Source organism: Spermophilus citellus (assembly GCF_964194105.1).
Source record: "Spermophilus citellus genome assembly, chromosome: 9".
NCBI classification, from domain to species: domain Eukaryota; kingdom Metazoa; phylum Chordata; class Mammalia; order Rodentia; family Sciuridae; genus Spermophilus; species Spermophilus citellus.
This window is the reverse complement of record NC_138191.1, coordinates 94,986,350-95,274,707: the sequence shown is the minus strand read 5'-3', so window position 1 is coordinate 95,274,707 and position 288,358 is coordinate 94,986,350. Positions and strand designations below refer to the sequence as shown.

At 38.8% G+C, this 288,358-nt stretch overlaps 1 long non-coding RNA gene across 3 annotated transcripts; it reads right to left on the bottom strand.

Moving 5' to 3' along the window:
• Positions 1–75,607: 75,607 nt before the first annotated feature.
• Positions 75,608–252,063, bottom strand: LOC308656605. Of its 3 annotated transcripts, XR_014023757.1 has the most exons (5): positions 141,971–142,052; positions 93,203–93,292; positions 90,609–90,714; positions 90,242–90,421; positions 75,608–76,278 (listed from the first exon to the last, which is right to left on the bottom strand). It is a non-coding gene; the product is annotated as an uncharacterized lncRNA (long non-coding RNA). The 3 variants fall into 3 exon arrangements; XR_014023756.1 differs by lacking the exons at positions 93,203–93,292; positions 141,971–142,052 and adding an exon at positions 251,937–252,063 and having other exon boundaries at positions 90,609–90,711; XR_014023758.1 differs by lacking the exon at positions 93,203–93,292.
• Positions 252,064–288,358: the final 36,295 nt, after the last annotated feature.

Here is a 288,358-nt window from a genome sequence, read left to right as displayed (position 1 = left end):
TCAAACCAAGGGAATGAGTAACCTGCTGAATGAAATAATTACAGAAAACTTTCCAGAAATAAAAAAAGGAAACGGATATACAAATTGTAGATGCATACAGGACACTGAGCATACAAAATCACAGTAGACCAACGCCAAGATACGTTGTTATGAAGATATCCAATATACAGAACAAAGAGAAAATATTAAAAGCTACAAGAGAAAGGAGACAGATTACATTCAGGGGTAAACCAATAAGGTTAACAACGGATTTTTCATCACAGACACTGAAAGCAAGAAGGTCATGGAACAATGTATTTCAAACACTGAAAGACAATGGATGCCAACCAAGAATTCTGTGTCCAGCAAAATTAAGCTTCAGGTATGACAACAAAATAAAAATCTTTCATGATAAACAAAAGTTAAAAGAATTTGCAGCCAGAAAACCAGCATTGCAAAACATCTTGAGCAAAACACTACACGAGGAAGAAATGTAAAACAATAACCAAAACCATCAATGGGAAGTGCCTCGGTAAAGACAGAGGGTGGGGGGAAAGATAATCATGGAGAAACAAACTAAATTTAAAAAAAGGATAAATAATCAAACATGGCTGGAAGTACAAACCATATATCAATAGTAACTCTAAATGTTAATGGCTTAAACTCTCCAATAAAGCGACATAGGCTGGTATCATGGATTTAAAAAACAAATCCAACAATATGCTGCCTCCAGGAGACACATCTGATTGGAAAAGACATACACAGGCTGAAGGTGAAAGGATGGGAAAAAATATACCACGCACACGGTCCTCGTAAGCAAGCAGGGGTGGCCATCCTCATATCGAATAAAATTGACTTCAAGACTAAGTTAATCAAAAGGGATAAGGAAGGACATTATATACTGTTAAAAGGAAAAATTCACCAACAAGACATAAAAATTATCAATATTTATGCACCAAATAATGGTGCTGCGACATTCATAAAACAAATTCTCCTCAAGTTCAAGAATCAAATAGACCACAACACAATAATTATGCATGACTTCAACACACCTCTCTAACCATTGGACATATCCTCCAAACAAAAGTTGAATAAAGAAACTATAGAACTCAATATCACAATCAATAACCTAGACTTAACTGACATATAGAGAATATATCAACCATCATCAAGTGGATATACTTTTTTCTCAGCAGCACATGGATCCTTCTCAAAAATAGACCATATATTATGCCATAGGGCAACCCTCAGTAAATATAAAGGGGTGGAGATAATACCATGCATTTTATCTGATCATAATGGAATGAAACTGGACATCAATGATAAAAGAAGGAAGGAAAAATCCTACATCACATGGAAAATGAACAATATGTTACTGAATGATCAATGGGTTACAGAAGACATAAAGGAGGAAATCAAAAAATTCTTAGAGATAAATGAAAATACAGACACAACATATCGGAATCTATGGGACACAATGAAAGCAGTTTTAAGAGGGAAATTCATCGCCTGGAGGTCATTCCTCAAAAAAAGAAAAAAACAACAAATAAATGAGCTCACACTTTATCTCAAAGCCCTAGAAAAGGAAGAGCAAAACAACAGCAAATGTAGCAGAAGGCAAGAAATAATTAAAATCAGAGCAGAAATCAATGAAATTGAAACAAAAGTAACTATTGAAAAAAATAACAAAACTAAAAGTTGGTTCTTCGAAAAAATAAATAAGATCGACAGACCTTTAGCCATGCTAACGAAGAGAAGAGAGAGAACTCAAATTACTAACATACGGGATGAAAAAGGCAATATCACAACAGATGCTACAGAAATACAGAAGACAATTAGAAATTATTTTGAAAACCTATATTCCAATAAAATAGAAGATAGTGAAGACATCGATAAATTTCTTAAGTCATATGATTTGCCCAGACTGAGTCAGGAGGATACACACAATCTGAACAGACCAATATCAATGGATGAAATTGAAGAAGCCATCAAAAGACTACCAACCAAGAAAAGCCCAGGACCAGATGGGTATACAGCGGAGTTTTACAAAACCTTTAAAGAAGAATTAATACCAATACTTTTCAAGTTATTTCAGGAAATAGAAAAAGAGGGAGCTCTTCCAAATTCATTTTATGAGGCCAACATCACCCTGATTCTGAAACCAGACAAAGACACCTCAAAGAAAGAAAACTACAGACCAATATCTCTAATGAACCTAGATGCAAAAATCCTCAATAAAATTCTGGCAAATCGAATACAAAAACACATTAAAAAAATTGTGCACCATGATCAAGTAGGATTCATCCCTGGGATGCAAGGATGGTTCAATATATGGAAATCAATAAATGTTATTCACCACATCAATAGACTTAAAGATAAGAACCATATGATCATCTCAATAGACGCAGAGAAAGCATTCGACAAAGTACAGCATCCCTTTATGTTCAAAACATTAGAAAAACTAGGGATAACGGGAACTTACCTTGACATTGTAAAAGCTATCTATGCTAAACCTCAGGCTAGCATCATTCTGAATGGACAAAAGTTAAAGGCATTCCCTCTAAAATCTGGTACAAGACAGGGATGCCCTCTATCACCACTTCTATTCAATGTAGTTCTCGAAACACTGGCCAGAGCAATTAGACAGATGAAAGAAATTAAAGGCATAAAAATAGGAAAAGAAGAACTTAAATTATCACTATTTGCAGATGACATGATTCTATACCTAGAAGACCCAAAAGGGTCTACAAAGAAACTACTAGAACTAATAAATGAATTCAGCAAAGTGGCAGGATATAAAATCAACATGCATAAATCAAAGGCATTTCTGTATATCAGCGACAAAACTTCTGAAATGGAAATGAGGAAAAACACTCCATTCACAATATCCTCCAAAAAAATAAAATACTTGGGAATCAACCTAACAAAAGAGGTGAAAGATTTATACAGTGCAAACTACAGAACCCTAAAGAGAGAAATAGAAGAGGATCTTAGGAGATGTAAAAATATACCCTGTTCATGGATAGGCAGAACTAACATTATCAAAATGGCGATATTACCAAAAGTTCTCTATAGGTTTAATGCAATGCCAATCAAAATCCCAATGGCATTTCTTGTAGAAATAGATAAAGCAATCATGAAATTCATATGGAAAAATAAAAGACCCAGAATAGCAAAAGCAATTCTAAGCAGGAAGTGTGAATCAGGCGGTATAGCAATACCAGATTTCAAACTATATTACAGAGCAATAGTGACAAAAACAGCATGGTACTGGTACCAAAACAGGCGGGTGGACCAATGGTATAGAATAGAGGACACAGAGACTAATCCACAAAGTTACAACTATCTTATATTTGATAAAGGGGCTAAAAACATGCAATGGAGGAAGGATAGCATCTTCAACAAATGGTGTTGGAAAACTGGAAATCCATATGCAACAAAATGAAATTGAATCCCTTTCTCTCACCATGCACAAAAGTTAACTCAAAATGGATCAAGGAGCTTGATATCAAATCAGAGACTCTGCATCTGATAGAAGAAAAAGTTGGCTCCGATCTACATATTTATGTTCGGGCTCCAAATTCCTTAATAGGACACCCATAGCACAAGAGTTAATAACAAGAATCAACAAATGGGACTTACTTAAACTAAAAAGTTTTTTCTCAGCAAGAGAAACAATAAGAGAGGTAAATAGGGAGCCTACATCATGGGAACAAATTTTTACTCCTCACACTTCAGATAGAGCCCTAATATCCAGAGTATACAAAGAACTCAAAAAATTAGACAATAAGAGAACAAATATCCCAATCAACAAATGGGCCAAGGACCTGAACAGACACTTCTCAGAGGAGGATATACAATCAATCAACAAGTACATGAAAAAATGCTCACCATCTCTAGCAGTCAGAGAAATGCAAATCAAAACCACCCTAAGATACCATCTCACTCCAGTAAGATTGGCAGCCACTATGAAGTCAAACAACAAGTGCTGGCGAGGATGTGGAGAAAAGGGTACACTTCTACATTGCTGGTGAGACTGCAAATTGGTGCGGCCAATTTGGAAAGCAGTATGGAGATTCCTGGGAAAGCTGGGAATGGAACCACCATTTGACCCAGCTATTGCCCTTCTGGGACTATTCCCTGAAGACCTTAAAAGAGCGTACTACAGGGATACTTCCACATTGATGTTCATAGCAGCACAATTCACAATAGCTAGACTGTGGAAGCAACCCAGATGCCCTTCAATAGATGAATGGATAAAAAAATGTGGCATTTATACACCATGGAATATTATGCAGCACTAAAAAATGACAAAATCGTGGAATTTGCAGGGAAATGGATGGCACTAGAGCAGATTATGCTTAGTGAAGCTAGCCAATCCCTAAAAAACAAATACCAAATGTCTTCTTTGATATAATGAGAGCAACTATGAACAGAGCAGGGAGGAAAAGCAGGAAGAAAAGATTAACATTAAATAGAGACATAAGATGGGAGGGAAAGGGAGAGAAAAGGAAATTGCATGGAAATGAAGGGAGACCCTCATTTGTAAAATTATATATAAGAGGTTGTGAGGGAAATGGGAAAATAAACAAGAAGAGAAATGAATTACAGTAGATGGGGTAGAGAGAGAAGATGGGAGGGGAGGGGGGGGATAGTAGAGGTTCGGAAAGGTAGCAGAATACAACAGTTACTAATAGGGCATTATGTAAAATTGTGGATGTGTAACCAATGTGATTCTGCAATCTGCATTTGGGGTAAAAATTGGGAGTTCATAACCCACTTGAATCTAATGTATGAAATATGATATGTCAAGAGCTTTGTAATGTTGTGAACAACCAATAAAAAAAAGAAAAAAAAGAGAGATAAGAAAAAAAAAGAAATGGATAGTGAACTCCCTGGACTTTCACAGTTGGTTACCACTCTTTTCTTTGTTTTATATTCCACTTATTATTCATACTAACTTTGTGACTTGGCCAAATAGACGAATTAATATTCTGCTTCTGCTGTTTCTTAAACAGCTCTTGTCATTGTCACCAACACCTAAGAAAAACACTTAGAGGAGGAAAGACCTATTTTTGCTCACGGTTTCAGTCCATGTTCAACTTCCACACTGCTTTGGGCCTGAGGTGAGGCAGAATGTCATGGGAGAAGAGACTGGTGGAGGAAATCTCAGCTCATGGTATCTGGGAAGCAGAGGCATGGGGTGGGGGAAGAGTCTAGGGACAAGATGTAGTCCCCAAGGGCATGCACCCAGTTACCTGCTTCCTCCAACGAGGTCTCACCTCCTACAGTTTCCACCACTTCACAATAGTTGAAATTATTAATCCATCAACTGGATAATCCACCAAGAGATCAGATTCCTCATGATCCAATCATTTCCAAAAAACCCTGTTTCTGAATATTGCTGCTTTGGGACTAAGCCTTCAATACATGAATCCTTGGAGAACAATCCAGGTCCAAACCCTAACATGCTGCTTTTTTTTCCCTGGATTTTTTTCCTTGCTAATCTCTTAAATCTATATTAATTAAGATCCTCATTAATGATACTCCTTTCATGAAACCTTTTTTCATCTGATAATGAGAAGTGCTATGCTTTTACATACATTAGACAAGGAACTTGTGATCCAGGACAAGATCTGTGATCCATTCACTTTGAATCTATCCTAGGTACAGTGAATGCTATGTCTTTCAGAGTCTGAGAGTTTTTGAAATGAAATTAGATTTAAGCAGAGTTTCAAACAGAAGCTGTAATATAAACATACTATGCATGGGATTGGTACAACCAGTGAAAGCTTACATTAGAGGTCTGTAAATCTATTCCAATTTTAAGACCTAATATAATAATAATAGTCTAAATGATTTAACTTACTATGTTTCAGGAACTTTATTGGGTGCTTTACTTAAATGATCTCTGGTTCTCATGACAATTCAGAAAAATAGACAAGGTGAAGGTAGTTGCTCAAGATCACAGAAGTAGGAAGAGGCAGAGCTGAAATTCAGATATCAATCTCTCTGGTTTTAGAAGGAAGAAAAGTGGCAAACATACATACATGCCAATGTAGAAAAGTAGTGTGCTTTAGTGAAGAGAAGGTATTGTTTATTCCACGTGGATCATCAGGAATGGTGAACTAGGCACTGTCTCCTCCTGCCTGGTTAGTTTTTTCCTGGTTGACTTCCACAGTCCTCTATATATTGACTGCAATTGTTGCATTTTAATCCCTGGATTTAATAGTCTGTGTATGGGATTGTCTCCCTACTAGATAATAACAGAATTGAGGTTCTTTTTATAACCATCTTAGTGTCTCTTGCCCCAAGAGACTTTATGAATTGTTTTATTCTGTTTTTTTTTATTTCATTTTGTGTTTCATATGCTAGTTTTGGAGAGTCATAGGCAAACTAGTAAATAAAGATCCTAAGAAGTCCTTCAGGAAGAAGATTTGTTTAGCTGTAGCTAAAGTAGCATTTTCTCATCTTATATGATCACAGAACCCTCTTTCAGAGAACATTTATTGATATCTCATACAATTAATGTCCCAGAAAACAAACCTTAGAAAATAGGCTTTGTCTATGACTTTCTGGAATGTTCTTTTTCCTTACTATCAGAGTAATAGGTGAATAGTGGGGTACACTAGTTTTAAAAAAAAGAAGTTTTCCTCATATCAATCTTTAAAAGAAACCATGGTATATAGAAAGGAACAAACAAAAGTGTTAAATAAAACTGCTTTCTTGATCATAAAATGCAGTGGACGTTGGTATCTTTGAGGTAACCAAATCACCCTTGTTCTACAGGTGTGTGGGGGATGGTTGAGGGGTGCGGGAATCCTGAATCCAAATGCATTCTTCACTTTGAGTTCCCCATTAGAACGTTCATTCTGTTCTTTCAAATACGTGGAATTCTTTGTCCACTGCTCCCACTGAAGCTCATAAATCTAAATGACAGCTATGATATTTAGAAATACAAAGTGCAGGGAAAGACTTCATCAACAGTTTTCTCCACACTAATGGTAAACGGGTTGAGCCGTGTATGTCATGCAGTAGGGCTGTCCAAGGGAAAAGTCCTTGGTAGGCAGTTTTATCCACTTTTAATTCTTGGTTTTAAAGAGTGGAATCTTTCAGTAGCAGGAGCAATTGCCATCAAAGCCCACCTGTTTTTTATATCTCACAGTTCCTCAGGGAACAAGGCAAATGAAGATGATCTGGGGAAGAAGAGGAGGAGTGAGGCCAAGTTGTTAGCAGAACTGCTATCCAGAAATTGCATTATGCAGGGAGTTTTTCTTTTTATAACCACCTTGGTATCTCTTGCTCCATGAAATGACTCTTGAAAAGTCTCTTTTTCTACAGCTATAAATGGTTCTACTATGATCCTCAGGAAAATACTCGTAAAACACACTCAGGTCAGGAATTCAATGTTATTTGTCTCCTGAGTCCTGGTACACTACGCATACAGGCACACACCTATATTGACTACCAAGGCATTTGAAAGTAGTGCACTCCAATCTTTTCAGTACTTAGAGTAACTATAAAACTCTTGGTGAAGCAAAGTGACAAAGACGTTTTTATTCCTCAAAGCCTAGGGTTTCTTTTTCATTTTATTTATATGCTTTGTGTAGATTCCTAAATCAAAAACCAAAGTTAACTTAAAAATATTGGTGGTGACAATTTGATAGGAAAAAAAATACCATGACTGAAGACCTACTTGGATTAGCATTATGCATTTATTTTAAGAAATTCTTATAATACACTATCAGGCAATTTTAATTCCTGTTTCACATAGAAGAATATAAAAGTCAGAGGCTAAGAGCTCACAGAACTCTGAAATGGTAGAGCCAACCTTTGAAATCAGTGTGTGCAACATCTCCAAGGATGTGACTTTTTATTTAAAGGCCAAGAAAAGAATGGTAAGTTGGAGTAAGTGGTACCAGTGGGCAGATTTGTGATATATTGTTTCTATCTAATGGGTAGAATTTGTAAATGTGGGAGCTGACAAGGAGGACTTATTCAAGAATAAGGGTCTGTCTCTGATGATGACATCAATCCTCAGGTGATGGGGAGGAGCAGGGGGTTTAGGAGAAGGAATCAAGAGTTCTGTTTGAGGCATTGAATTAACCAGTGTGCAGTTTAAAAAAAAAAGAAAAAAGAAAAACAGAAACTACTAGAAACTTTTCTCCAAGAGCAATTTGTTGTAGTCAAAAGATCACAAAATTCCAGTATAACAGCTGTATTTTAATTTTTTTAAAGAGAGAGAGAGAGAGAGAGAGAAAGAGAGAATTTTTAGTATTTATTTTTTAGTTTCCGGTGGACATAACATCTTTGTTGGTATGTGGTGCTGAGGATCGAACCCGGGCCGCATGCCATGCCAGGTGAGCGCGCTACCGCTTGAGCCACATCCCCAGCCCAAGTATTTTAATTTTTCAATGGCACTATACAATACGTACTTTTGTTTTCTTGGACCCTGTAGTAATCAGTCTTTTGTTGCTGGGACAAAAAGACCTGAGGAAATCAACTTAGAGAAGAAGGATTCATTAAGACTAATGTTTTCAGAGGTCTTTGTGCATGGTTGCCTGATTCTACAGCTTTGAGCCCAAGGTGAGGTAGAAGATCATAGTAGAGGGCTGTGGCAAGGGAAAGCTGCTTAGCAGTGGCATCCAAGAAAGAGAGAGGCAGTTCAGGGGAAGAAGGGACCAGAAAAAAAGATAAACCCTTCTAGAGCACACCAGTGACCTACTCCCTCTACTTGGCCTAACTGCCTATAGTTTCCATCACCTGCCAATCATGCCATCAAACTATGAATTCTTCAATGGGTTAATCATTGATAAGGCCAGAGCTCTTATGATCCAACCACTTCCCAAGAGCCCTGCTTTTGAACATTGCTGTCCTGGGGACCAAGCCTTCAACACATGATCCTCTGGGGAACATTCTAGATCCAGATCATAATAGGTCATTTCTTCAATTAAATTACAAATATTATATGACTCTACTATTATGAAGACAAATATGATCAAAGATATATTCATTGTTATATGTTCATTTTTTTTTCTTCTAACTAAAGAAAAATAAAACATCTGTAGGGCCCCTAAAATTATTGTGGGCCCTAGGAACTATGCCTGCTGTGCTTAGTGGATTGGTTGGCTCTTGAAAAGTATTTTAAAAATTGGAGAGTGAAAAGGAATGGAGTCGTGTATTGAGATCCAGAAGCTGCTGGCACAATGAGCTGGAGCCCGTGAGCTGCTGAGTGGCTGAAGGTACTGGTGCCCCCACTGCTGCTGCTAAGTACCATGGTTCCCTCCAATGATGTCTCAGACTTTATTACTGTTGCTGCTTGCAGTGCCATCATAGAACTTGCTGGAGGCATGGCAGCTGTCATCAATCAGAAAGCATCAAAGTTGCCATTGCTACTGAAAGCATTAGAATTCCTTCCTTGTTCTCACTGCCTTGTAATACCTTTTATTGACAGAACCTGATGGGAAGCCAGCAGGCTTGAAGTATGGGGCTATTTGTAGGACTTCAGTCCTAGGATAACATAGGATAACATAAAAAAAAAAGCCCATGTAGGATTGGTAATCAGTCAATAAATGGCACACATGTGTTAAGTTTTAGATATCTGCAAAACATACTAATGCCAATGTCAAGTGAGATCACGTTGAATCAGGTGGGAAGAAGGAAGAGCTGAACAGCAAAGACAAAGAACTAAGATCGCCAACATTTGTATCAGAGGGAAGAAGAAATATTGCAAGGGAGCCCAAGAAGTCAAAGAGGAAAAGCAGCTGACTATAGAAGCTGAGAAGGGAGAATGTTTCTGGAAAGAGTGAATGATCAACTGCGTCAAAGCTGCTGCAAGGCTGAAGATGAAAACATAAAGATGTCCTTGGATTTCACATCATGGCCATTGATGGTAACTTGATGAGGGGAGTTCATGAGAGTCAAACAGTTCTGTGTTTTCTGATCTACTTTATGCAAACCTCTGTGTTACATGGATAATGCCCATGCCCATCTACTGAGTGGTGGAATAAAAGTCCAAACTCAGATTTTCATCAAGTCCAGTTCTCTTTTTACTATCTCAAAAACTAATAAAGTGATCCCTCTCCTTCCTTTATAAGCAACAACATTGAAAAATAAAAGGTTCCCATCCTTTCTTGAAGAAATTTTGGCTACGTGCAACTTGGACCGCATGGAATCTCAAGTTAAAACATATTCTTAGGGGCTGGGGATGTGGCTCAAGCGGTAGCGCGCTCGCCTGGCATGTGTGCAGCCCGGGGTTCGATCCTCAGCACCACATACCAACAAAGATGTTGTGTCTGCCGAGAACTAAAAAATAAATTTTAAAAATTCTCTCTCTCTCTCTCTCTCTCTAAAAAAAAAACAAAACAAAACATATTCTTAGATACAGAATTCCAAAGCCTCTAGGATTTCTCATTGAGAGGTGGTTTGAGTGTGTACAGATGGAAACCAGGAGTAGGTATGGTCTTCTCATTACCACCTCCCCCAACACTTATTTTATCATCCTTCCCTTAAAGGGAAGGGAAGATGTGGTGTTCTGATCCCTTTATTCTAAAGCAATGGCAGGGTATGTTAGATCACATCTGTCAGCTAAAAAATCCAAGGAAGCTGTGTTTGTGCTAGTCAAGCTCGAGAAGATGAAAGGTCAAGTAACAACTGGTGAGGTGAGAGGAACTGCAAGAGAGGAAAATGAAAATCTATTGAAAAACGAGGAGTTACCATGGAAGGCTAAGTAGCTGTGAAGGGCCCCAGGAGAATATCTTCAGCCAATTGTAAAAAAAAGTTCCTGGAATTATTAGTGCCACCAGCAGGATATTAAGATAAAGAGAGGAAGATTCCAAGGAAGAGTAACATTTCATCATTTCCAAGGACATAAACGATTTAGATGTACAAAATCCATTCCTTTTGGCCACTTCCTAAGTTTGTCTCTTCCCTGGATTTCTGTAATGATCTCCTTGTTTATCTTCCTGTCTTTGGTTTGCCCAACATGACTCTCTACACCGTAGGCAAGATCATATCCCCAAAGCACAAATGTATCCATCTGCTTTAAACTCTTCAATGCTTCCCATCGCTCTCTGGATAAAATGCAAATTCCTTAACAAAGCTTACCTCTCTTACCTTCTCCACCTCTGTCCTAATACACACTATCTCCACCCCAACTCTATTCCTATCCACCCTCTTCATATTAAATTAAGTTTCACCTGTTGGAGAAAATTCCCCCTGATTTCTAACATTGGACTAAGTGCCTCCACTAGGTACTGCTCTCCTTGCCTGAGCACATTTCTCTATGTATATTATTTATTTGCCTGAGTTCCCCATTGGACTGTGATCTCTACAAGTTAGTATCATGTCTTATTCACTCTTCTAATTCTAATGCTAGCACAATGGATGGCCCATTATATTAGTATTAGTATTCATGGAACAAATAAATGAATGAAAGAAGAAGGGCCCAGGAAGGACAAGGCTGGGGGCTGAGTCTGGCTTGGATGTGTGCATCACCCAGGGTATTCCGAGGTAGCCAAGAAGGAATCCTTACAGAAAGAGCCAAGGTCAAAATCAAGAAGACTAGACCACATATAAGGCTTAACGAGTTAGGCTATAAACCTGAGAATAAATTATAGAGGAAGAACCTGGTGAGTTCAGGGAAACCAGGAACAAGGAACCAGGAATGGCTGAAAGGAGAAGTGGCTTTAGGGGGAAGGTGGGTATCTTAGTCTGCTCAGGCTGCTGTAACAAAATCCTAGAGACTTTGACTTAAAAACAACAGAAACTTGTTGTTCACTTTGTGGACACTGGGAAGTCCAAGGCTCTGGAAGATTCAGTTTCTGGCAAGGGCTTTCTCTCTGGTTTAAAGATGGTCCCTTCTCACTGTGCCTTCACATAATGGAAGGGACAAGACAACTCTCCAGAGACTCTTTTCTAAGGACACTAATCCCATTCACTAATATCCCCCTAAAGCTCAAGTCTCAAACTACTGTCACCTGAGGATCAGGTTTCAACCTATGAATTCTGAGAGATATAGCATTCAGATCATAGCAATGGAGAATCGTCATTTGGGGGCCTTTTTCACCATATCTTGTGAAAGCAGAAGAGCTTGAAGGTAATCTAAGCTGCCCTGTTCAAGAAAGCATAATAGAGGAGCACAGGGTTGTGCAATCAGAACGCTTGTGTTTGTTTTCTGGCTACTCCACCTGTCACTAACTGTGTGACTCTGAAGAAGTTACTGAACGTTCTGCGTTAACAGTTTTCCCGTCTGAAAACGATGATACTAGTAGTGCCAACCTCTTCAATGCATTATGACTTGAACGAGTGAATTTGTTCCTAGTGTCTAGACTAGTACCTGGTGCATAATAAGCTCTCAGTATGTGTGAGCAATTAGTAGAGGCTAGCAATGCCATGATGGCTCACGCCTACCATCGGTGTCCAACTTCAAAACTACAGAACTGCCAAGGTTTTCTCCTTCCTCCTTTCTCTCAATTACCTGTGGTTGGAGGCAAGGAGCATCCATCTTCTTCATGCAGCTTCCACAGTTTCCCTCCTTGAAGGCCATGAGGCCCATCCAGCAGGATCTGACTCACTGGCAAAGGCTACATTTGGGGACTGGAAAGTGCTGCTTCATATCCTTGAGAAGAATTGTCAATTTTACAACATAGGAAATGATATGGAGGCTTTAGTTTTCTTTCTTTTTCTTTTTTTTTTTTTTACAATTTATCTTACCCTGTGGAGGCTTTATTGCCACAGCAGGAAACGACAGGGTTAGGACCACTTTCCACAAGACTGGGTTGGTGGGCTTCTCCCAGCCATCTGGCAGCACCCAATCCCTTGTCTGGGTACTAAGACTAACCATGGCCCGTAGCAAAGGAGCAGAACCAGCAGAATGGAATTGTCCTGAGTGCCCTTAAGGGGCAGACAGGGAGCACTGCCTCTGGCCTACAGCACAGTTTCCAAGTGGATGGAAAACCCTGGAGAACACCAGCAGCACTGTCAGGCTTCTCTGTCCCTGGGGGTTGTGGGTCACAGACACTCCCCCCCCCCAACTTACGTCCATTCACACTCATGCCCAGATTCTACTAACTGGCAGCAGATCCTGAGTGACAGGGTCACCTCCCCAGAAGCCAGTCAAGCTCCACCCACAGAGACCTCTGTTTAAGAGGTAGGTCTCTTGCATCTGGGGAGCTACCTACTTGCCTGAGAAGCCAGTGAGAGAAGATGGAAAATGTGGCCAAGGGGCCTGTTCCTGCCAGGGAGGTGGGTAGTGACTCCTAACAAGGCCTTCCATGTCACCTTACATGAACTGACTTCAATCAAAGGGAGACTCTAAAGCCTGTCAGCGACTCCTTCTGCAGAGTGATCTCTCCAGGGACCATCAACAAGCAAATCCAGTGCAATCCAGGGTCTTCAGTGCTGGGCCTCCTGGAGGGCCCTGCTTACTGGGGCTGCTGGTTTGGGTTGAGCTAGAAATCAGTGGCTGAGTCTTTTCCCCCGGAAAGAATGACCATCACTCTGCTGAGACACCCCGGAAGGTGTCAGAGACCCTGCATCTTCAGGAAAAAAGCTAACAGAGATACTCAGGGGTCTGAGTCTCAAGGAGTAGACCTGTGCATTCTGGAACAGGTCCTTTTACCCCAATCTGACAGGATGAGGTTTCAGGGAGAACTGTCGGCACACCTCTTTGGGAATAGGCATGCTGGGCAGACCGCAGCTCTGCATACCCCTCCCAGAATCTCACAGAAAAAGCAGGGCAGGATTCCTGGGCAGGCCAGTAGAGGGCAGGGGGCATCACATTAACCATATGGTGATCACCGGTGGCAGCTCCTGAGGTGTAGGCAGGGCTTGTGACTGAATGCAGGTCTGCTGACCTCACAAGCAGCCTGTGCCTCCTGTTCCTGCTCCCTGCAACCTCAGAACCTGGAAAAGGAGAAGATGTGGTATTTGGGGTTTCAGGTTCCTGGAGACTGGAGTCAGGTAAAGAGCAGAACCCACTCATACTCAGAAGCCTGGCTACAGTGAGGGACATGTGCTGGCCCAGCTGTCATGCCATGCTGGAGAGTGCAGGATGGCAGCACTACTGGGGAGGTGGTAGATGTGCACTCCCAGCCATAGGGCAAATCTGCAAGACTTTCCGTGCCACAGGATGTCATGGATAGAAGAGGCATGAGGTGGGCACTGCTGACTCACAGGGGGATGTGGTAGAGCAGGAAGCCCTGACCCCTCCAACTTCCAGTAACAACCCATGGAATGTACGTGAACCAGATAGGGAAGCCATTGAGTAGAAAAGTCTGGTATCTGGGAACTCCCAGCAGCACTCCTGCTTGTTTGAGACCATCCATTACATGTGACTTCCTACTCAGCTCTGTCAGGTTCAGAACAGCGCCAGTGAAGGAGTGACCCCTTGGAGCTACATAGCCACACAGCCTCTCAGAGATGAGTGTGGCTTGCCAAGATGCCAATCAGCCTGTTTGCTGCAAGTCCCCTGCCACACCAAGAAGCAAGATGCCTCCCACTGAAACTAGATCCCTGCCTTTGATGTACGGTCTCAAATAAAGGACTACAGCCATTTTTAGTTGTTCGGTTCCAACTCCTATGTGGACTGCAGCACCCATCAGGAGCTCCCCTTTCTGAACCTAATTTCTGGCTCTGTCTCTTATTTCTTTATTGATTATTTCAGGCTTTCATTTTCTCAGGTGGCTCATCACCTTCTGAGCAGGAAACTATGCTGGTGGGGTGCTGGCCTCCCCAGGATACCCAACCCCTGCCACAGATGCTGCAGCTTCTCCACCTGGTGGCAATCATTTCACCTCATATTTTGTTTTTTACATTTATCATTTCTTCTTCCTTTTTAAGTTTCATTTTTTAAGGAATAAATGTTAGCTCTAAAGTTACTACAAGTTACAGGTGAAGCATCTGAGATCCCACTGATTATTCCCTTAGAAAAGGGATTGATGCTTTGGTGAAGTAATTCCTCTCTTAACACTTCTCTGTGCTGTTAATCGCTCTACCTTCCTTATAAAGGTTTCTGCTAACTGATAATATTTTATATAATGTTGCCATGGGTGTCTTATTTGAAAGAGTCATTTGATTCTTCTAAGGCAGTTTACCCCAATTTTATCTCATCCTTCTCAATGACTTCCTTCTATTAAAAGCATCCCCACTTTAGAAGAGGGAAACAGATTTCTACATCCATTAAAATGATAGCCATTATCCATGCCTTGTTATGTTTTATCATAGATCTGATATTCTTAAAGTTCATGAGAGTTTCTCAGTCTTTTTTTTCATGTCATGTCCAGGCTTAAAGAAGTATCCAATGATTTTGTTTGTTAAGCAGTTATGTCAAAATAGTATTTATGTCTTAACAATGTTGTAGACATCTGAAAAATTAATGCACATAAATATTATATATGTGTGTGTGTGTGTGTTTGTGTGTTATGGTTTGGATGTGAGGTGTCCCCCAAAAGCTTACATGTGAGACAATGCAAAAAAGTTCAGAGGAGGAATGATTGGGTTATAAGAGTCTTAACCCAATCAGTGATTTAATCCCTTTACAGGGATTAACTGAGTGGTAACTGAAGTGGTAGGGTGTAGCTAAAAGAGGTGGGAATTGGGGTATGGCTTTGGGTTATGTATCTGTAACTGGCAAGTGGAGATCTATCGCTCTCATTTCTGATCACCATGTGAGCTGCTTTCCTTCGCCACACTCCTCTGCCATGATGTTCAGCCTCACCTTGAGCCCTGAGGAATGGAGCCAGCCTTCTATGGACTAAGACCTTTGAAACTGTGAGCCCCCAAATAAACTTTTCCTCCTTTACCATTGTTCTGGTCACATCTTTTATAGTCTCTGCAGCAAAAAAGCTGACTAAATGTGTGTGTGTGTGTGTGTGTGTGTGTGTGTACTTGCATTCTGCAGAGAAACAGAACCAATAGGATGTGTGTGAACCTAAGTGAGGACCAGCCTTTCTCTGCTTGGACCTTCCCCCATGATGTGCTCCGTAGAGTAATGGAGGCAGCTGTCTATGGACTGAGCTTCTGGAGCTGTGAGCTCCAAATAAACTTTTCCTCTTCCAAGTTGTTCTCGTCAGGTATTTTGGTCACAGAAAATCAAAAGTTGACTAAATTGGAGGCCAGTCTTCTTTAATCAGTCTACCAATGGAGATATCCATCTCACCCAGAAATACCCTCACAGACACACCCAGAATAATATTTAACCAAATATCTGGGAGCCTCATGGTCCAGTGAAATGGACCCGCAAGATCAACCATCACAGAGTGCCATAGCAAACACCACAGGTAGCTCAAACAACTAACAGATTTCTCTCAGTTCTGGAGGGTGGCAGTCCAAGATCAAGATGTCCCTGGCATTAGTTTCTCCTGAGACCCCTCTCCTTGGCCTGCAGATGGTCACCTGCTGACCTGGCTCACATGATCTCTCTGGGAATACACATCCTTGGTGTGCGTGTCCCAGTTTTCACTTCTTATAAGGACAATGGTTCTACTGTATTAGTGCCCAACTCTACCTTATAAAATGGCCTCACTTTAGTCTGATTGTACTTTCAAGGCCTTATTTCCAAATACCATCACAATCTGAGGTACTGGACATTAGAATTTTAACATCTGAATTTGGGATGGGAGCATATAAACCAACCCAGAACACCTATTAATGGGGTTTGTGGCCTCTTGGACAAACCTTGGTATCATATTCATCACTGTCACCCTCACACTGAATTTTGAGCAATACAAGCTTGATATCACATTAACTGCTAAAGTCTCACTATCAATAAGATGTGCCATCAACCAAAGAAATGTAGCACAAACTAACGTTGAGCGTAACCTAATGTGAATTACGTCAAGGTAATACTTTGCAAATGATCTAAACTAATCAAATGTCATAATGTTTCGCTGAAAATGTAGAGACCTTGAGGTGTCCTGTGACTTTGCTGTAGGGCTCTAGGGCACCTTACAACACAACCTGAGGGCCAGACTCAGAAGTGACTTATGTATGCATTTATGATGTTTGGTGTTCCCAGTAACTTCCAGCTAGGTGTCATCCATTCTATTATTTATCACAGAAGAAAATAAAGGTTATGTATGTACCTATGGAATTGCATTAAGATAGCACAGTAAAGAAATAGTAAAATTAGTCCTACCTGCCTCTAATGCACAGCTTTTCCACTCTGTTCCTGGGGTGGGTAGAGTCAGGTAATTAGTATTCTACATCCAGTTCCTTTCATTAATCCACCTTCCTATATTGCTGAAAGCTATAAAGTAAAAATAAAATAAAAAACACTTTTTACAGAGGCTTTTGCAGCTAGGACTCAGGAGGCTAACAGTGATTTGAGAATTGGAAGTGCTCACAAGAGATATTAAGATGGGAGTAAGGTGAAAGTCAATGTCATGATTAACACCTGGGTGTTTATGAAAAACTTTTATTTGTTCTTTTTAGTTACACAGGATAGTGGAATGTATTTTGACATATTATACATACATGTGGATATAACTTCCCATTGGTGTGGTTGAACTTGATGTGGAGTTACACTGGTTGTGTATTCTCATAAGAACATAGGAAAGTTATGTTCAATTCATTCTACTGTCTCATTCCCATCCCTTCACACTTCAAATGAATTTCTATTCTTCCCTCTTATCATGTGTTAGCATCCACATATCAAAGAGAACATTTGGCTTTTGGTTTTGGGGGATGGGCTTATTTCACTTAGAGTGGTATTCTCCATTTCCGTCCATTTACTGGCAAATGCCAGAATTTCCTTCTTTAAAGCTGAGTAATATTTCACTGTATGTTCTGTGTATGTGTGTGTGTGTGTGTGTGTGTGTGCATGTGTGTGTGTGTATGCCAAGTTTTCATTATCCATTCATCTGTTGAAGGTCACCTCGGTTGGTTCCATAATTTAGCTATTGTGAATGGAGCTGCTATAACAATTGATGTGGCTGCATCATCATAGTATGTTGATGTAAAGAATTTGGGGTATATGCTGAGGAGTGAGATAACTTGGTTAAGTGGTGATTCCATTCTAAATTTTCTGAGGGATCTCCATACTGCTTTCCAGAGTGCTTTCACCAGTTTACAGTCCCACCAGCAATGTATGAGGGTACCTTTTCCCCCACATCCTCACCCACTTTTATTGTTACATGTATTCTTGATAATTGCCATTCAGGCTGCAGTGAGATGAAATCTCTGTGTAGTTTTAATTTCCCTTCTTTACTTGCTAGAAGTGTTAAATATGTTTCAAAATATTTGTTTGTCATTCATATTTTTTCTTCTGTGAAGTGCCTGTCCAGTTGCTTTGCCCATTTAACTGATGCCTCCTGCTTCAGTTTCCTTGCTAAGGATTGTTTTAGCTCTTCTGGACCTCTTATTTTTCCAAATGCCTTTCATGATTGGGTTTTCTATTTCCATGAAGAATGTTATTAGGGTTTTAATAGAAATTGCATTAAATCTGTATAGTGCTTTTTGTGGTATGGTCATTTTGACAATATTAATTCTACCTCTCCAAGAACATGGGAGATCTTTCCATCTTCTCAAGTCTTCTTTAATTTAATTTTTTAGTGACCCATAGTTTTCATTGCAGAGGTATTTCACCTTTTTTGTTCAATTGATTCTAAATATTTCATTTTTCTCAAGGCTATTGTGAATGGAATAGTTCCTAATTTATCAGTTGATTCATCACCGGTGTAAAAAATGCAGTTGATTCATGGGTGTTAATTTTATATCCTGCACGGATGTTTAATTTGTTTATGAGTTCTAGACATGTTCTGGTGGAGTTTTTTGGGTCTCCTAAATATATGATCATGTCATTAACAAATAGAGATGATTTGAGTTCTTCTTTTCCTTTCCTACTCTTATCCTTTTAATTTCTTTCTTCTGTCTAATTGCTCTGGCCGAAGTTTCCAGTACTATTTTGAATAGATGTGGTAAAAGAAGGCATCCCTGTCTTGTTCCAGTTTTTAGAGAAAAGGCTTTCAACTTTTCTCCATTTTGAATGATGTTAGCCATGGCTTTAACATATATAGCTTTTACATTGTTGAGATTTGTTCCTTCTATCTATAGTTTTTCTCGTGTTTTGAAAATGAAAGTATGCTGCATTTTGTCAAATGCTTTTATTTTTGCATCTATTGAGATAAACATGGGATTCTTCTCTTTAAGTCTATTGAAGTGATGAATTACGTTTATTGACTTCTGTATGTAGAAACAAACTTGCATCTCTGAGATGAACCCTGTTTGATCATGATGCACTATCTTTTTAATATGGTTTTATATACGATTTACCAGTATTTTATTAAGAAAATTTGCATCTATGTTTGTCAGGGATATTGTTATGAAGTTTTTTTTTCCTTGATATGTCTGTCATTGTTTGATTTTGATATCAGGGTGATACTAGCTTTAAAGAATGAGTTTGGAAGGGTTCCCTCATTTTCAATATTTCATGGAATAATTGAAGAGGATAAGTGTTAGTTCTTCTTTAAAGATCAGCTAGATCTTGGATGAGAATCCTCTGGTCCTGGGATTTTCTTTGTTGGTAGGTTTTGATGGTGTCTTCAATTTCATTGCTTGAAATTAATCTGTTTAAATATCTAAGTCTTCTTTATTTAATATGGGTAGGTCATATGTATCTAGAAACTTGTCAATGTCTTTAAGATTTCTATTTTATTAAAGTATAAATTTTTGAAAATAGTTTTTAATATTCTTTGGTATTTCAATAGTGTCTATTGTGATAATTCCTTTTTCATTATGAATTTTAGAAATTTGCACTTTTTCTCTCCTTCTCATTAGGGTGGCTAAGAGTTTATCAATTTAATTTATTTTTTTCAAAGAACCAGCTTTTGTTTTGTCAATTTTATTCAATTGTGTCTTTTGTTTCAATCTCATTGATTTCAGCCCTGATTTTAATTATTTCTTATCTTCTACTACTTTTGGGATGATTTGTTCTTCTTTTTTCTGGCGATTTGAGATGTAATATCAGGTCATCATTTTCTTATTGACTTTTTATTCTTTTAATAAATGAGCTCAACGCAATGAACTGTCCTCTTATCACTGCCTTCATAATGTCCAGAGATTTTGGGACATGTTGTATTCAAGTTCACATTTACCTCTAAGAATATTTTTATCTCCTCCCTGATGTCCCATGTGTCATTCAATAGTGTATTATTTAGTTTCCAGGAGTTGGAGTAGCTTCCACTTTTTGTCATTGATTTCTAATTTTATTCCATTATGATCTGATAGAATGCAGGGTAGTATCTCTACTTTTTTGTATTTGCTAAGAGTTGCTTTGTGGCATAACATATGGTCTACTTTAGAGAAGAATCCACGTGCTGCTGAGAAAAACATGTATTCACTTATTGATGGATGAAATAGTCTATATTTGTTAAGTCTAAATTACTGATTATATTATTAAGTTCTATAGTTTATTTCTTTAGTTTATCCAGTGATAAGAGAGGTATGTTAAAGTCACCCAATATTATTGTGTTGTTGTCTATTTGATTCATGAAATTGAGAAGAGTTTGTTTGATATTTTGTGGATGCTTTGCTGTTTGGGGCATAGATATTTATGATTGTTCTGTCTTATTGGTGTATGATTCCCTTAGCAGTATGAAATGACCTTCTTTATCCCTTCTGATTAACTTTGGTTTAAAGTCTATTTTATCGTAACTGAGGATGGAAACCCTGCTAGTTTACATGGTCCATGTGAGTGATATTTTTTCCCATCCTTTCACCTTCAGTCTGTGGATGTCTTTTCCTATGAAATGAGTCTCTTGAAGACAGCATATTGTTGGGTCTTTTTTTAATCCAATCTGCCAGAACATGTCTTTTGATTGATGAGGTTAGGCCATTCACATTCAGGGTTATTATTGAAACAAGGTTTGTATTCATGGTCGTTTGGGTTAATTTTTGGTTTTTAACTTGACTTGGTTTCTCCTTTGATTGGTATTTCCTTTAGTGTAATACCTTCCGTTGCTAGTTTTCCTTGTTTTTTTTGTTTTTTTTTTTTTTATTTCCTCCTCATGGAATATTTTGCCAAGGATGTTCTGTAGTGCAGGCTTTCTTGCCATAAATCCGTTTAACTTTTGTTTATCATGAAAGGTTTTTATTTTATAATCAAATCTAAAGCTTAATTTTGCTGGATATAAGATTCTTGGTTGGTATCCATTTTCTTTCAGAGCGTTTATATGTTGTTCTGGGATCGCCCAGCTCTGAGGGTCTGGATTGAATAATCTGCTGGGATACATATTGGTTTCCCGCATATGTAATCTGAAACTTCTCTCTTGTGGCTTTAAAAATTCTATCCTTATTCTGTATGCTATGCATTTTCATTATAATATGACTCTGTGTGGATGTGTTGTAATTTGGAGTCCTATAAGCCTCTTGTATTTGATTTTTCTATTCATTCTTCATGTTTGGGGATTTTCTGAGATTAATTCATTGAAGAGATTGTACATTCCTTTTGTTTTTTATCTCTATGCCTTCTTTCATCCTGATAAGTCTTAGATTTGGTCTTTTTGTATTATTCTATAATTCTTGGAGTATCTGTTCATGGTTTCTTACCATCTTCACCATATGGTCAACTTTATTTTCAAGATTATATATATTGTCTTCATTGCCTGAGGTTCTGTTTCCCAAGTGATCTAGTCTGTTGGTGATGATTTCTATTGAATTTTTTATTTTGTTCATTGTTTCCTTCATTTCAAGGATTTCTCTTTTTTTTCTTCTTCAGAACCTATCTCTTTCTTGAAGTAATCTTTTGCTACCTGTATTTGTTCTCTTGTCTGTCTGTTGGATTGATTGATTGTCCCCTGTATTTGCTCTTTTATATCATTCTTCACTTCATAGATCATTTTAATTTTGTACATTCTGAACTCCTTCTCTGACATTTCATATACTGTGCTGCCAATAGATTCTATTATTGTAGCATCTTGGTTTCTCTGGGCCACTTTCTTCCCTTTTTTTCATGTTATTCATGTGTCTTCCTCTCTAACAGTGTGGATCTGAGGTATTACAATTTCTACTCTATAATCTTGTAATGTCCCTGTGGGTTACCAATACCTTGCCTTTAAGGGGGAGATCAATATTTACAGCATCCAATGCAAACAATATGCAGCCTTAAACCAAATAGCTCCTATTTAGACAATTACAGTTTTGTCATAATAAACATAAATGATTTGTTTGATTAATAGGTACAATATAAATAGTAGGTTTGTACAAAGGACTACAGTTTCTAATGGTGAAAAATGAGAGATCGAGGAGGGTGTAGAATATGGGGTTTATGAGGTAGGAGGTGAGAATATAGAGGTATTAGATTATAGGAAGAGTGAAAGAAGAATCAAAAGAAGCAGGCTAGCAGGGATACCTCTGGTGTAAACAGACATGCAGGGACCTTAGTGATGGTCTTCCAGGTCCTGACTGTTGTCTTTAGATGGAAGCGGGCCGGGAGAGTCATGTTTTGGTAGTTGAGGTGCTGTTGCATGATGGCTACTCTCCTCCATGCATGTGCAGTTGTTGGATCTATCCAGTGGTGAGAGAGGTGCATTAAAGTCACCAGTATTACTGTGTTATGGGCTATTTGTGTCTTGAAATTGAGAAGGGTCTGTTTGATGTATGTAGATGCTCCATTGTTTGGGGCAGAGATATTTACAATTATTATGTCTTGTTGATGTATAATTCCCTTAAGCAGTATGAAATGTCCGTCTTTTCCCCTTTTGATTAGCTTTTGTTTGAAGTCCACTTTATCTGCTTGTTTACGAGATCCATGGTTTATTTATTTATTTATTTATTTATTTGGTTTGTTTGTTTGTTTTCATCCTTTACCTTCAGTCTATGGATATCTTTGGCTATGAGGTAGGTCTCTTGGACACATCACATTTTTGGGTCTTGTTTTTTAATACAATATGACAGTCTATGTCTTTTGATTGATGAGATTAGGCCATTTACATTCAATGTTATTATTAAAAATGTTTTTTATTCCTTATCATTTTCATTTATTTCTGGTTTTTAATTTAAATTAGTTTTTCCTTTGATTGACTATTCTCCTAGTATAGTTCCTCCCTTTGTTGATTTTCCCTTTTATCTTTTATTTCATCTTCATTAAATATTTGATTGAGTATATTTTCTAGAACAAGCTTTCTAATTATGCATTTTTCCCTATTGTTTATTATGGAAGGTTTTTATATCATCATTAATTCTGATTCTTAATTTTTCTGGGTGTATTGTTCTTGGCCGGCATCCATATTCTTTCAGAGCTTGGTATATGTTATTTCAAGACCTCCTAGCTCTGAGAGTCTGGTTTGAGAAATAAGCTAAAATTCAAATTGGTTTTCCTCTAAATGTAACCCTTCATTTTTTCTAGAAGTCTTTAAAATTCTCCCTTTATTTTGAAGTTAGGCATTTTCATAATAATGTAACTTTGTGTGGGTCTGCTGTAATTTTGTATATATGGGGTCCTATAAACCTCCTGTATTTGATTTTCTATTTCATTCTTGAGGCTTGGAAAATTTTCTGATGTATTTCATTGAAAAGATTGTGCATTCCTTTGGTTTGCATCTCTAAGCTTTCATTTATCCCAATAAATCTTACATTTGGTCTTTTCATGGTATCCCATATTTTTTGGAAGTTTTGTTCTTAGTCTCCTAACATTTTTTTCTCTGTGTCAACTTTATTTTCAATATCATATATTTTATCTTCATTGTTTGAAACTCTGTCTTTCAACTGGTCTAGTCTGTTGGTGATGCTTGCCACTGAATTTTATTTCATAATTAAGTAAATCTTTATTTCCAGATATGAGTGGGGATAGGATGATTTCCTCTGAAATAATTTCCCAGAAAGTAACAGAAGTCCATACACATATTAACTTTCATTCTTTTGGTTATCATTTGTCAAAAGAATGCACAATTATACTCCATAGAATTTTTAATATTGTTTACTGATTCCTTCACTTCAAGGATTTTTTTTCCAGAATCTCTACCTCTTTTTTAAAGTTATCTTTCACTTCTCTCCAATTTCACTTCTTACATTGTCCTTCACCTTGAAGATGAGTCTAACTATGTACACTCTAAACTCCTACTTTGACATTTCTTCCACTGTGGTGATGATAGATTCTGTTATTAATGTATCTTGGTTTGCTTGGGGTGACTCTTTTTCCCTTGCTTTTCCTATTGTTTGTGTATCTACCCATCTAATACTATGGATCTGAAGCTATGAATTTTCTACCTTGTGGACTTATAGTGTCCCTGAAGTTTCCAATATCTCACTGCTTATTAGCAGACAAATAATAACAACAACCAAATGCAAACAATATATAGAATCAAACCAAATAGCTCCTGCTATGCATCTACAATAAACAAAAATGATACGATCTATTATTGTTTATAATAAAAATAGTAAGTTTGCAAAATAGTTCACAATTTTGAATGGTGGACAGGGAGAGAATAGAAGTGATGTAGGATGTGATGATTATGAGGGAGGAGGAGAGACAATAGAAGCAAAAAGTTAAGAAAGAGTGAAAAAGAGAACAATTAGGGATTGGCTTTTAGGGGAAGAAATGATACAAAGAGTGTTAAGAGAAACAGGTGAGTGAAAAGTATATACAAAGTAAAAATTTTAAAAATTGAAAATAAAACGATAAAAACAAATAAATACAAAACAAAACTGAAATATACTAATCAAACATCTTAGTCCTCAAAAGTTGATCCATGAAAAACAACTGGCTTCAAAATTGCTATAAATGAGAAAAAATCAAATATGAATTTGTATTAATGACTATGAACTATTAAGCTCACAATTAAATAGAGAAAAGAAAAAAAAGAAGTCAATGAAAAATTTAAAGAAGTGTTTTCTGTTTGAGTACAAAAGATTCTCAGCTTCCCTTCTCAGCAGTATTATGTGGGGTTGTCTGGAGTAGGATGCTTGCTCTGCCTTCAGGTCGTGGTTGCTAGAATGAGAGACGTATTCCTGTAGGCAAAACTCTTGGAAGCAGGATTTAGGCTTAGGTAGGCTCCAGGCTCTTCACTGAATGCCAATTGGTCTGTAGATTTTTCAATCAGTGCCCATATCTCCAGGGCCCAGCAATTGCTGGTCCACACTGGAAGACTATGTTCCAACAGTCTTCCCTGGATTTCACTTGTGTGGTGGAGGAGTCAGTTCTTAGTTGATCACATCACCTGTGGACCCCATGAACCCCACATTTTCTGGTCTAAGTCTTTTCTTTAGTCCCCAAAGTCAATCTCTCCTTCCCTCACTCTTTCCAATTCCTAGCCAGGTGCGTCCCTCCTAGCCAGTCCTGTAAGCTGCTGGATTGGAGGGGGAAAGGTAGAACCATGTAGGTTTCCACAACCAATTGTCCCACGTGTAAACTTCTCTCCACATTTGAGTTTCTCCTGGTCACTCAGGCACACTCTATGTTGTGCAGTGTGGGTTTGCCAGGCCTGTATTTGAGGGCCAAACTTGGGTTTTCCATGAATTGGCTCTCCTAGCTGCCAACCCCTATGCCACAGCTGTAAAATGTTTCCTTTCTCTGTCCTCCATGCACATCAGGGAGAGATGGGGCTTCTTTCCTGCACAAGGATATTGTGCATCATGCCTTTCAGTTTGGTTGGGCAGTGTCTTTGATCTCTGATTTGTCCATACCCAGATAAGCCTCAGGCCTCCTAAAAATGTGGGTTCTTTTAATTTCCTTATCCCTCCATTTTGCTCCCAGAAGGATCACTCTGGCTAGTGCCTCCAGCTGTAGCACCGGGAATTTCTTCCTTATTTTCCCCAATCTGCTTTAAATGTCGAGTATTCAATTCCAGTAAAGTTGTCTGCCCCCCTTTGGTTCACCCACTTTTCTGAAAATCTGCCTGTCTATTTTCTTGGTTTCACATTATAGAGTGGCCAGGAAAGCAACCTTCTCTAGTCCACCATCTTGAAAAAAACCCTGTTTTTTTTTTTTTTTTTTTTTTTTTTTTTTTTGTAGTGCATCCTTTTAATTTCTCTTTGGGCTTGAGTATCATGGTGGTCACAGTGCTTGAGCAGATTTAGTGTTCTTTGCTCACTCACCAAATTTTTGAAGCTTACAAGCAGTTGTGATGACTTTGGTGGAAGCTTATTTATCTGGCATATTGATCCATGGATTGTAGCCACTGAAGTAGGTTCTTGAACTCAAGAGTTCTATTAGCCATTCCTGTGTGTCCCTTGGTGACTCTGGCATAAGTGGAAGTTCTTGTGTGTGTGTGGGTGTAATCATTCGTGTGATGTTCTGAGACACTCTTAGAGACACAGAACATGCAAAGCTCTTTTGACACTTTAGAAAGCCCTGGAGTCCCTGATGAAAGCTCCTTAACATACAAGGAATGATGCATGTCTCCTATACCTGAGTCTGAGTGATGTGATTATCTTGCACACATGTAGAGGAAAGCTATTACATTTGTACTGGAGAAATAGAAAACCCAAGAGATCATTCTAACCATCTTTACCTGTTTTGACAATCTTCATAAACTAATGAACTATTACACATTTATTTTTTTTTAGGATTCATTAAATAGTTTAGATGGATGATTTTAAAAACTAACTTTTCTATCTTCTCTCCCTTAGCTGTATTTCTTGGCATAAATTCCTACACACACACACACACACACACACACACAATCTAGATGTTGAATTATATTATTTAAACTTTTAAATTATTTTATCCAGAAAACAAGGAAAGAAAGCAGCTTTAACACAAATATAAATAGGTGACCAAACTTGACTAAGTATCAAAATAGAAAACCATTTCTATTAATCTTCAACTTGGAGAAATTCTCCAAGCTTCTATTTGGTTCTGAGTTTGTAAAATCATCTTTTCTAAAAGTCTCAACAGAGGTGCTTGGTTATTGCTCTCATCAGAGCATAGGACAGCTTGTTTACTCTCCAGTCTGAATGTTGTTTAGTCCCAAGCTCTCTTTGGAAACCAGAGAAAGGAAGTCAGGAAAATGGATGGCTCTCAAAGGGATGATTGAAGAGAGTTTAATTAAAGGTTTAATTAAGGTCAGAGTTAAGGAAACCCACATGCGAATGGGGAAAGACTTAGGGACCTGCAATTTGAGAAGCCATTACAGACTGTGGTTTAGATTGGGCAGAGAAGAGAGTTGTAACTGGAATGTGCTGAGAGTTGTAGTCATGGAAGAGGGCATCTCTAGCAGGATCTGTTGCCAAAGGCATAGAAGGTTGGTGCTGATAAACCAGCATGACAGCCTAGTTAACAAAAAGAAGCAAAAACAAATGCCTATGATGCTCACCCTGCATAGGAAAGCGCTTATACTTTGTAGTAAAAAATCCTGGATTCCATGTGACATACTGTCCAGGTGTCCTTGAGCATGTGATGTAAATGCTCTAAGATTGTCTTCTCAGTTTTAAAATAAGAATAATAATACCAAGAATGCCATAGAAATCAAAGAAATAGGACTTCTAAGAGCTACTACAAAAATAAAAAGCCCAATAAAATGCCACAATTTTAATGACATATTATTTTATCATCATTGTTGTTATCATTACCTTCAGTGACAATAATTAGTTAGTAAAAATATTGGGAAAAACCACCTCACGACCATGATATGATTTTTCTACATGCTAGAATATTTCATAGCTCAGTCACTGCTAATCATCAACATTCAAACAACAGGAATACATGTCAGTTCAGTGAAGAAGTTTCAGAGAGGACATAAAATACTCCAGCCTTAAAAGAACTTCAGGAAACTCAAGTGAGAAGACTGCTTGATTTTGCTTTCAGTCACTCCTTACAATGTCTGGGAAAGATGGTTGGTCCCATGGTCATTAAATCCAAGGTATCAATATGGTTAACCTACTGCCATCCCCATCTTGGGCACCCAAGGCCAATCTTTCAGAGACGACAAATGATATCAAAGTTTACAGAAAACAGAATATTCCTTATACAAAATTCCAGGCAGCCACTAATAACTGATTGGAAGTGGCACATGAGATTAGTCATGTTCAATCACTGGAGATCCAACTAATAGGCAGTGGGTTAATATTGGTTGAATGCCTGGGTATGAGTTTGGTCCTCACAATTTTTAAACAATTTCAACAAATTAGATAAAGTTCACAGAAAAGCATTTGGCTTAGTTGAAGGAACTGGCTATGTTTTCCTGGAATATGACAGGACTTAGTAAACGTTAAAAATAAACTTTCTAAATATTTGCAAGGCTGTGTGCTAAAGAGGGGGCAGCTAAGTTCATTATGACCTCAGAGGAGAGAACCGGAGCCAATGAGTAGAAGTGTCTCAGAGGCATTTATCAGCTGTTTGGTGGTCAGGGCTAACAAATAATGAAAGTATAATCTTCCCAAATACCAAGGTCAACTGAAACTGGGTCAGGGGTATCTTCAAATAAAATAATCCCTGATTGAGGTAAAGTGGGTACATTTGATAACTACTAATAGCTACTAATATCCATCCCAGGTGTATATTTCCATAGTTCTAGGTCTTTCTGGATATTCACTGGTACATTCTAATTCTCAGCTGTGAAGAAAGCCACGTTGATTCACTTGGGGATCTTCAGATGGGTATAGAATTGGCAAAGTCCCATATAATCCATTTGCCAGTTTTATTTTACAATGTGTCAGACAGAACTCCCCCAGCCAATATTTTTCCCTAGAAAGGAAAGCTCATGATGCAGTAAATTATTGATGATTCTGCCAAAAAAGAATTTTACTCTTGGATCAAGTTTGGATTAAATGTAGTAAATCCAGGGCATTAATTTTTTTTAATAATAAAAAAGTTCTGTTGGTGCATTTTAAAGGAATAAAATTCCCCCTTTATGATTTGTTTGATGTAACACTTGAAAGTTGAGATGCGATCAATCATTAACAATGTTTAATATGCTCTACCTTCTAGAAATACAATACAGTCAAGGTGCTGAGGTGTGAAAACTGGCCAAAGCTCAGTTCTCATATTAAATGAAACCACTTTTGAAGTATCACTTTCTCATCCACATTTGACTTAGCCATTTCTTCAGTATATCATCTTTATCCTTCACTACTTATTTAAATTAAAAGACTTTACCTGATATTTGAATCTCTAGGTTCATGTACAGGGGAAGAGGACATGGTGTAATATCCACTAGAGAACAAAAGGTTAGTTTTCTCAATTTCTGTAATAAGATGACCTAGCAGCAAAATGGGATGGAATGACTAAATATTTATTTAAATCTAAGCACACAAATATTTGCTATGCTACCACTTTTTTTTTGAGAAGCTTGACATTGATTCTGGTTTATTCATCTGTTTCTTCAACTCTCAGCACAATCCCTGAAACATAATAGTGATCAACGTGTGTATAGGGAATTAAATAAAATACTAAGATCTCCTTTCTCAGAGTTCATCAGGTGACATTGCCCTGATCATTATTGTATTTGTATGTTTGTGTCTGTCTCCCACACTAGCCTGTGGCCTCAGGGGTCTAAATTTTATGTCACTGATGCCCAGTATGAAATTCAGTGTCTAGTGAATATTTGCTAAACAAGCGATTTCCTAAGCAAAATCACACTCATGCCCTCAAACAAGCTATCATGGTTTGGATGTGAGGTGTCCGCCAATAGCTCTTGTGTGAGACAATGCAAGAAGGTTCAGAGGAGAAATGATTGGGTTGTGAGAGTCTTAACCCAATCAGTGAATTAATCCCTGATAGGTAGGATGTGGCTGGAGTTGGTGGGAATTGGGGGTGTGACTCTGGGGTGTATACTTGTATCTGGCAGGTAGAAATCCCTCTCTCTGTTTCCTGATCACCATGAGATGAGCAGCTTCCCTCTGCCACATTCTGCCATGATGTTCTGCCCTACCTTAAGCCCCAAGGAATGGAGCCAGCCTTCTATGGACTAAGACTTCTGAAACCATGTGCCCCTAAATAAACTTTTCCTCCTTCACAATTGTTCGGTTGAATCCTTTAGTCACAGCAGAGAAAAAGCTGACTAAAACACAAGCTTTACTGAAATACAGCACTGTTTAGTAAGAACAATGGTCTGCAGAGTGGCTGGAGCCAGGCAAGAGTGGCCTAAGTCAACTGTTTATTAAACACATAATCTACAGAAAGACATTTATATATGAGCCTCAATATCTTAACTTGGAAAATAATAAAAAATCCATTTAAATATGTGCCATTTATCATTTGTAAAGTAGTTTCATACTTGCATTAATTAGGTTTAGTGTTCATCTTCCTGGTTATACACAGATGTATTCCAGACGAGTCATAAAATGATTAAAAACAAAGGCTTTGGAGTCAGGTTTCTTCGTTTGAAATCCAGGTTCAAATATATTAGAAATGTGAACTTGGGAAGCTTATTCACCACCTCTGTGCCTCAAGCTACTATTCTGAACAATAGTGCTACTTCTCTGACTGTGGTGGGAGTCAAGTTGTGTGTTGCATGTGAGATCACAGAATGATATCTGGCACAGGGGTGTACAGAAAATGTAACAATTATTATTTCTGCAGCACTCCCTTTCTTTATCTCACACATGAAAGATTTTATATATTATCTAGGAGAATGTGTAGCCATTCAAACCAGAAATATTTTATTCTGGTCAAAGTACATTTTCTCATTTATAAGGTATTGGCCCATCTCATCGTTATTATTTTGCCGAGCTGCATGGTTTAATTTCCAGTTCCTCTAGTGCTATAGTACTTTTCATAATCGCTCAGTCTCAATGATAGCCTTGTGTCAGTTAGCTTTCTGTCACTATAACAAATTCCTGGGATAATAACTTAGGAAGACAAAAGGTTTATGTTGGCTCTTGATTTCAGACCATGATCAGTTGATCCCTCTTTGCTTTGGGCTGTGGTGGCACATCACAGAAGGAGGATGTGGTGGAGCTAAACCACTAACCTCATGGCTGCAAAGCAAAAGGAGAGTGAGAGGAAGGGACCAGGGTCCCACAATTCCTTTCAAGGGAATGCTCCCAGTGACCCAGGCCTCCCATATAACCCATCTCTTAAACCCATCCATTAACACTGAGCTGGGGACCAAACCTTTAACACATAGGCCTTTGGGGGGACATTCCACATCCTAGCTGTAACAAGCCCTGAAACCTAACCCCTCCAAGGTGAGGTTTATTTCAGTTAATATCTCCTCCACCTTCCCAATCACCAACTAAAGATTTCAAAATCATCTTCTCTTCTCATTCTCCTTGACCAGTTTTTATCTTAGAAGCTTAGTCTTTTTCCACAGTATTCTCCAATTTTGACCCTTCTGCTTTAATCCATTCTATTGGTGGACCAGTTCAGACTGATGTCACATTTCTTCTGGGCTTTGTATCACCTGACTGGTATTTTAGCTTGCAATCCCTCCATTTTACGCTTTCCACTGCAGCCAGCCGTGTCTTCCCAAAGCACTGCTCAAATACTATTTCCTCAATATCATTTGCTGGGGCTCCAGAATGCTGCACTGTTGAGGTGAAACTCTCCAACTTGACATAATTCCCTGCGTTTGTCTCTTTTTATCCCTCTAGAGTTTAGCTTCCAATAAAAGATAGAAGGAAAAACATTCATATTTGTTCTAGAGCCTGTCTAAACTAGAGATGATGCTAAACACTTTTACATTTAAAACACCATGTAACCCTGTCTGCTCCACATTGATTCCTGTGTTTGCAGAACACATTGCTTCCTGCAAATGTGGGAACTGCTTAGGCCACTTTCCTTTCAGCACAGAAATGACACCAGACTTCACCTGTCAATGCATTTGTGGATCTCCTCTGGCCCCGATGGTCATATCTGCCTTCAGACCCAGCCTCCATTTCCTTGCTGTGACCCAATTTTAGACTACACAAAAGGGTTTATGAGCTGGAATTCCCTTGAGATACTCCTTCAAAACACTGATCTGCACTGGCAAGTGGTACCTCTTCAAAGCTTCTGGAACATGGTTGAAGCCAGATGCACAATTAGATTTCTAAACAAGTGCTATGAGGTGACATTCTTACCCTATTTCTTTCAATGAGGAAACCGAGGCTTGGGACAGAAAAATATTTTGTAGAAGGGCACAGATTCAGAGGTGGAACCCAAGTACTTTCAGATCAAATCCAGTTTGTTTGTCCCACCCCCCACCCCAGGTACACATGTCTTGCTTATGATCTGAGCTAGGGTACTATGTTCCTTGCACCTTTGATACTTAAAAAAAAAGTAGTTCATTAAATTTACTGGTGACAAGACTTAATAACTAGAATCAACAAATGGGACTTACTCAAACTAAAAAGTTTTTTCTCAGCAAGAGTAACAATAAGAGAAGTAAACAGGGAGCCTACATCCTGGGAACAAATCTTTACTCCTCACACTTCAGATAGAGCCCTAATATCCAGAGCATACAAAGAACTCAAAAAATTAGACAATAAGATAACAAATAACCCAATCAACAAATGGGCCAAGGACCTGAACAGACACTTCTCAGAGGAGGATATACAATCAATCAACAAGTACATGAAAAAATGCTCACCATCTCTAGCAGTCAGAGAAATGCAAATCAAAAACCACCCTAAGATACCATCTCACTCCAGTAAGATTGGCAGCCATTCTGAAGTCAAACAACAACAAGTGCTGGCGAGGATGTGGGGAAAAGGGTACACTTGTTCATTGCTAGTGGGACTGCAAATTGGTGCGGCCAATTTGGAAAGCAGTATGGAGATTTCTTGGAAAGCTGGGAATGGAACCACCATTTGACCCAGCTATTCCCCTTCTCGGTCTATTCCCTAAAGACCTAAAAAGAGCATACTACAGGGACACTGCTACATCGATGTTCATAGCAGCCCAGTTCACAATAGCAAGACTGTGGAACCAATCTAGATGCCCTTCAATAGATGAATGGATAAAAAAAATGTGGGATTTATACACAATGGAGTATTACTCTGCATTAAAAAATGACAAAATCATGGAATTTGCAGGGAAATGGATGGAATTAGAGCAGATTATGCTAAGTGAAGCTAGCCAGTCCCTAAAAAACAAATGTCAAATGTCCTCTTTGATATAAGGAGAGTAACTAAGAACAGAGTAGGAAGGAAGAGCATGAGAAGAAGATTAACATTAAGAGAGGTGGGAGGGAAAGGGAGAGAGAAGGGAAATTGCATGGAAATGGAAGGAGACCCTCATGGTTATACAAAATTACATACAAGAGGAAGTAAGGGGAAAGGGGGAAAAGAGGGGGAGAAATGTATGGCAATATGTAAATCAGTGGATGTGTAACTGATGTGACACAGCAATCTGTATATGGGGTAAAAATGGGAGTTCATAACCCACTTGAATTAAAGTGTGAAATATGATATGTCAAGAACTATGTAATGTTTTGAACAACCAACAATAAAAATTAAAAAAAAGAAAATAAAATTAAATATGAATAATGGTAAAAAAAAAATTTACTGGTGAAAATTGTCTTCTTTACTGTTCTCTCTATTTCTAAACTTTCCAGAATGCTGTGAACATCTTGGCTTCTGAGACCACAGCAGAAAGTGTCATCTCACACTGTGAAGGCAACAGGATCTGTAGAAAGAGAAAGGTTTAGGGGACCAGACCAGGCAAGTCATGGTATACTAACTTGATGACCTTGAGCAAGATGTTAACTTCCTGGAGGCTTTTTCTCCTGTAGAATATGAGAGTATTATGTCTTCCTTCACTAGGGGGTAGGGAGGGAATGGAAAGTGTATTCAAAACACCTAGATTAATGAACATGGTTAATTCACATCTTTTCCATCTTCCAAATGACTATATCTTTCTGCTGCCAATAAAGACTATTTCTAAAAGACAGTACTTACTCTGCCTACAAAATTCTAAACATTTGAATTGCAATTTTGCAGAGAAGACTGAATTCAGCTGTGTTTAGGGGTTGAAAACTTCATATAAGATGCCATCCACTGGGGAAAAAGTCATGATCAAATCAGAGACCAATCTAATTCCTCTTCATGGATTCATTTTGCAGGGAAGGCCAGAGCCCACTGGCTGCCAAAACCCCGAGTAGAAGCACAATTTCAGCAACTAAACTGTCTTGCCACATAAAGAGCAACACAATTCTAACCTCAGTGCTATTCAACCTCACATGGGGAGAATCAAAATAGAAATATGAGTTACACCAGTGAGGCTCTCCAACTCAGTTTACAGCCTTGTCCAGGAATGTCTTTATACTGTCATGGAAAAAATATTGAGCTGCTATTTTGACCTTAACAGTGTGTGTGGCAGAGTATCTCACAAAGTTTTCTGATTGGTTTTTACTGTTATTTTATTATAAAATCTGTGTTTTATCAAATTTTCATAGTCAATTAGATTCAGAAGGGCCCTTGGACATGATCTCAGCAATATCCCACAGGCAGGCAGTTCATCCTCAGTCTCCAAGGGCCGAACATCTATTCCCTGCTCAAGGGAAAAGAGGAAAGAATGGTGATAAGTGCTCAGAAAATATCCTACTAAGGGTGAGTTACTAATAGTGAGTTTAGAGTTCTTTTCCTTCATCTTTATGTTAGCTTCTTTGAGAAAACAAACATTAAATTTACTTCTAACTACCATTGCTTTTGCAGGTTATACTTCTTTGCAAGTTCTTTTTCTCCATTTTCCTGCTAGGATTCCATCCTGTACTCTTTTCCTCTGATACTTTTTTCTAACAAGTTATGCATATTTCCTCCATCCTGATGGGCTTCAGCACCAATTCTCCATTGGTGACTCTTAAACTTCTATCTGCAGTTCAGATCTCTCTTAGGTGCCCATAGATCCAACTAATTTCAGAACAACCTCATCTGGTATTAAATAGGGCCAAGTCCCAAACTCAACTCACAACATTTACACAATTCTTTTTCTCTTCTTGACAGTTTTTTTTTGTGTGTGTGTTTTAAATATTTAATAATGTCAGATAATTTTTAGGAAACTCATGTCAGAATTAGTTTCATTTCATTAAAAAATATTTGTAGAATTTTAAGTTATTTCTACAAATGAGTATGCATTTTCCTTAAAGTAGATGGAACTAATGAACTGGATTTTTAATCTTCTTAATAATGTAAGTACTCCAATAGACAATTCAATGAAGTAATTAAAAGCTCAAATTATACACAGAGATAAGCATATGAAATGCATAAAAAAGAAATATTAAAAAAATAAAAAGTCATCTGCTTTGATAAGCCATGAAAGCAGATTTAATTTAGGGGAAAAAAAGAAATATCTTGCTGGCCATCAGTGATAGACATAGAGAAGTCTGCCATTCTAAGACAACACCTTGGCCAATGTGTTCAATTTTATTTTAGATCTTAGCTCTTTATTTTATTTTATACACTTTATTTTAGATCTTAGCTCTACTTTCCCAGACAATACATGTCAGGAAATGACTTTGCTTTGTATTCTTCTTGACAATTATTGAAATAAAAATATAAACCAGAAATGTAATGCAATATTTAGCATACATAACTCTTATAGTCCAAGTGGAAATATGACTCATAATTAAAGAAAGTAAGAATTCTCCAAAAGTGTCTGCCTCTTACAAATACCCAGAATCTGCCTCATGTACAACGAACATTATTTTCTTCCTTTTTAAAATAAATTTTTCTCAAGTAAAATCATGTGCAAATGGCTTTCTTTACTAAGACGTAAGGGAATAACAAGAAACATGTTTACTCTTCTTTCTTAAATCACTTGAAATCCAGAAAAAAAAAAGTGAAACCAGAATGGAGTCTAGACATTGAATGACAAGGAACATGGGAATGAAAAAAGGGGACAGATCAGATGAATGAAATGATTGTCCAGATTGCTTGCTGTCTATAGTTACAAAGCAGGTAAGCAAGACTCAATAGATGGGAGCTTGAGAAGTAATGGTGGCTGGAATTTGAGGGACACAGTTCCAGAGTCAGGGAAGGAGGGAAGAAAAAAGAGCATGAAAGAAAATGCTTCAGAAATCAGCAATGGGGTCTTCCAAATATTTGGATGAGTAAAAAATCTATGCACACTTGAGAGGAAATGGCCTGAATTCAGAGGAGAGCCACTAGAAAGTAGCAAAGTAAAAAAAAAAAATGCAGATAGCTGATGTAGTTGGTGTGAGAACCATCCAGAGTGGAAAAACATTGTAATAGAGAAAGCCTCACATCACGTTCTCAGGGGACTCTCGCCATAGTAGTCAGGTTAAACTAGCTCTAGACTTGGAGCTTCTCTGGACCTGTCTCAACAAAGCTTGAAGGTAAACACTGAAAGGTTTCAGCTGATTCTAAGTAACCACATTCCAGAACAAAATCCAACATTCCATAAAGAACTATGACAAAACTCAGCACCTAACAATGTAGAATCACAAGGTCTGGCGTCCCATATAAAATTAACAGGCTTTCAGAGCAGCAGGATAATGTAGATCATAAACAGAAGAAAAATTAATCAATAGAAACAGACCCTTAAATGACAGAGATGATGAAAATAGCAGATGAAATGTTAAAACATATGTTTCGTACATTCAAGAGGGCAGTGAAACTTAAACAGGGTAAGAATAAAATGTAAGATGTAGAAATAAGACCAAAATGAAATATTTTTAGAAATAAAAATCTGTAAAATAAAAAGTATACAGATTAGAGGGTGAAGAAAAAAAAATCAAAGATTGAAATGACCCCAAATGAAATACAGGGAGGTAAAATATTAGGACTGAATAAAGAAAATATCTTTCAAAAGGAAGGATATTATCAAGAACTTTAGGCCACTAAAGCAGTATGAAATTTATTTCTACCATGTCTACATTATAAGATATATTTTTTTTTAGGCAGAGGAAAATGTTACCATATGGTTACTCAGATCCACACAAAAGAATGACCCCAGAAATTGTAAGTATAATAAAAAATTTTCTCATTGTTGATCTCTTTAAAACAAATTTATAAAGAAAAAAACAATAACATTGAATTGTGGAATCCAGAACATGGGTAGAAGGAAAATGTATGTTAATATTAGTATAATGTATAAGGGGGATTAAATAAAAGCAAACTATTGTAAGTTTAAAAGTAAACTGTAAATCCAACAGCAACCATTACAAAATGCAAATCAAAGAGAAAGTTACTGAGCCAATCGTGGAGAAAAATTAAATACCACTGTCTCAATTTCTGAGTTCTGGGGATTCCAGGATCATCAGAAGGATTACAAAATTATCATTTCACAATGAAGAGAATCTATCTGGAAAGCTAAATAGATACAACAACAACAGGAATAATAGCAACAACGGCAGTAATAAAGCACTATGATTAGGTCTTAGTGAATATATTCATGATAAAAATAAATACACAAAGATGAAGAGCTGTTCTGTAGGCCAGCAGTAACATAATTGAAACTAATAGGAAATGTCCTAAACCTAAGGAGAACAAAATGCATACACTATGGGACATTAAAAAATTTTGAATTACTGGAAAGAAATACTGTGTTCCAATATGGACAGAGTGGGTATGTAGCTAGATATGCCAATTCTCCATCAATTAATCTGTAAACACAGTGAAATCTCAATTAGAATTCTACTCGTTTAACCTAACAATTTAATTCCAAGAGCTATCTTGGAGAGGGAAAAAACTCATGAAAATAACCAGGGATGTTTTGAAAGAATAATAAGGGATGACCAACCTTAAGACCCAGGCAAGCTTGCAACAGAGCTATAATTTTACAATTGTGTATTATAGATACGGACAGCCCAAGAGCCTTGCCTGAGTAGAGACAGATGTAATATATGTTAAAAGTGGCATAACAGATCAGTAGGGAATTAGTGGATAGTTTTTTATAATAATAGCACAACTGACTAGTCACTTGGGAAAAAATATATTTTCCCCTCACACTTCACAGAATAATAAGTTCCAGATGGAATAACAACAGCATCTTGGTTTGGTGTGTGTTCTTCCATAACTTTGTTTTGGCACACACACTTATTTTATATTTCATTTTTACTTTAAGTATTTCTTGTATATAATGTTCTTCCACTTTCTTTATTTACTGCTAGTTTCCTCCCGGGGGGAGTGCGGAATGGATTGAGTTTGAAAGTGATAATAAAAGCAGAGTTTATCAGGCTGGGGATGGAGCTCAGTGGTAGATTGGATTCAATCCCCAACACAGTTAAAAAGAAAAAAAGGAGGGAGTTTCCATAAATTATTTAGTTCTTTCAATAAACAATGAGTGAGTGAGTGTCAAGTGCTAGGCACTACTCTTGGTGTTGCAGATTGAGCCATGAACACCAATTTAAAAAAAACATGGTTCTGTCTTATTGGATCACATATTCTAGTGGAGAAGAGAAAGACAAGAAACAATATTTAAAAGTAAAACATGTCACATGTTAAATGGTGACAAATGCTTCAGAGGACAATACGAGTTATAATTTTCCCCTAAAGTTCTTGTGTTGGAAGCTTGCTTCTTAGGGGGCAGGGCTAAGGTATTGGGACCTGGAAGTGGTGGAACCCAGAGGAAGGTGGTTAGGTCCTTGGAGCACTGCCTCAGAAGGGATTAAGGTAGTTCTCCTGGGGCCCTGGTTAGTTCCTGTGAGAGTTATAGAGACCTGATCCCTGAATCCCTCTCTGGCTTTCTGTCTTATCATGTAATCCCTCTCACACATGCTGCCACCATGGGATGCCATCCACCATGAGCCCTCACCAGAAGATGAACAAATTTAAACTGCTCCATCTTAGGTTCACAACATTCAAAACTGTGAGCTAAATAAATCTCTTGTCTTTACACGAAGCCTTGCCTCAGGTCTTTTGTTATAGCAATGGAAAAGAGACTGATACAGAAGGTGATATCTGAGTAAGGACATGAAATAGGCAAAGAGGAGAATCATGGGGATGTGGGGGTATATTCCTAGACAGAGGAAACAGGAGAGCCTAAGGTCTCAGGAGCCAGTGAGCCTGGAATATACCAAACTCCAGTTTTCTGGCTTTGGTGATGTTCTTTGGAGGTACTTAAGAGTGAAGGAGAAGGTGGAGTAGGGAAAGAGGAAAAGGAGAAAGAGGAAGAAGAAGAGGAGGAGGAGGAGAAAGAAGAGGAGATGATGAAGAAGAAGATAGGTGTATCTTACAGGGCATTTGAGGATAGTGGTATTTCTTCTTAGTGAGAAAATTTGCTGTTGGGAAGTTTTGAGTCAAAGATAAAGAATATCTGATTTTAAAAAGAAGAATCACTATGATTACTTTGTAGATAACTGCACACAGGGAAGTCAACAGGAGAGTGCTTTAATATTACAAAACAGAGGTAGCAGTGACAGAGACCAAGATAATGGCAGAGCACGTGGTTCATGGTGGTTGGTTTCAAGCTGTATTTAGAAGGCATTGCTAGTGGGACTTGCTGAAATCTCCTTGAAAAATGCAGGTGAAAATGAGGCAGAAAGACTCTGAGAATGTAGTTATGAACAGCCAAATAGGTGGATTGCTGTTAAGTGAGATGGAGAGGATGTGGGAGAGTGCCTTAGTCTCTTTTCTGCTGCTATAACTGAATTCCAGAGACAAAGTAATTTATAAAGAATAAAGGTTTATTTAACTCACATTTCTGGAGGCTGGGGAATCAAGGACATAATGCCAGCATCTGATGAGCACCTTATATTTAGTCTTCCTTGGTGGGAGGGTATTTCAAAGCAAGACAGAACAAGCAAGCTAGCTCAAGTCTCTCTTCCTCTTATAATGCCACCAACTCCACCCAGGAGGCCCCACCCTTGTGATCTCATCTAATCACCTAATTACCTCCCACAGGTCCCACTTTCTAAATACCATTAACATATGCTTTTGGGAATTAAATGGACTTCTGGGGAATACACTCAAACCACCACAGATGCAGAGGTTTTGAAAGAAACACCAGGGCTTAGTTTTAAATTTTTTAATTGAAATTCTTATAATGTATCTAGGTGGAGATGTCAAATAGTCTGGTGACTCTGGAATTCATGGGATAGGTCAACAATTGATACATAAATTTGGGTGTCAGCAGATCTCATTTTAAGTCATGAGACTGAGTGAGATAATCAGGGAAACTAAGGTATGTTTCAGTGATTCTTATCATAAATATACACTTTTTTACAATAAAATTAAACTTGTGTATTATTTGTACAATTTCAAAAACTCATGAAGCACTGAAAAAATATAAGCAAAAATTAATATAATCATCTGTAAAGTAAAATGTTCAGCCTTGATACCAAAAATACAGCCATAAAGCAAATCCCTATTATATATGACTCCATAATACTTTTTTTTTTTTTGGTACTGGGGATTAAATTCAGGGGCACTTGACCCCTGAGCCACATCTCCAGCCCTTTTATTTAGAGATAGGGTCTCACTGAATTGCTTAGCTCCTCACTTTTGCTCAGGATGGTTTTAAACTCATGATCCTCCCGCCTCAGCCTCCTAAGCCGCTGGGATTACAGGTGTGTGACACAGTACCCAGCTACATAATACTTTTTAACATTCTGCATATCATATAAGGTATATATGAAAATAAGAAGTCAATACATTACTGAAAAAAATAGTGCTAATATAAATCACTTAAAATTACTAATCCTAACATGTGAAGGTTTCTCATAAATCAATAAGATCAATATTCAAAGAGGAAATAACATAAGTACAAATCTGAACACAAAAGTCATATTAGAAAGACAGAAACCATCAATAAGAATGTAGGAATATACCAAATAAAAAATAACATTTTCACCAAATTGGCAAAATTATCTTTATGCAATGCTGTCCAGTTTGGCAAGGTTACTAAAAATGTGTGTTATTTATACTTTTATTATAAGTTGATACTAAATTTCCCAAAACCAAAGTGGCAAAGTCTAACAGAGTCTTAAAATGCCCATATTCTTTGACTAGGAATTCTACCTCTTATAAGTTAACTGGAAGAAAAAAATTGTTTAGGAAGACAGTTAATTTAAAAGAAAGTGAATTGCAATACTTTAAAATAGTAGGTATCAATACAAGGAGGTGGAACTTAACTATTATTGGAGAACTGACTAAGTAAATTTTGCTACCTTCATAGATATACTATCAAAGGTATGGAGATCAGATTGTAGAACTACATTTACTGATAAAAACATTTGTTGGAGTACTTGCTGTGTTTGTTGAATTAACAAAGTTGATAACAAAACATGGGCTGGAATAGCTTTCCACTTGAAAAATATCATACAATATCATATCCAGAAAAGTCTGAAAGAATATATTTGAAATTATCTACTACTGTTTTGTTTGAGCAACGGGATGACTTATGATATTACTTTCCCTGCTTAATTGTTTTTTTTTTCCTCAATCTTTTACAAAAAAGAAAAAAAAGTTTCTTTTTAAATAACTTTGAATAGTTAAAAACTGAAATCAATATAATAAGGAAGAAAGTTCAACAGTACTGGTCACCATCCAACATTATATAATCCTGGGGTGTTTCAAAACCACCCAGTTATGTGCTGACAGGTTGTCCAGATGTCTGGGATGAGAATCACAGAACATCTCTGTCCCAGCCAATTAGGTGGCTGGCACACAAACAACCTGCCCTTGTTGTATTTATCTGCACTTTGACAAGACAGTTTTCCCTGTCATCATCCCTTTGCTTTTCTGTTATGAATTCAAGTCACTTTCCTAAGTACTTTACATACTTTATTGCATCCATGCAAATTTCCTCCAATTGAGCAATAACATTTCATTTTACATATGAGCAAAACAAAGCAAAAGATCTCTGAGTTACTACCCACAGCAACTGGAAAGTAAGAACCAGAGCTAAATTTTACATTTTGATTTCTCTAGCTCCAAAATTCTGCCCTTTCCTCTATTACTTTTTCTTCTAAAGAGTGAGAAGGATAAGAGATGATTGAAATGGTAGGTAGACATCCATTAAATCACAGGAAGAGTGATCATAGAGTGGTTGTCTGTTTTTCAATGGTTTCAAACCTGGTTCAATCAAGGAAAAAAATCAGCTTTAATAACTAGGTATAAAACATGTTTAAAACTTGGTGATCTTCCTTTTTTTGTAAGCAAATTTAATGCTTAGAGACTACTTAAATTTTAATAATATTGTTTTGTCTTATTACATCTAGTTTTACTTCTATTTATAGCAAGAGATAGTCATTTACAGTTGTAAAAATGTTTCATTTTAAAATAAATTTAATTTTTTCATAAGCACGTCAGCTTAAACAAAATACTCAAGCATTAATGGTATGAGTAGCACATAGATATTACAAAAACTTCCATGAGTTGAATACAAATGCCTAGAGCCTTAGGAGTTTGTGATAGTAGTTAGAAAAGTATGCAGTTAACGTTTGTTAAGCCCCTGTTTTGCCTTGACACTCCCCCTCTGTGATTCCACCTAATTCTCACAGTTGTTCTGGGAGAATTAGTCCATGCAGTTTACAAATTTGGAAACTGAGGTATTGCATGATAATGTAGCCTGATAGCACCCAGCTAGTATGTGATGAACTTGGGATTTGAACTCAAGGCCCTGGGTAACCAAGGACTCTCTTTTCAACCATGGCCTCCAAGGGAAGACAATTAATTGGTCCCATCTTTCAATTCTATACCAGCGGGTACAGTTTGGAACATTCAGTTAATTTAAGAGAAGTTCAATGTCAGGAAGATTGTTGTGGATTGGGGTTGACAGTAAAGAGTTTGCAAAGCATGTGTGGCTGATTTGGGCTTTAAAGAACCAGTTAGTGACTGGAAGGGTGTTCAGGTGCATTTAGAGGGAGGCACTGGAGGGACTTCCATACCACTAGGCCAGTTTCTGCAACCCAGCACTGCTTAGCCCTACAGCTTCCTCTCTGACTCATCCCTTTCCTGCAAATAGTCAAAGATAAAACACATGGGTTTTGCCACGGAGCTGTGCATCCTCATAGGTTTCAAGGCCAGTGACGTGCCCTATGCTGTTTGCCTAACTACTCACAGTGTCTATCTCAGAGGTGAGGGGAGACAAATGGGAAGTAACATCTGGAGGAGCAAGTCTTTAAGCTTCTATCATCAACACTTCACACCTTTCTGGGAATTAATTTTTAGTATTTTCCTGAAATCAACTTGGAATAATGGAGAGCATTTTAAGATCCAGGAGGTCATCATAGCATGAACATTACTACATAGGCAGTGTGAAGCTGACTTCAGGCGATGAAGCTCTTTTGTTCCCTTTTTGATAATTGCCAACTCTGTTCCTACACGCCTGGGTGGTGTTTTCTTCACTATACTTGCCTGAATATTCATGGAACTCTCCCCAAAAGATCAGAACAGTTGTCTGGCTCATATATTTTCTAATACATTTCTCAGTGGGATAATATTAGAAAAGAGCCTAAAGACTTGGAGGACCTTATGAAACACATGGTTAAAATTTCGGACCAACTTTTCCAGCTTGTGTGCATATAAAATTCTAGACAAAGAACAAGGGCCACCATGGCCTCTGCTGACCATGGCTCCATGTTTATTTGGGAAGATCACTTTCAGCCCCCAGGGAGGCCACAGTATTGACCTGACATGCTTCCTATTCTTTCTCCACTCTAGCTGGTCAGTCAAAGCATTTAAACCTGACACCTCAGATCCTTTCGTCGCAAAAACCAGATGTGCCCAGCTGGAGAGAGGAAAGGCCTCCTCTGTGCTCAATGGAATCCAAGCTCTCCACAGGGCAGAGGACCAAACTGACAAGCCGACCCAGAGCTGCCCTTATCTGCCCCCTCTCTGGCCTCTGCCCCCTTACTGTTCCCACATTGAGCACAGCCGTCTACCTAGAAAGTGGACCGCATTTTTGCCAAATCTCCAGGTCTTAGTGGCTCCCAAGACCCATGTGTTTTATCTTTGACTGTTTGATATGCTCTCTGTTCGATATCACCCATGGCTCCTGACCTCATCTAATCCTTATTACCACCTAGCTGATGAAATTGTCTCCTAGCTGGCCTTTCTACATCAAAGACAATCTTCCACATTCTCACAATAATAATTAATAAAACAATACCTATGTAGATAGCAGCTGTCATTGTTGAAGGACTGCTGTCCATGTGCTGTGTGTGAGCATTCCAGGCCCCTCTGTGCCCATGTCCATCCCTGCCCTAACCAAAGCTGCCACAAACTGCTTTCAGTCCTTCTGGACGCCTCACATGGTCCACCTCGGTGAGCCCCAGAGATCACTGTCCCACCTGGGATTCGAATTCCTCCATGGTGAGACGAGGAGATTCAATGATCGTCCAGTGTTGGTTAAGTGCAGTGAGTTTAAAATTGTTGAAAGGGATTTCTCCTTCTTTTCTAGGGTTCTGCGTGCTCCAGAGATGAGAGGGGAGAAAGTGAGTCAGATATTTCCCTGCTAACTACTGTAGCCAGCCCTGGCACAGTTCCTTTTCTAAGACTTCTCAGATCCTTACTGTTCACTCTGAAGTCTCTGGCTCTGCCTGCACTTAGTTTAAAAAGGTGTGATACACTATTGGGTCCATATGGTTTTACATTTGTCCCAGTGGCCTCTTGCCACTGAGCTGTGCATCCCATAGGTTTCAAGCCCGGTGAAGTGCCCTGTGTTGTTTGCCTAATCACTCACAGTGTCTGTCTCAGAGGTGAAGGGAGACAGATGGGAAGTTACATTTATAACCTCTCAGTTCAGAGAATTGACTCTGTGGCTTTATAACTTGTGTTCAGTTCCATTCTTGGTCCTGACATTTACGAGCTGGGAGACCTTGGACAAGTTACTTCATATCTCTGGCCTCAGTTTCCTTATCCATGTAATGAAAAAAGTGTCAGATGCTTCATAGGTTCCTATGAAGATTATATTAATTGATACAAGGAAAATGCTTAAAATAGTGCACAGAATGTAATTGTTATAGACATGTATGCTATCATTTCATATTAAGAATTTATTTCATTTTAAGAATTTTGCTATAAGTATTAAATAATAATGAAAATAAAAATGATAGATACTAATTATTGACCACTGGTTAGTTGCTTTCATTCTTTATATGATGATTCTCAATTTCTAAAAGCAATATGTCTTTTTACAGATGATAACACTGAGTGCTACCTCACTCAAGTATGATAACTAGTTTATTTTTGAGTTTAAGACTGGGACTCAGATCACTCTGAATCCAAATAATCATATTGTTTTTATTATACTTACCATACAATAATTGCTGTCTGCCCAATGTTTACAAGTTTATTTTTTTTCCCCTCTGAGACATGCATAGAGGACCAGGCTCATAATCTGACCTTCTTCCCTGCACACAGAGAGGAAGGTCTGTAGGCTATTCCTGATTCTCCTTGCTGACCTCTCTCACTTACCAGAGCTGTAATGATGTTTCCTTTTCTCCAGCTCAAGAATGAATTCTGCACTTGAGCAGATTATGCTAAGTGAAGCTAGCAAATCCCTAAAAAACAAATGCCAAATGTCATCTTTGATATAAGGAGAGCAACTAAGAACAGAGCAGGGAGGAAGAGCATGAGAAGAAGATCACCATTAAACAGGGACAAGAGGGGGGAGGGAAAGGGAGAGAGAAGCGAAATTGCATGGTAATGGAAGGAGACCCTCATTGTTATACAAAATTACATATAAGAGGAGCTGAGGGGAAAGGGGAAAAAAAACAAGAGAGAGAAATGAATTACAGTAGATGGGGTAGAGAGAGAAGGTGGGAGGGGAGGGGAGGGGAGGGGGGATAGTAGAGGATAGGAAAGGCAACAGAATACAACAGACACTAGTATGGCAGTATGTAAAAAAGTGGATGTGTAACCGATGTGATTCTGCAATATGTATACGGGGTAAAAATGGGAGTTCATAATCCGATTGAATCAAATTATGAAATATGATATGTCAAGAGCTTTGTAATGTTTTGAACAACTAATAGTAAAAAATTAAAAAAAAATCAAGGCAAAAAAAGAATAAATTCTGCTTAGCATGATATTCTACAGCTCCATCCATTTACCCACAAATGCCATAATATCATTCTTTAAGTTGAGTAATATTCCCTTGTGTAGATATACCACAGATTTTTTTAGTTCATTCGTCTGTTGAAAGACACCTAGGTTGGTTCCATAGTTTATCTACTGTGAATTGAGCTGCTATAAACATTGATGTGGCTGCGTCACTGTAGTATACTGATTTTAAGTCCTTTGGGTATTAACCAACGAGTGTGATAGGTGGGTCAAATGGTGGTTCCATTCTAAGTTTTCTGAGGAATCTCTATGCTGCTTTCTGTAATGGTTGCATCCCAATTTGCAGTCCCATCCACAATATATGAATGTACTTTTTTTCTCACATCCTCGCCTACATTTATTGTTGCTTATAATCTTGATAGTTGCCATTCTGACTGGAGTGAGATGAAATCTTAGTGCAGTTTTGATTTGCATTTCTCTAATTGCTAGAAATGTTGAACATTTTTTCATATGTTTGTTTATTAATTTTATTTCTTCTTCTGTGAAGTGTCTGTTCAGTTCCTTAGCCCCTTTATTGATTGGGTTGTCAAATTGCATTCTACTGTCATGTATAACTGATTGGAACAAAAAAAATAAATAAAATTAAAAAGTGAACGAATGAATTCTTTGAAGTAAGGGAAAGTGTTATTTTTATAGGGACAACCTTGACTCCATTTTGATACACCGTAATGTAACCATAGCCCTCCCCCAACCTGCACTGCCTCCCCATGGAAGGTCCCTTTCTTCAGAATACCTTGGAAAGGAGTGATTTGTCCCATGTGCATGACTCAGATTGCCACTCTCCCTGTCACTTGCTTCTCCTTGCCCCTCCAGCCCCAGCTGCTGTAGAACTGAGGTCCCCTTAAACTCCCAGACCACACTGCCCTGGGAGGTGGTGCTGACCCCCTTCCGGGCAGCAGCAGAAGAAGGGGGCAAGTCACTTTTTCTGTGACCCCTTTCCTCTGTTCCACCATACCATCCCCAAAGGCCTCAGTGAAGGTTAAGAACAACCAAATTTAATTATAACATTGAAGGAAAAATGGATTTGTATAATTGCTATAATCAAAGACAAAAATGAGAAGAAAAGGAAAACCCTTCATAGGAAGGTCTCTGTTAGACACATTCTATTCCTAGTTTTGTGTCCCCATCTGTAAGTCTCTGCTCCTCTCCATTAGAACTTCCTTTTACAGATCTCCAGGGTGGGGGATCCTCATTCTTTAGGGAAACATTGAAATCTTAATCATCAGTCGATGGTTTAGGATGCATTTTCATTTAGGCCTATAAGTTATCTCTGGATGCAGTGCTTCTTCAGCAAATAATTACCAAGTTATTCACCATGCATGGCCTCAGCAAGAGAGCACGGGGTGGGATTTGTCCTCCTGTTGGACCAGTATTGATGTCCAGGCCAGTGTCCACATACACCCACCCACCACTCCCCAGTACAGGTGAGGATGCTCAGGAACACACACTCAGACCTCCCAAAGACAAGGTCATGCTCAGAAATACAACGGTCAACAACCATATCAAAGGGAAACACTTTCCCAACAGCAACAAAATCTGCCACAAAGCAGAACCACATCAATTATTCTAGGTCAGTGCTACCATCAGGGTGATTTGGTTCAAGTAAGAGGAGACACACATCCGATAATCATAAACAATCCAGGAAGTTTCTACAACCCAAGCTCAAAAGGTATGAAAGACAGCATTGGAGTCTCACTGAGTGCATCAATAATACAAAGAACAAGGAACCTGTTTCTATCCATTTTTCTTCTCTGCTGTGTTTCCTGTGGCTACTTTAAAAGAAACTACTACACGTTTAGTGGCTTAGAACCACAGCAATGTATTTCCTTAGAGTTTTGGAGATCTGAAGTCCTAAAATCAGGGCCTGGACCAGGGTAAGTTCTGGAGACTCTAGCAAGGAATCTGCTCCTTGGCTTTTCCTAGCTTCTAAACCTTGTCATCCTTAAAGTAAGAAGCATGGTCTCTTCCATTCTCCCTCTTTCTGCTTCCTTCCTTCCAACTCGCTTTTTCTCTCTTGGATACCCTCCTTTCTTTATAAGGACCTGAGGTGACACTGAGCCCACCCCAATAATCCAAGATAATGTGCCCATCTCAAAACCTTACCTTAATCACATCTCCAAAGTTCCTTTTGTCATGCAAGGGAGCACTCGCGGTTCTGCTTATTAGAAGATGGACATCTCTGTGTGTGGTATGGGGGGAATGATTCTGTCTTCAGCATCTGCTTTCCATTGTGTCAATGGCATCTGAAAACAGTATTTCTTGTGTTGACAAAAGGACTGTCAGCAGTTCTGGTGGCTATATGTTTCTGAGTCCCTTCAGCAGGAATGGAGACTCCTAGAGATTCTAGAGGACACGGAAGATGCTTCTCACCCAGCAGCTTCCAGGAAGACTTTTCTTCGCTTTCCTGGCATGTGTTTAGTCTCACATCCTTTTCTGAACCCATCATAATGAGCTCAGGGTTGGACTTTGCAGACCTCTGTAAGCTGAGAGCTGAGGCTGAAGGTGTGCTTAACTTCCACAGGTAAGAATGTGACAGGGCAGTCCTCAAAAGGGAGTTCATAGCCCTGCTGTCACAAAGCAGGGGAAGAAGGACCCTGGGCACCAATAACAACAAACCCCCGGGTCCCTACACTGCCCTCAGAAGATGCTTAGTAAGTCCCGAAGAAATCCAGCGATTGCACAGTTGTCTCTCCTGTAATGAGCCCTGCTTTCCAGTGGAAAGTCTTCATACTTCTGGGATGAGTTCAAGTCTCAGACAGGACTGCACAGTAGGTGGAGGGAGATCTAAAATCTTAGTACTCAACTAGGGTGGGAGATTAGAGGTTGCTCTTCTAATAATGCTACTTTAAAAAAAATAAATTATGCTCAGTCTTATGTACACGAGGATCAGGAAAAAAATGTGGTTTGCTTTTGCATTGACTGAATTGTACCACGGTGCTGTGACATGGTTTGATTTCCCAAACATTAGGTAGGATCTACCTGTAGCAGTTGTCATTTTTTTCTAAGTTTGCATGGCCTTCTGAAAAGTTAAAAATGTTTTCTCATCAAGTTTCTTAGAGCACTTTTGAAAAACTGCTTTTCTCATACTTTTTTTTGTGTGCTCCATAGGAACAATCGTAAGGGTGGTAGGGAATTTTATCTGAACAAGTTTCCTTGGTCATAGGCTCCCTACTATGAGATTTAGAGGCCTTTCATACATTTATCCAAGAAAGAGGCATGGTAATACTCAGAATGTTTGTTTCCTTACAGCCAATACTTTGATAACCTGCTAACTAAAAACAATGTTCACTTAGATGTAGCTTGAAAATTTTTAACACAAAATATTCCTTTCAATGCTGTCCTGCATAGCAAACCTTGGGGAGCTACTCCTTCTGCACTGTGTGTCAAACCTGTGGGTGCTTTTATCCTGTCCTCACTCTCCATGATTAGAGAATTCCTGAGTTTGCCAGAAGCATCAGAATTGTTTAGTCCAGGCTTAATCTAATAGCAACATCCTTTAGTGTTGGAGTACTGAAACTTTGTCAACAGTATATTCTGTTGTTGGAGCAAATTTAAGACTTTAATAGTTCTTGGTTTATAGTAATAAAAAGACTATTTTCCAAGAACTTCCATCCCTCGATTCTATTTCTGACCTTGAAGTAACAGCATAGAGAGCTACTTAATTGAACCTTAGTTTATTTCCAAAGGTGCAACAGACTAATTTTATTTGTCTCATTAGAATAACTTACACATGAGAGCAACTCAAGATGTATAAAGCCATCAAGTGCCTTTAATCAACTAATCACAAAGATTTACAAGATACATTTGACTGTTTGCATCTTACACACGAGTAAATTCATAAATGTTCACGAATTCCATTCATGCATTTAATACTAAGATTCTATGAAAGTATAGAGTAGTATGTGGAATAAATACGGTTTCCTGCTTTCATGAAACTAAAGCAAAGGGGCACTCTAAGATACTTTGTCCTTGAATAGCTCCTTTCTATTCCCAAAGCCAAGCCAATAAGGGGGAAATGAGGGGAAGCCTGGGCCAGAAAGTCCAGCTATATATTATCTTAAAGGACACTGGTTCTCTCTTATGCACACTGGACCCTAGAGAAAGTTAGCGATATCTGTAGAAAGCTACTTTCTTGGGTATACACTGAGACAGCTGCTCCTTGGGCTGCAGGTCATATATGCAAGCTGATGCTGATAATGTCACTGTGTCTACAGCCTAACACATAAAACCCCTCTCTGAATGTGGATGGGTGTGGAACTGAGGGCATGACACTCATCCAGCTATCAGACAAAATTTACCATGAGCAAGAGGAGGCATGGCTTGTCACAGCGCTGTGAGGGACGGAGTTGCTGTCTGCCAGCCTGTCGCCACTGGATTCTTGGAGCAGTCACTGATCTCTTGTGTGCTTTCCCTAATAAATCATATGTCTCCCAGGCTGTTGCAGGCACTTTTTTTGGCCTTTTATTCTACCCTACTGCCTTGGCACAGCTGGGCTGTAGATGAGACAGGCAGCCAGTGGAAACACAAAGGATTTAAGGCATGATATCTGTATGTAAGAAGCTCACCACTTAGACAAATCAATGTCATCAATACTTAACGTTGATTTAATGTACTCTAATGAGCATAATGCGTTAAGTATTATGATAAAGATAAATAGAAGAGGTTATGACTGAGAAAATAGGTAACTCTTGCAAACACGGAAATACATATTTCTTAACATTATGGCAATTCAATTTGAGGTGATCATGAACGACTTCTGAGCAGGGACCTTGAGGTACAAATAGGACCTTTCCAAAAAGTCAAAGGGTGTAGGGGGATTCCAGACAAACACACATGCAAGAAGTATCGAAGGGCTTGTGGAAGAACTATGGCTATTTCAGTACGCTAGCATGAGGCTTTGATGCAAAGTGGAAGAAGAAAGAGGTAGAATGGGACCATCAAGTGGGGCTTTTTACGGCATATTAGGAAGTCTGAAATTTATCTTTAAACAATGGGGAGCCATGGAAGTGTGTTAGTGAAGAAGCTACAACATCGGCTTTTTTTTAAGAAAAAAAAATTAAAGATCTCAGCGTATATATATATATATATATATATATATATATATATATATATATATATATATGGAAGATGGGTAAGTACAAGTGGACATTGGAGGTTGTGGCAAAGCCCAGAGGAGAAAATAATGAAATAAATGAATCAGGAAACAATGGCAGTGTAAAGGAAGGAGAGAGAGTTTAATCAAGATATGTTTCAATCCAGAAACATTTGTTGATCACTAAGATGTATTGGGGTTGGGGTGTGGCTCAGTGGTAGAGCACTTGCCTGATGTGTGAGGCACTGGGGAGCACCACATAAAAAGATAAATGAATAAATAAAATAAAGTTATTTTTTTAAAAATCACTGATATAAACATTCAAAGTACAATGAAAAGGGTACATGCCACTTATAGGGTGACGGACGCTGTCTGGTCTTCCTTCACGTGGGTGTACAAGGTCTGCAGCCATCTAAAAAGAATCTCAATTATAGAAACAGCTTGCCCATCTGAGGTATCTGTGACACTGTGACCACATTGAGGACCCACACCATGTATTCTCTTCTTGTCTTTTTGCTTGTTGGATGCAAGTGTTACTGAATTAAGGGATGCTCGGTGGACACCAATCTAATAAAGAGATCTAGAGAGTGTGTTTTCAGCAATTCTTATAAAAGACATTTATGAGGCCATAAAAAAGAGTTAACATTTTTACCCACTTGTTAGAAATCCATTGGAGTTCAAGATAGCAAATCAACTGAAAATTTCCTACTTTGAAGAAAGGTTTAATACCCCAAATAGTAATATACTATTTAAAAGTGATTATTCCTGCTTTGCAGATCAGCACCAAGAAGACACTTGAAAATGGTCATTTACGCTAGTTTTTGACCATACATTGTGAAAAATGGTTGCGTTTGAAGAATATCATGTGAGATTGGTAGTGGATGCCCAGACCTTCTAGTGATGTCATTTGAAGTAAGCACATTGTCACCGGAGCCTTAGTATCATCATCTGCAGGGGAGGTGGTAGGACCATTATGTTGCTGCCCATAAAGTTTTGCAATGTTTTAAAAATGAGAGTTAAAATCATCATCACATCTTAACCCAGTTGTATAGTTAATTCCTAAAATCTTAAATGCAATATTAGTAGCATACAAAGCATGTGTGCCATTTCCATTGACCTGATAAACAGTCATGTGTAGGCAGTTAGAAAGAGCTTAGGGATTTGGTTGAAAGAGTTAAGGTTTTGAATTCAGGTGGGTAACCTAACATCTTATAGACTTATTTATATCACATATATAAAAATATTTATTTTGCTGGATTGTAAAGTTTAAAAAAACCTTTTTATTTAATTTAGGATTTTGTTTCCTTTGAACCCTCATTCTTGATCAACTTCTCCTTCTGATCAATAATCTCTCAATCTAATAAAGAGACCTAGAGAGTGTGTTTTCAGCAATTCTCATGAAAGACATTTATTAGGCCATAAAAAAAAAAAACAACGTTAACATTTTTACCCACTTGTTGGGACATGAAGTTCTATGATTTCTTTTTATGGGTGAGCTTGTTTTTCTTCTTTTCTCCCCCACACCCCCCGCCCCCCAGCACTCATCCAGCCCAACTGTGGTCACAGTAAATCATTCCAACTGGGTTAATACGTGCATTTGTATTAGCAGTCTCCTTCTGCTCATCATTGAGACAGAGGGAATTAGCCAGGCCATCATTAGAATCATTGTCCTGCACATTAAACCTTTGGGGACTGTGCAATACGAGCTCTGTTGTCTTACCTTTCAGATCTCTGGCTCCAGAGAAACCACAGCTCTGCTGGTTCTTGTGGAACAGTCCGCCACAGTGTTTTTTTAACTGTGTTAAACTCTCCTTCCAGCTGCTCTTTCCTCAAAAATGCACTTGTTGCTTCTTCTTCTCTTTTCATGGAAAGCCAAGTTCAGTAGATTTGTTTCTTCCCCCTTTCAGCAGGGCTGATGGCCTCCTCTGCCTGTGGCTTTGACCTGTCTCTGTGAACTCCTCTTAGCGGCCTCATGATTCGCTCCAGATCTCTGAGCTTTTATAATTTCAATTATGGTCATGCGGTGGCCTCCCAAATGATCAAAACTGACTTTTTAAAATCATCCTAGATGCCCTTCAATAGATGAGTGGATAAAAACTGTGGTACCTATACACAATGGATATAACTCAGCATTAAGAGAGAATAAAGTTATGGATTTGCAGATTAATGGATGGAGTTGGAGAATATCATGCTAAGAGAAATAAGCCAATCCAAGAAAACCAGACGCTGAATGTTTCTCTGATAAGTGGAAGCTAATCTATAATGTGGGGAGTAGGGGGCATGAGATGAAAAACTTTGGATGGGGCAAAGGGGTAAGAAAGATGGTGGAATGAGACATACATCATACATTTATGATTGCATAAACGGTGTGACTCTACTTCATGCACAACCAGAGAAGTGAAAAATTCTGCTCCATTTGTGTACAGTAACTCAAAGAGCTTTCTACTGTAATGTATAACAGATTAGAATAAATAAATAATAAATAAATAAATAAATAAACAAAATATAATCAATCATGAAAGTATGACTTCTTCAGGCAACTTCACAAAATGTTGTGAGTTACAGTTTGGATGTGAGGTGTCCCTCAAAAGTTCACATGTGACATGATGTTAGAAGTTCAGAGGAAATGATTGGATTGTAAGAGTCTTAACCCAGTCAGTGATTTAAGCCCCTGAAAGGGATTAACTGACTGGTAACTGAAGTACTAGGTTATAGTCATGGAGGAGATGGGAATTGGGGTATATACTTGTATCTGGCAAGTGGAGTCTCTCTCTCTGCTTTCTGGTCACCATGATGTGAGCTACTTTCCTCCGCCACCCTCTTGCACCATGATGTTCAGTCACACCTTGAGCTCTTAGGAATGGAGGGGGCCTTCTATGGACTAGGACCTCTGAAACCGTGAGCTCTCAAATAAACTTTTTCTCTTTACAGTTGTTCTGGTCAGATCCTTTTAGTCACAGCAGCAAAAAAGCAGCTGACTAAAACACTGTGATAATTCAGATTTTAGTTGTCTTGTCCTTTTTCTCTTACACAGCAATCTGCTGAAAGCGTGAGAGGCCAATGTTAGATCTTATCCTGAGGATTCCTTCAAAAGAAGCAGCTTTAATTGTTACACTCTCTCTGGGTATCATGTCTTGAGTACAATGGTTATCAGATCAATCTGTAGAGAAATTGCAAGGCACAGGTATATCAGTTAACAGAAGCAGCATAATACATTATTATTTGGCTTCCCAACCATGGGACATTTTTGTCATGGTTGTTCTTTTTAGGTATTCATGACAGTAAAATGTATAGAATGTATTTTGGACCATGGGGCATTTGATACCAGGAACATACAAAACTGTGCAAGGTTCTTCACAGCAGGAAAATAACATGGAAATGCACAGTGAAAAAACAGTTTTCTTTTTGTCTGTTTGTCCTTTGCCATCTGTAATTGTCTTGATGGTTGTGCTGATTTTGTGTTCATGGTGATGATATAAAGAGTCCTTATAAAATATATTTATGAGAATTAAAAACTGAGGCAATACAAAGAAATACATTAAGAAAATACTGATATAACTAGTATATAGCTATGTAGTAAATATCATGAAATTGTTACACAGGATTGCAGCCAGGAAATTTCATACTGGTTGAAAGAGTATGATTCTTGGTAGGTGATAAGGGGCTTGATTTTTATATCCTACTTCTACTTATTTCTTGAATATTTGCAAGTAACTTAATTATTTTGCCCTGAGTCTTAATTTCCTCTTTAAAATAGAGGCAAGACCTACTCCATAGGATTATAAAACAATGTAGTATATATATAATAAGTGCTTGGCATAGAACATGGTGCAGAGTACATACTTAGTAACTAATAGCTTTCTTAGCCTTTGAATTATCATTTCACTCCCATAATTAAGACAAAAAAAAACACCCCACAAATCATTTGCTAAGGATAAGAGGTCTATGTGCCCTTTTCTAGAGAGTTAAAATATGTTTTAATGAGTTACAAAAAGATGTTACTGTCATTGCAATGTAGACCTATTTTTGACTACCAATCACAACTCCAAAGAGCAAAGGGAAATCTTTTCCATGAGAGTCACTGAGGAAGACTGTGTTAAGAAAGGTTTCCTGACTGAGTCAGTATGACTCTCTCTACTCTTAAGTACTTCTTCAGCAAACCCCTCAATATCCACAAAAGTGCTCCCCCACTACCTCCTCAGCAATCCTGGCTGGTGTCCGTCATCAACCTCCTTGTGTCCTCCACATTGTCCTCATGTCCACTGTTCTCCCTTGTCTGTGATGCCCATGATCCTGATCTCCTAGAGGTTCTCCAGTATGCCCTGTGGTCTGTCCACTTCACTGCTCCACCCAGGAGCCCTTCAGGGCCTTTAACCCTTCAAATGACCCTATGGTCTGTCTCTCAAGCCTATGACAAATTGCTGTCACTTATTTCTTCACTGTTCACTCTTGCACACACAGTTTCTCCTCCACTATCACTCTGTCTGTCCTCTCCCTCTGCCCTCATTCCCCTTTCCAGTTTCTCGTCACCTTTCAAAACGACTTCCTCAACAACATTTCTAAAGCACAAGTAAAAACAAGTGAATGGGATGATATCAAACTAACCAGCTTCTTCACAACAAAGGAAACCATCAAGAACTCAAAGAGAGAGCCTTCAGAATGGGAGAGAATCTTTGCCACCTGCACCTCAGAGCATTGATCTTCAGGATACATAAAGAATGCAAAAATACTCAACACCTAAATAGATAAATAAAAAATAACCCAATCAATAAATGAGCTAAGGGACTAAACAGACACTTTACAAAAGAAGAAATATGAATGGTCAACAAATATATGAAAAAAATGTTCAAAATCTCTAGCAATTTGAGAAATGCAAATCAAAACTACACTGAGAATCCATCTCATTCCAGTCAGAATGGCAATTATCAAGAATATAAGTAACAATAAATGTTGGCAAGGATGTGGAGGAATAGGTACACTCATATATTGCTGGTGGGACTGCAAATTGGTGCCACTACTCTGGAAAGCAGTATGGAGACTCCTCAGAAAACTTGGAATGAAACCACCATTTGACCCAGTTATCCCATTCCTTGGTCTATACCCAAAGGACTTAAAATCAGCAATGATAGTGATGTGGCCACATCAGTGTTTATATAATAACTCAATTCACAATAGCTAAGGTATGAAACCAACCTAGGTGCCCTTCAACAGATGAGTGGATTAAGAAAATGTGGCATATGTACACAATGTAATATTCCTCAGTCATAAAGAAGAATAAAATTATGACATTTGCCAGTGAATGGATGGAACTGGGCAGTGAAATTATACTAAGTGAAATAAGCCAATCCCAAAGAACCAAAGGCTGAATCTTTTCTCTGATATGTGGATGCTGACAAAACAATAAGGGGCAGGGAGAATAGAGTTTATTGAATCAGATAAAGAGGAATGAAGAGAAAGGAGGGAGATGACATAGGAAAGACAGTAGAATGAATCAGATATAACTTTCCTACATTCATATATGAATACACGACCAATGCAACTCCACATCATGTACAACCACAAGAACAGGATCCTAATTAGAATAAATCATACTCTTTTTTTTATCCATTCATCTATTGAAGGAAAAAAAATGTGGCATCTATACACAATGGAGTACTATGCAGCTATAAAAAATGACAAAATCATAGAATTTGCAGGGAAATGGATGGCACTAGAGCAGATTATGCTTAGTGAAGCTAGCCAATCCCTAAAAAACAAATACCAAATGTCTTCTTTGATATAATGAGAGCAACTATGAACAGAGCAGGGAGAAAGAGCAGGAAGAAAAGATTAACATTAAACAGAGACTTGAGATGGGAGGGAAAGGGAGAGAAAAGGGAAATTGCATGGAAATGAAGGGAGACACTCATTGTTATACAAAATTACATATAAGAGGTTGTGAGGGGAATGGTAAAATAAACAAGGAGAGAAATGAATTACAGTAGATGGGGTAGAGAGAGAAGATGGGAGGGGAGGGGAGGGGGGATAGTAGGGGATAGGAAAGGTAGCAGAATACAACAATTACTAATAGGGCATTATGTAAAATTGCGGATGTGTAACCGACGTGATTCTGCAATCTGCATTTGGGGTAAAATTGGGGGTTCATAACCCACTTCAATCTAATGTATGAAATATGATATGTCAAGAGCTTTGTAATGTTGTGAACAACCAATAAAAAAAAGAAAAAAAAAAGAATAAATTATACTCCATGTTCATATAATATGTCAAAATACACTCTACTTCATGTGTATCTAAAAGGAACAACAACAAAAAAATCAACAGTTTAATCTTCTGGATAATCCTCTCTAACCCTTGTCCAAAACCTTCCATTAGGCCAAGTTGCTTAATTATATATTTATTTTCCTTCATAGCATTTATCTGTGGTAAAATTTTGCTAGACAATAGTTCATGAGACAATGATCATATCTGTGACATTGTGTGCCTGTACCTAACCCAACAGAGTGAACCTTCAGTAAACACTAATTGAATGAATGAAAGAAAGAATCATCTGTCCTCACCCACTTGGGGTTTTTTGTTTGCTGTCTTAATTTTAAAAAAAATATTATAGAAAATGCACATAACATAAAATCACCATTAGTGACATTAGTATATTCTCAATGTTGTGTAACCATCATGACTCTAGTTCCAGAAGATTTTCATCACCCCAATAGGAAACTCCATACCCACTAATCCGTCACTCCCTAATCCCCACTACCCCCTGGCAAACATAAATCTGCTTTTCTTTCTCTATGGATTTGCTGACTGGATGTTTCTTACAAATGGAATCATCACCACATCATCTTGCAGCTCCAGATGGGAGTGTCTTTCTCCCAATCGAGAGACTTGCCTTTATCATTTTTAACACATCACTAAGCATAATGCTTCACATACTGAATGCATGGAAAAAATGATTTTCAAAATGAAAGTACTTTTTCTTTTTAACTTGTCATGTTGAATACATGCACAAATATATTTTTATTTCTGAAAGCTATGTTTTGCTGTATTTTTCCTAGTAGGAAATTAAACTGAAGAAATGTTAGTATACCTGACCTATTAATTTTTATTATTGTACTGTATACCCAACATATATCCCAAAATAGTTTTGAAACTGAAAGGCTTTGGTTTTGGGAAAGACAAGAAAATATTAAAATGTAAGTAGAATACTAAAAACCATAAAGGAAAAGGGTGAACAATTATACTAACTTCTTAGTCTAATGGATAATTACCAGAATTAAGGACATCACTGAGTTTCCTGCAAGGAAGAAATGGGAAAAGTATCATCATCATCATTATTAAATTATCTTGTAAATAATAATATCTATTTTTAAAAGGGTTTATTTTTCTTCCATGATGCTAAAAGAAATTTGTAATTCATGTATTTATTATTAAATATTTATAAACGAAGGGCCTGTGCTAAAAACTACTTTGCAATATGGACCTAAGGTAGTTTTTAACCTTACATTTCAGAGGATAAATCTATCACATCTTGTGTCAGTATGCTCGTTACATACTACTTGTACTTAAAAAAATTGCCAAGTGTAAGAATCTATGCATGATCCTGCTGCAGCTATTTAGTCAGATATCAACAATATCTAAGAAGCTTGTCAGTCAAGCTACAATCCAAAGTAATTCCAGAGCAGCAGGTTTGTTGAGCCAAGCAATTTGGAAAATACCCACCTTCAATCATAGCAGTGGGTGTAGTTTGAAAATGGGTTTCTATGAAGGCAAGACTAAATCACAGGTCAAGCAAGGTGACCTATGATCATTTATATGTAGGTACTATGATCATTTGTCATTATTTCACACCACCTGGCAAAGATTGAGTCCAAAATAGCCCACCTGCTAGACATTATATTCTGATCAAAACATCAGATCACATAGACTGTTCTTGATTGGAAAATTTACCCATGAGTCTGCAAAAATGGAATAGAGTTAAAACTATCTTCTGTATGAAAAATATAGTCCTGTCTGCCTCTCTAGCTTGGCAGCATGCAAACTTAGTGGAAGGTTCTCGTGGGAACTTTCAGATTTGTTAAGCATTTGATGTTAGCTAAAAGCATGCTGAGTCAATTGAAATGAGCCCAAGCTCTGCCCAAATTAGAGTTTCTGGTATACTTAGGAACAATTGCAAGGTTATTTTTGAGGAAACTGGTCTGTAAGTTTTCCTGAATTTTTTTTTTTAATTTGTCAGCACAGCATTCCAACCTCAGGACTGGATTAATTAAGGCATCCTTGCATACTCCCCTTCCTGTTCTGAGAAAGATGGTAAAGGTCACAGCCACTAAAACCACAGAGGCTTCAATGACACCCAATTTTAGTGTTATAATTCCAAGAAGGCTTTTGTTAAAACAAACACCAAAGGGTTTTAAATAAATTCCACTGATTATTAGTTGAAATATTTTTTCTCCTTAAGTATGAAACATTAGAATTCAATTCACATCCTTGCAGTTACTCAAAAGGCATTTAGTGATCACCTACTAAGTAGCAGGTACTGTATTTGGGAGTCAATGATGAAGTCAGATGAGTTCATGGCACTTAATGTTACATGGTAAAGTAGTCATGGGCTCACCGTTTATTTGAAGCATATTTACTGAGTCTTCTCTGTGTTCCAGGCACTGTCCAGCCAAAAAGAAAATGTCAATGAACTAAATAGACCAACTTTTTGTAAAGTTTGCATTCTAACAGGGAGACTGTGACAATAAACAATAATTGTAATTAATGACTAAACTATGTAAGATGTTAGAAGACAGCAGCAATCAAGGAAACAGGCAGTGAGGAGAATGGTGTCAAGGTAATCAAGATCTAGTTCACTGAGAAGATGCCCTTGGAACAAAGAGTGGAAGGAGGTGGAGGAGCCGGCATTGCAGACAACCGCGGGAAACATTCCAGCCAGGACAGAGGCCTCCTGAGCACAGGCTATTGGATGCATCTGTGTTTGGAGTGGAGGGTTGGGGTGGGAGATGAGTTTAGGAAGTAAAGGGGGCAAAGTCAGATATCAAGAGGGGAGGTGGCAGTTCATATAAAGTTTTATAAATCAGTGAAGGGATTAAGGATTTTATTCCTCACGAAATGGAAACAGTGGAAGGCTTTGATCTGATTTTTATTTTTTTTATTTTATATATTTATCTTTTTAACTTTTTGATTCCAGGGGTTGAAATCAGGGGCACTTAACCACTGAGCCACATCCCCAGTCCTTTTTATTTTATTTTTTAAATTTTAAGACAGAGTCTTGCTAAGTTGTTCAGGGCCTGAGGCTAGCTTGGAACTTATGATCCTCCTGCATTATCCCCCTCAACCACACCCCCGGCCTCAGCCTCAGGGATTACATGTATGTACCACTGCATCTGGATTGTTTTTATTTTTAAAAGCTAAATCTAGTGTCTAACATTTGACATAGACATACTAGGAACTATCAACAAAGCATAGAGAACTTTTAGGACATCTTTGGAGAAATCTTGGCTAAGAGTTAGGGTGACTTGTACTAGGATATATTAGTGAAGATGGTGAGAAATACTCAGGATCTGGAAATATTTTGAAGACTGAGACAACATATTTTGATGGATTAGATGTGAGATGGGAATAAAGACACCTTCATTAATTCAACTGTTCCTTATTTCTTGACCTGTTCCTTCACTCACCTATTAATCTGTTCAAAAAAAGCAACTGAACTCTTAGGACCAAGCATTGTGTTAGACAATGAGCGTGCAGGGGTGATACAGACTCCATCTCAGCTCTTACAGAATTTACAGTAATGGAAAATATGTTGTTTGAAATAAAAAAAAAAATTGTAATAAACAGGAACTAAAGAGAGAATGGTTGTTTCCGCCTAAGAGAATGAGGGATTCGAGCACAGAGGAAGAGGCATTTGAGTTAGGTCCTAATGGAGGAATGAGCTGAGGAAAGCGTCTCAGGATGAGGGAAAGGCAGAGAAAGAGGCCAAATCCACTCTCATGAACTTGAGAAACAAAAGTGGTCCAGAATGTCTGATACAGAGGATGCATAAGGGAAAATAGTGGGCCAAGGGGATGGGGAGACATGTGGCATAATCAAAAGACTGTGGACCTTGGGTGAGGCATGGGGACCGTATTCTTATTAGCGAGGAGGATTCATACCACAGTAGAGGGCTCAAGAGGTGGAGTGCCATGGCCAGATTGACTTTTAGGAAAATCACTAGTAGGACAAATGCACTGGAAATGTTTATAAAATATTATTGACAGCATAAATGAGAATCATAATTTTATGGAACTATTTGGAGGAAATATGGGATTATAAAGCCTTTAAATGTCACCATTAAGGTAAGAATCAATAAACAAAAGCAAAATTTGAAGAGATAAAGCTCCCTTATTTCAAAAACGTAGGGAATCCCCACTGTAATAACAGAAATCAGCCCAATAAGAAACTCTTTACATTTATAAATACAAGTCCCTTTTGTTAGTGACTCTGCTAGATACAACATTGATTAATGTGTTCCTCTCCTCTAAGGACAAATCTAGAGATAGGTTCTAGAAACTGATAACTCTGGGCCTATGTCTCAAATCTCTCTTCCTGGGTACAGTGCTCCTCCAGCTATGGCTCCCAGTCATGTTGGAGATTTGACAAAATGCACATGCAAGTCCAGTTAAAACCTACTAAATTGAAATTTCGGCCCGCAGAACCATACATAGTTAAAATAACACCACAACAGCCTAGACAGTCTACTTCTCTGAGCCCCAGTTTCCTCATCTACATAAAGTATACAACACTAGTATGTGTCCTATGAGGCTGAGGAGAAGGGTACATGAGATAACTTTTTATGAGACTTAACACAATGCCTGGAACTTATTGGCTCTTTGGCAAAAAAATAACTATAGCAAGTATCAAGTAACTAGAATGCAAGGTTGACTATGGTTAGCATTGTGAAAGTGTAGCAGGAACAACAGAAAATGTAATTTTAGAAACGAGGAGGAAAAATGAGCTGCAAAATGAGAGGAGGTTGGAGAAGTGTCACAGAAGGTTCCAGTCTTTATTCATGTTCCTCTAGCCTACACGAACATTCTTTCCCATTTTCTGTACTATGAATAACTTTAAATCTTACATCAAAACCAGATTCATCCTTCCAGCAACACATCCACCCAGGATGAGCAAGGCACACCTCTGCTGAGCCACCCAGAGCCCTGCCATCATATCCCCCTGTGGGGATGGGTCAGGATGGCACTTCTCCGTCACATGGGCATGCTCTGCCCATGCCTCTCCATGCAGACTATGAGCTCCTCTCAAGGAGGATCTGATCATATTCCTTCATCTCTATATCCCCAGGACCCATTCTACTGTATGGTACAAACCACATTGTCCTTAAATATCTGCTGGCCTGAACTCAGATCAAGCGTCATCAGGAGCCTACTGATAATGTAGGTATATGAAATGAAGAGATGGGTGATGGAACATTCCACTCAGGTTATGGCAATAGATAAAGGTCTGGAAAAGGAGTGGGAGGGGATTGTGGAAGGAGGAGGGCAGGAAGGTGATGTCCAGGGGTGTGTGGTCAGGTTACAGGACATGTTCCAGGGCGGGCTGTGCCATAAAGGTGGGTAGACAATTATATTGAAGGCAATAATCTATTGATGGGTGGGACATAGGTGGCATGGTCAGAGGCATGGTTTGAAAAAAATCAGAGGATGGAGTGAGAACAGAAGTAGGAAGATGAGATGCAGACAACCCACTTAAGCAGAAATAACAAACAACTGTCTAATTTTGTCAACAGGCATTAGATCTTGTACAAATCAGCTGGCTCTTACTAATGGCTGTTGCAAGAGCAATAAATGAAGATTGAGAAGCTTTCTTAGGGTTTCATTCATTTTGTTCCATCAAGTTTCACAATTATCATTGTTTATTGTCCTCTTTTGAGAACAGCAGCTTAGATTGGATGAGACTATTGAATTTTTCTCATTCCATTCACTGTTTGCTATATAACCTTGAGGCTATATCTGAGAGGCCAGAAATTACTCAGGTGTGTTTTTTTTTTTAATCCACTTTTAAGACAACAAAGACAATACTCTGTTTTTATTCATTGGAGAAAGCCCTGTTGTTATTAGTTCTGTATGAAAATTTTATTGAAGCTTGGAATTCAGCACTCAGGGGATTGTTTAAATTATCTCGGGGCATCACATCCTCCCCTGGTGTCTGGCCGAAGGAAAGAATTCAAGAAATATTTGTTAAAAGAATAAGTAATTAATTCATTGCAACATTCATTGCTGTAGTCTCTGCCTGGAATTTGCCTTCAAAGTCCTATTGCCCACAGGCAGAGTCCTACGTATTGGGTATGTCATCTGGCCCCCTGGCTTCTGGTCCAGGGCTGACCTTGGACTTGTCTCTTTCAGGTCCTTGCGCTGAGGCAGAAGAGAAGAAGGGAGCTGTTCACACGCAACTAGAACTGCACCCTGGGGAAGTGCATAGGAGTTAGGAGTGGACGGCAGGGCTGGCAGGGCACTGCCTTGTGGTTGGTTCAGGAAGTGCTGTTCACACTGAAGGTGAAGGGAATACCAGGGAGTGGTCAAGTTACCATCCTCGAGGGCTCCACATCAGGGTACAGTTATAAATCCAACTTATTTTTCATTCATGATTAACAGTTTCCCAGTAGTGCTCTGGAAAATTTCTAGGAATCCCACCATGTTCATTTTAGAATTGGGCACCTATTGGAAAAGTGATTTTTCCAGCTTTGTTTGCTGTTTTATAATAGACTAAGATCTCCCACCCCGAAGCTTCCATCCATGGTGTTCCCTCTGTTCAGGCAACCTCTCTGAGGAGGCCAAGGTCCTGCCTCCCCAAAGTACCAGGACTTGCCCACTCTCCCCTGGCTCCTTTCAGTCTATATGCTGTGTTCACACAAAAGTCACACGAAACACAAACACAACCTAGTTGCAAGTGTAATTTGTATCCTTGGTGATACAGTTGATGACTATTGATGAAAGTCACAATCTGGCCAACTTAGTAAGATAAATGAAGCTAACAGAAATGAATAAGAATAGAGAAGATATGAACAAAATTAAAAAGTTGATTTTATATGTAGTAGATCCAACAATTTAAAAAATTCACATTCTGACCAGGGAAGTACCTAGGAAATACAGCCATGAAAAGGTCATAAACCATGCACAGTAATTGTCTACAAATAACAAATATTTATATCATCTACAACATTTTCAGACTACAACATATTAGAAAATAATTTGGAAAAAATAAAGACCTCATATACTTAAAACTTTAACTTATACACATTAAACATCTTTTTTAAAAAAAAACTATAATTGTTAACAAGAGAATATATGGGATTATTTTATAATAAAAAAAAGAAATAAAATCAAGAATCAATAAGTGGGATGATTCAAACTAAAAAGCTTCTTCCAAGCAAAAGAAACAATCAGTGAGGTGAAAAGACAGCCTACATATTGGGAGCAAATTTTTAACACTTGCACATCAGATAGAGCACTAATCTCTAGGGTATATAAAGAACTCAAAAAGCTAAATACAAAAAACCCCCAAATAATCTAATCAATAAATGGGTCAAGGAACTGAACAAACACTTCTCAGAAGACAATATGCAATCAATCAATAAATATATGAAGAAATGTTCAACATCTCTAGTAATTACAGAAATGCAAATCAAAACTACTCTAAGATTTCATCTCACTCCAGTCAGAATGACCACTATTAAGAACACACACAACAATAAGTGTTGGCAAGGATGTGGGGAAAAGGCACACTCATACATTGTTGGTGGGACTGCAAATTGGTGCAACCAATATGGAAAGCAGTATGGAGATTCCTTGGAAAACTGGGAATGGAAGCACCATTTGACCCAGCTATCCCACTCCTCAGTCTATATCCAAAGGATTTAAAAACAGTATACTACAGGGACACATTCACATCAATGTTTATAATAGCACAATTCATAATAGCTAAACTGTGGAACCAATCTAGATGTCCTTAAGTAGATGAATGGATAAAAAAAATGTAGCATATATACACAATGGAATTTTACTCTGCAATAAAAGAGAATAAAATCATGGCATTTGCAGGTAAATGCATGGAGTTGGAGAATATAATGCTAAATGAAGTTAGCCAATCCCAGAAAATCAAATGCCAAATGTTTTCTCTGATATAAAAAGGCTGATTCATAGTGGGGTTGGGAGGGGAGTCATGGGAGGATTAGATGAACTCTAGATAGGGTAAAGAAGAGGGAGGTGAAGGGAGGGGAGATGGGGTAGAAAAGATGGTGGAATGAGATGGACATCATTATCCTAAGTACATGTATGAAGACACGAATGGTGTGAATATACTTTGTTTACAACCAGAAATATGAAAAATTGTGCTCTATATGTGTAATATGAATTGTAATGCATTCTGCTGTCATATATAACAAATTAGAATAAAAAAGAAAAAACTAAAAAATATAAAAATTATTTTATAATGAAAATATTAAATTTTTATTGTTATATATATTTATTTATATATTTGGTACCAGGAATTAAAGGGTGCTTTACCACTGAACAACATCCTCAGCCTCTTTAAAAAAAATAAAAGCAAAAACGAATGTAAAACTTACCTCTTGAAAATGTATCAGAAAAAAACACTGAATAAATAAAGACTTGTAAGAACAAAATTATGGATAGTTTCTATACTTACAATTTATTGGCCAGCATTCCATTAGAGCTTAATAGGTATGCTGTCAAATAGGACTGGATGCTTGAAAATCATGTCATAAAGAGGAAAAAAGCAACAAAAACAGATGCATAGGTGATTTAGTTATTGAAGTTAATCAGGCAAGGACATTAAGTGCAACCCATAATTCCAAATACAACAGACACTAGTATGGCAGTATGTAAAAACGTGGATGTGTAACCGATGTGATTCTGCAGTCTATATACGGGGGAAAATTGGGAGTTCATAACCCACTTGAATCAAATGTATGAAATATGATATGTCAAGAGCTTTGTAATGTTTTGAACAACTAATAATAAAATAAAATAAAAAGAAAAAGACAAAAAAGATGAAATGGAAGATATGACAGAACATTTCTTCAATAATCAGGCATATATATAAATGCATATATGAGCTATCAAAGTAAGAATTTTGAAGTGGCTGAACATGAATGAAAAGCAGAAACTGGGGCTTAGTTTGCACAGAACACAGCTTTCACGATGGAAAAAAAAAAAAAGATGTCTGTAACATTTTGATGACTTCAAGTTTCCATTTTGATAGCTATGTAATAAAGAGGAAACAGGAGATTAAAGTTAATATGGGATGTCAAGTAAATTGTATCCTCATAAAATTCATGTTTAAGTCCTAATCCCTAATATGACTGTACACAGAAGTAGGCCTTTTGGGTGGTAATTCAGGTTAAATGAGGCCATAATGGTGGATCCCTAACCCAATAGAATGGGTGGCTATGAAAAGGGAAAGATCCCTCTCCCTCTCTCCATCTCCCTCCCTGTTCCCTCTCATTGTCTCTCTCTCCTTTATTCTACCATGTGAGGATACAATAAGGTGGCATTCATCTGCAAGCTGGAAGAGAACTCTCAACAGAACCCATCCTGGTCTCAGACTTCAGCCTCCAAAATTGTGGGAAAATAAATGTGATTTTTAAGGCACCCAGGCTATGGTATTTTGTTATGATGGCTCAAGCAGTCTAATAAAGGCAAGTTTATAAATGTAGTAAGAAGTCCAACCCTACAGCTTTATCCTCAAAGAATTATACTTTCAGTGGAAAGGCAAAGGAAGGATGAATAAAATTCCTAGAAGAGGAAGAAAACCTGCCTGTGTTGATTTGATCTAAAAACCAAAGGTGGAATGGGGAGGGGGGGTGGGGGACTCTTTCCAGAGAATGTTAACATAAGTCTATCACATGGATTCTTTTCAGTCCAACTTTTTGCTAATTTGTCATATAAAACACCTCACAAAGATAGTTTAATTCAAAGTGGTCCTGAATTATAGTGAGCTAAAATAATTAGGAGAACTGTTTGCAAACCTTCTCAGAAAACTCAGTACATTCCACTACATACGCCCACAGGAAGAGTTCCAAGGAAAATGTGCTCAAACTAAGAGATGACAAAATCAAAAAGGAAACAAAATATTAAGAATAAAAGCCAGTAGTCGGGTGCACTGGCACACGCCTGTAATCCCAGTGGCTCTGAAGGCTGAAGCAGGAGGATTGCAAGTTCAAAGCCAGCCTTAGTAAAAAGCATGGCGCTAAGCAACTCAGTGAGACCCTGTCTGTAAATAAAATGCAAAATAGGGCTGGGGATGTGTCTCAGTGGTCAAATGTCCCTGAGTTCAATCTCCAGTAACCCGCCCCCCCCACACACAAAAAAAAAACAGCACAAAATGTAGATAGAAGAATAAGAGCTACACAGACTACATCTATTAGAAATATCCAGTATTGTATACTATAATAATGTTTTAATATTATTCAAAAAATATTAAAAGAGGCCTAAATCTGAGCAAGTGATAGGAAACTTGGGACATATGCAAGCATGCTCAGAAAAGCACACAAAAACAAATTATATAAATGGAAAATGTAATTATTAAAATTAAAACTTCAACACATAGCTAAAAGCTAGATTACATGCAACTGAGGAGATAATTAGGGGAGTCTTAGAGGGACAAAATGAGACCCAGACACCCAAAGGCAGAGGAGGAAACTATGAAAGAGGATATAAAGTAAAGGTCCATCATATGAATAATCACAGTTCTACAGCAGCACAATAAAGAAAAGTAGAGCAGCAACAGAAGGAAAAGAAGCAGTTTCCAATTATATAATGGCTGAGCATTTTTCAGACTATAGAAAAAGCAAACTTGGTGCTGTTGGTAGAAGCATGGAGTTTGGTATAAATACTTTGGCATTACCTAATAAAGTTAAATGTGCTTATTTTTCACAATTTATCTTTTCCATTTCAAGGGAATATACCTTAGACAAATCCCTGTACATATACATTAGGAGATGTGTACAGTAGTTTTCATAGGAGTGCTGTTTTTGGTAGTGTGTGTATGGTTTTGTGGAATATTCATAAAATGGAATAACACACAGTAATAAAAATCAGTGCATCAACATCGATTAACCTTGAAAACATTTTAAAAAACAAGTCCAAAGAATACCTGCCAAGTGGTTCCATGTCGTAGAATGCAAAACAATAATATTTATGGTGTCTACATATTTGGTGATTCCATACACAGAGAATACCACCACTAAGTTATTAGTGCTATCCACTCCATCTTTGTTTTATAGTTCCATAAACAGATACACACACTCACTCCATGCCCACACACTGCAAAAAATTTTAAAGCTTAATGTCATACTACATAATGTCAAACTGAATGTTTCATTTAGAATCAATTATAGTTTTTCATACCAAATTAAAATATATAATAATTTTATTGGCCACATAAAGTTCTGTCATGTGGTTATTCCATACTTAACCAGTCATCTATAATTTTGAACATATAATTGATTCAAGTGTTTTTCCGTAATAAACAGTATTGCAAAACTGCATCTCCTTACACTTAAATCTTTGATTTACATCAATGTTTGTTCCAATAGGATAAGTTTCTTTCTGTTGAATGGCTTGTCGTAGGGTTGTTATACTATACTATACACTGCTACCAGCAGTATGAGAATAACCATGTCCCCACCTACCTTTCTAGAACACTAATGTTCTACTTCATTTTTATCATTTTGATAGACAAACATGACATCAGGCTGTTTTAAAGTGACCTCCTTTTATTTGTAATGAAACTTTCATATATGAATGGGTATTTCTATTTATTTTTATACATAGCTTGTACAGTTAACTTGTATGTTTTTCTCCTGGTTAGACTGCTTTCAAAAACAAATTGTAAAATCTGTGTGTGTGTGTGTGTGTGTGTGTGTGTATCTACTGAAGGAATTGTGCAACTAACTTTCTCCAGCATTACATTTGGCTAGGTTTTCATGCCAGGCAAAACATGTAGCCATCACTGGTCTTCTTACCTTGTCTCCTCAGCTTCTTCATATGCTCTGGGGATACTAAGCAGAGACTCTTTTCTAATGCTGTAGGTTAGAGATTGGTGAATTACTGCAGATGGGCCAATCTTGCCTTCCAACTTACTATTGTATGACCTGCAAGCTAAGAACATGTTTAAACTAGTTGAAGAAAAATAAAAAAGAATATGTCAATGTATATTTAAAATTTAATAAAATTCAAATCTCAGTATTCATAAATAAAGTTTTATGAGAACACAGTCACGCTCATTCACGTACTTATTATCTAAAGACGCTTTAATGCTAGAATGTCAGGGGTAAGTAGTTGCAACAGAGACCACGTGGTCAGTAGAACCAAAAATATTTACTATCTGACCCTTTATAGAAAATATTTTCTGATGTCTGCTGTAGATTTGAAGTTTCAAAAGGGATAACAAATGACACACTCTATCCCTAAGAATATTCTCACCTTTAGCTCTCACCTCTGTTAAGATTATTAGTGGAATTTTGTCAGAGTCTCTTTCACTCATTGCTATAAAGCTGGGCATCTTTATCAGAAAAGATAGATTTGAGCCATAGCTTCTTTCAGTCCAACTCCAGAAACTTTTTGAGGTATCTAGACTATGAATGGCATTCTTCTTTATTTTGGCTTAGATACTCATTTTTAAATTCCTTTGACAATTTTAATGCTTGTTGGTAAGAAGAAATAGATCTTGGCTCAAGTTACCCTCTTATCCCAACTCATGACTATTTATGTTGCAACTTAAGTAGGGGATTTCAACCAGAATTCACACCCTCAAGGATTGGCAAGGATCCCCTCCTATCCCATGATAACCACTACTGTCTGAGAATAAATTTGGAAATAGAAAACAATTTGGGCAGCAATGCTCTAAAGTTTAATTGAAAGAGAAATTCAATTGGTACCTGATTCTTTCCCCCAAGTTCATCTTGCTAATATTTTGCAAAACTGAAAGGACAGCATTTATTTCCTGCCTGGCACATAATATTTGCACATATTTATAAGGTACAATGTGATGTTTTGATTCATGTATAGAAGTCCATTTTTTGGAATCACTGGCTAAACAACATTATTATTTCATCTTTAGGTCAATGTTTAAATGGGATAACAAATAGCCAAATAGCATATTTCATCTCTACTATGCCTTTCCTTATCTTTGTATGAATATACATACAAATATATATATATATATATATTACATATATGTAGTATATATATATATATATATATATATATATATTCAAAGGATTATTGCAAGGATTAAATAAGCTCTTATGCTCTTATAATTGTGAAGCATATCACACTGCCTTGCTGATTGCTGATAAGCACTCGTTAACTCCCTCCCTAAAAATGACTGCTTCTTTGAATCCCTGAAATTAGGGTTCTCATATGAAGGAATGGGGTACCTGATAAGGTGAAATTCCTTCTGATTTTCAGTACCACCTTTTTACTAAAATCCCACAAGGAGCCATGAGAATTTGCTGAAAGGAAGAACTATCAGTTACCATGGATCCATTTTTTCCCTCTAAACTAAAATGTGATTTCCAGAATAAAGGCCATAATTATTCTTTTCTGTGTCCTTAGAAAATGGTTATTAAACATTAGTAAATATTAATTGAATAACAAAATGCTGCTTTCACCTTATTTATTGTTAGAAATTCCATTCCTGTTGGAACTAAGCAAGCCACCTGTTCTCCTGAACATTGATTTACTGACCTCTTTCTCTAGCTTTAGAGCCAGATCGGTTTTCCAAAATTCACCAGTCCCTTTCCTTGTCAGTAGTACCTTCTCTCCTCTTTTTACTGATCACATGGTGCTAATATTCTAAAATATCTTTAAGCTGGGTTTATTTTAACTGCATCTCTCTTGCGCACTGCACTTCACCACCCTTTAATGAACAATGGTGGTGCTTCTATATGAATTGCCTCCCAGTATTCACTAGGAAGTTCTTTGTTTTGACTGGCTTTTGAACTAATGAGGCCAGTTATAAAGCAGTGTTTCAATAAATAATTACTGAATTTTGATGTCTCTGATTTGGGGTCTTCCCAGAGATATTATTTCCCTAGAATTCATTGATAGTTCAGGTCTGAAGTTAGGACTGATTTAAGGGGATTTAGGCCATATGTGAGTGGATGGGAAGGAAGGAGGATTTTAAGAAAAATCTCACAAGCCAAAGAAGCATATTTGTACAAGATGTTAAAAAGAAGAAGAAAGAAAGAAAAGAAAACAAGCTTCTGTGGTCAAATAAAACACTGAGTTTAAACAAACTTAAATAAATTATTTCAGGACATCTCAAATCCTTTATCATGGTACTATGGATTGTGAAATATACAAGGTTTCCTAACACGATTTGGCTGTAAAACTCTTTTTTATTTTCCCTTGAAGAATCTAAAGGGATTAATGGAAAATTCTGCTCTGTGTGTTCATGTTTCTCATGATGGCCCCTCAGTATCTTTTGGGGAAGTCTTGAAAAGATCGATTAATTCCTCCTGGAAGAAATCATGCAATATCCCCCTTTGACCGTTTGTTCTCTGAATTTAGCCAATGATCATTGTACTCCTTATACCTTAACCAAAGACACTGATCTCATAGTTTTTCCTACACATTATCTAGGTCAAATCTCTGTACCAGATTCCAGGTCTAATGAATGAGAACAAATAATATTATTAAAAACAACACGGTAGCCATTATTGCTCTACTTCATAAACGTGCTTCCTAACATTCTCTTTATCTAGTCTTCCGGCCTTAACCACAACAGGAAAATGAATTTCTAGAGCTTTGCCTGAAAGACTCTAAAGATGGTTTTTGTTCTTCCCTATTCATTTATTCAGCAAGCGTTTATTGAGAGCCCACTGTGTGCCAGACAGTTAGTTCAGATTTTTGAGATACGTTGATGAACCAGTAAGACTGCCTTTGTAGGGTCTACACTCTGGTTGGAGGAAGCAGGTAGATAATAAAAATAAACCAAGTCAACAAGTAAATAAATAATTAAATGTGTCAGAAGGTATATGTGTTATGTATACAGAAAAGAAAGTGAGGGGTGAAAGGAGGCAGAAACTTTAAATAGCACAGTTTCATTGGGAAAGTGGCATCTGAGCAAACTCTAATGAATTGAGGGGCACGAACCCGAGTGAGACACAGATGCACATTCTCTACCAGAGACAGAAATGCAATTTCATCTGTCATGGTCAGTGACAAAAGTTGAGTCTGCCATGGTGTGTTATGTTCCCTGAGGCAAGTAACTTATGAAAAGAAAAGGGTTATTTTGGCTCATGGTTCTGGAGGTTCCAGTCCGTGACTGAGTGACCCCATTGCTTTGGGCCTCTGGCGAGGGTGCTATATGAAGGCAGTTGTGTCTGATGGAGTGAAGTTCTCGCCTCACAAGTTAAGAAGGAAAGCCAGAGAGGAAAAGGAAGAGACTAGGGTCCCACAATCCCATTCAAGAGCACACCTCCAAAGACCTAAGATCTCTCACTTCCCACAGGTACCATCCCCTCCCATTACCTTGGAGGACCAAGCCTTAAACACATGGACCTTTGGGAGAACCATTGCACAGAGGAGGAACATAGGTCAGAAGCAAACTCCAACCTGGGCATCCAGGGAAGACTCTAAAGAACCTATTATTTCTGATATGAGTGGTGATTATACATTAATATATTAAGCTTATTTTTTTCCATTCCAAATAAAATGCTGCCTAAGTGATGAAGTGACAACCAGATGAATTACAGCTTTTGAATCATGGTTATAACATGGAGCTGCTTTAAACATGATGCTTTTGCTCAGCATTGTGAAAAAAAAAAACCTAGGCATTTTCCAACTAGAGTTTCAATCTTTCTCATCTGTTAACTGGAAATGAGAAAAAGAAAGAATTTGCAAGTGCTTAAACATGGAATAAATAGAAAAATAACAGGAGCCTCGTTCATGTTTGTTGGCTTCCCAGGTGGTCAGTAAGAGATGTTCTAAAGTAGGGATCTGAAGTTTTTGTCTGTTGTCTTTTCTCTGCAATTAAAAAGAAAAAAACAAAAACTGCATAGTTTTAGGAAAGGGATATGGACTCAGAAATGGAATTGCAGGCAGGCGTCTGTGCAAAAGGCAGCTGAGGGAGGAAGCAGGTCTCCTAGTTTTCCACGTTGGTGGCCAAATCATAGGCTTCAGGGTGTCACCAGCCATGAGCTGAAGCTAAATGCTTTGGCAGTATCTGCCTGAGAGAACTGCCATGGAAACCACAGTGCCCATGGGCTTAGCCGAGATCCATGTCAGTTTCAGCAAAAACTGCATCAAACCAAGTCTAGCACAGCAGACGCTCAACTTCCCTTCTCCAAGCTCAGGTTCTGTCCAAACCTGGGAGCTTCATGTTGCAGACTGGAGGCTCCTCTTGTCCTGAAAGCCTAACCTTCAATTTGAAAATGTTCTCAAAGCGTTCCTCAAAATGAAAATATTTGTTCAAATCCTCAGAATGCAATAAGAAAATATCCTTCTAGCAAAAGCAATGACTTAGCATTTTCGGCTGGGCACAAATGTAGAAAAACATAGCACAGGGAATCGCAGCCTGTCTGGCTATTGGCTGAGTCTTGCTTCTAAGGATTAAATGCCTTATGAACTTGGCTTACCTTTCCTCTGGATGGTTCTTGGATAGCATTTCCAAGACTTCGTATACCCCAATTTACTTGGAGAATCTTAAAGAGACACAAAGTATCAGACCTCAGAGGTTAACTTCCACGACCTTCTGATTTTTTGCGATAAGGAAATTGAGGACTGGAGAGGTTTTAGAAGTATCTCCAAGGCCACACTGCTGGTTGGTGACAGAAGTGGGAATAAAATGCTGTCTCCTGTCTCTTCCAATAACCTCGTATCAACTCTTTCAGAAATTAATTACTTTTCATTGCCCATATTATTCTTAGCCCACATGATAAGGCCTGCATTAATGTTGGGAATCTTCTAGAAGCTAACTCTTAGGAAAGTGTTCTCAAGTGTGTACCCTTTTGGGAAATATAATACATGAACAAGAAACTAGGTGCTCTGAAGAAGAATTTTAAATGATGGGACTTAATCCAAATTCCCAGCCTCACAGAGCAATGGGGCCAGTTAGCTTAGCTTCTCTATTTCCATTGTTACAAAATAAGGAGTATTTGTGATTATCTGTTTCCATTTACTGGTTTCTATGAAATATTTGAAATCAATGACAGGGGTGAGTGGTATTTGGGGGCAAGGGGAAAAAGAAAAGTTTCCATGTCCTGTTCTTCTATTTCATAGTTAGAATCTAGCAGATTCTTCCCTGTGTTAAAACTCCACTTTTCCTTCCATCTCTGCAGTTAGTTCCACTCCTGCTTATACAATAGAAGAATATACATATGAGCCCATTTTAGTATATTTCCTAACAAGGTTCCTGCATTGTGAAATGTTTTGTATACTTAATTCATCTGTTCAACAAATGTTTGCATGCCAGAACATTGTGTTAAATACTGAGGTCACAAATGGTTTCTTATTCAACATTCATTAACAAATAGTGCCGTGTCTACTACATTACAATCCCATCATTGGGTGCTGAGAATACAAAGTTAAGGATAGAAACATGATCTTTAGAAACATGTGTCTAGTGAGACATACAAGGATGAACAAATAATATTTAAATCACCTTATGTTCATCATTTGTTACCATATTTTTTACCCTAGTAAAAATTATATACATGCTACTCAGTGTTTCTGCTGAGCTTGGAGAGCTGTCACATTTTCAAAGTAAAGATGAGGAAGTTATCCTGTTAAAGGGGATAGTTTGGGGCTAATTCTCTTTTTGTAATTACTTTAATATTATAGAGCCTTCATGGACTTCACCTCTCCTTCATAGAAGCAGGTGAGGAACCACAGCTTTTATCAAACTGCTGCTAGGACTCAAGTCTAACATCTAGCTCTGTATCCCTCTGAGTACCAGCGTGATGTTAAGAACTCCTGGGAAGACTCCCAGTTCCTAGATGGCTGGTTTACCCAAGTTAGTAACCTCTGGAACACCCCACCAGCTTGAAGGAACCTGTTAGCTCTCCCCATATCTTATGGATACCGTGTTCTCCCTGCCATGTGTGGGATTTCAACTTTTCTCATGCTCTTTGCAGTTAATGAGGTTAAGTAGAACTGGATTTAAAGATACAATGTAGTCTCCAAAGAGATGTGGACGGTTATCACAACTAAACTTCAGGAACATCAACTGACAGAGGTATTTCTTCCCTATAAAAACTTTAAGCTGAGCAGTAATAGGAAAGGAGGAATATGAAAGAAGATATGAGCAGCTACATCTGGTGTTGTGCATTTCATAATTCTGCATTAAGAAACTTCTAATCCTATGGACTTGCTTTTAATAGAAACCAGATACTTTTGAGGTTTTTATCTCCCAGGACTCTCCCTTCATCATCAGAAAACTCCCTACATAAAGAAAGAAAGTCAGGTATTAGAGTCTGAGCAATAGACTGGGGTCATCAATGGCGAGATGGCTTTAAGACTTAGGAGACTGGATTTTTCAAAGCCAAGTGGGGGTAAAAAAAACCTAGCCCATATTTTCTTTTGTATATTCTCTAGGCAGAAATAATATAAGACATTTTTTTGAGAGAGAGAGAGAGATAATTTTTTAATATTTATTTTTTTAGTTTTCAGCGGACACAACATCTTTGTATGTGGTGCTGAGGATCGAACCTGGGCCGCACGCATGCCAGGCAAGCGCGCTACCGCTTGAGCCACATCCCCAGCCCCATTATAAGACATTTATATTGTTATTTTTCATGCTATGTGAACCAACTATTGTACCTTGAGTGAAATTTAGACATGTCCCCCATTGAACATGTGTTGAATACAAATCTATGATTCTTTCCTAGTCTGTTCTCCCAGAAGCAGACCCTGAGGAAAACATTTGAATACAAATGGATGATTTGCGTCATGCAGACAATAATGTAAGTAAATGGAAGAGAAAGGGAAGGAGGGTGGTTAATAAGTTAGCTATCCCTGATAGGATAGCTTAATGTCCTGTTATTTAGAGCTGGACATACTGGATAGTGTGGTTGTGTTTCCAGTAAGAAAAAAAGATGCAAAACTGGCAGCCAGGAGGTACAAAGTATGTGGAAAGGGCACCTTTATATTTCCAGCCCAAATATCTAGAGAACTGCAGTTGAAATCTTGCAGTAAAAGGGAGAGTCTTACTTCAAAATCATCATGTCCATTGGCGAGACCCCTAGCATCCAGAAGAGGCTGATTCCCTTCTGAGAGAGATTCAGGTCCTTACATGGATGAAAACGCTTTTCTTCAGACAGTAGTAGCAGCAGCAGCAGCAACAACAATAGTCATATATATGTCCTAAGGAAACACATATAGTAGGAATGTCAGGGATTCTTATGAAGACAGGAAATTCAACCCCAGAGTGTGGCTGATTGGGTAAGTCACAACTTAGTGAAGCCTAGTGTAAAGTGACTGGGCTTTCATAGTAGAAAAACATTGGAATTCCAGCTCTTGCACTAATTAACACAAGTTATTCTGGCTTTCTGAGCCTCAGTTTTCTTCGCTGTCCAGTAAGAATCAGTATGGTTATTTAAATTGCAGGCTTCTTGGCAGAATTTGGAAACTCTGCAACTGTAACATGCCCATTGCAGCTTGTAGGAATGCCATCAACATAAATCAAGGACCACGAGGACTTTTGAAGCAGAAGCATCGCCTTGGAACTCTCCCAGGTGCTGAGCTCTACCCTGCTTGTATCACCTTAGATAAACTTTGTTTATACAAACCACCATGTGCAAGCCCCACCAGCTCAGGCAGATCTGACCTAGGGTGCAGGCTACTTTTTGCTCTTATGCTGGGACCATCTCTGGTAGAATCTGGCAGATCCTATAGGAAATTGATTCAGATGCAACATCCTGTAGGGAAAATAGTGGAGCAGCTTTGGATCCAGACACATCTGGCTTTGTTACTTCCCATTCTGCTATTCAACAAATAATTATCTAGTACCTATTTCATCCAAACCATTATATTAATGCTTCATGACCTTGGAAAAATCCAGGAATTCTTTATAGGCAGGGCTTTGGAGAAGGAAAATAGAGAAAATGCAAGGGCTGTCCCTTTTTGGAATATGGTAATGGCTTCCCCTCTGAGATTAGCAGGGGCATGAAGGTAGAAGAAAAAAAATGTGCTCTTGCTCTTAGGTGCCCGTTCTATGTGAGGTTGAGGCTTCTTTTGGCTGGATTATGGTGTTTCTCTAACACTGTCTGGCCACTGGTTCCCTTTTAGTAGGCAAAAATCATTTCCAAGTTGTGGTTTTACGTGGGGTGCTTTTCTTGGTTATCCAAAGGATTCTTATGGGGCCTTCTCCAAGAAGCATCCCAACTAGAAATTACTGGCTCACATTTGACCACTTCTTTTCCCATCAAAGCTTCACTGAGGGTATCCTGGTCATGGTCTGTTGCTTCTAGGGTACCCCTACTTACTAAGTATCCTGCCACAGTGATGCCATCAAGACAGCTCAAGCCCCGCCCCTCCCTGAGGAAGGGGAATTCACCTGTCCTTGCTGATGGCTCTCTGGCCTCCTGCTCCACCACCATTCTCCCCCTTCTCCACACCCTTGCAGCAGGGGGCACTCTGCTGATTCATTGTGTAAGCAACTTCCAGAGGAGCAGCTCCCAGCTTAGTGGAAGGGGCACTAGTTGAGCATATTCAACCTTTAGGAGCACTTTTATTGGGTCCTTGCCCCTGTAGCTCAGGAAGGGGAAAGCACCTCATTCAGGCAAAGGGAGAGGTTAGCATTTCCCTGAAGTGTGATGCCAATTCTTTCCCTTAGTCCTCCTCTACTTTGGAATTGGGAAGGACACTAATGATGTCCTCTTGGAAAGCTTCTAGCTCCCAAATTTGGCACTTTTTTTTTTTTTACCCACAGTGGGTGCAAGACACAAGCATTTTGTTCTCATCTTCATGTCTTAGCAATAACTCTGAAAACCAAGAAAAGTCTCACTTAGTACCTAACACTTGATCATTAAATCAAACTTTGATGTGTTTCCCACATTTACCATTTCACCTGATTCTTTTTTTTTTTTTTTTTAGTGAGAGAGGAGAGAGAGTGAGAGAGGAGAGAGGAGAGAGAGTGAGAGAGAGAGAATTTTTAATATTTATTTTTTAGTTCTCGGCGGACACAACATCTTTGTTGGTATGTGGTGCTGAGGATTGAACCCGGGCCGCACGCATGCCAGGCGAGCGCGCTACCACTTGAGCCACATCCCCAGCCCTCACCTGATTCTTAAAATAAGTAAGTTTTAAGGCCAACATGAGCCCCAGTCTATAGAGGGGGAAACAGACTTAAGGAAGATATGTAACTTGCACAAAACATGAATACTAAATGTGGATTTGAAGACAGAAACCAGGTCTCTTGACTCTCCTTTTAGTGCTATTGTGTGATGGCAGGTTCACCTATAAGCACTTTCAAAGCAAAGACCATATATATCTACCTACCTACCTACCTACCTATCTACCTACCTATCTTTCTATGTTGACAAAAATAGCTTGCATTCTGAAATTACCAACCACATGAAAGACAAAGAAAGCAACTTATTTCTGGACTCTCACATTCAATATCACACTCAAAAGGGACATTAAAAGCTAACTAATCCCATTCTCCATCTGGTAGTTGAATCTCATCTCCAAGACCACTTTTCTCTACAATGGAGCTCTTTAGTCCTTTAAAACCTATGATCAAGCTCTACACATTCTCTTCTGTCAGTTAAATAATTTCTGTTAATACAATGGTTCCACACAGGACATATTCTTGAATCAAGTGGCTCAAATCTCAGTTTATTAACAGCAGCAGAATTATTTGCCAAACGCGGCATTAATTCTCTTGCCCTCATGCTCTTCTTTGATTCTTACAAGAAACCTATGGTGAAGGCATTGCGATTATTACCTCTATCTCAAAGAGACTTACTAGTTAAATTACTTTTCCAGAGTTACATAGTGAAAAAAAATAGCATCATATTTTGAACTCATGACTGTCTGATTCCAGAGCCTGAGGTTTTACACATGACAGCTCTCAAACATGATCCCTTGTTTGTGGTCTGACCAGGACAGCGGACACTGGAGACATGAACCCCCTCATTCTAGAATACTACACTTGGGTCTGCCTACCATCTAGGAAAACATTCTTGTCTGTAATGAAAAACAGATTCTTTCTTCTCCGTACTGTCCCGAAAATATAGCTTTGTGGCATTCTCCGTTTTCATGTGTGGTTCTCTCGCAGACACTCCTATTCCATGAAGATGCTGGTTTTAAGAAACCAGTACACATATCTCTCACCATTGAGATCTAACAAGGGGAGTGAAATGTGAATACAGCAAAGTAATTGGCTGTGGCTTCTGTCATAAAGGAAGGCTGCTTCTGAGATGGGAACTCATGTTGTCCTGAGTAAAGCTGAAACAGGAGATGTCTCTGTGCCTTTACCACTCCTGGTGATCCTGTACCCACAAGATATTTCTCCAGAGGGCTGCTACAACGTCAGGACACATTCTGGGACCTGTAGACTTTCTGGCTGTAATATCATTTGCTTATTGAACCGGGAGGGACTTTAGAGAATTCATCTAAACTGATTCTTCACCACATAGACCTTGAGGCACTCAAAAGAGCTGTCACTCACCCAGCGTCATGCAGCAACTTATTGATAAACATAGCTACAGCTCTCTGATCTGCAGGCTTGAATTCCTATCACTCAATAACACTTCAAGTATCAACAATTTGACAGTTTAGACCCATGAGGCAGAGTAAGGAACCTCATTTACTGAGCACCTACTTCACGAAATGATCATGCATTTAAAACTCTTTGAGTGGGCTGGGGATGTGGCTCAAGCGGTAGCGTGCTCGCCTGGCATGCGTGCGGCCCGGGTTCGATCCTCAGCACCACATACAAACACAGATGTTGTGTCCGCCGAGACCTAAAAATAAATATTAAAAATTCTCCCCCTCTCTCCCCACCTCCCTCCCTCCCTCCCTCCCTCTCTCTCTCTCTCTCTCTCTCTCTCTCTCTCTCTCTCTCTCTCTCTCTCTCTTAAAAAAAAAGTTAAAAAAAAACTTTTTGAGCATTAACACTACATTAAAGGAAGATATCTTCATTTCATAGATGAGAAAATTAAGGCTCAGAAATCTTAAGTCATTTGTGCACATAGCAGGAATGTAGCATTTAAAACCAGACATCTCCAACTCCTTTCCTTCTCTCTTCTCCCTTCCTCTCCCTTTCTCTCCATTTCTTCCCCTGTTCTTTCTCTGTGTCTGCAGCAGCCCTTTCCTAGTAAATGGAACCATCATTTACACAGTGACTCAAAACACTGACTCAAGTCCTCCCTTCTCTTCAAATCTCACATTGAAGCAAGTTCCAAGTTGTGTACATTCTACCACCTAAAAATCTACCCACTTCTTTTTCTCCTACTGTCACTACCTTCAGTCATGATGTAACCCTTTACCCCCTGAACCACCATAGAGGCCTTGGAATTGAACTTCCTATTTCCACTCCCTACAATAGAGCTTGAGTGATCTTTTGATCTAATATCACACCTTGACCTAGACTCACCAATGTCTTCCCCATCACCTTTGAGATAAAATCCCAAATAAGTATTCATGAAACCCTCTGAGAGCTGGTGTTCCTGAGACCCTGTTAGGCCACCCTTTTCCCTGTGTTCTCTAGGCTGCCTACCAGTCTTCCTACATGCTTAGAGATATTTCGCCTGGCCCACAATCAGACTTCAGATTTAAGTCTGAATTTTACCTGTACAGGTTCACCTTCTTCTGGAACCTTCTAACTCTGTTGCACCCTCCCTTTAATACAGTTCCCTGGGACCCTTTATTTAACCTTTTGTCTCAGCTTATTTTTCATGTCCTTGTGAAACATATGCTCTGTGAGGAGCAGGATGTAACTCAAGAACTCTGATCTTCCTAGACCAAAGTTTAATGCCTGGCACTTGGTGGGCACAGAGTTAAGAAATAGTGAATCAATGAATTGAATGAATTAAAGGGTTAATTCTTCGGGGTGGGGATATAGCTCAGTTGGTAGAGTGCTTGCCTCATATGCACAAGGCTCTGGGTCCAATCCCCAGCACCACACACACAAAAAAAATCAATCAGTCAATGAATCAATCAATAAAGGGTTAACTCTCAACTGAGAATAGAGCAATGCGTGGAAGCTCACACTTCTGCTACAGACAGCCTCTCATCCATATCCTTTCAGGTCACTACACTTGGGAAACAGAGAATCCAGGTATGAAGTGTCATTTGTTTTATGTTATTTAATACTTTTCTGCCTTCCCCAAATGAATAGGATCACTGTAAACAATAGATGATGGGGAGTGGGTTTGAGGATTCATTAGCACTCGTTAACATGATGAATCTAATCATTGCATGCAACATATTGCCCACATTTATTCCTTTCCATTGCCAAATATTAAATGTGAGTTGGCTTAACTTCCTACTAATGGTCCTCCTTCAATGATAAATAACCAACAGGCCAGCACATGTGTCTGAGTGTTGGCAGCAATATTTATATATAAACACAATGTGCCTAGATGTAGCGACTTAGAGCAAGCAGAGTTCTTGAAGGGACTCTGGGAATCATTAAACACACCCCTCCTACTTCACAGATGTGAACACCAGTCTTTGAGGTCAAGAGGGTAGATTAAGAACATGTTAACATTACTGCTTCCACAGTTCAAACTCATAGAAATTCTAAATAAAATCTTTTTAAAAATATATCACCCAACCGCAAAGCAGGGACAAGATATCTCCTATGCCAAAAAATTTAGAGAAAACCCAGTGGAAGCTGAAGCTGAATTTCTCCTGAGGGGATTAAACCCAACTTAAGTTACCAAGACTGAAGTTTCAGTGCTCACTTTGGATAGGAGAAGATCGGATTCCAAGGCTCAGATCAGTATAGGAAGCTGGAGTGAGGACCCCTGCATGGATTTACCAGTTTGAATGGGTTTTCCATTCTCAACAAAGAAGCTGGAAAACTCCAACTAGGCCACATTCAGAGAAAGCCTAGGCACCATGGGTGAGGATGGAAACACAGCATGAAATGGGAATTCTAAAACTGAGTCTTACCAGATCTAAAAGCCGTTGCTTATCAATGTTGGAAAACCAAAAGTTTAGAAACATGGAGACCAATTTAGAGGGAATGGACTCTGTAGTATCTGGTAAAATACATTGTAGACTTCAAACAGAACTCAGATGCTCCACTAGGGAATTTTGAATCCTGAACAGCCTTTGTAAAGACTTGGAGAAGAGGGTCAAGGAGACCCCCTACAGGCTCTTGGTTTAGCTGGAAGTGTAGGAATATCATGCAGATTGCCACCAGGGAGTTACACTGCCTGAAGTGCTAGGGTGGGTAGTTCTATGGAGCAGAAACCAGCAACCCATGGCCCATAGGCTATTATTGTACTGAAAACAGTAAATACCAAGTTTCTTATATTTATAAAGGAAAGTAAAGAAAAGAGAACTATGTAATAGAGACATTATACGGCTTGCGAAGGTTAAAGTGTTTCTTAAGTGGTCCTTTTCTGACAATGTTTAATCCCTGCTCGGAAGGATAGTTGGGAGGCACAAGGAAAACCCCACCTCTGCTGTCTGTTGATGCTCTTGCATCTTCCTACAGCAGCTGTGGTTGGATACTAAAAGCTTCTTTTTCTTTTCTACTTTCCAAATCTTATGGAAGTGAGTCTCAATGTCAAAATCTACCCAAGGAATCTGGGAAGTGAATTCTCATACATCACTCTCATAGAATTCAGAAAGGGCAGGTACTATACAGAGGTAACAATAAGGTGTGAAAGACCACACCTGATGTGAACTTGGGAGAAAAACCTACATGAAGAAATTTACACAGAAGATGAGCCTATAAAGGAAAATTCCAAAACATGTCAATGCCTGTAAAAAGCATCATAAATCTCCCCAAATGTATAACGATTTAGAGCTAATAATGTGATCCAAAAAGAAATTTAATATGAACTACTTAAAATATTCAAAGAATTAAAGGAAAGAAAGAAATAATGGGAAAAGGAGATTTTTTAAGTAGATATTTTAAAAATGAAGAAACCACTAAAATACCACATCACACTCACTTTATTATCTATGTAGCTTCACTAAAAGAGAACAAAAGAAAATGAATCTATTAGATAGGAGTATTTTTAAGAAATAAATGTGAGAAAAATAAAAAATGACAAATTTGATAAATATAAATAAGTATTAATATATTATAAGGACAATAAGAATAACAATATTCTTATGATTGTTTTACATAAGCTAGAATTATGAAATTAGACAGAAATATCATGGTGTAGGTTATCAGCAGAATGATATTAGAATGAGCCATGGTACACATCTCTTTTGAAGGTAGGATATAGAGATTGATTAACTTTAGTGAACATTGGAAATTTGAAATTTAGATGTGCTAAAAATTTAAGGATAATTATTAAAACAACAGTTTTATAAAGTTTCTAAGTACATTATTGGATAGCATGAATATGAAGTCTAACATCATTCCAATAGAAGGCAACAAAATAGAAATATCATAAGATTCAAGAGGCCAAAAAGGAACTCTGGTAAAGCCGATATCATACAGCTTGTTCAGGACTGGTCAGGACCAAAATCCAGAAGATATGATTCCCAACTCATTGCTGTTATTTACACTAAATTGTCTCTCTCCATACACTACTATTGATTCTTGTTAAGGAGCCATGTCAATCCCACTGCCAAATTTTTGTCTTCCCATAAAAAATATGATGCAATTTGATGGCATAGTAATTTTTAAAAAGTACCTTGTATTTGAATATACATGGTTTAAAATTCCAGCTATATCACCACTAACTGAGTCACTGGATAAGATATTTCGCTTCTCTATTTCAAGTACATCATTGGTTGAATTAAAATTATAATAGCAATTTCACAGAGTTAATGTAAACATCCAATTATTCAATGTAGGTTAAACACAAATAAACAATATGGTTTAATTCATGATGCTTAGAACATGTTCAGTGAATGCAGCTGGAATAAATGGAAGAGGAATTTCCAAAAATAGGAAGAAGGATGTCATTGCTGGAACGGTATCATTGAACTTCATCTCCAAGGAATGTAGCAAAACCTTTAACCAAACTAATAATAATTATAAAAGTTGATGATAAAGTGAGAAGTGAAGACCAGGAGAAAGTTGAGTAGCATAGCACAAAATGAGTTAAGAAGACCTCAGAATTTAAGTCTAAAGATGCTTCAGGGGCTCACTCTAGAGACATGGAAATGGGTCTGATGTCTTCACAGAAGTTGGCCCACAGGCCAATGCCTGTTTTGGTAAATGATTTTAATGTAACCCAGCCACACCTATTTGCTTGCATATCATCTGTGACTACTTTGGCACCACAATAGCAGAGTTAAGTAGTTGCATCATAGATCAAGTTTCCAGCAAAGCCTAAAACATTCACTATCTAGCTTTTCTAGAAAAAGTTGACGAATCCCTGGCTTAAAGGAATATGCATACTCAGATGATCTCTATCTTTCTTTAAATAATAAGGTCAACTTATGCTTTTTAGCCAGAGCAATCCATCAGGTAATGGGATCAATCAAATGAGCCCTGATCTCTGCCAAACTACTCATTACAGTGCCTTCAACTTCCTTGTTTGGTTCCATCTATTGATGGCCTATCTTCTTTCCTCCAGCTTCAGATGTTTTAGTTATGAACTTTTTCCTCCTTAAAAGAGAAAAAGTTGAGAGAGAAGGGAAAGCATATGGAAATGGTAGGAGACCTTCAATGATACATAAAATTATAAGAGGTTATGAGGGGCAAGGGGGAGGGAAAAAAGGGAGAGAATTGAACAACAGCAGGGGAGGTAGAGAGGGAAGATGGGAGGGGAGGGGAGGGGAGGGGGGATAGTAGGGGATAGGAAAGGTAGCAGAATACAACAGTCACTAATATGGCATTATGTAAAAATGTGAATATGTAACAGATGTGATTCTGCAATCTGTATTTGGGGTGAAAATGGGAGTTCAAAACCCAATTTGAGTCAAATGTATGAAAGATGATATATCATGAGCTATGTAATGTTTTAAATAATCAATAAAAAAAAAGAGAAAAAGTTTATTTGGGCTCATATTTTCAGAGATTTGGTCCATAGTCGGCTATCTCCATAGCTCTGGACCCTCCATGAGGCAGAATGTCATGGTGAAAAGGCATGGCAGAAAAATAGCAGCTCTGAACATGGCAATCAGAAAACAGAGAGTGCTCCACTCACCAGGGACAAGATATAAACTCCAAAGTCACGCCCAGGGACCTACTTCTTCCAGTCACATCCCACCTGTTTACAGTTACCACCCAGTTAATCCATACCAGTGAATTAATCCACTAATTTAGTTAAAGCTCTCATAATTTAATAATTTCACCTCCGAACATTCTTGCATTGTCTCACACATGAGATCTTGGGGAACATTTCATATCTAAACCATAATATTCCACTGCTGCTCTCTAAAGGCTCATGACCATCTCATAATACAAAATACACTGAGTCACTTCTAAGAGCCCCTGTAGTCTTTACCATCCCAGTACTGCCCAACAGTATAGGTCCAACATCTCACGAGACTCAGGACAAACTTTAAGTTGTGAGAGTAAGATCAAAAATAAATTGCTCATATCTAATACATAATGATACAGAGCAAGCATTTCAATTCTACCAGGAATAAAAAGGGGCATAGAAAGAAGGGATGAGGTCAATGCAAGACCAAAATCTAGTTAGTCGAAGAAGTCCTATAGTTCCATGGCCAGCTTCTGGGGCATATGGCATCAAGATGCTCTCTCCAAGGGGCTTCATTGGCTCCACTCCTATGTCTTACCGGTTGCAGCCAACATGGCCTCTCTCTTGGCTTGTCCCTGCTCAGTTCCCGCATTCATTAATCTTGGGAGTCTCCACTGCAGCTTCAGCCTCCTTCTCACATCTTTATGCATTGCCCTACAGGGCCTGCCTGAAGGGATTTCAACCCTGCTAAACTTTGCCTGGTCTCTCAATTCTTCCTTTGAAATCTTGGTAGGAGCCTCTATGACCCCCTAACTCCAGGTCCTGTGTTCCTGCAGAAGCAACACAATGTGTTTTATGACAAAGTCTGCTACTATCTCAAGTAGTAGCCAAACTTCCTGGGACCACAGTTGCAACAGCTTCCAGGTGCCTTTGTGGCTCAGCCCAGTGAAACAAATACCTTTTTAGGTCACCCTGTGCAAGCAGAGTTCTCACACCATGGTCTTGTCTCAAAGGGATTTTTTTTTACTTTTACACTCTTCAGTCTGAGATATGTATGGTCTTGCCAAATTTTGAGATAGCCTTCAATCATCTTTCCTATTGTCTCTGTGAAAAATACTTAGCATCTCTTTAATGGTTGTAATGTCTTTAACAACAACAACTTAGCTCCAGTTTTACTTGCACTTTTCAGATCAAACTGCAAGTTTTTCAAATCTTTCTTCTTTGCTTTCTTCTCTGATTATCGTAGTAAACTTGGCTAAAAGGAATATTGTGCTGCCTTGAAATTTCCTCTGCCAGATTAATTATTCAATCGTCTTCAAACTCAGCTTCACAGAAACTCTCAGGACATGGGCAAAATTTCAAAAATTTTCTTGGCCACAATGTAACACAAATTGCCTCTAGTCAAATTTCTAGTAGAGTACTACTCCTTTGAAACTCCATGAGTCCAGTCTTTATTGTCCACAGTTATATGGGAATTCTGGTCTCTGAGTTCCCACCAGAACCACCCATAAATTCCACTTACATCATTCTAAAGGTCAGAATAATCTAATCATTTCACTTCTGACCATCCTTGTATTGTCTCACACATGAGCTTTTCGAGGATACCCTATACCTAAACCATACCTGTCCCTAATTTCTGATGTGGGCTTACCGTTTGAAACTGAGAGTTGAGCCTGACTCCATGGTTTAGTCTTCAGGTCATCCTAAGACTCATTGTTTTCCCCACTATCTTTTTGTCCTGGCTGCTTTGTGTAAATGCCCTGTATCACCAGATCTAGTGCTCCACAAGAGAAGAGAACAGAACCCTTTTCAGAGCAAGGATCATGTCTCCCCCCGCCACCTCTTTCCATAGTTCCTGCCAACATTTTAGAACTTGAGAAAAACTTTGAAATAAACATCATGTGAAGAGAGGAAAATCCTAGAATTTATAGAGAACATACTGAACAAAAACAAGGAGGCAGGAAGGAGGGCAATATCTGTAAGCTGGTTTCACAGGAGCCAGTTAGTAGTAGGAAATTGGCAAAAGGTGAGATAGTATCAGTGGGAAGTATCCAGATCGTGCAGCGCCATGTGCGTATGGTAAGACATTCAGATTTGAACTTGAAGGATACTGAAAGATTGAGGATCACAACTGGGACACACTGTATGCTACTTCAATGTACGATGCTTTCAAGGTAGAGAGATAAAAGGTGTCATGGATGGAGAAACAAAAGAGAAATCTGAGGATCATGTCATCCATTCCCCAACTTGCTAGATATTGTAGTGCAGAGAGAGGACCCTGTATGCTCTACACCTTGTATTCATTTATCTCATCATCCCTGCAACTCACCATTGGCCTGGCAAACACCAACCTCTGCTCATTTAATTAAGCTATGGAACAAAACAAACACGCTTTCCTTTTCTTTTTCAGCTCCCTAGTAATAACAAACCCATGTACCAAGGATGAAAGCAATGGCAAATATAAGGCAATGTTTTGAAAATTCCTAAAAGTGAAAGAATCACAGTGAGACAGGCTCATGTGTCAGGGCTGCCACACACGCTGGGTCTGAGGGAAACGACCTTCCCATAAGACCTTTGTCCAGACAAGGAGGCTGGAATACCCTACAGCATTGAAGCCACTCCAGTGTTCTGGGGAAGATCAAGTTCAGATAAAGTACTGGCACTCTAAAAGCCTTGTGGTTTGTGTCAAGGAATGGACAGCAGTAAATGGCTGCATGAGGCTCAGCAGGAGGTCAGGCCGACACAGGATGGCAATGGTTTGTGCTTTCCAAGGTGGTTTCCATTTCTTCAGCCTCAACTGATTTCTGCTATTTTCCTTCCTTCCTTCCTTCCTTCCTTCCTTCCTTCCTTCCTTCCTTCCTAACACCATTTCCAGGACTCTATGTTTTGATCCAACTCTCCCTAAGAAGTAATGGGATGTACTGGAATAAATATAAAACTTAGAATAGGAAAACAGTATGTTGGTCTTCACATTGCTGCTTGATGATCTGAAGATATTAAACTCTGGATTGGGGCTGTGACTCACTAGTAGAGCACTTAACGAATTAAATTTAATTATTTAATTTAATTATTAAATTAAACTCTTTAGGCTGTAGGGTTTTTTAACCGATAAGACAAAGATAATATTATCTATATTAGAATGGAATTATGATATCAAAATAAAATTATCTAATCAATGAAAAAAATAAAGTATTGTGGTTAAAGGGGAATACTTTCTGTTCTGGCCCTTATTATCTTTAAACTATAGTTACTTTACTATAATTGAGGAAAATATTAAGGATAATAATATCTACCCAATAGTGTTGTTTTTAAGACTAAATTGAAGATAATAATACCTACTCAATTAGTGTTGTTTTTAAGACTAAAATAAATAATTGCTGCAAATTGCTCAGCAAGGCACCTGCTACTTTGTTAGCATTCAACACCACATGTGCATTCTTTAATCTTCAGGGTGAACATTGCTATTAACCCCCTTAAAGATATTTATACTGAGGCATAACTTGCCTAGGATAATACTAGTCGAATCTAATTGACTATAAAGACCTTAATAAAAAATAATACACTTACATTGGGCACGGTGGCGCACACCTGTGATCCCAGCAACTTGGGAGGCTGAGACAGAAGGATCACAAGTTCAAAACCAGCCTCAGCAAAAGAGAGGTGCTAAGCAACTCAGTGAGACCTTGTCTCTAAATAAAATATAAATAGGGCTGGGGAATTGGCTCAGTGGTTGTGTGCCCCTGAGTTCAATCCCTGATACCCACTCCAAAAAATACACTTATTACCTCTGTATTACATGTCATTCAAAGGTCTGCTGGTACTCTTGAAACATTTAAGGTGCCTGAAACCTTAACTATTTTTATGTGTTAGTTTTCTTTTTTTTATGTGTAAAGAAACATACTACCATCTCTGATGTACTCTGCTTTAGGTAAGGTTCAAGAGCCATTTTTCAAGTGAATTAGTGTTATTTTTCATGGTAATACACAAAATGGGATTTTATTTTTACCCTAAAGACTGAGAATGTATTTTATTTTTTTAATTTTTAATGCAGCATCTGATGCAAAGATGGTGTATATTTTGGAGAGATTTTAGTAGAAGTAATTTTATATCATGTGTGCTTTTTTATGGTACACCAGGGTTTAGAGGGAGCAATGAATCTGGAGTGCAGGAACTGAGAGTTTAGGTTCAGTGCTGCGACCTTGTGTACACCCAGACCATTGCCAGGCCTCAGTTTCTCCATTACCTGAGAACACTGAGTGATAGGACTCCTGACATCCATTTCAATCCTAAAAACACGTGAACTATTTTGCCCACAATGTCAGTATCTTTTATGATGATGATGTTAATAGAAGAAATTCACTTAACTGGGCACTTAAAAGCCTTCATTTGATAGCACTAATGTGGGCTCATATACTCTGGTACTTGGCTTGCAGCAAAGTGTTAGTCTAAACTTACAGCTCCCTCAAATCACATTACTTCTCTGTATTAGGCTGAACCCTAACACTTAAAGTTTGAAGTTTTTATGATTTTGGCGAGCGTTGACATCCTGTTTTCTAAAGAGAAAGGGCTTTTTAAAAATTCACGTCTCTGCAAATCTACTCTTTCTCTCTCAAAATCATATTTTGATGAGTTAAGTACAAATGAATAAAAAAAACATACAGATTTCATTTTCATTGAAACTCACATGGGATAAAGTGGGAAGAGTGAAGAGAATGGGGAAGAGCGAAATCCATCGAACTGAAAAAACTAGGCATCATTTTCTGAAACAACTGCCACCGAGGGGTGTATTTAATTTGCAGTCCTTCTGATAGCTCAAGGACTCACGTCCCCAAAGGTTAGACTGTTGAATACAGCATGATGAAGGGAAAAGAACAGAGGCTCTGGAAGCAGACCAGTCTGGAACTTAGGCTGCTTGTGCTACCTGTGTGCATCAGTTACCTCTGGAGCTGCATTTTGCAGATGGGAATGACAATACCTCTAGCATGCCATTATTCTGCGTTTTGTTATAAAGCATAAAATTCCTAACAGCATACCTAGAACAAAGTGGTGCCTAGTCTTCTAGTCTCATTTCTGCAGCATTAGATGCCTAATTTCATTGCCATCAGAGAATGGGTTTCTGGTGAGCTGTCTCACGTTAGGCATCTGTGAATGTCCTTCATCAGTTCCATCTTCTTCCCATCCTTCAGTCCTAAGTTCTGTGAAAAGTCATCAACCTGAAAAAAATAATTGTAATGTGAGCTTTATAATTACTATATGCCTGAACACAATATGGACACAAAAATAGGTTACATCTGGTGTTAGGGAAAAATAAGGAGAGAAGGAAATCTCCATTTTCTCTTTGGTTTATGGTCAGGGAAAGTTCCTCGCAGGGTCCTTTCTAAACTGCTCTTGGCCACTCACCCTTAGTCCTGCCCCAGGTCTCCAGTGGTTTCTCAGGGCCAGGTATCTGTCCAGTGGTTTCCAGGGTTACCTTCTGTTCCTGTTTCTCTCAAGGCATTTGGGTCTACTGGAAAGAAAGAATTAGTTAAGGTCAAGACTCCTCCCCGTCTACTCCAAGGCCTGACCCTGGATTTGTCCTTTTCTTTTTTAGGTTGTATAGATTTTTTTAAATTGATTTTTTTAAAAAAATAAATGACAGCAGAATGCATTACAATACTTATTACATATATGCAGCACAATTTTTCATATCTCTGGTTGTATATAAAGTATGTTGACATCAATTCGTGTCTTCATACATGTACTTGGATAATGATATCTATCACAAGAAAGGAGGAGGCTGGGGGTTAGCAAAGATGGTGGAATGTGAATCTGTCCTTTTTTATGTAATAGTTAATCCTACCCACTCTCCCCCTTGCCCTCAGATGCTACTGCTGCTGCTGCTTTTGGTCCTGAGAGGTTAAGTGAGCGGCAGATTAAAGCTCACTTTTTAAAACATTGCAAACTGTCGACCAAATTGCCTTTCAAGGACCACTCTTTCTCAAGTTCTAGGTCACATGCATATGTATGTAATCTGCGGCTTGTTGTCTCTTTCTTTAAAATGTGTTATAAGCCACGCTCACCTAAGTGCTAGGCCCCACACATCTGAAACCCTGCCTTAGGATGGTGGGTGTAAACCCCCAACTTTCTGACTTTTCTAGAGGTGCAAAGGATCAAAGGAGAATTACCTCCCAACTGACCTAATGCCAAATGTCATCAGCATGAATCTGGATATAATTAAGTTTCCCAGGCATGAGGTTTAGGGGACCTAAACCATAGCAATCAAGCCATAGCAATCACCCACTCATTTCATGAGTCTCTACTATGTACCACCACAGTATCAAACGCTTTGCCAATCAATCAGCTTCCACAATCATCTCAACAGTTCTTAAGCTATATATTTTATCTCTATAGTACACTTGAGGAAGTAGAAACACAGAGGGATGAAGTAAATTGTCCCAGGTCACACTCTTCATTCAAAGTCAGGACTGCACACCAGGTTTCTCAGGCTTTAAAGCATGTGCTCTTCCCACTGAGGGAGGAAGGTGGGACACTGATTAGCTACCTATGGGTGGGCAGCAGATTAGAAAGCCAGTGAGGAAGGCAGGAAGTGGAAGTCAAGAGTCTGAGCACGGGAAGCAGGGCGGAAGCTCAGGGTCAGCAATGGGGAGACTTGCCGCAGTCTGGCTGGGCACAAATCACGAGCCACTCAAGCAGGAACAAACTTTATTTCCGAACTCCCACAGCACTCCACGCACACTCCCCAGGAACTCTCCCGAACACCACCCACTTGGCTCCTCCAGGAACACACCACACACCAACTGGAACTCCCTCTCACCGGAACTTCACCAACCAACAGGAACTCCCCAGGAAATCTCTGGAGAACTCCAAAGTAGCGGGCGCCCGAGGCAGCAGGGGCTGCCCTACTGATACAGCTTAATTTAATTATCATCATCTTAATGGCTCACCTCTCAACCATTACTTCTGGCAAAATGCCAGGGGCCATTCGGACACCCTGTGGCTCTCAACAGAGACTGATGGGCATGTTCATATAGAGGGGACTCCAGGAGTTATGCCAAGCAGCATCCTTGTCTAAGACTGCCAAGTGAGGCCACCAATCACAGGGAAAGACTGTGAGCTCAGTTCCAAAACTGAGCTCAATTACCAGGATGAATCAATGGCTCAATGACTTCTGGCCTAGGACCATCCTACCATCCTAAATAAATCTCTGCTCACCTGAGCAGTATGACAAATAACAACAAAAAATCTAATTTTTAAACTGTCATTATTAACATCATTAATAATAGAATATTATTGTGAATATCATGGATTGGCTCCTACTACACGACAGGCACTAGAGTAAGCACTTTGTATGAAACTACTTAACTCTCATGATAAATAAAATCAACATCTCTGTCCCTTAAGAGGTTGTAGAAAATTGGAGCACTTGGTGTAGTTAGTTGGTAATAGCAGGAGGATTTGTTTGGAGAGTTCTGAGAAGCACATTATGAAGGTGTGAATATGAAAACAGAGCAGCTCGAATAACTGAAAACAAACAACAACAATAACAACAAGCTGTGAAAAGTTTTGCTTTACTTCCTCCCTGAAAGAGAAAAGTCCATTCAGTGATGATACACAGTAAGGGCTTTTACCTAATTCAGAGTCTTCTGCATATAAGTAATAACTCTAAGATGCTTGATTTTCTGAATCTAAAACAATTAGCTCCACTTCATGCTGTCTAACAATCCAAATTCCTCTCATTCCATTATACCAATAAATGGAGCAGAGTATGTGAGATCTCACCATCACTCAAATGAAGTTTAAAGCTCAGGCTGTTGTTCAAACATGATGTCTAGCTTGTCTTCATACAAGGACTGGCCAACTTTTGCTCATCCTTAAAATACAACTTAGAAGTCATTTTCTCAGAGAAGTCACCTGTTCAGAACAAACCACCCATTTTACGGTGCCCCTTTCACGCACTATCAGTGTGGCCATGGCCACACCTGGGACTCACCTACCATACTATTCACCATGTTCTGTTGACACTGGTTCCTCAAGGCAGGGACTGCCTTCTCTTTTTCATCTCTCAGTTCCCAGCGGTGGCTCATCTACAATGGGGGAAGGGGTGAACTAGTATTCTTTATTAGGAACCAAGCTTCATTTCCCTGTTAATCAAGATTATGTACCAGAAAGGTGATCAGTTAGCATTACATCCAGAAGACTATCCCAGAACCAGCTGCTAGAACCAAGGATTGAATTAGTTCCAAGGCTGTGTTATTTTTAGTAAAGCAAATTCCTTAAGTGTTTTTAATTGGTGAAATTGATGGTAGGTTTATTATCGTGATTAATGTTAGAGTATCTTCATGATGAAATGCCTAAGAATTGGCTGAAATATTTTGCAGATTTTCCCACATTCTTAATTTTCACTCTCTCTACTCTGGCATAACATGATGTAAGATTTTAGTGAGGTCTACAGCCTATTAAGAATGGTGCCATAGACTTTACTCCTAAATGTTTCTAATCATGGTTAAAAGGAATTCTGGATGACTATGGTGACTGTAAGGGTCCCTAAACCCGGTCTCTGTGAAGTTTCTATGTCTACCTTGGGGTCATCTTTTTATTAAAAATGGCATTTATAGCACATGATAAGATAAACAGCTGGAACTTTATCAACGTTAGAAAACTCATGTGTAAACTCTTCACTGTCAGCTTGCTAAAGATACACTGGATTTGTCTTATAAGAAATGTTTATATGTATGAAAGAGTTTGGCTGAGATCAGCTTTCAGAACAACCTTTTGGCAAGGTTATAAGGGAGCAGCCAGTGATTTCCCAACCCAAACACTTTGACTCTAGTGTTTTTTTTTTGTTGTTGTTGTTGTTGTTGTTGTTGTTGTTTGTTTGTTTTTACCAAAGACATTACAAAATCTGTGTCTGACCCAATTGGATTAAGTCAGTTTCTAACACATGACCTCAGCATCTTGCTGAGGTTAGTAACCAAGACAATTTACACATATGAAGTAAGGTTTCTGTAAGGAGAAATAAATGTTTATCCAAAGTGCATGGGAGCAAATTAGTGCCCCTCCCACTGAAAAATTGCCAGATTGTTTTAAACACAATCCAGCTCTGTCTGCTGAGGATTTTTACACTTGTTAATGCGGAACTCCTATTGCCTTTATGAGTAACAGATTCAAGGGAATAAAAGTGGACTTCCCTCCAAAATCCGGTCTCTTATTATATACGTGGGCTTTTATTCCCTGTTGTTTTACCAAAAGTGCGTTGCTAAGTATCACACACTAAATTCCCTCCTCCTCCCCACAAAAGACTCTGTGTTCAGAACTTTTAGTTGCAAATAATAGATTCCACACTAGCTAATTTCAGCTAAAAGACTTTTATGGAAATCATATTATACATCTGAAAGTTCAATGCTCAAGTGCAGTCAATGAAGATTTCCTGCCATGCCATAAGTATTACCCATAGGACTTCTAGTGCACTGAGTCCCAAAGTTTAATATGCACCCAGATCCAGGATCTGGATGATACTGATTCTGATTCTATTGGTCTAGGGTATGTCTGAACATCTTCATTTCTAATAAACCCTAGGCTGATGCCGGTACTGCTGCTCCTTGAACCACAAATGCAGAATTCTCATTGCCACTGCTGCCACCTGCCAAAGAGCATCCAAGATACTAAAACTGGAGTCCAGAACTTCTGCTTCAACTTCCCCTGAGGAACCAAACAACTCTCCATTTTTCCTGTCCAAAAGATTCAATCACCCTATTGGGCTTCCTTCTCCCATTGTCTTTTTTTTTTTTTTCCTTCTAAAAACCTGTTTAAGTGTGTTAGCTTGACACACCTTAGTCAAACACTGCTTCTTGGTCCAAGAATGTTTAAGAAACACTGGTCTTAGATTTCTAGTAAGTGTAGGAAGGCACCCTACAAAGGGGATGATGTAGCTATTGAATGATCTAATCTACAGAACTTTGTAACAATACTGACAACATCAAGAAAAATGTATAATGGCTAACATCCATTGAAAGTTGACTATATACCATTCTTTATGATGTTACTGTTTTTATTAATTAAATTTATTTTAAATGATACTTAAACATAAAATTATATCAATTAATGGGGTATTATGTGATCTTACAATAAGTTTATATATTATGTAAGGTTTAAATTTGTTTGAACATATCTATCTCAAACATTTATCATTTCTTTATGATGAAAACATTCAAGATCCATCTTTTTGGCTTATTGAGATATCCTGTACATAGCAGTTACCTATATTACCCTCCTGTGCCAACAGCACACCAGAACATCCTACTTTAAACTGTCAGTATCTATCAGCCTTTCCTTTCACCCCATTCTCTGGTACCCACCACTCTGCTCTCAACTTCTAGGAGATCAACATGTTTGCTTCCATTATCTATCAATATACACACAAAACCTAGGAAGTAGGCATTATTATTATTAGCCATTTTACAGATTAGAAGAGACAGGACAATTAGCCAGTTTGCTCAGGGGCACACAGATGGTAAATGATAAAGACAGAATTTGAATATGGAGAACCAACACCAAGCCCACACTTAGTACTGCCTCAAATGAGACTTAGAGGTGGACAATTCAGAGTACTTCATAATCTCCGAAAAGCCCTACTATAGAGAACCTTGTTTGACTTTGCCTCACATCGTATTTCCCAAATGTATTAGACATGAAAACTTTTTTTTGTCAAGTAATACTTATTAGCATTGAGCAGAAAATGTTCCACAAAACAAACTTTGGAAAATGTAGTCTTAAATATTCTCTTGGCTGTAGACAGAGCTTGGTTTAGGATTTTAAGCCAGATGGACCTTTTGCTGTCACCTGATACCCTGGGTAGGAAGGTCTCGAATTCTGGTGTGAGTCAGAACCCCTGGATTTCTGATTCAATAGGTCTGCAGAATTTTCCTTCCTTCCAAGTTCCCAAACAATACTAAAGGTGCCAAAGAACCACAATTTGAGAGAACTGGTGACTTGGATGTTGGACAAGTCACTGTCCATTTCTGAGCTTTGATTTCCTTATGTGTAAAATCAGAACAATAATGTCTAGTTTGTAGAGTCAGTCATCATTAGCAAATACTTGCGAATGTCTCCTATGTGCATGTATAAGCATTCAGTGCAAGGATACAGTGTAATTATTTTCCATTAATATATACAGATGTAGATAGATAAAAAAAAGATGTAGTATTTCCAACCAGACTGTTAAAATCCAAGGGGTCTTCATGCCTTACAACACGTTTCCAAATATCTACTTAATGCTTGCTATGTGCAAAGGCATCATAGTGTATTTTTTATTCCCACAAAGTTCATCATAAAGTCTCAGAAAATTAGCATTGCACACTCAACTCACTTAATGAAATTTTGAGCCCTTATTAGGTGCAAATTGCTAAAGGTTATGAGATAAATAAAAATATTGTCCTTTTAAAATAGAGGGCTCCTTGGAAACAGAGACAATGTAGACTTCACATCTGAATCCCTTGTAATAACACAGTATCTAGCACAGTGGAGAAATTCAATACAATTCTGAAAAATAGATAAGTAAAATAATGTTTTAGAATAGCTCACAGACAACTGACTGAAATAATGGTGGCAAGAAATTCACCTAGAGTTCTGTTATATCCTAGAGGAGAGAGTCTGTTTAAGGAGAAGAGGTGCTCACACAAATAGGTAAGGCAGGTGAATCCAGTGTGGAAATGGGAGATAATTTTTCCTTTGAAGAATAGGGAAAGAGAAGCCCATAAATGGAAAAGCAGCTACAATGTTCTTGCAGAATATAAGCATGAGTTGTCATCAAAAGATAATAGGAACTAAAGGTGGTAGCCAAGAGTGGGTAAAAATAAAGTCAAGAATATAGGCAGGTGGGTACCTGTTTAGAAAGGTATAGATTATATGCAAAGGGATGCAAATTGCATTCTAGACCAAAGGCTACATATTAGGACGCCTATATTACCTTTGCCAGGCCAGGTTTCAAATAATTTAAAATGACTTGCAAAAATTTTAAATTGTGATATTTTACACTTGAATTCAGAATTTTTTGGCATATCTTGAAAAATTAGAAGAAATCTGGCAATACTGCACCCATATTCCTCACAGCCTCCATGGTTAGGGCTAAGGAGATGTTGACCCTTGAGTGGGGTAAGCATATTTGTTCCCTACACATGGTCTTTATTTTAGATTCCTTCATTCTTTCCTTCATTCCTCATGCAGCAGACATTCCTGTGTGTCTACCTTGTGTCAAACACTTTCCTGGGCGTTGAGGACACAGATGCATAGATGTGTCAAGGGTCCCCTGCATCATGAAGAAGGTGAGCCCATAAATACATGAGTTCACCGGAGCTTTGCCAGAGCTCTCCACTGATAAGGTAGGAGAAGTCAGATGAGCCTGGCAAAGACCTTGGAAAGCTTCCCAAAGATGGGGAGGTGTAAGCAGATTTGTAAAAATTGAATTACAATGCTTCTCCTGAAAAAAAAAATAAATAGGTGAATGGGTTTTTCAAAGGATGAGCCATGGTGAATAGGCCTTTAATGTAGAGGGAACTGGTAAAATTCTGCATGGGTTGACAAAAGGCAAATAATGATGGATGCAGGGAAACAAGGAGACGTGAGACCAAATTGGCAGGGAAGGGTTAGGTCATTAAAGATATCAGATGTCATTATAAGGAATATGTACTTTCTTCCAAAGAATACCAGGTATAGACTTTCAGTGCCTATTAATGGTAACTCCAAAACCCTAAAAATTCTAAAACCTCTAAAACATTTTAACCTTAAGAATATTTTCTTTGGTATGAACTAGTCATCAAAATGTATTTCAAAACATTTTTTTGATAAGTTCATGGATGTGTATAAAGAAGAAAATTATATTTTGTCTTTCTAGGGTCCTAGGATACACTTGCATGTCATGCAATGATGGAGACTTATTCTAAGGAATACATTGTTGGGTGAATTTGTCATTGTGTGAACGATGTGGAGCATACTTACTCACCCCTTGCTGGCACAGTCCATTACTCCACTGGAAGACCTCCTTTAGCTGGCCATGCGACATTGTTGATCCCTGCTTTTTGCAATGCCTTTCACAAAATTCCTGTTTCCAGTGATTTTCATTATATATATAGAATTGCAGTGCCCGAGGGGAAATATTTTAGTTTTAAGACAACACACAATTTCTTTTAACATTCTGATTGAAATTACCCAGTTAAGAGCACGGTGCTCTTTGGGACAAGTAACCAATCAGAAAAAGAAACTCTGTTAATTATTTTGGACTATGTTCAGGGGTGGAGAAGTTAGAGAGTTAGAGGTGAGATGGAGAAGAGAGATTAATTATACTGGAAATGAGTCACAAATTATCCCTGCACAGTGGCTAGGATTGGGTTCCAAAATTTAGAGATCTGCAGGAAACATAAGCAGGCTGTCTGCCGGAACAAAACTCCTGGATGGAAAAGTTTCTTTCCTTCTGCGTCTGGTTTTTCTCACTTCTTTCTTTCTTTTTTTTTTTTTTCCACTGAGTAGCATTTGAGTGAATTTAGAGGAAATTGTTACACCAAAATGTATCAGGGACAAATGTGTAGAATAAGCACAGAACTTAAACTACTAAAGAGCACTGAGCACTGTCAGGAAAGCTGTGAGCGTCAATCTATCTTCTAGGAAATCCTCCTTTACCCAGCATGCCAGCTATCATCTGGTCTCATTATTCAAGGATTCTATATTTGCAAATTTGCCTATTCACTTAAATGTGTTTGTAACCCCCAAGTGAATACATGTGGTGTGTTCACAAAAACTCAAAAGACATGTGCAGGGCAGCAAAAATTGGAGAGGTTCAACATGTCCAAAACCCAGTTGAAGTAGAATGAGGAGAAGCTCTGATTTCTTGTTTTACCTCCATACTGTGGACGGTGTCCTTTTCATGGCATATTAGTGCCATGTTTTTCACATGTTTGTGCTTTCCTTTGGTGATTTTGCTTTTACAATTGTCCCCAAATAATATTTTCCTAGTGTTTCTACATGAAAGAAACCTGTCAATGTGCCCCATGGAGAAAATTTGGTCAGAGTACCATAGGTCCTGAGTTCAATTATTAACAAATCAATACTGTACATGAAAGGTGTCTTTAGGTAGAGAGCAAGGCCATGAATTGATTGGTTGATGAAGGTGTTGTGACCAGAGGCTCATGGGAATCTAACCCTATATTTCCCCTGGGAATAATTTTGAGTATTTGTTAATTTGGTGTTCACAAGAGCTTTATAGAACTTAGCACCGCAAATAACAAGAACTGATTGTAAGGCATTGCCACCTCAAAAGTTTCCATCCCAAAGAGATTTTCTCTGACTTCTGTTTTTAAAGTAGTATAACCCTTTTCCAAAGGTACCACCATCCTTTTTGTTGGTTTTCAATTCATGACACTAGTCACCTTCTTCCTTAGTATTGTTTGTTGGTTGGTTTACTGTCTGCCTCTCTCCTCTAGAATATAAATTCATGGGGGCTTGATACTCTAAGCTCAGCAGCTACAATAGTGAAGGGTACAAAGTAGGCACATGAAGAAAGAAAAATACATGAATGAATGAATGGATGAATGATTGAGAAAATAAATACAACCAACAAGGCTTCCCGGAAGAGGAGTAAGTTTGTTTTCTCCTCTTGGCGAAAACAAGTATCTTGGTGACTACTGTACTTTAGCCAAAATATGTGTTTTCTTTGTGTTTCATTCATAGAATAAAAGGATGGGTTCTTATCATTTTGTGGATCATGTTCTACTTTGAAAATAAGAGAAAAATCTTTACTAAGAAGTAATTCAATTTTATGCACAACATTTTACCTCTATTTTCAAGAGATTCGTAGAACCCCACCAATAGTATGGAACCTCATTTTCAGAAATGATAGCCTTGGATTAGGAAGAGGACCTTGGTTCTCTTTTAACTCTTAATAGCCACATTCTTATTCATTTGTTAATGGAAGAAGAATCTCCTGAGAACCTATCACATCCATGGCATTGGGTCAGCTGATATGGAAGAAAACAGGAGACACCATAAAAACTAAGGTTTGCCTTTTAGCCCCAATGGTCTAGGAGGACCATCAAATATAGAAGAAAATAATTTCATATAGACAAAGGCACAGGTATGAAAAATGCAAGAGGTGGTTAGAGAAGGATTAAGAATTCTGTTCTCTATCAGGGAGCCCTTGGTTGGCTCAGATGTACAGGCAGGTAGGTGTAGGGGGGGGAGTCCTCCATTTTGTCAGTGAGGTAACACAAGGATGGGCCTCATCTGCTCTTTAAGCTTTGGTGAACCTCTCTTTGCTCCCGCCCCATCACCTTCTGTTACCCCAAGACAGTCTGTGTTAGGCCCCCTGGTAGTCAGGAATTGCTTGCTATTCTCCAAAGAGATTTTCTCTGACCTCTGTTTGTCTGTGCTTGTCTATCCTGGTCATCATTGGGTGGGATTTGAAAGTTCATATTGGGAGGATGCTGAGATAAAGATGTAGCCCGAGGAATCGTGAAATAAAGTGATGGACGAATATCAGAGACAACAAGTTAAGATATTCACCAATGAGAAGGAATTGGGGGAGGGGGATCATGTTTCTGCATGTAGTATAGCACTCACATAGTACATCCAATCTCAGGTAAAGAGCTCACCATCAAACTATATGTTAATTATTATATCATTAAAGTGGTAAATATTATCATCTTTATGGTATAGATGTGGAGACTGGGGGTGAGGGGTGACTTGAGTTATAACAATGAGTCAGGAAAAGACACAGACATTGAGCTCCAGAGTGAATGACACCGCAAAAATCCTCTTCCCCCCATGTCACACTGCCTTTCTGATCTGAACAGTTTGCTCTAAGAAGAGAACCTTCCCGATGAGAATTCCATTCCACTCAGAGGAAAGTCTTGCAGGCTTAGGTTGAGCCAATTGATTTCAAATGGTTCCTTTGAGTAGATACCTCCACATTCCCAATTTTCAACTTGTTTTATAGACATCTTCTGATTCCACACATCTCTCCTCTGCTTTTATATGAGGACATCTGGCTTTCCAACTGGAATTCTTTTTCTACAAGTCAGTGAACCTCAATGGGACAGGAAATTAAGTTGTTTCCCTTTCGTTTGCATGTTTGCCAGCTGTCCCCTGTATTTCTCCTTACAGCCCAGAGAACATGCAAATGCAGACTTTCTCTGGCCCAGTTGATGATAAACAATCCCTACTTGTTGATTGAACCTGAATAACAGTCCTAAAGAATTCTCTTCCACTCATTCTGCTCTCTGATCCCAGTAAATGAAGAAGCATTTCTGCATTCAGCACCCCATTATCTCTTATCTTGGTGCCTTTGTTCATGTTACCCCATTCATCTCTGACTCCCTAATTTCAAATTCTCTTGCTCAAAATCTTCTCACTTAAAACCCAAGGCAAATGCCAACTCCTCCAAGCAGTCTTCACGGATCTCCTCCAGTACATATGAATCATTCCCTTGTACATGATTTTCAGTTGAACTTCTTGTTGATGCCTTATACAGATGGTCCCTGACAGTGATTCAACCTAAATTTTTTTCACTTTATAAAAGTATAAAAGTGACATGCACTCTGTATAAACTATACTTTGTGTTATGCTTTGAATATGAGGTATCTCCCAAAAGCTCAGGAGAAAATATAACAATGTTCAGAAGTAAAATGATTAGAACACAAAGATTGTAATCTAATCAGTGGATTAATCCACTAGATGGATTAATAATTTCATGTCCCACCTGGTAACTATAGGCAGGTGGAGCATGACTGGAAGAAGTAGGTCTCTGGGGATGAGTCCTTGGGTTTTATGTTTTGTTCCCTTGGCTCCCCCCCTGTCTCTTTCTGCTTCCTGGCTGCCATGAGTGAAGCAGGTTTTCTCCACCACTACCTTCCACCATGATGTTGTGCCTCACCTCAGGCTCAGAGCAATGGAGCCGGCCAAGCATGGTCTGAACCTCTGTAACTGTGAGTCAAAATAAATTTCCTCCTGTAAGTTGTTCTGGTTGGGTATTTTGGTCACAATAACAAAAAACTAATACACTTTGAGTCTGGAATTTTGACTTTTTCCCAGGTTAATGATACCTAGTCTGATACCTTCTTGTGCCCCAGTTTCCAGTAGGACACAGGATCTTGTGGATAAACGACCAATATTCTCTAGTGTACTATGTTTCTAATCCTAGATTTTTTGGTAAGTTAGTTATATTAAATCCATTTTTCCTTATATTTTCTTCTTACATGAGTTTATTGGATAAGGAGCATGTGTAGTAAAACATTTATGAATTCAAATTCTGAAGCCAGTCTGCCTTGAATTGAAGGCTGGATCTGGTACTTGCTACCTGGGTGTTCTTTCACAATGACTTGACTTCTCTGGATGTCACTTCTTCATTTGCGAAATGGGCATTATTGCCATCCCTGTTTCCAAAGGTTTGTTGTTAGAATCAAATGAGTTCCATCAACAGCCATATGCTCAAGAAGTTTAGTTTAGTTGTTATTGGACCTGTAGTTACAAACTGTTGGCTTATAAGGAAGATTAATTATAATTATTTCACATAGTATATTTTAAAGCAGTGACTTATTGCCAACATCTAATGTTTTATAGATTATGCACAAAAAAATCCAGTTTCCCAGCTTCCTGGGGAAAATCAAAGCATCCCATACCTACTCCTACCTGGCCACAGTTCACTGGTGCTGAGTAGCAGCCCACCTGAAAGGGGCACAGAACCCCTGCTGCCTTATGCTTACCCACTTTTCTCATCTGTGTTTCATGCTCTTGAGCTAATGATCTCTGTTACACCCTTGCTAAAGATGTTTTGAACTGTTATCTTATCTACCACATGCTTCAGTGAGTTGTCAAAATTTCCAGTTCAAATACAATTTTAAGTAGCAAATTAGGGAGCATTCACATTAGCTGGCTGGTGGAAAATGGGTGTTGGGATAGATATGGCTGGTGAGCTGGAGGAAAAACTAACCAGCAGTAGATAGGGCATAGCTCTCTATCACAACAAAGCATCACATTCAAAAACAAATTCAAAATGTAGCATGGCCATGTAACACCATGTTACATGGAAGCTTGACCCTGTCCCCTGCCTCCTATGTCAAGGCTTAACTCAAATATTATACCTCCTTATTAGGTCTATTCAAATACCTTGGTCATACTCTATACTAGATCAGAAGAAATTTCTTTCATTTTTATATTCTAGATAGAACCCAGAGAAGGCACTACACCAACATCCTCAGCCTCCTTTTTTATTTTTTACTTTGAGACAGGGTCTCACTGAGTTGCCTAAATTCTGGCTATGTTGCTGAGGCAGGTCTCAGACTTACTATCCTCCTGCCCAAGCTTCACGAGTTGCTGGGATTACAGGTGTGCGCCACTGTGCCTGACAGAAGAAATTTCTCATTCCTTTATCTCAGAAGGCAGAAGAAGGCAGAATCTGGGAAATTCTATGCTAGTTCTTGTTTTAATCTTCTCCACTGGATTGAGTCCCTGGCACACAGGGACCCTGCAGAATTTTCTTGTGTGCCCTTTAGGACTAAGCAAAGTGCCTTGGACTTATTTGATAACTGTATAATTGAGTGAATTTTTAAAGAGAATTGAAACCCACCTATTTCATAGCCTACTTAAGCAAAAGACATAGTATATAGTTTTTATTTTTAACAAATACTTTACAAAAACTTTAAGAAAAGTGTTGGGTACACATGTAGGTCAGTTCCCTTTAGGAAAATTCAGGTATAATTGTTTGCCTTACGAGCCACAGAGGTTGGCTCCCACTTCGTTTCTGAGTGGCTTGGGAAGCTGCTAAACTCCAAATTAATTTTTTCTTTTTTTTTTAATGGACATATTTGTATGTATCCATCATGGCTTGTCCTGGACCTCACCCTATAGGAGAAGCCCTCCAGAACACCAGAAACTGGATTTAAGTGCCCTCTGATGGGCTCCTATAGGCCGCATTTTCACTGGTACACTACCTTGAAATTGCCCAGGCTATAGCTTCCATGAAGGCAAAGTTTATGCCCCATTCGCCACAGGATCCCTCAAACAGACGATTTATTGGGGGAAACAAAAGGACGAACAAATCCATGACTGAATGAGTATTTTTCCAAAATGTTTACAAGAAGCCAAAATTATATGTAAAGTGTCACACAATTTAAGCTGGCATCATTATTAGCAACAACTTTGAATGTGGGGTGGCTAGGCTAAGAAGTCTGCTTTGGCCATCACTGCTGCCCCTTGCTCCCATCTATGGCAGTCGGGGCCCAGCCCCCTTCTCCCATTACACTCCCATGGAGCTCTCCTGAAGCTGACCCCTTGCAGGCAGGGCTGGGGTGTGTGTGTGTGTGGTGGGGGGGGGCGTGTTTTCCAGCCTCACCAAACTAATTGTTCCTCATTTCCTGCCCATAAATGGTACAAGGTGTGGAGTTGAACCTCCCAATGTCCCAATCTCAATCATTTGTCTGCATTAATCGACACTAATGGCTTTTACAAATGTAAGTCTTTAAGCTTCAGCAAGTTACACGTGTTTGAGGAGGCCACGAAAGAAGGCAAGCTCACTGTTCCTTTAGCTTCCAGGGAAATATTCTTTGAATATCCTGAAGGCAAGGGCAGGGCCTAGCATTCCTAAGCCCTGTGCCTTTGCTCAGAGATTTCTCTTGAGATTGGGTTGTTATTATTAATAAAGTGTGACTTTTTCCAAATGAAAGAACAAAGCCCTGCATGTTACCAACTTCATGGAAAAGACAGACACCACAAAATTTGAATTACTCCAGGTTATTCAGAGACAAAAATCATGTTTCACTTATTTATGTTTAAAATTACTTTTGAGGACTCTCGAAGTATTAGATAAGATTTTAAATATATTGTTGTCCTTGGGCCCAATACTAAGATATTAAAGCTGTTCCCATCTTGAATTAATAATTATAAGTATATTTTTATAGTTGTTACATTCAATATACTACAGTTTTTATCCTTTTTTTAATTCAATGTTATACTATAAATAAATTTTGCTGATTGTTGTTTTAAAAGCTAGTATCACTTAGTTTAATACATATAGTCCTATATCCTTAACCGTTCCCTATTGTTAAACTTTCAAGTATGAGAAAAATAATTTTTCCTAAAAAACCCACTGATTAGAAAGTAAGCAACAGAGTAAGGAAAAAGTTCACAACAAACATGAAGGATTACTCACCCACATTGGCATTAGTCATCTGCTCAGCATTGTAAGCCCTTATGAGACCCCCCAAATATCATTATTCTGAGAATTGGATATAGGAAGGAAAAAGAAAAAAGACTGATGATAGTAGACAGCAGGAAAGAATAGAAAAAAGAAAATATTGTTTGTAAACTACAAATATAATAATGTGAATAATTCAAAGTTTCATAATTTAAAGGCAAACAATCTCAAACAAATAAATAAAAATCTAATAATATAGCATTTACTAAATATTACCCAGTGCATTGAGAGGACTAAGCCAAATCACATTGTCTTAGTCTGGATTCCTCCAAAAGCAGACACTAAGACAATACGTAGAGAGTTCATTTGGGAAGTGGTTCATGGAAGCAAGAGTGAGGAGCAGGAAAAATAAAATACACCGAGAGAAAAACCAACCTGTAAGTCCTTGCTTAGCATCTGGATGGCCATTTTAAGTGACAGCCGCCATTTTAAGAAAAATTTCACTTTCCACCCAAGGGTGTTTCTGAGAAAGGCTCACTACTCCCCTACTCTTAACACCCCCATTAGGACCTGCCAGGCTCTAACCCCTGAGCCTGCCCCATAAAAGTCCCAAACCCCAACCCTGTTTTGCCTCTCTCCATCTATAGAGAGATGTGCCTTTATTTGTCAGCTCTGACAAATAAACTCTTGAATGTATCTCTGCCTGGTCTTTGTCTTTCATTTCTCGCTCACCCATCTCCTGGTTCCTCGCTTTCCTTTCATAACCAACAGTGAGGAAACACAATGGAGGTCCTTCTAGAATGTATTTAAGAACTACTTTGGATGGAGGTCCTTCTAGAATGTATTTAAGAACTACTCTCCCATGGGTTGAATGGAGGAAGAAATCTTTCCTTGGCTCTCAATCCTACTCTCAAGCATAAACCCATGGGAAACACCACATTCAAACATTGACCTTTCTTTGCTATTTTGGTTAAAATAACACTGCACCCTATAGATTGAATGGTTGGTCACAAAAGCAGCTGAAGTAAGAAGAATGCTAAGATGGTCTGACAGCTCAAAAGAGGTCACTAATATAGTCCACCCTTAGTGCCACTCAGATTTTCTTATGACTTCCACTAAGTTCATGTCCTTCAAGGAAGTGGCTAGCTACTACTCTATAAGTGAAACAAGCTGGATTCTCATGGCCACGACTGTCCCAAGCCGTAATTAGTATTCATCACCTCTCTCCTCCAGAACCTTCTATGGATTTCTCCCACTCCTAGCCAAATGCTAACAGCTGGTCCAGGTTGCTTCCTGGTGACTTTCCAGAACTTCATCCCTTTGGGATCAGAGGTTTTGGTGGCTCTTGTTGTGCTTGGTTGCTTCAATTGCCTGTTTGTTGTTATGACGATGCATGGAAGCAGCAAGAGTCATTTTAGTTAATCTGCTAAATTCCTTTCTCTATTCTACATCAACTATGTTGGTGCCTCCTCCTAGCCGGGGTCCGTTATCTCCACCAGTACAACAACTCCTAGGGAATTGTTCTTTGACTGTTGGTTCAATAAGAGAAGCCTCAAATAACCAGGTGGAAATACAGTGTGAAGTTAGTGGAAACAAATTACCTCATGTTCTGGTAGAAGTGTGCCCCAGGTTGGGAGCTAGGGCCTTTAAGCAATAGAGTCTACATATCAAGACCCCAAACTTTCATCTTGAAGGTCTGTCTATATTCTAAGATCTTTCCTATAATTTACTGTCTTAACCGAGTTTCCCTAAATCAGGACCTGAGGCATAGTCTTCTGAGCAGGTAGTTTATTTGGGAAGCGATTCTAGGAAGGAGGGGTGAGGGACAGGAGGGAAATGAAAAGGTTGAAAAAGCCAACATGAGGATGCATGGCGATTTGGCCTCTGCTGTGATAATTGGGTACTTAACCCACCAACTTTTCAGTTTTGTGAACTTGTCAACAAAATTTACAAAAGTGCATTAAAAGAGGTTGGAAATCATATCCTTTATTTTTTCCATATTCTACATATGGAAATATGTATATTTTCAAAGACTTTAATTCCTCTCACTTTCAAGCATGGACAATAGAGTTCTGCTCCATTACTATTACTTTTCTCAAAAGAATGTATCTCTAATCACCTGAAATTGTTTCAGTTACCACAAATGTCATATTTGTTGCTCAATTTAAGTTATCACAGGTCTTCCACATCTGGGAGGATGGTGCAAAATGCATTTTGAAACGGTCACCTGCCACGGTCAAAGCAAAAAGTATTTGTACCAATACATGGTTAAGTTTTTCCACTGCATAAAGCTAAGTCAGTACCATTGCCAAAATTCTCTTCTTTTAAAACCCTGCATTCTCAACATGCAGTTCAGGCTAATTTTATTTTATTGTCCAGGTCAAAGACATTTTCCTGTATCAGATGTCATTTTCTATTTTTCTTTCCCTGACTTCTAAGTCATTCTGCCTTGAAGCTACAGTATTGGATTTCTTTTCAGTTCCAGGACTTTGACAGTCCTCTTCTCTGTTTAATGTAACTTCCAATGGTTCACGTGGTGTCTCTATGTCCAAAGGGTTTCTCTAACTCTCTCCTCTCTCTCTCCCCTACCCACCCCCATGCATTATGGATGGGTATTGAGCTCCACCATCCCCTTCAACCAATTAGTACACCAGAATGTATTGTGATGATAAAAATTGTTGCCAAAAATTCCTGGCTATGATCACATGGAGCACTGAAGAAACACATTTTATTTTTCAGATAAATTTAAGCAAATGGTAACTCTAAGTGAGTTCTAACTTCTTAACCAGAGAAGGAGCATTTCTGGCTGAAGACAGTACTGGACGGAGTCAGGAGACTAGGTTCGACCTTGCCACATCCTTATGCGCAGCCCTCAGGAACCCGAATCTCTAAAGAGGTACCATCATTTACTTGTCCGTTTATAAAATGGGTATGAAAGTCACATGGTATTTTAACTCAGAGAGGGAAAGAAAGAGAAATCTGTTGTCTGTTTTTACCAGCAAACAAGTACAGTCAGATTAAGGGCCCCACCATTATGACTTCATGGACCTTAATTGCCTCCTTAAGGCACATGGTTATATTTGAGATTAGGTCTTCCACACATGTCTTTTGAGGGAATGCAAGTTAGTTCATAATACCTATTGAGATTATATTACCAATAATCAACTTAGAAAGAAGAGATCAGTCATTTTTTCCAGAACCATCCATTGGAAATAACCTCTCCAATCTGTTCTTTAAAAGAGGACGCCCTTTGCCAGTTCTAACTCCACCTTCCCTCAAAACCCCTCACCCAGGGGCTTGAGGGAAGCCTTTGATTTCCTAGGATGTGCCTTCCCAGGCCTTTGGCCTCATTCACATTTTTTAATATATTTAGTTGTAGATGGACACAATACCTTTATTTATTTATTTGTATGTGGTGCTGTGGATCAAACCCAGGGCCTCACACGTTCCAGGCAAGCGCTCTACCACTAAGCTACAACCCCAGCCCAGCCTCCTACACTTCTGAGGAAGAGTTGCAAAACTCCACTCTCTAAGCCTCATTCCAGGCACAAAAGCAGGCTCTCTCTGTAGTTCTTTCTTCTGCGGTTTCTGAATCTGCCTCTTTAGATCTTGTTGCTAGGACTGGATTTTCCTGTCCTCTTCTCTCACCTCCCTTCTACTCTCCTTTCTTCTCTCTGCCTCTCCTTCCAAAGTGCAAATATACTACAAAAAAAAATCTCAAAAATAGAAGTAAACAGTGTGTTTATTTGGCATTTTTATATAAACCATTGGACCTCATCTTTTAAATACAGAGGCGAGTCATCTGAAAGTTCACCTGAGTGATGAAGAAATGTATATTGAGCATATTATTTTAAAAAAGTAACTAATACACTGTTTAAAAGTAAGCTTGTTCTCAGTCCTCTGGTATCTCTGCCTCAGCTTTACTATGCTTTTCCTTGCTTTCTTCCTTTTCTCCTCTCCTCTCCTCCTCTCCTCTCCTCTCCTCCCATCCCCTCTCCTCCCTCTCTCTCTCTCTCTCTCTCTCTCTCTCTCTCTCTCTCTCTCTCTCTCTCTGCCTTCCTGTGTCTAATTTTGCACTGGCTGTTTCTTCATTTCCTTTCCCATTTTTCCATCATTATCGGTCGCCCCTCCCTGTCCCCCCTTCTTCCTCTTTCTTGTCTTCTCCCACAACAGACACCTTCCATCAGCAGCTCTGTGTGGCTTTATAATTTCAGCACAACAATTTTGGCATGAGAATTTTTCCAATTTCCTGCTATAATAACAATGAGGCTTGCAGAAGAGAACGGTGAAAATTCTTCTGGGAATGGAGGAGGTGCAAAAAGAGTGCTTAAGGATCAGGTTCAAGAAATGGGTCTCTTCGTCATTATCCTTCAAGAGTGGTGTGTATCTCGGCTGGTCATGTGGACCTAATCCCCAGCCAGGTGAGGAGATGCATTCATGGAAGACACTACGGGTCCTGCAAAAGGCTTTCAACTAGAAGTCTAGAGCTTTGCATGAGAAGCCCTCACAGACTATCTGATTTCCAAAATGTCACATGAGCTCTCTGGGCTTTGGTTTCCTCAACTCTAAAACAGAGCAGTTGGACTGTTAGTCATTAGGAACCTTCTGTCTTTGACTTTATCACTGCGGTTTTCCTTCATATAGTACTATACTTCAAATACACACATATATATATGTGGGTGTGGTAAATACAGATGTCGATTTATATGTATATAAAACACACCTGCAAATATATGTGAGTGTGTCTGTATATAAAACACACATGCACACATAAACATTATCTTAATCCATTCAGGCTTCTATAACAAAACACCTTAGACTGCGTAGTTTATAAACAATATAAATTTATTGATCACAGTTATGGAGGGCAGGGAATCCTAGATCAGGATACCAGCACATTCAGTATCTGGGCAGGGCTTGCTCTCTGCTTCAAGTAGCACCTTCTTGAGGCATCTTTTTATGGAAGAAGGGAGCAAGAGGGATATATAAAGGCACTTTAGTACCATCCCTGGAGTTCTCATGACTACTTAAGGAACCCACTTCTTAATATTGTCACCCTGGGTTTCAGGTCACAACATATGAATCTGCCAGGATGCCAAAATTCAGCCCATAGCACACAAGTCTTTTGCAGAAAACACTCTGGAAAGCCATTCTAGAACTTCTCTCCTATAAGTCACAGTGGTTCTTGAGTAGAGGAAATCTCCTTTCCCTGTAACCTCACAATACTAGGAATAAAGACAGAACTTGAATAACAGATTTCAGTGAAAGGAAGGTTGAGATACACAGTTCTCATAGGGGAATCTTTAAAATTTTGTTTCTTAAGAATATAGGTGTTATACTAGAAGATTAAGTAGGCCATATGCTTGAAATCTGATATATACATATTTTAAAGTTGATATTTATGAAAATGCTAATAATTAACAAATTACTTTAATGGATAATGATTGTAGAAAGAAATATATTTTATGTTATTTTCCTTTTGATCTTCCATATATGGATTAGATATGTTGAGTATATAAAAGCTGAATTTCTAGGGACCCAGAGAAGTAGTGATATCATTAATTTTCTAAGTACTAATGCCTGACATATACCTGTATTTGAAAGAAATCAAACATGGCTCTTGTCCTTCTTGAGATGTACAATAGTTACATAAAATTTCATAAACAACACTGTAATGTATTGTAAGGGGAAGAAATGAGGTGATGTGGTTGCACATATGAATAAAGGGAGGGGGGAAGATTTGGGGCAGAAAATGTTGACAGTCTGGTTGTACTGGGGTGTGCTCTGTACGCTTTTTCTACTTGCCATCTTCCAGGGCAGCAGTGGGCCTTGCTTTATATAGATACTGCTCACTAGTGTACACAGGTGATTGAAATTAAGTTAATATAAATGCACCCTTCTCAGCTGCTCTTTATAAAGTGGACAAGATTTCATTTTTATTCTCCCAACCACTGTGCAAGATAAGTATCATTGTTTTCATTTGGCATGTAGAGAGGTTGCAAAATAACACTTTGATTGATGTGAAATACAGTTCATTCTCTCTTCAACTCTTATGAGTTTAGTTATTAAGGAGTCTGTGCCCAGTAGGTAGCTGGGGGTGGTGGGAGACGATTGCCATCTAGTTGGCTACACTTCTAGCCAATGCAAAATAATTTAACAATTTCTTGGGGTTTTGTTTTGCTCAATCTCACATATTTTGGCCATCTTCTCTTGCTCTTCCCTAGGTGTGTGATTGGGTGTTTGGCCTGGAGCATTGGTGTCCTTTTCTGTGATGGGGCCATTGGAGTTATTCCGTGGGATATTGGCAACTGCTCCTGAGTGTTGCCCTGATCCCTTGCTACTGAAGGCTGCAACTGGCAATCCATTCTCTCTCCTCCTTCCTTCCTTCCTTCCTTCCTTCCTTCCTTCCTTCCTTCCTTCCTTCCTTCCTTCCTTCCTTCCCCTCTCTCTCTTTCTTTCTTTCTTTCCCTCCCTTCCTCCTTTCCTTCCCCTCTCTCTCTCTTTCTCTCCCTCCCTCCCTCTTCCTTCCTTCCTTCCTTCCTTCCTTCCTTCCTTCCTTCCTTCCTTTCTTTCTTTCTTTCTTTCTTTCTTTCTCCATCGTTCTTCTACCCCCACCCTCTCAACTTGACTGAGCCTCCTGCTTCCTCATGAACTCAGTCTTCTCTCTGACATCTCAAGGCTGCGGATGCCTCACCTCGAGTGCTGCCTTGGTTCATCCTGTCCCTGGCTCTCACCCTTGTTACAGAAGGTACTATGGAAAGCCTATTATTCCCCATTTCAATGATTTTCCAGGCCTTCCAGGGTCATGTGGAAAATCTACAGTAACTGATCATACCACGGAAAATCTGAGTGGCCTGGAAAAGCCAAATTCTGATCTTCCCTTGGCCTCCCTGTTGTGAACTGAATAGTTTGCTTCACGTTGCCGTTCAGGATACTAAGTATAAAGCCAAGAGGAGTGTCTCCTCCCCCGACATCACTCACCTAACACCACTGTCTCTCCCCATGCTGTGCTGAGAAACAGAGAGAGGTTGGGGTGCACTCTGCCTGCCTCTCCTATCTCTATTGCATGTTTATTCTCACAATCTATCAAGCAGGAAGGAATAGACTTTGGATTAACATTTTCAACTCATAAAACTCTTGTATCTTAAAGTGACAAAACACAGGGACTATTATCCCATTTAGGAGAAAAGTTTCTAGAATTATAAAAGAAACTCTAAAACCTACGATATTCAGGTTTGATTTTTCATACCATAAAGGACTTTAAAAAATCTTTTCTGTTATAAAACAATATCCATTTCCCTATTCTTCCTTATTATAGCTACCCCTATTTTACTTGTGATAGCAATGTGCCCAACTAAAAGCATTATCCTTCCCTGGCTCAAAGATTGCTAGAGGTGGTCTTGTAACCAAGTCCTGGCCAGTGAAATATGAGTGCAAGTTGTTGGGTAGGGTTTTTCTTTTGGAAAAGAAACAAAGTTGGGGGGGTGTCAGTTTTTTGGTTTATACCCTTTGATTTCTTCTTGTTCCTGCCAGGTATATAGACACATCCCTAGCATTTCATCACAGGCACTAAGGATGATGATGGAGAAAGTAAGCAGGAGTCTAGACTGTATCAGCTGTGGTCCCATCAAGAAAGCAGAGCAAGTGGGAGATGGATAATGGATGGATGGTTGGATGGATAGATAGATAGATAGATAGATAGATAGATAGATAGATATGGATTTACTGCAAGACAGTGGCCCATCTGATTATGAGATCTGGCTAGGTACATTTGAAATCCATACAGCAGGCATCAGGAGAGGCAAGCTGGAACTCTGGGGGTACAGGTGAAGCTGTAGTCCACAGGTGGAGAGAGGTTTCTTCAGGGAAACCTCAGCTCTGCTCTTACAGTCCTTTGATAGGCTGAATTAGGCCCACTCAGATAAACTAGAATAAGCTTCCTTGCTTAAACTTATAACCAAGTTTAATCAATCTATAAGATACCTTCACTGCAGCCTAGATCAGCATTGGGTTGAATAACTGTGGGGTATAGCCTAGTCAAGTAGACACATAACCTTCTCTATCAAAGAGTCCACACAGTGTTGTATTGCCACCACAGAAGCTCTGGACCACCTGTCTCTGAACTGGTTGTGTGAGAAAAACAAACCCTACTGTTTCTCTTAGTAGCCAAATTTCTGTAGCAGTCAAATATACATCATCATTTATAAATTCTTCCACAGCCAATTTCAGCTTTAATTAAGCCTTTTGACTTATTAAGGATTCAAGCAAATATCTAATTTTAAAGTCAAAACTGAGCAATGACTGAAGTTTAGGGAAGGTGCTGTGCTTCTTCCCAAAGCTCTAAAGTTTACTGCTTCCAAGAGTGAGAGTGAGAAAACTCACAGGCCACATGATTTACATGACGTGAAACTTACACCTGAAAATGTTGGAAAGAAAATATCCTGCCTACACTACACAAGTAGAACGTAAGTGTGTTGCCAGGATTGGAAACCAGGACTGCCTGAAAGTATACATAGATGTGAGAGAAACTCTTTGCTTGGGTATTTATTGGAAAGAAAACCATCAATGAACCTATTAGGCAAATTCAATTAGCATCCATATTCATAAAAACTTCCAGTAATATTTTGCTAAATCAGATTTATTCAACGTTAATTTGTTCTCATTATTGCTGTTGAAACTAAAATTCCAGTCTTCATAACTTAGGCTAACCTATGATTGAATGAAGAAGAAGAAGAAGAAGAAGAAGAAGAAGAAGAAGAAGAAGAAGAAGAAGAAGAAGAAGAAGGGATTGCTTTTTCACATGGATCACTTCTCTGTGCAAGCTGTCCAAAGGCACAAAGATGCATTTTGAGAAAGCGGGCAGGGACGGGGCAAGTGGGTCAGCCCGGGCTTCCGTGTCTGTGCTTGTTCTTGTCCAGTGAGCGTGTTAAGATAGAACTATTAATTTGTACATGTCAATTTGATTTTGTAAACTTTGGTGCTGATGCGCCAAGACAGCCTGGACCCTCCTCTTCCTTCCAAGACCCCTGACAATAATGACTCCTTGTATGTTTACAGAGTGTTATGGGATCTCCTTTGTTTTACTCCTTCAGCACCACAAACAGCTGTAGGAGGCAGGAAGTGTAGTTTGGTTCTCATTTTGTACATGAGGAAACAGCTTTAAAGACACAAAGTGACTCATTCGAATTCACATGACAAGCAAACCATCCCACCCTTCATGAGCCCTGGAAAAGAAGGAATAAGAAGAAGAAGAAAAAGGTTATCTTAAAGTATTTAGAAAACTTTCTTGAAAATGGAATAAAACTTGAGCCCCAATGTCTTATTCATGATAAGAGACCCGGGATTATTGTGAGTAAGGATGGGTCTCTGCTTTCCTTTTAATCAAAGGACTAAAATCCACAAAGTTTGTCCAAGAACAATGAACTTACCGCTATTTCGGATTTTGTTTTCTTGTGGGATCATTGAGAGACAGTTAGGAGGAGGCTGAGTTTGTCTGTCTGGTGGGTATTCTTTAAATGCCATCAAATTCACATCTAAATTGTCCTAAGTCAATGAGTATTTTCAAGCCCCGTCACTTCCTGGGCCAAGCTGGGGATGTTGGCCAGTACTGACAGTGTCATTAGTGGGGGTAGACGTCAAGGGTGGGAAGAACAAAAATGCCTTTTCTGTAAGGTTACATGAGAGTAGAACTAACACAAAAAGTTAAAGCTTATCTTACCATTTTACCTTCTTCTGATCATGTTCTGGAATAGCTAATAATCATTAGAATTTGTATAGTAGTCTACAAATTGGCGGTGCTTTTAGAGTCCAATTTCAATCAATACAATAGAGAACCTGACCTTGTGTGGTGGGGTCAAGGAAGATTCTATGAAGCAGTAAGTTTGGGGCTTGGTCATCCCCTTTCTGATTACACCAAGATACTACCAAACATCTCTGCTGGGCTGCTAATGGGAGAAGAATCAATAGCACTCAAAGTGCTATGTGTTTAGAACCCATATTCATAAGAATAACCATCAAGCTTCCAGTAGCAGTTGTTCTATTATATATCTTCACTCCTTATTTGCTCACCCATCTCTATTGAAATTGAAATCACAGCCTATAGGTCTTCCTCGAAAAGACAAGTGTGGGCTAACTTATAAATAGCAAAAAAAAAAAAAAAAAAAAAAAAAAAACAAGACAGAGAAAGCAAAAATATGACTGAAATAAATTTTAAAAAAAATGTGTGTCTTGCGGAAGCAAGATTAGGTATTCAGGATGAAGAGAGAACACTCCAGAGGGAATCTAGCCTGATTTTGAGGGCATAGTGGGTATAGTAGTTACTTTATAAATATGAATTCAAGGTGATGGAATATTCACTTTGGATTCATTTGCATATATACCACAGTGCTTGGTGCATTGTACATCGTAAATGTTTGTTAAAATGAATTTAAAATCCTCTCCCTTATTTTCAGCATCATATAATCCACTCTATTGCCAACTCTATACTGAAACACAGATGTCCACACATAGTAGTTCTATAAGAACCTCAATCAACTGAACTGAATCGATCCCTTCAAATTTTGTTTCCTGAGTTCAAAGCGCTTCACTGTCAACACCACTTAGACAACCCAGGAGCTCACCTACACACTGCCAAAAAGGAGAAGGTAACATGATGCAGAGAGGCCCCCACTCGGAGGAGTCTATGGGAGGGTCTGGTTTCATGGTTGGAGACCTAGCAATCAATTAGGGAAAGGGAAACGGTTGCCATTGGAAACCCTGAGGCCCTGTAGCTGTCAGAGGGAGTGAAAGGCTGGAAGCTAATCAGGCATAATGAGCTTACAGTGCCATAGATCATGTCAGCCAGCTTTCTTATTAATTTCCTGCCCAATGGCCAGGCACAGAGGCCCAATTCATCCATCCGTCCTTCCCCAGCCTGGGATGCTAAATCACTTGTCAAATCAGGAATGCCGGGATGAAAATTTAGGAGTGACATAGTGGTAAGACTGTGATCTATCATCCTTCCCATACCTCACCTTTTAGAGAGCATCTAACTCACACTTCTTTCTGAAGGGGAGGAACCAGGCTCTGAGAATGTCATGGGAAAAAAAATATCAAGACTACAGGTAGCAATAAAGTTCCTTGGTCATAGGGGCATCCTATGAAAAGGGTATTGCAATTGGGCCCAGAATAGAATAGGTAATTGACTGGCAATGTCTGTCAAGGACAGAAAAAAAAAAGTGGTAGCACATGTTGCACACTTGTGCCATTCATGATCTAGTCCTAACTTTCTTTTCTTTTTTTTTCAGATTGGAGAATTAAGACCTAGATGGGATAAGGAATTTTATTATTTCATGAATTTATTAATACTTAATTGGAATTCGCTGCATGACAGTCCTTGAGTGAGACCCAAAGAAGACAAGATAAGACACAGTCCAGCTCTTAAGGAAAAAAATAGTAGAGTGGGTTGACAAAAAGGAAGTGATTACTGAATTAGTACCAGTGATTTTCATAGGTCATGGCAAGAAGACAGAAGAAAGATATTTAATATAGGCTTGGGGTTCGGGAAACACCTTTTAAAGGGGACAATACCCTATTTGATCCCTTTAAAACCTAATCAAGGCATACAGATAATAAGCGGCAAAACCGAGGTGATCACCTTTGTGTGCTCATAACTATCCCAGTGAGAAAGAAAATTAAACAAAAACTTTAGTATTTACATTGTATTTATTAAATACTTTCTAGATGTAACTGTGATAATATCCATGTTGGAGAGGAGGAAATGGATCTAATTTTCTCTGCTTGATAGATGTGTGATCACAGACCAGCTGTTCACTCCCCGATCCCCAGTGTCTTTAGTTTGGAATTAAGGATAAGATTTATTGCAAAAATAGTTGGTGTGAAAATAAAAAGAGAGAGCATGGTCAAAGCTGGAATATGTAAGTACTTGATAACTATAATTCCACTTTCAATCTTTCAGAAATATTACAGCATGCCCACTCTGTACCAGGCAATATTCCAGGCTCTAAATCAGAAAGTGGCACAGGCCCTTGACCTGTGCTATTGCTGAGAAATATTCAAAGAAATGAGCATCCTCTTGCCCTGAGGGTGAACTGGGGATGACTTTACAGGAAATACAACTTTTTATCAAGGCAAGAATTTTCCAGGTAGAGTTGAGGTTCTTAGGACAGGACTCCTGACAAAAGGGGCATCTTAAGGCCAAGCATAGAAGTGAGGAAGGAGGTGTTGCAGAACCTTAAGATTAGCTATAAGCCAGGTGTGATCACAGACCAGTTGTTCACTCCCTGATCCCCAGTTTGGATCAGGGAGTTTGCATTTGGAAAAAAGACAAGAGATGAGACCACAAAAATAGAGTTGGTTGTAAATGCTTACGAATCACGTGAAAGAGTGAACATTTCTTGGACAGAAATGAATAACCAAAGAAAAGTTTGAATGTGACTCATATAGTTTTTTGTTTTTTTCAATCTTGGTTAAAATATTGTTAGTCTTTTATTTTAATACACTTTTTTTACAGTCCATTTTGCCATCTACAGAAGTTTTTTTCCTCCCCAAATCTAGGAGAAATCTCTTGGGTTAGGATGGGTCCCATAGGGAGGCTATGCCCAAGTATTTGGGGGATAGCTTGTCCTGAGAGGAGGGAGTCAATGGAACTAAAGGATGCTTTCACAGTCAGAAAGGTGCAAGTTAAATTGTAGAGTCATGATTATACAATAGAATAAATGCTCAATGCTACTGAGGTGTGAGGAAGACACCAGGTATAGCTTGTGGTGGCCTTGTACCCTTAGCTTGTGAACAGGAGGTGTATATCCCGATGCACCTTTTCTGTTGTGTCCACATAGAACAGAGATTGGGAGGTGGTACACTGGGTCACACAAGAAGGCTACACATAGGAGGTGGTACATAGCAGAGTTCTGAGAGATCAGGAGAGAGTTGTCAATAAAGATAAATGCCATATCACACGTGAAGGTGCAGAAGCTCCGGAGAGCAGACTGTCCAACTTCAAAGTGATTTTACATAGGTCACTTAATTTTCTTTGTATCAAAGATGCTAAGGGCCTATTTCTAAATGAATAAAACAAAGCTCCAGTAAGGTTGAATGACTCACCCGAAGTCACACTTCTCACCATACAGATGGGAAACAAAACCTAGGTCCCCTGATGAAGGCCCCAGAACTTTTCCACAAGATTCTCTGCCTGATGGAAAGGTTGATTATATACCCCCTTTATTTCATCTTTGGGCAGAGAGGTCCTTAATGAATGAAAAACTGATAGAGGAAACACCACATTGAGAAAATGGTAAAGAAACCATAAGGATATGAGATCAGAGTTGGCAGGCAGCCTCTGAAATGGGAGAAACATTTATGTTAAGTTCAAACACGTCAACGATTTAATCCACGTGGACTGTGCCTTGCTATTGCAAGACTCACAGTGGCCTGCTAAGAATGTTAATAGATAATTTCCTTCTGCTAGTTGAAGCTGGTGCCCCAAAAAGGAATTGAGGGCAGACTGGCAGAAATTTAAGCATGGTTTTTGGGTTTTCTTTCTTTCATTCATTCATAGTTTTACCAAGAATGAACTGAGGGCCCTTGTGCATCAACCACAGTGCTAAGCATTGAAGGTATAGAGCTGAACTGGGATGTTTGAAGGAGGGAGCTACTGTCAGCCTGAGTGAGCCAAGCTTCTGAAAGGCAGAGTTTTTGAAACAGACTTGTAAAATGTCTAGTGGTGGCTAGAAGTACAATTTGAGAATCAAAATAAATACATAAAGATGAAAGTCCATTGAAGAAAAATAGAATACATACATGAGTCCATATGGATCCAAGTAAGCAAAGGGATCTTCCTTATATATAAAACCAACTAATGAAGATAGGGAAAACTTTGGATTTAGAAAATTGCCATATGGCAACTGCTATGATCTAAATATGTTGAAATCCATATGTTGAAACTTCCTGCCAAAGCTATAGAGTTAAGCAGTGGCTTCTTTAGGAGATGCTTGGGCTATAAGGCCACCCCTCACGCTTCATGAGTGGGATTAGGGGCTTATAAAAAACTAGAGGAGATTAACAAGGCTCACTTGCCCTTCTGCTTTCTGCCATGTGAGGACACAGAGCTCATGTTCTATGGAGGACACAGTAGCAAGATGCCATCTTGGAAGCAGAAGGCAGCCCTGCCAGAATGTGCTGGCACCATGATCCTGGCCTTCCAGCCAGGAATGCAGAGTAAATGTGAATGAGGAATAAATGATTCAGTCTGTGGTGCTTTGTTATAGAAGCACAAACAGACTCAACAGCCATAACAAAACTAATTGGTTCAGGAAAGCATTATTGTGTATTAAAACAAGTGGGCAAAGAAGGGAGATCAGTGGAGTAGAGCAGGCAGATCAGGGGAGCAAGGTGGAAAAGGAAAGGGAGGCTACTGGGGAAGGAGATTGATCCAGTTACATTAGGTACATGTACAAATGTGGTACAGTGAATTCCACTATTATATGTAATTAGAATGCACCCATAAAAAATAAATTAGAAAACTGGTGTGTAAGAATTTTTGAGGACTAAAAAAGCATCTGTCTAGTTTTAAGTTATCTCTACCAAAGTCACTTACCAATCACAATGAAGAAATAAGGACTTTATGGTAAGTTGGCAGATTCCACCTGAGAGATAAAAGTCAAAATCACCAGTAATGGGACAACTAGACACCAAGCATGTCCTCGTGTGAGGCACTGAAGAGGACACAACATCGTTCTGTGATATTTTTGCCAAAAGAATGCATAATCTAAACCTAATCACAGGGAACAGATAAAACCAAATTAAGGGACATTCCACAAAAATACTGACCATACTCTTGAAAAATGTCAATGCCATAAAAGACACAGAAAGACTGAGCAAAACAGTGCCAAATTAAACTAAATATGTTATATAAATTATTCCTGTAGTAATTATTTCACTGTGAATATGTATATTAAAACACCATGCTGTACATTATAAATTTATACAATAAAAATTTAAAAAATTAAACCACAGAGTAAAAAAGGCATTATTGGGGAAAGTTGGCAAATTTTGAATAAGTTGTACAGATTAGATAGTAGTATTATATCAATGATAATTTCCTAGTTTTCATATTTGTACTGTGGTTATGTAAGAGAATATCCTTATTTTTAGAAAACACACACTGAAATTCTTTAGGGAAAAGGACTACCATGTTGGAAACTTACTCTCAACCGTTTCAGAATACATCAGGGAAAGAGGAAAAAATACAGAAAATATAGTAAGGTGATAATATATGGGAAATCTGAGAAAAGGTTACACAGGAAGTCTTTGTACTATTCTTAAAACTTTTCTGTAAGTCTTGAAATTATGTTAAAATAGCTAAAAATAAAAAAAAATAAGCTAATGCAGTGTGATTAGTTTGTGAATGTGAATTGTCAGAAATTACCAGAAAACTTGGGAATTAAAGAACAGACACCTTAAGGGGGATACTGCTATTGGAGTTGAATCCCTATTATTTGTATGGCTATATAATAATAATAATAATAATAATTGTATAATAAATAAAAATAGACCATGGTAATGAAACAATGACCAGGGTTTCACTGAATAGAGAAGGTATAAAGATACCAAAGACAAAGTAATCAGCACATGTAAAACTAATCTTAAATTCACAGCATTTACTGAACACTACACACTGTTCTAGGTCCTTTATTTATATTAGTTCATTGACTAACAACAGTTCCATGAGTTAATATTCATGTAACCTCTCCCATTTTGTAGATGAGAAATGAGAGCACAAAAACAGTGAAGGGACTTATTCAAGCCACATAGCTAATAAATGGCAGAACTAGGATTTGAACCTGGGCAGTCTGAGTGTGGATGTCCATGCCCACGATCAATACATTGTAATTAACTTTCAGATTTGGAGATTGCATTATGAGAGGGAATGGCCAGATTCTCCTTAGACATTTTCTCCTCCCATTTGAAATAAATGAACCAGGTATAAGAATTCATAAGGATGCAGAGGACAAGAAACGATACTCCTTGAGGCCAAAGATTATTCAAGCACTTGAGTATCTCAGTATCTAACAAAATAACAATGCCCGTGGTGGGAACCATGCAGTGAGTGGGTCAAGACAAAAGGGAGGCAACATTATCTGAGTGCTCACTGTGTTCCCCAGGTGCTCTGAGAATGTATTCTCTCAACTACTCCAGAAGGTACGTACTATAGCCCAGCGGAGACTTGAACCCTCTAACCTGGCCCCAGGGCTGAGACACTTGAGTACCAACTAGAGTATAGAAAAGCAACAGGAAACATGAGAGCTGCTAATTGTGGTACAGCCTGCGACAAACTATATTTCCTCTCTGGCCTGTTTCCTGTGGAAAAATAAAGCATTGGATTATAGGCTTTCTGGGTCCTCTCCAACCCTGAGCTCTAGGTGTCTGACAGAGGTGGAGGCCTCAGGCTCACACCCAAGTTTTTACTACAGTATAAAGCAGGTCCTATCTTGAACACTTTGCAAGTAAAAACAGTTCCTGACTGATCAAGAGGAACTCCACGAGTTCAGCAGCTATATACTGTAGCATAGCAAAAGCATAGCAGCGCAGACATGCAGAGCGACTGCAATTCCATAGTTTATCTACAAATAGGAATATCTGAAGGTACAAGGGAATACTATTATTAATTATGCAAAAACTAGGCAAATGCCCATCTGCAAATGTATGGATAAACATGTATGTGAAATATATATATATATATATATATATATATATATATATATATCACATCCACATGTATGTATATATGTATTTATACATATGTATAATGAAATACTATTCAGCCTTTAAAAAGAGGGAAATTCAGTCATTTGCCACAATATAGATGAATCTGGAGTACACCATGTTAAGTGAAAAAAGCCAGGCACATAAATATAAATATTTCATGATCTCATCTATACATGGAATCTAAAGATGTGAATTCAAAGAAAAAGTAGAGAGTGCAAGGGTGATTACAAGAGACTAAGTTTGGGTAGATTTGGGAAATGGGGAGATGTTCAAAAGTACAAAGTTTAGTTATACAGGAAGATTAAGTTTTAGAAATCTATTGCATAACAGCGTGACTATAGTTGGTAATAACATATTGCCTATTTCAAAATTGCTAGAAGAGTCTGTTTTAAATGCATTGCACATATATGCCAAAACATCACATTATATCCCATAAATACATACTATTATGACAGTTAAAAATATAAATTAGAAAAATTAAAATCAGCTCATCATGTTTTAGAAAATAATATAATAAGAAGTAGCAGAGACCATTCAGTACCCACGAAGTAGAAAGCCAATTGTATATGCCATGTGCTGCTTGAAGTCCAGTAGATATAGTATAATATATATAATATTTAAGAACCTCAACTATGTATCAGACCCTAGTGAGATTGGTCAAGCAGACAGGTAGGACATAGTGGACTAAAGCTCAGAAATAATATCAAAAATTAATAAATAGGATGGCATCAAATTAAAAGTTTCTAAACATCAAAGGACACAATTAAGAACATGAAGAGAAAACCTACAGAATGGGGAAAAATCTTTGCTAGCTTATTTTTGACAGATTATTAATATTATTAATGTTGATATATAAAGAACTCAAAATACACCAAACCTCCCCATATACCAATTAGTAAAGGGGGAAGTGGATTACACAGATATTTCTCAAAAGAAGAAATACAAATGGTCAACAAATATATGAAAAAAGGTTAAACATTTTTAGCAATTAGGAAAATGCATATCAAAACTATACTGAGATTTTATCTGACTTCAGTTTAAATGGTAATCATCAAGAATGTAAAAAATAATAAATACTGGAAAAGATGTTATGGATAAAGAACACCTTTACACTGTTGGTGGCACTGTAAATTAGCATAGTACTATGGAAAGCAGTATGAAGGTTTTTCAAGAGACTAAGAATGGAACCACCATATGACCCGGCTCTACTACTCCTCAGGATTTATCCTGAAGAATTAAAATTAGCCGACTATAGCAATACATGCATACCATGTTTACACCAGCACAATCCACAAGAGACAAATGGTGGAACCAGCCTAGGTATCTGTCAATGGGTAAAGAAAATGTGGTACATACATATGATGGAGTTTTATTCAGCCATAAAAAGCATGAAATTATATAATTTGCATAAAAATGGGTGGAACTTGAGAATATTATTTTAAGTGAAATAAGCTAAACTCAGAAAGTCCAGGGTCATAGGTTTCTCTCCTATGTGGAAGTTAAAGAGGAAACAGGGAAAGAAAAGTGGGAGTGTCATGAAAATAGCAGGGAGACCAGAAGAGTAGAGGGAAGGGCAGGCGGAGAGAGGAGGCGAGGGAAAGAGTAATGACTGGGGGATGATATTAGCCAGACGCTATTGTCTTATTGTGTGCTTGTACAAATATGTAACAACGAATCCCACTATTATGCACAATCATAATGCACCAATAAGAATATGGAAAAAATTAATTTTAAAAAGCCTAATATAAATTATGTTTATCTTAAGTGGATTAAAAGTGTCCTGCTGAGATGAGTGCTACTGAAATGATCTCTTTGCTTTGGTTTTGGCAGAGATCTATCAGTTTAATGAGTCATTCTACTCTGTTCACTCTTGGTAGAGGCTTTGAATGACAGTTATATATTTCTGTGGTTATTAAAAATGAGAAAACCCATTAATTATGATTCAATTTAGTGATTTAATCAGAACAGGATAGATTACACTATGCCAACAAACAAAAATCTCAGTGCCTTAAGCCAGGAAAGAGTTGCTTTGGTTTCTACTGCATGTGCACTGGGTCAGCTGGGGACTCACGCTGCAGTGTTCCCACTCCAGGACACAGGCTGTCAGAGCAGCCCTGTCTAGAATGCCACCTCCTGTGGAGGGAAAAGAGAACTCTTGAGGACCTTGCACTTAGGATTAAATATTCCTCTCATTCCTCATTGACCAGGACAAGTCCAGAGGCCCAGTATGGACATAAGGGAGCTTGGCAATGCAATCCCACCATGTTCTTGGATGGAGAGAGCATTTGAAATATTTGGCAAACACCCACAAACCTAAGACTTCAGTTTTGTGGACTCCAATATCTTCAGCAAATACTTAGCAATACTCAGCTTTGTCCAGATATGGTACTAGGCACTGATGCTAAGATGTGGTCCTCTAGTTTTACAAAATTCAGACACCCTTGAGATCAAAGGTGTACAGAGTGGGTCCTTGATGGTAGAAAGTTTAAAAGACACAGCTTCAGATCAGCTTGATCTTTTGTAGAAGGTGAAAATGAAGCCCAGAGATGTGCCAGAGATGACCCAGATGAAATAAGACCGTCTTCCCTACCCCAGCACTCCACTAAAGCAAGGGGGAAAGGGAGGTTGAAAGGCATTTCTGCATTTATAAAGCTTTCTTGAAAGTTGCATAAATGGCATAGGGTGTCCTGTTTACACAAAAAGACCAAGAATGTAGACAAGGCAGTCACTGTGAAGGGTATGACAGAGGCCAGGAAGGCCATGAACCCTATAAAGGGCCAGGAAAGCCAAAGCCAGCTGCTCTGACCTGGCAACAAGCTACACATGAAGCTCTTAACAGTCTAGAAGTGTGGAGACTCCTCACAAATCAGTTCAAGTGTATGTGGTTAAAAACAAAACAGAAACTGCTCACTCAAGCAAACTGACATATCAACTTATAGGATGCTTGCTTAACCCACATTGACCATCTGTGGAAAAGAGCAATTGACTAGATGTCTTCCTATGAGCAGCAAGGGTAGTCAAAGAGTTTTGGCCTTCATTTATGTTGTCTTTGAATCTCGGTTCTCTCACTGCTCTGCAAGTTACATCACCTTTTTCTCTTTCAGATCCTTCATCCATTAAGCAGGGATTATAATACTGAGCATTGTGGGCTTCTAAGATTAATTATATGGGAGGAATTCTGCAATACACCTTCCATTTGCCAAATATTGTTCTGATACTTAGTGACCCAAAGCGGTTTTAGTTTCCCTTACACTTCAGTGGCTCAGCTGAACTTCCTCCACTTCAGTGGCTTAGCTGAATTAGTGTTCCTATTTTTTTCTGAACAAAACATTCTGTTTCTGTGGACTATATTGTTGTAAGTAGGTTGTGAGAACAAACAAAATTTAAAGGCTTAACATAACTAAAAAGCATTTCTTGCCCATGGAACAGTTCTGGGTGGGAGTTGGCAAATTCACTCCCCTCCATATTGATGGTGGTTTGATACATTTACTCTGTTGTTCCCTGGGTGTGGACATCTTAGTGACTAGAAGAGAATGTGAGGATGAAAGAGCATATGCAGGAGAGTGCCAGGGACAGGCCTGAAATTGGAGCCAACACTTCTGGCTCATTCACTTGGAGAAAACCGAATTTCATGGTCACACCTAATGGAAAGGAGACTGGGAAATCTCATGGAGCTGTATGTTGCAAATGAAAATAAACCACTTCACTTTCCACAAATAGGGAGGGTAAATAAATAATCAAGGAAGAATGGATTTTTATAGGCAGTAGTCTTGATTACTAATTAAGAGTAAACTGTGCATCCCTTTAACTTTTATAGCCATCCAAAAACCATAAATAACAACAAAAACAAAATAAGCACATAGAATAAGATGAGAGAGAGTTGGCTGGGAAAATCCAGGAAACCCACCGGTAAGACAAAGGTAGATTTGGCCTGAGCCTTGAATTTTAAAGTACTAAACTGCAATTCAAATTATCTTGTAGCCAACACTGATTAGACTTTTATTACGTATCACATGGCAGGGATTCAAAGATGGAAAGAGACAAGTGATGTGAATAGAAGAACCAGAAAACAACCAGAAGTTAGTTAAGAGATCATGATGATCTACTATTATTTTATTAAATCATGGTAAACAATGAATGAAACCAGTGTGTAACAAATTTTTCATCAACACATATTGTCACATACAATAGTCTTGCCTCTGTTGTTTTTCACACCTCTCTGTTTACTGGAATGGCTGAGGGGACTGGAAATATGAGTTGAAATCTTAGTTTGTTTATTTACTTATTACTCTTGAAAGGAGTACCTTTTAGTGAATGCAAGTCTTACGACCTTATTTTCAGCTAACTAAAAATGGCTTTACCATATTTTGTGGTGCTAATTGCACTGTTTTCTGATTTCCATTTATTACACTTTGAGAATAACCTTTTGGAAAGAAACCCTATAGTTAAAAGATAAAAAGAAAAGAAGGTATAAGCTGAGCTTAACTAAGAGCATGAATAAAGAAAAGGAACTACTTAACCTCAAAATGACTCTGTGAAGTAGAATTTTCATAATCCATTTGACATGTAAAGAATTTCATGATGATACTTATGTTAATGGTAGAGTCTTATTTAGTAAATGGAGCATTGTTTTAGGTGATTTATTCATCATCTGTCATCTATCAATCAATCCTTATGTAATCCTTATAATAATCAATGAGAATAAAAGCTGAGGCAAAACAAGGTCAGTAACCTGTTAAAGATCACAACAGAGTTAGTAAGCAGTGCCATTGGAACTTGAAGCCGGCACCCATGCTCTTAACTAACATAGTACCCTGCAGTATGGAGGTTCAGATTATTTAAATTCACACTCAAGGTCACACTGCAAGGAGCAGCAAAAACAAGATGGGATTCAGATGTTTCTGAATATGAAGTGACTGTTTCTCTCCTACTCCATGCTGTCTCCCAGGAGGACAGAGGGGAGAGTAAAGAGGGAGAGGACATCTTAGGTAAGGAGTTCAGCCTGAGCAAACACCAAAAGAAGACAAAGAAAAAAAAAAAACTTCCAAAACATACATCTGTGCACTCTTACATTATCCTACCTCCAGTGTCCAAATGCTAGTGGCTAATTTCAAAACTCAGTGGAAATTCTCCCTTGGTTACACAGGCCACAGTTCCTGGTCTAAGATATATACATACCATCAACATGTTTATTCACATGGAGAGAGGCTTTCCTCCAGTGGGCGCCTGAGTTCTTACAGTAACAAGAAAAGGCAAGGAAAGCATTGAGAAGCAGCCAGAGGCCAATAAAAGGGTAGCTTACTGTGAAAGCTGGGGTTCCAGAGAACTCTTGGTACCATTGTGGATTTCAAGGACTTCCAAGCCAGAACAGGTCCCACAACCCACTTGGAGATGAAAGAACTGAGCATTTAGAAAAAGAAGGCAATGTGCAAAATGTGTCAGTGAGGTTATATCATTAATTTCTAACAACAGCCCAATAAGAAATGACCCCCACTTATAAATGAGAAAACTTAGGCTTCAGAGATGGGGATGGGACCATCCTGAGGAGGAGCTGTGATTCAGGCCACAAGCTGTCTATTTCAGCATTCATGTTCTCAGTTTCAAAGTTACAGATTGTGACTTGCCCCCAAACCCTACAGCTATCTACCCAAGTGGCAGAGCCAGAACTAGGATCATGTGCCCTCAGCCCTTCAAGGACCTCAGATGTCCCTGGCTAACAGAAAGCAAGACCATCACCCCGTAGAGATCTGTCATGTATTTTCTCAGTATCTCTCCACCTTCTGTCCTTCATTGTCCTGGAATGGATCTTGTTCAAAGTTCCCTTCCACAACTCAACAAATAAGCAAACACAAATAAAAGGCTAAGCTTTCCATGAAAAGGCAGTGGAAACATCTGGCGGGCTTCCTGGGTCTAGGCTTCCTCTGGCTGGATCTAAGTGCACAACGTGAGTATATTTGGATTTCAACAGAGGAGGCCTCACTAGACATTACTCACCCCCTGCAAAAGCAAACCAGCCCCAAAATGTAGCGATGGAAACACAAGTACTCTTGTTTATCGACCAAAAACTAAACAAATCATTTGAGGTTTGGGGTTCAAAATTCTTTCAAAAATACAGTTCCCACACATTCAGTTAGAGTGTGTGTGTGTGTGTGTGTGTGTGTGTGTATGCCCACACACGTGAGCTTGCTTAAATTTTGTCTGAAATAAGATAGGATATAAATCTAAATGTGTGCAACTAATTTAAAATAACAAATTTGAGGAAAATTTTTCATTTGTTTGGATTTATGAAATGAAATGGGCCACACTGGATATCAAACCTGAACCAAATCAACAAAAATCATTGCTTTTCATACCACTAGGTAACTTTGGGTGTCAGTTAAGTTCCTCGGTCTCTGATGTCTCATTTGTGAAACAGAGATTATATTAGGATAATGTGGAATTGAATGTGGTGAGGGTGGATTTGGAAAATGACATAAAAGCCTTTTAAAATGTGGAGTCCTCTATGTAGGTTTATTGATATCTTCTGTGGCAGACTCAGGTCCCATTGTGACCCATTCTGCTCCACAGCTCATCACCTCACTGGACTCATGCTGCTCTTTCACTGCTCATGGACTTCAGTAAGACCTCACCATGGGTAGTCCTCTTCCTCTACAAGGCCCAGGGCTTTGCAGAAATTACATGTCAGATACATGGGTTATGGATAGGGGAGAAAAGAACTGAGGTAGCCTGATTCAAGAAAGTCCAAGTTAAATAGGCACTCACTGTACCAACATGGTTAATACTACCTTCAGGAGAGGAAGTCCTTTCTGAGTAGCAGAGCAGAACATTTATCTTTCTGGAAGAACATGGTAAGAGGAAGTCTGCAGTAGGCAGGTACAGAAGAGGTGGCTTGGAAAACAAGGAGGAGTGGTTTAATCAAAACAAAGAGGAGTGGTGTAGCCCCACAGGTTTAATCAGAGCTGTACTCCAATAGCCACCAACCAAACCCGTGCTTAGGATGTTGGCAAAAGAGGAATTATCTATAGATAATTAAATATATGAACAAATGATTTAATAGCTTTAAACAGAAGTATGTGAGAAAAGTTTAGGGATAGTAAATGTAATCTGGATGTTCTAATCAGTAAATGGAGGGACTAATTTTATTTCTAGCTTGCCTATCAGTTCTATGTTTTGTGGCTTAATTTGATTTTATTTTGAACTACACATGTGAGAGAGATACCATTTCCTTTCAGTGCTGTGGATGTTTAAAGATTCAATTTCATATCTTGGAGACCCTCAGGTACTGAATATAAGCAAGAGGCCCTGAGAGAAAGTAAGATCATACCCCTGTCACCTAGATAACTGATGTGCCAGCAGCAGGGAGGCACTGAGTATAGGACATGGTGGGCCCCAGCGGGAACCTGGGACAGACAAGAGTGGAGGGGCCGCTTTTGTACAGGAATTAGATGTTCAAGTCACAAAACCCAGGCTGGGCTGGCAGACACTGCCAGTGCTTCTGAGAAGCACCAAGAATCAAGAGGAACAGGACAGAGGTCCATCTCAGGAGTGGAGGTCTGAGAAGGTAGAAGCTCCAGAAATTACATAATCAGCCAGAAAAAAAAATGGAAGAGAAAATATTCCAGACATAGTAATGTTGGGAGACAGAAACAGCAGTGTCCAGCTCAGCTGGTGCTAGAGGGGACAGCAACCCTATGCATGAGTCCCTGAAGTGGTGGAGAAACCTGGGTATCCATATCCAAGAACCCTCTAAGCAGGGAAACTGGGCCACTGTTCTGGAGTATGAGGGTATTTTTTTTGTCACTAAATATAAGGGGAAGAGAGAGCAGTAGTTACACAGAAAAGATGTGTAGCAGGAAGGGTCAGAAGATGAGTACATATCAGGGCCAAAATCAGTGATAGAATGAAAGTACAAGAAAAAGCCAAAGGATCTGAGCTACACAGACACTTGGACAGAAAGGAAAAAAAATAATAAAATAAAGACCAAATGTAGGGGCAAAGGGGCAAGCTAAGAGGTTTTATAATACTTTTTAATGCTATGTGCTATCCAACTAGTTTAAACATCTAGGTCAATAGGAATACTTACTAAAAATATGGCCTAAGCAAGAACAGACCAGCCAGACTTGGCTGCCACTGGAAAAAAAAATGTTCAAATACTCTCAGGAGCAGCCACAGCTTGGATTTGAGATGAGGGGCAGAAGTGAAAGCAGATGACAGATAAGAGGAAAATGTTATTGTTCTAACAGGTCTCACAAGCATTCCTCTTAGGGAGAATTTTTTTTGTTTGTTTATTAAAATTGTTTAAAGCTGTTTGAAATGAAAGTACCACTCTGTGGTATGCACAGGCAGAAGCCAAGGCATGAAAAGAGAAATAACATATGCTGTGTCCAAAATTAATAGGTGTTTGGAGGTGCCTGAAAGAGAAGGTTGGTGAGAAAGAGGGGAAATGGGAGCAGATAGCGAAGATGTGAGACTAAGCCACTGTAGGTGAGGAAGATTAAAGTGGATGCTCCCCAGTGCCAAGGTTGTCAAGAGATTTTTAAGAACAATGAGTCCTTGTATCAGTCAGATATTGCTGCAAAACAAATAACCCCCAAACTCAAAATGATAATAAGCTATTATTCCTTGTCACACATTTGTGGGCCAGTCTAAAGCTGGCTAATTTAAGCTGGGAATGGTTCTAGGCCATGTGCTTGTTCCTGGATTATGACACAAGGCTCTCATCCTTTTGTAACAAATGGGATATTTGTTACAAAATATTATTTTTCTCTTTGCAATAGCAGAATTGTGAGAGCTGGAGCCTATCTCAACCCACTTTTCCTACCTCTGCTGTGTTCTCTCTGATAACATTCATCTGGCCAAGCAATTCACATGATGGAGTCCTTTATCAATGGAATGGTAAGGGAAACTCCTCTGATAGAGAGTGATAGGAAGTGGATATTTGCTAAGCAATGACTTGACCAACCAAAACCTCATGATAAATTTGAGGGGGTTTGTACTGCTGCAATGTGAATTCCTTTTTCTGTATCCTCTCTCAATCTTCAGTTAATGTGCCACAAATATGAGTTTTCTCAACTGCTTTGGTATAGGAATCAAAGCAAAGGGTCAACATGATGCAGAACAGACACAAAAGCGAGAAGTACTTAGGTAATGCATGAGAGAAGAGAGCTGGACATGTCAAGGAATATCTGAGCTACAGGTATACTGGGAGATGCAGGAAGCCAGGATTTGATCCAGTCTCATTTGAGCTCAAGGAGAGCACAACTGTCAACTGTGGTAGCCAGGACCATTAGTAATGGCCACTGAGGAGGCAGTCAGACTACACCATACCATTGTCTGGCAGGGTCGTTAGGCTACAGGCAAGGTGGAGCCCATTCCCAAACAGCAGAGGGCAAGACATCAACCAGATCAAGCCAGTAAATTGAGGGGGACCCACAGGTTCTTATTTGAGAACAAAGTGAAGTTTTCTTCTTAAGAATAAGATTTTTTTAAGACCAAATCTAAAAATGAATCCTACTCTCACTGCAGAATTATCAAGTAAGCTGATTTGAAGAAATTTAGTCAATATGTACACTTAACTAGAACACTTTATATTACCCCCAAAGTCAACAGTTTTGAGTATTGAACTTTAGGGTAAGGGAGACAGACCAAGAATGACCCTGTTGAAAATCTGTTCAGTATCAAGAAGTACATGCACCATTATCTGATTTAATCCTCACAGTCTCTTCTCCCCAAAAGTAGGAATTGCTATTTCCAATTTATGGACAAAGAAAAAGAAATGGAGTGGCTGTGATTTTTCTCCCATGTAGAAGGCAGGACTGAACACATGAGGCAGGGGAGAAGCCACATAGAGGTAGCAAGAAGAGGAACAGGGTGGCAACAGGGTCAGAAGGTTGCCACACATGACTCCTGCCAGATATATTTATAAGGATTCTTGTCATGCTCTTAGCGCTTGGAAGGAAAGAAAAATCTGAGATGAGCTTTTATGACTCTGTCGTGTGGTGTTCTATGACCTCAAAGCCTTTAGAATTGCAAAGCTGATATTCTAATCCCTTTGGCCTGAATGAAGAGAAAATACCAAACATTACACATTAATCACCCTCTATCCATTTTTATGGACTCTTCATCCATTCTAGCTCCACAGCCAGAAAAGGAAGAAAGCTGGGGCAGGGAAGGAAGCTAACATTTAATAAGTTCTATTTTGTGCCGCCTGTGTATAAGTCGGTAAATACTTAAAAAAGTAAGTGCCTAGTGATAGAGCGTATAAGCACTTCTGTAACAACTCTACTACAGGCCAAGTACCTTAGGAAGAAAGGTATAGTTAGAGGAAAACTACAATTATTCAAAGATTTACTTTTTTGGACAAATAACTTTGACCCTTTACAAATACTCAATATTTCATTGAATAAATATGGTGTCCACCTTCAAATGTATATTTTCAGTCCCCCTTTTTAGAGCTCCCTTGGAGTTTGCTAAATCAGGAATGCAAGGCTTTTCTCACTCTCCTCAAAGAACCATCTGAGTGAGTCTGTCCCCATTCTGCATGCCAGAGACCCCTCCTCTCAGATGAAGGGGGAGGAGCAGGTCTTGGGTTGTATTTGTATATAACCGAACAGGTAATTCTACTGCATTAAGGAACGTGGGTGAGCCTCCACCTCCCTTACTGTGTTGATGTTTTGGGAATGATGAAGTTGTGTTAAATTGTGAGTCTATAATAGAATTTCTCCTATACTAGCATTCAGATAAATAGAAGCTGGGTGCATACTCTGCATGCATTCATTATTGGTTTGACAAACTGAACAGAAAATCATCAAATGACATAAAATATGTGAAGGCAAAGGACACCTAAGAAAGTCTCATCCTAACTGTAATTTAATCAAATTACTCCCAAATCCCCTTCAGGATAGACTTATGAAAAGTTTGATTTGTTTATGTTTGTTTGTGTCTTTTTTTTTTTTTTTTTTTTTTGGTATCGGGGTCATATGATTGATGAGGTTTTCCTAGGAAGGACTCTCTGAATGCCGTGGTGCCCTTTTATTTAACTTGCCCTTTACATCTATCTCCATTTCATCTTGAAGAGGAAACACTCCTGCCGACCCCCAGGGTTTAGACCCTGCCATGGGTTTGAGGGCAGAGGACCTATGGGCTGCGACTGTTTTCAAAACAGAACAGAGGATGGTGATGGGATTGGGTAATGGAAGCTATTTATTTACCACCAGCTGCCTCCAGCTGTGACGTCCTGCTAGGTTAGGGAATAAAGCACAGTAAATAAACACCCGAGGAGACATGCCGAAGCACAGCACACATGGAAATTCATCTCCTCACAAATCCTAGAAAAATATGTACTTAGCGATGAGCACATCCAAAATAAACCCACCCAAGTCAACGGTTTGGAATGATTTCCATGTTTCTGTCCCAAGATCGTTTCAACGGAATACGGCAGGGTTTCTAGGGCCTGTGCTCTGAACAGGTACACTGCCCTTCACCTCTCCTTAAAGGGCTGACTCTTAGACCTTCGAGCCTCAGAATATGTGCCATCTTAGGGAGGGCTTGCCTGACATCTGCCACCAGGGTGGCTCCCTCAGAGGTCCCTGGGCTTCCTGCATCACAGAACTCACTGCATTGCATAGTCTCTGTCTCTCCCACTAGACAGTAGGTTACCACTGACCATGTTCTAGTCATCCCCACGTCCCTAGCATTAGGTGTAACTGCTCGAAGCTGTTCCAGCAATGTTTGCTGTGTTGGGTTCATTCTTTTCAAAAGCTTCCTTATTTGTTGACTCTTAATTTAAAAAGGGGGAAAAAAGCAGAAAGAAGAAGGAGATGGAGGAGAAAGGAAAGAAAAGTGTCGGAAGGAAACTTAACTATGAATGCAAGTCTATGGACCCAAGACACAAAATATCGCTGTTTGCTCTGCTCCTTTCTGCTCCTAGCAGTGATGGTATTTCATCTTCTCCCTGCTGTATTTTTTTTTCTCTTAACTCCTTTAACCTTTGATCTCATGAAGAGAACATAAACAACTTGGCAGTCCACAGTTTGGAAATATCTCATCTCACCTTTTCATTTTACGGATGGGAAGTTGAAACTCAGGATGTCCAATTTGACCTCCATTCTCTCTACCATCTGATCCTTGTTTCTATGAAAACCCAATCTCATTCCTCAATCCATGGAGAATGCATCGGTCCTCTCATCCTCCCTCTGCTTCTCCTCATCCACAGTGAGGGAGGTGCTCTAGATCTTGACATTAAAACATTATGGAGGAGCACATTCTCATGGAAAAAGCTTTCAGCAGGCCAAAATATGAGTTTCTGAAAATGTTTGTATTATATATATTATATTTGTTTGCATTATATATTATATTATATATATTATATTTGTTCCCTGTTGTGCCTTCTAAATCTGATCTAAATGGAGCTGCCCCTCCCACCACATGCCACAATGATCAAAGCCAATTTCTAACAAATATATACTTTCTAACAATGATGAAAGATTAGCAATCGAGTCACCTTTGTTGAACACCTGCTAAGCTATCTGCATTTTGTTAGATTTTTGCATCAAGGATCTCTCATTCCATTACCATAAAAAACCCTGCAAGACAGATATAATCCCCATTTTATAGATGAGAAAGCTGAACTTCAAAAAGGTTTGCATTCCCCAAATCATAAAAATAATCATTGAATGAGCCAACATTCAAATCCAGCCCTCTGGTTCCAAAGAGCATGCTTTTCAACAAGGATGACATTTAATTGAAAGGAAAAGTCCTTTCAGTGACAGCGTCCATTTCTGCACCATTTTCTGGAAGGTTTCTCCCTCCCCTCCTTTACCTTCAAAGATATCTCTAGAAAAAGCTGGTTGCCCCAAAACACAGAGCAGAAGTCAAGCATAGAAAGCAGGAGCTTGGTCCAGGAATGGAACGCAGGAATATGGGAAGCAGTTGCAAGCACAGTCAGCCCAGCTCCTTCTGCAAACTTAGAGAATATCTCTCCCCCAGAGTCAGGAAAGCTTTCCATGGGCTTCCACCCAGCACTTCAGCTCTTGCCCAGCAGCATTTTAAAAGCACCACTAAACACCTGCCACAGTGCTCTCATCAGGACTTGAAGGATTGCCCTATGGGCTCTGCAATTGTTATTGAAGCTGTGGGAACTCAGTTACTTCCTGGAAATTGCAGGTTCAGCCATAACTAAGTAACCATTTTAGCCAAACCAAATAACTTCCCCAAAAGTACTCCCACTAACCCCAAACAGCACTTTTGCTAACCCAAAACTCTCCGAACTTAAAAGAGCAGAGACTCAGCAAAGCCACTGTATTCTTTCTGAGAGACATTTTTTTTTTTGTCTGAAGTCAAGATTGATGCTAGATTCTTATTCTTCGATGTTACTTTTTCAAAGCAATAATTTAGAATTAAGTTGGTGGCTCGTTCTGAGAACAGAAGGCAGAGTTCAACAATGACTCATCAAAGGGGTTGATTCCAACAACTTATGCTGGGAACTTTGGGCCAGGTAGTTTCTTATTCATTTCTTCACATATACCCACAACAGCCCTGGGGGATATAGTTTTTTTTTTCCTCCACCTTTTAGACATGAGTTTAAGTGTGCTGCCCAAGACGAGAAGATGCTGAAAGGAATTCAAACCCATTTATATTCATTTCATGATTCACAGCCACCTCCCAACATTATGAAGTAGAACTACACAACAGTGGCTAGATGAGGAAGTAGCAAGATGCTCATCATGGGTATTGAAACCTGAAACAGCAGAAGGACATTCAGTGAACTTCAAGTAAGAAATTTGGGGTAAGTAACGAGAGAGGAGTCTGGACGGCAAGTCAGGGCCAGATCGTTGACAGCTATTCTAAAGTGTCCAGGCACTAGGCAATGGGGAATATTTCAATAGCTTTAGGTGATTCATTCAGGGGTCTTTCAACAAACATTTTATGTAATACCAACTATGTGTTAAGCCCTGGGGACAAAACTGTAAACAGAATAGAAGTTTCCTGCTCTTATTGGACCAACAGTCCAACATGAGATGACCAGGCGTTTCCATATAGTGTGAAAAGGGCTCTGGTAGATGAACAGAGTGCTACGAAAGATGGGGAGGGCCAAAGATGGCAAATCTTCCAGGGCAAAGAGATGCCGAAAGCAAGACTCGATGGAGAGTGAGTGGGGGAAGGAGGTGGTGGTAAAGCAGGGATTGTCACCAGCAGTGCAAAAGCACAGGCCAGGTCCAAAGTGAGAGGAAGCATGGCACATCCCAAAGACAGGAAGATGGAAGAAAAGCTGGTGAGTATGGCTGCAGATGAGGCTGGAAGGCTGGTAGGGGCCAGATCAAGAAGCAGGGAGTGTTGTGAGTCGCTTTTGTTTTAGAAAATCCCTCTGAGTATGGTGGCAGTTGCACATATTCAGCTACTCAACACAAATTTAAAACCCTTGTCCTGTAGGGTGTGGTTCAAGTAACTGATGGAACCCTCAGGAAGTACATTTTGTTACCACTTCCAACAGATAGAATGCTTTCAGCTGTAAGCAATAGAAACTTTTTAAAGTGACTTGATATTCAGGAAATGTGTTATCTACACAACAGGGGACAGGGGAACATGGCACAGAGTCCTAGTGATGGGAGCAAGCACCTCCTCACCTCTTCCCATCTTTCTATTCAGCCATCCTCAGCATCAGCCTCACCCTAAGTCCAGGCTCCCTTGACACTGTAAAATGGATGTCAATCACAGCTGGGGCTATCTACTTCTTCATTATCCACTGGAAAAAGAAGAAAACCTTTTCCTCCAGCATGGAACGTAAGACCTATCTTTTGTCTCATGATCCTCACAAGTCACTCTGGCTTGCTGGTCATGGTGGGGTGTGTCATGCATCTATTGGCTTAGATTGATCAAGATCTGCCTTTGGAACGGAAATGGTATCAAATTTCCCTGTGTCTTGTGATTTTGCAGGATATGGATACCTAAAGGAAATCATGGCTGTGTTAGGAAGGAAGAAGTTGAGGGGATGGATTGAAGGATGGATGCAGAGTCTTCCGAACTCCATGATTACCAACTGGGCACCTTTGTTTTTGAATAAGAGGGTACATCCCTGATACCTTGTGAACTTACTATTAAAGAGCAGATGAGCTTCAGACCAAACCCCACCAATTACTCTCTCAACAGCAACAAGGAACAGTAACTCCCATGCCCCAAGCCTGGTAAATTCAGTTACATGGAAATAATCATGTGCCTAAACAACCCACACTTGGACATAAGCATTCCTGGATAAAATAGAAGTTTATTAAACCAGACTTCATATTCACATAAATTTTTTTTAAAAGGACACCATCTAGGCCAAGACCTTTTTTTCCTCTTTTCCTTCATAGAATAATGTCGAGGATCAATTTCTCCAGCTTAACATCACCAGGCTTGGCAGCAGCTCATATTTGGAATATAAATGATGTCATCTGGTTGGCCTTTTCCCATCACAAACAGTAAATCTCCAAATCTGGAGAGATCTTTTATTTGGTTACACATATTGTACAGCATCAAGGGGTTAGAACACATGTGCTGGAGATTATTAAAATCATCTGGAGGAGAATGGCTTATTATTGGAAAGCCCAGAACTTATGACCCTTTCATGTCTGGTGTCTCCATCAACTCTTCTTTTGCTCCTGCCTTTTCAAAGCCACAACTGTGGCCTATTGGCCATGATCCTTTGCAGACTAAAGTTTCTCTGGTGCACCATTTCTCTCTCTCTTTTTTTTTTTTTCAGAAAAAACCATCCCTCCCAGAGTATAGAGAAAGGGGGACAGGACTAGGAGTCAGAAATCCAGTTACCGCTTAGCAGTCTGCCAAATACATGACTCTGGATAAGACATTTAAACTCTTTTAGCTTCAATTTCTCATCTGTGAAATAGTGATGATGATAACCAGCCTCATAGGATTGTTTAAGCTGAATACTTTTAAAAAAAGTCGTGGAATATTTGCTTATCACCTTATAATTTGATAAAATCTCTCAATCACATTAAGATAAGATTTATCTTATCCAGGAAAAATTTTACACAGTAGATTCTGGTTGATTGGCATGTAAATAGGTGGTATTACAATTTGATGGATTCTGAATCATTAAATCATCTCACACTGCTGAATCTTGTTTTCTCAATCATAATGTGCATTATTTTCCTTTTAGGGTTGTTGTAAAGAAGAAGCCAAATAACATAAGTGAAGCATTAGCGTCTGGCACATCATTGCATGCGAAAAATAGAAGTCCACTTTTTCCAATCACTGCCTCTTTCAAAGCTTTCTTTTTCTCCTCCCATAGAATTAGTAATAAAATTCAACACTCTACCTGCCAAAGTAGATAGCTGGAGAGCAGAGAACAACGTACCCAGGTTTGGGTCCTAGCTTTATAAATTCCTAGTAGTATGAACTTCGCCAATTTTCTTGACGTGTCTATTTCTCCATCTGAAAATGAAAGAGTTGGTACAAATCTTATGTTCTTAAATTTTTTTAATTTAATAAATCAAACCAACCAATCAACCAACAAAACAGCCATAAAACAGGAATTTAGTGAAACATGGTCAACTGTTATATTTAATAAATAGATTTTTTAAAAATGATTGCCATTCACCATTACAATCATTCCAAATAAAAGGAAAAGCGCATCAGAAAAGAAGGAAAGGCAATATTTCATAACACAAGACATTCTTTAAGTTGAATAAGTTAACTTGATGGAAAATTGTTCACATATCCTATGATCTTCATTTCTTTTTTCTTGTTTTCCCACAGATTTGTGAAAATTTGGCCAACATGCATCTTCAGAGTAGCATTTGGGATTCACTGGGTTGCATGAATTTTAAGGTTGCCCCTGGCACTAATTTCTTATGACTCTATCATGATTCTGTCTTGGAAGTTGTAATACTTGAACAATAGTTTGTTTAGGAAAAATTAGCACAAGCAGCATGAGCTAATTCAGAGAAGAAATCTATCTGATAGCTAATATCATTACACTGAAAAACTCTTGGTCTAAATAGTGAATATGGTTTAGTGGTAAGGTAATACATGTGGATTGACACACATATTCTCAAGATACTTCCTTGCTTCTAATATTGATCCTTATGACTCTGGCTTTGTTCTCTGCCGACTCTTAGTTATGATGATCACACTTCCTACATCAAAATGTGAGAGAGATGTGAGGGGACTAAATATATCCCAAATGTTCCTCACTCAGGCACCACCTGCTCACCCTAAGGTCAGTTTTCTAACACCTTTCACTCTCTGATCTCAAGTCAAAAAAGTATCTGACTCTATCACAGTACTCGCAAAGAACTCACAAAGTTTCCATGTGAAGGCCTTGTATTTCATTACCAAGATTCTAAATTGAGACTATCTGATAAGTTTTCAGCCATTCTCTAATGATGTTGACCAAATTAAAAATAGACTAGACAAGCAGAGTAGAGGGAGAAGGAGCTATTAAGACAGGTCAGTGCTTGAGGCTATGCTTCAAGTCACAGAAGGAGAGAATAAAAAGCAACAGGACTGACTCTAAGCTATTTAGAACAATGGAAGGTGCCCATAACTTTGATTGCAAGTCATTAAAGAAAATTTAAAGTATATCGAAAAAAAAAAAAAACGCCAAGAATGCGAATGGCTACAGATTGTGTCCAAATTGGTTGAAATAGATGTTCAGAGGAGCAAACCTCAGCTACCACCAAATTCACTACCAGAATTAGGTAGATTCTAATTCTCATACAATCCTAGATGAATGAAATCATAACCACAATAGAAACAACCACCAAGATAATGAATGGCCACGGTGTTGTTACTTGCTCTTTACATCCATTTTCTCACCTAATACTCCAGATCTACCCTGTGAGGAAGAAATGATAATTGTTATAATCCCTTCATTTCTCCCAGTGAGGAAACTGAAGTTCAGCTTGGATAAGAAGCTTATCCCAGACAGCAGAGTTGGTGAGTGATGGAGTGACAATACAAACCCAAGTCATTTGACTTCAAGCCCCGTGTTTTTCCCACCCTAGGCTCCTCTCATCCTGATAAATAGCTGTAAGACTAAAGAGGTTCAAAGGAACTTCCTTTGGGTTCTCAGGCCCATTGTAAATGCCACTCACCCTTGAGGAAAATAAAGTCCATCCTCTCTGCTGGCCCATGTGCTAAGTCATTGGCGCCCAGAAATAACCTCTTGGAGACGACAGGCCTCGTGTTTACCGCAAAGCAGTGGGTAAATAACTAGTTGGTGTTTTAGTGTTTTGTGGTCACTTAATCTGTTGTGTTCCTTCCCAAGACTCTGAAGGTTTCCTTTTTCAGTTAATTTTTATTTACGTTTCTGAGGTCTGTGTTGTTTGGGGTTTGGTTCATTGGATGTTTTTCTTGGAATATGTTGCCACTGGCTTCAGGGTGTTCCTGCTCTGCTATTTCATGGAATTTTCCCTGAGTGTAGATTGCTATGTATTTCTTGGGGGCAGTGAGCCAAGGCAGTGCTGGTATGTAATCTATTCCTCTGGCCATCTTGTCACCCGTCCACATGGTGCTCGGTGGTATTTCTCCACTGATAATTTCCCTCCCATCTGTTAATGCACAGCAACCTTGGACTTCAGCCATCCTGTGCGCTGTGCGTTATTGGCTCTGGATCAGAGGAGCCCAGTGGCTTCTGATAGAGATTGTGTCAACTGATTCTACCAGTTTGTTCTGTCACACCCCAGGGTTAGGGAAGGAGATATCTGCCAAGTGTCATGGAAGAGTGGAAAAGGCTCGTAGGGTTAATGCTACAGACCAAGCAAGAGTGTGCAATTGAAAATGTCCAGCCCTCCTCACAACTGTGTGCCCTGGTAGGAGGCAGAGTCAGAAATGCCAGGTGTGCTGTACGTGCCACGTGCTCCCACGGCCCTCAGCAAGCCTCTCTTCCTTTGTCTTTGATAAGCCCACAAAAATGATGTGCCAGATAAGAATACAAATTTGCTCCATTTGGTTCTTTGGATATTTTCCTTGTGGGTAGAAAAATACAAGGAAGGTCAAGTTGTGTTTGGTCATTAAAATGGTATGTTTCTCTCCAGGCTTTTGGCCTATTAAGATGCGAAGCACACCACGAGGCAGAAAGTTGCCCTGGATAAACCCTTTCTTTGGCTATTTATGGTATTTCATTTCATTGCTTTGCTTATGTGTTCTCTACCTTTGTTCTTCTGCAAAGAATTTGGAATGGCTTACAAAAATGTGTCAATAAAAACTACAATATCCTTATATCATTGGAAAAAGCTGGGTGAATGGATGATATTGAAAGTATGAATAAGCTTATTGCTGAACATTTCATGACAAATATCCTTCTAAAATTGCTGAAATGGATTTATATAACTGACTCAGAATCTTGCTGTTTACCATTAAAGTGTGCTGTAGTTCCCTACTTGTAGATAGTCTGAATTGGGTGCGTCTAAAAATCTGTGTGGTTTAATTTTAACTTGGAGGCAGAAGAGGCCAATCCAGACCCCATATCAACTTCAAGTGGACTAGCACATATCTGAAAACCACCAGTTTTTATGTTTGCAAGGAGATCAAAGGAGACCTAATACTTACTAGTTCCCTAACACACGTTTGGCATCATATCAATAAGTTGACATTTAAGAATACATTAAATTCTCTCAAGTGTTCTATGAGATAATAATTACCTCCATTGAACAGATAACATAATCAAAATGGAGTAACTTGCCCAGTTCACCCAACCAGTAGGAACAATACCACGTATATTTCATCCCAAACCCACTGTTCTTCTCATTAAACTGTCTGCCTATGAGATAGAGAAGAGAATGAGCTATATACTCCTTCCAGTTGTTGTGAAAAGGAATACCTGTTGTTATGACACAAGGCATCATCATAAAAATGTCCTCCTCTCATCTCAGAAAGCATGTACCCAAGATCCAAGTGCTTCTAAATTAAAGGAGAAAGATAGATGGTGAGGAAGAGAGTAATTACTAGTATTCATTCCTAAACCAATCAATAGCATTAGGAATCCTCATGGTATCTAGTAAATCACACATCTCCAAGCCTTCTCAAGGGCCATTCTCTCTGTCTTTCCCTAATTTTCCTTCCCAGAAATCTCCTACTAATCCTACACTTTCTTAAATGTCATTTCTACAGATATTTTACACTGTCTCCCACATGTGTTAGCGAGCTCTGTCTTCTATGAAAGTACCAAAGCTAGGTACAGTCACACCATAAACCTTCATACTTTGGTGTATGCTTCAACTTCCCAGTGGATAATGAGCAATGAGAACTATTTTTTTTTCATTCTCTAATTTCTAATCGATTTATTTACTATTCAGAGCAACATTAGAAGTAGATGCCTTTATTATTCTTATTTTGTGGATGAAGGATATGAGGCACAAAGGTATAAAGTAATTTGCTGAGTATAAGAACTGGGACTCATACCCAAGAAGGCTGGTTCCAGAAACCTTGCTATAAGAATGTCCTCAGCAGCACTGCCTGCACCCCAAGCCTCCTTTTATTCTTCTTTCCCTCCAGAAGATTTCTCTTGTCCTTTCCCAGTCTCCCTATCTCTTCTCTTTTCACAACTCAACTTCTTCCTCCTATAAACTATATGACTGTCCTATGACCATGGAGCTCAGTATGGTGTTAGCTGGAATTCTATCCTGCCTTTAAGCTCCAAACTTTACTCTCACAATCTTCAGACTACTCAGCATAAAAGGGCTTTCCAGATACTAGGGGCAACCTATCATAGGAGGCAGTAGAGGATTATAAATAATAATTATAATATTAAGATAAGGTCTGATTCAGGTTGAGCTCACCAGAACAAGACTCTGATTGAAGATCAGCATACATATAAGACTCTAATTTAAGAGTATTAGAGTACTTCACTGGAATGGAACTTGTAGAAAAGAAGAAAGAGGTAGTGTTGAGCACAGTGAGAAGCTGAGCTCTTAGAATCCCTAAAAGATCTCAGCTGACCCTGTGTGAAGCTAGAGAGTTGAAATGAGGTAGATGAGCCATTGACCAGTCAATGGAAGCAGGATGCCCCTTGAGAGCAGGTATGAACTTGGGCAAAGAGGACTGGCACTCAGAGCCATCTTCAGCATCACCATGGCAGTTAGCAAAATAAGTCCTTTATTCCTGAAAGGGGGGAAGGGGCAGGTTATGTAGCTCATCATAACATCCATTCAATGTCCCAGCCTTTCAATACCCAACATGGTAATATCCTCAGCACTGTAATTTCATTTTCCAGAAAGGATAATAAGACTTAGCAAGGTAAAGGAATATGACAGAGATCATGTAGACAGCAGCCACTGAGTGGGTATTGGAACCCAAGCCTGGCTGACTGCAAAGCCCATGTCTCTTCACTACATTAAGTGGCCTCCCTCAGGCACATTATAAATTGCATGACAGCATGTATGTGGTCATATTTTGAAGACCAGAAATACACACTCACAGAACTGAACTTTTTCCAGAACTGAACTCTCATCATCCCCTAAACAAGTACTCCCTCTGAGCCCTCACACCCACTCACTCTCATTTTCCACATGTTTACTTGGACGTAGTCACCAATTACAGACTGGGAAGATGTCATCTGGAAAAGATGCCATGGTCATTGTCAAAGGAAAGCAAGTGCTGCTCTCAGATTGGGTTTGATATGTAACCAACTGTTGAGGCTATTTCACCTTTTAAAACAAAATATATTGACAGTGTTTTCCCATTGACCCAAGAGACTATCAGAGGTCTATAAGGCAAACAACATTTGCATTATAATTTAAAGAAGTTATTTGCTTTTGTCACTGTATCAACATAGTGCAGACAGTTTGACTAACAGTAAATCCATAGCAGATAAAAATGTTGGTGCCTTAGCAGGAGTCACAGCAATGGCACCAAACTGCATACATAGTAATTGTATTCTTCAATACCATGCACTCACTGCTTAAAAGCAAAATTAAAAGCCATTTTCACTCAAAGAGGCCCCTGATGGAGCAGTAAACATATTAATTTTTATTACTCGAAAGAACAACTGACAGACTATGGTTTTTCAGACTTGGGCATGTGTCATATATTTTTTCCAAAATTAATGAAAAGAGTCTGTCACTTCAAGGAAAAGAGCTCATGGCATTTTTGCCAATGATTAAACTCAAGCTTTCAAGCAAAAACTAAAATTTTGGAAAATTTGCATCTGCCATCAAAAGCTTGACATCATACAAATACTTACAGACTTTACTGATGAGATTGGTGTGAGGGGGCTGTAGTATGGCTCAGAGGTAAAGGATTTACTTAGCATATGTGAGAGCCTGGGTTCAGCCCCCAATACCAAAGGTTGGGGGTGTGGGTAGGTATGGTGATAGCAAGGAATGTAATTTCTTGATACTGGATAATGAAATGAGTCAACATTTTGAAAATGTGCATAGCTCAGTGAACTGATATTTTCCATATGGCCAGAGCATGATGTTACAAAATTACACATGAGAGAGAAAAAAAAAAAACCTATTTAAAGGGGAAAGAAGATACTAACAATTTCAATGTAGCAAGACTCAAAAGCTTACTGATGTGGTTTCAGATTTCACAGTGCAATTTTTAAAAATTGCCACTTGTTGAGTTTTGGTATAGTATCAAAGAATATCCATAAGTGTCTGAAAAAGTGAGAAAAATATTAATTGATTACATAACTATATACTATATGAGGCTATACTTCTTCATAAATTTCAAATAACATATTGTAAAAATTTTAACTGCAAAACCAGGTATTTCTAGATTGAATCTAGATGTCTTCTATTCAATCAGATATCAGGAATTTGCAAAATATAAAATGCCACATTTCTCATTAAGTGTTTTAATTTTAGAAGATATACTTATTTCTCATTGAAAACATTATTTCTGTAAACATTCAATGAATTTATTGTTAGTTTTTTTAAAATAATAAACATTTATATAATTTCTCAATTTCAATTTTTAATATTAATTGATATAAGCAAACAAACATACTTTGGGTTCCTGGATAACATTCAAGAATTTAATGGATTTTTGAGAACAGAAAATTTTGAGCACCACTAGTCTGGGATCACTTAGTCAAAACTGAGAAAGCAGACATAAGATTTTTCTGAATGAATTATTTAGTTTAAAATACTGAAAGTATGATAGAATAAAATTATTTTAAATAAAGAAATGAAGAAAAGGAAAAAAGAGATGAACTATTTGAAAAAGGATGTGGAGAGAAACAAAGAGAGTCTTAACTAAGATCGTTAAGACATTGATTCTAGAACATGGAAATATATGAACTAGTAGGTCCCCCGAGGAAAAAGGAAGAATATAATTTTTTCAACTACCACAATTTGACAGGTACTTCGTACCTGCCTCCTGATCCTCACAATGGTGTGAACAAAGAGCCAGCCTTCATCATTCTCCCCACACAGTGTGAGTGATCAAAGCTTAGACAGGCAAAGCACAGGTGGGGTCGGAATCTAGAAAATTAATACAGCCTGACCCCAGCAGCATGGAACTTGAGCCAGGTTTGAAAGAGCTCATTAGACTTAACTAGAGGGGGTAACAAGGCAGAAGGAAAGGCGAGTGCCGTCCACTCAGAGTGTCACTTCTTGGAAAACAAAAATCAGATTGTATGATCAGAAAAGGAATGGTCCCTTGAGAGTTTGGGAATATCCCTTCCCACCTTCAGACTCCAGGATTTACCAAAATACATTCATTTCAGATTTTACATATTTCAGACAATCCACAGATCTGTTTAACTACCTTATTGGTAGACCCCGAGAGTCCAGGTGTGGGGTTAGGGAGCTAGACACTATGATTTTTCTGAGTTTCTCACCCTTCACATTGCTGCAGGTCTTAGCCAATGCCTGGCCCACCTTAAGTCTTTAATGGAGTTAAGTATATTTTTCTTCTACTTCCTCCCTACTTTCTTCCTCTTTCCTTCCTTCCTTTCTTTTTCTATTCTTCCTTTTATAGAAGTATCAGCCACCTCAACTTGTGCATGCTCAAATCTCCTCATCAAAATCTATATCTCTCTCACTTTGTTTTGAGAGTGTCTGTTCTTTAGGTGTGGGGCACATGTAGCCACTTGAAAATCTGCTTCTACTGCGGAGGGGTCTTAGTCCTTAGTACCTCCATTTTTTTTTACATATCTCCCAAACTATACCAACAATTCCTTGAGGACAAGGGACACGACTTTGTTATTTCACCTTAAACTAAAGAAATAGTTTATTTAACGAGGAAAGAAAAAACGAAGGGAAAGAAGTTAAGCCTTTACGTATAAAGAAGCCCTCTCACTTTTTCTCTGATCTAACTGCTACCCAGATGCTCCACCAAAACTACAGTGGCAACTTTTCTTTCCCACATGGACAAGTTTGTCATGATTCTTGTGTTTATATTTTCCAACCCACTCTGAATCAGAGGAAAAAATCAAGAAGGCTCCGTAGGAAAGTGAAAAACCCAGCCCATGAAGGCTGGGTGTGGGGAAGATGCAGGGTGTGAGTCAGCTCCCAGATGTAAGCAGATGTTGGACCCTTCCCACCCAAATCTTCCTTGATTTCCTTTCTTCCCCACTCCAGCCAAGATGCATCCTGAGCTGTGGCAGCTGATAGAAACTGGGCACCAAAACCCATGGAAAAGTCTGCAGAGACAGGATGAGTCTGGAGCCAGATTTTCCAAAATCCAAAATGAAGGTGACTGTGAGGGGACTCCCAGCTGCTTTTCAAATGATAAAGTTACAGCCATTTCCTCCAGTGTCTGGTTAAACCTTCTCTGAACCTTGCCCCATTGATCATCTCCTCTCTCGGAGATAATGTTTCCCTTTCTTGAGCAGCCTGTAAGCCTCAGATCTCTTTCATCCAAAAGGAATAATTATTTTAAAATAATAAGACCAACAAAAACACAAGGAAAAATTAAAACCTGTCCCTTATTCTTCCTTTATCTTTGATCTAACTCTTTATTTCTCATCCAGTTTTCATTGTAATCTAACCTCTCTGGTTTCCCATTTACTTTTAAATCCATTGCCGGCTGGCTTCTCTTCTTCCTCTCTCCTAATTGCTAATTCCATTGTGCACGTGTTGTCTGTCTTTATCATATTTGACATCATGCAACATTTGACCCTCTTGGCCATTACCTCCTTCCCATTCTCCTACTTTGACTTTTACAGCACTATTCTTTGTGGATTTTTTTTTTCTTTTTCTCTGACCATTATCTCGGAACTTCTCCCTACTTCTCTCCCTCTCCTCCTTGATGCTGGTGCATCCTGTATTTCATTTACTACATTCTTAGTCTAGTTTATTTTTTTCTTACTCTTTATTTAATAAACTTTGTTTAGTACATTCAATATACCAAGCTTTGTTCTATATAGCCAGGGACTAGCAGACGAATGCATTGACCTATGGTGGTGAAAGTTCAGGACATAGGGACAAGGACATCTTGTTCTGCCCACTGTTACCAGAGGATTCATCCTCTTCCACCATTTCCCCTGCTACTAGAATGTGTCTATCTTTATCATCTATGGCTTCAATTCTGAACTTCATACTGTGTTCCAGACCCATACCACTACCTAAAAAACACCAACCTAAACTCTGCAAGACATTATTTCCATCACACACAGGAATTGAACAAATTTTATTTGAATCAACTGTTTCTCCAAGCCTAGTCTTCTCTTTTATTCCCTTTCTCCATCAATAGTGTCATCACTCTATTAACCAATTAAGCACTAACAGACATTGAAGAGTCTGCCTTTTTCTCCTTCATCCTTCCTCTAATCATTTTCGGGGGACAAGGATATCTCCTCTTGCATATGTCTTCCTTCTGTACCACTCCTTTTCAGCACCCTTGTGAAGATCTGAATCAGGTCACTGGCATCGTTCCCTTCCCTCTGCATTAAGTTCCTATGGGCTTAATGAATCCTATACATTTATCCCCGTACTGGATGAAATTTCTAACACACTACATTGAGAAATTTCTCACCTTTCTCAAGACTCTGCACTGGTTTCCTACTGTTAGGTAAAGACAAAACTATTGGCAGCTAGAAAGATCTTTCATAGCCTACATCTCCATGATGGAGGTCTTCCTAATATTTCACCTGTACTTTCCCTTTTTTCCCATAGAATATTTTTAGAGTTATCAGAATGGAAGAAGCCTCACAATGATTATCCCAGTTATGCATCACTGATATAGAACTCTTATCTCTTACTAAAATGCTATACTTTTCTTTATCTTCTTTTATGCTGCCTTGTCAATTATTGTTATTTGTTCCTTGGCTTAAGACTTCCCTTAGTTCACCAAGAAAACTAATTTCTTTCTTTTAACAATTTGTACATATCTAATATGTAGCAACGATCACAGTTTTGTTAGAGCTTTGTGGCTAATACATGGTATTTGGGTTCATTTCAACAAACTCATTCATTCATGGAAATCGATTTTGGTTCATGATCCCCCTTTCTTCCCTCTTTCTTTTCTCTCCCATCCTCCCTCCCCCTTCCCCTTCTCCTTCTCTACTCTACTAGAGTTCTTTTTGCTTGTTTACTAATTTGAATTTGATTGCTTCTTTATGTAATCTTATCCTTCCCTCCCCCTTTTCATTATTTTACTCTATCATCCACATATGAAAGAAGACACTCGACCTTTGAGTTTATGAGTTTGGCTAATTTCACTTAGCATCATGATAGTCTCCATTTCCATCCATTTACCAGCAAATGCCACAATTTCATTCTTTTTTATGGCTGAGTAGAATTCCAGTGTGTGAGTGTGTGTGTGTGTGTGTGTGTGTGTGTGTGTGTGTATCACAATTTTAATGCATTCATCTATTGACAGGCACCTGGGTTGATTCCATAATTTAGCTATAGTGAATTGTGCTCCTATAAACATTGATGTGGCTATGTTGCTGTAGTATGCTGATTTTATATCTTTTGAGGAAATATGCAGAAGTGGGATAATGGGGTCATATGGTGGTTCCATCTCTAGTTTTTTGAGGAGTCTCCATAGTGCTTTCCAGAGTGCTTGTACAGTCTGAAGTCTCACCAACAATTGTACAAATGTTCCCTTCTCCCTGCAACCTCGCCAGCATTTATTGTTGCTCAAATTCTTGATAATCACCATTCTGACTGAAGAGAGATGAAATCTTGGTGTTGTTTTGATTTGCGTTTCCTTGATTGCTAGAGATGCTGAACATATTTTTTATATACTTATTGGTTTTGTGTTTCTTCTTTTGAGAAGTTTCTGTTTAGCTCTTCTGCCAACTTATTGGTTGAGTTACTTATTTATTTATTATTTATTTTGGTGTTCAATTTTGGAGTTCTTTGTATATTCTGAATATTAAATATTTAATATTCAGAATATACAAAGAACTAACTAAAGAATTAACTATAGACAGGTAGCTGGCCAAGAATTTCTCCCATTCTGTAGCCTCTATGTTCATGCTCTTCATCATTTGCTTACCTGTGCAAAAGCTTTTTAGTTTAATGGCATTCCACTTATTAATTCTTGGTTTTATTTCTTGTGCTTTGGGGATCTTGTTAAGGAAGGTATTGTCAGCACATATATGAAGGAGTGAAGCTATCACATTTTATAAGACACTGTTTGCTTTTTTATTCCTAAAAGTTAGAAATTGTAGAGTTTTCATGTACTATCCCTACCTTATATACACAGTATGAAATACCATATAGTTGATACTAAGAAAATGTGTATATATGTTTTAGAAAACAAGTTGACTCTCACTTAACTTCATTTTAATTTGGTGTCATTTTAATGTCACAGGTCACTTTATTTTGCCTCCTGGAATGTATATCATTTCTGGTTAAATGATTTCACTAAAATCAGTTACTGCTGAGTCCCCAACCTGATAATGGCTGACATCCTAATATGGCACTTTTAATATGACAGCTAACAGTCATTGCTGAGCTTCTCATATAGCATTATTTCTGGTAGATCTCCTAATCATTCAGTAGCAGATTAATTATTTTGAACTCGTCTCATTGCAGCATGGGCATTTTTTAATCTTTCGTAGACTAATGTTTATTGTATGCAAAGATTTTCCATCTTTGTCTGCACACTTAAGAGAGTTCTATCTTTTGTGGCCTTCCTGGATGCCTTGTCTACTGCTATAATGTCCTATATAACTTTGCTTCCAGCTGGTGAAAATGTTTCATAGCAAAGGAAACATGAGAGTGGATTCCCACATGTAGAATGTGCTGGTCTTAACATGACCCCATAACTATAGCTGGCTTAATAGAATGACTATAATGATTTTTAGCTTCAGGTAGGAGACAGAATCCTATGGAGAAATTCTTGCTTTCCAAACTATTACATTGGGCTCCAAGGTTTTGGGTTCTATATGTCCCAAAGGAAAATTATCTCCATCAGAGAAAACACACTATTTCTATTGAGACTGCCCCTCCTTCATATATTGGGTTTCTAGTGCTACTGAACCAACATGCAAAGAAAGGTCTCGCTGTCCCAGAAAGAGTGTTTGACTCTAATTACCAGATAGAAATCAGTGTGCTGCTACATTATGGTGGTGGATAGGATTCTCTGGAGCTCAGGGGATTCACTGGGGGTATCACTTGCTCTCTCTACAGTAGTCCTGCCCAACGAAAAACTAGGGCAACCTAAAATAGGGTATTCAAGGACTGAGATATCACAGGAATCAAAATTCAGTTACTTCAATAGGTAAAGGATAACAGAGAGTTGACAGGGATAAGGGAAATATGAATGTATAGAGGAAGAAGGTATATAATAACTTACCTCATGATTAATTAGGAGGAAAATGAAGTTACTTGGAATGTTTTATTTCTTATCCACCCCTCATTTCCACCTAACACTTTGCATTAAGTAATAGGTAGCATTCTAGGTTTGGGGTGAGATACAACCAATTTGAGACCCCCTCATGTGACATTATGATATCTGTTATGATTTGGATGTGAGATGTCCCCAAAGAGCTCATAGGTGAGACAATGAAAGAAGATTCAGAAGAGAAACAATTGGGTTGTGAGAATCTTAACCCAATCAGTGAATTAATCCCCTGACAGGGATTGAGTGGTAACTGAAGTGGTAGGGTGTAGCTGACAATTGGGATAAGGCTTTGGGGTATATATTTGTATCTGGCAAGTGGAGACCTCTCTCTCTGCTTCCTAAAGATCATGTGAGCTGTTTCCGTCCACTACACTCTTCCACTATGATGTCCTGCTTCACCTTGAGTCCTGAGGAATGGAGCCCATAAATAAATTTTTCTTCCTATACAATGGTACTGGTTGGGTCTTTCAGCCACAACAGTGAAAAATCCGATTAAAACAGTATCTAGGCTGGGGATATAGCTCAGTTGGTAGAGAGCTTGCCTCGCATGAACAAGGCCCTCAGTTCAATCCCAGCACCACATATAAATAAATAAATAGATAAAAATAAATTAAACAGTATCTGAAAAGATTTTTGTGTGCTCTATGTTGAGGACATCCATCTTTTACTTAGCATAGACAAGAGAGAATGCTGAAGGGAAAAAGTGGTGGACAGTATCAAATTTCTTCCTATTGGACCATTATATCCACTCCCCACCATCCATCTTGCTCCATGCCTCTGGACACTGACTTTTGCAACCACATCAATGGGCTCCATATTTAGTGGTTTCCTTAGGTTCGGCCAAACATGGAAGGAGATTAGAGGGTGGAAAAAATGTAAGGTTGGGCATTTCTTCTCTTGGCTCTCTCCATGGCAGATCACCTCAGGTTGACTGTGTCCTTAATTTGAAGACCACATGTCCTATCAGGTGCCTTCTCCTAAGACTATCCTCCAAGTCTGGTAACCACCTCTTCTCTTTAAGCTTTCTAACCTAAAGCTATAATCACTCCCTATTGTTAGTAGCCACAGAAAACTTCATCATTCCTGTTCCCGTATTCCATTACTACATTATTGTGAATAGATCTCTTAGAAAACTATCTTCTAGTAGTCGAATGTCATCTATTTATAGCTGGGATGTTGACTGATGCAGCTGATGTCCACAGCACACTGGCAAAGTGTTTTGATTGCCTGAGTATCTTAAAATGACTTCTGTTACAAATTTATACTCCTGTAAGAGCCAGATTTACGAAACAGTTTCTAGGGAGACTTAAGAAACAATCTTTTCTTTTTCTTTTCTTTTTTCCTTTTGGGTGTTATTTTGTTTTGTTTTGATGGAACTATTAACAGGGCTTCCTACCACCCCTGCCCTAAAGCAAAAAAAAAAATATGTGGTTATAATAAATGGAGATGTGAATTTATTTAAATTTGCTATGACAGTGAATTCCATAGCTGTGGGCTTTGGACTAAGATCGCTGTCATACCCCTGATGACTGACAGCTAGTGGCTGTTTTTGGCTGGCTCAAAAGGACACAGATGAACAGCTGTCCACAAGATCAAGCTACCATAGAGTGAAAGGAGGAGACTGTGCTCTTCCCTCAAGCTGCTAAGGCATTTCCAAGATAGTGGTTTTTCTCCATATATTAATAAGGAGAATTTACTCATCTGTAAACTAGACCAAGAGAGAGGAATGGGTATTAACTTGAAAGGAAAACATGTCAAAATCAGAACCATTAGCTCCAGCCCCTCCATAAACCTAGAGACTTATCCATTCTATTCATAGTGTCCCAGGGCACTCCACTGTTTCAGATAGAAATCCAAGCACATTCTTTGCCTCTTCTTCCGTTCATCTCAAGTTCTGAGTGAGCCTGGTGCATTGGAATAATCCAGACAAAACTGTGTCTGAATTGCAGCTCCAATACTGTAGAGAGCTGTGACCTTGGGACACATAAGTTCTATAGCTTAGTCTCAATTTCTTCACCTATAAAGTGGGAATTATGACACCCAATTGTTAGAGACAATGTGATTAGAGACTAATTATATTAATTAGAAAGCAATTAATATGTAGCTCAAGCATGATTTGTAGACTAATCAAAGGACCACTTTGGGCTGGGCATATGGCTCAAGCGGTAACGCGCTCCCCTGGCATGCACGGGGTGCAGGGTTCGATCCTCAGCACAGCATAAAATAAAATAAAGATGTTGTGTCTGCCGAAAACTGAAAAATAAATATTAAAAAATTCTCTCTCTCTCTCCTTCCCCCCCTCCTCCCTCCCTCCCTCTCTCTCTCTCTCTCTCTCTCTCTCTCACTCTTTAAAAAAAAAAAGCACCACTTTTTTTTCACATTCAAATATTTTAAGTGAAAGTGATCTTCTCATTCTCCTGAATGAAAGAAAACATGTGCAGTTCCACAATTTTTCTTATTCTTTCTTTTATTCTTAGGTCATAGAGAGTTAAACAGCTTTCTAAAATCCAGAACATAGTTTCTTAGAGATAACACTCAAGGGGAAGAAACAAAAATAATTGGAACTACAGAAAAATGAATAACTATCATATTTGAAAAATATATAGATGTCTATAGAAAGTCTAAAAATCTATGGATCACCAGTTAGAAATAGATAATTTTAAAATGTGGCTGCTTATAAGATCAATACATAAAGATGAACTCCTATAAACCTACAGAATAGTATAAAGAATTACAAAAAAACAACAAAAAGGTCAAATACCTAGAAAACACAATTTTAAAATATGGACTTCAATTAATAGAGAGACATACTATAGTTATAGACTATTGTAAATATGTTAATTCTCTCTAAATTGATCTATAGAGTTAACACAATTATATTTAAATCCTATGATGGTATTCTGAAGAACCTGACTTCCTGAGTCTCAATTACATATGGAAGGGCAAAGGCCAAATAATACTCAAGATATTCCAAAATGGGAGATTTTCTCTACCAGACATCAAGACTTATCCTAAAGCTTATTAAATAAGATAACATGGTGTTGATGTAGACACAAAAAAATCAACCATAGAATAGAGATCTCTGCAATAGACCTCCATATATATGAAACGTTGTTATCTGACAGAAGAGCATCACAGATTATCTTTAAAAAGAGGATTTATTCATTAAATGATGCTAGGGCAATTGGATATACAAATAAAAACGAAACTGGACCCTTCATACATATAATACATATAAATTATTCCCAAATGTAGTAAAGATTAATTGAAAGGAAAAATTTAACATTTATAGATTACATAGAAGAGTATCTTTATGATAATGGGGGTGAAAATATTTCTTAAGTAAGGCACAAATGATAACATAAAAAAGTGGTCCAGAAAAATGAATAACCTTAAATCATAATGAGGAAAAAATAAGCAACCCAATTACAAATTGCACAGATTATCTGAATAGACAGTTCTTGAAAGAAGAAATGCAAATAGCCAACAAACATATGAAAATTCTCTATATCATTAGCCACTAGAGAAATACAAATCAAAACTGCAATGAGATATCATCTCACCCCAGTTAAAATGGCTATTATATTTAAAAAATGACAGATATTTGTAAGGATGTGAAGAAAAAAGGACTCAAACACTGTTGGTAGAAATGTAAGTCAGTACAGCCATTGTGGAGAACAATATACTAAATACTAAAAATACTAAAATACAGATAAAAGACCCAGCTATCTCACTTCTGGGTGTATATCCAAAGAAAATGAAATCAGCATATGAAAAATATACCTGCACACCAGGTTTATTTTAACAATATTCACAATAGCTGAGATATGGAATCAGCCTAGGTGTCCACCAATAGATAAATGGATAAAGAAAATGTGTTATACATACACAGTGAAATATTATTCATCCATAAAAAATGAAATCATATCATTCACAACAAAATGAATGGAACCAGAGGACATTTTATAAGTAAAATAAGCCAAGCACAGAAACACAAGTACTATATATACTCTTTCATATATTGAAACTAAAAAATAATTGATCTGTTTGTAGAAGAGTGATTACCAGAGGCTGGGGAGGGGGTTTAGGGGGAGGTGTAGGTGGATAGAGGGAGGTTGGATTTGATCAATGCATTCTGTATGCATATGTGGAAACATCACACAAAACCATATACATGTGTTCAATTAATGCATATTAATTAAAATGAAATAAAATGATTACCAAAAAATTCAACTCCTAACCCCCCCAGAAAAGTGATACATCCAACTACATAGAAATTGAAGATTTCTATTCATAAAGAAACAATAAAGAAAAATGAAAAAATAAGTCACATACTAGGGGAAAATACTTTTAGCACTTTAAGTGATGAAAGATTCATGTACAGAATATCAGAAGAACTGCTACAAATTAATGATAAAAGTCAAATAACTCAAAGGAAAATGGGGGAAAATATCAATTGGCATTTTACAAAAAAAAATCTAACACATATGGTGGATAAATATTTAAAATTATATTCAACTTAGTCACAAATGAAAATCATAATATGATTTTTTACATAAGACACAAGAAAAAATTATTATCTGATATTTGTAGGTGAAGATGAGAGGGAAATTGAAAGTAAATAAGTATAATGCTTAGTTGTCATTATTTTATAAAATTAAAGATTCACATACCCTCTGAATTAGAAGCTCCATTCCTAAAAATTTCTCCCTAGAAATATAATACCAATGGATATTGAGAAATATGCTTTTAAGATGTGTCATAAATTGGTATTTATAGCAAAATAAGTATGGTACAGAATAGAGGATACAGAGACAAACCCACATAAATATAGTTACCTCATGCCAGACACAAGGGCCAAAATGGAGACAAGATAGCCTCTTCTACAAATGGTGCTGGGAAAACTGGAAATCCATATGCAGCAAAATGAAATTAAATCTCTGTCTCTCACCATGCACAAAACTCTACTCAAAGTGGATCAAGAACCTAGGAATAAAACCAGAGACCCTGAGTCCAATAGAAGAAAAAGTAGGCCCAAATCTTCATCATGTCAGATTAGGCCCTAACTTCCTTAACAAGACTCTTATAGTGCAAGAAGTAAAACCAAGAATCAATAAACAGAATGGTTTCAAACTGGAAAGCTTCTTCTCAGAAAAAAAAATCAGTGAATCAGTGAGGTAAAGAGAGAGCCTACAAAATGGTATCAAATTTTTACCACACACACATCAGATAGAGCACTAATCTCCAGGATATATAAAGAACTCAAAAAACTTAACACTAAAAAGCAAATAACCTAATCAATAAATGGGCCAAGGACCGGAACAGACACTTCTCAGGAGATGATATATCATCAATCAACAAATATATGAAAAAATGTTCAACATTTCTAGCAATTAGAGAAATGCAAATCAAAACCACTCTAAGATATCTTCTCACTCTAGTCAGAATGGCAGTTATTAAGAATACAAACAACAATAAGCGTTGGCGAGGATGTGGGGGAAAAGGCACACTCATACATTGCTGGTGGGCCTGCAAATTGGTGCAACCACTCTGGAAAGCAATATGTAGATTCCTTGGAAAACTGGGAATGGAACCACCATTTGATCCAACTATCCCACTCCTCATTCTATACCCAAAGGACTTAAAATCAGCATTCTACAGTGACACAGCCACATCAATGTGCACAATTCACAATAACAAAATTGTGGAACCAATCTAGATGCCCTCCAGTAGATGAATGAATAAAGAAACTGTGGTATTTATACACAATGGACTATTACTCAGCATTAAAAGAAAATAAAATCATGGCATTTGCAGGTAAATGGATGAAGTTGGCAAATATCATGCTAAGTGAAGTAAGCCATTCGCAAAGGCCAAAGGTTTTTCTCTGATATGTGAATACTGATCCATAATGGGGTGGGAGGGAGCATGGGAGGAATGGAAAAACTTTAGATAGGGCAAAGGGGAGCGAGAGGGATGGAGGGGCGGTAGGAAAGATGGTGAAATGACATCATTACCCTAAGTACATGTATGAAGACACAAATGGTGTGATTCTACTTTGTGTACAACCAGAAACATGAAGAATTGTGCTCTATATGTGTATTATGAATTGAAATGCATTCTGCTACCATGTATAACAAATTTAAATAAATAAATTTTAAACAATAAGTAAACAAATAAAACTAGAAAAAACATAATATTGATCTACAGGAAAATGACATTTAAATTTTGGCCTCGTTACACAGATATTTTTGAATAATGAAAAGTAATCTACTCTAGCTATGTCTACTCCATAGATGAATCTTAGACATTATGTTGTAAAAGAACTTTCAAAATATTATATCTCATGTTTTGAAATATATTGTTTTGAGAATAAATAATCAGAGGGAAAATATGGAAAAAGAGACTTCTAAATGCAAAACTCAGGGAGAAGTTCCTCTGAGAAGCAGGTGACTCTTGGAAAGGGGAGGGGTATGGAGGCAGCTGGGGTCCAGGCCTCCGTCTGCCTCTTCAGTTGGTGATGGGCTTTAAGATGTTTATCTCAATATTTCACTTCATAGCTGTAGTATTCATATTCTTTGTGTCCCACAAGTTCCTGAGGATCTTTTCATTTAAGGAAAAAAAATGCTTCCCTTCTTTTTGTAGCTCTAGCTGGATAATTTCTATTAATCCATCTGCAAATTCACTGACTTTCCTCTGATCACTCCATTCCACACCAGTGATTTTTTTTTCTTTCAGTGATTGAATAGTCCAGTTCTAACATCTCAATTTGACTTTCTAAAAATCATTTTTATTTCTCTCTGGGAGCACCAAGTCTGTTGATTTCAAGGATGTTCACTTTCACCACATAGAAAGCAGATCTAACAGCTGCTTTAAAGTCTAGGTCTGATAATTCCACTTTCTGGGTCATCTCAGAACTGATGTCTATTTATGTTTTCTTCCTTAAGAACAGGGCAGATTTTCCTGATTCTTTGTATGTGAAGTACTTTTGGATCCCAGCCTGGTCATTTTGTATAGTTTGTTGTGAGGCTCTCAATCTTGTTATCTATTCTACATTGTTATCTACTCAGGTTGACTAGCTGTTGTCATTCTGGTCATTGCTGATTCAGCAGGCAATTAACTCAAGCTCACTCCAGAAGTGCCTCCCTGTCTGTGGGTGGTGGTTCTAATGTCAGTTCAGGGATTGTAGCCTGTGTTGTGCTGTTTGTTGAGGCCTGCTCAATACACAAGCATTTTACTCTTGAGTTCCCATGAAAACTGGAGAACTCCTTTTCTAATTCCTCTGGCTAAAAAGTTGGGGTTCATCTTGTAATTTTATCCTCCCTCCCTGTACTGATGAATAATTCCATAGAAACGAGCCTACCATCCAGCAAAGTATTTTGAGAAAAGAAATGGGGAAGAAAAAGAAAAACAGGATAAAACAAGAATATCCCTACATTCTTCAGTCCAATAGGATCCTTTCCCAATTCATTTGGCCAGAAAAACATGGTGTCTCCTGGGAGTGCCTACATCACAGCACCACCACCGCCACACAGTTTCCCAAATGGAGTTGATCCCAGAGAAAGGCTGTGGTGGTGTGGGGGGGGGCAGTGTATTAGTCAGGGTTCTCTAAAGGAATAGAATCAACAGGAAATATGATTATAAAAAGGAAACTATTAGATTGGCTTACATGACTAGAAGCTGGATAGACCACAATGGCTGTCTGGGTCTGGAGAGCTGTAGAAACCAGTAGCTGTGCAGTCCAAGAGGCTGGAACCTCAGGACAAGTGGGATCAACAGTGCTACCCTAGTCTGATACTAAAGTCTTCTGGAGGCTCCCTTGAGAAACACTGGCAGAGTTCTCTTTGGAAGAGTGAAGGAGTGAGAGTCTGAGGTGCTCAGGTGATGGCAGCAGCAATCAAAAAACCTGTTCAAGAATTGAGCCTGCATCTGCTGATGATTCCTTATTCTTCCAACTTGTATCCATCCAAGCCACCATCCTATTGGACAGTGCTGTCCACGCTTAAGGAGGTTCCCCACTTCAATTCACTATCCCACATGCCAGTAATTCCTAGATACATCCTCATTGACACACCCAGGAGCCTCTTAATCATTTGTATCTCTTAATCCAATCAAGTTGATAATTCAAAGTAACCATTACAAGGAGAAAGAAAGAATGAGAGGCAAAGAAACACAAACAAAACCCACAATGATTTCCCTCTGTGCCTACCATACCTGCCGGTTATCAGGGCCTCTATTTCCAGAGCTAGAAAGTAGGAGATTTCTTACAGAGTTTTTGTTATTTACACCCCTGCTTTCAGTTTTGGGATGCGATCTATCCCTCAGTCAAAGCTAGAAGGGAAAAGATGGGAAAAGACTGAAACTCTCCTGTTGTGGAGCCTCATTCAGGAATGGACTTCCCTCCTCTTTGGGCCTGCCGTTCACTCACTTTTTAGAGTCCTTATGTAGTTATTTATTTATTTATTTATTTGTATTTTTTCCCCAAGTTTTTAATTGCAATCTGTGGAAGAGTGAGCCTACTCCATCCTTGCTAATACAGACAGAGTCCACATAGTCTTTGTTATATGTCAAATATTATATAATACAATTAAAGGTAGACAAAAGAAGTCTGATCCTCATATAATAGGGGAGACAGACTAAATATTCTTTCAGGAGTTTGACTCTGACAAAGAGAAAGTAAAGGGGAACAAAGAGTAAGACTGAATAAGGGCTGTTTGTTTTTTGTTAATGAAGGTTAGTTGAGTTGGATTCATGGCTTCTCCTAGCCAACACTTAGCACATTCTAATTATTTTGTATTTATTTTTTTAAAAAAAACTTAATTGTGCCCTACTCTCTGGGTGATAAGCCATGTGAAAGCAGGTCCAAGTCTATGTCATGTCAACCCACACAGTAGGTCAACATGCTTGTTGACAGATTACCTAGTATTGGACTCTTAGTTACCACATTGACACTTTCAGGGATCTATCCAAAGCCCCCTGCTCTTTACTTCATCACAAAGCCATCCCAACTTCAATTGCAAACTTCTGAATCTCTGCCTCAGGCAGTTGAAGCATTTTCTGTCTACCTGGGTGGGAGGTTGTTAGTACCAGGAAGAAGACTTCAGCCACAAAAGAATGACAGCTTGCAAATCCTCCAACCCCTTCTCTGCCAGATTGTCTCCCCAGCAGATGTTAGCTGCAGTTGCCTCCAGTGGATTTAATGATGCACAATTTATTGGTTACCTTCCCTTCTCTGGCTCACTTGGGCATTTGTCTTTTGGAGTTTCCTTATCCTCTTAAATAAGCTCCATTCACCTAAATACTTATTTCAGGGTCTACTTCAAGGGTGACCCAAATTGAGATAGATGTACACTCTACATATACAAGAAAGGGACTTGGTTGGATTAAGAACCTTCCTTGTACCTAGTCCAATGGACAGAGTACTGGACTTCACATCAGGAGGTTCTAGTTTATCTACATATGGTGTGAATAAGCCACTTGATTTAGTCAAGGCTCAGATTTCCTCATTTGGAAAGTGGAGATATAAAGAAATCCACTTCCTAGATCATATACAGTTAAGTAATATATGTGAAAATACCCAAGATGGAGGCCTGCACCCAGGGAGTAGTACCCAGTGCCTGAGTCTTTCAGGGAAGCATTCAGTGTTGTGCTGTGGACCACAAGGCCTGTTTTATTTTATTTTTTCCTGATGGAAACTCGGGTTTTATTAACATGTCCAGTCAACCTCAGGAATTGTTAATGGTGGTGAAACACTGGAGAGACTGTATTGTTTCATCCTGAGCATGCTTCTAATTAGTAAAAGCCTGTTTTATTTCACCATAAATAGGCAATGGCCCAGCAGATGGTCCCACGATTCCTGAGTCCCAACGTGGTCCAGAGGAAATGTACAACAAACACTTCAGAGCGAGGGCATTGTCTTTTAATTTACACGGAGTTCTCTTTTTATTCGAGAATTGTTCCATGAAGTTTTCATGGCTTCATCAGCTTTTAGATCAGAAGGGAACCCTAGTGATCAGTGGTAATCAGACCCTGCTGTTTTTAAGTTGGGGAATCAGAGGCTCCCATACCCTCCCCTCCCCAATTATATTCAGGAACAAAGACAACTATCATCAACCATTCAAAAGATTCACAAACAAGAGAACAAGGCATTTTATTAAAGCGACTTCAGAAATGAAAACAGGTGGGGGCATTTCAAGTAAAGAGGAAAGACTCTATTAACTAGAATTGCCCAACAACCAGGGAAATATCTAACATGGTCAGTTCGCCATCCTCGATGTATATAAGAGGGTGATGAACTTGTGACGGTGTTCTAGAAGGGATTCCTGCTGGACACGCAAATTCCTTCCAGTTTTATGATTCTATAGTTCTAGGATTCCTGCAGCAAAGTTCCCAGAATATAATACATGCTCAGTGCAAATACCATGATTAATTACTACCAACCCCTCCTCCTGGTCCCCTACGGTTGTCATTGAGATCATTAATTCTCATCTCACTTCTCAGTCCCTTCTTTCTTCAAATTGACACTCTAATCCGCTTCTTTATTGTTACCTGAGATAATCCAGGACCTGCCAGATCTCAGTAGGTAAGTAAATGTGGAAGCCTGGATATTTGACACCAGGTGGGGTTTCCAGGAGGCCAGGCAGGCAGGGGATGAAGATGGCTACAGCAGCAATGGCAGTATCATGCTCGGCTTTCCTTTCAAAAAGAGCTCCTTGTCCAGCTGCAAGGAGTGTAGTTGAGTCTTCAGCCTCCAGCTGTCAGCATCTTTAGGATCCAACTCAGCTTTTTGGCTGAGCCCCCACTATTCCCAGGGAGCCGCTGGCTGATGACTGACCATGTCAGAAGCACAGAACTGGCCATTTCTATTTCATTTGGGACTCCTCTTTTCAGCTGCTTTGCTCTGCAGCTCCTGGGTAGACCTGCATCATGATCGGATGCTGATCCAACCCACTTTTGCTTCTTCCCTCTTTTTCTTTCACAGGCATTGGACCTACATCAGAACTCTAGAGGCTTCTTTGTCCATTCCCATGTCTTTTCCTGTTACCTTCACAGACCCCACCCTCCATAAATTCTTTATAGTCCATCTCAGCCTCTGCTGCCACAAGGACCAATTTTCTCAGCAGCTAACTTGCAGCTAAGGAAGCAAGTCTATGTCCCAAAAGGAGGAGAATTTGAATCATCTACATGTTTGAAGATATTCAGAAAACAAGAAAGACATCTGAAGGATAGGGTATTCTTAAGATAAGGTCAGAATCATGGGCTCGGGGACAGACCCTGGAGAGAGCCCTTGGGAAAAAATGTTGTAGGGAGAGAGGACTATTTCTATTCTGCTCCCAGCCACAATCTGAGGTCAGTGTCCCCCAGAAAGAAGCCAGCTAATGCTCTGTCTTCGTGAAGACCAGGAAAGGGGAGAGAAACTGCCTGTGTTCCATCCACTGACACCGTTCCATAGCACAATAGAGCAACATCACCAGGGAGATTTACAGATGTGGAAGTGCCAGCTTTGGGGGGACAAGTAGTAATCACAGCTCATCTTTTACTGCATGCCTCGCATGCATCAGACATTGTTTACTGTTTTAAGGTCATTTATCATTGAACAGTCCCCGAGGGTCAGGAATCTGGGAATCCTTGCTGGATCCATGATTCCACAAGCTCATAGACAAGCTGACAGCTAGGGTGGCAATAATTTTAAAATTTACCTGGTGCTGGAGATTCTACATCCAAGATCACTCATGTGGTGACCTACAGGCCGCAGTTTCTCCCAATGTACCTATCTTTGTAGGACTTCTTGACTCACTGGCTTCCACCAAAGCAAAAAGTTCGAAGACATCACCTTCATAGCCTAATCTCCAAAGTGGACTGCCTTCACGCCCCCAAGATAACCGCTAAAATCCATATAGGACACCATATGTTATAGTCACACACACACAAACCCTGGTATAGTGCAGGAGAATCATGTGAACGAGGTGACTATCAGGAGGTGGCGACCATCAGGGTCATCTGGGAGGTGGCCACCAGCTCTAGAAGCACAGTGTGAGGTAAATATTTCACTAAGTAGGAAACTGAGGCACAGACACTCCAGTGCAAGGGGAACAAGCAAGATTGTCACCGAGAGGCTATATTCCCTACCACTATGCCACACCGTCTCCCCAAACAGGAACAGTACCGAGGAAGGAAGACGGGTAGGTTTAAATATGATCACTGTGGGTAGATAAGCAAAGAATGCACAGATGATGATTATGAAGTATGGGGCCTACCAGAGCAATTCCTCATTCTCAAGGGTAATCTTTATACCAAACCTCTAAAGAAGAAATTATTTCCCCATTTTGCAGGTGACACAAGAAAATTCAGAAAGATGAAGTACTTCCCCACAGCCACACGATTAGCCCATGGTGAAGTCAACGTCAGGCCCTCATTTGTAAGTCCAGCACTACCGTCAACACCTCAGGGGTTCTTGCCACTGAAGCACCAGGGACAGACTGGTGCTTGACAGACTCTGGAAATCCTAAGTAAAAGTGGGGAAGAACACCTGGACATCCACTAGTCAGGGGTGGTGGAGAAGGCCTGCCCTACAGGAGGAGGATGAGTTGGGGGCTGTCAGTGTTTCTTGGAGGATAACATGCACCCAGGAAAGGGCACTTCAAAATTCTGGTTGAATCTTCATAAACTGAACAAATGAAGAAAAAGACATCATCCCAGATTTCCCCTTGTTCTTCTTGTTGTGGACTCCTCTCCCCGCCACACACACACAGGTAACCACTCTACTTAGAGTTCAAAAAACATGAATTTGACCTGTTTTGTAAATTGCACACATGGAATCTCACACTTTTTGTCCTGGGTTTCTTTTGTACTGATATTATGTTCACAAGATTTTTCATTTTAATTTCATTGTACACTTGTTTTTCATTTTCATTCTTGTATAGCACTCCAATGTGTAGATGTACAGTTCATAGATCTACTACACCAGGGCTTGGCAGATACGATCTGTGGTCCAAATCTGGCCCATTTCCTGTTTCTCTAGTAACACACTATAGAAATCATCCCTGAAAGTACCAAGTTCTGTTTCCTATGCCTGTGAAGCCTACAAGTTAAAAAAGTTTTGCACATTTTTAAGTGCCATTAAAAAAATCAAAAGAATAATATTTCATGGCATATGAAAATTATATGAAATTTAAATTTCAGTGTCCATAAATAACATTTTATTGGGACATACCACACATTCATTTTCATATTATCTATGGTTGATTCACATTACAATGGCAGAGTGAAGTAGTTCCAACAGAGACCATATGTAGCACTTCTTTCCGTTACAGTCTGCTCGGGGAACCAGAAATAGCATTGATGCAATTATGATTTGATTTTTGCCTCTTGGCCTGCAAAGTCTAAAATATTTACTATCTGGCTTTTAAAAGAAAATGTTTTCTGACACCTTCACTATACCATCCATGCATGTTTGGGTCGTTTCCAGTTGCATGCTATTATAAAAATGCTGCTCTGAAAATTCTAGTTGATGTTTTTGGTGAACACACGTAAGCTGTTTTTTGGGGTGCTTACACTCCTAGGTAAGCTGGTTTTGGGGGTGCTTACCTAGAAGTGGAATTGCTACATCCAAGGATGTGTTCAGCTTAGTAAGTAGTGCCAAAGATGGCTGTACCAGCTTTACACTCAAACCAGCAGTGTGTAAGAACTCCAGTTGCCTCGCAATCTTACCAATAATAGGTATTTTCTTGAAAACATCTGGTGAATCTGATTGGTAATGTGAAAATGGTTTTGTTACAATAATTTCAGAAACCTCTTTGTTTTCAGGCTATGCTCATAGTTTCGTGTGCATTTCCAGTTATAAAGAAGTCCAGTTTACAGATGTAGAAAGAGTGTTCATCAAGGTGAAGAACTGTTTAGATCACACAGCCATAATGTGGCAGAACGAAGAACCAGCCTCAGCTCTGACAGGCTTCAGGGCCTCTAGATAACCCGTCTACTGTACCAAGTTGCCTCTCTCCCCTGAGAGCTGGTAAAACTGCACCTTTGGAGAGAATCAGCACTAGGAGGATCTTTGTCAAGCATTCAAACATTTGTAAGGAAAAGGAGAGCGGTGGGTTTATGAAACGCAGGCATAGGGGAAGTATGGGCAGACACACCCTCCTTTCTACTGCCTCCTGCTACAGTGGTTAACTGTGCTCTCTCCAGCCCTCTGGCTGGTTATGTTTATTACATGTTCTGACAGTTGAGTCCTGTGGTGAAAAATGATAACAGATTTGTATTCTCAAGATCATCTCCAGATGCTGGCTCACCAGAGGTACCTCTGGATTCATGAAATATTTGTCTTTAGTATTTCTCGAAGATGGATGATGAAAAAAAAAGTTCTAGGAACATTTCGGCATAAATCACGGGGAATTCCTTTCTTTGGCAATCTGGAATGCATTTCTCTATTTCTTTAAGAAGAATAATGTGTGTATTAATAACTTGGTTGGAATGGGGTCTGGGCCAAGAAGAGATGATCACGGAAATAGTTATTGATGGTTTCTTGTAACCAAACAATCTGTTCCCCCAAACCTGGTGTCTGTCATCTGCAGGTGAGTGACTGCTGAAAGGCCACATTTGAGTCACTTACATGAGTCCCACCTCTCCATTCATCCCAATTGCTACTTCCTTATCCATTTTTTTTTGGCCTAAATTTCAAAACCCTTGCATGGACTCTAACTTGCTCTCCTGCTTCCTCACAAACATCCAAAATGACACTAGAATTATTCTGCTATTCTTTATGCCATCACCCTTCCAGTGATCCCATCAAGTTGACTCTCAAACATCACACACATGTAGATTCACAGCATTTCAGGAAATCAGGTAGTATAGTGCCTCTAACTTTGTTTTTGTATTCAAAACATTGTTTTGGCTATTCTAGGTCATTTACCCTTACTATGCGTTTGAGAATCAGTTTGTTACTTTCTACCAAAAATATCATAGAAATTTTTAATCGTTTTATCAAGATTTAATTTGCGTACCATAGAGTTCAGCCACTTAAAATAGAAAATTCAACAACTTTTAGGATATTGTACTCACCTTTCTGCAACCATCTTTACAACCATTCTAGGATATTATCACCTCCCCCCAAAGAAACTCTTATCACTACTTCTCATTTCCCCTAACTCAACCACCACCAATCTACTTTGCATAGCTGTGCATTTTCTAGACACCTAATATAAATAGAGTCACACAAATGTAGTTTTAGGCCGATTCCTGCTTTGGTACCTGTCAGTACCTCATTCTCTTCTCTTGTTGAATAATATTCTGTTGTATGGATACAGCACATTTTACGTATCCCCCATCAATCCATGGGCATTTAGTTTGTTTATGCTTTTGATTATTGGGACTATTGTTGCTGTGGATATTTGCCTAAAGTGTTTGTATGGAAATGTTTCATTTTCTATGTATAGATTAGGAGTAGAATTGGTAGGTCACAGGCAACTCTATGTTTAACATTTTGAGAAACTACCAGACTGATTGCCAAATGGCTGCATGATTTTGTTTTCCTATCAAGGTTGTACAAGGGTTCAATTTCTCCATCCTTGCAACCCTAGTTATAGGCACCCTAGAGTGGTATATGCAGTGGTGACTCATTAGGGCTTGATTTACCTTTCTGTGAAGGCCGAGAAGATTGAGCATCTTCTCATGTGCTCATTGTTATATATAATATGAAGTATGTTAAAGATTGTATAGAATGCTCTACAAGGGTCTTCATTCTTTTGCATGGGGTTATCCAGTTGTCTGTCACAGCACCATTTGTTGAAGAGACTCCTCTTTTCCTTTGAATGGTCTTGACACACTCACTAAAAATCAGTTGAGCATAAACACTAGAATTTATTTATGGACCCTCAGTTCTGTGCTATTTATCCCTATGTCTATCATACTCTTTATTTTCTTGCAAAATTGTTCTGGCCGGAACCTCCAATACAATCTTGAATAGAAGTAAGAAGAGTTGATATTCTTGTCTTATTATTTATCTTAAGGGCAAAACATTCCATCTTTCCACCACTTATAATGATGTTAGTTGTGGGTTATTCACAAATGCCCTTTATTGATCTATTGAGATGATTACGTGCTCTCTGTCATTTATTCTATTGATATGATGTATTACATTAATTAATTTCTCAATGTTAAGCCAAACTGCATTCCTGGGATATTTCCCAACTGATCATGGCATTTAATGTTTTTTAATATTTAACTGGATTCAGTTTACTCGTATATTAAGATTCCTTTTAAAACTTTTTGAGGCTGCATTGAATCTACAGATAAATTTGGGGGAGAATTTATATCTTAATAAGTTTTCCATTGTATGAACATTATATTTCTTTCTATTTATTTAGGTCTCAGCAATAGTCTGCAACTTTTGGCATAGAAGTTTTACACAATTTTTATAAAATTTACTTCCAACTATTTTATTATATTGTTGCTATTGGATGTTTACTTTCAACCAAACTGCATATGTGTTTTTTTGTAAGTATTTGTAGATAACATATACTGTTTGCCTTGCTTTTCTTTTTTATTCTGAAAAAAAATCTACCTTTTAATTTAAGTGTTTTAGCTTATGAACATTTAGTTTAACTTTTATTCTGTATGGATTTGTTACTTTTCTGCTTTCTTTCTCTGTTTTTCTTCCATATCCTCTTTCTTCCCTCCCTTCAAATTATTTATAAATCATTAGAATTCCATTTTAATTTATTTATTGGGTATTTAGCCATAGTTTTTTGCTTTGTTTTTAAAAGTGAGTTTTTAATGGATTCCATCATTCACTTTTCACTCCACCAGTTAATTTTGTAGTATTTCGTGCCTAATATAGAAAGCTTGCAGCCATTTAATTTCCTTGCTGCTCTGTCATGCTTTATGTTTTAGTTGCAATATTCGATATATCTACAGACATTATGAAGCTCTCAAGACAATGCTATCCTTTTGCTTTATATAGACATGTGCATTTTAAAGATATTAACAGAAAGAGTCAACTTTCCTATCAACCTGTATTTACCAATGCTATTCTTCCTAAGAATTAAAGGAATTTCTTCCTTTACTATTTTTGATAGTGCCGTTCTGGTGGCAACCCATTCTCTTATTTTTTTCTTTATCTGAAAAAAAAAATGTGTTTATTTCACCTTCAGTCATGAAAAGTGTTTTCACTGGCTGTATAATTCTGATTTGACATTTTCTTTTCACCACTTTAAAGATATTTTTTCATTGTTTTCAGGTCTTTGGGTTATAAAGAAAAGTTCATAATCTTTCTCATTGTTGTTCCTCTTTATGTGTTATTTTTTTCCTCTGGCTATTTTTCTTATCTGTGATTTCCAGCAGTTGGACTATAATGGGCTAAGTACAGTTATTATCAAATTCAGACTCTTAGAGAATCACTGAGCTTCTTGAATCAGTTTCCTTCAACTCTTTGAGAAATTTTCAGTAATTATTTCTTTAAGTACTTCTGTCTCACTCTCTCTCCTTTCTTTTGACATTCCAATCCTTTGAAACTTTGCACACAATTTAGAGGTTTTATTAATTTTTAGAATCCTTCTCTTCTTCAGATTGGATGATATCTAATGATATGTCTTTTCCTTTTTTTCTGATTAGCTTACCCAATGGTTTTTAATTTTAGATATTGTGGTTTTTCACTTCTAAAATTTTTATTTGGTTATATTTTACAAATTTTATTTCTCTGCTTAGAATTCTTATATTTATTATATGCATATTTAATTTTTATCTTACTTAGCTATAAGTACTTTTTGAAAGTACTTATAATTTGAGCATCTGGATTAAGATTTGGCATCTGTTGATTGTCCTCAGTCTGTTTGTTGAAAATAGGTCCACATTTTTCTGATTCTTACTATGTTAGGTGATTCTAGGTTATATTTTGGATATTATAAATGTTCTGCTATAGGGATTTTTAATTTGTTATATTACTCCAAAGAGTATTTGTAATTATTTATTTTTTATTTTCTTTTAGCAGGATTTTAACTTGGTTAGACTGAAATTACAGGCCATTGTACCTGTGATGATGAAGACTTCTCTCTCCCGTCAGAGATATAAGCCTTTGTTGCAAGCACTTTCAACTGCCTCCCAAATGCATCCTTCAGGAGTCATCCAGAAATGTGAGCTGTTAATACTGAATTAGGGGGTTCCCAATTTTTAACTCTCTCATCTTCAGGGTTTTATTCTAATAACTTCAATGAGTTTGCTTTTCCTGGGGCTCTTTTACTTAGTTCATTTTACCAAAAACTACAGCATGGTTTTCTATTAGAATTTTAGTCACCTGATGCCACCTGATGTTTGGGGGCACCTTCAAAGTAAAGTCCCCCAAACTAGAGAATTTCATCTGATTCCCTCATCTCAAATATTATCTCTCCTCCAAAATCTACTGCTTTTTATTTTCTATCTCCAGAGCCTTCATATAATTCTTTTAGTGTATGTATATAAGCCTTCATATTATACTTTTTTCAGAGTTTTGTTACTTGCATGAGTACTTTGTTCCTGATACTAGAGATGAAATATCAATTTCATTTTCTAAATTTAACATTTTTCATATATTGTATGTTCAAATTTATAACTTTAAAGTTTTATGAAGTCATTAATTGAGATGGATAAAGATGTTTTGATAAATGCATGGGGTCTGAAATTAAAGGTTATGACTTCCAAGTTGCCATCTTATTTTAACCTCAACATTCAATTTAATTTCCTATTTTCCTTGGTTGTACAGTGTTGAAAAATCTTGATTTATATGGGTATATAGTTGGAAAAGGTGGCTTAAAAAACATTTTTATCTTAGGATATCAGTCAATAAAATAGAAGCTTTACTTTGAGGTTTGCATAAGGCAGAGTCAAATTGGCAACTTGATCTTCTTATCCATGTTTTTATATAAGCATTCCACGGAAAGCAGACATCTGTTGTTAAACATATTATAGAGAGTCTCCCTGGTATATTCCACTAGAAAATCATAACATATTCAAGATTCTAAGAAGAAATCTTAGAAACCAATCTAATTTAACCCCAGTGATTACCAAGATTATTGGTATATAATTCTTATTTCATAAAAACATACTCATTATCAGTTTGTATACTAAGTATTCCTAATTTTGGAGAACAGAGAATTGATAATCCCAAAGCGAAGAAGAGTAACTAGCACCTAATAGGTACCTGCTCAATGGTAGGGACTGTATTGGATGCCTGCCCACAATATTTTATTTAATTCTTTCAACAACCAATTTTGGAAGATTTTATTTTCACATACAGTTAAGAAATTGAGATGCAAGAAAGTATTTTAAAAAACAAAAACCTCTAAAACACAGTATCATACTCCAAAGAGTTTGCATTGTGTCCTTGCTGAGTCAAAGTTCATTGCTCTAGTCCCACCCAGGTATCAAAGTGGGCTCAGAGGAAATGTAGCTAAATATGGGTTGAAAGTACAAGAATTCTCAGGATAGTAGCCAGAGACAGCAACCAGTACTGTTTTGGAGAATAGCCTCAGTAGCTGCCAGGAAATTTGTTCCAAGCTATAGAAATAAAAGAGTTGAGAAAATAAAGAGGTAAATTTAGTAAAAATATAAATACTTGAAGAGACCAGGAATAAGTTGGACCTAAGAAGGATATGAGAGGAACAGTAAGCCAAAACTAAGGTCTTTTTGCCATGGGATTAGTAGTTTCTATAATAATAGGTATAACTACTTTAAAAGATTGTTTAAGGAAATATGTAGGTTAATAAAAGATAATGAATTGTCAAATGAGTTCTAAGGAGAAAGTGCAAACAGATGTCAAAGGAGGTATAAAAGCTACAGATGAGAGCAGTTGGCCACTTTCTTTTTTTTTTTTTATTGATTGTTCAAAACATTACAGAGCTCATGAGGCCACTTTCTTGAAGAGAAGATCATTCAGTAAATGCTTGATTTCAAGATTCACATGTCCAAGGAGAGAAATTACTTTCCTAATTCAGGTCATTTTAGCAAACATTTCATTGTTAAGTTCCTTAACATATATACATACATATATATATGTTAAGTTCCTTAACAAACATAAACACACACACAAAAACTAGAGAAAATGTCACATAGTCCTAATACCCATACACACACACACATATACATTCACATGTATATATGTATATATATTCACATATGTACATATTCATGTATATGTATATATGTATGTGTATATACATGTATATGTATGTTGTATGCATGCATATGTATCTATATACATGTATATGCATATATGTGTGTGTGTGTTTGTGTTAAAGTTTTTGTGTTATGGAAATAAATCAGGTACCTGTTATAAACCAGTGTGCCACTTCTTGGCCTCAGAGTCACTTTCCACTCTAAAATTATCCATGCAAGATAAGTGGCAATTTATTTCACTGTAATTTTTTTTAAGTGGAAACTTGATTTTTCCAAAGAACTATGACTTCTAGTGAAATGCTTCCCAGCCTGGACCTCTAAAACCATGATCGACTTTCAATCATCAACTCTTTACTAAGAATCTTTGCAGGTTCCTTGGGAATGTATAAGCTTGCCTTCAAAATAAGACCATTTTTCATTACAAAAGTGATTAAACTAAAACATACACACACATACACATACACACACACGAAAAAAAACTAGAGAAAATGTCACATAGTCCTAATATCCAGGGATAACTTCTGCTGAGATCATCTATTTCTTTTTGTAGTTTGATTTTGCTTTGTATAAATATAATATGATGATTTATTATATAAAATTATAATATGCAGAGTTTAAAAATATTATGTTGACATTTTCTGATTATAATACTATAATAGGATAATTTTAAGGAATTTAGAATTTTAGAAGGGCATAAAAATAAAACACAAATGATGTGAAATCCATCCACCCAAAGATAAAGAAATTATTCTGGTATATTTCTTTAGAATCTTGTTTCCTTTCTGTTAACCTGATCAAATTGATTCTATGTTGTGAAGATTTTTAAGCATGATTAACACAGATATTTCATAGAGAGAACTTTTATGTGTGATTATTTAGAAGGGGATGGAAAACTAATTATTTCCTTAACACTTTTGTTTCTCAAAATTTTTCAATGAAAAAAGGACAAGTTATTTAATGTGTTACTTTTTTGTTCCTATTTTTGTTTTGTTTTGGTACTGGAGATGGAACCCAGTGGTGCTCTACCACTGAGCTACATCCTCAGTTCTTCTTTTGAGATAAAGTTCTCACGAAGTTGCTTAGGGTCTTGCTAAGTTGTTGAGGGTAGCTTTCAAATTACAATCCTTCTGCCTCAGCCTCCTAAATTGCTAGGGTTATAGGCATATGTCACTGCACCTGGCTAATATGTTCTTTTTTTAATATTTTTTTAAGTTGTAGATAGACACAGTACCTTTATTTATTTTTATGTGGTACTGATGATCGAACCCAGGGCTTTACACATGCTAGGCAAGCGCTCTACCAGTGAGCCATAACCCCAGCCCTGTGTTCTTTTTTAATTATAGAAAAAGTTATAAATGTTCTTAACAATGGATTAAGACCCATATGCTTATATGAAATAGTGTTAAGCCATTCAGTTGTTATTGTCCTTGTCTATATGTAGGAGGGAAACAATTTTCTTCTCCAGTAATTTGCTTATCTGATGGTACATAGAATATAATCATTTGTCTGTGATTAGCAAATGCAGAACTGTGGATCACCAGTTGCTTTTGTGCTCAGTTGTCCCAAGAAATTTCACTGAATTGTAGAGTGTGGGGGAAGGATGCAATATTTTTAAAAAATGTTTCTAATACTAGGAAATTATCACAAAAACAAATAGTTGCACTGTTGTCATAATACCTATCACTTTGCAGTACTCACTGTTTACCAGGGACTATATTAACCACTTCATATGCATTTATCACTTGTATTCATTTATACATTGAGCAATTGTGGGGCTTGCCTGCTAAGTGCTAGAAATGCAATAATGAGAGAAGAAACCAGTCTGGAAAGAATGTTTATTTGGTCTCCTGGAGTTTATAGATGAGTGGGAAGACAGACTTGATCAAATGAGCTTGCTAACAGCTGAAAAATTACAGTCCCCACCGTCTCTAACAGATGAATCTTCCCAAGACAAGGGAAACATGGAAGGTTCCCTGAGGAACAGACCTTGACTAGGGTCTACATCTTGAGAGGCAGTTTATGCAACAAAGGAGGAAGACAGAGTGTGATTGGAAGATACAACTAATGTTTGAAATCAGTCTGTACACAGGAGATTCTAGACCAATTATGGTCTCAGAAGTTTGGTATGGATTTTTGCCTTCATCACAGAAGCAATGGAAATTCACCCAGGAGTTTGCAAACAGGGAAGTGGTACATGCAGATCTACACCTGCAGGGATAACCCTGCTACAGTGTGGTGATGAGACTGGAAGAGGACGGAGTGGGGGTTGAACTAAGGCAACAGCAGCAGAGCTGAGGAGCAGTGCAGGGATCAGGGGAATTCAGGCAGTAAATTTGACAACTGTTTGTTTCTGTTATGAATTGGACCCTGAGAGTGTGTCAAATGGGTGAAGAAGAAGTAGGATGAGCCTACCATCCAGAACAGAAGTGGAGGGCTAGGCCTTTGATAGGAGATAGTCACGCCCTCCAATTTCCTTTTGAGGAATGCTTCCTGTTAACATAATCACCTCCTGGTTTGAGCCCCAAGTAGAGTCAACCTGCATAGTCCATTTCCAGACTGCAAAGATTGGTCAGGAATGAAGGTATAAGCCATCAGAGTCATGAGATGCAAAGAGACATTCACAGGTGTCCTGGAGAAAATGAAGCTCCCCAGGACACTCTCCTATGCCCTGCATGATGTGGTGGGGCAGTGGGAGACTGGAAATGTCCAGGTGGTCAGCAGCCATCTTAGTGGGGAGCAAGCTGAAGAATGGAGTCGTCACCCAGAAAATCAGAGACAAGGGAGTGAAAGAAAACTGAAAAAAGCAAAATAGGACCTTGGCCATATCAGATTTCCCAAAAACAGCCTACTTCTGGGCTTTTCAGTTAGAGTTGTCAATTGTTCCTTTTTTGTTGAACCAAAAACAAAAGTTCCTTTGGGATGGGTTTCCTATTAGCATCTACAAAGGCCTGATAGAGATGCCAGGCTTTCCCATCAATTCACTTATCTCAGCATCATTCAGCTGCTCTGATGTGAAGGAAGAAAAAGCAGACAATACAGGTTAATTCAGGGTTCAATATTGGCCAAATGGCTGTGATCCAAAAGCAAAGGAGAGGGGTATTGGCAGGACAGTCATAGAGATGAGGGAGCATCCAAACTAAACTAGATAAGGAGTAAAGTGAAGGGGAAAACACAAAACTCAACTCAAAGTGGATCAAGGACCTAGGAATTAAACCAGAGACTCTCCATCTAATAGAAGAAAAAGTAGGCCCTAATCTCCATCATGTGGGATTAGGCCCCAACTTCCTTAATAAGATTCCAATAGCGCAAGAATTAAAACCACGAATCAATAAATGGTATGCAATCAAACTAAAAAGTTTTTTTCTCAGCAAAATAAACAATCTGTGAGGTGAACAGAGAGCCTACATCCTGGGAGCAAATCTTTACCCCTCACACATCAGATAGAACCCTAATCTCTAGGTTATATAAAGACCTCAAAAAGCTAAGTACCAAAAAACAAATAACCCAATCAATAAATGGGCCAAGGACCTGAACAGACACTTCTCAGAAGAGGATATACAATCAATCAACAAACTTATGAAAAAATGTTCATTATCACTAGCAATTAGAGAAAAGCAAATCAAAATATTCTAAGATTTTCATCTCACTCCAGTCAGAATGGCAGCTATTAAGAATACAAACAACAATAAGTGTTGGCAAGGATGTGGGGAAAAAGGTACACCCATACTCTGCTGGTGGGACTGCAAATTGGTGCAGCCAATATGGAAAGCAGTATAGATATTCCTGGAAAACTGGGAATGGAACCACCATTTGATCCAGCTATCCCTGTCCTCTGTCTATACCCAAAGGACTTAAAAACAGCATAATACAAGGACACAGCCACATCAATGTTTATAGCAGCACAATTCACGATAGCTAGATTGTGGAGCCAACCTAGATGCCCTTCAGTGGGTAAATGGATAAAAAAATGTGATATATATATATATATATATATATATATATATATATATATATATATATATATATACACACACACACACACACACACACACACACACACACAATGGAATATTACTCAGCAATAAAAGAGAATTAAATCATGGTATTTGCAGGTAAATGGATGGTGTTGGAGAAGATAATGCTAAGTAAAGTTAGCCAACCCCCAAAATGCAAATGCCGAATGTTTTCTCTGATATAAGGAGGCTGGCTCATAGTTGGGTAGAGAAGGGGAGCATGGGAGGAATAGATGAACTCTAGATAGGGAAGAGGGGTGTAAGGGAAAGGAAGGAGGCAGGTGATTAGCAAAGATGGTGAAATGTGATAGACATCATTATCCAAAGTACATGTATGAAGACCTGAATTGGTGTCAACATACTTTATATATAACCAGAGATATGAAAAATTGTGCTGTATATGTGCAATAAGAATTGTAATGCATCTGCTGTCATTTATTTTTTTAAAAATCAATAAGAAAAAAAGAAATATCAATTCACTGGAGGCCCCAGAGAAGTTAAGGAATGTCTGTACTATGAGTAAATTAACAGCAACAAAAGGTCCAAATGGGTAGAAGGTGATGGAGAGAAATAGGAATAGGATGCTTGAAGTCATATTTTGGAGTTCAGGATGCATTCAGTGGTGACAATATACATAACAGGACAAAGAAGGGGGTAGGCTGAAATGGAGTGAAGGAGAAAGGGGTGGAGCAAGGGAAGGGGGGGTACTGGCACTGCCACACATGGAGACAGGCAATGGGTGAGGGATGGAGAGGAGGTCTCTGGTTCAGTGGAGATGTTCAGAGAGGCCATGGGAGGGCCTGAGAGCAGCAGAGTCTTACTAGTGGCAAGGGGAGGATGGTACTGCAAGCAGGCCCCGGCTCAGTGGAAACACAAGTTTTACAAGACAGCGGGAGAGACAGGAATCAATCGGGAAGTAGCAGTGAACACAGCAAACCCACCCCAGCCTGCATTCAGGGGACAGAATACAGAATCTCTGCTGCAGAGGCTGACTGGGAAGTAAAACCTAGCAGGGGAAGGCAGCTCTCTGCGAAGGGAGGGGCCAAGGGGACTGCTGAATCTGGAGTGACAATTCCCCAGGACAAAAGGGAAAGATTCAGAAGGGTTCAGAGAAGTAGAGAACTAAGCTGGGGATGAGAGCTTTACCCAGCCTTATGATGACTTAGATATAATTAAAGTCATGGGTCTGGGGTCGGGTGGGGCTTAAACTATGATTGTTCACAGTTAACAGATAAAAGATCTAGTGGAAGAAAATATTGGATAGACTGGGCAGTGGGATTCTTGCAAGAGGGCGCAATTTACTTGAAGCAAAAAGTTTCAGTGACTGAAGTCCTTGGCCTGGCTTCATTGCCATAAGTGGACACAATCCCTGAGGCTGGGGAGAAGGGAGCCCAGGGCCACGTGCACAGTGGAAGCTGTTGTGATCCTGGCTAAGTGCTAGGATTCCTGGTACTAAAAGAGGACTCAGGAAATGGCAGCTATTCTGCTGTCGCTGCTGTTTCTGTTGTTGATTTTGTAATCTTTGATCCACAATCCCTGTCTGCGATTGTGAAACTCAGACAGCTTTGAAAAACTTTGGAATGGGTTGTTTTGTTTAATTTTGTTGTTTTGCTTGCAAGTCTGTGGCAAGTTCATTTGGCACCAAAACCCATGCTGTTGTCTTTATGTATCCCACTGAGAGTGACAACTCAAACATTTTACTTCTGAAGAAAAATAAAAGAACTTATTTCATTATGGAGTGTTCCCTGGAACCTCTTGGGGTACTTGTTAATATTGCATTGCAAGTTCTAAAAAATATCTGAATTCTGAGTCATGTTTGGCCCTCGGGGTTTTAGGTAGAAAACTATAGATATATCTTGTAATTTTAAGCTTCACATTTAATATTCCTAACCCCAATGAAGCCAGTACTATTATTATTCTTCCCATTATTAACAATAGGGATTATTACAAATGTTATCCTGCTCATAAAAACTAAGATTTAGAAAGGTAAGTAGCAGAATCAGAATATGAACCCATGTTGGTGGGCTTTCAAATCCTAAAAAGAATTCCTATTGGCATTGGTCAGTGGCGAAGTCTGTTGGCCCTGTGACTTTCTCTGTCTTCTCTGGTGCTGATGGGATTACCTTGTTACTATTGTTATCTAAAGAGAAAAATTGATCAATTCTGGCTCCAGGCCAGGTGTAGTGCAAACAAAGTGGAAATGGGACTTCTCCCTACTCCCATGCTCTCATTCTGGTGCAGAAGCCACAGAGAGAACAGGGGAATTTTGGCTTCCAGAAAGCATTGCTACTAGGGGTCCTTCAACATCCTAGAGTATAAACTCAGCCTTTGTCTCCATCCCCAGCCACAGTTCTAAGACCTGTGGTTTCAAAAGCAAATAGAAGAGACATATTTCTAAGGTTGTACATTGATTTGTTTCTAAATTTCAGGCTAAAAGTTGGGTGGCATTCTGACATTTCAATACTATCAGATTTCACCTTTGTTCTTTATGGTGAGATATCAAGGAAAGCTATGCCAGTGGCTAACCAGATGGTGTTTTAAAACAATAATCTTCTCCTATGTTTTTGGATACCCTCCTTCTCCCAAAAGTCTAAGCACTGTGCCTGGGATAGCCTGTCTTAAATTGATGCTAGTTGATCAATTATTTAACTAATTAAGGAGTTACAAATTTCTGAGAAAGTTTTTACCTCCCCTAGTCCCTGCTTGCAATTCTGAACCTCACCATTCACAGGTGCTAGGTGAAAGTAAAACAAAACAGAGTACCAACAACAAATCAGAAAGTTTACCTAGCCAACTTCTGTTGTCACAACGATGCATCCAGTCATGGCAGGGGAATGGGGTCATGGAAGAAGCCCAGTGTTTGTTGACAGATATGAGTTGAAATGGTAGGAACAAGGCCAAGTGATTGAGGGCTGACCCTGGAGCCCATCCAATAGTTCAGTTCCATCAGTCTTGGCTTTCTCATCAACAATATGTTATTATCCATCTTGTCCTTATAGAGTTAAATTGAGCTTTTATACAGAAAGCCATAGTTAGCATGGGGTGTTAGCATACTGTAAGCCCTCAGCATGAATCTATTTCATAATTAATATTATGCTATAATTCTTATTTATCACTTATAGTAATTTTTTATGAGATTAGACAAGTGACTTCAACTTCCCTCACCCTGGGTTACTCATCTGTGAGTAGTAACAATACACTTACCAAGAGGATGTATGGAGAAATCAGCATAAGAGTGGAAATGAAGCACTTTTAAACTGTGGAGACAAAGGTTGGGGCGAAGGAGTGGTCTGCCCCTGGGTATATGGATTAAGGGGGACCCTTGTATGTAGACAGCTGAAAGACAAAAATAAAAACCACCAAACCAAAGTCTGTTTTTTGTTACCCACATGTGCCAACAACTCTAATCAATGTCAATGATAGAAAAAAAGGTCCTCTCTTACTCTAAATAATCATGCTAAGTGAACTAAGCCAATCCCCAAAAAACCAAAGGCTGAATGTTTTCTCTGATATGAAAATGCTAATTCACAATAAGGGGGTGACTAGGGAAGAATAAAGTTACTTTGGTTTGGGCAGAGGGGAATGAAGGGAGCAGAGGGAGTATGGGGGCAGGAAGGATAGTAGAATGAATCATACATTATTACCCTATGTATGAATGCACAACCAATGTGACCCTACATCATGTACAACGAGAAGAATGAGAAGTTATACTCCATTTATGCATGGTGTGTCAAAGTACATTCTACTGTCATGTATAACTCATTAGAACAAATTTAAAAATTACTGTAAAAAATAAATTATAAAAATAGTAATTATTGCCATTATTGTTAATGATATTGAAATTAGCAGTTTTTCTTAGTTATCCTTTAATAAAAATTGTGTTCTAGAAGGAGGTAAATTCAGAGAACTTCCAATCATGCGGCTGGTCCCAGCTCATGCAAACTTAGCTATTAACTGTGTTCATTTACAATGTAGTTTCCTAATGGGATCATTGAATCTCTCCTGGGGTGACATTCATGCCTCCAACCTCTGCATTGAACTGTGGATCAATGATTAGCAATAATAATACTGTGATTATAAAGATAAAAACATAAAATGTGAATTAATTCCATTCCATAATTCTATGTGACCACTTGGAGCATTTATTTGCATTTCAATTTTAAAGTAGTGGCAAGGGGTGCAAATTGAGGTCTAATATTTTTATTTACAGTATAATATTCATTTTCATTTTTTACTAGCAATGTAATATTTGGCAAATTTAATTAATTTTTTTTCATTATCTGCCTGTCTGTTTTTGTCATCATTATTATGTGTTTTATATCTATTAGTGAAAATAATTTTTTCTATTTTAGGGGACTGTTATGTGATACATTTCAGGTGTCAAAGACATTGGGTTGATCCAGCAATGAATGTGTAAGAGGGGACTGGACAAGCTGATCTGTAGGTCCTTCCCAGCTGGGAATGTCTATGGTCCTGTGGCCATGATACACAACACCCAATGATGGGTCTCATTCTTAAGTACCCACCTCCTCCACCTTGGAAAACCCCACAGTCCTGAAGGTTTAGATGCAGCTTGGCAGTTCCTTCATTTTGCTCCTGGTTCCACAGTGCCAATGTGTATTAAAAGTTTCAGTAACATATCTGCTCAACCAAATATGCAGCCATTACATATTAATTATGTGGCTCACATAAAGCAGGATAGAGTTTCTTGATAATTAAAAATATAGCATTTTCAGAATACGAGGAAGAATTTTATTTTTAGGCTCTGTGAAATGAGGCATCTGTTATATTGCCAAGTTGATCATTCTATATTCCCTACTCTTCGTATTAGGTTCCCTATTTTAAGAGCCTCCAGAGACCTCCACAAAACTCCAGATGGCCCACATGAGTCCTTCAACTTAAAGAGCTTTGTCTTTCAAAATTAGAACAAAAAATTTTTTTTTAATATTCATCTGTGAAAAACTGTCTGGAGTTCCCCTTACTTTCTTTGAGTTTTGATTAAAGAGTATTGTTTCCTTTCTTCTAATTCTAAGATGACTGGACTTCCATGAAAGGAAGGCTAGACGTATTTATTATAATTCTCTAACTATAACTCTTGCATGGTTCCCCCTTATTGGTGATGAAATCCCTTGACCCACTCTTCATTTGCTTTTCATACACACACACACACACACACACACACACACACACACACACTATGTCAAGATGCTGGAATTATTTCCATTACCTATGAAGCCACAGACTGGACAGAGGGCACACAGGCTGTCTAGTCTGAGCCCAACATCTCACAGGCCCATGTGCTTCTTTTTCATGATCAGTTTGCCAGTCAGGTGCTTCCACAAGGTGATAAACACGGTGAATTTAATACTACAGCAGTGGTTCTGAACCAATGGCATCAGCCTCACTGGGGGACTTGGTAATGCACATTCTCAAGCCCCATGCACCAGAGTACCTCATCAGAAACTCTGGGTTTCAACAAGCTCTCTAGGTAACTAAGGTGCACAGTACAGGTCAAGAAACACGGTTCTACACTCAAGGGGAAGAACTAGATCTCCTGAGCCTCAACCTTCCTCCAAATTCTCTCAATACAGAGACCCAAGAAGACACTACTCATGGTCTTGAACTAGTGCTTATAAAGAAAGCTATTTTCCAGTTATGGTTAGTTAAACCATCTAATTCCACAGATGAGAAAAAAAAAATGAGACAAGAAAAAGAAAGTGGCATAGACGAGTTCACAAAATAGCATCAAAAATAAAGTAGAATCCAGTTCAGTACTTCTAAACACCACAGTGATTTAACTCAAGTGTCATTTCCTGATGAACAGAACTAGAAAAGGGGAAGAAAGGAAGGAGTTAACAACTTTTATAAGGCCAAGTTGTAGGATCTGGTTTAGGCACCATCCCACAACCAGGGGTTGAGATGGAATCCGACACCCAGGTTGGGACTAGAATAGGCCAGAGTGAAGCAAAAGAGGCAAAGAAGAAATCTGAGCTGAGATTGGAAAGGCAGCTCCCCCTTACCCTGTTTGGGAGGCCTCCATCTCCCCAGATCCCACCTCCTTTATGCCATTTGGATGAATTACCTCGCTCCACGCCTGCTTCCTGGACCCTCCTCTACCCACAGCTGCTGGATCTGATCCCCATCCATCTTCACCCAGGCCATGAGCCCCAGGGAGCTCTGTGGAGGCTCCAGCCCACAGTCATAATGAAAAGCAGGACTTCCGGGAGCTTGCTGCCAATGAGAGAGTCAGGGAATATGATCACCTTATCACTGTGAAATTACCAGGTGTGACTGAGCAGGCAAAGAATGTTTTGCTTGGGATCCTGACCCTGAGTCTACGATCTTTTCTAGGGAGCAGTGGTTGGCATGTTGTTTTTTGCCAACCCAATCTCATCTAGATCATAGCACTGAAGTGTCTGAATCAGTGGGGGGAAAAATGGATTTGTTTCATTTTTGGTCCAGAAACTAGTGAGTTCATCTCAGGTAGAATTTCCATCACTACATCAGCCTGTTAAGATGCTGAACCTCTTCAAGACTCCATTGTTCCATGTGTAAACTAAGATAGTAATTGAGATCATTTCTGCCCTATTCACATCATAGGATGAGGTCAAGTGAGATAATTATTGTGAAAATGCTTTGCAATCTACAAACTATCACACAGATACAACTAAATATTATTATTATTATCACTTCAAATTTCCTTGACTGTCTCCTACAGCCCCAATGTAATAGTACGTTTTATAGCTACACCTTGGAGTTTATCATTAAAGGGAAATGTTCTATCTCAGACACCTTAAATTCTAATATACAAATCTCTGACTGGAGCTTCCTATCAACCTCGTTTTCCTTTCTTATGTCTATCACACATAAATTTTTATCTTATCAGGACCCTCCAATCTTTGATCCTTTATTTATTATTTTCATTATCAGTTGCTTACTTTCTTCTCTTTCCTCTAGCATTTCAACATCCATCACATTACTTAACTTTACTTCCAATGTCTCATCCTCCCAATCTCTTGTCCTTCCTAGTATTCTCACTCAACTCCTCAGCCTTTTAGAGGAACTCTCTGTCCCCTCCTCTTCTCCTTCGCTAAGCAGTGTTGAAAGAAGTGATACAATGGAATGGATAGGTTCCACTATGAATTGATGATTTCCAAATTCAGTTGGGCCTTTTGCCAGAGCAAATATTCCAAATCCGTGTTCAAGACACTTGCCTAATTACTGCTCCTTCTTCCCTTGGCACATAAATTAACTCTTTAGGAAAGAAAAAAAGTGAGACCATTAGGTAGGCCCTCAAAAACTATCCTCACTAAACCACAAACTTTAACATCTACATCTGAATCCTGTCTTCCTTCCCTGGGGTCCTGTACCAGACCAGTGGACACCCTTCTATATAAGTTAAACCCTTCTTCTCCCAGCCAGGCCTCACCTCTGGAGAATCCGTCTTCCCTGGAGAGTTAATCTCTTTGCAGGTGAAGGGAATGCCACCCCTGTGTCTTTTTCTAGCATCTGGGCTCGTTTTCCTTTTTCCTTCAATCAGGTTCATTGAAAGAGTACCCTATAATCACCACCTTCACTTCCCCATCCCCACTCTCTCACCCATGAACTCTAGTGCCCTCCACCACTCTACTGAATCTAACTGGTTAAAGTTACCAATTACTAACTTGACTGGCCACTTTGCTGTATTCCACTAATGGTCTGACTTCCTCTTCTTGTAATTCTCTCCTTTCTTGGCTTCTGAGGCCTAGGGGTCCTCTGACATACTTTGGGTCCTCTGAATGTATGTTAAATATATATTAATCATCAGCCTCTTCATCTCAGCCTTTCTCTGAAGAGGAATTGGGAATCACCATCAGTGAAAGAATCAGCAACAGGAAACTTCTAGGGCACATAAAATCACCAAGGAAGAATTTATAATTCAAAAAAAAAATCCAATTCTGACCTAAACTGTTCAATCACCCAGCTACTGGATATTTCCACCTAACCAATGTGTCCAAATGGGATTCAGTACCTTCACCTCAAATATGGCTTTTCTCCTGAGCTCCTTAACCTGATGAGTGGCTGCACCAGATTCCTAAGGCACTTGTGGTAATTTTCACCTCTTTCCATCCCTCACTCTGACATTGAACTAGCTGTTGAGTCCTGTCTAAATCACTCTTCTCCATCTTTCCTGCCTCTGCCTAAGTCCAGGTTTCCCCTGTTCTTCTCATGGATGTCTGCCAGCATTTTCTAATTGGTTTCCCTGCCTTTAGGATTAGATGCTTCTCATACATTTATCATGTCAGAGTCATCTTTCTAAAACCCAGCCAGGATTTCTGCCATTTGTTAAGTATTCGTTGTCCATTAGGTATCATGCTAAATTCTTTATATTTATTGCCTGATTTGTGCTTCACAATAGAAAATCTTGATAATTTGGGAGAAAAATATTTTGGAAGATTCATGTTACTTGTCACACAACTACTAAATGGGCAAATCAGCAATTAAACCAAAGCCTATGTGTATTATGTCCATCCACTAACATGGTTCTCCATAGCTTAAAGGATAGGTCCAAATTTCTTGGCTTTCCAATTCCCCAGAAATCTGCCTCATGCTTAATTTCTCACTGCCTCTTCAGGAAACTTTTACCTCTCTTCCTTGTCATACCTCAGGAATTTCCTATTATTTCTTCTGTATCCCAACTGAATTCTGCAGAGACTTGTATCAGAGCACCAGAACAATTTCATCTCATTTGTTCATTTCTTTCCCACAGGGCTGTTTGTGAGTGTCGTGAGATCATCTTGTCTCAGGGACCTGACATTATTTTTGGCATACAGTACATGAGTCCATGAGCCACAGTCCATGAAATAACACTCTTGTAAACAAAGTTTTATTGAAAAAAATGCCACTCCTGGTCTTTATATATTATTTGGGGCTGCTTTTGTACTACAATGACAGTGTTGAGTAGATGCAACCCAAACTATATGGCCTGAAGGCCTAAGATATTTATTATCTGGCCCTACAGAATATGTTTGTTGGCCCCTACAAGTAAATGCTTAATTAATACTGAAATGAAAATGAGAAATTGCATGCAAGGTTGTCTGAATGCAAATATGGATGATTGAATCAATGCCTTTCACAATGGGATGTAAGAATTAAAAAATAGATATAAGCAAGTATAACAAATAAAAGGTACCTGGTTTCTGAAACTAAGTTTTTCACCAGTAAAATGGGCATAACTGCACAATAGTCCAAGAAAGGATTCTTGTACAGTGCAAATGGGAAAATGAAACTGAGAGTCCCCTTTTAGAACCAACAAATGAGTATGAAAAACTATTTATAAGAATGGACTTTCATTGGAAGTCTTTTGATGGCTTCTTCTATTTGCTCTCTTGATATTGGTCTGTTTAAGTTGTGTATATCCTCCTGACTCAATCTGGGCAGATCATATGACTTAAGAAACTTATCGATGCCCTCACTATCTTCTATTTTATTGGATTATAAGGTTTCAAAATAATTTCTAATTATCTTCTGTATTTCTGTAGTGTTTTTCATCCCATATGCTAGTAATTTGAGTTCTCTCTCTTCTTCTCTCATTAGCATGACTAAGGGTCTGTCGATCTTATTTATTTTTTCAAAGAACCAACTTTTAGTTTTGTCAATTTTTTCAATTATTTCTTTTATTTCAATTTCATTGATTTCAGCTCTGGTTTTAATTATTTCTTGCCTTCTGCTGCATTTGCTGTTGGTTTGCTCTTCTTTTTCTAGGGCTTTGAGATGAAGTGGAGGGATAGGGAATTAAAGGAACCCACATTTTTAGGAGACCTGAGGAGTGTCTGAGTATGGAGAGTTTAGAGATCAGGAACATTGCAGCTCTCTCCCAAGATGGAAGAATAGAGGAGGTCAATTCCCTGGCTTCTCTGTGGAGTGAAACCAAGAAAGCAGACAGGCAGCTTCTCAGCAAGTGAGGTACAGGAAACCTTGAGGGACACTATAAGTCCACAAGATAGATAGTCTATTGCCTCAGATCCACACTGTTAGATGGGTAGACACACAAAACAACATGAAAAAGCAAGGGAACAAATCACCACAAACAAACCAAGGTATTCCAACCACAGAATCCATTGACACTGCTGTGGAAGAAATGTCAGAGAAGGAGTTTAGAATGTACATAGTTAAATTGATTTGCAAATTAAAGGATGGTATAAGAAGTGAAATCATCCAGGCGCAGTGGCACACACCTGTAATCCCTGCAGCTTGGGATGCTGAGGCAGGAGAATCCAGAACAAAGCCAGCCTCAGCAAAAGTGAGGTGCTAAGCAACTCAGTGAGACCCTGTCTCTAAATACAATATAAAGTAGGGCTGTGAATGTGGCTCAGTAGTTGAATGCCCCTGAGTTCAATTCCCTGGTACCAAAATAATAATAACAACAACTTTGAACATCAGTGACGTGAACTCATCGATCAAAAGACATAAACTGGCAGATTGTATTGAAAAACAAGACCCCACAATATGCTGTCTCCAAGATATCCACAGACTGAAAGTAAAAGGATGAGAAAAAAAATATCACTCACATGGATTACATAAACAAGCAGGGGTTTCTATCCTCATATCAGATAAAGTGGACTTCAAGTCAAAGTTAATCAGAAGGGACAAAGAAGGACATTTCAAACTGCTTAAGGGAACGATGCATCAACAAAACATAACAATCATAAATATTTATGCCCCAAACCATGGAGCATCTATGTACATCAAACAAACCCTTCTTAGTTTCAAGAATCAAATAGACCACAACATAATGATACCGCTCAACTTTAACATGCCTCTGTCACCACTGGATATAGCCTCCAAACAAAAACTAAATAAAAAAGCTATATAACTAAAAAAAAAAAACACAATTGACAATTTAGACTTGTCGGACACATATAGAATATTTCATCTGTCAATGACTGAATACACTTTCTTCTCAGCAGCACATGGATCCTTCTCTAATATAGACCATGTTATGTAAGCTATCACATACATTGGCATACAATTGTAATATTACCTTAATATATTTTTAACACCTGTAGGGTTATTTTGATAGCTCCCTTTCCATTGATATTAATTATTTGTGTTCTTGCTTTTTCTTGATTAGAATTGTTTCATTTTATCAACTTTTAGCTGTATCATTTCTTCTCTGTTTCATATATTTCTGCTCCTACTCTTATTTTTCCTTCCTACTACCTAGTTTGAAAATAATTTGATTGTTAATCTAGTTTCTTTCTGATAGAAGTATTTTGAGTTATAAATGTTCATCTGAGTACAGTTTCATCTCAGAGATTCTGATATTTTAAGCTTATATTATCACTTAGTTCAAAGCACTTTATGTTTGCTTTTCTTATACTTTCTTTCTTGAGCTTTGAGATATTTATAAGTATGCCATTTCATTCTGAAGTAGTTGACATGTGGGAATAAGGTTCTTTATATCTTAAGGTGGTTGATTTCTAATGTAACAAATCATGTAGGAAACACACAGTCTATATGAATAAAAAGGAGGTGAAATGCTTTTTATATTGATTGTATTGGTTGCATGCCTGTCAAAACTGATGAAATTGCATACCTCAAATATGTGAATTTTATTGTACTTCAATTTTGCCTCAACAAAGCTATATTGAAAAAAGAATGGACTTTGAAATCAGCAACCTAAGTTCAAAAACTCCATTTTCCATCTGTTAACTAAATAACATTGTGTAAAACACTTAACCTCTTGACACATTAGCTCTGTACATTATTCATGATATACTTGTCATAAAAGTTGTTGCAGTGATTAGAGGGGATATTTTGGGAATTAGGTCATGTGTTTTGAAATCCTAGCTCTAAAATTTACTAGCTATGTGATCTTAAGCAAATTATTATCTTTAATATGCTTCTTCATTTCTGAATTTGGATAATCCCAAACTTATATACTTAGTATACTAAGAACTAAATGAAATAATGCATATAAAGTGCTTAACTCAAACCCTGAAATAGGTAATACTTGTTATCAACTGAATATTTGTGCCCCCTCCAAGCTCATGTTTTGAAGCCTTAATTTCAGAGTAGCTGTACTTGGAGGTAGGACCTCTAAGGAAGAAACTAAAGCTAAATGAGGTCATAAGGATGGGAACTTAAAGTAAGAGGATTAGGGTCCCTAGAAGATGAGATGTCATAGTTTACTCCATTTTTCCACTCTGAGAGTGCACACTAAGGACAGTGTATGTAAAGAGTCACATGAAGGAGGTCACCTTCAACCTAAAGAAAGAGTGCTTACCAGAACCTAACCCTGCTGACATTTTGATCTTAGACTTTCAATTTCCATAATTTTGGGGAAATAAGTTTCTATTATTTAAGCCATTCAGTCTATGGTAGTTTGTTATGAGAGCACAAATTGACTAATAAAATATTCAACAAATGTTATATGCTATCATCATCATCATCATCATGGTTATCATTATTTATTATTATTTATTATTTATTATTAATATGTCCCTGATATATTAGATATTCAGTAGCTTTAATCTATTATTATTAGAATTGGTTATTAAACATTATCTGGACTGCTAAAACCAATAAACATTCTCCAAGTTTCAGACAGGAACCTGTATATTTGAGACAAATATGATCTTGTAGATGAACAAAACAGGTGATATCCTTATTCACACTTTCTTTTAGGAAAAAAGAAAAATAAAGTAGAGGATAATGAATGTAAAGCCATTTGACTACAGTCAACTGACTAGCTCATTCCAGAAACAGGATTTGAACCCTGTCATTTAAATCTTAGACCATCTGAGGCCTCAACTGTATCATCATCACTAAGTCTTAAAACCATCTAAAAAAACATGGAAATAGGTATCAGAAGACCTGGATTCAAAATTAAATTGTGCCAGTTGTGATCATTTGATTTTTGACCTAGATATCTAACCTACCCACCAATTGGGGGTTATGATAGGCAAAGTCCTACCAGAAAACTGATGATGCACACAGATAAAATGGGAGAACACAAGTTAATGAGTTGACTGATATCTGTATGGACACCATCAAGGAAAACCAAGATGACACAGTGAAGCATCTGTGGCAGAGAGCAACCAGCAATAACAAGGAGCCATTACCTTCCCCGGGGAACTGTACCAGGAACCTCAGGATTAGGGCCTTCGGGAGGGAGCTATGACTTGTGAAGAAGTTTCAGCCAGCCCATACTCCAGCAATATGGACTGGACCAAAGAAATAAATGCCTACAACTCATTCTCCTTTTGCCCTCTGACTTTCTGCTGGTGTTGTGCTGTAACATTAGCCAAACAAGTGGGAGCCATCGTGTGCTTGGAGATCAGTCTCCCATGGTCCACATCAGGACTGGTGGGACTAGATCTAAGGGGGCAAAGGAAAACATCCGACATGAACAATAACTCCCTCCCCCGCCAGAGTTGATGTGAACGGGCATCACCATTTATAAAGCACATATAAAGCATCAGGAGTCCTTCAGAGGTGATAAAAGACGTCTCTTCTCTGGTTCATTTTACCATTGCCTCAGCATGTGAGATAGAAATTCTCATTCCCTGTTTTGCCTGTGTCAAGATACACAATGAAGCTCAGAAAGGTTAAGTTTTACCAGCTGATCTCCCCAGTTCTGAAATCCTTCTTTCTTCAGGCCACCTCTCTGTATATGTGAATGTGTTGGCTGTAACTCAAAGGTGGCCCTTATTCCCAGGGTTTTTGGACTTTCCATACGTCTCTTTCCTCTTGCTATCCTGGCAGTGCCAGGCTATGCAGGCCAAGTATGACCAGGCCCTTTTGACGAGCTTGAATTATTTTATTTACCTCCAAGACTTCTCGGGGACAAGTGCTGAATTTGTTTTGTAAGCACTCCCTACAGCTAGAGCTGGCCAGTCTATTTGGATAAGGGGCGTGAAGGCTTCCCTAGCTGCATCACACCCACCGGCAGAGATAAGGGAGGCAGGATGCCACATAACCTTCTGACATTTGCCAAAGCACGACCTCACAGGGGAATGGCGAGCATGTGGGTGTGCCCGGTCCATAGGGCAGAGCAGACTAAACAAGCCCACACATTCTGACCGTTTCCTTCCTTTGACTTTTTAATGAATGTTCTCTCTACCTGAAAGTGAAAACAGTTCATTCAGTTCATAGTCACTGAGCACCTGCCCCGACAGGCCTTTTGCCTTTTGCTGGCGCGAGTGGTAGAGAGATCAAAAGGTAAAGCTCGGTTCTCGCCTTCAAGGAGTTGGAGTCTAGCAGGCAAGACTAACACATAAATAGGCACGAAAAACATAGGGGTAATGGACAGGGTCCTACGTCAACTTTGAACAAAGCTCTAAGAAAGAGCCCGCTGTTCTGTGTGGGACACAAACAGCCTTGCAGAAGAGCCCACACTGGAGCTGAGAGCTACAATAAGAAGGATAATAAGCTGCAAAAGGAGCTGCTAAAAGAGGATAATAATTATAATAGTAATTCCACTGATGTATTATTCATCTTTCATGAAACAAAAGTTAACCTAAGGATTTCAAAGCCTTCATCACTAGCCAGTACTTGACTCCCACACTTCACACATCCAGAGCTCAGAGAAGCAGCACAGCATGTTCAAGTCCACAGAAGGAGGGAGTGGCCAGAGAGGCAGAGGATACATCAAGGAAGGCAAGGTCCTTGAAGCAGCAGAAGTGTCTGGCCATGAAAAGGGCATGGTGGAGAGTCAGGACCGTGACAGTGAGCCCACACAGCAAATGACTTTGCCTGCATCACCCGCTTAGATTTTTTTTTCCCCTTAAAATCACAGGGAAGCCATGATCAGATTTCTAATTCCAGCATGTCATTCAGGCAGAAGTGAGGAGGAAGACAAGAAGCTAATCAAATGGCCGTTGCTTTCATCCAGGCAAAAAACAGTTTGAGACCTGAATGAAGACTATATTTAATGAAGATAAAGACTGCAAAATCAAAGTGACCTGGAGCAACCATCTGGGGTAGGTCCCCTAATAAATCATGACTGTGCTGTCATAGGAAAGTCCATTGAGATTATCTGCATTTTGCAGATGGGATGGTGAGGTCCAGAGAGGAGATGAGGAAAGGCTCAGAGGGTGTGAGCTCTAGAGCGTGTATCCACCTCCTAACCCAGAGAGAGTTCAAAGCCCTCTCCTCTGGTCCTGACAACCTGTCACGTGCTGTAAACACAGGCCCTCTCCACTGCGTCCCTGCACCTTCCCCGCGGTGGGTTGCATCCGTTTCTCCCTCCCAGCAAGTCATTCTGGACTATCTCCCAGTGCATGGACAAGATCCAGCCCTCTAGGAAGGCTGCTGGGAAGAATCCCCTGACAATGAGCAAATGTTCAGGGAAAGCCCCCAGTGATTCCCCAGAGCAGCTCAGGCAAAGCGAACCTTCCTAGGGTTCATGCTTCAATGAGCAGAGAGATTGTCTGAGCGGGACCAGGTAACGAGGAAGAGCAGGATGGTGCTGCCTGCAATTGACGGGACCAGCTTTGAAGCAGAAGCCCAAGCACAGTCATTATCAGTAACATGCCTCCAGTTAGAGGGGACACTGTGCCAAAGTGCCCTCTAACTGGAGACCTGGGGCTTGGTAAAGATCTCCCTGTGTGTTAACAGTGACCACTGTCCTGCACGGGTTCACACTGACCTCCTTTAGCCCCCGTCCAGCCTCCCAGGAGGCTGTGTCACCTGGCTTGCATTTCCTCCTAGCCAGCCCATTGACTCTCTGATCCCCAGCAGACAGAGGACGGATCTCATCCTTAGCTCCTGTCCAGTCCTCTCCTCAAAGGGGGAAGCCAGCCCAATAGGCCAAGGTTGGGGTGCCCTTCCCAGCTAGCCAGAGCCTTGTGTCTGGGGGGCTCCCTCAGCCTGCCCACAGGCACAGTCTGAAGCAATGCCACAACCCATCCCCTAACTTGTGTGGATAGGCCAACTGCCAGTATCCCAGTGGCCTTGTCCTCCCTTGGGAAGGAGACAGTCTACACTAGGTGGCCAGTGAGTGGCAAACATTTAAAAAAAAAAAAAACAACCTTCCGTGAAAGCCAGCCTATCATTGCAGCACCCTTGAAAATGTTGTAGTCAGTTCCACCTCCCTGCCTTTAGTCATTTCTTTTTCCTGCCTGGCATCTTCTCTGTCCTTTTCCTTAACTCTTACCCATAGTTAAAGTTCCAGCTCATCTCACGCCCCCTTTCCCATAAGCTTTGTGCCTTAGTTTGGGTTACCCAGTAAATAAAAGCCTGAGTCACAGACCTGGATGCTGGTGGTTTATTTCAGAAGTAGAAGTGAGGGAATGTGGGGAGAGAGATGGGGAAAGGAAAGTCAGTATCTGGTCCATTGTCAAGGATCCCAATGTGGAAATCTCTGAGAAGGGTCTGGCATGCCTTCCAGAACTACCCATCAGTTGGATGAAGACAGGGACATTTGTCCATAGGCTTCTCTCTCCCCATGTCCCTTCCCCTCACTCCCTGGTCCCTGGATGACAGAGGCCCCCAGAGGACAGTCTTACGTTTATTTAAGATCGTCTAAAAGCAGGGGTTCAAATGAAAGTCTTTAAAAGGTGACAGAAGGAGGTACCCCAAGGAGATCAGGGACTTGACCCTGGGAGGGGAGGAAGCCATCAAGGGTGTGTTGGTCAGGAAATCACCACTGGAGGAACTGGCACTTACGCCTTCTGGGGAGCTGAGTCAGCTGTGGCAGAAACACACAGCAAAGGCGGGGGTGGGGGGAGAGCTGGCACCCCCTGCTTCCCTCAGTTGTCACTTGAGGTTTGAAGCTTGCCTTTGGGTTGGAGTTTAAACTTTGCCCTGACATTCCAGAACTTCCAACATACAAAGAGAGCAGGGTTTAGCTGTCCGAGAAACCCAGTAAGCAAAGAATTACAGCTACTGGCTTTTGGAAATCAGGTTCACACAGGCTAAAGGACATGGGTGTGGCAACACCCCAAGCTGTGTTTGACAGAAGGCTGAAGAAACTCCCAGGGCTTAGAAGGTCCTGTGGCAAGGACTAGGGGAGTCCGAACTGTCCCTGACAACTGTGGCTGAAGTTAGAAGTGGGTCAGAGACAAATAGAGGATCAAGGGTGTGCCTGACATCTGCACTCATTACACCAAACCTTGCTGACTTTTCCCTTCCATCTTCTGAACACTTATTTTCTTAGTAATCTTTAGACATATATTAGGTTGCCCAATATGTATGTAAGTTGAGTACTTAAAAGTAGATTATAAACTTTTAGGGGGTGGTCAGAGTTTGCAATTTAGTTTTCGCATTTAACACAAAACTTTGGACCTAATTATGTCTTTGTGTACTTTTGCAAGAAAACTGAAGGATACATGGGGGATCTTCTTCCTTTTCCTATTTACAAAATTTCTCTCTCTCTCTCTCTCTCTCTCTCTCTCTCTCTCTCTCTCCCTCCCTCCCTCCCTCCCTCTCTCTCTCTCCCCCTCCCTCCCTCCCTCCCTCCCTCTTCCTCTCCCTCTCCCTCTCCTTCTCTCTTCTAGCCAGCTGTACCAAGTCTTATATCTGTTATCTACATATTAGAAATAAGAAGAATGATATTTCTCCTTTTCCTGATTAAGCTAATCTCCGCTACCAGCTTTTGCGGTTGTTGATCACTTCTTTTCCAGGAATTTTCACTCTTTCCATCATCTTTCTCCCAACTTATCTGTACAGCAAGGTGAGCATCCTGAATCTGGAGCATCCTTCTTTACTCCTGCCCTGCTAGAAACCTCAGAGTAGATCTAAGGAGACTGTGGGACAGCGTGGGATCTGGGGTCAGCTATGGGTTCTGGCTTAAGCAGATCAGCCCAAAGTCCTGCCTCCCATCTAGTTGGCAAGGACCCCATGCTGCATGATCGAGTGTGTAACGGTAGCCTGGGACATGGAGCACCTGCTTGCTCCTGGCTTTGGGTCCTGACAGGGTGAGGACAAACAGGAGGGGGTTGTGGGACTAGAATGAGGCGTGGAAATGCCCTAGTCATGCCCAACACATGTTCTACCTTTAGCTTTTCCCTCTTAATTCCAAGACCTGCCATTTCCTAAGACCCAGCTTAGAGTTCAGAAAATGAATTGCTCCTTGTCAAAATCATTTGGATTCCTTTACAATTACAGAACATGCCTGGTAACTCCATGGACTCAGCAAACTAAATGCCCTGAAGATGTGGAATCTGGATTTGACAAGTGTGATGGTCTTTCTGCCACATTTTCTGCCACTTCAAATCCTTTTGGGAACAAAGTAGGAAATTAATGAATAACCCTACGTTATTTTAAAGTAATTAATTCATGCAAGGTATTTTTCCTGCCCTGCTCTGTCTTTTCCACCAATCTAATTCCAATTTCTCCTCTTGCCACAGGCCCTTATGCTAATAAGTTTGAACAATGTCCTTAAATATTCATAAATACTTGTAAAATATGCAGTGATGGTTTGGGGGTTCACATGATTTTAATTTATATAAATCACATGGAACTATAAATTTCATTCTGAGCCTTGCTTTTGCTAATTAACACTGGGATTTGGGGGGAGTAGGAGAGCATGGTATTTGTTCGTTAATCTCTCTTTTGACACATACAAATGCCACATTTGGCCCTTTCTGGTGCCATCTCTCTCTCCTCACTAGAGAAATCCTCTAAATTAAATTCCATGTAAATGACTTTGCTTTTTGTTGCTTTGTCTCCACACATTTGTTTTCTCTGGTTTGGGCCTTTATATAAATGAATCATACAGAATGTTTTCCTCTGTGGCTGGCTCTTTTAGCTCTACATTATTATGTTTTGAGATTTGTCCATGTTGGTGTCTTAACTGTGGTTTATTCATTCTCTTTGTTGCAGAATGCCTTACAATAGGACTAGTCTATGATGGACGATGCTGTTCAGGACTTTGACCCTGCTTCTACGTGTAACTGGCCGGTTACACATCTATGGAACAATTTAGAATCACAATTGCTGGGTCACAACACATTTCTGATCTGAGAAATGTCAAACTGCTTTCCAAGGTTAGTACACTCACTCCCACTCTCTCCCACAGCCCACGAGAATTTCCTACTCCATACCCCTGACAATACTGATGCTATCAAACTTTTTATTGCTGTCCCTCTGTTGCCATGAGAAAATATTCACTGGAGTTTTAATTGCCAATGAGCTTTAGCATCTTTTCATAACTTTATCACAATTTTATAAGACATTCATGTTTTCTCCTATGTAAAAATGTCCATTTGTCTTTTAAATTCTCTTTTATAGGAGATATACATATGTGGTCTTTTCTGGCCACCAGCTTTTATCATGTATTATCTATTCCAAATGTCTTCTTCCAATTTGGGGCTTTCATTTCAGCTCCTATTGTGCTATATTCATTAAACAGAATTATAATGAGATAGAAGTGAGAACTGTATCTTGCTTAAAGTTTTCTTCTGATGTTTAAGGTGTTTTTCTATATAAGATCAAAGTTAAAAATAGTATGTCATCATGGCCTTACTCATTTAACTTCTCTGAAGTGTGGTTTGGGACATATTTGTGTCATGGGGCTTTATGAGGGACAGAGTGGTGAATGTATGTAAAAACATCCAGCAAAGCCCTTCCCATGTAATTGGGACTCTATGCACATTGGTTCATCCATTGGTATATGGTTCTAGTTCTGCTCTCAAGGCTGCGAGATTTTTGCTAGTAACTTAATTTTACATTCATTTTGTGTTAGTTATAAGCTGGGCATTTTGCTAAATGTTCTATTGCTCACAAAAACCCTGTAAGGCAAACAATATTAGCATTGTACTTATGAAGTATTTGAAGCTCCGAAAGAATAGGTGATTCACCTTGGGTCATATGGCCGCTAAATGGCACAGCCATTGTATCTAGCTCTCTATGAAATATTTTATGGGATAATCTATGTTCAAAGAATGGCACAAGTCTTATGGTACTGGAAAATAAATTATATCTAAAAGCATGCGGTGTATGTTTGAAGATGTAGCAGAAGGAAGGTAAAGGTGAGCTACGGAACTTACTGCTTTTTACTTTGCAGAACTCATGATATAACTTGCTCTGGTCTGCATCCTCCATTCCCCCAAACTATACTCAGAATCTCTTAAACCCCACTCCCCTGAGTGATGGCCTTGAGCCAACAGTTCTTCTGATTTGCATTCTAAAGAAGATCCCCAGAATTTAACCAACCACATTGCTCCTCTCTATTGAGTTCTACATCAAGTGGAATGGTTCTCCAGCCATATGTAACTGGACCCCAGTGATTATCTTCCTGTCAGAACCTTGAGTTACTCAGGACACACATGTCATCAGGGTTTAAAGCTCTGTTTGTATGCCTCCTCAGACAGAGGCAGACATGGGCTCTCCCACCACCAGTCAAACAGCCCAGACAACCAAGCTACTCAGTAACCACTTGCTAAAGCTAACACTTTTTTGGCATTCAGTTTCCCACTGAATGAATTATAGCATAGTATACACTGAGCTCATTGAAATCGCTGAATGTTGGATCTGGAGAGGCCTTAGCAATCATCTAGACACTTCCCACTTTATGGAGAGAGGAGAGCAAAATTCAGAGACTGAATACGTGGGAGCAAATCCCTTTACCTTAGACATTAAATGACTGGGCTTCCCTCATGTATAAAATGAAGATTAAAACACAATACCTACCCTTCCTGCATCAAGGTATTTTGTGATCAATTAAATAATATACACACTTCCGTGAGGATCTGCTTTAATTTAAGTACTAGGTTTGCATATGTAAAAGAAGAAAACCAAGTACAAAGCACAAATATTTCTTGGGTAGGCCAAGAGTCTAAAATATTCAATTTTAAGTAAATCTTTGCTTTAAAATGAATAATACATAACTAAATATTAGTGATTTGGATGTTTTTTCTTTGTGCCAAATAGACATTATTAGGCAAGTACACAAGGCAAGCAGCCATACATACACACAAAAGTAACTCTCATTTTAAGTTTTGTCTACACCAAAACTAAATGCCATTATTCTGCCTATCCATGCCTATGGAAAACACGCTTAATCAATAATAACTTTCTTCCTAAAGGAAAATCTACAAGGTATGAAAAGCTTTCTCAACACAGAGCTCCAAGAAGCCACCAACAATTCTTTCTTGTAAGTTTTAAATACTGTTGATTAAAAAAATGGGCTCAATGTTATACTCTGATAAATTCTTGTAATGAAATTTGTTTCAGTTACTTTTTGTTGCTCAATTTACAATCTGAAAACAATAGCAACTGATTTCTCAGGTTGGCTTCCAGCCCAATTGGATCTCCAACATTCAGTGAGGGACACAGCTGGGGGAGGGAGAGGTCCATCATGGCCACATTCACAAATCCAGTAGCTCAAGTTGGCTATCAGTTGGGATGTCTCAGTTCCCCACGTGACCTCTCATTTTCTAGGCAACTAGACATTCCTTAGATGGTGTCTCAGAGAAGCATTCCAAGTGGGCAAAGGCAGAAGCAGAAAGTCTTGTCAGACACAGCTTTAGGAGTCACAAAACCTTACTTCTGCCAATTCTATCAGTAAAAGCAACTAAGATGCCCAGATGCGTACAAAAAAAAAAAAGTTCCATTTCTGGATGGGAGAAGCAACAAAGCCACATTGAAAAATAGACATGCACATGGTGATGGAAGGTATTTGTGGTCGTTAAGTATTCTATTAGAGTCTATCCTCTTACCACAGATTATTCATATTCCTCCCACAGGTAAGATGTGCTCACCTTTAAACTAAGACCTGTAAAAATCTCATCCCAATTGTTTTAGTTATCCATTTCTGCATAGCAAATTATTCTAAAATTTAGACACCTGAGATAACAGAAAATATTTGTTTTCTTACATAGTTCTGGGAGGAAATTCAGGAGGTTAGTTAGATCAGTCAAAATGTCACCTGGAGTGGTTGGAATCATCAAATAGGGAAAACTATCTACCAAACAATACCATTCACACAAGGATAAAAGAAGACATTAGTTAATAACAATGCTGAAGTCCAGATGCACACTTGTTGGACTCTCTTCCCCCAGGGAAGAACATAAACCTTGTCTAAGGACAGGTTCCTCTCCGGGAGAAGGGACTCCTTCTCAGCTCTTCACTCTACCACCTGAGCTCTTTGTCTGGGACTTTCTAAAGGCCTCTTCTTTTCCCAAAGGAAATGGCTCAAGCTTGTAGCTCAGGTTTCTCCAAAATCCTGTGCTCCCTACTCCCCACAACCTCTTCTTTATTTGTACCATCTCCATCTCCTCTAGTCCAGTTACCAAAATTCTAGATCATCAATGCTATTGTTGATATAATTCAGCATATAGAATCCATTTATGAGATTAATGGGTGTTTCATTCATTTTATCAGCATTCATTCCCTGTTCCCAAAAACTGAATCCAACACTTTTTTTTTAGAAAATTCAGACTTTAAGAATATCCCACTCAGATCATTAGAACCCTCTTTGTCTAGCCAAGAGGAGTAGGCAACGTAAATCTTATGAGACCTTAACAAAAAGCCTTACAAACACATTCCTGATTTGATATGACCTCTTTTATTTTGATCATCTTTTGCCAGATGGAGAGACAAAATATGAAGCAGTTTTACTTTCCAATCCAGCAAGTCCTTGTTCTATTATATTTTCTCCAAATTCTGCTTGCAAACGTTGCAGTTTTCTAGCTAGCTCATGTCTCTTCCATACTTTATCATACACAAGATGCCATTTGGTGTTTTTATTCGTATGTGTCATTAGCTCTTTGGCTAAATTAAGCCATGTTCATTTTGTATCATCCAAATCACTATGTTTCTCTCCCTGTATGCCAAGGTTGCCCTTTTCTTTCTATGCCCCAACAGAAATTTTCTTTCTTCTCCTCTAGTTTCTTCTTTGTTCTCTTCCAGCCTCTCCCTACCACCAAGTTCCAAAGTCAAGGCCACATTGTTGAGGTATTTGTCATGTTAGTATCACACTTCCAGTTATCAAATTATCTCAGTTTTTGATTGCTATATGATAAATCATCTTGAGTTAGTGGCTTAAAATGGTCACTCAAATTATTTAGAGCTTCTTATGATTTCTCAAAATTGTATGCTTTGGGCACAAAGTTCTCTTGATGGTTTTGGGTGGACTCATTTACACAAGTACATTCTGCTGGTGATCTGGCTGGACTGGTAGGTGTAAAATGGCATGCCTGGCATTTGGTGCTGGCTGTTAGCTAAGAATAAGTCATTTTTTTCTCAATTGGTGAAATTATGACCTCATGGGACATTTGGCAATGTAGAGACGCACTTGATTGTCACAACTGGAGGGAGTTTTTGCATCTAATAAGTAGAGGCCAGAGGTACTGGTAAACATGCCATAAAATACAGAATCAGCCTCCCACAACAAACTACCTTGTTCAACATGAATTATCTCCTTTAATCTTCACAATAGCCCTATTAGATGAGTGAGTCCATCACTATTTGCAAATAAGAAGGGCAAAGCTAAGACAAGTCAAGTAATTTAAGAACACTCCGTGGTAAAGGGCAGAGTTGGGGCCTCCACATATACATGTCTGAGCTCTTAATTATGATACTGAAAGTGTACATTCCACTTGGATTGTTAATCTTCATAGGAGATTACATTTTCTAAATATTAAAACCACACCCAGGCAGCAATCTAAACTTTCCACCATTTATTTCTTCTTTGGCTCTTTTCTTTTTTACCTTAACTCCCTTTCCTAGAAATGGAGCCAAAGCAAGGATTAAATGCTAATGCTCTATTTAGGAGGTATAATCATATGGCTGCAGAACTGAGCAGGAAGAGAGATGGGGCCAGGAAGGAGAGAAGTGATGCAAGGGGACACATTTCAACAGGGGTATCTGTGCAGCTCTGTGAGCTTTTCAATTGTGTGTGTGGCGGGGGAGGGCTCCCTGATATAGGCTATTGGAAGGAGGAAGGGAAAAAACTTCATTTGCTGGATCCCTTACATCTTCTGAATCCCATTGTTCAGCATCTACCCTCCAGAGATTCAAGTCCACCACACTCCTAGGTTGCATGCCCCTGCCCCTGGAGCAGTTGCCTAGGAAACCAGATCTCACACCTGCAGCCTGCTCTTCAGCTGAGTCCAGAAATGCTAATGGTTCCAGGTGTGTTGTGACCTGGCCTCAGTTTAACTGGGGGTTAGCAGAGAGTCAGACAGCTGCAAGCAGCTACAGTGAAGCAGGCAATGCGATTCAGGAGACAGGTGAAGCCAAGAAATTCTGAGGTGGGATGGAAGATGTTCTGGACATGTGCTTCCACCACTCTCTCCAACACCACCTGGAAACCTTTCTAATGTAGATGAGCTAGTATTATCAGTGGGACTCATTAAGCTCCATGAAGCAGAAAACCCAAATCAAAAAAAAGGAAAGTTATTGGCTTACATACCTAGAAGTCCAGGTCATCAAATATTGGACTTGACTGGGTTCTATGGTTCCATCTCCACTGCTCCTCTTGACACACCCATCTTTAATGTGCCAACTCTGTGTTCAGGCTCTTACTGACATGGCTACAGGATTTTTAGTCTCCTTATCTATATATGCCTGTACCCAAATATCCAGAGAAACAAACTGTCTCTCCATTTGGTTTTTCCCTCTAAAGGAAGAAACTGTTCCTAAAGGGACTTTTAGCTCAGTTAGCATTCCTTTGCAATTTCCATTGTCCATTGGGCAGCCTGTTTACTCCTTGGCTATCCCCATTACAGGGTCTTTAAATACATTGATTAGCTGAAGCCTGGGTTCCTAAAGAAGAAGGGATCACCATGACTACTTAAACCAACCAGGGCCCAACCTCAGCATTGGGATAATCCTCAAAATGCATGACAACCCCAAAATGCAGGTAGGAAAGGTGAACTTGATGTTAAACAGAAAACCACAATGTCAGCAAAATCCAGTCTTAACATCCCTGAAGAAACAATACCCAAGCTGCCACCTGCATTTCTTAGTAGACAGTTATCATGAGGGGACCCCTGACTCACTTCAGGCGAAGTGTGTCCCAGCAAAACTGCATGGATCTTCATGACCATCTGTTCCTTCCATCCTGCATCCCTGCCTTTGCAAGCCTATTTTACCTTCAAGCTTGTTTCAAAAACCCTCATTCATCATTCAAAGCCAGAGAACCCATGCTACAGGAAATGGAAGCTTTAGAATTAGTGGGAATGAGTGGAAATACAGATCAAGGTTTTATCAAAATGCATGACATGGGGTCCTAGAGGCTCTGTCGAACACTCTCAGATATGGCCTTAGAAGGCTGAAAAGAAGAGTTAAACAGTGAGCCTCTAAACACCCCCATATCCACCCACCCCACCAAAGGAGCTCTGAATTCATTTATTTTACATAGTTACATAGTTTGCTTCAAGATGAATCTTCCTTTATAGAAAGGATTTCTTGGGGAAGTGGGAAACAATAAAAACCAAACCCCATATGAACAGGAAAAAAAACAAAAACAAAAACAAGAAAACTGAAGTTCAGAGAGAACTAAGGCATGTGTCAAAAAGCACAGTGTTGATCTCCTCCTCCTCCTCAGGACACATGTTGCCAATATTTGGAAAGATCCCTCCTATGCCTCCTGAGTCCTCTATTCTCCAGAATCAATGGCCCCAGCTTCTTCAAATATCACTCATGTAAGGAGATTCCAAGTAATCTCACCCATCCATTGCTCACTCTTTGTTAAAGTCACACTTCACATACAGTGCCAAGAAATGAATATAATGACTCAGATGCACGTGAGCAGCACAGAGAACAGAACTAGCCCATTCGCCATCAGAACATTGTTCTCCTAATAATGGAGCTGGGACCACATTCACTAGTTGGCAGGAACAAAACACCATTGCCTCATACTATCCATTAAATCTATTCAGACTTTTTTTTCCCTACAAGCTGCTATAAAAACTTTTCTTCCCAACCTGTTCTCATTCTCTTGATTTGCTTGGACCCAATGGCAAGAGTTAACATTGATTTTACATATTCCATAATTCTGAATGCCTACCTTGAACATTTCTGGGTGTTCACGAATGCACTGAGAAGAAAGATGGTAAACTCAGCTACCTACAGGCACCAACCAGGTAGGGAGATAGGTAATGTAAATGAATTGAAGTGGTCAGACATAATTCAAACCTGCATGGTAAGAGCTCTGGTGAATTAGAGAACTCAGGGGACAGTTTCTCTTTGCTTTACATTGCCATGCGAGAATTAAGCCCAGAACTACTAAATCTTTTGATTTTTCAAGAAAAGCTGGAAATGTGTGTGTTTACTGGAAATATCCAGTTTTTAAAATGTTGGCCCCTAGTTCACAAAGTTCTAGTATACTCTACAGGCTAAATCAGACATCTGCAGGCTGGATTCAACCCATTGACTTCATATGTGCAAATTTTGCCCTGTGGGGATAAGGGAGTTGGGCAGTGCTGATTATTATTAGGACAAAAAAATGTAAAATGATTTGTGTTATCTTGGATTTAGTACCGTAACATTTATTTTTAATACTCCCCTGTTAATCATAGGCTTCAGTATTTAAAAGCTGGAAAGAATCTCTGGGATTAGACTGTTTAATCCTTTTGTTTTACAAAGGAGGAATGTATGATTCAGAGAGGAGAAGTGACTTGGATTTTAATTAAATATATTCTTGTGAAATGAATTTAGGAATTCAGATTCTTGGAAGTGGAAGGAGTCATATTGGTTTGCTAGTCCAGGGTTTCTCAATCTAAGCACTACTGACATTTTGGAGGGGATGATTCTTTGCTGGGGGTGGGGGGTGGGTGGATGTCTGATGCATTGTGGGATGTTTAACAGCATGCCTGAAGCACACTCCAAGTCGTAAGCAGCAAATGGAGGGGTAAATGTCTCCAGATATTACCAAATATCCTCAAAAATCACCTTTGAACACCACTGTCCTCCAATCACTTTATCTTACAGATGAGAAAACTAAGACTCAGAAAAATTAAGAGTTTTTCCCAAGATCATATGGGGAGGGAATTATTGGCCAAGACTCAAGTCTCTTAATTCCTACTACAACATTCTCTTTACCATGCCTGCAAAGTATAGCCACAATTATATAAGTAAAAGAGTGTCTAAAGTTACATGTTTTATATAAAAAGGAAGCAAGGTACAATTATGAGAAGAAAGCTGCTAATGCTGACAGATATGTAATTGATTCTCAGCTTTTCTACTTACTAGCTTTGTAACATTGATCAAACTAACCTCTTTGAGTATTTGTTGATGGCATTATAAATAAGTACAAAAACAATGAAAATCAGTATGGAGGTTCCTCAAAAGACTAGGCTTGTGTTATAGTTTAAATATTAGGTATCACCCAAAAGCTCATGTTTAAAACAATGCAAGAAAACTTAGAAATTAAATGATTGGGTTATATATCAAAAAAATTGTGCACCATGATCAAGTAGGATTCATCCCTGGGATGCAAGGATGGTTCAATATACGGAAATCAATAAATGTTATTCACCACATCAATAGACTTAAAAATAAGAACCATATGATCATCTCGATAGATGCGGAAAAAGCATTCGACAAAGTACAGCATCCCTTTATGTTCAAAACTCTAGAAAAACTAGGGATAACAGGAACATACCTCAACATTGTAAAAGCAATCTATGCTAAGCCCCAGGCTAGCATCATTCTGAATGGAGGAAAATTGAAGGCATTCCCTCTAAAATCTGGAACAAGACAGGGATGCCCTCTCTCACCACTTCTGTTCAACATAGTTCTCAAAACACTGGCCAGAGCAATTAGACAGACGAAAGAAATTAAAGGCATAAAAATAGGAAAAGAAGAACTTAAATTATCACTATTTGCAGACGATATGATTCTATACCTAACAGACCCAAAAGGGTCTACAAAGAAACTATTAGAGTTAATAAATGAATTCAGCAAACTGGCAGGATATAAAATCAACACGCATAAATCAAATGCATTCCTGTATATCAGCGACAAATCCTCTGAAACGGAAATGAGGACAACTACTCCATTCACAATATCCCCCCAAAAAATAAAATACTTGGGAATCAACCTAACAAAAGAGGTGAAAGACCTATACAATGAAAACTACAGAACCCTAAAGAGAGATATAGAAGAAGACCTCAGAAGATGGAAAAATATACCCTGTTCATGGATAGGCAGAACTAACATCATCAAAATGGCGATATTACCAAAAGTTCTCTATAAGTTCAATGCTATCCCAATCAAAATCCCAACCGCATTTCTTGTAGAAATAGATAAAACAATCAGGAAATTCATATGGAATAATAAAAGACCCAGAATAGCAAAAACAATGTTAAGCAGGAAGTGTGAATCAGGTGGTATAGCGATACCAGACTTCAAACTATACTACAGAGCAATAGTAACAAAAACAGCATGGTACTGGTACCAAAACAGGCGGGTGGACCAATGGTACAGAATAGAGGACACAGAAACCAACCCACAAAACTACAACTTTCTTATATTCGATAAAGGGGCTAAAAGCATGCAATGGAGGAAGGATAGCATCTTCAACAAATGGTGCTGGGAAAACTGGAAATCCATATGCAACAAAATGAAACTGAATCCCTTTCTCTCGCCATGCACAAAAGTTAACTCAAAATGGATCAAGGAGCTTGATATCAAATCAGAGACACGGCATCTGATAGAAGAAAAAGTTGGCTACAACCTACAGACTGTGGGGTCGGGCTCCAAATTCCTCAATAGGACACCCATAGCACAAGAGTTAATATCTAGAATCAACAAATGGGACTTACTCAAACTAAAAAGTTTTTTCTCAGCAAAAGAAAGAATAAGAGAGGTAAATAGGGAGCCTACATCCTGGGAACAAATCTTTACTCCTCACACTTCAGATAGAGCCCTAATATCCAGAGTATACAAAGAACTCAAAAAATTAGACAATAAGACAACAAATAACCCAATCAACAAATGGGCCAAGGACCTGAACAGACACTTCTCAGAGGAGGACATACAATCAATCAACAAGTACATGAAAAAATGCTCACCATCTCTAGCAGTCAGAGAAATGCAAATCAAAACCACCCTAAGATACCATCTCACTCCAGTAAGATTGGCAGCCATTAGGAAGTCAAACAACAACAAGTGCTGGTGAGGATGTGGGGAAAAGGGTACACTTTCTCATTGTTGGTGGGACTGCAAATTGGTGCAGCCAATTTGGAGAGCAGTATGGAGATTTCTTGGAAAGCTGGGAATGGAACCACCATTTGACCCAGCTATTCCCCTTCTCGGTCTATTCCCTAAAGACCTAAAAAGAGCATGCTACAGGGACACTGATACATCGATGTTCATAGCAGCACAATTCACAATAGCAAGACTGTGGAACCAACCTAGATGCCCTTCAATAGATGAATGGATAAAAAAAATGTGGCATCTATACACAATGGAGTATTATGCAGCACTAAGAAATGATAAAATCATAGAATTTGGAGGTAAATGGATGGCATTAGAGCAGATTATGCTACGTGAAGCTAGCCAATCCCTAAAAAACAAAAGCCAAATGTCTTCTTTGATATAAGGAGAGTAACTAAGAACAGAGTAGGGAAGAAGAGCATGAGAAGAAGACTAACATTAAACAGGGATGAGAGGTGGGAGGGAAAGGGAGAGAGAAGGGAAATCGCATGGAAATGGAAGGATACCCTCAGGGTTATACAAAATTACATACAAGAGGAAGTGAGGGGAAAGGGAAAAATAATACAAGGGGGAGAAATGAATTACAGTAGAGGGGGTAGAGAGAGAAGAGGGGAGGGGAGGGGAGGGGAGGGGGGATAGTAGAGGATAGGAAAGGCAGCAGAATACAACAGACATGAGTATGTCAATATGTAAATCAATGGAAGTGTAACTGATGTGATTCTGCAATCTGTATACAGGGTAAAAATGGGAGTTCATAACCCACTTGAATCAATGTGTGAAATATGATATATCAAGAACTATGTAATGTTTTGAACAACCAATAAAAAAAGAAAAAAATAAAAATAAATGATTGGGTTATGAGAATATTAACCTAATATTGGGTATTAACTGGATAGTAACTCTAGGCAAGTAGGATTTGGCTGGAGGAGGTGGGACATTGGGGGCATGCCTTTAGGGTGTATATTTTGTCCTGGTTGAGTATAACTCTCTCTCTCTCTCTGCTTCCTGGTGCCATATCCTGAGCTGCTTTCTTCCATTACTCTCTCCTGCCATGATGTTCTGCCTCCCCTCCAGCCCAGAGGAATAGAGTTGGCCATCTATGGACTGAGAACTCTGAAATCCTGAGTCTCCCAATCAACTTTTCCTTTTCTGTGTTGTTCTTGTCAGGTCTTTCCATGGTGAAATAGCATGAAAGCACCATGTAACCCAGCTGTACCATTTTGGGGAATTTATCCTAAAGAATTAAAGTCATCATACTAGAGCGATACATGCATACCCATGTTTATAACAGCATGATACACAATAGCCAAATCAGGGAACCACCCAGGTGCCTATAAATCAATGAATGGATTAAAAAAATGTGATATATATATATACACAATGGAATTTTATTCAGCCATAAAGAAAAAAATGAAATTATATCATTTTTCAGGAAAATGGATGGAACTAGAGACCATTATGTTAAGTGGATTAAGTCAAACTCAGAAGGTCAAGAGATGTACGTTTTCTCTCATTTGTGGAAGCTAGAGAGGAAAAGGGAAAAGAAAGGTTGGGGAAATCAAAGGGAGATCAGTAGAGGAAAGGGAGGAGTGGGTGGGAGGTGAGGGGGTGGGGGAAGTGCTGGGGAGTGATATTGGCTAATCAATGTTGCTAGGTTGTGGGCATGTATGAATATGTATCACATCATTGTGCACAACTATAATGTGCCAATGAAGAATATGGAGGAAAAAGAAAAAGGACTATATAAAATGTATATAGTCCTTGCCACATAGTAGTAAATGGAAGTTGTTTTATTATTGTTATTCCCATGACTATTATTACTAACTGGACCTCGGGGTAGCAAACTGTGGCTCACAAACAAAATCTGGCCTGTTGTGTTCTTAGCTTGTGAGCCAAGAATAGTTTTTACATTTTTAAATGGTTAAAGAAAAATCAAAAGAACAATGCTGCTTTTTGATACATGAAAGTGATGTAACATTCAAAGGTCATGTCCATAAATAAAGCTTTATTGGAACACAGCCACACATATTCACATATTTTCTGTGGCTACTTTGGTGCTATATACAGGAGATCAGATGGTAGGCAAAGACAAGAATATGTACCATCTGTTTCCACACAAAAGAATTATTGCTAATCCCTAAACTAGACAGCCATAATTTGCACAGAGCCCTCTGGTGTACAGGAGGTAACATAGCAAAATGATTCTTTATTCCTTTTTAATGCCTCTATCACTAAAACCATTGTGTTCAGGACATTTCTCAGCATTTTTGTATTTCCAGAAAACACAAGTCTCCAGGTCATCTGGGGGACATGAAAAACTTTTTATAGATGTCCTCTCTTAATAAATCTCACTGTAGAATTAGTACTTAGAGAAGTTCTTTGAGAATCTGGAATATTTATCAAAAAGAAAGGAAACGGTTTGCTCAGTGTTAAGCCAACCACATATTTTAACTCTAGCATGATTTGGACAGGACAATAAAGAGGGATATCCGGGAAAAAGGAAATATAGATAATATCTGCCAAGACTAAAATTTAATGGATGTTGTCAATGTTACCTTTTTACTTTAAAACCCTGAGCATCTTAGTTATGATTTAATTTTACTATGGGCCAAGAGCTTAAATGTTGTGATACCTGTTTACAGCCTTAACCTTGCCACCAACTAGATTTATGGTCCCCCAGATTTCTTTACAGCTCATTACAATACATACATTGATTGTCTGAACTAGGTGCCCTACTGGGCTTCAGAAGTACAAAGGTAAATTAAACACGGACTTTTTCCTAGAAGATTTCACTGCAGACCTGGTTAAGTAACTGAACTTCTATGAAAGTCATCTTCTCATCTTCAAGAATAGAGCTTTGAAATAAATATTCCATCCATGCAAGAAACTTTTGTTGAGCCCCTTTGTCTTGCAGATAATAAAAAAATGTAATAAGTCTAGTATCCTTCAATTGTGAAGTGTATCATTAAGTTATAAAGTATCCCTAGTCTCTGCCCTGTGAACAGTTCACAGGTGATTATAATACAATATAATAAATGCAAAATAGATACACAAAGCAAATGAAAGGAATCCCCTATTTTTACCTGAATGAGTGGATTCTCCATGAGAGAAGTAAGAGTCGGGTAAATTTTATTTATTTATTTATTTTTTTAAATTGCTTTTATTTTTTAAATAAACGACAGAGTCGGATAAATTCTAAATGATGAGTTCTCTGGTGTTGTAGTCAGCTTTTTCGCTTTTTCACTGACCAAAGACTTGACAAAAACAATTTTACAGGAGGAAAAGTTTATTTGGGGGCTCACAGTTTCAGAGGTCTCAGTTTGTAGATGGCCTATTCCTTTCTTCAGGGCCTGAGATGAGGCAGAACATCATGGCTGAAGGGTGGGGCAGGGGAAAGCAGCTGGGGACATGGCACCAGGAAGCAGAGAGAGACAGAGTGCTCTGCTCAACCAGGACAAAATAAGTCCCCAAGGATCCACTCCCTTCAGCCACACCCTATCTGCCTACAATCACCAACCAGTTAACCCTATTAGAGATTAATGTATTGATTAGTTAAAGTTCTCATAACTCAATCATTTCCTCTTATCTCTCTTGCATTGTCTCACATAGGAGCTTTGGGGGACACCTCCTATCTAAACCATAACATCTGGTGACGTGGCATGTGGGGAACTCCCATCACCGGACAGGGATAAATCCAATCTAAAACAAATTAAGGAGCTGGGGAAGATGATTCTGGCCAATAGAATCATGGATCTGGCTAATAAGAATCTGTCAATTCCACTGTTCCCCAGTGGAATTGACAATTCAAAACTAAACCCAAGGTAAATGGACAAGATTTAGTCTAATCTAGTCTAAGACCAGAAAATTTGTCCCAAAGAAATGAGCTAAGGCCTGTCATTCAGGTTTCCAGGCATTTAGAGTTCTTGATGCCACAATTAAATTAAAAAGATTTAGTCTAAAAGAGATGATGGGAACCAGGCACCAGGTTTCCCAGAGGAAAGGGCTGATGAGTACCAGGATAGAGTCAGGCCAACAGCCAATTTTTTTTTTAAGATTTCTGTCCTAATGAGTAGGACAGAAATATACAACCAGGACAGGAATCAAGAGAGAACACCACCACCCTCACAGATGCCTAGAAAAGGGATGCACCTGTAAAGCCATAGAATATTCCTCTGTGTGCCTTGTCAGTCTTGGGGGGCATCATGTGCTTACAAGCTGGGGCATCATGGCAGGATGCTCAAGCAGTAATGAGGGAGAGTCAGTTACCAAAATAGAAAAGAGGGGGAGGACTTGTCAGTAGAAGCACAAGATGCATAAAAGCACAAAAATGCACATGTCCTCCCAAACAATACCAACCTCCTCTTTCTTGTCCTCTGAGTTGCCACCTGCAGATGTGTCTGGCACGCCAATGAGAGGGTCCTTTATGACTCTACTTTTAATGTGTCCTAAGTAATTTGGCAAGAGAAATAAGATTCATACCCATTGTTTACTGCTATTCTGATTAAACTTAATTAAATTCCAAATTTTCAATCCCACTGAAAAAAGTACAGGATAAAGTCAGGCTTTCCTTCCCCAGGAAGAATCCCTCGATAGTCAGATCCTTGAAGACTCTCCAGAAGTTCTGGATGCCTCTGCCTGACTCATTGATCACATTTTCCCCATTTCCCATTACAACATCACTCCCTCCAGTTCCAAGGGTCCTCCGTGCCTGTCCCAATGTGCTGGTTTAGAGCACACCTGGCCACAGTCAGTTATTGACCCACCCCATACTCCTAATGAAAACCAAGTTTCCCTAAGCTCCCTGGCCTGCTGTGCCAGAGCCTTCCTTTCTAACCCCCACACATCCAGCCCCAGTCCTCTCCTAGGCCACGGTGCACTTGGGGGAAATTCAGTCCATATGTTTCCTTTTCTTTCTACTGAACTCATCCAGCCATTGTTTAAAGAGGGAGGCAACGGCCAAGAAGAGCCATGTGAGGCCTTTCTTGGCCTTCTAGTCCTTCATTAAAGAGCAGGGAAAGGAGACTTTGCCAAGAGCAAACCTGAAACATTCCTCTGGGTTCAGTTCAATGCCTGCAAATCACAGGTCCACACAAACATGTCCTCAGGACTGGAGATGCAAGGAGTCTCTTGGATAAAGAGATGGTAAAATTTACTACCACCACTGACCCAGCTCTGTGATGTGTTAGGGGAATCTGTTTATGAGAGATTGTTTTATGTTATTACCTTCCAAAGCTACATATCCCCTCCTTGGGAGGATAAACTGTCCCTAAATATAAGCATTCACTGGCAGAGCATCAACTACTTTTTACAGTTCAATAGGACTTGAGAGGTGTCTCAATTTTTGCATTTTAAAGTAAGAGAAAACTTAGGCTCAGAGCGGGCAAGGGACTTGTCCAAGAGCAAAGAGATGACCAGCATTTCTTGTGGAAAACAGGATTTCTGATTCCAAGTTCACAGCTTTGATATCTGTGTCTTGAACCCTTATCTTGTCATGGGAGAAGACAGGTCTTCAAAAATGAGTGCCAATTAGACTACCACAGGAGGTCAGGCCCAGACCAGATCTGCCTATACTGGCCTGTGCAGGACCTAGGCTCACAGTAGGCCCAGGTCCATACCTCTACCAGCAGACACCCACTGGAGCCCAGCCTCCAGCATAGGACCACACTTTCCGAACAGCAGACTAAGACGGGAGGTCAGGCCCAGACCAGATCTGCCCTCATCAACTTTCGACTTGTGTGGGGCCCAGATCCAGTAAGTCTGAGTTTATAGGTCTGAGTTCGTCCCCCCAACCTGGGAGCCCAAGCCTAACCCACTTCCATCTTGGAACATTACAGTGATTGTCATAGCTTTCCCCATGCAGTAGCCCTTACCTTTTTGACAACAGACAGGGCCTAGAAGCAGCTGCATCTCAGAGCAGGCATCCCAAAGGGAGTGTGAGGCCCACCTTTCAGCGTCATCTCTGTAAGACATTGCATCCATCTTGGGGCACCTCCACTATTAACTCGGGTTATCTTGGCTATCGCCACCACCACCTTTAGTTGCAGTAGCATACACTGAGAGACACCAGCAATGTCTGAAAGCCCAACATCAAGGTGACATACAGACAACCTACACAGGTACTACAAGAATATAGGGTAGAAAAGTTACCACAGATCCACATTGCAAGAAAGGAAGACATATAGACGTCATGAAAAAATAAGGGAGGAAAGTAACCCAAACAAACCAGGATATTACAATAACAGAACCCATGGACAGCAAAGTTGATGAAATGTCAGAGAAGAAGTAGAGAAGGTTCATAATTAAAATGACCTGTGAATTAAAGAATGACCTAAATGAGCAAATACAGGGAAAAATTTATTACTCCAACAAAGAGATAAGAGAGCAAATACAGGTAGCAAAAGACTTCTTCAAGAAAGAGAGACTCTGAAAAAAAACAGAAATCATTGAAATGAAGTATACAATAAACCAAATAAAAAAATCAATACAAAGCATAAACAGCAGACTAGATCACTTGGAAGTAAAAACATCAGATAATGAAGACAAAGTATACAATCTGGAAAATAAAATGGTCACATAGTGAAAATAGTAAGAAATCATGAACAGAACATCCAAGAATTATGGGACAGAATCAAAAGACCAAATCTAAGAGTTATTGGGATAGAGGAAGGCACAGAATTTTAAACCAAAGGAATACACAATTTCCTCAATGAGATAATAGCAGAAAACTTCCCAAGCATGAAGAATGAATTGGAAAATCAAATAGAAGAGGCTTTCAGGACACCAAATGTACAAAATTACAACAGATCTACACAGAGGCACATTATAATGAAAATGTCTAGCATACAGAATAATAATAGAATCTTAAAATCCACAAGAGGGAAGAATCAGATCACATATAGGGGGAGACCAATTTGTATCTCAGCAGATTTTTCAACCTAGACCCTCAAAGCCAGGAGATTGTAGAAAAACATGTACCAAGCTCTGAAAGAAAATGGATGCCAACCAAGATTCTTACATCCAGCAAAATTAAGCTTTAGATATTATGATGAAATAAAAACCTTCCATGATAAACAAAAGTTAAAAGAACTTACAACTAGAAACTCTGCACTATAGAACATCCTCAGCAAAATATTCCAAGAAGAGGAAATGAAAAACAATGATAAAAATCAGCATAGGGAGGCATACATTAAAGGAAAATCTAATCAGAGGAGAAACAAAGTCATGTTAAATACCAAAAATAAACAAAAATTGCTGGAAATACAAATCATGTCTCAATGAATGTTAATGGCCTAACCTCACCAATCAAAAGACATAGACTAGCAAACTGGATTTAAAAAAAAAAAAAAAAAGACCCAACAGTATGCTGCCTCCAAGAAACTAATTTCATAGGAAAAGACATTCATAGACTGAAGGTGAAGGGTTGGGAAAAATCATACCACTCACATGGACTGTAGAAGCAAGCAGGGGTTTTCATCCTCATATCAAATAAAGTAGACTTCAAGCTAAAGTTAATCAAAAGGGATAAAGAAGGACAATACATACTGCTCAAGGGAAACATACAACAACAAGACTTAACGATTTAAAATATATATGCCCCAAACAGTGGCATATCTACATTCATCAAACAAACCCTTCTCAAGTTCAAGAGTCAAATAGACCACAACACAATAATTTTGGGTGGCTTGAGCACACCTCTTTCACCACTGGATAGATCTTCCAAGCAAAAGTTGAACAAAGAAACTAAAGAGCTCAATAATACAATCAATAACTTAGACTTAGCTGACATATGTAGACTATTTTATCCTTCAACAAGCATATACACTTTCTCTCAGCAGCACATGGATCCTTCTCTAAAATAGACCATATACTATGCCACAAAGCAACTCTTAGCAAATATAAAAAAGTAGAGATATTACTCTGCATAGATCATAATAGAATGAAATTAGAAATCAATGATAAAACAAGAAATAAAAGCTACTCCAACACCTGGAAATCTTAATTATATGCTACTGAATGAACAAGGAATTACAGAAGACATCAAGAAGTAGACAATGAGAACACAGATACAATTTATCAAAATCTCTGGGATACTATGAAGGCAGTTCTAAAAGGAAAGTTCCTTGCTTAAAAGTTCATTCCTTAAAAGAAGAAAAAGTCAACAAAAAAATGACTTAACGTTACATCTCAAAGCCCTAGAAAAATTTACACCAAAAGCAGTAAAAGATAGGAAAGAATTAAAATCAGAGCTGAAATCAATGAAATAGAAACAAAAGAAACAACTGAAAAAATTTACAGAATAAAATGTTGGTTCTTTGAAAAAATAAATAAAATTGACAAACCCTTAGCCACGCTTATAAAGAGAAGGAGGGCAAAAACTCAAATTACTAACATGCAGGATAAAAAAAAAGGAAATATCACAACAGACACTGCAGAAATACAGAAGATAATTAGAAATTATTTTGAAAACTTGTACTCCAATAAAATAGAAAATATCGAAGGCATCAACAAATTTCTAGAGTCATGATTTGCCCAAATTGAATCAGGAGGATATACACAATTTAAACAGCAATGAAATAGAAGATGGCATCAGAAGTCTACCAACCAAAAAAAGCTCAGGACTGGATGAATACACAGCCAAGTTCTACAAGAACTGTAAAGAAGAACTAATACCAATATTCTTCAATTTATTTCAGGAAATTGAAAAAGAGGCAGCACTCCAAACTCATTCTATGAGGCCAATCTCAATCTGATTCCAAAACCAGGCAAAGAAGCTCAAAAAAAGAAAACTTCAGACTAATATTTCTAATAAAGATAGATGCAAAAGTTCTCAATAAAATTCTGGCAAATCAAATACAAAAATATATCGAAAACATAGTACACCATGATCAAGTAGGATTCATCCCATGGATGAAAGGTTGTTCAACATATGAAAATCAATAAATGTAATTCATCACATCAATAGACTTAAAGATAAAAATCATATTATTATCTTAATAGACACAGAAAAAGCATTTGACAAAATACAGCACCTCTTCATGTTCAAAACACTAGAAAAAATTAGGGGTAACAGGAACATATCTTAACATCATAAAGGCTATCTATGCTAAGCCCCAGGCCAACATCATTCTAAAGAAAGAAAAATTGAAGGCATTCCCTCTAAAAACTGGAACAAGACAGGAATGCCCTCTTTCACCACTTCCATTTAACATACTTCTTGAAACACTGGCCAGAGCAATTAGAAAGACAAAAGAAATTAAAGGGATACACATAGGAAAAGAAGAACTCAAATTGGCACTATTTGCTGATGATAGGATTCTATTCCTAGAAAACCCTAAAAGTTCCACTAGAAAACTTCTAGAATTAGTAAAGGAGGATATAAAATCAACACCCATAAATCAAATGCATTTCTGTACATCAGTGACAAATCCTCAGAAAGGGAAACAAGAAAAACTACCCATTTACAATAACCTCAAAAAAAAAAAAAACTTGGGAATCAATGAAAAAGGTGAAAGATCTATATAATGAAAATGACAGAACTCTAAAGAAAGAAATCAAAGAAGACATAAGAAGATGGAAAGATCTACCATGCTCTTGGATACGCAGAATTAATGTTATAAAAATGACCATATTACCAAAATCATTATACAGATTTAGTGCAATTCCAATCAAAATTCCAGTGACATTCCTCATAGAAATAGAAAAGGCAATCATGAAATTCATCTGGAAAAATAAGAGACCCAGAATAGCTAAAGCAATTCTTAACAGGAAGAGTGGAGCAGGTGGCATCACTATACCAGACCTTAAACTATACAACAGTGCAATAGTAACAAAAACAGCATGGTATTGGCATCAAAACAGACTGGTAGACCAATGGTACAGAATAGAGGACACAGAGACTAACCCACAAAATCACAATTACCTTATATTATATAAGGTGCCAAAAACATTCATTGGAGAAAAGATAGCCTCTTCAACAAATGGTGCTGGGAAAACTGGAAATCCATATGCAACAAAATGAAATCAAACCCCTATCTCTCACCATGCATAAAACTCAACTCAAAATGGATCAAGAACCTAAGAATAAAACCAGAGACCCTGCATCTAATAGAAGAAAAAGTAGGCCCTAATCTCCATCACATGGGATTAGGCCCCAACTTCCTTAATAAGACTTCTGTGGCATAGGAATTAAAATTAAGAATAAATAATTGGGATGGATTCAAACTAAAAAGTTTCTTTTCAGCAAAAGAAACAATCTATGAGGTGAATAGAGAGCCTACATCTTGGGAGAAAATTTTTACCCCTCACACATCAGATAGAGCACTAATCTCTAGGTCATATAAAGAACTCAAAAAGTCAAACATCAAAAAAAAAAAATAACCCAATCAATAAATGGGACAAAGACATGAACAGACATTTCTCAGAAGAGGCTATACAACCAATCAACAAATATGCGAAAAAATGTTCATCATCTCTAGCAATTAGAGAAATACAAATCAAAACTACTCTAAGATTTAATCTAACTCCAGTCAAATGGCAGCTATTATGAATACAAACAATAATAAATGTTGGTGAGAATGTGGGGGAAAAGGTACACTCATACACTGCTGGTGGGACTGCAAATTGGTGCAGTATGGAGATTCCTTGGGAAATTGGGAATGGAACCCCCATTTGACCCAGCTATCCCTGTCCTCAATCTATACCCAAAGGACTTAAAAACTGCATACTACAGGGACATAGTCACATCAACATTTATAGCAGCACAATTCACAATAGCTAAATTGTGGAACCAACCTAGATGCCTTTCAGTAGATGAATGGGAAAAAATGTGGCATATATATGCAATGGAATATTACTCAGCAATAAAAGAGAATAAAATCAAGGCATTTGTAGGTAAATGGATGGTGTTAGAGAAGATAATGCTAGGTGAAGTTAGCCAATCCCAAAAAACCAAATGCCAAATATTTTCTCTAATATAAGGAGGTTGATTCATAGTGGGGTAGGGAGGGTGAGCATGGGAGGATTTGGGAGGGAAATGGGGTAAGAAATGATGGTGGAATGTGATGGACATCTTTATCCAAAGTACAGGAATGAAGACACGAATTGGTATGAAGATACTTTGTGTACAACCAGAGATGGGAAAAATTTGTGCTCTGTATGTGTAATATGAAATGTAATGCATTCTGCTGTCATATATAAATAAAAATAATAATAAAAAAATAGGTGCAAGGAATTCCCATAGAGAAGGGGGAGCTTGACTCAGGACCAGCAGAGTTTTGGGTCTAGATAACAGAAAGGAATTTTAGCATGTGTCAAAAGAAGGCAGAGGTTTATGCAGGAAAATAGATGCCCATTCAAGGAAGAAAGGAGGCAATCTCAAGAGAGACACCTTTCCGGTAAAGCAAAGAACATATTCTCAAGGGAGAACGTATTTATAGTTTTTTTGATTCCTATTATCTACTTTTCTTGTGTTTTTAAAACAGTGTGGCAGTTGAAGACCCCCAGATTCCATTACTGAAATATAACTGGGAAACCTCAAGTATGCTATCCTACTGGGAGATCTGAGAAGTCACTTGCAAGAATTAAGACAAAAATTTAATTTACAATATCAATCTAATAATTCATTAAATACAACTTTTTTTTAAAAAAAGCAAGGTTCTTGTGTGTATTTTGAAAGTTTATGCATTTAACATGTATTTGGTGTCTTTCTATACACGGAGGGTTCTTTTGAAGTGCTAAGGATTTCACAAAACCCAGCAATGTTCGTTAACTGCTGCCTTTGTGAAGGTCTTCTCCAGGGGTCCCTTTCAGCCCTAGGCCTCTATGATGTTAAGGAAGACTCAAGGAAGCCTACTGCCAAAAGAGGATGTTAGAACAGGAAAGTTAAGAGCAGGCTAGTGGGAGGTGAAGCTGGAAGTGTCGGAAGTAGAGAGAAGATGGAAGTGAAAAAACAGGTAGGAGCCAAAGCCAGAATCCAAAAGGCCCTGCAGGTTATCCAGGCCATGGGGCACCATGGCTGCCACCAAAGACCACTGACTTCTGAGTCAAGCAGAAGTCCAAAACCCAAGTTTCCCACCATTACTTAGACAAGTTGTTTAACTTTGTCAACCATTCACAGCCCCATCTCTTCATCGATGAAACAATGGTAAATGCATCATCTTCCAAAAGTAAAATGAGAGCACAATAAATTTAAAGGGCCTAACACACATGACCAACAGAGAAATTCCCTTCCTGTGCACATGAGATGAAGGCAGCAGAGGCATGAGGTCTGTTTGAGGTTGGCTAGTCTACGTTGACACCAGATGACCTTTTTTTCCCTTGATGGGGGAGTTCTGGAGACTGGAAGAACAAAAGAATCACATTCCATGGGTTCAAGCTCCTTTGGAATATTATAAAAAGCTAGATCCCTTCCCCTTTCAACTGGTGAACCTGGTTTCACTCTTCTTATATACACCTTGCCTTGGGCCAAAGTAAAACAAACCCAGATATTAAGATGTCCATGTTGGGAGGTTGGGGGTGGGGGACCCCAGTCTTTTAGTGTGCTGGTCTGTTTGCACAGCTGCAGTCAATTAGGTGAAATTATAATAGTTTTATACTTTTGTTCAATGCTTAATCCTGGGGAAAGTGGATGGTTACTTTTCCTTTTTCATCTTTTAATATTTTTGGTTTCTTTTTTATTTTTCCTCATAGTGTTTAGATAGGCTATGTGTAGGGGAAGACAGTGTAATGAAATGGGTAATCAAACAGATGGCTTTAAGTCACATTTACAAAAACCTTCGCTTCAGAAGTGCTTCGTTTACCCAGAGAGAAGATAGCACAGGGCATGGGAAAGTCTGTTTCTGTGTAGAGCAAAGTGAGCTAGAGTGTCTCTTCCAAAATGCTGTATATGTAAGATGCAGAAAAATAAATCATTCCAACAAGCATCACAGTGTGCTGTGCACTTTACAGGTGCTGGACCACACTGAAGACTAGAGGTGCCCAGATGAAAAAGACACCTGTCTGATGGCCAAGAGGAGGGCAGGATGAGGTAGGAATTATCTCTCAAGCAAAATTTAATGAGATATTAAAACCCCCAGGTAAACAAGATAAATACGATAATAAAGTGACACTTTAAAATATAAAAATTAGCCAATCCCCAAAAAACAAATGTCAAATGTTTTATCTGACATAAGGAGGCTGACTCATAGTGGGGTAGGGAGGGGGAGCATGGGAGGAATAGACAAACTCTAGATAGAGCAGAGGGGTGGGAGGGGAAGGGAGGGGGGATGGGGTTAGAAATGATGGTGGAATGTGATGGACGTCATTATCCAAAGTACATGCATGAAGACACAAATTGGTGTGAATATACTTTATATACAACCAGAGATATGAAAAATTGTGGTCTATATGTGTAATAAGAATTGTAATGCATTCTACTCTCATATATAACAAATTAGAATAATTTTTTTTAAATTAATGCAAAAGCCCCAAGCTAGATGAAAGACTTTAATTTGTTTTTATTTTTATTAGCTTAATATGCATTTAGATTCTGAAAATTTTTCAGAAAGCCACCATCAGAAAAAAAAAATAATGTTTATCTTAATCAGAAAAGCAAGTTTAGCACTGGATTTGGAAAACAAAAAATGGAAGAAAAAAAAATAGAAAACCCCACATGGAACAAAACAATTATGAGCATAACTGTAAATGGTTTAAAACTCTTCTTTAAATAATGAGACTGTTATTACTTTCTAAGATAAAATCTCTTGATTTGAACTTTGGGAATATAATTGAGAGTGAACAAATATTTATTTCCTTTGACCCAAAAATAATATGTTAGGTAATTTGTCACAAATACAGCTGAAATATGAAAATGTATCATTTGTAATTTTAAAAAATTAAAGAAGTCTCAATAGAATATTATCCAGTTATTAAAGATAATGACTATGGGGCTGGGGATGTGGCTCAAGCGGTAACTCACTCAGCCTGGCATGCATGGGGCGCTGGGTTCGATCTTCAGCACCACATAAAAATAAAATAAAGATGTTGTGTCCACGAAAACTGAAAAATAAATATTAAAAAATTCTCTCTCTCTCTCTCTCTCTCTCTCTCTAAAAAAAAAAAAAAAGATAATGACTATGGAGCCCAATCAGTTAAAACAATAATTAGACTATTTAAATTGAAAAATAATGAGATGCATAGATACATCTATTCCACAGTACAACTACAAACAAATTGCAGATTTAAAAAAAAGTAAATACACTAAAATCATGTTTTAATTTGTTAGAAGAAATCTGACTCTTTCCTACTTCCTTCCTCTAGATAAAAGTTGTTTGACAGGAATAATAAGTACACAAAACTGTAGAATGGGATGGGAATAAATACTCCAACCCTTCTCTACCCCATCCTTCTTGTCTCCTGTTAATTCTTTCCATTGACTGACACTGCAGGATAAAGGGATGTAGATGGTGTAGTCCGTTGAAGTTGGTCTCCCAGGGAACAAAGCAGGTAAGGAGAAGAGTGAAAAATGGATCTGGAGGGGCAAGCAGAATATGTTCTGAAAAATTATCAATGTTATTTTATTTCTCAAATGGAAAAAAACATAAATTAAAAAATAGACTGCAATTATAACTCATTTCCTTATCACTCAAATGTAGATAAAAAATAATTTATGCCTCATAAAATTATTGGTAAACTTGAAAATCAGCAGTATCTATTGATGCTTTATGTCCTTATGATTGTAATTATATGCATGTTGAGGACAATGGTGGTGAAGGTGGTGGTGCTGGCAGTGGTGGTGCAATTGATGGTAATGATAGTGATGGTGGTATATATGGTGGAGACACGTTTGGTGATGATAATCATAATGGTTTATAAAATGTTGGTAGGGCTGGGGATGTGGCTCAAGCGGTAGCACGCTTGCCTGGCATGCGTGTGGCCCGGGTTCGATCCTCAGCACCACATACAAACAAAGATGTTGTGTCCGCCGAGAACTAAAAAATAAATATTAAAAAAATTCTCTCTCTCTCTCTCTCTCTCTCTCTCTCTCTCTCTCTCTCTCTCTCTTTAAAAAAATAAATAAAATGTTGGTAGTTGTGGTGATGCTATAATGATGGTGGTAGCAATAGTTTATACAAAGCCAATATTCACATTGATGTTTGTGAGCATAGTGGTAACACATCATAAGTACAGCCAAAATGTGGAAGAACTGTCTAGGGTTTTAAAGGTGATGGTCATGGTAGTTGTGACAATGATAGCAATGGCAGTGGTGGTGGTGGTGGTGGTGGTGGTGGTGGTTTTCTGCCACAAACTGGGAATTTCATCTGATAAAAAGTAGTGGGTTTTTTTTTGTTGTTGTTGTTGTTGTTGTTCATTTGTTTTGTACCAGGGATTGAACCCAGGGTTGCTTAGTCACTGAGCCATATCCCCAGCCCTGTTTTTATGTTTTATTTGGAGACAGGGTCTCAGTAAGTCTTTAGGGCCTTGCTGAGACTGGTCTTGAACCTGCAATCTTCCTGCCTTATCCTCCCAAGTGGTGGGATTACAGGCATGCACCACTGTGCAAGAGCTTTCTTTAAAGAATATATAACTTTATTCGCTAGTAAGTATTGGCATTAAAAATATATCTCCTATGGAATTATGGATTATCAGATCTTCCAGGGCCACCTTTGTGGTAGTTTTTGAATCCACAGAGAAATTTATCACAACCTAAAGTACATTCCCTGAGAAACACTGTGTCTTTGGAAATTAATAAAGTTTCTGCCTTTATAGATATCACATAGCCTGAGAGCAGGGATAGGGTTCAGATATACTGGAATGTGAACTCACCATACTCTACTGTGATCATCTTCTTCCCCATGCCAAGCACAGTGCCCAGTAGAGGAACCTTGAAGAATACTCATTTAAGGCTCCAAGGATGATTAGGGAAATCTAAATCAGCTTGATTGTACAGAGAGGACAACATTTGAAATTCAGCTATTCTAACTAACTTCACATGAGTTGACTCAACTGTTCTATGAAGTGCCACGTTTTGCTGAATAACATTGCCATCCCATAATCATCGAACCCTGGTTTTTTTCAATCCAAAAACTGGCTTATAACTTTTCATTGCACAATTGTCTCATGGTATAATTCTGTTCATCACACCACTTAAAGGGTAGAAAGAGAAACAATGCATTCACCAGAGGCTCATGGATGCACATTTTTTCTTCTTGCACACTGTGAATAGCAAGTCCAGAATTCTCGGTACGTGTGCAATGATGGTTTATTTCCTCAAGCCAACTGCATGTACTGTTTGTTTAGAACACTCTGTAACTACAATACTAATGGTAACCACATTGTTTTTTCTTTTTTTCTGGGGAATGAATGCAGGGGTGCTTTACTACTGAGCTAAATCCCCAGTCTTCTAGTTTTTATTTTGAGACAAGATCACACTAAGTTACTGAAGCTGGCCTTGAACTTTCCAATCCTGCTGCCTGAGCCTCTAGTGTTGCTGGGATTACAAAGATGTGCCACCATGCCCGGGGGGCGGTGGGCACAGGTAGAGCATTTCTTATATGAGTGGTATTCTAGATAAGTCAGATTAAAAAAACCAATGATAGCAGGACAGAGTCTTCAGATAGAAGATTAAATTTTGTAAGTTCATACTTTGCGACTGCAGTAACTTATCTCAAGTGTGATATTTCAACTATAATGCACATATCAATAAAACTACTACGGTTATTCTTTTTCATACCTGAAAAAAACTGTAAGGAATAAATGATGTGTGTATCCATTTGGACTATTCCATTTCAACATATATTCTTGAGTATTCTGTACATCCTAATCCTAAACTTGCACCAAAGTCAGTTTAATAATAAATGGTTTTGGGGTAATATAGACACAAATTTTTTAAAGAAATGCTTCACATAATGATCACATTCTACCTTTTTGCAAAAAAAAAATCTGTGATGATTATGTAATAAAATAGTGTTAACATTATTCCTACATTATAGATATGCCAACTGAGACAAAGATTAAGCAATTAGATCTCATCTGCTGAACTATCAAGTGAATAATTTGGAATTCAAACCCAGATAATAGCAGTTCCAGAACCTAGAGGACAGAATACCCATTTTGTCCTCAGGGAAGATGTCAAGGTGGAGCAGATGAAATTAGAATTGAGCCTAGAGAAATAGGCAGTGACATCAAAAGACTTGGGGAAGTCTGTCCAAGGCCTAGGAAAAAGTATAAAGCAAAGGACGTGAGGGAAACCACAGAGATGGTTTGAAGGACCTTCAGGAAGGTGTTCTGAAACTCAAGTCACAGGTGGGTTGGATGGAATTAGGCCTGGAACGATGCAAGAAACAGAGAACAACTTGGAATATTATTTCACATTCGGTAGGACCTTTGATGGTGTTTTGTTTGATTCAAGAGGGACCACTTTCTTCTTTCAGGTCTGGATGGACTGAAAAAAAGTGGACAAATGATGGTGGGGTACAAGGCCACATCTCTTCTAATTTGATACTGTTTTTGCCACAAGCATGAACAGGGGTCTCAGTAGAAATAGCATGATGGCACCCTGCACAAGGAGCAAGAATGAGACATGGAAAAGGTTCTGTCCTATGCATGGGAGGCAGGGTGGGAGTGGACAACAGAAGCACAAAGATCAGGTGGAGCACCATCACAAGCCCAGGAAGGATTTCAGCCCAGAGGCTGATGAGGTTTCAAGGGAGAGCATAGTAGGGCTCCAGGAAGGGCATCTCTGGGTAACTTCTCTCCCTGTTCTTTTTTCTCAGCTCCATTTTATTGGCCGAGCCCACCTGTCCTAACTCTGCCCTGTCCCCAGCACCTACAGTCACAGCAGCACCTCTGAGTGTCTCTGTTAGATTAAAACTGGCAGGGGAATGTAAAAGTCCCCTCTACCTCAGGACGGGAAGATGAATGAGTACAGGGAAATTATTTCAAAATCTCCTCAAAATAAAACTATGTTTGAGTGGTCAGAAACATGAAAGGAAACAAAAATCCCAAGCAGGGAAATGCATGAGAGGGACACATTGTATGTGTTTTCATTTGGCTTGGTTTCTTTCAAATAAAAATGTTGCTTGGGAAATATTCTGAGTGAGAATTTCTTTTTTTGGCACTGAGTCAGGCTGTGTTCAAGCTCCCTTTCTCAGAACACCAGGGCACTTCAAACCAAGTCCGGGATGTTAAGTGTGGTTCCCTGCCATATGCCTTGTTGCAGGTCTGGGCATGTAGTTTGAATTCCTCCTCATTTTCCTTGGCCACCTTATCCATCTTTTTGGGGGGAGAGGGGGGCAGCAGGCACAGGTACCCGGGATTGAACTCGGGGGCACTCAACCACAAAGCCACATCCCCAGCCTATTTTGCATTTTATTTAGAGACAGGGTCTCACTGAGTTGCTTAGTGCCTCAAATTGCTGAGACTGGCTTTGAATTCATGATCCTCCTGCCTCAGCCTCCAGAGCCATTGGGATTACATGTGTGCACCACTTCACCTGGCTCATCCTTCTGTTTTGACAGGCAGCCTGCAGAACCTGTTCTAGCACAGCCAGGTCACTTCACTTCATGCTTGTCTCAGTTTCCTCCTATAGCAAATGAGGCTAAAGTGTTTTTTGGGACAGCCTCCATCAAAGTGAAAGGGCTAGTCCTCACATGGGGTGGGAGATCAGAGAATGTAGGATGGACCTTTGACAGGTACATGACAAGAGGTGGCCACTTAAAGTTCTCACAAATTGGGCAATTAGCACCTTCCAGATTCTGCTGGGTCAGAGAAAGATAGGAATCAAAAGAAATTTACAACAAGTGTAAATACAAATGATTCAGTCAAAGGAAAGAACAAACACACATATGCATACTTTGGTTTCCCTCTCCTATGGAAAAGACTCAAAAAAGAAAAATAAGTACTGATATGATAAGTTCACATTTGAACAACTCAGTTTCTATCAGTATCTATTCATTTAAATTTGTATAAATATTTAGTGAATGTTTTCTGTGCTCCCTGGCACCAACTCAGCACTGTATGTGAAATAGTGGAAAATACCAAACTGACATATTTCTTCCCACGATAGGTCATGAACTACACATTGAATGCAGTGACCACAGTGGAGATGAGAAAAATTGGAGGATCAAAGTTATAGTTAGGGATAATGCCAAGAACTTGGTGACTCACTGGCTATGCAGTGGGAAGGCAAGAGAAGGTGGTAAGATGAGCTCCTAGAGTCCAGTTTGAGCAAGTGGGTGGCACAAGAGCTATCTATTGGATGGGTGAAAGGGCTATCTATTTTGACCAGGAAACTGCTTTGAGAATCTCAGAATCCAACACACAGGAAGGACTTTATGTGCAAATCAAGTGCTTAAGTTCCATGCCTAAGGAATACACAATGTATTACAGAAGCAGAAAGAAAGGCTCCTAGAACCTTTTTCCGCATTGGGGTGGAAAAAGAGGTGTCACAGAAAGGGCATCATTGGAGCTGGTGGTACCTGAAAGACAAAGGGCAGTTAACAGTTTAGAAAAATGGAAGTTCTTCTAGGAAGCAGAACAACATTAAAAAAAAATATATATATATATATATATATATATATATATATATATATATATATATATATATATATATAAAATGATGTTCATCCAGCTGAAATTTTTGAGAGGATGAGATGGGATTGTTTTTGTGAATGTACCTGAAACTATGACCCAGGATTCACTGATGATGCCTGCACCCTTGCCACCAGCCTGTCCTACACCAGGACTTGGAGTGTGCCTCCTTCCTTACCAGCCAAAGGAGAACAAAATGTTAATCAGCTTCCCTGATTCTTCCTCATACAACTGAGATATGCATCTGAATGATCAATACTTGTTCACCTGCAGAGCTAGTGACTAAAGCTTAAAAAAGGGAATTGACTTTTAAGGCTATCTGTTTTACACTGTTCATTATTCATTGTATTCCTTTAAGTTTTAAAGTAAAGTGCATTTGGAAAATCCCTACTCTCTCCCCATTCCTCTGTACCTCCCTCAACAGTTCACACAGGACTCAGCACAAAAGGTCACTACGCATATAGGAATCAGTAAAGCATCCTTTGTGGGCTTCTGTTTCTCAGAGACTATATTAAATTTGGGGTCACAGAGACAATTACAGTAAAGTTTCTGTCCTCAAGAAAGTCACAGACATAAATCTGAAAGCATAAAAATATATGTATACACACTTACATACAGTGTGATAAATGTGTCCGAATAAATATATATGGTCTCTCCCCACATTCAGAAGTTAACAGACTAGAGCCAAACCAAAATATTTTTCAATCTATAAGCATTTGCCAGGCTTGGACTCTCCAAAGCAGAAACTTGAAGGTACAAAAGCAGACTCGAGTACAGTCAGTGGAATTCCTTGAAGTTACCCATAAATATTCACCAAGATTTCCCCAGTCATATACCTAGTCATAAATCCCCGTTTCTTTTCAAGAACTTTTACATTTGATCAACGATGCAGGGTGATGTTTAAACCAGGCCATTTGGAATATTCAATTTTCATACATAGTTTTAAGATTTTAATTTCCACTCTGCAAGCTGGCTCGGATTTTCCCTGTCCTGAAATAAATCAGGATTTCCAAGACATGAAAGCGGGCTCTGAGCACAGAAGGGCTTTCTGAACGTTCAGCCTGGTTGCTTTGCTCAGTCAAGTCAGACTTACCAACAACTTGCCTCTCACCTCATCTCAGCCCCAGAGGAATGGCCTGGAAAACTGGCAGCTAATGTGGTGAGAGAAAAATGCCCAGTACTCAAGATCAATCTGTCAAAAAGAGGCAAGAGCCATTCATCAAAGGAGAGGGGGACAAACCCAATGATGTTGTGAAGCATTTACCCAACCAATCTGAAATTAATTGGCCCTTCTACTTAATCTCCTTCTCCCCTCCATGTCTTGCCAGTGGCCACAGAGCTAAAAAGGCCGAGGCAGCTTGAGCAGTAGAATGGATGATGCAGACAGGATATTGATAATATATCACAGACTCAGAGCATGTTAGAGCAGACAGGGTCTTTGGAGTTCCTCTAGTGAACTGCCTGGTTTTCGACAGGTAGCACTGACGAAGCCGCCCCGGACTTGAGGTCAGACTGGAACATGTTTCTAGTCTCCATTGTTATTTCCAAGTTGTGTGATCTTAAGGAGGTCACTTCAACCCACCTGACAGTGATATTTCTCATCTGCCAAAGGAAAAATGTCTATTTATTGGGATTCCATAAATAAATTCACCTTGGGAACTCCTCTGAATATATGCATGGGTGAGAAATCAGTATTATTGTAAAGAACCCAATCAGTGCTCCCTGAATCCAATTAATAATAGTAAAAGGTTCTGTCTTAACGGAACCTTTGCTAACTCTAGATGGATGCACCAATAGCTTCCAGTTATTTTGTAGAAGACACAGAGAGAGTTGTGCCTCTGAAACAGAGAATTCCCTCCTGTGGCCACATCTCTAGCATTCCAAGATTTGCCTCCCACTACTTCAGTACTGATCCACAGTCCATTATATTTGTTCCCATACTCTTTACTCGAGGTGGCATCTTGAAAATAATTACACATTTTAATTGAATATCATATAAGCTAAAAAATGTTTATATAAAGATACTAGTTGTTTAAATGAAAATGCAATTGATACAATTGTATCCACATAGCCATTTACAGTCAACTTGGTAAAAGACAGTTTTTTTTTTAATTTTTAAAGATTTTATTCATTCTAAAACCTCTAGTTATAAATATTGAAGTTATATTGTAATAAACAATGGGATAACTTATTCATATTCAAAAGACAGTTTTTATCAAATAAGTACAAGCAAACTTTGTAAAAGATTGGAGGAAAATCTTAAAAATATCTAGGAGACTTACACCTTCAAACTTTTTTCTGGTTGTCTTTTCTATTACTTTAAATAAATTAAAAATTGTAGAGCTTATGAGGACAACCATTCAAAAGAATCAACTGGCATTCAGCCTTAAAAAAAAGACGGAAAAAACCCTGTGAAATACAACAGGGATAAAACTTGAGGACATTAAGCTCAGTGATAGGAGCCAGATACAGAAGGACAAATACTGCATGTTTCCACTCACATAAAACATCTGAAATCATCAGACTAAAAACATCAGAGAGTGGAATCATGATTGCCAGGGGTTGGGGGAAGGGGAAATGGTGAGTTGGTAAGCAATTGTGCAAGACGAGAAAGTTCTCTAGATCTGCTGTCCAATGTAGTCCCTATAATTAACAGTCGTGTACAAGACATTTTAAACCTGTGTTAAGATGTAATAGATCTTGTGTGAGGTGTTCTTACTATAAAGTGAACAATTAAAGAGGGAAAAGTTTAAAAGAGATAGAGAAAAATCAACTGGACACTCCAATCAGGGATCTGCGGAACAGGCCTTAGCCCTATACTGAAATATTGCTCCATCAATTTGGCATTGATAAGATTCCCATTTCACTAAATTTACTCATGAGCCAAGTTCCAGAAGTAAATGACTTGTACATAATTACTGATCGTTGCTTATATTACTTGTCTCCCAGCAAGGATCCTGGGGGACCAGTGGAGTGGGGGGTGCTCACTCACTTAGGCTTCTGTGTGCCCCTGAAGGCAGTCAAGATGTTGGCCCTCCATTCACTGTGAGCCTTGCTCTCTTTTGATCTGGATCCCTGCCGGAGGAGCTGCCCAATAACAGGAAATGATGGAGGTGGACCTCAACAAAGAGGCTGCAGTGGGAGACAGTAGAGAGTTAGGCAGCCCAGTTAACTTTCAATGACCAAGTTCTTGAGACTCAGGCAAATGCCATGTCAAGGGGAAGGAGAGGCAGGGTGTAAAGTAATGCAGGGATTACAGCTCAGGTCACCAAGACAATGGTGGCTGAGACCAGGTAATTACAGAGAAAGGCAGGAAGGGAAGGAGAGAGGGAAAAAGAAAAGATAGAGGGAAAAAGGGAGGGAGGGAAGAACATGTTAAGTGTCTGCTCTGCCAAGTATTTCTACCCCAGCTGTCTGCAGAGGGTATCATGAGATACATTCTTGGACCTACTGAGTTTTAGAGCTAGTGGAACTTCCAGGGATGGTGACTAATGGGGAGCAGATAAGGAAACGGGAGGTTTATTTCTTAACAATCTTTAATAATAAAAGTACAAATGAGGGGCTGGGGATGTGGCTCAAGCGGTAGCGCGCTCGCCTGGCATGCGTGCGGCCCGGGTTCGATCCTCAGCACCACATACAAACAAAGATGTTGTGTCCGCCGATAACTAAAAAGTAAATATTAAAAAATTCTCTCTCTCTCTCTCTCCTCTCTCACTCTATCTTTAAAAAAAACAGAGCTTTATAAAGATTTCCATTAAAAAAAAAAGTACAAATGATGAAAACATCTAACGTATGTTGAACATATACTTCATGTCTGCTTCTATGGTAAACATTTCCCACCCATAAACAATATGACGAAATCTTCCCAACTAATTTAAGAGATAGAAATGATAATAACAAGAAATAGTAGCAATCTGCACTGTGCCAGATACTGTTGTAAAAGTTTTACATATACTGCCAGGTGCCATGGTGCAGACCTGTAATCCCAGTGATTCAGGAGGCTGAGGCAGGAGGATCACAAGTTCAAGATCAGTCTCAGCAATGTAGTGAGATCCTTAGCAAATTAGGCAGACCCTGTCTCAAAAATTAACAAAAAAAGAAAAAAGCTAGTGATATGGCTTAGGAGTAAAGCACCACTAGGTTCAATCCCCAATACCACCAAAACAACAACAACAAAAAAAACACATATATTAATTGGCCTATTTTTATAAACATCCTTATGAACTAGGTATTTTGCTATTGTCTGTCTTTTACATATAAAGAAAGCTAAAATCAAAAAGAATCAGGGATTTCCCTAGATTATGCAAATAAGTAATGACATTGGATTTTCCACTTTCTGAATCTGTAGGTTAAATTTTGAGCAATTACAATCTATCCACACTCTTTGACCAGCATTACATTTGGCATTAAATGATTCCAAAAATAAAATAGGTAATCTCACAGTCCATTGGGATAAAGATGTGCACAGATACTACAGGCTAGTACTCAACCATCATCTCAGAAATGTGCGAGAACAGGGGCAATGGAAACACATAGGCAGGAGAGCAGTCAGGCCACTAAATCCTCGTAAGGAATACAGCCCAACGTAGCTCATTCGGGAAAGATGAAAACAAATTTTCCAGGTAGGCAAGGGCAGAGGGGGGGAAGATGTAGAAAATAGAATTTAAGGCTTTCTTGAGGAATATCAAGTGATCCTACCTGGCTGGGAATCTGGAAGAGGGAAGAGTAGAGGAAGCAGAAGATGTAGGAGCAGGTGAGCTGAACTGCAAAGGTCGAGCCAGGCTACTCAATGAATGGATATAGAAAGTTAATATTCCTTGCAAGCACTGCCAGGCAAAAGGTGTGCATTTGGGGCCTGTAAGCAATGGGGAGAAATTGAAAGAGAGTCCTGTGCTCAGATCTGTATCTGCATAATGTCCCTCTGGCAACAAGGCGGATGTTGGAGTGTAAAGGACTAGACAGCTTGAGAAGGTGTGCTCTGGAAACTGTGGCAATATCCCAGGTGAGCCAGGATGAGAACCCGACCCAGAAGTTGGAGGGGAAAGGATAGATTAAAGGGAAATTTCAAAATTCTAAGATTCATAAGGTCTAGCTCTACATTAATCATTCGAAGGATAATATAGTGGGATAATAACCTCCACCAATCCAATTCTTTGGGGCTCTACTGAATAAATGGCTGCACTCAATGGAAGGAAAGTTGCTATTTTTATCTTTTCATGTTTATATATATGATCTACCTCATTCCATGAAGGATTCGAGGTGTCTGGAAAATCACTAAATGAAAGGCATCAATGACAAGGGGTTTACTAAAAGGACTCTGGAAGCATAAATCAGTGGTTCCTGTCAAATGAGACAAGTTCAAGTTGAAGATATCAAGAAACATCCTCTGCGTCAACTCCAGGCTCCAAGTTGCTGTCCCTTCCTTTCTCTGGAGAAACAAATGGTGAGAAAGTGTCCAGTTTGCTCAACTGCTAAATAGAGCATTTCTCTGGGAAAAGGAGGAAATATGAAAACCGGAAATGATTTCAAACAGAGTCTGCACACCCTTTCCTGGAGACAGTTAAAATTATATAAGAAGACATGTAAATAAATCAAAACTTTAAGTGAGACATCTTAAAATAGATAAACCCTAAGGAAGGTGAAGCTCTCAAAAAGAAAATTGTGTTGGTGCATTTGAGCACAAATTATTTTTTTTCTCTGTCTCATTTAATTCTTATACAATAACTCACAAAAGAGGATAGGAAAGAATTATATCCATTTTACAGATGAAGGAACGAAAACTCAGAAGTTAAAGTGATTTTTGAAGAGTCATACAAATGTAGCTATTGGAGACAGAATTAGGTGCATATGTCAATTCCACTAATTTTCTTTTCAAGGAAAATCAGAGTATTATAAAAATAGTAAGAGCTAACACTCCGAGTATCTCTGTGTGTCAGACACTATGCTGTGTGTATTAGGTGCATGATCACATTGAATTGAGAAACCACCCTATGATAACGGCAGTATCACTTCCCATTTTACAGCTGAGGAAGCTGAGGATAGAGATGGTGATTACTGCAAAGTCATTGTTGGTGGAGCTGGGATGCAAACCACACATTTGGTATTTAAAAAAAAAACTATTTAAATCTTTCTCCAGCTAGTTATTAACTCGGGTCAAGTTATTGTATATTTGGAGTATATATACTGTGTGTGTGTGTGCGCGCGCGTGCCCTCAGAATCTAGCTTATTGGACCATAAATGAACATTAGTTTTCCTCTCAACCGCAAAAACTATCACTAGCAATTTTTATGATGGAAATAGCCATATACTTAATCTAACACCATAAAATAATAGTACTTTTATTGACAGTTGAAAAAAATCAGGAACTATAACTGAAGCTCATCTCAGAGCCACATTTCACTGCTTTTCTCAAAGCTTTCTCCCCAGGTTCATAGGATAGAGTTAAAATTTCCTTTTGAGGAAGAAACAAAAACTACACATGTTCTTAAAATTAATTATCTTGCCAACAAAAGCCCATTTGTTATGGAATTCCCAAATAACCTAAGCATATTAAATTTGAGTTACTTAGTAAAACTATAGTTTAAATAAGTAAAATCTTGTTAATAAAAAACCAGTCCCAGAAAATTACCCTCCAAACACTCCAGACTTTGAGAACTTTGAAATTGAGTCACTTCAATTGAAATTCTGCCATATTTGAAAGACAGAGCTCTAGAATAGTGATCTCTAGCCCTTTGGGGTAAAAATGCTCCTTTTTAAACATGAATTTACAAAGCTGTTCCTATGATACTGAGGGGAAAGGATGTTCCGAGTTTATGCTGATTTTAAACATTTAGCTGTGTATTTCTTTATTAATGTATACATTTGTATTTTGGTAGTCCAAAGAGTATCTACATATACTTGTAAAAAAAATAATACTTTGAGACACTAGATTTTTTTTTCATTATACAAATTCTTGTTTCTCTATGGGTATATGAATTCCTTCAAAAAAAATCAATAGCATCACTGGGCGGAAAGTGATGTTTTAAAATATTAGAGCTAGATGGGACATTTAAAGTCAAATAAAACACCTCAGTACCTAACGACCATGTCCACTTTAACATTCTGAAGGTAGGCCTGCAATACATCTTTGAACACACTCAAAGGCCTGGAGTAGGCGGAGCTGGACTAGGGGGGCCCAAGAGACGGGGAATGCTGAGTATCATACAGTGGAGAAACTAGAAACCTTTCAGAAGGAGCTTAAATCTACTTAGATCTCTCTTGTCCTCTGGATCAGTCAGGGTCTTATCAGGAAAACCTGAACTGTGCTAGTTATCTCAAATAAGGGTGGGAGAGGATTTAATAAGGTACCCAGTCCCAAAGCATTGGAAGGTAAAGGAAGTCAAAGGGGGTGGTAAATAATGCCAGAGATGAGCAACTTCAGGAAGCTGCTACTACTTGCTCACTGGCCTGGAGACACAAAGGACACAAAGTGATGTTAGTGGCGCCTGGGAGCCTTCAACCAGCAGCTGCTCAGTGGAGTGCAGCAGCCACTGTTTCTGGGGCTATGGCCACAACTTCACCCCGCATCAATAGTACTGAAGCCTAGTAGAGCTGGCTGTCACCACCAATCACCCACCAGGTCTACTGCTGCTGGATCTACTGGAGGTCGCTGGAGTAGATAGCCACCTGTTTCTGCTGAAGTGAAGAGCAAAAGCAGAAAGAGAAGAAGCAAGACTTTTTCTTCTAGCCGTCTCGCTTCCCCAGTTCTACCTCTGCTTTGTAAGCTGTCAGTTCCCACTGGTTAAGTGAAAAGAGAATCCAGCCGTGAAGGGAGGTTAAATTGCCCCCCTGTGATACCCACCAGATCATGCAGAACTTGGAAAGGAGCTAAAAGCCTAAGGCAGATGGGCAGCTTGGTCTGACTCTTTGGTCACACAGGTTCCTTCTCACCCCTTGAGCCATATTTAACTTCCATCAGTAACAGAATCATAACCCTTCATAACCTGCTATGCCTCTTCCCAGTACAGAGCTCCTCTTTTCAAAAACTGGGAGGCATAAAACCCCATCAGCCCCATACTTAGGAGTCACAGTTCGACCTCAATTTATTTTTTTGAAATTTAAAAAACTAAATTAAAAGGCTAAAGTACCCCTAACACTAGCGTGCATGTTAAATATTAGGAGTAAAGAAAAGATGAAAAGGAAAAAATGTGTCAATGTATATAAACACACATAGACATACAATACAAGGAAGGACATGGAAATAGCCACTTTACTCTGTTTCTGTCGTGAGTCATTTCTTCTGTAGGTAATATGCATCTACCCTCCCTTCCCCTGCACCGGGGCGCTGGTGGAGAGACTCAAAACTCACCTACTGCCCTTTCCCCTCCCTGTCAACCCTCCTGCATCTACCAAGCAGCATCGCAGAGAACTAGACCTGGAAAATGAAAAGAATTTTGTGGAGACCATCCTTGATTTAGATCAATTAAGACTCAGCCAAGAACCCTCTGTCTTTGATATTTAGGGAATATATGGTTTTATGACACTGTTAGTGATTTTAGTTATTTTCTTTTTGAGTATAGATATATTTTTACCATTGATATCGAATATATCAATATTATCAACATACTTCTCACTACAGTTATGTTTCTGTCTACCATCTTGTTAGTTTTTTGTGTCCCATTTGTTACTATTGTATGTTTGGGAGTTTGGGTTTTTTTGTTGTTGTTGTTGTTGTTGTTTATTTGTTTGTTGTTGGTCTCTCTTATCTATATTTCCTAAATTTTAAAGTTGATCCCATAATTTCTACTATTACATTTTACCTTTTCTATTGATCTAACAATAAAAGTTTTAATTGCTGCTTCAGGGTTTACAGTTTGTATGTTTCACTTAACACAATCTACCTTCAAGTAATATTTATTACTTCACGTATTATGTAAACTTAAACCAGTACATATTCATTTCTTCTTCTCTCTTCCTTTGGGATATTTATCAGACATTTCATCCATACTGATTAACTCCACAATTCACTGTCATTTTTTATTTAAAGAATTTTCTCTTAATGATCCTTTTTTTAAATTAGAAAAAAAAATTGTACTTACTCATGAATTTTCCAACAATGTTCTTTCCTTTTATTGACCCCAGTTCCCATCTGGTATCCTTTGTCTTCTATACTGAAGAACTTTCTCTGACATTCCTTGTAGTACAGGTCTGTGGGTGATATTTTCTATCACTATTTGCTTATTTTGCATTTCCTTTGGGTATGTTGCCTATTTTTTCCAAGGGAGCTGTTCATCATTTTAATCACAGTTATTTGACATTTCTGGTCTAATCATTTCAAAATCTCTGATAATTCCAAAATCTCTGATTGTGGTTCTGATGTTTGGTTCCTCTCAGGTGTTGTCTTTTACATGTCCTCCAATTTTTTGTTGATCATCTGGCAGGATGTATCAAGTAGAAGGAAACAGGGTACATAGGCCTTTAGTGTGAGTGTGAGTGTTTACCTGGCTAGGAGATAGGCAGTGTTTGCTTTTGCCAAGATGTGGGTATCAGAAACTAACAGTTCTTCTAGAAAGTGCTTGTTTTTCTCTCCCCTGTTGTTTCTGGATTTCTCTAGAGATTCTTAAATACAGTCAGAAGCTTGCAGTTTTCTCAGTTGCAATAGTAGCCCAGTGGATGCTTTGGATAACTGGTAGAGGTTTCAGCAACAATTTCTTTCTTTTCTTTTCTCTCTCTCTCTTTTTTTTTTTTTTTTTGGTGTGGGTGTGTATATATGTTAGTGGGGATTGAACTCACAGAGCTGCATCCTCAGCCCTTTTTATATTTTATTTTGAGACAGGATTTTGCTAAGTTTCTTAGGTTCTCACTATGTTGTTGAGGCTGGCTTTGAAACTTGATCCTCCTGCCTCAGCCTCACAAGCCACTGGGATTACAGAAGTATACTACCACAACCAGCTATCAATAATTTCTGTTCCTGGGCTTCTTCTCTTGGGAAAGGTTTTGTTGTTGTTGTTGTTGTTGTTGTTGTTTTTGTTTTGTTTGTATCCTCCCATCTCGCAAGGTGACGATGTTCCCTGTGACCTTAATTCTAAAAAAAGTTGAAGAATTCTGATTTGTCCAGCTTTTTCTTGTCACAGGATTGAGGTCTTTACTTATTGGACCAGAAATCAGAAGTCTCATTGTTCTCCATCTCTGAAGTATATATTTTCTGAATATTGAAATTTAGTTTGACTTTTTTGACAATGTTCCATTGTCTTCTGTTTTGTTCCATTGTTTTCTGTTTTTGAATTTTCTGATGAAAATTCATATCATTATTATTTTTTATATGTAATGTAAGATTTTTTCTAATTACTTTTAAGATTTTCTCTTGTTGATTTTAAACAATTTGGCTTCCATGGGCCTTAGTGTTGTTTTCTTTGTGTTTATTTGTTGAGAACTAATTTGACAATTATTTCTTAATAACTTTTCTACCACCCCCTTTTTCTGAGTATTTAATTATATAAATATTAGACTATATTTTTTCAAGATCACTGAGACTCTGTTGTGTTTTAGTGCTTTTCCATGTAGGTATTTTCACTTGTATCGTTCCTAGCTTGCTAATCTTTTGTTAAGTGTGTTCAGCGAATATTTCACTTTACATATTACATTTTTTCATCTCTAGAATTCCATTTGATTATCTTTGTACCCTTCGTTTCTTGGCTCATTATGTTTCAATTATTCTTTAAGTCCTTGCAAATATTTGTAATAGCATTTTCAGAGTCTTTCCTTGTCTGCTAAGTCCATCATCTCTTCAACTTCTGGGTGTATTTCCACTGACCAATGTTTATTTCATCTATGGGTGATATTTTGTTTCTGTGCATGTCTAGTAATTTTTATTGGATACTAGACATTGTAAGTTTTACATTATTGAATATCTGGATTTTGCTGTCATTCTTTCTGTTTTATTCTTCTTGTTAGCAAACTTAAAATTATTACTCACACTTTGCTCACTGAAATTTATTTTGCAATCAAGGCAAATTTGTACCACCATCATGATATATATGTTGGTTAAGGGGTAAGATAATGCTACACTATAATCCTTTACTTCCCCCAGGCCGACACCTCCACTTTCCCCCACAATGCCCCACAACAAATAGTAAAAGAAATCCAAAGAGAATTTTCCTACTAGCCATTTTGTTAAAGCTCAAGATATTCAGCTTATGTATAAAGCTCATTTCTACATTTTAATAGTATTTTTTTCATTTGTTCTCTTTAGTTGTGCATGATAGTAGAATATATGTTGACATATACATATATGGAGTATAACTTCCCATTCTTGTGGTTGTACATGATGTGGAGTTACACTAGTCATATATTCATATATGAACATATATGATCATATATGAACATATTATATCCGATCTATTCTACTATCTTTCCCATTCCCATTACCCCTCCCTTACCCCAGTGAACCAATCCAGTGAACCTCTTCTCTTCTCCCCCACCCACCTATTATGTGTTAGCATCAGCCTATCAGAGATAATATTCAACCTTTGGTTTTTGAGGATTGACTTACTTCACTTAGCAAAATAGCCTCCAGTTCCATCATTTATCAGCAAATGCCATAATTTCGTTCTTCTCTGTCATTATTCAGAGCATGGAAATGTGTTTGGTCAGGAATAAGCTCAGCATGAGAACATCATCAAGGTGTAGACAGTTTGGTCAGAACGCCCAGCCCTTTGTTGGCCCTAGGGATTGTTTGGCCTGCCCTCCTTGGGGGGTATTCTTAGCAGGCATTTGCTCTTTGCTCGCACTCATAGCCCCACTCTACACATGCTGAGGACGGTGTTCAGCTGAAGACAGTGTTCAGCTGAAGACAGTAGGGTCCCGTATGCATGTTTCTGGGTCTCTTTCTGGCCTTATTTCCTCCTCACTAATACTCTACGCTGGAGTTTGTGCCATTTAGAAACTCCTATCTCGATTTCTTCAACTTGTGAAACTGACAAACTTTGCTTGGGTTCCCACATTCCAGAAAGTACCTCCAGACTAAAAGTTGAGTTTACTCTAGGGCTGACCTCAGTTGCTAACCTTCTCTCATGGAATATGGTCTTGTGTTGTCTAAGGAACAAAAACAGCTGCATCATATATGTCATTCAATTTTCTTATTTCTTATGGCTAGTGAACAACTCCATTAGCAGCCAATTATAGGCACTTATTTTGCTTCATTATCGAAAAAAAAATATAGAGAATATTCTACATATTCATTTATACATTAATTCGACAAACAGCTATTAAATATCCAAAAAGTTCCTGGCACTATGCCTCAAAAAAAAAAAAAAAAGCAAAATGGTAGACTTGGAAATGTTTAAACTTCAGAGTCTGGAGATCTGGACTTCAGTCTTGCTTCTCCATTTACTCATTGTGACAAGTTACTTAACCTCTCTGAGTTTCATTTTCCTTACTGTTAGACCAGGATAATAATATACCTCCCTTACACAATTATTGTTAGGATTAAATATATTGTCTGTAAAATAACTAGCCAATTCCTGGCACATAGCCTAGCTCTGATTGATTACAATTATTATTTTTATCAAATGTGTCTCTGGAAAGAATTGAAGGGGCAATAAATCAGCAACCCGGGGTGAAAAATGCCTCTGTTGGAGGCTAGTAATAACCCTATGGCTGGCAGTAAAGGGATAACTGGGATACATCCAAGAGAAAGAGAACAATGAAAACTGAGAGCTTAAAGAAATAAACTTTCTCTCCTGGTTAAGTAAGGGAATCTCACAATATGCAATATGAGAATTTCAGAGTAAGTAATATAGGCACACTCAGGCTCTGAAAGGCAGAACAGCAGCTACTGCTACAGCTATTGGATACCTTGAAGACAGAGGCCATGGATCTCTGTGTGAGGGGATCACTGTAGCATAAACAGAGACATGACAAGAATGTCTGTGCTGGTCTCCATGAATCAGGTGGAGAACTAGGCTACATACGAGACTCCAAGACAGGCAGAAAGAAGAGTTTGCCGATGCTATTAGCCATACATGAAAATAAAAGTATTTCAAGTTAATTAAACTTAGTAGCAATATTTGCCAGGCACGGTGGCCCATGCCTGTAATTCAAACAGCTCAGGAGGCTGAGGCAGAAGGATCGCAAGTTCAAAGCCAGCTTCTGCAATTCAGCAAGGCAATCTTTCTTACACAATGAACAAGAAAAAACATTATGACAAGGTGACATTTTCATATGAAGCTGCTGACCAATCAGAACCGCAATGCTAATTGAAGCCAAGGCATGGATTTGTATAAGGCTTTTAAACCAACCATCCTCCTTTCCCTCCCCAGCCCAGTCAAGCCACAAAATACAAACAGTCATGGTTACTTTGAGAAGAATTCCCAGAGGCACTAACTGCAGGAAACAAACCAGCGCAATCTGTGGGATGAGAACTTAATGAAATTTGGGAAATTTTATATAATATTCTCATTTTGGTCAGTTTCCACTTTATTACATTACAATTCTTTAAAACAAAAGACAGTGCAAACAAATAAATTCAGGCAGAAAAAGGTCTTGTTAAATAACATTCTCTAAGGGAAACTATTTGTGTATTTTTTTTCCTTCCATGTTTTGTTGAAAACCAAACAGAGTTTACTTAGTGTCATTCCTTAATATTTCTTAAAATGGATTCTTTCAGAGTGACCAAATCACACTATGGAATAGAATTATATATTGTTCTCTATGTGGTTAATTTAAGAACAATTATGTATGACCTATGACAACTGGTACTGATAATTGACTTGGTTTTAAAAAGTACAGGACTTAGAGCCAAAAGGAATCTCTCATGTAGCCTTTTCTGGACTTATATGTACTGTGCATGTTCTTTAGCATTTCATCACACCAAGATTTCCCTTTTGATATGCAGGGTTTTATTACTCTTTGAGCAGACTTCTAATTTCCATGCCATCTGTAAGTGCTCAAGGCTTAAATTCTAAATTTGTATCAATTTTATTTTAGGAGATTAGGTACCCTGCAGATTCATCCTCTGCTCTCTACTTCTTGTACCTTCTCCTCTCGGGAATCAGTATTATTTTTATCTGGTGTCACTGTCCTCTCTCTGATGCCTTGTCCTCATGGCGTGAGAAAAGTTTTAAAATTCTTTTCATGTGCATATTTACCTCTTGGCTCAAATCCGAACTTCAGAATTTTGTATTTTCCAAATTAGACTACCATAAATGAGCTTTTTTAGAAGATTTAATTTATATTCCATTAAATGTACAATATTAAGTGTAAGATGGGATGAGTATTGATAAATATGAATCTGTATCAGTGACATTTCTATCAAAATACAGAGCATCCTCATTGCTCAGGAACTTTTCTCATTTCCTTTGTTAGGCAATCCTCCATCGCAGGGATAACCTCTCTAAAATTTCTTTTCTTTCTTTCTTTCTTTTTTTTTTTTTTTTGTGTGTGTGTGTGTGCTGAGGATTGAGCCCAGGGCCTTATACATGGTAGGCAAGCATTTCACCACTGATCTACAACCGTAGCACCTAAAATTTATTTTCAATTATAACTTTATCTTGCCTATTTTAGGTTCTATATAAATGAAATCACCTAGAATGTACCATTTTTTTGCCCAGGTGTTTTTTGTTTGTTTGTTTGTTTTTGATTTAACATAGTTTTGAAAGTCTCATTTGTGAAATTCATTCATTGTTGAATCTTTTTTTTTATTGGTTGTTCACAACATTTCAAAGCTCTTGACATATCATATTTCATACATTAGAATCAAGTGGGTTATGAACTCCCATTTTTACCCCAAATACAGATTGCAGAATCACATCGGTTACACATCACATTTTTACATACTGCCATATTAGTGACTGTTGTATTCTGCTACCTTTCCTATCCTCTACTATCCCCCCTCCCCTCCCCTCCCATCTTCTCTCTCTACCCCATCTACTGTAATTCATTTCCCTCCTTGTTTATTATCCCATTCTCTTGTTGCTGGAATAAAGTGTTGTTTACCATTTGGGACTTCTGTGGATGTTTTTGTACAAGAATTTTTATGAACAATTACTTTCACTTCTCTTGGGAATATATAAAAGTTTGAAGGTCAAACAGTAAGTAATTGAACTTTGTAAGAGATTGCTAAACTTTTCCATAATGGTTTAGAGGATACCCTCATGTGCCACTTAGAGCCCTCCTTTCAGGGCTCTTGTGACTATTAAAATTGTGACAATCAAAAACTCTCAGCCTAATCCCTCTGTGGGACTTGACCTCAGGAGAGGAGAGCCACAGCATCCTAGGTAACACTCAGGAACAGACCAAAGGGGTGGGCTAGTGAGGCCTCTTAGATACAAAATTTAAAGAGACACTTGCTCTGAAGTTTGAGCAAATACATTCTCTCTTGTCTGTTTCCAATATATATTCACACAAAATTTTAGAATCTCTCTTCTCTACCATCCTTGAGAAATGGATCTATTATTATCAGATGAAAGGCTGCAACTTTTAGTTTTTGTCATCAATAATAACTTTTTCAATCTGTAGACCATTATGTGATTTACAAAGCAATTTCATCTGTATATTCCTTTTTATCTTTTTATGAAGCTTGGCAAGTTAAAAGAGACTTTACAGATAATCAGATTGGTTCAAGACATTAAGTGACATTGTCAATAACATAGACAGAACTTAAGTCTAAGTCCTAACATACCACAAGTACCACCCTTAGCCATAGCTGCCCTCCCAGTACTGTACAAGGTCCTTTCTAACAATATGGTTTTGTGGGTTGTTTTTTTTTAAGGTGAGAGAATGGAAAAACGTGGATGTGTAACTGATGTGATTCTGCAATCTGTATACGGGTAAAAATGGGAGTTCATAACCCACTTGAATCAAATGTATGAAATATGATATGTCAAGAGCTTTGTAATGTTTTGAACAACCAATAATAAAAAAAAGAAAAAAAAGAGAGAATGGAAAATGCACGGGCCATGATGGTATAAATTTCCCTTCTGCCAAAACACAAGCCAATGATGGAGCATACTGGCTATGCATTAGCAAAATATCTATGGAAGCTGGGAATTCTGTAACACATGAAAATTACTTCTCTCATTATAAGTGATTCTGTTTCCTGAGTCAGCACTAAACTATTAACCAGTAGATCTAAGGTTGACTCCTGTGCTTTAAATAATAGGCTAAGTCATTTAGAGAAATCATATTACTTCTCTTAAGTTTCATTTTCCCATCTGCAAAACTGGTTTCCAGAATTTGTTGTTTCACAGTGTGTGTGTGTGGGTGGGGAGTGGCTATGCTATTTTTTACCGTCAATCTGTCGTTTCATTAAAAAAAAAAAAAAAAAAAAAAAAAACAGAAAAAAATCCTTTAAAATAAATGTGTTCAGCTAATGAAATCAATGAAATTCCATCAGGACCAAACCTGAGCGGAGGACTGGCTTTTGGGAACCATGGTCCAGGTGATCCCTAAGGTTTCTAAATTTTGAAGTTCTGAGCCTCTTTGAAGGCAACACGAGAGTGTTTGTAACAAGAATGCTCCCTTGGTGGTAGCAGTTTATGTTTCTTATTTTCTCGGGCAGTTTCATAAAGTGGTTTGCCACCAGGAGCTGGACTGCAAAGACAGACCTGACCCATGGAGAGGTGCAGATTAAAAACAATTTTTGATTGCAAGTTTATTTTGTTTGAGAAACAACAAGGTTTTAAGAGCCTCACAAACAACATGCTACCCCACAGCCTGGCAAACCCAGCAAGGCCACCCCGATCTAGGGTGGGTAACTGCCCTTGCACTTGATGGATAAAGGAGGAAGCAGGCCTTGCCTTCACCACGGTCAGCTTTAATAAGCCAAAGCCTGAAAAGGCCTCACTAAAAGTGAAAAAGTGACAACTAGCAGTTTTCAAACCCCATTTGCCAGCAGAACAATTCAATTTCATCCTTCACGTTTGTTCTTTTTCTAACCTACTATTTTAAAATGTAGGGTGTGGACCATCTGCACTAGTAAGACTTACTCTGTGCATCATGGTGTATAAACAAGGTGTTCATATGATATTCTCATTTAGTTTTCATAGCACTCCATTAAAATATGTACAGTCTTCCCATCCCTTATGTGGAGACACTGAGGTATGTGTCAGAGAAATAATCGGCACAAACCCACACAGCTCGGGACTTGTGGCTTTGGATTGTCTACCTAGGTTAACATTGTACTAAATCGAAATCTTCATAGCATCTATAGCATCATTTCAAGGCTCAGCATAAGACAGGTACTCAACAAATATTTATGGGAGTGAATAAATGGAAGAATAAATAAACTAAAGAAACCTAATGTCAAATTTATGCTTCTTTTGAAACATCTATGACTGGCCATCATGAACTCTTTGAGACCTTCTTGCAAACAATCCCAGAGACATCAAGGGACATGATCAACTTCCTATTTTTATTAATCCAACACACATTCACTGAACCACCAGCACCTAAAAGGTCAGGTGTTTAATACGAGGGAGGGTTTACAGAGATAAATGCAGAGCTTATCCATCTATGTCTAGAAAACCTAGTCTGAGTAGAAAAATTAGAATTTCCCTTCACTCTTCCTGCTTCTTCCTCCACCTCATCTACTGCCTGCTTCCCACATCAATAAGGCTGGGAAATGCAGGCATTAGCCTATGGAGACAAGGCTAAGGTTTCCTGTTACTCATCCCAGATTTCCATGACACTTAGATAAACAGGGAAATAATACAAAGGTGCACCAGCTTTTCCATCATGACCATGTTCCTGGTAAACTCAGCATGTCGTATAAAGCAAGCCCTTTATGACACTGACTTCCAGTAAAATTGGAGAATTCCATTCTCATCTTTAGTTGGTAATAGCTCTAACCCAAAATCTTAAATTAATAGTTCTCAATGCTGAACACACTCACTGAGGGAGTCTTAAAAACATATAATGCAATTTCCTGACTTCATTCAAGATCCACTAAAACTGAATATCTTGGTTTCGTTTTCAAATTGCTTTTCCAAGAAGAAAAAGTTAGGAGCATGCATATAATTTGGCTTTAAAGGGAATAAAGAAATGGAGGAGGGGATTTTCACTGGAGGAAGAAGAGGGGGGAAAAAGGTTATTTTTTTAAAATGATATATCTATCACCATGCTTCTATATTGATGGGAAAGGTCTAGATCAGAAAAATGGAGAAAGAGTTAATGATACAGGAGGCAATGGGATGAATTACTAGGTGTGAGTCCTTGAGCGGGTGAAAGGGGATGGATCCAGGGCACAGCAGAGGAGATGCCCATTGTTAAAATGGTGTGCGTCCACGTGTGTTGAAGGAAGAAAGGCAGAGCATGGTCGCTTGCAGATGCTGGGTAAGAATGTGTAGAATTTCTACTTTCAGTAAAATGAGAAGCAAGTTCATGAAGAAGACAATGGGGAAGAATTTGAGAAGAGAAGAGAATATATGAAATTGTTCATAGGAAAGTAGCATAGTGATGAAGGAGAAAACTATAGGTCATGAAAATAGTACACTAACAAAACAAAGATCTGCCCTTATGACATTCAGATTCCAAGGACAAAGAAAACCAACAAATAAATAACCAGCCTCATGCCAGGTAAATGGCATGAAGAAAATAAACACAAGAGAAGGGCATAATAAGAGCAGAATATTCTCTATGAGGTGGTCAAGGAAGACCCCAGGATTAGATGACACTTAGATAATATCTTAATAAGCTATAAAAGTAGGAATGTAGAGCTTGTGTATTCCAAACAAAGAGAATCCTAAGTGCCACGTGTGTATGGGAACATGTCTGATGTATTCAAGGAGCCACAAGCAAAGGAGTGTGTCTGGGATGAAGGAGTAGAAGGCAGGAGACCAAGAGACAGACTGAAATGGGCCCTGGGAAGCACAGTCAGGACTTTGAACTTATTCTTCATATTTAGGGAAGCCACTGGAGGAGTTTGAGCAGGAAATTAATCATTTGACTTCTCTTAATGGCACCTCTCTGCTAGTCAACTGAGAATTTCAAGTGGCAATTGTGAAAACAGGAAGAGCAGTTAAGAATGGTTCCAGTAGCTCATGAGAGAGGTTGGTGAGGAGGGAGTGAGGGCTCTGGCGTGGGGGGAAGTGTCAGATTCAGAATGTATTTTTAAGGCTCAACATCACAGGATCTGTGGATGGATGGATGCAAAGTATGAAAGGCAGAGAGCATCAAGTGCTTTGGCTGAGTGATGAAGCAATTAGCAAAACGCCATGCACTGAGCTGCACAGACTTAGGGAAAGAGCATCTGGAGTTCAGTTTCAGCGTTTTTCTTTTTATTTTACCATTGTGAATACATGGAATATCACACCATCAGACAATCATCCATCAAATTCCCTATTTTTAATATATGGTAAAGAGTTGTTAAAATTCATTGAGCAAGGCTTGAGATGATAAGTCTCTTGAATGATTAACTATTTGTCAAAAATTTGTTGACGTGCACTCTCCCTAAATCATGAAATCAAAATGTAACTCTGTATCCCATGTAATAAGTATCTTAAAAGCACAACCAAAAGCTTCTTTTTAAAGGACTTACAAAACATACAAACTTCTGCCAAGTTTTATTTTAAAAGTCAGAGAATAAATAAACAATTTAAGAATAAAAATAAAATTATAAAAGCAAGACTATTCCATTAAAGTTGGCAAAAGATATGAATTTTTGGTTTTTTGGGGATGGGGAAGCTGAATAAAAAAATTTATAAGAAGACACTATTATTTACCAGAATTCAGATTGGTAAAAATAAATTAATTAAAAATCATTAAAAAATTTTAAAAAGAGATACTAATTTACGATATTAAATTTAGCCAACATTAATAAATCTAGTAACATCTAATGTTGGGAAGGATGAGGGGAAAAGAAGTACCATATCTTGGATCATTAATTGATCCCATCACTTTGGAAAATAATTTGACAATACTTGGTACAAGTCAAAGATTTGAATACTCAATATAACACTTTCACTTCAAGACTTCTATCCTAAATCGAAAATGAAAACAACAAAAAACTGTGTTACATATGTCCAAAAGAGACTTATAAAAAGATGTTTATTGCAGAACTTTTGGGCATTGCCAAAGAAGGAAACCCAATTCTTTCCCAGTGGTGATGGCGCAGGAATAGAGACTCTAAAGAACATTCATATACATCAAACCATAATTAAAATAACACTTACTTTTGGGCTGCATCGCATCTCCCCAAAAGCCCTATCCTCCAGTGCCTCAGAATGTGACTCTACCTGGAGATATTTTTTTCCCTGCTTCCCCATTCTGGGAGAACCTGGGACCTTGTGCATGCATGTGGGGCCAGCACTCCATCATGAAGCCACATCCCCAGGCCAGGCAGTGTTCTTAAAGGGACAATGAAGATAAAATGAGGCCATTAGAACAGGCCTTAATCCACTATGACTGTTTCTATGAAGAAGACATTTGGACACACAATATGCACACACCTAAGAACAGAGCAAGAATATGGTCATCTTCAAGCCAATGAGAAAGGCTTCAAAAAACCAGCCCTGCTATTCTGATCTTGGGCTTCCAGCCTACATAACAGTGAGAAATTGTCTGTCATTTAAGCCACTCAGTTGGTGGTCTTTTTATTACATCTGCCCTAGCAAACAAATACAATCTATTTTATACAATCTACATACATTACCTCCTTTAATCTTCACAACTTGATGTTGGCATTATTATTGCCATTTTATGTATGAGGAAATTTAGATTCAAAGAGAATATGTAAATTGCTCAATGTCACCAAAACAAATCTGACAATAAACTTCACATCCTAACGTGATTATTAAGTCACTTAAAATTCATAAGTTAAATCAAAAACATATCAACAGAGGTAAATACCCAAAATGTAATATAAAATGCCAAAAACATGAATGGAAAGAAACTTCTAGTATGAAATAATTTGTGATAAGTTATAAAACACACAAAGTAGAAGTTATCCCTTTGAAAGAGAGGAGGATAGAGTTGGCTTTTAGCTGTGTTTTTCTCCTTTTTTTTTAAACACAACTCAAACAAATGCAGTAAAATGCTAATGTCTTTTTAATTTTTTTCATGTTTATAGGTGTCTTCAAGATTATTTCCCATGTACTTTCTATATGCAAAATTTTTCATAATTAAAAAATAAATATCTTCTTTTAGAAGGACGATTTTGTTGCCTTAACCATCTTTCTTTGTGATTCAGTTGGACCACCAACCCCATGTTCATGCATATCTCTGGGTAAAGGCACAACTTGGTTTGTTGGAGGATATCTTTGCAAAGATATTTATATCATAAACAACTTTATAAAGGAGTGTCAGAGCAGAGAGCAGGATTTTTGCTGTCTAGAATAAAAGATGAAGGTTTCCTAAGCTCAGGGCTCCTCAGCTGTGAAGCAGACCCAGTCTTTGTGTAGCATCCACCTGGGACACCCTACATTACCCACTGAATGCCAAAGGCCAGAAGAATAATCAGAACACAAAGCTCAAGCTGTTTGCTGTATGGTGAGTAATAAATTCTTATAAATGAAGTAATAAAGTCTCTGATCCAGAAGAGCAGAGACTTGTAACTTCTGTCGGCATCATGATGCTGTGGCAAAGCAGCCTGTATTAGCATGCAAGTAGGATAAAATCTTAGTCCCGTCACAGTTTGTATTGAGTGCTGTTTGGTGAATGATTGAAAATATTAAGTTCAGAGTCAACAAATAGGTATTGATAACTTACTATTTGCTAGGCGCTGTGCTAAGTAAGAATTTAATAGCTCTTATCTTGTTTAGTCCTGATGGTGGCTTTTCAAGATACTTAGGCATAGCTGGGTTGTCCAAACTACCAAAAGTTCCATAGTTCATGAGTAACATCTCTGGGATTCTAACTAGAGAATCTATTTTTAATGACCTTTTATTCCTATAGAAAACTTTCAAATTGCTATTGTTATCACCATTAAAAACTAGGAACTGAGATTTCAAATGAAGTTTGCTCAAAGTCACAAAATTCATTTATGTGAAGTTAGGATATCAATTCCAATTGGGAAATTAAAAGTACATATTGATTATTAAATAAAGATATAGCTTTCAGGAGCTATATCTTTATAGCTATATAGAGTTCAGTGTTAGAGTACTTTCCTAGCACTCCTAAAGACCCAGATTTGATCCCCAACACTGCCCAAAGAAAAAAGAAGAAGAAGAAGAAGTAACAGTGCTCGTAGTAGTAACTTTCAGATGTTTTGCATCAAAATCTTGATTCTTGCTACAATTTTTCAGTATTTTCTATTTATTTTGTAATTCATTTACTGAAAGTAAAAGAAGCACATTGTTGCACACAAGACCAACCAAAAAGTGTTAAAATTAGTAGAAAAGAAGTTTGAGGAGAAAAAGATTTGCATAATTCCAAATTGTCTTACCTCAAGAAATTTAATTTCTTGCTAATTTTTAGCAAGAAAAAAATAGTTAAGTTCAGCTGGATGTGGTGGTATTTGCCTGTAATCCAGCCAGGGAGGCTGAGGCAAGAACCTGTCTGGAAAAAAAAAAATTGCTCAATACCCAAAATAAATAAATAAATAGTAAGTTTAAAGATGAAAAATCTAGCAGGGCAACCTAATCCCAACCCAGTAACCCAGTGATCAAAGTATGTTAGCAGCAATAAGACAAATCACCAGCATTATCTTGATATGATGTGTATGAAGGACACAACATCATTGCTTTAATTCTTGCAAAAATAATGTACATCATTGCTTTAATTCTTGCAAAAATAATGTATAACTTCATTCTAATCATGGGATTATATCAGACATACCCACATTGAGAGACATTCTACAAATTAATTCATCAGTATTCATCAAAAGTATTGGGGTCATGAAAACCAAAGAAAGACTGTAAAACTTTTACAAAGTAGAGGAGACAAAGGAGAAACACCAGCTAGATGCAAGGGGAGGTCTTGGACAGGATCCTGGAACAAACAGGGAAAAATGTGTATGTTCAAATGTGTGAAGTTTGAAAAAGGACTGTAGTTGAGTTAATAATACTGTACCCATGTTAATTTCCTGTGCTTGGTCATTACACTATGTTTATTTAATACACTAACAGTGGAAACAGGGTAAGGGATATAAGGGAATTCTTTGTATTATTTTTTTTTTCAATTTCTCTACAAGTTTAAAATGAATTCAAAATAAAATATTTAAAAACTTAAATCATCATATTACTTAGATAAAACAGTGTCTTACGAAATGCAGTATATTGATTAAGAGCATATTCTCTATATTTAAACCTCAGCTCTGTTACTTTTTAACTATATGTTGTGTCCCAATTTCCTCATCTTCAGAAGGAGTGTCATAATAATTTCTACTTTATAGAGTTGTTTTGAAGATTAAATAGGGAAATCATTGAGAAATGCAAGAACAGATGTTGACACAGAATAAACACTCAGTAAATTATGTCTTTTATAGCTTATATGTAGTGGTTCATCTAAGCCAGGAAGACCTTCATTTCACCTGTTAAAAAACAGCCCAGCAGGGCATGATGGCACATAGCTATAATCCTAGTGGCTCCTGAGCTTAAGCCAGGAGGATCACAAGTTCAAAGCCAGCCTCAGCAAAAGTGAGGCAGTAAGCAACTCATTGAGGCTCTATATCTAAATAAAATACAAAATAGTGCTGGGGATGTGGCTCAGTGATCAACTACCCCAGTATCAAAAAAAAAAAAAAAGTCAAATTAGAGGCATCAGTCACCTGTCGTGAATGAAAATAAGAGGTTACAGGGGCAAAAGCATCACCTCACTGGGTGTTCTCTGAACTGGGGGATCACCAGCTCAAATATCTTACAAGGCCCAAGCCTGTGACCCCAGGAGTAGAGTCAGTCTGGATGGGATTCTGGTGAGCTACAGAATCAGTGCCCCATCCCAGGAGGACAGATGTGCTCCTATTGTCATCATGACTAACTGGCACAGTATTGCCAGATCTTCCACTTTTCCAAGGAAACTGCTACTTTTAAATGCGGAAGATTATTTTTTTAAAAAATTCAAAAGCTCTGGGACCCAAACTACCAAAGCCAAACCCTGACATGTGAGTGAGCTAGATGCTAATAATGGCCTCCACCTTGAATTGCCACCTTCTTAGCAGGTACAACTAGTAGAATGACAAGTGAATGGGGCTTTGGGGTCAAAACACCTTGGTGTAAATTCTCTCTGTCATTCATTAACCTTAGCTGCACTCATTTTGGCACATGCACGCGTGCGCACACACACACACACACACAGACACACACATATCTCCTTGTCACATAAATTTGTGAAATTCCAAAATAAAAGTAAACATGATTTTTAAATAGCAAGTACATGCTCAGATACATTGTGAATCCAGATTAAGAGCCATGCTATGTCCCACTCCCATTTTCATCTGCCACCAGGCCATTTCCTGAGGAGTTGCTTTTTAGTTAAAGGACTGTAAACTCAATGATTTCTGATACTCCTTCTATCCCTGACTTTCATCACACCAGAGCTGAGCATCAAAACCATCTTTCCCTCCTCTTCCCTACAGTGCTTGGTGCATTGTGGACCCTTGGTAAGTGATTAACAGGGTCCATGGCCTCTTGCCTCTTGGAATGTGAGACTCATAATACAGTCTGTACTTCAGCTGAGGAGGAAAAAAAGAGAAATAAAGCCAGATACCACATGGGACTGGAACAAGCTCCCAGACTCTGCCAGTTGGTTCTGATTGTTTACAAAAGAAAAGCCAAACAAAGAAGGAGGTGGAATTTATTTCAGTAAACAGCATCTTTCAAAGAGAAAGAACTTAGTCTCCACCAGGAGAGACAGTCTCAATGCTGTTACAATCAGAAAACATTTGCAAACAACCACTTGGTTAAAGAAAACAACATGTTCAAACAACAGAACTGTGGGTTTCCTGGAGCATTCATGTGTGCGTGTGCGTGTGCGTGTGTGTGTGTGTGTGCGTGTGCGTGTGTGTGTGTGTGTGTGTGTTGGAAGGGGGGTCAGGGAGAGATGAACTTGCATCCATATTCATTTTCATTTTTATGTCTTAGAGTATTTGATACCTCCAGAGAGGAAAGTAAAAGATTTATACATGCAGTTCATTTAGGCACTAAGAGACTTTACACCCTATCTTGCCAAACATTTCTCCATCAGCAGATGATAGAAATACATCCCAAAGCTGAGCAGAGTTCTGAAGGAATAGATTTCGCCCCTGTTCCCCATCTCCCCTACTTCTTTCTTGCTTGAGTTCTTTCCCCAAGATACTGCCTCTTAAAGGATAAAAGCATTTTAAGAAAAGGTTTGTGGAGTTACAAGGCTACTTAGCAAATTTCAGCAATGGTGACACAAGCATGAATGGCAGAAGTCAGAGAGAACCGCTGAGTGTTGTTCAAGGAAAGGGGTTAAACTCCAACCAAATCACATACACACCCAGCTCCAGAGATTCAGAGCACATTGGTGGGAGACACCATAAACCACAGTGACAATGACCGCGTGGCTAACAACTAAAATTCACCGAGAGCTCTCTTTGCACCAAGCACTGTCCTGAATGCCTCCTATCTCCCGTACTCTTCAACCTCACAGTCACTCTTACTGCAGGAAGATTCTAGCATGATGAGTCTATCATTCTACCATGATTCTAGAAGAGAGAATAGAGGATCGGGAAGCAGAAATAAGTAATTGCTTAAGGCCATGCCACTCAGAAATGGACATGTTGGGATTGGAACCCAAATCTCTCTGACTCCCAAGCCCCATTCACTACACCAATGGACCAACATGATGGGAAGATACTCAAGTATTAAAGCATATTAGACATTTTTAGCTTTTCTAAAGAAAATGTTCATTCCATGCCTACTGTATGCCCAGGATATATCTGTCTTTGTTGAGGCCATTGCTGAGGGTGAATGAAGAAGACCCTGCTTGGATACCTAAGGTGGTATCAGAGACAGGTGAGAAAAATAAGTATTATGATCTGAGCCATAGGGTGGATGTAGGGCCTGTTACACCTAGTGAGGGGGTTCTGGAAGGGTATGTGGAACTGATGACAGTTGAGGTAGTCCTTGAAATAGGAACATTGTTCTCAAAGGGCAAGAAAGAAGAAAGTGCTATTCTGGACACAAAGACCTGAAGGAGTGGTGAGCAATAAGGGACATTGAGGGAAAAGCATCCACTAAAATGTGGCAGGGGTACGTGGTGTGTCTCTAGTACCTTTAACTTTGGGCTGAGCAGTTTGAACTTTATGTTCTAGGTTGTGAGGCTAGAGTGGGGTAGGTTAGATTTCAAACCCAGGACCACAGAAACATTCCAAATGAAAAAGAAATTAGCCAGTGGGGAACGTGGGTTAAAAGTGCACAGTCTTGAAGAGTCAGACCTGTGCCAGAAGTCTGGCTGTGCCACCCACTAGCTGAATGACCTTAGGTAAGTACTCACCTCTCTGAGTCTCAGCTTCCTCATTTGTAAATGGGCATAATAATGATCATCTGGTTTGCAAGACAGTTGTAAGGGTTAAAGAAGAATGTACCGCAGGGTGCCTTTGAAAGTGCCTTACACATGTGAGCTATTATTCACGTGGTGGGTCCTAATTTACATAATGTTTGGTTTGTCAGTGGTTTGGGGTAATCAATACCAAGGTCTTTCCTCCTTCAAAGCTTGCCCCATGGCTACGATACACAGAGATTTGGTGGTACAGTGGAAAGGAACACTAGTTTCAGTGACAGGCGGGCTTGGTTTCTGATCCTGACTCCCCAGTTGTTGGCAGAACCTACTCTGGATGACTTCAGGTCAAATTTGACCCCTCTCTGAGATTCAGGGTCTCTCCACACAGCGGGTGGCAGAGTGGATAATTAGCAAATAATTTGTGCCTTTCTCTTCCTTCTCAGGTCTGGAGTCCTGTTTCTAGAATCTCATTTGATGTCTCTGAATCTCAGTTTTCTCATTAGAAAAATGGGAATAACAATCTTCATTGGATTCTTTTTTTTTAAAGAGAGAGAGAGAGAAAAAAAATTTTTAATATTTATTTCTCAGTTTTCGGTGGACACAACATTTTTATTTTATGTGGTGCTGAGGATCGAACCTAGCAACCAGGTGAGCGCGTTACCGCTTGAGCCGCATCCCCAGCCCTCTCCATTGGATTCTTTATGAGATTATTCTGAAGCTTACAAAGCTGTTGGGATAACCTTGACTAATTCTGTGTAAACTGATTCACTTTACAAATATACGAGATTTTTATTAAAGGCCCAGCCAAGTTCCAATGGTTCCACTGCCTGTCTTAGTCCCTGAGGCTAAAAGGAGTTAATATGTGGAGTGGCCACGTGAGCTCCAAGGAAAAATAACAATGAAACTTTCATCTCCTGGTCCAATAACAGTGAAAAATGGTTTACCTTTATGGGCCTATTCATTGCTACCCTGTGAAAACAGAGCTAAATGCTATAAAACAAGGCCAATTAAATCCCCTCGATTCTGCTTCCTGCCTCCCATCAATTTCACCCCTTTTACCTTCTTTCCTAAGTGATAGCCTCCCCCCTTCCATTTCTTCATAATGAAGTCTTCCATCTGTGAAAGTCATAAAACAATAGACATTGGAAAAAACCACTCTAGCACCCCACCACCACCACATACACACATATACATACTTGCATGTCACACCAGCACACACCTCCTCCCCCAAAAGTGTCTTAAAGAAATAACCACTTGGAGACAGTGGCATGGATGGAGTCACTGAACAACCCTGTGACATTGCCCAAGCATTCCCCACTTCCCTTTCATATGCTTTGCACACAAATAGGCTTAGCCAAGAATCAGCCCAGAATGGACATTCAGAGCCTATTAAAGCAAATACCAGAGCACTTGTTCCTAGGGACAGCAAGAGTTCCTGACCAGGGAACTTCCCCTGGGTTTCTTTTCCTGTCATAGGGAGTTGGAAAATATCACCCCACAGATCGCCCATGAACACTTAATGCCCCGATTTGGAAATAACTATTTCAGTTTTTATTTTTACTTCTGCTCCTTTGGGAACAGTATGAAAGAGAAAGACCTGAGTTGTAGGAAGAACACTGGACATGAACCAAAGCCACCCGAGTTCAGATATATGTTGTCATTCCCTAAGCCATGCCACCTTGTGCGTATCACCCCTTGCATGCAACATAATGCCCACCTCCCAGGAGTGATGGGAGGCTCAGAAGAAGCGCTCCAGAGGTCGAGGGCCTCTTCCTCTGTGTTTCCACTGTGGAACAGACGTGAGAGGTTATCACTGTGCTGGTCAATGAATTAGGAGACACTGACCTGAATCCTGGTTCTGCTACTGATTGCTGAGGGGCCTTCGCAAGCAGCTCCACCTCTTGCAGGCTCATTTTCCTCACATGGTCCAAGAATCCTTCCCAAGCGCTCTACCATGTGGCAGGTACTCCCCGTCATTCTGTAAAGGGTTAGTCAAATACCAGAGATTGCTATTCTATTACACTTACCCCCAGCTAATTGTATGAATTATTTGATTCCATTATTTTATTATGGTATCCTCCCTTATAATGTTCATTTTTAGGTTATATTCTTCTCTGAGATCTTAACCTTGTATTCTACTTTTTGTTTTCCTAGATTCCGAATATTACTTTTTCTATTTTACTATTTTATAGAGCTGTACTAAGGAACGTTTTGACACTTCTAGGAGGATAGAATGTCATAACAAATGAACAAGCAGGAGCAGGGGAAATTTTTTTCCCAGGAGTCAAATTTCCTGATTTGTGTCTAAATAAATCATATTGGCAACCTGTCCTTACCCAACTTACCTTGACATAGGATTAAAATAGGGATACTTGTTTCTACATTATTAAATCATGTTCTTTTTGTAAAAAAGGAACAAGGTTTCTTTACTTCATGGCTTTTATAAAGAATGATAACAGCAGTTTTCCTGATAAATGGTTTTAAAATTGTAGGAACAATTGAAATCAAAAAGTTTTCTTTGTAACAATATGGGGATACAGTGACCAGGACAAAGAAGGGCACCACTGACTGCAGTCAGGAGACTCAGTTTTGTGGACTCCCCCCCACACACACCAGACAGGGTACAAGTGTCCTGTAGCTGCTGCACCATTTAGGTCCTCCCAGGCCCATAAGGGAGATGGCATCATCCCCTCTGCACAACCTGCCCCAGCCACATGGCTAAGGAATTCATCCCAAATCATTCGGACTAAATTTCCACCCCCTTTCCCTTCTACCCTGCAGATTTCCTTTGTACTCCCCTTTCTAACTTTACTGAATGTTAATAATGCTTCTGGTACTGTCCCAGGATACCACCAAAAAGGTAGTTGAGTGCAGTGGGGAGCGGAAGGGCCAGCCTTGTCATCCTTCTGCTCCCTTTCCAGGTGACTCCTGGTCCACAGTTATTCCACAGGGCCCCATAAAGGACAAAGCAGACTCAATAAAGATTCTGGCTATTCTCTACCGTAGAATGGGGAGGAAGAAGTTTCTGACTGCACTCAGCTGTGCCCTCCTTTTTCCTTGTCCATGCATCCCCATTCTGTTAAAAGAACACTTATTCAATTTAGTTGTGCTTTGGAGGAACTGTTTTCCTTCTTAGAGGGTTAGATTATTAGCTCGGACTGTAAAATAGAAGGAGCAGAGGATTTTGTCTTAAAGACATTAGCTGAAACCCTGGCTCTCCAGAGTACAAAGACACTAATACACATATGAAAATGTCCTCCATCTGTGTTACCTACTACAGTAGCCATGCGTGGCAATACAGCATTTAAAATGCGACTCGTGAAACTGAGTGACTGAGTTTTAAATTTTATTTAGTTTTAACGAATTTAAATTTAAATGGTCACGTGTGACTAGGAGTTACTGTGTTGAATAGCATAGCTCTGAAGGCTACTTAGCTGTGTGACCTTGAACCAGTCACGCCATCTCTCTGACCATCATATCACTCACCTATAACACGCTCACGATCCTGACACTCTACTTTCCTGAGTTGACAAAGTATCTAACTCAAAACTTGGCACTTAATCAGGATTCAAGAGACCTTAGCTGAATATAAAATGTGACTTTTATAAAAGTTTAAAAGAAATATATGTTAAAATTTGATGCCTGGGTCTTTCTCCACAATTGATTTCTTATGGTTACTTTGTTCATCCAAACATCCTTTTCCTGCTATGACCTGAAAGAGGACAGGGGCTGGAGAATGTCACGCTAGTTGCAGGACTGTGGGTACCATCCCCTTATCCCTCACAGACCTGCTTTCCACATCATTTCCCCTCAAGGCTGGGAGCAGTTGAAAGCAAGGCAAAGTGCTTAGCGTTGAATGTAGCCACAGATCTTTGAGAGCTTTGACAAAAACTTCTCTCCTCCTCTTTTTTTAAACATGTTGTTTTCAGGAAAATCTACCCATCTGGTTCCGATTCATTTGCACTTAATTCATCAGAGGGCAATGTTGATGTTGTAATACCAGATTGAATTGCAAAAAAAAAAAAAAAAAGTTTGTATTTACATATCTCTCAGCCTTTTGGACAGCAGATGGACAAATCCCCCTTAAGATCAGAGAAAGGTTGCAAGATGGCAGCTCTAGCTCTCCTACAAACTCTTTATAAACCCCAAGTATGTCCTATTCTCTGGGGTATGGGCCTCCACCCTGGGAAATGAGGGTTTTGACTGAGTGGCAACTCATTTCCAAACTATATATAGTCCTGAATGTGCAGAAGCCTAGCGGTTTTCCAGAGTATTGTTATCACTAGGAACTCACGCAAAATTGGACAGTTTGGTGAAAGAAGTCTAGATGTTTTGTAATGATCAAAAGAGAAAAGGAAATGTGGTTTTTCGGAACTTCACATGAAATCAGGAAAATCAAATAATCCCAGAACAACCTTGCTCTTGAGTTGACAAAATCACTGGGTTACTAAATCAGACCTGTTATCTGAGTAGCTGTATATTGATCAAAGTCCTCTGGGATGGTCTGATGGATAAAAGACAGCGGTGAGGACTGGATAGGCGTATGCCTTACATGGCAAGTCCAGTGCTTAAATTTAGGATGGTCTAGAGCCAGAAACTCCTTCCTCTGGCACAGAACTATGTTGTCCAGCAATGATCACAAGATGAGCTATGACTGGTATTTAATCTGAGGTCGAGGCACTTTGGGTAGATTATAGAATGGAGTATGACTTGAGTTCAGTCGCCAAATGGTCTCTTAGGGGTCAAGAGCAGCTAAAATTGTAGTATTCTCTATATTGCCCTCTCTTCTAGAATTTTTGTGATTCCATTCTTCTCAAATCCTAAAGGGTTATCTAGAAAATTCTTTGACTAATACGACAGTTATTGAGATGTTTCCATCAGAGTTTTTGGTTTAACGACCTCCTCCAGGATAACAATTCTCAAATTTTTATCTTCATACAGCATTTTACTCTGACTTCCTGCCTCATATTCGTGCTTCCCCCTTACTGGCCTCACTTAGAAGTCTTATGTCTCATGCTAAATGTATTCAAAGTGAAGATTAACCTGCTCACAAACTGTTCACCACTGATATTCTCTTCCTCAGTCAAAAGCAATGCCATCTACCCAGATGGTCAGGAGACAGTGGTTCAGGAGACACCAACTTCAGTCCCTCGGCTTTTTGTTGAACTCTCCTTGTGAACCTTGAAGTCTTAGAACACTTAGAACACTCTCACCCATAGGGCCCACCCATGGGCATGAAGTTGTTCACTCAAGAACTTTCTAGAAGAGTCATTTTGCCCTAGATTGTGAGGCCTGCAGAAGACATTCTTTTTTTTGTAGCACAAAATAGGCAGGACACAGTGAAAGTCAGAGACCTTGTTCTGCCTCCTGGGATTTCTCTCTACCTTCAACCTAGCAGTACCTTACAGGCTGTCATTCTCTGCATCTGTTCTTTCTTCACTAGAGGAAAAAGCTCTAGAATCATTTTCACTCTCTTTGCAGCCAGTTCACAGCCTGGCACATGGGAAGTATTCAGAGAATGTGTGAATGAATGAAGACATGGCACAATGAACTAATGAATAAAGAATAAAGAAACAAAGTGTCCAAGGAGGCACCACTCCAGCAGGCAGCCCTGGCAAACTGAACACACTGCCCCCAGCAGCAATCTAATGACACACCCTGCCCTCCTTGCCCAGCCCAGCCCAGGGAGGGTGGAGGCAGCTCAGGAAGAGTAATCCAGGAAGAGCTTAGGGGTCAGTGGAAATTTCTCACCAACAATCAACAACCAGTCTGACATTTATAATTCATTCCCTCCCTCCCCTCCCTCCCTCCCTCCCTCTCTCTCTCTCTCTCTCTCTCTCTCTCTCTCTCTCTCTCTCGTCATTTTCCATGTTTTTTCCTCCTCTCTCCTTACCCATTTTTTTTTTCAATTATGACTTCAAACACCAAGATTTGATATGCAGGGCACTGTAAAAATGTGTTTTTCCCATCAGTCCCAATGAAATAGTTTCCACTGTCTGTTTCCCCTGCAGATAGCAATCAAAGTCCGGGCGCAACAATAAAAAAGAAAGTCCAAACTCTTGACTGGTATAGAATCTAAAACTTGTCCTTGGAAAGCGACACTCAAGGGAATTAATCATAAACACTCTTGAGTTGGCCCAGTCCGTCGCTGTTGAATACAGGGTGTTTGGAATGATCTGTTTCTGGGAGCTGATTTTCCTATTCTTCCTGCTTAGTCTTCCCAGAAAGCCAAAATAAGAGATCTTTGAAGAACACTGCTCCCTGAAGACCTCCAATGGTATCTCTGGGGTCTAGCATGGGCTTTAGATCTCACGGTTATTTTCTTTTACTGCATCCCCTGGCTATATCCCCTAAGCTCTGACAGCATTTTCACCTGAACTCTTCATTCTCTCAGACTGGTTGTCTTGGCATCACCAGGTCAATACCTGGTCCTAACACTTACTAGTTCCATGACCTTGGACACTCAGTTCCATTTATAAAACTAGAGTACTAACCTGAGTCTCTAGTCTAGAGACTAAAAAGGGGATCTGGTCCTAAGCTGGTTGGAGGGACATTGTTTTGAATCCTTGTCAGTCTCTGCCTTCTCTGAGCTCTTATACCACTATTACCATGCTAACAGAATCCACAGACAGAATGGCCTTTAGAGATCATCAAGTGAAAAGTCTCATTTCAAGTGCTTAGTACTTGCACACACACACACCCCAACACAGAACACTCACATACCATATTATACCCACATACCACACTACACACACACCTACCACACATACACATCACACACTTGCCACTCAGAAAACATACTTCTTATACACCATAGTCCTAACATACACACACGCATACAACATGCTACATGCATACTACCCCACATACCCACACACCACACACAAACTATACAGTACACACACACATGCACACACAAATGCCTGCACATACACAGTTGGACACTTGGGCATTTGTCATTTCAAATTTCAAGGATGGCATGTCCCCTTTGCCCTTTTCTTATGAGCTGGTCTTTGTAACTAGGAAAACAGCTCTGGTGCCCAGAACAAGAGTTCTGAGTAAATATTCTGGGAAATAAATATAAAGAAAAGGGATATGCTGTTCTTGTAAAGTCTTTGGATCTTTGATGTGCTGAGACCCTATTTTCCATGACCACTGATGATCATCATAATAAGTCACATGCACCCTAATTCAGGCACCATGTTAGGGCATTACTCATAGGATGAATTTAAACCTTGCAATGTCCCTCCCTGTGTGTGGCTCGTAAGCAATCAGGTTGCAGGGCAGCAGTCATACTCAGACATTCTCTGCTGCCTGAGGTCCATGCAAAGGCTGGGCTCCCCCTCCAGCTTTGCTCACTAGCAACTAGAAGAACAAGTTCACTTAAATCTGGGGTGCCCTAGGATTAACTGATAAAGGGACACTATTTCAGTCTTTCTGTACTTCATTCATGAATGTTCCAAAAAAAATAAAAAATAAACTGGTGGGCAATCAGGGGTTAGGGCCATGGATCTCTCTAACAATTCATGCAACAGTAAACATGGCTAACATCTATGGTGCTGGTAGGGGATCCCTCCGGGAAGTCTATTATCATTCCAGAGCATGTGATGCTGGGTGATCTCAGTTCTAGCCTAGTGTCAGTAACATAGTTTTTTACTCAAAACACACAACATTTTCTGTAGAGACCAAATCAGCTATTCTCTGCCAGCCTGTGGTTGGCCATTTGACCTACAAAACCCAATCTAACAATTCATTCATGATGTCATTACACCACTGGGGCAGGATGAGTCCCTGAGATTTATGAAGGTACTGGGCTCCATGAAACTATGCAAGTAAAATTCTAGTGATATCACTTAGAAAGAAGTCTGTCTGCTTTGGGGTGACTTAGCCATGTAGATAATAATTAAAACTAGCTTAAGAGCACTTTAAGTATGATAAATCAAGTATATGTATTTGTAACATGTATGGAACTCCTGCAGTTCCAAGACAGTATAATACTTTGAAAAAACTGGCTCTGGACAGAATCAGTGTTTCCTATGGCTTGTTCCGTCTAAATTAGATTGTATACCCTATGACCAACTTCCTCCCTTTAATTCACACGGTTGGTAGTTTCCAAAGCGTTTCTGTGTTCATCATTGTATTAGTCATTCACAATGACCTTGAAGGGTTATCATCTTTGTTTCCCTGATATGGAAATTATGGGTCACATAGGATAAGTAGCTTATCAAGTATCCCATTGTCTATACCAGCAGAGGCAGAGCAGTGGGATTGCTTGGTGTTTGTGCCACTGCATTGTGCTGCCTCCAGCCAGCCCAAATTTGTCTGCAACTTAATACCAATAACCTTCTGGGGATGGCCTGGTATTATGCTCTGAGTGACTGGAAGAAGAAAGGGCATAACTTCTGGGCATAGTCTTGACTCCAAAACTGCCCATAGGCAGATTCCTATTTCTATTTGACTCCAATGCATGTTTAAGTCTCACATAAATGCCATTTTTTCCAAGTGGCCTCCCTTGATATTCCATCTAAGTTAGGGGCTAACGTCTGTGGTGCTGGTATGGGACACCAACTTCCTCCCTCTCTCTTATATTCCCATAGCATCTGTGCTTCCTATGTAGTCATATCATACCTATAATAACCTTCTTAATACTTTGCTGAGCTATAAAGCTCCATGAAGGCAGGGACCGTATTCAGCTATAATAGTTCCCAGCACTCAAAATAAAAGAACTCACCTTTCCCTCTCCTAAGAAAGTTTGGACAGCTCCAGAGAGTGCCAGCACATCAATCAGAAGAAAACTTGCCCAAAGTACCCATAATGAAGTACACAAATACATTCAAGAAGGAGATCAACAGCTGGTCAAGTTATGTTAGCTGTCTGTCAGGTCTATATCCAGGCTAGGAGCCAGATATAGGAACAGAGGCCAGGGGAGAGGACCTGGAGCTTCTGTTTACAGCAGGTTTAGTCACTCAAAGCTCCCTCTAGGGGCCAGAGCAGTGCCATCTCAGCAACAGGTTTGAAGACAAAGTTCGCAGTCCTCTTGCTGTTTTAGTCACAACAGATGGCTCTGTACCTTGACAAATTGGTTTCCTTCTTGTTGCATGTCCAACTGTTGCTGAAATCTCAGTCCTTGTCCCTGATGCCAATCCAATAACAAGGACACGTTTTTTGAGAAAAAGGAAAAAGAAGGTTTATGGCTTTGCTAGCCAAAGAGAAACACGGGGATTCTGCCCATCTGCAGGAACAGGGGGCTTTTATAGAAGTGATTCAGAGAAAACGAGATTAGAGAGAGATCAGGGAGGAGAAGTTTAGGAAAAGAATATCAGAGAAGATCAGGGACAAGAAGACCAGGAGACTAGGAAGGAGACGTTTAGGGAAAAGAAGATCAGGGAGGAGAAGACTGGGAAAAAGAAGAAAAAATGTAAGTTTCAAAGTAGTAGGGATTGGGAGCTAGAGATAGATTTAGTGATGGAGTATCAGGGCAGGAGGTGTGTTTAAAGAAAGCATTCTGCTAGAACACAAACATATAGGAAAGCCAAACTAGAATCAGGAAGACTAACTAAAATGCTAACAGACAGGTGGGAACTAATGAGAATATGAATTAAAATGGAAAAAAAATAGAATAGAATGAACAAAATTGAAATGGACTCTGAAGGCACATTTTGTTCAACTTGATAATTGATGAGGCATATATGATAGTATCCCTCTTTGACTCACTTTCTGTCTCCTGAGTACTTTTATATCCTTTACCCTATTGGAGTCATAAGAGAGCTGCTTATTAAATGAGCTAATAAACAAGGTCCAGAGGTCATCTGCTTGCATCCCACAGCTTCCAGTGGCTTGGCTGAGATTGCTGAGATTGCGTTGCATGCCTCTTGGTCACCAGCTCCGGGCTCTGCAAAAAGCATCAGGCTATTGTGTAGCCTGGGGGTCAGGTTACAGGAATGAATCCACCTCACTTTCCCTAGGAACAAGCAGTCTTTGATCTTGTTTATTTATTCATTCAACAAACTTTATAGCAGTGCATTTCCCAGAAGAGAGATCCAGGGATTCCTTTCAGCTCTGAGAGACTGATAACAGCATTAGCATCTTCGGGACCCAGGGCTGCCCAGCACCACACAGGCTCCACTGGCTGTGAGGCAGACTCCTTTGTCATGTTTACTGCTTTTCCTGATTGCTGAAGAAATTCCAAGGTCATTGTAAAATATCTGAATAAGAAATATTAAAAAGATAAAAATAAAACATAGTTGGGTACTACTCATTTTTTTCTACAATAATAATAATTAATAAATAAATAAATAAACATGGAACCCCTGTTAACTGCTGGGCACTTAGGCAAGACACCTTGATATAGAACATTTGACCTTCACAAGAGTCCCAGGCAAGTACTGTTACTACCTCTATCCTACAGCGAAGGAAACTGAGTCTCCAAAAAGTAACTTACCCAAGTTCACAGCACTAGGAAATGGCAGAGGAAGAATAGAAGCCACGCCCTGTGATCCAGGGCCCACTCACTGCACCACAGCCGTACAGAAAGGATCTCGTCTCCAAGACAGACGTATTTAATCATTATTTCTGGAAGAAAACGTTGTTGTCTCTTTCTGTTCTCCAAAATGTTTCTTGGGTTTTATTAATGAGGGTGAAAAATCCAATCCAAAATTCATTTAAAAAAAAACAAAAAACAGTCAAGTTCATTGAACAAGTTTAAATAGATTCTTTCCTACCTACTTGCTGAGCCACTTGACCAAGGCAGGGAACTTGAACCTTGTATCAGCCTTTCTTTTTGGCTGCACTGTGAACTTACTGAGCGGTCTTGGGCAGTACCCTCCCTCTCTGCATCTTAGTTTCCTCATCTTCACCATCTGAGGTTTGGACGGTCTCTGAGGGCCCTTCCGGATCTGACCTACATGGTTTCTCTCATGACATTCTGGAATGAGAATGGGCTTATTTTGCAAGACTATTTGTTAAAAATAAAGCTTAAGTATTCATAGGAATATTCAAAGTCGTGGGCTTACTAGGGGAGAGGAGATAGAGGGTTTTAGTTTTCTATGGCTACTGTAACAAATTATCGCGAACTTGGTGGTTTAAAGCAGAAATTTGTCCTCTCCTTTCTGGAGGCCAGAAGTTTGAAATCAAGGTGTTGGCAGAGCTCTGTGCCCTCCAGATGCTCCTGGGGAGAATCATCCTTCCCTCTTCCAGCTCCTGGTGGCTGCTGGCATTCTTGGCCTGCCTTTGCATAGCTCCAATCTGTTTCTGGTCTCTGTGGTCACATTGCTTTCTCCTCCTGTTCTGTATTAAAAATCCCTCTGCTGCATTTTTGTAGAGACATTGTGATTGTATTTAGGGTCCATCCAGATAATCCATGATGTCCCCATCTCCAGAAACCTATTTGATCATGCTGGCAACAATCCTTTTCCAATTAAGGTAGGATATACAGGTTCCAAGGATTAAGATCTGCTATCTTCGAGGGCTGTTACTCAGCATATTAAGAGTGACCACCGAAAACTCCATTTCATGATGATGCTCCAGTTGTTTTCTTTTTTTATTATTATTTATATATGATAGTGGAATGCATTACAATTCTTATTAAGCATATAGAGCACAATTTTTCATATCGCTGGTTATATACAAAGTATCTTCACATCAATTCGTGTCTTCATACCTGTACTTTGGATAATAATGATCATCACATTCCACCATCATTAATAACCCCATGCCCCCTCTCTTTCCCTCCCACCCCTCTGCCCTATCTAGAGTTCCCCTATTCCTCCCATGCTCCCTCTCCCTACCCCACTATGAATCACCCTCCTTATATCAAAGAAAACATTTGGCATTTGGTTTCTTGGGATTGGTTAGCTTCACTTAGCATTATCTTCTCTAAGTTCATCCATTTACCTGAAAATGCCATGATTTTATTCTCTTTTATTGCTGAGTAATATTCCAGTGTGTATATATGCCACATTTTTAAAAAATCTATCCAGTTGTTTTTTGAAGGATATTATCATGCACAAAAGAAACCAAACAATTATGCTGTGGGTATTTGGTAGGGGTGAGGAAGGGAATTGGAGAACATTAAAGTCAGCTGATTATAGTGAGTTTGCTACATAATGACAAGAATGTGTTCTACCTGAAACAAAACAATTGAATTATACTGATAGGCTAGAGCCTGCAGTTCTGCAAACTAGAACAAGACCACCAAAGAACCACAGGTTGGCCAATGAGTAATTTTCTGACACTAACCATTTGCTGTAAAATCAACACCAGAACTCTTCCTTAACCCATTCAATTCCCAGACGTACATTTATAATTATTTTCTTTGAGGAAAAAATAAAGCACACTTTCATTCCCATCAGTACATGTTCTTCAAACTCACAAGAGATTTCCTACCTTATGTCTTGCTTTGGAAATTCACTAATATAAAAAAAATATTCTTAAAAGTCAAGGCCCAAGAGCTGGGGTTGTGGCTCAGTGGCAGAGTACTTGCCTAGCATATGTGAGGCACTGGGTTCGATCTTTAGCACCACATATAAATAAATAGATAAAATAAAACATATTTTTTTTTTTAAAAAAGTCAAGGCCCAAACAATATTAAACCAGAAGATCCCCAACCCCTTGGAAGCATCTCGGGAACTTGAACTCCTGACCGCATTCTGCCATGTGCCTTTGGTTGTCCTGCGTCGCTCAGGCACTGAGAGAGGTCAGCCTCGTCTAGCCACTTCATCTCTCCTCTGATTTAGAATAATCTTGAAAAAAAATGTCTTATCTCTGCTGCTAAACAGTGAGCTCTTAGATGGCAGGGAAAATGTCTTGAAGAACATAATGGCTGATTTATTGAGCCACGTGTTCCCTCCAGCACTCAGCCCAGTCCCTATAAATCATGGAAGTGATTCTGGCTTTACAGAGAAGAAACTGAATGCGCAGAGCTGTACAGACAGAATTCATACTCTGTCCCCAAATCACACTGCCTTTTTAAAATCTCTAGCACTTAGTATAGAGTCCAGAATGTGAGAGATTCTGGAGACATAGTCAACGGATGAGAAAAGGCTAGAAGAATAGAAAACTTTAAAAAATACTTGTTTACATGAAGTGCTAGCCACACCACCTCTGGAATGCTAGAAAGGGTGAGGTCAGTGTGTGAGAGAGAGCAAGCAGAGGCAGACTGGGAGAGCCGTGAAGGGCAAAAGGAGCCTACCATGTCCACGGCAATGTCATAGGCATGGTTGCATTTGATGCTCCCGAAACAGCTGGGAGGCATGAAGTTGTACAAGGAAGAGGATTCTCAGCTTTAGTAATGCAAATATAATTTATGATGTTAAATGACTACAATTCATTTAACATAGGGACAGGATTCAAATCCAAATCAGAAGACTTTTTGTCCAGTCCCTTTCCAATCGTGCAACACTTCCCTCCTCTGCACATGAGCTTTCCTGATAGGCTGCAAATCTCTTGCCTACCAGCAGCTTAAAAGCTCTGAGTCTAGCATTTTCCGCCAGCTCTAGACCAGTCACCACAAGCACACGTGCATATACACATGCAAACTTCCCTTTGTTATATTTACAATATAATAAAATCTCCCTTTGTTATATTTCTCCTCGGGACGAAGAAACAAGGTAGGAGCCCCGGGAATGGTTAGGGAACCTATAAAGGGCATAGAATCAGAGTAAGTGACATTGTCATCATATTTTTCCCAGATCTCCAAGAATTTTTTTTCCAATGACTTCTATAAATAAACGGAATATGCGTACATATTTCCCATAACATAAGTGAAATCGTAGCTCATTCAATAAAGGAATTTTATCTTAAGAAATCTCACACATTAGATGTGTGTAAACTTCTGGCCCCCTCATGGTCTTGCCATAGGACCATGGGACAATTACCCCACTTCCCATGGAAAGGGGAACCACAGGATGGTTTTAAGGATGAAGGTGGTCACGAAAAAATTGTCTACCATAGATACAAGCAAGTACCATTAATTGACTTATGCAATTAACCAGATTCGTATATAAAATGGATATGTGTGCATATTCATTCTTTGAAATGTAGCAACTCTGTTACTTCAGTTCAACATCTCCAGTAAGTCACCAGTTATAAGCTAATTAGATGGTTTTGCAAGCTCCTCTATTCTATAAACTCTGTGGGACATGCATATTTTTCTTACTTGACATTTTACTCCCAATGTTAAATACAATATCCAGTATGGGGTAAACAGTGTATGGATTGCAGAGTCTGCTGAGAGCAGACAATGCTTTAGGTTGAGTCAAAATGTGAATACAATCAATTTCAAATTTTACTCATAAGTATGTAAAGGAGGCCTCAAAAGAATCTTTTCAAGTGTATCTTCTAATTCAAACTCCATCATCTGCTCCAATTGTGAGACACTTAAAATGATGTGCTTTTATCTCACATCGTAAAATCAAACTGAAAATTCTGTGTATCAAATTTACAATTTCTAAGTTATCACATACTATTGCAGATATAGGATGAGCAATTGATTTTTGCCTGTTCACTCTCTTCTCCCTTATCTGGATATGTCAGCCAAATTTTCTGTGGGCAGCCTCCTTCACTTTAGGTCTATATCACTTAAGGGAGCTGATCTCTCTGGGTTCCAGGGCAAAAAATGTGACTCAAATTCAACCAATGAAAGTTCAAAAGCATCTTGGCTACCATGATAGGTCCAGAGATGAGCACATGATAGTCATTTCCAGGATTTGGGCTGGACTATTGTAGGAGCAGAATTGTGTTTCAGCAGAGATGGCCATACTGGTAAGATACAAGCTGAAGAATCTGGTGGCCATCTTAATGCTATAAGAACTTGCTTGAGAATGAAGCCAGTCAGAGAAAAGTAGTCAAGGCAGGTCCCTAAACACATCTTAATATCCATGGCAATGAAATGAGTTCATAAATCTCCCCCACCCTTTTTATTTTTTAGAAAACAAAGGAAGTTTTAAGAATTTGTTTTAAAGTTTGAGACTACTTCCTCAAACTACCAAGAATCTAATAAAAATATCACATGCACCAAAAATTGAAGAAAAGCTGATAGAAGAAAAAATAATCTATCATTAATTTTTTACTGCTGTGTGTGATAAGAGCACTACCATTCACTTTTGACAATTAACTGGGCAGAGTCAATCCTCTGAGCACTTACGATTTGTTGGGCACTGGGTAAGTTCTAATACAGATGTGCCCTGGACTAGTGATTTACTTTGAGGGTTGACAACCCAGTGCATGAGGAAAGAAGGATTTTCCTTCAAAGGATCATTACCCTGTCTTTCCTTGGGCCCAGCATAGAGCATTATAGTTCCTCTGAATGCATTTATTAAAAAGTGAATTAAAGGTCAGAAGTGGATTTCTCTTAGTCCTTAATTTCCTGTCTGTGTGCCAAGTGCAGGGGTGGGAGGGGCTTGTTAAATACCAGATGAGGATCCATGGAGGCCGGGAGAATTGCAGACTGCACCAAGTCAGCGGAATCTGGAGGCTTAAAAGCTGGGAGAAGCAGTTCCACATTGCTGTGGGGCGGGGGGAGGAGTGTCAGGAAAAGGACATTGGTTAAGGGGTTGATCTTTTTTTGAAGCAGGGATTATTATTTAAGGGAACAAAGGGTGAGAGTGAGAACAGAGAGGCAGAGTTCATTAAACATAAGAGATGGAGGATGTAGAAGAGAAAAATTGATCCCACATCCCATTTGGGGACTTTATTTTATGATTATCCATCTGAAACAAGACTGTACCACCACTAGATTCTCCCCTCAGGGCTGGATTAGCACAAGGATTCACACCAATTTGGGATTAACCAAGGACTCTAACACTGGCTATCCGTATTTGATACCCAGTAAATGATGAACTCTCTGAGACTCACTTTGCTCAACATGAAGTCAGAATGTCAACTTTGTACTCTAGGATGCTGTGAGGGCCCTATGCTAATGCAGGCAAAAGAACCTCAACAAACAAAGCTATGGACAGAGTAGAGATACAACAAAAGTCTGATTTTCTTCTCTCTCTTCTCTGTTTTGTATCATTCAACAAATATATTGAGCCTCTCTCATGGGCCAAGTTGATAGGACAAACACATGACTGGAGTCAGACCAGCTGGAATTTGTATCTTACATCTAGCCATTTACCATTCCTAAGAACTTGACAGAAGTTTGCTTCCTTAAAGTTCAGATTTTTCTTTTTTTGGTGTGTGTGTGTGTATGTGTGTGTGTGTGTGTGTGTTGTAAAGGATAGAATCCAGGGCTTTGCATATGCCAGGCAAGTGCTTTACTGATGAGCTACACCCCCAGCCCTAAAGTTCAGAGTTTGTTAGAGTTAAAATAGACAGCCTAGCACACATTAGGCACTGGGTTCTATTCTCATCACCATGTAAAAAAATATAACTTGTCCATCTACAACAACCACAACAAAAACATAATGACTACAACCTAGGCCCCTTGAACACATTGTTAAAAAGATCAAATGAAACAATAAGTTAAAAAATGCTTTGTAAATATATACACACATGTACGTGGATGTGTACTGACACACAATACACATATGTGTAAGCATATAATTACATATATATGAACATATACATGAAAAAAGTTTCAAATATATATATATATATACATACATATATATATATATATATATATATATAATAAAAATTTACAAGCACTTAAAAATTTACAAGCACTGAAAATCAGTTGATCTTCATGACCTTGAATCTGGCAATGGGTCACCAAAAAAGTGTATAACAGAAGAAAAAAATTGATTGGGCTTCTTCAAAATTAATAACCTTTCGTATGAAAAAACAGCAAAAAGAAAATGCAAAGACAATCTATAGAGTAGGAGAAAATATTTCCAAATAATATATCTGATAGAGGTCTTGTATTCAGAATATCTAAAGAATTCCCACAACTGAACAGCAAAAAGACAAAAAGCCCTATTTAAAAGAGAAAAATGAGTAGAATAGACACTTTCACCAAAGAGGTGAAAAAACTGGCCATCATGCACATGAGATAATGATCAACACCATTAGTCATCAGGGAAATGCAAGTCAAAACCACAATGAGCTACCACTCCACACCCACTAGTAAGACTATGATAATTTTATTTTTAAAAAGAAGCAATGAACAAGTATTGACCAGGATGTGGAGAAACTGGAATTCTCTTACATTGCTTTTAGGAATGTCAAATGATTCACTGCTATAGAAAATAGTTTAGCAGATCTTCAAAAAATGAAACATAAAATTTTCATATGACCCCACAAATCTACTCTTATGTCTATACTCAAATAAAATGAAAACAGGTACACAGACAAGTGCATGCACACATAAAAATAATTAGCAGCACTCTCTGTAATAATCAAAAGGTAGAAACATTCCAAAATATCCATCAATGGATAAAAAAACAAATTGTACACACAATCAGGTTATTATTCAGCCCCCAAAACGGAATGAAGTACTCATACATGCTACAAAATAAAGGAACCTTGAAAACTTAATGTTATGTGAAAGAAGTCAGACAGAGATATTACATGTTACATAATTCCAACAACATGAAATATCTGGAATGATTAACTTCACAGAGAAAGTTCGAAGATCAGAGGTTGCCGAGGGCCAGGACAGAAGGGACAGGGAGAAAGAGCTTAATGAGTGACAGGAATGTTTTTTGGAACTAAATAGAGGTGAGGGTCATACAACATTGTGAATGCGTTAAATACCACTAAACTCTTTCACTTTACATTGATTAATTTTGTTGTGCAAATTTCATCTGAATAAATTATTCTTAAGTAGATTGAGAATGTCAATAATGCTCACAGGAGAACCATCAAAGAATTGTTCTACATCTAAATATTTTGTTTTTAAAGAAAATATAGTAGCAATCCTATACATTTTCAATAAACCAAGGATTGCATAAGAAATCAACTAATAATATTATTTTGGAAAAAATAGACAATTATAAGCAACAGGACTCCAAAATTTTTAAACAACATAGCAGAATCATTGCCAATGATATCATTGTTTTATATAAAACCATTACCAAGTGAAACAAAAAAAAATTAAAACGATCCATAAGATTGCCAAGATGGCATGTAATACTATGACATAATAGCAAGTTTTTCCAAAGTATGTTACTTGTTTATTTTATTATTTGATGAGTCGTGTCCCTGTCTCTACTGAAGAATGTTTTCTCTTCAAATTAAAACTAGCTAAATACTATTTAAAGAACACCAAGTGACAACATTTGTTTCAACTCTAAAGCTCTGTCAGCTGAAAAAATAAAGTCAAAAATATAATTAACTTTGCTCTTGCTAAATCACAATAGATACCACTCTAAGTTTGTTTGCAACTCTGAATTTGTGTCATTTTTATTATGTTTTTAAGTTTATATAAAAACTACATTGTTGAAAAAAATGCTATTTGATAATTAATAAAATTCGGCTTATTTGTATGTATCTCAGCCAGAATCTCACTTTTTAAATTTTTTTGTTGTTGTTGTTGTTGTTTTGCTTTGTTTTGTTTTGTTTTCAGACTGGGTCTCACTTAGTTGCCCAAGTTGGCTTCCAACTTGGCAATCCTCCTTCCTCAGCCTTCCCAGGAGCTGGAGGCTGGAATCACGGATGTGTGCCACCACTCCCAGGTCAGATCTAACCTGTTGAACAAAACTGCTCTAAGTATCTAAAACAGGAAAAAAAGTTAATATAAGGATTTTCTTACAAAGGTGATAAAAGAATAAGAAGCCACACAGGACACCCCAAGGAACCTTAGAGGGTCAGGAATCAGAGGGCTGCCCAAGAACCCAGGTCACCTGGCTGAAACAGGAAGCATCATCAGTCAAAGGTTGTGGGGGAGATAAAGCCTGGCCGGAGACTCTACCCAACACACAAAGAGAAGAAACACTACAGCACCTTCCTTCTTCCCACCTTCCAATCTCACCCCCAGTTCTTCTCACTGGGGAAGCCCATCCTGAAGGTAGCTGGTTGGTGCAGGAGCCTAGGAGACAGACTTCAGGGACCAGCCTCCTATAGCATGAGGCCCAACAGGGAGAGGTCAAGGTCCAGCACAGATGGCAAAACTACTTACTGTAGGATGGGTACAGCAACAAATAAATTACACACAGGTGGCAATTTATATTTCGTCTCTGTCCTCAAGGATCTTATCATCTATTGTGTGAAACAGGCCATGTAACAATTAGCTCACTCTTGAATATTTCAACAGATAATAAAAATAGCATATTTACAAAACATTTTCACACTTTTTTTTTTTTTGACTGAGGAATTAAACCTTGAAGAGTTGCCATGGACTTGAAGTTGCCATGACCCTGGGTCCTTCCCTTTCCATCAAACCCTTTTGTTTATACCATCATGGAGTCCTATTTTTCTATTGCTCAAATCATCCACTTATTTACACCCCACAATTATTATTTACATCTTTACTTCCAAGTCTAGTTCATCTCTCACCTCTACTATTATTACCTTTGGCTACAAATAATTTTCTGTTTTCAACAGTGTCGGTCTCCAATTTGTTTTTCACACAGTCTCAATGATCTTTTTCTTTTTCTTTCTTTCTTTTTTTTTTTAGCAGAGATATCATTGTGTTACTTATTTATTCAAACCCCTTCAAATTTTCTCTATTGCTCTGAGTTAAAGACCAAAGTCTTTAATGTAACCTAATTAACTTTGCAAAGTCTGGCCTCTACCCCCACTTTCCATTCCCTTTGCAAGCCCTTGTTCTGTAAGCTCCCAACCACACACAAACAGGTCAGTTTTTCCAAAGAGCAAGTTCCCTCTAACCCCAGGGACTTTACAGGTACTGATCCAAGGTCTGGAACACAGTCCTCATCTCTCCTGCTCTCACCTCCTAACCCTATTCATGATTCCTATTCATCTTTCAGGATTTTATGTCCAATATCCCTTCCTCAGGGAAAGTTTCCCTCACTCTCTCTTCCATCCCCTTTATGAAGAAAGATCCCCTTGCTGTAGGGACTAAAATCCACTAATACTTAAATTCGCAGCATTTTCACATTTTATAATTTTATGTTTGTCCAGTGGTTGGATTGCCTCTGTCTCCAATATTTGTTTTATGAGGCAGATACTGTCTCTTTCCTCTGTCCTATATCCCCATTACCTTGCATGGTGTCTTAGCCTGTAGGAGAATTCCAAAGCATAACAAAGGAAGAGGGGAGGAAGCAAGGAGGAAGGAAGAAAAGATGGAAGAAAGGGATAGACTGCCCAGGGTCCTCACAGTTGAGATGAGAAACAGGATTCAAGGTCTAGACCACTGGTTCTACCAAAATGTTGTATCTCACGGAGCAGGGAGAAAGCATGCACCTCCTCTACACTCTAAATAATCTGAACTTTCTATCCCTAAACTTGCCACTGTAATCATTCTTGCATAAAACATCTTGATGACCCACTCAACACCCTACTTTGCCCATTCTGGACCACTTCTCTTCTAGTGATGTTCCTCTCTATTCCTATGTCATAGTGTGAGCCTTGGCATCACCAGCAAATGTACCACCTCCTAAATATCATGCTCAAGCATCCCACTTTCTAACCGTCACCCCCAACTTCTCCTACAGATCCATGCATCTGTTCTTTACCTATGATGATCTCAGCATATCAAGCTTTCTTTGTGTAACATTTTAATAATCCCTTAAAGATACTTCAATTCTTTGGTCACTTTTTCACCTGACAAAAAACCAAATTCTGACTGAATCCAACTACTTACCTTCTTTCTCCATGCCTATTCTTATGTGCGGCAGTCTGGCTGGGCACAATTCACCAGCCACTTTTCAAGCAGAAACAACTTTATTTTTAGAACACACGCTATACCACACAAGCTCTTCAGGAATTCCCTCAAAGCCCAACTGCCACCACCGGCTTCCCACAAGCCTCTCAACATCCCACCCAAACCCATGTCTGAATTCAAAGTTCATGCTGTCAATTAACACTCCAACCTCCTGTTGTTGAAGAGATGATATTTACTTCCTATCTACTCCAGCAGGTTTTGGTGGTAACAAAATGAGTTAATATATGTGAACACTCACTGTAAAATCTATGAATACCCTGCAAAGTAACCATTGCTATTTTGTGCTTCTCACTATTTAGCACTCTCCTCTGGAGTGCCTGAGTTAGAACACAGGTAAATTACTTAATCTCTCCATGTCAAACCTCAAAATCAAAACAATAATAGTAGAATAATAATATTATGAATGCTGCATGGGATTATTTTGGAGATTATATAAATTACTATATTTAAAGTGCTAAGAAGGGTTTCTGCCCATCTTTAACTTCATGTCAGTATTAGCCACTAATATCACTATTATTACTATTACTATTTCATGTTGAAGGAGCAGGAATGGAAACATCTTAGAACTGGAAAATATTCTGACTAGCAGTAAAGAGGCTAGTTTCCTACTTTTTTCTAAATCAAAGTATTTTAGTCAAGAGAAATGTAGAGGAAGGAAATTTTATTTTGGCTCAAGTTTTAGAGATTCAGCCCATAGTTGGCCAACTCCGGATCTCTGTGCTTGAGGTGAGACAGAACATCATGGTGGAAAACACAGAGGAGGAAAAGAGCTCAGGGAATGGCAATTAGGAAGCAGAGAGAGCTCCTCCAGTCACCAAGGACAAAATACAAACTCCAAAGATACACCCAGTGACCTACCTCCTCCAGTCATCCACTACCTACCTACAGTTGCAGTCCAGTTACTCTATATCAGTGGGTTAATCCACTAATTAGGTTACATCACTCATAATCTAATTATTTCACCTCTAAACATTCTTACATTGTCTCACAAAAGAATTTTTAAGGGGTATCACATATTCAAACAGTAACAGTAAGCAAACGTGTTCTTCATTATTTTTTTTTCCTATCATTCATTCGGAACTCAGAGAAGACAGTCTGTCTGGAACACATCAGCATTTTGGAGACAAAGCTCTGATCAGTCTCCACTCAGCCCAGGATTTCATATGCAGCCACCAGATATATGATTCCATGAGGTACCTGGTGTAGTTCACCCCTTCAGTTGGAGGACTTACAGTTGAGACCTAGGTTCTCACAGCCCAGAGGATAGAAAGTGAAGGCTGACCACTAGGTCAATGCCCACTGAGCAGGTAGAAGACATGTTTTATAAATTTCCAATCATCTGCAACAGTAACTATTTGAACAAAATTTTCCCCTCTGTGGTCTCCTAGAAGGTCCAAAGCCACTTTGTTAATAGTAAGTAAAAGAATGAGAATTAGAATCCATCCTTCACTTTAGTGGTGTTTATTATGTTCGTTGTCCTTAAAAGATGGACTACACTTGGACTTCAGAGAGCTTCTCAGACTTCACTGGGGCAAGGGGTGGGAGTATGGAGACAGAGGAAGCTGATTGAATTTATTATCAAACATGTATTCGATGGTAGAGAATAGTTTCCACAGATGCTGACTCCAGTTTCTGAAAAGTCAAGAGCCCCGAATTTTAGAACCCTCACACACTTGGAATAACACATTTCAAGAGCAATTTCTTGCTTTCTTTCTTTGAATAGCTATGGTGCAACACTGAGAACTGGCATAAGAACTTGCCAGCAACCCCTGCTCCAGGAAAGTCAGGGGAATATGTAATGGGAGTTCTTAGGATAGTAAGTCACTGAGCATCAGCCTCACAGGTGGGAGGGACTTAAAGTGAGGATGGGTCCAAGACAGATGGAAATCTCCTCCCCCGATACAATCCACTGACTGTGACTGATGGTGGGGCAGATGAGGAGAACAAGGGCAAGGAACTGTGAAAACTCCAAGATTTTCCTTGGCATTTAAGATGATGATTGTTGAGACAGCCCAGAAAGAAGAAAGTGGGGAAGAGGCAAGCCAGAAAGAAAGGGGAGAAGGGAGAGAAAGCAGCTTATATTGAGCACTTCTGTGTGTTCAGACCTAACGAGTGGATGTGTTAAATGGATCCTTTCATTTAAGCTTCACTGAAGTCCATCAGACAGTGGCGATTATTCTCATTTTATAAATAACAAAACTTGAGGTTTCAGAAAAGTATATAACCAGTGTAAGATATGGCAGTCATTAAGTATTAGGATGAAATTCAAACTCAGGTCTTTCTTGCCTTAAAGCTCCTGGCCCCTTGGCTACATCCATACTGAGCCTCAGGGATATGATCACAGAGAATCCTCATAAAGTACCACAAGGAAGATAATATCACTCCCATTTCCCAAACAAGGAAACTGAGATTCAGAGAGAGTCAAGGATTTGCTGGTAGAATTTTATGGAGAGATCTCAGCTCAGGAGGCAGAAAAATCCTAGATCCACACCCCAGTTTTACTCTGTATCAAATAAATGATGGGAGAACAATATGTGCTTTATGAGGATCCAGGGAGACAAAGATGTGTACAGTGCCTGGTGCAGTGTGGCTTCTCAATAAATGGTAGCTGTAAAGCTAAAGGAGCCAAAAGGCTTCACACACATCCCCAGGAGTGATATCTGAGGAATCTCAGCTGACTCTTAACAGTAGATAGGAGCACGGTCAGTTTTGACCACTTGGTCTTAAACACCTGGCCAGAGAATATATAGCCCAAGCACAGTCCTACATGGGCATTTAAAAATAAAAACAATGTTTTGTGATTTTTTAAATGTAATTTAAGATGTACACTTGTGTCAGACCTACCAAAAGTAAGGAAAGCTGGAGGTTATAAAGGAGAGGTTCTTGTGGGGAGGGCCCAATAAAAATGGTCACAAAGGACTGTAGAGTCACAAGTTTGTCCTGAGTTAATTTGATCTCATAGGCCTACAAATCTTCCTAACCTCCTACATTGATAAACTTGATCTGATTTTTACTGATATAATTATGAGTTACCGTCTTTATGGTTTTCAGAGCTGAGATTAATTAATTGCCTTTGTGCTAATTGTTTATAAAAATGCAAACCAACCTGTTTGTTTGGTGTTGTCTTAGCATGATCCCTGCCCTATGTATGCCTGTGTGGTCACCTGCCATATGCCTCTGTGGACCTCTGGACTGTCCTGATGCTGAATACGCTTAACTTTCCATGCCCCACCCAATAGAGAACACAGACTTTGGGTTTCTTCCTCCAATTTTGCCATCTTTCAGCAGGAAGCAGTGTAGAGATGTCATTGCCCATTTCTCCATAGAAATGGAATGTAGAAATTGATAGTGGGGAAATGTAACAGTGGTCCTTGCTGCTCTGCCACTGGGACTTACTTTTTAAATGAATATGTTTCTTTCCCTTCCTCTCTCTCTGTTCCTCCCGAATATCTCCCCATCCCTAATCTTGGGGGAAACAGGATTACCTTTCATCCCCATTTTATACAGATTTATCTGTCCTTGAGTACACACCCACCATAGGAATGAAGTAATCCAGACTTTGGGGATGGCACTAGAAGAATCTCAGAAATGACTATCTCCCAAATTAACAAGTGAATTACAACTTCAACAGAGAACACGTGTAATTCAGCCTTTGAGTTACCTCTCTAAAAGCCTCCTGTTCCTGCTGATGGGCAGAATCACAGCCTCTCCTTTGCTAGCAAAGCAATAAAACTGGTTTTCTTTTTCTCAAAAGGAAAAAAAAAAGGTACTTGCCATTTTTATCATTACCTAATTCACATTTATTTTATGAAATTAAATGAAAAAAAAATGTCACCATACACTGCCTGCTGCATAGTAAGTATCCAAAAACTATAGCTATTAGTGTTAAGTATCAGAAATGGCCTTTGTGCTCTCATCCTCTCCTGCTCTCATCTTCCCTCTCCAACAGTGGTGAGGGAAGCCCCCATCCTACCTGGAAGGCAGCATTTCCTCCATCATAAGGCCCTAGGATTCCCTGGGGTGCAATCTGATCGCTCCTCCCCTTTCCTCTGCTAGCCACTGGTATTAGACCTGTCTCCACCGCAATCTTCCCGTGTCTCAGCGTAGAATAATATCCCCGTCCTTCCTCTGAGGGATGTAAGGTGGCTTAAATAATTAACTATTGTAAGGTGCTTTGAAAAGAGAGCACAAAACGCCATAAATCCTGAAAATTAATTCATAAAATCAGTGGTGGACTTGACAATTATATATGTCGTATTTGTTCAGCTGTGAGAAGGGTACAGAATGTCAACGTGTGGAGTGTGGTCCAAATCTCTCAAGACCAAGGATTTCCTGCAACTCTAGATCATCTGTGTTCTCTAAGGCGAAGGCCATAATCCAATCTCCAAAACATAGCATTTGGAATAGCTGTATTTTATTAATTGTTTTTTAGCCTTGCCATTCTCAGACCTAACCTGCATGGTGACCTCTCTTGCAAATGGCTGGGTGAGCAGCCCAGAGACTTGGAGATAACAGAGCTGTGTTGGAGTCCTGATTCTATCACTTTCCAACTGATTATTACACTCCCCTTCTCCCTCAAAAAAGAAAAAGGTAAATGGTAATTCTAGTAATTTAGATTGCTGTAATGAGCCCATGAGATAATGCCTATGCATTCATTCACTGGAATTTACTGAATAACTTATGCCAAACCAAATTTATATTATGCAATAGGAATAAAAGCAAAAATTCCTGGTCTTAATTGTCAAAACAGACTAGTGAACTGATGATTGCTATAGGGTGAGCTAAGACCTTAACACTCCAAGTGTGGTCCATAGATCAGCAGCAACAGCAGTAGCATCCAGGAGCATGCTAAAAACACAGACTCACAACTCAACCCCAGACCTACTAAATCCAAATCTGCATTTTTTTACGGTTCCTGGGGTATTCCTATGCACATGAAATATTGAAATGCTCTGGGCTTGGGGCAATCTAAGAAACATACAGTGTGCTTGTGGGAATAAACAAGTTATAATGCAGACATTTTCTAGATGGTTGTGGCTGGTGGCTGCTAAGTGGAGCTGGTGTAGACTGTTAGGCATTCATTGTAGTGGGAGGAACATATGCAAAAACCAGCATGATATCATCCAGAAATCTGAGGAATTCAATATTTCAGTATTGTGATGAAGATGTTCTTTTTAAATCAATAAATGCAATATAAATATTACTCAGAATTAAAAGAGAATAAAATTATGGCATTTGCAGATAAATGGAGTTGGAGAATATCGTGCTAATCAAGCCAGTCCCAAAAAACCAGGCTGAATGTTCTCTCTGATAAGTGGATACTGATCCATAATGGAGGGTAGGGAGGGGAGAATGGAGGAACTCTGATTGGGCCAAGGGGAAAGAGAGAAGGGGAGGGGAGATTGGGGGCAGGAAAGTTGGTGGAAACAGATGAACATCATTACCCTAGGTACATGTATGACTGCACATGTGGTACGACTCTACATCATGTACAACCAGAGAAATGACAAGTTGTGCATCATTTGGTGTGCAATCGAAATGCATTCTGCTGTCATGTATAACTAATTAGAACAAATTTTAAAAAATAAATGCAGTAGAGTTAGTTGTCCTTATTCTTCAAACATAGCTCCTCAACAATACCTAAGATCCCATGCTGGTCATTTTAGTGTGCACTACATTGATGTCAGCCTGCATCTGAGTTTTAGCTTTAACTCTAATTGCTTCTGTCACATAAACTGCATGTGAGATTACTGGCAGGGAATTTTCAACAGTAAGGAGGCGAGATTAAAATCTGTAATTTGTAGCCCCTTTCAAATGTGTTTGGTGTTTGAGAGACACAGAGAGAGAGAAAAAATGGGAGAGAAAGAGAGAAGGAGGAGGAGGAGAAGAAGAAGGAGAAGGAGAAGGAGAAGGAGAAAGAGGACAGAACAGGAGAAAAGAGATAAAAGAGAAAAAATTACGTAATGATTTTCAGACTAGCTTTGCCTGCATCTTGTATGGAAAGTAAGGCTGTCAAGCATAAATACTCTTCACACTTGAGTTTCTGCTATTCTTAGGCACTTATATTATTTGGGTTTATCTCTTTTTACTCTCTTGGTCTTTCATTGACCTCTGTTTTGTTTTTTTCTACACAGTTTGGAGCTGTGAACAGTCACACCATGTATTGACAAGTGTCCAGGCTCCTCGGGTGTGGCTCACAAGGCTTTGTGCTCTACCCCTGCCTGCTTTCCTAGGCTTACTCAAAGTTCATTCCCAGTCTGCAAATAGAAATAATTTCCCTCTCTTGAGAATACCCAGGATCTGGCACTGAGTCCTTTGGAAATATTCTTTCCTCTACCCAGAGCCTCTTTATCCTCAGAAAAATCCTCCCTTCTTAGTAGGAAGAGTTGCCGTGACTATCATCTATTTAGGACCTATTACGCATGCATATTTAGCAATTTTTATTCACCCTTTTCTGATTAGTAAGAATGCAATCATTTTATGGACCTAAATTTTTGTCCCACACTCTGTTTTCTGAGGAATCCTAATGGCATTTACAATTCGCAACATATCTTCATATGGGTACTCTAATTTTAACTTCTAATGACTTGAGGTTGTACATGTCAGTTACAGTCAATCTCACTCTTACATAGTAATACATTATTAAATATTTAATATTTTAATATTAATCCATTCAGCATATTTAGTGAGAGCAGAAACTATGGCCCAGACTACAACCCTTCATTCCACTCTCTTGCAAGCTTTTGTATTTAATTAACCCTTTCCTTTCATCTTCACAGGTGCTCATATTTTAATGACCTTTGTGGTCGTCTTCTCCAGCCTTTGCTCCAACGTGCCCACCAAGTTAAGCCTTCACTTGAGCACTTTCAGTGAAGGAAGACTCGCTTCCCAAAAGGATGTCCTTTAGAATGGACTTTATCATATTGAGCAGAATTCTACCTCCTGTATCTACCAGTACCCATCAGTCTGGTTCCACTCTCTGTTCCTTCACAGAAGTCAGTTCCATAAAATCTTTATAGAAGCATCATATGTCTGTAATGATCAAAACTCCAGGGTCATCTTCTACAACTTCTTCATTTCAGAAATATAAAGGGACTTGCTAATGACAAACTCACATCAATGAAATACCTGTGATGAAAACCTCCCCAATTTCAGGCCAGCTATTCCATAAGAACCTGTGTCTTCATAATTTATCCTGATTGAGTTAATCAACAAACCAGCATTGCATACTCCCTGGGTGCGCTCTAGTATTTCCAATTATTTTCACTAACTTCTTTTAGCTTTCACAAGACATTAGACAAACAAAGATTTAGGGCTTGAGTCTGCCTTGTTACATACTCAGTTGCTTCCAATCAAATTACTAAATCATTGGGAGATTCCAACATGGTGGCGGGCGCAGAGAGATCAAGTCTCTGACCTCTTCAGCTGTGCAGGCATAGGGAGTCGTAAACAACCTAAATCTGTTTGCTCAGGATCACTAAGCAATGCTGAGCTGACGTGGATCTGGGGCGAATAGTCTGGGCCTCTCAGAACACACTCTGAGCCCGGATCGGCTGAATTCAAGGTCCCGTTCGCATGCTTCCCGCAGACAAACAGCTGTGACTCAGCACTAATCCATCCGGCTGAAACAACTGGTCAGCCCTTCTCATGCTACGGAGGTAAATGCCTACCGAGCCTTCATTGGTAGTGGCCACAGGTTTGAAACGGGCCTTGGGAGAGACAGTAAGGACCCACCCGTTGCATTGATCGTCCAGCAAAGGGAAACGAACTGTCGCCATTTGCAAGAGATACCACCGTGGCAGAGAACTGACATCATCAGACTGTGGCGGAGGAGATAACTTCATTGAAACCTGTGGCTACAGTGATTTCTTCCCTTCCCTTCTAATACCTTTCCTCCCAAGCATCTAATAAATTTATAGGAGTAAACAGTAACTCATCAGTCAAACAGAACAAGAAGTAACATGAGCAGCTTCAAAAAGCAAGGAAGAAAAGGAGTACAAACAATGCAGGACAGCCTAAATATTCAGGAGGACCTAGAGTCATCAGAAAAATGGTCATATAAAGAACTCAAGGAACACCTTAGACAGATGGAATGGAACCTTAAAGAGGATACAAGACAGCAAATTCAAGCAGCGAAAGAACACATTGAGAATGAATTACATAAACAGATAAAAGAAGAAGTTAAGCATCTCTATCAGGAGATAGAGATTATAAAAAATAATCAAACAATAATTCTAGCAATGAAGGAAATGATAAACCAAATTAAAAACTCAATTGAGGGCTGGGGATGTGGCTCAAGCGGTAGCGCGCTCGCCTGGCATGCGTGCAGCCCGGGGTTCGATCCTCAGCACCACATACCAACAAAGATGTTGTGTCCGCTGAGAACTAAAAAAAAATAAATAAATATTGGATATTCTCTCTCTCTCTCTCTCTCTCTCTCTCTCTCTCTCTCTAAAAAAAAAAAAAAAAAAAACTCAATTGAGAGTATCACTAACAGAGTGGAGCAAGTAGAAGCCAGAACATCAGATAATGAAGACAAAGTATATCATCTTGAAAAGAGTCTAGCCAACTCAGAAAGGCTGGTAAAAAATCACGAGAAAAACATCCAAGAGTTATGGGATAACATAAAAAAACCAAACTTACGAGTCATCGGGATAGAAGAAGGTACAGAGATTCAAACCAAGGGAATGAGTAACCTGCTGAATGAAATAATTACAAAAAATTTCCAGAAATAAAAAAGGAAACAGATATACAAATTGAAGATGCATACAGGACACCGAGCACACAAAATCACAGTAGACCAACGCCAAGACACATTGTTATGAAGATATCCAATATACAGAACAAAGAGAAAATATTAAAAGCTACAAGAGAAAGGAGACAGATTACATTCAGGGATAAACCAATAAGGTTAACAACGGATTTTTTATTACAGACACTGAAAGCAAGAAGGTCATGGAACAATGTATTTCAAACACTGAAAGATAATGGATGCCAACCAAGAATTCTGTATCCAGCAAAATTAAGCTTCAGGTATGACAACGAAATAAAAATCTTTCATGATAAACAAAAGTTAAAAGAATTTGTAGCCAGAAAACCAGCATTGCAAAGCATTTTGAGCAAAACACTACACGAGGAAGAAATGAAAAACAATAACCAAAACCATCAGTAGGAAGTGCCTCAGTAAAGACAGAGGGCGAGGGGAAAGTTAATCATGGAGAAACAAACTAAATTTTTTTTAAAAAGGATAAATAATCAAACATGGATGGAAGTACAAACCATATATCAATAGTAACTCTGAATGTTAATGGCTTAAACTCTCCAATAAAGCGACATAGGCTGGTATCATGGATTAAAAAAACAAATCCAACAATATGCTGCCTCCAGGAGACACATCTGATTGGAAAAGACATACAAGGTGAAAGGATGGGAAAAAATATACCATGCACACGGTCCTCGTAAGCAAGCAGGGGTGGCCATCCTCATATCGAATAAAATCGACTTCAAGACTAAGTTAATCAAAAGGGATAAAGAAGGACATTATATACTGTTAAAAGGAACCATTCACCAACAAGACATAACAATTATCAATATTTATGCACCAAATAATGGTGCTGCGACATTCATAAAACAAATTCTCCTCAAGTTCAAGAATCAAATAGACCACAACACAATAATTATGGGTGACTTCAACACACCTCTCTCACCATTGGACAGATCCTCCAAACAAAAGTTGAATAAAGAAACTATAGAACTCAATATCACAATCAATAACCTAGACTTAACTGACATATATAGAATATATCAACCATCATCAAATGGATATACTTTTTTCTCAGCAGCACATGGATCCTTCTCAAAAATAGACCATATATTATGCCATAGGGCAACCCTCAGTAAATATAAAGGGGTGGAGATAATACCTTGCATTTTATCTGATCATAATGGAATGAAACTGGAAATCAATGATAAAAGAAGGAAGGAAAAATCCTACATCACATGGAAAATGAACAATATGCTACTAAATGATCAATGGGTTACAGAAGACATAAAGGAGGAAATCAAAAAATTCTTAGAGATAAATGAAAATACAGACACAACATATCGGAATCTATGGGACACAATGAAAGCAGTTTTAAGAGGAAAATTCATCGCCTGGTGGTCATTCCTCAAAAAAAGAAAAAAACAACAAATAAATGAGCTCACACTTCATCTCAAAGCCCTAGAAAAGGAAAAGCAAAACAACAGAAAATGTAGCAGAAGGCAAGAAATAATTAAAATCAGAGCGGAAATCAATGAAATGGAAACAAAAGAAACTATTGAAAAAATTAACAAAACTAAAAGTTGGTTCTTTGAAAAAATAAATAAGATCGACAGACTTTTAGCCATGCTAACAAAGAGAAGAAGAGAGAGAACTCAAATTACTAACATACGGGATGAAAAAGGCAATATCACAACAGATGCTACAGAAATACAGAAGACAATTAGAAATTATTTTGAAAACCTATATTCCAACAAAATAGAAGATAGTGAAGACATCAATAAATTTCTTAAGGCATACGATTTGCCCAGACTGAGTCAGGAGGATACACACAATTTGAACAGACCAATATCAACGGATGAAATTGAAGAAGCCATCAAAAGACTACCAAGCAAGAAAAGCCCAGGACCGGATGGGTATACAGCGGAGTTTTACAAAACCTTTAAAGAAGAATTAATACCAATACTTTTCAAGTTATTTCAGGAAATAGAAAAAGAGGGAGCTCTTCCAAATTCATTCTATGAGGCCAACATCACCCTGATTCCGAAACCAGACAAAGACACCTCAAAGAAAGAAAACTACAGACCAATATCTCTAATGAACCTAGATGCAAAAATCCTCAATAAAACTCTGGCGAATCGGATTCAAAAACATATCAAAAAAATTGTGCACCATGATCAAGTACGATTCATCCCTGGGATGCAAGGATGGTTCAATATACGGAAATCAATAAATGTTATTCACCACATCAATAGACTTAAAGATAAGAACCATATGATCATCTCGATAGATGCAGAGAAAGCATTCGACAAAGTACAGCATCCCTTTATGTTCAAAACATTAGAAAAACTAGGGATAGCAGGAACTTACCTTGACATTGTAAAAGCTATCTATGCTAAGCCTCAGGCTAGCATCATTCTGAATGGACAAAAGTTAAAGGCATTCCCTCTAAAATCTAGAACAAGACAGGGATGCTCTCTATCACCACTTCTATTCAATATAGTTCTCGAAACACTGGCCAGAGCAATTAGACAGACGAAAGAAATTAAAGGCATACAAATAGGAAAAGAAGAACTTAAATTATCACTATTTGCAGATGACATGATTCTATACCTAGAAGACCCAAAAGGGTCTACAAAGAAACTACTAGAACTAATAAATGAATTCAGCAAAGTGGCAGGATATAAAATCAACACGCATAAATCAAAGGCATTCCTGTATATCAGCGACAAAACTTCTGAAACGGAAATGAGGAAAAACACTCCATTCAAAATATCCTCAAAAAAAAAAATACTTGGGAATCAACCTAACAAAAGAGGTGAAAGATTCATACAATGAAAACTACAGAACCCTAAAGAGAGAAGTAGAAGAAGATCTTAGAAGATGGAAAAATATACCCTGTTCATGGATAGGCAGAACTAACATCATCAAAATGGCGATATTACCAAAAGTTCTCTATAGGTTTAATGCAATGCCAATCAAAATCCCAACGGCATTTCTTGTAGAAATAGAGAAAGCAATCATGAAATTCATATGGAAAAATAAAAGACCCAGAATAGCAAAAGCAATTCTAAACAGGAAGTGTGAATCAGGCGGTATAGCGATACCAGATTTCAAACTATATTACAGAGCAATAGTGACAAAAACAGCATGGTACTGGTACCAAAACAGGCGGGTGGACCAATGGTATAGAATAGAGGACACAGAGACTAATCCACAAAGTTACAAGTATCTTATATTTGATAAAGGGGCTAAAAGCATGCAATGGAGGAAGGATAGCATCTTCAACAAATGGTGTTGGGAAAACTGGAAATCCATATGCATCAAAATGAAACTGAATCCCTTTCTCTCGCCATGCACAAAAGTTAACTCAAAATGGATCAAGGAGCTTGATATCAAATCAGAGACTCTGTGTCTGATAGAAGAAAAAGTTGGCTCCGATCTACATATTGTGGGGTCGGGCTCCAAATTCCTTAATAGGACACCCATAGCACAAGAGTTAATAACAAGAATCAACAAATGGGACTTACTTAAACTAAAAAGTTTTTTCTCAGCAAGAGAAACAATAAGAGAGGTAAATAGGGAGCCTACATCCTGGGAACAAATCTTTACTCCTTACACTTCAGATAGAGCCCTAATATCCAGAGTATACAAAGAACTCAAAAAATTAGACAATAAGATAACAAATAACCCAATCAACAAATGGGCCAAGGACCTGAACAGACACTTCTCAGAGGAGGATATACAATCAATCAACAAGTACATGAAAAAATGCTCACCATCTCTAGCAATCAGAGAAATGCAAATCAAAACCACCCTAAGATACCATCTCACTCCAGTAAGATTGGCAGCCACTATGAAGTCAAACAACAACAAGTGCTGGCGAGGATGTGGAGAAAAGGGTACACTTGTACATTGCTGGTTGGACTGCAATTTGGTGCGGCCAATTTGGAAAGCAGTTTGGAGATTCCTGGGAAAGATGGGAATGGAACCACCATTTGACCCTGCTATTGCCCTTCTCAGACTATTCCCTGAAGACCTTAAAAGAGCATGCTACAGGGATACTGCCACATCGATGTTCATAGCAGCACAATTCACAATAGCTAGACTGTGGAACCAACCCAGATGCCCTTCAATAGATGAATGGATAAAAAAAAATGTGGCATCTATACACAATGGAGTACTATGCAGCAATAAAAAATGACAAAATCATAGAATTTGCAGGGAAATGGATGGCACTAGAGCAGATTATGCTTAGTGAAGCTAGCCAATCCCTAAAAAACAAATACCAAATGTCTTCTTTGATATAATGAGAGCAACTATGAACAGAGCAGGGAGGAAGAGCAGGAAGAAAAGATTAACATTAAACAGAGACATGAGATGGGAGGGAAAGGGAGAGAAAAGGGAAATTGCATGGAATTGAAGGGAGACCCTCATTGCTATACAAAATTACATATAAGAGGTTGTGAGGGGAATGGGAAAATAAACAAGGAGAGAATTGAATTACAGTAGATGGGGTAGAGAGAGAAGATGGGAGGGGAGGGGAGGGGGGATAGTAGGGGATAGGCAAGGTAGCAGAATACAACAATTACTAATAGGGCATTATGTAAAATTGTGGATGTGTAACCGACGTGATTCTGCAATCTGCATTTGGGGTAAAATTGGGGGTTCATAACCCACTTCAATCTAATGTATGAAATATGATATGTCAAGAGCTTTGTAATGTTGTGAACAATCAATAAAAAAATAATAATAAAATTAAAAAAAAACAAATTACTAAATCATTTTACTAGTTTCTATCAAAAACATGCCTTTTAAATGGAACATGAACTAATCATTGAACAAATACATTTGCAATTCATACTACAGGTCAGGTATTACAAGGTGCTGGAGAAGTCACAAAATTGACAAAGGTATGGTATCTGCCCTAGATAAAGTTGCAGCAATCCTCTTAGGGAGATCATGCTAATCGAGAGGTTAGGGATATGAACTCAGTGTCCGATGGGCCTGGGAGAGAATCACACCTCTCCCACTTTATTAGTTATACAATCCTGGACAAATTGATTTATTTCAGTAAATCTCTATATCATTATTGGTAAAATGAGGTTATATGATATAGCATTAGTTTCAGTGTATCCTAATGAGCATTGTAAATTATAGCCATTATTACAATCATTATAATTAATAAATATCCTCTTAATTTAGCAAATGATTAGTCTATGTTCCCTGAGAATCAACCTATTATTTGTGGTTGACACAGATATAAGCCATCCAGATTCCCTGTCAGGAAGATCTTGCTGACCAGCTGTGAAAGGTGGAATGAACACAATCTCCAGATGCCAGCAACACCAGGGTCTGCCCTAGCTGGGAGGAGCTTGTTGCTCATGTTGTGCCCTTTCTTAAGGCAGGTGGGATCTGGAGACTAGGCAAGGTGGAGACATGGAGCCCAGATTAAATCAACTCTAAGGTGCAAAATCCACTCCAGCTCTCCCTCTGCCTGATCCTGCTTCCCCACAGATATTGATCTCTAGTAAATTCCATGTCTATCTCTGCCTCCAGGGAACCCAACCCGTGACAGCTTTGGTATTACATTGCCTAAGTCTGAATTCTGACATCCATCCATTTTCTGGGCTGTCTTGGGGAGAGTCCTCTCAAGGTGTGTTTCCTTGATTTCTTCATCTATGAATGATTTTATATATATATATATATATATATATATATATATATATATATATATATATGCAGTACTGTGCATTAAACTCAAGAGCTTGAGCATGGTTCTTCACCTATAAAATCAAACAGTTATTAGTCTCTACCTCACAGAGGTAATGTGAAGATCAAACAAGTTAATTCACATTCAGAGCTTCAAAGATTCAGGAAGTATTAGTTGCTGTTTCCAACATGACCACAGGCCAGGCCCTGCACCACACCTAGGAACACATCGACCTGTTGTGGCCCTTGCTCATGGAAGAGTTCTACAAAGCAGTATGACAGATGCATGTGTCAATGACAAAGAGACACTGTATTTGTGGAAATAAAATGTTATTTAAGCATCCATGATTAGAATACAATATACTCCTGATGCTGGGATGGACTTGGAGAAAGGTAGTCAGGAACTGTTTCATAAAGGAAACATGGCTATGCAAAGATGGGGCAGAAGTTTGACATGAATTCAGGTCAGGCCATGATATCCAACCGGCCTCATCTTCTACCCCACATGATCTAGTAATAACCTAGTAATAATCCCTGTGGCTGCACTCGCAGTACATAAGGATGTCCACTTCCATCTTCTTTCAGTCCACCATCTTCTTAAGGCAATGCCCTAAAACCTCAGCAATCACCTGAACCCCAAGATCAGATGAAGCTCTACTACCAAGTTTTCCTCACAACAGGCAAAACAAGAAGGCATTATTAAGTCAATTGGATTTCTAAGTTTCACTCAGGATATACAAAAGTCATTTCACCTGAGTGAGTCACAAGGCCTCTATGCATCCTGAAGACTAGAAGATTTTCTCCCATTCACAAGCTTTTCCAAGAGGGACAGCTGGAAAAAAAAAAGAAAGTATGCAGTATTAGTCCCTCAGAGCTATTTTTTTCTCATAAATTTTATTTATAATACAAATAAAAAGACAAGGTTTTTTACTCACGTTTATAACCCGAAGAGCAGAGTGATTGTTATACTTAATTACCAGCTACTTGACTTATGTATTTTAATAAAACAGGCAATGTATGCATATTCTCCCAAAATTCACAGATATCATGGGAACTGTAAATTAGGTTAAACAGTAACTTGCTTTTAACATACCTGACACTTTTATATAAAAATAAATGACATAGTCAACGTGTGTATGTGTGTGTGTGTGTGTGTGTGTGAGAGAGAGAGAGAGAGAGAGAGAGAGAGAGAGAGAGAGAGAAACAAATTGAATGGGTAAGGAAAGTATGAGGGAGGAAGAAAATGTGTTCATTTTATCCTCATGGTAACATCCATGAAATAGAGAAATCATTCCCATTTTACACATATACAGCAGAGATAAGCAATGTTCAACAAAATCATGGCCAGAACAAAAAGTGCCTTCCTAAGATGACAACAGTGAATATAAAGAGTTTGAGCATTAAATCCCAAAGACCCAAGTTCATATTGCAGGTCAGCCATTCATTTGTGGGAACTTGGGCATGTTTTTGAATTTCTCTGTACCTCAGTCACACAGCTGTAGAATGGTAGGTAAAGTAACTACTGTCTTTCAATTCATTGTGAGAACTCAACAAGGTTCAGTGGATATCCAACAACAATTAGGTCTCTGTTTCCTTTTCCTTACCAAGTTCAGTGGTCCTCCCACTCTCTGAACATGTGTAGGGTTTTTAGGATCATACTGTCAAATCCCATCCCTGTCCTATTGGTTGGATCACAGAGGGGCGAATGGCTCAGGGTCAGATACCCTCCCTATACGACAAACCTAGAGCGATATAGCTCTGCCCCTGCCCCCACACTCCAGCTCCCTGCTCCCTCTGCTACTCAGAATCCATGAGTTCATGGATTCATTGCTAACTCCTTTAGCAAAGTTCCAACTTAGTCTGAGTCAGAACTTAGAGTTTCTAGAATATAGGCAGTTTAAAGACTTTCTTGCACATCAGCATAGAATTTCCCCAAGCCCATTCTATACATCACTTGTTCCAAGAGGGTATCTGCTACAGGACCACTGGTATAGTCTGGTTCTGCAGTGTCCTGATGTCCATCTACTGATGGAGTGAACCAAGAGGATCTGAAGTGGAGTCACATCCTCAGCCTCATTTTCACCACCATTCTCATTTTGTGGAGGACCTGATCATATATTGTGGGATCAGTGCTCTACAGAGCACAATTTCAGAGACATGACCTCTATAGAAAGCATTTGGATGTGCAGAAAGAAGACTTTTAGTCCACCTAGAATCTTGCTAAAACTTGAAGTTCTAGAAATCTGGAGGTCCTGGGCATTGATCATCATCTACTTCAACACTTTTGTATTACCCACAGGAAGGACAAGATTCAGAGATGGTAAGTGACTCTCCTAAAAAGTAAGTTAGTGTACAATGGAGAGCTGAACCCATTTCCCTGAGCCCACACCACTACTGTCTGCACAATCACAGGAACTTTATGTTTTCAGCCAAGGTCATAGGTTGTAAGAGAATTTATCTGATACCTACTGATTCATTTGTTTATTTACAAATATTCATTGAATACCTTCTTTGTGCAAGAAAATAGATACACTAAGTGCCAAAGACCTAAAAGCTCTGGTGCCTTCCTTATAGAGTTTACACTCTAATGTAAATTAAGACATATAAATATCAAACAGAGAACACAGTCTGATTCTGCTCCTAGGGACGTGCGTTCAAAAGAGTAAGAAAATGGGAAGATAAAAGGAGACTCCCAGAAGAAGGAGATTCTGAAAGAAAAAGAAGCACCTACCATATGATACAGGTCAGGAAGGGTTGGCCTCCAGTGGATAAGGCTGTACACAGGCACAGAGGCTGGGGACGATATGCCTCCTTGGTGGCAACCGGGCATAAAGAAGGACATTTCTGATGCTCTAAAGCTAGTGATCTGTCATTTCTGTTCCTACACTTGTTTATTCATTGATTTGTTCACTCATTCATTCATTCACAAATATTGATTAGCATTTATTATAGATTAAGGACATGTGAAATATAGCAGCAGATTCTATCAAATAAAAACAGCCCCCAGAC